This window comes from Podarcis tiliguerta (assembly GCF_965153285.1).
Source record: "Podarcis tiliguerta genome assembly, chromosome: 5".
NCBI lineage: Eukaryota > Metazoa > Chordata > Lepidosauria > Squamata > Lacertidae > Podarcis > Podarcis tiliguerta.
The window spans coordinates 62005625-62282592 of record NC_139538.1 but is presented as its reverse complement, the minus strand read 5'-3'; the positions used below and the strand labels follow the sequence as shown (position 1 = coordinate 62282592).

The 276968-nt window shown below is 41.9% G+C and overlaps 5 protein-coding genes and 3 long non-coding RNA genes across 20 annotated transcripts; 4 read left to right on the top strand and 4 right to left on the bottom strand.

Moving 5' to 3' along the window:
- Nucleotides 1-6218: 6218 nt before the first annotated feature.
- On the bottom strand, nucleotides 6219-8538 carry LOC310677820. Its single transcript, XR_014511479.1, has 2 exons — nucleotides 7096-8538; nucleotides 6219-6838 (listed from the first exon to the last, which is right to left on the bottom strand). It is a non-coding gene; the product is annotated as an uncharacterized lncRNA (long non-coding RNA).
- A 1417-nt stretch (nucleotides 8539-9955) lies between these two features.
- On the bottom strand, nucleotides 9956-12626 carry LOC310679009 (D(1)-like dopamine receptor). Its single transcript, XM_083443690.1, has one exon. It carries the CDS (start codon nucleotides 11505-11507, stop codon nucleotides 10146-10148), a length of 1362 nt encoding a protein of 453 aa, XP_083299816.1. The 5' UTR covers nucleotides 11508-12626; the 3' UTR covers nucleotides 9956-10145.
- Nucleotides 12627-25364: 12738 nt separating this feature from the next.
- TBC1D12 (TBC1 domain family member 12) lies at nucleotides 25365-70468 on the top strand. Of its 4 annotated transcripts, none has more exons than XR_014512080.1 (14): nucleotides 25365-26629; nucleotides 39622-39745; nucleotides 48910-48966; nucleotides 55011-55126; nucleotides 55634-55716; nucleotides 57693-57810; nucleotides 58349-58455; nucleotides 59441-59521; nucleotides 61483-61577; nucleotides 64169-64240; nucleotides 65959-66087; nucleotides 66702-66811; nucleotides 67427-67616; nucleotides 68791-70468. XR_014512080.1 is itself a non-coding variant. In XM_083443675.1 (14 exons), exons 1-14 carry the CDS (start codon nucleotides 25857-25859, stop codon nucleotides 68857-68859), a joined length of 2193 nt encoding a protein of 730 aa, XP_083299801.1. In that variant the 5' UTR covers nucleotides 25377-25856; the 3' UTR covers nucleotides 68860-70468. The 4 variants fall into 4 exon arrangements, 2 of the variants coding, with proteins under 2 accessions (XP_083299802.1, XP_083299801.1); XR_014512081.1 differs by having other exon boundaries at nucleotides 67214-67616; XM_083443675.1 differs by having other exon boundaries at nucleotides 25377-26629; nucleotides 67358-67616.
- A 2636-nt stretch (nucleotides 70469-73104) lies between these two features.
- NOC3L (NOC3 like DNA replication regulator) lies at nucleotides 73105-90667 on the top strand. Of its 2 annotated transcripts, none has more exons than XM_083443669.1 (21): nucleotides 73105-73218; nucleotides 73937-74144; nucleotides 76414-76531; nucleotides 77318-77475; nucleotides 77581-77634; nucleotides 78297-78424; nucleotides 79833-79994; nucleotides 80352-80445; nucleotides 80818-80993; nucleotides 81184-81312; nucleotides 81592-81723; nucleotides 82759-82839; nucleotides 83388-83488; nucleotides 84104-84176; nucleotides 84252-84315; nucleotides 84873-84944; nucleotides 85233-85414; nucleotides 87034-87162; nucleotides 87732-87829; nucleotides 89400-89484; nucleotides 89584-90667. In XM_083443669.1, the coding sequence occupies exons 1-21, from the start codon at nucleotides 73210-73212 to the stop codon at nucleotides 89713-89715; spliced, it is 2385 nt and encodes a 794-aa protein (XP_083299795.1). In that variant the 5' UTR covers nucleotides 73105-73209; the 3' UTR covers nucleotides 89716-90667. The 2 variants fall into 2 exon arrangements, with proteins under 2 accessions (XP_083299795.1, XP_083299796.1); XM_083443670.1 differs by having other exon boundaries at nucleotides 73109-73218; nucleotides 77575-77634.
- A 3549-nt stretch (nucleotides 90668-94216) lies between these two features.
- PLCE1 (phospholipase C epsilon 1) lies at nucleotides 94217-221889 on the bottom strand. 8 transcript variants are annotated; one of them, XM_083443655.1, is made up of 34 exons: nucleotides 221817-221889; nucleotides 192399-193898; nucleotides 164322-164604; nucleotides 153095-153411; nucleotides 140056-140201; nucleotides 138410-138668; nucleotides 136314-136528; nucleotides 130378-131053; nucleotides 129937-130119; nucleotides 127621-127738; nucleotides 125143-125305; nucleotides 124741-124863; nucleotides 124511-124647; nucleotides 123536-123774; nucleotides 122244-122305; nucleotides 121995-122160; nucleotides 120659-120766; nucleotides 119323-119439; nucleotides 119044-119202; nucleotides 117739-117868; nucleotides 116691-116732; nucleotides 115870-115994; nucleotides 113701-113818; nucleotides 111771-111902; nucleotides 109411-109704; nucleotides 107933-108096; nucleotides 107164-107425; nucleotides 105199-105317; nucleotides 102698-102826; nucleotides 101625-101834; nucleotides 99160-99321; nucleotides 98129-98347; nucleotides 97464-97664; nucleotides 94217-95394 (listed from the first exon to the last, which is right to left on the bottom strand). In XM_083443655.1, the coding sequence occupies exons 2-33, from the start codon at nucleotides 193350-193352 to the stop codon at nucleotides 97485-97487; spliced, it is 6711 nt and encodes a 2236-aa protein (XP_083299781.1). In that variant the 5' UTR covers nucleotides 193353-193898; nucleotides 221817-221889; the 3' UTR covers nucleotides 94217-95394; nucleotides 97464-97484. The 8 variants fall into 8 exon arrangements, with proteins under 8 accessions (XP_083299781.1, XP_083299780.1, XP_083299777.1 ...); XM_083443654.1 differs by lacking the exon at nucleotides 221817-221889 and adding an exon at nucleotides 216688-216736; XM_083443651.1 differs by lacking the exon at nucleotides 221817-221889 and adding an exon at nucleotides 210509-211086.
- Nucleotides 221890-236921: 15032 nt separating this feature from the next.
- SLC35G1 (solute carrier family 35 member G1) lies at nucleotides 236922-250826 on the bottom strand. 2 transcript variants are annotated; one of them, XM_083443639.1, is made up of 4 exons: nucleotides 250485-250826; nucleotides 249397-249454; nucleotides 243152-243332; nucleotides 236922-241153 (listed from the first exon to the last, which is right to left on the bottom strand). In XM_083443639.1, exons 1-4 carry the CDS (start codon nucleotides 250794-250796, stop codon nucleotides 240394-240396), a joined length of 1311 nt encoding a protein of 436 aa, XP_083299765.1. In that variant the 5' UTR covers nucleotides 250797-250826; the 3' UTR covers nucleotides 236922-240393. The 2 variants fall into 2 exon arrangements, with proteins under 2 accessions (XP_083299765.1, XP_083299766.1); XM_083443640.1 differs by lacking the exon at nucleotides 249397-249454.
- On the top strand, nucleotides 244240-247499 carry LOC310678988. Its single transcript, XR_014512071.1, has 2 exons — nucleotides 244240-244549; nucleotides 247062-247499. It is a non-coding gene; the product is annotated as an uncharacterized lncRNA (long non-coding RNA).
- A 309-nt stretch (nucleotides 250827-251135) lies between the features above and the next one.
- LOC310678993 lies at nucleotides 251136-256638 on the top strand. Its single transcript, XR_014512078.1, has 3 exons — nucleotides 251136-251231; nucleotides 254490-254606; nucleotides 255888-256638. It is a non-coding gene; the product is annotated as an uncharacterized lncRNA (long non-coding RNA).
- Nucleotides 256639-276968: the final 20330 nt, after the last annotated feature.

The window sequence follows — 276968 nt, the reverse complement described above, 5'->3', positions numbered from 1 at the left end:
TCACAGTGCCCATTCAAATAGTTCTTACTATTAAGATGGCCATGGCAGGTTCTGCTCCTTGTAGGCGAAAGCGTTTCATTTGCTTAGACTACTGCCATTTGTTTTGTAATGTTGCCTAACACCTCAAAAATGAATTTAACTGTCAAGGAGCCAAAGCTACACAACTTTAATGACAACTGTCTGCCGAAAGTTTGGAGCAATGAAATCAACTCTCCCTTTAAGTTTGTACCACTTTTAGAGAGAGACAGTACATAAGATGTTGTTTTGCTGGTACATGACTGCAACCAAATTGAATAAAATAGTACAGAACACAGTCACACAAAATGTAAGATCAATCCTTTTCAGTTAATCTTTTATGTTGCAAAGCTAATTTGTTGGAAGCCTACAGAGCTTGAAGCTCAGTGACTGCTAAAGTTTTTTTTTAAAAAATAATCTCTACTGCAGTTGATATTATTATTATTATTATTATTATTATTATTATTATTTTACAATGCAGCCTTGTAAATAAGCATGCTGAAGTTGCTAGCCGATTAAACATTGTGCTAGTCTGCCCGTACATAGCCAGGTTGCTCATTTGTAGCATGTCAGTGACCTTGAAAGGGGGGGGGGGGACAGCTTGAGAGAGATGGAGAGTTCTTCTTTAATTTTAAAAGTTTCATACTTGGTAGAAGTGACTGAACTGGTGGTTTACTTATAAGTCAGTCATAATGGAATTTTATGGTGTTTTAGGTTAGTTGCAGATTTTCTTTCGAATGTGTATGGAAAAGAGAGGTATACATATTTTAAATAAATATTGTTAAATAATTACATTCCCCCCCCCCTTTTGCAACACAGTAGATTTAATACAACGGCTGCAAGAGCTATTTTCATAGTCTCATCAGCTATTCGAAAGAGCAAATTAGAGACAATAATCCATTTTTCAGCATAAAGGAGACACCTAGTGGCCATTTTTTTAAAAAGCAGGGATGCCTTCTCTTCTAATACTGTAGTGCAGGGGCTACTGAAAGTGGACCCTGAGAGGTTTCTTACACCTTTTTCTTTGAAGAGTCTTTTTTTTTTTTTTTAGAACATCTGAAAAGGGCATGAGATGTGAAATACTGAGTATTCTGATTACTTGAAATTAATTGTTGTGAGAAGTTGTTCGCTGCTCTAAGTGTTCAGGCTCTGATCAGTTAAAAATGTAAACCAACATAAATAAATGAGATTAATGTGCAAAGGTAATCTCAGAATTCACTCTCTGTGTAGGATTTCTCCATGCAATCTGACTGAATAGTACCAGACGACACGTAGATTGTTCATACACAGAGCCTTTCCACAAATAGCTTATACATGTATAAGCTTTATGTTTGGAGGGCAAGAAGAGGTTTTCTGTCATGATCCTGATTCCCTTCCATTTACTGAGTCTATATAATTAATATACAGTGTCTGTGGGAGAAGCTTCAGAATTGCTCATAGCTTCCCTTTAAGGCAGGGGTCACTCATGCTGCAGTTACAGTGCTGTGGCAGGAAAAATGTGGCTCACATCTCTAATGGGTCTGCAACAGACATGAGTTTTGGAGCAGGAACTTTCTATTTCAGATCCTTACAGTGAAACCCTAAGGATAATTACTCAGAAGGACAATGTTCTGTGGAGCTTACTTACTTCCAGGAGTGTGTGCATTGGATTGAACCACTTACCTGGGAGAAAATCCCATTGAAACCTACTTCTGAGTAAACATACTGTTAGGAAGGTTGCACACCACCCTTAATCTCTGCCAAGGGGGTAGCCAATTTCCTGGGGGTTCCAGGAGATCACCCACTGTTGTGTTTCTGTTGGAAAAATCAAGACACAGTGGAGGCTAGTGTCTTTTACGAAATATGGTTCATTTTGTACCTTCAATGGATGGGGTGCAGAACATTATATCCCAAGAGTGTCTCTCCTTGCCCCTCTTATAGCTTCAGCAAGGCTGGGTCCAAAGAAGTGGTCAGTCATGCCTCCCAATTTCTCAGTGCAACCTCCTCCAGCCAGTACCAAGATGGTTTTGCGTATTTCCTCCTTCTTTCCGGAATACCTTTAGATTTCAAAAAGGACAAATTTTCCTGTGACATCACACACCACCTCCTGGTTGGGGAGGGGGACAGTTATTTTCCATTGCCAATGACCCTTAATGGCTAAGTACTGGTTCCCCATTGTTCCTTAATAGCTCACTTGCTAATTGTCTGGCACAGTTCTGCAGCTTCTATTTTCGCCTCATATCACAAATATTATGTAAATACTAGTGTTTATTAATTTCTACTATTCACTAACTGACTCTGGTACTCTAGATCTATGACACTATCAAACCAGCTCTCAAGCCTCTGCCAACTTCCCTGATGCAGCTTACTGGCAATCGTAATAGCCAGAAGGTAGGCAACCCCAGCCTTCATTTGGATGCAAAATTGCACTTTCTTATATCACTTGCATACCAAAAATGATTTAAAACATGAGCGGCTTCTGCCTCACATTGTGGAAATAGGACTTGGATAGAATGAAAATGCATTGATCTAGGGAAGAAAGAGGTCGTTTTCAGCCTGAAATACACTGCACAGTTATCATCCTGCGTGTTACTGAAATCTCTGAGACAATTACCTTAAGCTTCTGAACCAAAGGATTTATGAGCACACCCCACTGGCTTGAACATGAAGCAGCTCATAATGACAGGGGCGATAACTATGGTTAGCTTTCAAAGCAGGACTGCACTGTTTTGAGAACCTCTGCTACACTCTCAGGAGCTCAGCCACTGGGAACAGATAGATTTCTCTGAGAATGAAAGCAAAGCTTTCCAAAGAAGTAATGCCGTTCACTGAAATCTGTCCTTGTAAGTCTAATTTTCATATGGCTTTAATGCTAACCTTGATTGTGTTGCTTTTTACACTCATTTCTACTTAGAATCCACTACCGTGGCTGGCTTTGCCCCAAAGGCCAAGTTCAGTATGGAGGCTGCTCAGCTCTTAATCATCTGACATCACCTAACAATGTTAGGTGACCAGCTTTTTTTTACTGCAAACCCACCTAGTGTGGCACTTTGAAGTCCAGACAATCAGCTGGTTGTCATGGCTTCAATGTGCCTCACACAATCTGTACAAGAACCAATGATCAACTGATCTTGCAGAAAGCAGTGAGCATCATTTTGAAGTCCTAACTACCAACTGATTGTCAGTGCTTGCAGACAGCCTTGTGCAGTGCTTTAAAGCCTCACTGATGACCAGCTGATTAACAGGGTTTCAGAGTGCTGTGCATAGCATGGGGATTTGCAGATGCCACCAATCAGATTACCAACTTTCCAATAGACAAATAGTTGCTATTGCACTCAGGTCTTGTGAGCTTCCTAAAGGCCCCTGGTTGGGTCCTATGACAGGATGCTGAACTAGATGGTACTTCAGCCTAATCCAGTAGGACTCTTCTTACGTTTTTAAAAGCCATATGTTGCCCCCCAAAAGCAGCCAACAATATGAGGAGGCTATTTTGAAGAGGGTATGGACTGAGGATGGGATAGTGACCAAGAACCCACAGTTCCTTAGTGTAAACATAACAAAAATGGGAGGCTAATGAGGTTCTCCAAAAACGAGCTATGACTAACAAACAATTTCATTTTTCACTTCCTGCTAGTATGACTGCTCCAAAATGAACTAAGATTGTCAGCTGAGAACACTGTCCTTCAAGTCTCACTTCAACCAGAAAAGTCACCAAGGTCACATCCACAGCATACATTTAATGCACATTTAAAGGACATAGCTTCCCTCAGATAATCCTGGGAATTGTAGCTTGTGTGTTAAATCATGTGCTTGGAATCTAGTGCTCTCCAGATTTTCTGATGTGAACTCTCAGCATCCCTGACTGTGGCTGATGGGAGTTGGCTCCAACAACAGCTGGCCACAGGTTCTCCATCCCAACATGAGGTGATATCATCATCATCATCTAGACAGCTGAGACACATTCTTCCTTCTACCAAAATAGATGCTCAGGACAGCTGATGGAGTGATGCACAGGTGTCAGAATGCATGGGAACACTGTGTTGGTAGAGAAACTAGGAAGTTTATTTGCATGACCAGGATGAACATATGTGGAGGTGAATCAGGAGACAGGAACAGGGAGAATGACAGGGATGAATGTGGAGGTGGAGGTATATTCACAGCCTGTTCTTTTCTTCCCACAGACCTTGCAAGCTGTGAAGATATCGAACAAAATGTAAACACGCTCGCTGTGGTGTGGGGATTCAAATGACGGCCAAAATTAATGGAGTAAAAATGTTCTAGCAAAAAACAAATAGAACTGCCAGCAAACTCTTTCAGTGCTCACTACAAAGTCTGCTCTGAAAAAATGTGTGCCTTGCGATGGAAGGTGTGGCAGTTCTACACGGTTGCAGGAGAATCCCACTGAGGGTGTGCAACGTGGCACAGTTGAGAAAATGTGTCAAAATATCTGTTGTACTGTTTGCACATAATCAGACCCCAATCAAGGTGATGAGGGAGAAGCTACACTTGACTTCTGTTCTTCTTCAAATTGCCAGCATGGGGGCCTGATCCAGATCCTGCATAGGGAGCATTTTAATGTTCATTGGACTTTCTTTTCTTTTCTGGTAATCACCACCATCATTTTTTTTTGTATGCCGCCTTTCCACAGTTAAAACAATCTTCAAGAAGACTTCCAATATGAAACGATTTGCATAATTACAAACATAGCAAAGTGGTCATAAAAATAAATAAAACACATTAAAAACTACATAACCAAACTGAACAATTTCCACATAAAAATGATACAAAAAGTTAATATCAGTTAATATTAATAACAACAGCAAAATCTCCCAATGAAACTTTCCCCCCAATATCCCAGTCCATGCTGGGCAGCAGCCTCAGCAGTAGTCCTTATGAGGCCAGTCAGGCCCCGCCCTAGGCCAGGTGGAGAGAAGCAGGAGAGATGCAAACTGCAAATGTGGGTCTCCCCCTTCCTCCACAAAAATATCTATTATCTTACTCTCCCCCCTCCCAAAAAGAGGTTGGGGTAGTATTCTCCTCACCCGTTATCTTCACAACAACCCTGTGGACACTGGAGGAGGAAGGGGGTGTGGTGGGTGCGGTCCGTCCCAGGTGTCACCCCTGAGGGGGTGTGATATCGCCGCCCCAACCCCCAGGACGCTCACCACGGTTGGCTAGCCCCGACCTCTGCCTGTGGGGTAAAATGGACTAAGAGATAATGACTGACCTAAAGTTACCCAACAGATTTGCTAGCTGTGAGGATGTGTTGTCACATAATCCAGCCAATGAGTTCATTTTACTAAAACTCAGATAGGAGGAACCGTTTAATACTTTTATTTTTACTCCCAGTTGTTGTCGTCTTTGTGCCCGGTTTAGTAATTAATATCACGTATCTACTTTATGTTCAAATGCACATTGGGGGCCAAAAGAGGGAATACTGGGAAATGATGGCATAACTGTTGATAGGTTTCTTGACAAGAGGTTCATTTGGAGCTCAAGTGAAACAGATGGATGCATCACAGTTTCTTCTTAAGGATCGCTGCTATTTTGGAACTGTATAATGAGCCATACTGCTACGTAACCTAGGGGCCCATATTGAAACTCTGTCTAGATAATTATTCCTAGAGTTCTGTTTCTGTAATAATAATAGTAAGTTCAGTTCTGCTCAAAGTAGAGCTCACTTTCAAAATCGCAGTGCTACTAATTTGGAAGAAATATACGTAAAAGGTAAAGGACCCCTGGACAGTTAAGTCCAGTCGAATTTGATTATGGGGTGCATCACTCATCTCCGCTTTCGGGCCGAGAGAGCATATAAAATGCTTGGCAGTTGTATCTAAAGCTAGCAAAGTTCATGGCACTTTCATTCATCCAGGAAGAACTGTAATTTTCCCCCAGCTCCGTAGTGATTAATATTCTGTATTCCCATGCTAGCTTTCACCTTGTTATATTTCAGCCATTTTGTGTCAAACCAATGTACTGTATACCTATCAAATTCTGCTTTAATTGTAATGGCTTTCCCCCAAGAGTAATGGGAAATGTAGTGTTTGTTTGTGTGTGTGTGTGACCTCATTGTGTTTAAGCCGCTAACGCATACATACCCTCAGTTAAGTGTTTTGCAAGAAAATGGATATTGGTGATCTGACTGCTACTTGCATTTCTGAGAAAGCAATCATACATTCAGACTGCAGTCAACTGTATAGAATTATACTCAACAGATATAAAACTTTGTTGCTAAGTCAGCATTCATGACTTTATTTTATGGGGAAATTGGCAATATGCATAAAGCAATCTTTTCCACTTTTGTAGAGGTAAGCAATAATTTTGCAAAGTACTTTTAATCCTTTATAATTTATATAAAACATTTAGTGAAATATATCCAACTGACTACTTACATAATGACTTGACTGGGTTTCATCTGAATACAACCTCCTCAGGAAAAAGTGTTAAGATTTTGCTGGCCTAATATTACATTCCTTGGTGCAAATGTAAATCAAGTCTATTCAACAGACAATGGGTGACATCCAATGATGTCTGCTCGCTTGTTCAACAGAAATCCATGTGTGCAGGAGACTTCCAGCTTGTCTTCTCCTCCATCCAGCCACTTGTATGTCCTCAGAACAGATTTGGGGGGCACACAGGGGTTCCCATAGGGGTTCCCATATACCAGCAACCCATCATATTAACTAGGGGTTAGCTCATCTTTGGTCCTCCAGATGTTGTTTGACTCCAGCTGCCATCAGACTCAGCCACCATAGCAAACAGCCAGGGATGAGACAGCCATTGACAACATCTGGAGGGCCAAAGTCTTCCCACCTCTGCTTTAGTTGGTCTTGTGCATTACTGACTTACAGTATTTTTTGCTCTATAAGACTCACTTTTTCCCTCCTAAAAAGTAAGGGGAAATGTGTGTGCGTCCTATGGAGCGAATGCAGGCTGCGCAGCTATCCCAGAAGCCAGAACAGCAAGAGGGATTGCTGCTTTCGCTGCACAGCGATCCCTCTTGCTGTTCTGGCTTCTGAGATTCAGAATTATTATTTTTTCCCCTCCTCCAAAAACTAGGTGCATCTTGTGGTCTGGTGCATCTTATAGAGCAGAAAATACAGTGATTCAAAAAGTGCTAGGTCAGTTTGGGCGATCTCCTACTCACTTTCCTGAGTGGGACCTTGGACTTCTGCCTCCAAGCTTTGATAGCCACGGTGCCTGAAATCCATCTAGGAAAACTATATACATGCATTTCCCAATTCAAAAATAGATCTGTAGCAGCTCCCTTGCTAGATAGGAGTGTTTTTTAAAAACTCAATATACCAGTGTGAGAGCTTGGACTATGTAATGAGTCTTGATCCGGTGACCTGGCACAAATGCTACAAAATCTAGAGGTAATACAGATTATGGCTGTTGTTGTGAACATGATTTTTGTCACTGAGACAAAAGGATAGGAAAGCAATACGCCTGCTTGATGTAGCTGTATTATTACGCTGGATTCAAATGAAAGAAGTGTTCATTTTGGCAAAATTGTACCAAGCTTTTAAAGAGCCTTTCTTTAATAGCCAAGTTGGATTTTTCCCCCCTTATGGAAATGCTTTTCTGCTAGAAGATTTCATTTTCCAGAGAGCCAAACAGTACCATAAAAAAAGAGAGAAACAAATAATTACATTTCCCATATAATCATATCTTCATTAGAACTTGTGCAACCCCACTGGCTTCACATTTCTTTTGAACAGCATAATCCCAATATAGAGCAGCAGCCTATACAAGCTTAAATACCAATGCAATAAATGATATTTTAAGCCCAGAGCAAGCCCTGTTAAATACAAGCACAGGGGCTAGGTAACTGTGCCCCACATGATGTATTTTACATAACTTGTAGAGTATTGTTCTAATAGTGATGTCGGGGGGCTTTAAACATACATACAAGAGGAAGGCAAAAATAAACTTCCATTGATTTATACATTCAGTTACCATCAAAGAAGATTTAACATTATAAATTGTACAGCTCTGTTAAAAGTTGTGGGCAGCACAGTAAGATGTGAAATAATTACTGCACTGCGCCTGGGCATAATTTACACAGCTCATTACCATAATGTCAAAGCACATATTTATATATGTACAGAAACATGCAATTAACCATCTGTCTTCACATCCCTGGTAATGAAGCAGATGATAATACTTTTCTCAGTCCAGTCCACCCTTCTACAGCTGCTCTGCAACAACAGGAACTCACAGTGCCATCAAAGCCTTAGGCTCTTGTACACATTTACTGTAGCTCCAGCACACTCCCACTGCTGGTGCTTGAAGCCGTGTACACATGGCATTGGCCAAAATCCATACCTATCTTGCTCCCATCCCATTTGCAAATGTGAGCCACATTCACTTTGCAGTGAAACTGAGGTGTGTACACTTGAGACAGCTGTTGCACATGCACAGATGACGGTTGCTTTGGGGTGGAAATTGCAGTCCAACAATATTGAAAGCAACATCTGTAGAGCCACACGTTCCCCACCTCGTGCTTAGGGCAATCAGGATCAGGGGTGTACAAAGGGGGGGCGGAGGGTGCCCGGGGCGGTGACAATATGGCCCGCTGCCTCCCCCAGCTGTAGAGTGATGGAGGGTGCGCAGTGTGGGCGCCGCTCACGCCGCATTCGCATGGTGTCCATACAGGCTGCCACGCCTGCATAGTCCGCACGGACTGCCGCTTGTGCACAGTGTCCGTACGGGCGTCCGTATGGGCTGCCGTGCATGCGCAGTCCCTACAGACGTCGCACATGCGTCACCAGGTGATTTGCCCCGCCCCTCGGCGTCCTGCCCCAAGTGACAGAGAGGGTTCCTCCGCCACTGATCAGGATGATGTCAGCACCAATATCTTGGCAGAGTGAAAGAGGGTGGGGGCAGATAAGTGTTGCACATGGGAGCTTCGTGTTCCAAAGACTGGTGAATGCATTAAGATACAGTGGTACCTTGGGTTACATACGCTTCAGGTTACAGACTCCGCTAACGCAGAAATATTACCTCGGGTTAAGAACTTTGCTTTAGGATGAGAACAGCGGAGGCACAGCGGCAGCAGGAGGCCCCATTAGTGAAAGTGGTGCTTCAGGTTAAGAACAGTTTCAGGTTAAGAATAGACCTCCAGAACGAATTAAGTTCTTAACCCGAGGTACCACTGTACTTCAGTTTCTTAAATATCTGTTTCAGCTCCTCTCACATCACAGAGTTGGGAATCATGGCTCTTGTGTTAGACCATGCTTGCTCAAACTCGGCCCTCCAGATGTTTTTGGACTACAACTCCCATGATCCCTAGCCAGCAGGACCAGTGGTCAGGGATGATAGGAACTGTAGTCTCAAAACATCTGGAAGGACGAGTTTGAGGAAGCCTGTGTTAGACAGTCAACCTTCAGTCTTACCATTGCCTCTGGATACACTCTAAGAGAAAGACTAGTAGATCGCTACTCAGTTATGAAGCAAAGAACTTTTGTGCAGATTGTTGCAGACTCAGGAGTAATGTCTAAGGCTCCAAACCAATCCAAACCTAGGCATAAGACCCACTGCACATGCTAGGACTTCTGTTCTGATCAAACATGCAAAACCTCATTGGACCCAACCATATGAGCTGGGTGCCAATGGATGGGTCTCTGTGGAGCACAGAGAGGAGAAACACTAAGGTTCACCTGTAGAAGCAAAACTGGACACCTTCATCTGTCCCAGCTGCAATCAAACATGTCTCTCCTGTATCAATGTCTACAGCCACAGCAGGCGCTGTAACTCTGTTTGACTAAAGCTGTTTGACTTTACCCTGAAGGCGCACTCTCCTAAGAGACGGATGCCAACAACAAGTGAACCATCCTCACAGTTGATTGGACAGCATAGATATCCCTAAATAAATAAGTAGTTCTGACAGCCATGTGATACCTCCAGAATCAGAGCCAGTGCACCTCTGAATACCAGTCACTGGGGAACAACAGTAGGAGACCGTGAAAGGCCGCGTGTCTTGTTTGTGAGCTTCCTATTCACATCTAGTCGGCCATTGTGGGGAAAGAAAATGCTGGACTAGATAAGCCTTCAGTCTGAACCAGCAGGACTCTTCTTATGTGATTGTGTTCCTTTGTGGCCACTACATGGTCCCATCCACATACCGCTGGGATGTGGCAGTAAAGATTCTAGTGCCCAGTAATCTCTGCAAAGGGATCAAGAGTCTCCAAAGATACCACAGCCTCACATTCAGAGGGGAGCAAAGCTGGCAGGTGAAGGTTTTTGCTGTTGCTCCTCTGAGCGGCCTGACGTGAGGACAACATCTCCTTCTCTGGCAGGGTTCCTCCATTGCTCTCGCCTTCTCCTTGGGAGCTGACTGTGTGGGGCAGGGATCGATGCCAGGCAGCAATGGTGGGGAGAGGTGACGGAACTGGCTCTCCTCCGCTCTTGTGGGAGGAGGAGTCGTGGTGATAGGAGACCAGCTCGTGGCTCAGGTTGACTCTCTCCACGGAGGACCTGCCTGGAGCCCAACAAGGGCGGCGGTGGCAGCCCAACAGGCTGCTGAAAGCCTTCCGAAAGTCCACATTGAAAGCGTAGATCACTGGGTTGACTGAGGAGTTGGCCCAGCCAAGCCACATGAAAATGCGGAAAGTCGTCTGGCTGACGCAGGGAGCTTGCCCAGAAACCCCGCTGCCTGGCCTCGGTTCGCAAAAGGGTAGCAGGCAGTTAAGGACAAAAAAGGGCAGCCAGCAGCAGACAAATACCCCCACGATGATGGACAACGTCTGGAGGACCTTGGTTTCCTTGCAGAGCGAGCTGCGCAGCGAAGAGGCGGGCTCTTTCCCCTGCGCAAAGCCCAGCCCTCCGGCCTTTTCCAGAGATGAGATGCGGCGGATCTGAGCCTGGGCGATGCGGTAGATCCTTGCGTAAGTGCCAATCATGATGGACACAGGGATGTAGAAGCTGACCAGGGAGGAGGTGATGGCGTACGTGGGGTTGAGCCTGGCATCACAACGTGGCAACTGTGGGTCAGTCCCCCCCTGCTCCTCGACTCTGTGCCAATGGAGCTGGACAGGGATGAAGGAGATGAGGACAGAGAGGGTCCAGGCCAGGGCGATCATGGCGGAGGCCAGGCCCCGGGTCATCCGCCGCTCGTAGCGGAAGGGGCTGGCGATGGCCCAGTAGCGGTCGAGGCTTATGATGCAGAGATGGAGGATGGAGGCCGTGGAGCACATGATGTCGGCGGCCACCCACGTGTCGCAGAAACGGGTGCCAAAGAGCCACACCCCGCCCACCGCCTCCGTGACTGCCTGCCAGGGCATGACCAGCAGCGCCACACACAGGTCAGACGAGGCCAGTGACAGCACAAACCAGTTGGTGACTTTGGCGCGCAGGTGGCGAAACCGGACGATGGCCAGGCAGACCAGGGCGTTGCCCAGCAAGGTGCTCAAAACCAGCAGCCAGAGCAAGCAGACGCCTAGCACCACCCCATTCCCGCCAGGGGCCCGGGGCTCCAGGGGCCCCTGGCTGCCGTTGGAGGCGTTCTCCATCAGAGGGCGCCCACGGGCTCCCGGAGCCGACCGCCGCCCAGGAGGGTCTCCTATGGCCGCCACCCGTGCGCCCCAGCGAACAGGGTCCCCGCCGCCCCTTCGCCTGCATCAAAGACGTGGCTGCGGCTCCCGCAGGCATCGTGGGGACGCACTGGATCCTGAGCCTGGACGGGGCGCATCAAGAGCTTCGCGCGGCGCCGCCGGGACAGAGAGATCTGGGTTAGCGGCAGGCTGGCTGGTTGGAATGAACGCGGATCCGAGGGCGAAAGTTCCCCGACGCCGCTCGCTCGCTGCCTTCCTCTCGCAGCCAGATCCAAGCGTCGTCTGTGCTTCCCGGGCGTCTGGGCACCCTCTGGTGCTGGAGGAGAAGGTGGGGCAGAGAAAGCCGCGGCAGTTTCTGTCCGTTTGGGTTTGGCAGTCGGGGCGGCACTGGGACGCCTTTTTCCCTACGTCTCGTGCGCGGCGGCAGCGACAGGAGGCGAGAAGAAAGCACGTGGGGAGGGATCCGTGCGCGCGATCCTGTGAATTGATCGGCGGTCGCCTTGCGGGGACCCCTTGCGCTGCTCGCTCGGGATCGCTTCACTCAGCCAAGGTTTACGAATGGATAAAATGTCAGAGATGGCAGGGCTCAGCTGTAGCTGCTCAGCAGAACTGATGGCACACAGTTCAGTCCTTCGTCGGACCCCTCCCCGCGCCCCATAGCTTCTTCTCTTGTCCTGCCAGTCGCGCCCTCTAATCTGCCTCCATTCCTGCCTCCCCCGCGCGCCCCACTGCGCGCTGCTGAGCTTCTAGCAGGCACAAATTCTGTAGGTGCGATTTTCACTGACACGAAAAAACTGCGAGCAAGGAAGCTTCACCTGTTGAAATTTTGCCTGCTATACAGAATACCGTCGTTAAAATCACAGGTGTAGTCAAAGCACATAGAAATAAAATATGTATTATTATTTTTTAAACACCAATGGCAATTGTGGCCACATTTGAGGAATCTTAAGAGGATGATTATCAGACTTATTTTCTAAATAAGAGAATGCTGCATCATAGACGGTGGTCCTTTGCATCATTGATCATGTAGCTTAAGATGCAAAAACAGGAAAGTGGAGATAGGTAAAAACAAGTACAAAAAGCCATCCTGGGTTCCTTTACCTTTTATAATAAATACTGCATGACACACTGTCTGAGTTATCATCTTCCAGCACACCCCTTTTGGTGATTAAAGCAGACACAGCCACAACTTTAAAAAAATGTTAGAGCTGTGAAACTGATATGACATCTTGCGAAAAACTGTTGGCTTTAAAATAAGAAGCCAGCTGGATTTAATTTGAGTGTGGGAACTGCTAACAACACGATTAAAAAACAACTTTTTTTGTGCTGCAATGGTTGCAAATTGTGGAGGGCAATCCTAACCCCTGGTTTGTGCTGCCGGAGGGAGTTAGGATGAGGCAGAGGTGTCATGGCTTCATGGCTACATAACCCCCCCCCTCCAAAGTCTGCTGAAAGTGCCACTGCCAACCAAAATGGGGTGACCCCAAATGGGGCATTGGGGGGGGGGAGAGACTAGGAGATGGATGGACTAGGAGATGGAGAGGCCATTTTCTGGAGAGGGGACTGATCCCAGAACCTCTGCTGCAGCAGCCTGGAGCTGGCACAACAAAGGGAAGTAGGAAATATTTGCTCTGCTCTTTTATCCTGGCTGGTTGTGAGTGGCAGTTTTTTATTATTTTATTTTATTTGTACCCCGCCCATCTGACTGGGTTTCCCCAGCCACTCTGGGCGGCTTCCATAGAAACCAAAAAATACTAAAATATCATACATTAAAAACTTCCCTGAACAGGGCTGCCTTAAGATGTTTTCTGAATGTCAGGTAGTTGTTTATTGTTTTGACATCTGATGGGAGGGCGTTCCACAGGGCGGGCGCCACTACCGAGAAGGCCCTCTTCCTGGTTCCCTGTAGCTTGCTTCTCGCAATGAGGGAACCGCCAGAAGGCCCTCGGCACTGGACCTCAGTGTCCGGGCAGAACGATGGGAGTGGAGACACTCCTTCAGGTATACTGGGCCGAGGCCGTTTAGGGCTTTAAAGGTCAACACGTTTAAAGCAGTTTCAGTCCCATGATGAGGCCTGAACCCCGATTGGAAGGGATCCAAATGGTTCGCATCCTCCAGGCGTGCCTGGAGTTGTTCAGCAACCACGCGCTCAATCACCTTGCCCAAGAATGGAAGATTTGAGACTGGGCGATAGTTGGCCATACTGGCCGGGTCTAAAGATGGTTTTTTAAGAAGCGGTTTAATGACTGCCTCTTTCAGCGGATCTGGAAATGTTCCCTCACAGAGGGAAGTATTCACCACCCTGCAGAGCCCATCGCCCAGCCCTTCCCGGCTTGCTTTTATTAGCCAGGATGGGCAAGGATCAAGGAGACAGGTGGTTGGTTTCACGCATCCAAGCAGCCTGTCCACATCCTCGGGGGTAACGGATTGAAATTGATTCCATGCAACTTGACCAGACAGGGCTCTAGCACTCTCCCACCCCAGCCCTGCTCCCACAGTAGTGTCTAGCTCCTTCCGAGTATGAGTGATTTTATCTGCAAAAAACTTTGCAAAATCGTTGCAGGAGATCTTGGGGTCTTTACAAGGCCCCGGTGGTAAAGGTGGTTCCGTTAAATTGCAGACCACCTGAAAGAGTCTCCTGCTCTATTTTCTGCAATAGAGGCGGTGAAGAAAGTCTTCTTCGCCGTCGCTATCGCTACTTGGTAGGCTCGACGTTGAGCTCTAACCTGTGTCCGGTCAGATTCGGAGTGAGTTTTCTGCCACCGACGCTCTAGCCGTCTCAGCGATTGTTTCATCACCCTCAGCTCCGAAGAAAACCACGGGGCTGTCCAGGCTCCATGCAATCGGAGAGGGCGCTTCGGAGCCAGACAGTCGATAGCTCTGGTTAACTCCGCAGTCCAGCGGGCCACCAGGGAATCAGCTGAAAGCCCATCAACATGGGATAAAGCATCCCCTACCACTCTCTGGAAACCATTTGGATCCATTAAGTGGCGGGGGCGGACCATCCGAATTGGTCCCACCTCCCTGCAGAGGGGAAGGGTCGCGGAGAAATCCAGTTGCACCAGGAAGTGATCTGACCATGGCACTTCTTTCGTTTCACTTTTACTTAGTGTCAGATCACCCACGTCACTAGAGGTGAATACCAGGTCTAAGGCATGTCCATGACTATGAGTTGGGCCCAACTTATTCAGGGACAGCCCCATGGAGGCCATGCTTTCCACGAAGTCCTGAGTGGCCCCTTGTAAGGTCGTGTCGGCGTGGATGTTAAAATCCCCTAGGACAACCAAACTAGGTGTCTCCAGGAGAACATCCGCCACGACCTGAAGCAGCTCGAACAGGGAATCCTTTGTGCAGCGGGGAGGTCGGTACACCAAAAGGAATCCTGTACTGCCCCTATTGCCAACTTCCAGAACATGCACTCAGAAAACTGGGTCTTCCCAGTAGGATGCCTGATGCAAGCTAATGACTTCCTAAAAATCACTGCAACCCCCCCTCCCCGCCCACATGACCTGGGTTGCTGTGCGTAATAGAAACCTGGTGGGCAAGCAGCGGCAAGGACAGGCCCATCTGCTTCCTCCAACCAGGTCTCTGTCACACATGCCAGGTCAAATCCTCCATCCACAATCAAGTCGTGGATGGCAGTGGTTTTATTCATAATTGGCCTGGCATTACACAGCAACACCTTCAGGTCATGTGGGTTTCCCCTGTTGATTCCAGTATCCATCCGGTCAAGACCAGACCCGGAGGCAGGGATAGTCCTCAAACAATGACTAAACCTGCCTCCTCGGTAATGACATGGTCTGGTCTTAGCGTAACTCCTCCTCCTGCCCATGATCACCGAGATCGGATGTCCCAGTGCTCCCCCCCCCCCCGTGGAACTTGTCCCAGCCACCATTTTGGCAGGCGGCCCTGGCAGGCAGCCCTGATCCCGCCCCTTAAAAACAAAACACAAACTATACAGAACCAATAAAACAACAAAAAACAAAAACAGAACAATTATACTAAAATTAATCCCCAACCAAATAGTGCCTGGTCCCAGTCAAACCTCATGCTGCCATTTTTTAACCTAGCTAAGCTTTCCAGACAATCTGCAAAGACAGCCCCAAGGACAATGCATTGCAATCATCTAGGTAAAGGTAAAGGTACCCCTGCCCGTACGGGCCAGTCTTGACAGACTCTAGGGTTGTGCGCTCATCTCACTCTATAGGCCGGGAACCAGCGCTGTCCGAAGACACTTCCAGGTCACGTGGCCAGTGTGACAAGCTGAATCTGGCAAGCCAGCGCAGCACACAGAATGCCGTTTACCTTCCCACTGGTAAGCGGTCCCTATTTATCTACTTGCACCCAAAGGTGCTTTCGAACTGCTAGGTTGGCAGGCACTGGGACCGAACGACGGGAGCGCACCCCACCGCGGGGATTCGAACCACCGACCTTTCGATCGGCAAGTCCTAGGTGCTGAGGCTTTAACCCACAGCGCCACCCGCGTCTTTGCAATCATCTAACCAGGAGGTTTATCTAATGTGCATTCCAAATCTAAGGCCTAATTTCTTTTAATCTTAAATTTGCAATCCTAATCTAAGGTCTATAACCCCTTTACTTTTTATTTCGTAAGAGACGTTATTGAAATCTAATCAGAAGCTTAAAAAAAATAATAACAGTGATAAAATATTTTTATAACATCACAGCAAACAAATTTAGAAGAATAAACTGTTTCTTAAAATAGTGTTTTTTGTTTTCTGTTAGGCTAGATATATTGTGTACTGTCAGAAACACAAATGTAATCTATTAAATATGCAGGAAATGAGGCTTTGCTGATAACACTAATAAGTATTGTAATGCGGACTGCAGCAGTGTTCTGGGAAATTTAATCACAAAGAATTTACTTTGCAAAGCAATGGGTTTGTTATGGCCCAGTTAATCTTTCTTCTAATTTTAGATTTAAGTGCTGCTGTTTTAGGACTGGGAGATGCAAGGAAAGTGTACTGGGATAGTTCTGAGCATTGTTCTTCTGTGCAAAAAGGTCATTTCCACAGAGCAAAGTGAGTGCCTGATTATAACTGATCAGAGACCATGTCCAGATGACCTGAGGATATATTCTGATTTGTTTGCTGGGAAGTTATATGATATTGTGCCAAGCAGTTGCTAATCCACACTTTCCAATGCATTTTCTCATCACTTTACTTACTGCAAAGTGACCTATATTTGGGGAGAGGAGTGGTTTTGTTGTGCAAGAGTGCCAAATTGATTTTTTTATTGCACAACCTAAACATGTTTGTATGTGATTGAATCCCAGCCAAATATAGTGACAATCTAGAAGTGCCCAGAATCTGCAGAACAGGGTTAGCTCAAACATTCTAGGGCATGTTGCCTTTGACCATGCCCTAAGCCTGTGCCTCAGAAACAATTCAGATTAGACACGACATCTCATTGAATGATCCCCCATGAGAAACAGTTCCCTTCAAATAGAAAACGAGCATGTCAAGGAGAGAGCTAGGCCTGAACCCTTTCTGTGGGATTTAGAATTCAGTATGCAGGAAACATCATTTGACGGAAGAGCATTCCATCATATAAGGCACCATCTGCAGTCTGATGTGGTACATCCTAGAGAGGACCAGCTCCGGGGTTATGGGGCCCCTTGGCAAAGTGTGGGGGTGCCCACTTAGGTGGACTACCTAGCGCTGACTGTGGGCCCCTGAGAAACTACTATTTTAAATGTCCCACCATGCTCCCTAGTGATGCAACGTTGGGCATCCCAGAGCATTGTGGGAAATTTAAAATGGCCTCCCGACACCTAGTGCCAGGGACCCTAGCTGGCATCAGCTCAGGTGCATAGCTGTCAACTTTTTCCTTTTTTAAAGGGAAATTCCCTTATTCTGAATAGGATTCCTCTCAAGAAAAGGGAAAAGTTGACAGCTATGCTCAGGTGGGTCCTGTCAGGTGCTGGGCCCTGGAGGTACCCAAGGCCGTTCATAGTGAACCTGACTACAGAAACAGGTTTATTACCTCAGCGAGAATTAGGTTACTGTTTCCACCCTTTCTAGTAACTACTTTCACCATTCATCATTACTTATAGGTCTCCTGTAGTGCCTTTTCCACTCCCATCAAGAACGTGGGAGGGAGAAAACTAAGGGTTGTGTCTAAGCTCTATTCCCAGAAGACACATTTAAATTAATGGGCACAAGCTACTCATGACCGCCCATTGCAATGGGTCTACTCTGAGTGGATCTCATGGAGAAGTCAACCCACTATTACATGACTACTGCCTGGATCAGGAGAAGCCACAGGTGACAGGATTAACCATTTAACGGCCTGATCCTGATCCACAAGCCTTTGCCAACATGGTTCGTTCCAGATGTTTTTGATTGCAATTCACCGCCAGACAGCATGTGCTCATCCCTGCCTCAAAACACAGAACAGCTGTAAATGGAGGTATATGCATGCATGCAGGTGAACATTTTGTTCAACCAAACGATGCCAGGGGAAACGGATAAAGCACAAATTCTCGAATTTTGATTTTTATTCTGTTTACTGTTTGATACCTTCTGCACCCTTGACAGCGTTGAAAACGTGGAAATGCAAACAAAATGAAAAGTGCAAATCTCAAAAGCTACCACTAGATGGTGTGCTCAGCTTTATGAAAAACTCTCGATTCTGGCTGCAGGGTTGTCCCTCGAAAACCACTCCCCCTTTTGTTAAATTAATATTCTAGTCTAAGCAAAAATAATTCTTTCTTTCTTTTTAATGCTCGCTTCCTCTTCGTCTTCTTAGAAGACAAACTGAAGCTGCAAATAATTTTGGACAAATACAAGAGTCAAGGAGAAAAAGTATATCCGGAATGAGTAATCTCTTAAAAAAAAAGTTATAAAATTGATTTTAGGCATTAACATAGAATGTTGCAAAACAGCCTTGCAATTATATGATATTGGGTGCAGTTTCCAGCTTGAGCATGGAGGAATAGTAAAAAATAATGGCAGCCTAATGAATATTTTTTTTAGATAAATAAATACTTGCTCATATTTAGGAAACATTTAAATTCTTTTCTTTCTTTCTTTTTTAACAATCCAGGATTTGGCCCACCATTTACATGAAGTTTCTAAACTGCTTTTTCAAAACGGTTGTCTGAAATATGTTGAAGTGCTGCTTTAATATGCTCTTGCTGATTTTTTTAAAGTTGCGAGTTACTCTGTGGTCTTGTTAGGGAGGAAGGGCAGATAATAAATGGAAATAATAAGTAAAGACAAGTTTATGCAGAAGTGAATGTCTGTGCTGTAGGATTTCACCCTAGAAAATAATAAAAAAATTATTCTCAAGTAACTAGGTCTCTCCCATACACCCCTCAGTTCCACGATTTAGAAAAATGGAATTTTTTGTTCCATGCATGTTTATTGAAATTAAAGTGCATAGTTTTAGCAGACATACATTTACCTATCTGGTAAATAGTCCAATGTTTACGGCATTGGTGGTGGAAGAACATGAGAGTGTCATGGGTGTAGCCAGGGTTTATGTTGGGGGGGGGGCAGGGGACAGAACTGAGTTATTTGTGACACAGATGGTCAGTTAACTATTTTTATTGATTTACTTTATTTAGGGGAGGCAACTGCCCCCCATGCTATGCCCATGGAGACAGTTAAACCACATGACAAGCATATTATCGAATTTCATATTCAAGGCTAGTATATCTGCAGTATGTTTTGCTTTTACATTGTTTAAAAGCTTTATGTCGCTTTTTCTCTCTCTTTTCACTTAGTTACTGTAAACAGGCTGTTCCTCTGGGGGAGTCACCAAAGAGCTATAGAAGGACACAAAATATTCTGCAGTGACAAAGCTATAGTAAGTGTCCCTTGAAACTGCCACACACCCACACCCATTTCTAGGGCCTGAGATTCCCCCTCATTTTGAGTCGTCTCAGCTTATTATATTTCACAACTGAGAACAATGGAGAGGTTCACGTGACACCCTGTCACATGATACTGCTGCTGTAGACAATATTGAGCAAGATGGACCAATGGTTTGACTTGCTATAAGGCAGCATCCTATATGACTCCGTGCTGGGAAGTGGTACCCATGCTTTGGAAAGCAACATTGCAATATTGTCATATGCACCCTGTTCATCCTTTACTTGCGTGTGGTTCCTCTGCTGATGTAGGAATGGGCCATATTTCTGTCTCTTCCCATCTCACATGTGCCACATTGCTTGGGCTGTCTCCGTCCTCTAACTCAGTGGTTCCCAACCTTTTTTTGGCCATGCCCCACCTAAGCATCACCAAAATCCTGATTCCCCCCCCCCCCGGTGACATATAATTCTTATTATTCAAAAGTGAACTCCTATTCATGTGGAGGAAGTCTAAAAGGCCATTAACTTGGTCTAAGCAAGCTTCCAAATTGCCCCCCTTAAAAATCAAATTGCCCACCTGTGGGGCGTGTGCCCCACATTGGGAACCATGGCTCTAATTATTAATCTGGGGGGGGGGGGATCTTAAGTGTTTCTTTGCTGATGACAGCACTTAGCACACAGACATTGGCTAGTCCAGGAGGCAGGACATTGGGGACCCAGCCCATTCCTGTTTCATCACAGGAGTGTCCCACAGGTGAGAAAGGTGTGAATAAGCCTGTACAGATTTCTTGAAAGTGCCTTTCCATGGTAGCTGTGGGATGCCTGTGTGCATGTGCAGCCTCACTGCATGGCTCAGCTAAGCTCCCCTTAGGTGGTTGGATGCCACGCTTTGCCCAGGAACATTTGGCTGTGATGTAGACACCAAGCATGAGGCCGTATAAGTAGCAGGCCCAAATTGCTTCCTGCACACAGCAGCTGCCTTGTCGAAATAGTTCAAAGAAGCCTTCGTGAGCTACTCATCTTGCAAGAAGGCGTCCTTTTGCCTCTTGCAACAAGGAAGCACTTCCTATTGCCCAACACAAACAGAGCGATCGTTCCTCATGTGCCAGAACCACTCCTCAGCTGAAGGCAATAAAAGAGAAGGCAAAGGATTGCCTGTGAATTGGTGGGACTAAAACGAAATCAAACCTCACAGTGCATCAAATGGATGAAGAAAGGGCAAAACATTTTGCTAAGGTTTCTGTGCCTTTAGTAGCTGGTACCAAGTTATCTGAAGGAAAGATGGGGTAAAAGTGTAATGAAACAGTGCTTTAAAAAAAAAAGTGTTGAAATCAAATAAAAATATATTCGAAAATTGTACTACCAAAATGACAATCCCAGGATCACTGGTAGGGATTGGAAGCAGCTGTGACGGCTTGCTTCAGGGCACTCACGTGAATTAAGGGGCTGAGCAAGCTTTGAAGTGGGAACTTCTGATTCACAGGTCATGTGCTGCTCAGCCACTGTGCTGCACCAGAGCCATCCACGTGTTCAGAGCTTTGCAGGGCTGCTGTCGAGCTGAGCAATCCAATCCAGCTGTTTATGCAGAATAGTGAAAGAGGCCTGGGAATCGAGCCCGGCTCACAGCCAGGCAGTTCTCCAGGGTGCTTTGAGGCACGGAATTGAACATTATTGAGAGCAGTCATTTTATCTGAACAAAGGAACTCTTTGATCCCCACCCCCCACCGCAGTCTGCAAACAATTTTATTTCCTTTTATTACTTGGCATGGAGCATGCGATTAGTATAGGAGATCTGGCAAAGTTTAAAGACTTGCCTATACTTTAATACAATTTTGCTCTGAATAAATAGATGAAATGAAATGAAACCTCTGAGACTTATTCATCTGTCTCTGTATGTTAAGGAGGGGCTTTTTATTTGTACTGGAAAAGTCCTGCAAAGACTAGGATTGAAGGAAACTGACAATAACAAATAGCCTTTACAGATAATACATTATTTGAGAAATGACGGTATTCCTGTAACTCTTTGGCATCTGGAGATATTGAAGTCTGTCTTCCCTTTCAAGGCTGTGCTCAAATAGACATTTTATGTGGCTGTTGTGAGGCAATTCTCCTTCTAGCTGGGGCAGCCGTTGACATTGATGTATGCAAAGTGGATGAATGGCCATCCCAACTGGCAGACCAGGCTCTTTCAGTGGTTGCTGCTCTGAATGAGGTGTACCCCATGGAGGAGGTTTTTCAGCGGTGTCTCCATGGCTGTGGAATGATCTCACAGAGATACAATTACCAGAAGGATTGGTTGTTAAACCACTCTGAGAATTACAGCTGTGTCAGGGGATTGGGAGACTTCTGACAGTTCTCAGCAAACTACAGTTCCCGTCTTTGGCAGAAGCCACAACTGTTTAAAGTGTTATGCTGCTGCTTTAAATGTATACTGCAGATGGGGGGTCTCTGCTGGTTTTGCAGCAGCAGACTAACACGTGGATACCCCTCTGGAAACTATATATGCAGGGCTCCCCCCCAGCTGGAACTCATGAGAACTCAATTCTGGCACCTCTCAGGTGGTCACCATTGCAATTATAAGAGAGCAAGGGAGGGGTTCATGGTGAGTTCTAGCACCTCTTTTTTTTAAAATCATTTTTATTGGTTTTACAAATATAAAGTTATAAACAAAGAATCAAAAAGTATATCCGTATAAAGAGATTCCTCTGAATCTCAGGACTTTCTCCCCATCCCCTCCATGGGGTCCCATTATGAACATTTAATACTGCATATTTTTCTCTATACTCCAACTTTTATATCAGACCATATTATCCATGGTAATTTTTAAACTACAAATGAAATCAAAATCCTGCTAACGTTTCCATCTGCTTACAGTGGTCTCCTAAATAGCTTCTAAATTTTTCCCACTCTTTTATAAAGTTTTTATCCTCTTGGTTTCTGAGTTTACCAGTCAGTTTTGCCATCCCGGCATAGCCCATCAGCTTGATTTGCCACTCCTCTCTGGTAGGGACTTGGTCTTCTTTATATGTATGGAACAACAGTCACCCGGATGTTACTAGCCTCGAGATGGAAAGAAGACCAGAACCTCTTTTTCTAGAAAAATAGCATTGCATATATGTAAGTTCCTGCTGCTGCTACTGCCGCCAGTAAAACAGTGAGGTTTCCTTTTCTGCAGGGCAGCTTCTATTTTAGGACATGGTGGAAACAGCTTTGATAGAAATGGTTCCAGCAGCTATCTAGACAACACCAGCTTCCTTTGGGGTCATTGCCATTTTAAAGAATGGGCAAAGAAGAGTAGGGAAGCCACATAGGGGAGCAGCGTGAAGGGAATTAAAATTCATGTGAGAACTTAATACTGTTGACTTTACCAGCCTTGAAATAAGAACTGTGTGTGTGGTGGTATCATTGTACAACGCAGATTGGATCCTGCTTACAGACACTATTGTAATTAAAACAATCAATAATAAATGAGCTCAATAGGTTTTGGTAATTCAAGGTGGGCATCTAGCAATATCTCTGCTAGCTTTGCTGAAATACTGTTTTTGGAAAGGTTTGTGAAAGACAAAGGGTATCCTTTTAAATATAAGCTGCTCTGAGTGAGAAAGAAGTAGCAGCTTGATGGAGGAGCTCTTATTTGAGTGTGTGATGGGACACCAGGGTTCCTGGGTTGTCACCTGGCCATCTAAGTAGGACCTGGTAGGCACCAACCAGGCAGTGGCTCCTAAGGAGAACACATTTGGACGTTGCCTGGAGACTTCACCTATGGGAGAAGAAGCGTGGGAGCCCAACTGCTGTACCTTAGGCAGAATGAAGGGTGGAGAGACAGGGAGGCTATAAAATGCCTCAGAGGGAAGAAGGGGCAGAAGTTCAGTGGAGATCCAGGGATGAGTGTGGGTAAAGGAGGTGATCAAATAAGGCTCTTCCACATAGGCTGTATATAGTCTTTGCTCTGCTGCTGGATATGGCATACCCATAGCCTATGATTACCTAGCATCTACCCACCCTACTCCCTGGGTATAGGAGCCCTGGATTTAAGCCTGCCAAGGGCATTGAGGTAGACTACACCTGTCTTCTTTGGTGGGGTGGGGGAGAGAATTTTCCCTGGAACCTTGAGGCAGTTTTGTGAGGATCTTGACTGTCCAGGGGGTTTGGGGACCTACTTCTGAGGAGACTTGACTGTAAAAAAAAAGAGGGGGGAGACTTGGGACACTCCATTGTAAGAACAGCACTGAAGTAGCCACCTTGGAAGAAGAGGTCAGCTAAAGGGTTTATTGCTGAGAGCATACTGGGCCCTGGGGGAAAGCAGATAATGTGAAGCAACATTTCTGAACTGAAGTCAGACATACAACTGAACAAATGTAAGTTGGTACCTTCTTTGATTCCCTTTGCTAGTTGTGGCCCATGGAAAGCATGGAAGGCAATACAAAGACTGAAACATGACAATTTTTCAAAAAGTTGCACTTATCTGAATTTTGCAACACAGTTCTCCATCCATACTAAAGTGTGCATATAAATACATACATTAGTGAAAATAACTTACCAAAACACATATTAGGGGAAATGCTTTGTAAAAGTGTGGCTGTTAGTGTCATTGGCACTAAAATGCGAACTGATGTGGAAATGTGGAGAACTGGGGAAAAGCGAAACTGCAGGAAACTGAAATTAACGTATTTCGCCTTCCACACTCCTAGCTAAGTGTTTGCAAAGGACTGCAGCTTAATAGAATTAGCCCTTTGGAAGTTTTATCTGAATGTTTCCAAATTACCTGTGAACTATTTAACTTCCAGATGGGGATATACTATGACAAGTTTGACTCCGGAATGCACTTTCATGGCTGAGTTATAAACCTGTGGAAACAGTGCGCTGTAACATTAAAGCCAAACGGTTCCTGAATGACAATGTAAGAGATGCAACACAGGGTAAGAAAAGTTCTTAGATGAAGTGTAAACAAAATAATAAGGGTGACATTGAGTTTGTCACACAAGATTGGCTGTAGACAGGATAAACTTGTTTTGGCCTCTCTGCAACAGGATACTCCCTGCAGTGTAAAGTTATATGGGGAATACTGTATGTTGGCCTGTTATCTTGAGTAGAATGCCCCTTTCTCCAAAGTATTTGCTTTTATGCTACAAATGCCATATTCCTCTAGAAAAAAATATATCAAAGAGGACTGAATTGCAAAAGTTTAAAATTCCCATTGGGTCAGATGGGCTCAGTTCACTGTCCCAATGTGACAGAATGGATGAAGTAATTCAGAATGAAGGTAAGAGGGATCATGTTTTGATTCCTTCCAGTGTAAAACAAAACATTCCCTGAAAGCAGAAAACCAGACAGACAGGGAGAGGGTTATGCTAGAACCTTTATTTATCCTTACGATAAGAGTTTTGGTTTCTAACTGCAGGGGATTTCATTACACAGGGTGGCTGGGGGCATCCAGAAATTGTAACCCCCAACTTGAGTTCTGGTACAGTGCATTTTACCACCTCACTGCCTACATAGAAAAAGTTATTTTGATGTTAGCAGGAGACGCTTGAACGTGTGCCTTCGGCTGGATGCAGACGAAGCCTGCAATCATTTACAGGCATGCCTGTGTTCTACGAACACGCAGTACTTCCAGGCACTGGTTTGCACTTTTAGTTGAGGTGAGGCTACACGGGAAATTAGTGGAGCAAGTCAGTAATTTCTTAAACTCCACGGGTGGGAACTACCCGTGCTTGTACTCAGAAGCAAGTCCTCTTGAGTTAAGCAGGGTTTCGAGGGCAGCTGAAGCTCAGCCAACCTGGGTCTGGATCCAGCCCCATACCGTAGCACGTGATACCTGACGCCGTAATCAATGGGCTCCGGTGGCTGGATAATGAACTCTGCAGAGGGAGACTAAGAAGCAGCTGACACCTTGCCTGTCACCCGGAATACTGGGGGGAAAATGACACGTGTGTGTGTGTGTGTCCCTTCCCGGCTACACACGCGCACTGCGAGTGGAATACGGGAAACTGCGCAAGGCTGGCTGAGCTGCCCCAACGGGCTGGTTACCAAGAGGGATATGTAACAATACCGTACCGCCCTTTGTTATAGGCGGGAGCCTTAGATGATATACGGTAAACCTGCGAGCCTTCCATCGGCCCGCCATGGGCGTCAGAGGGCCGGATGTTTACAAGGCGCCACTTCCGCGCCAGCAACGTCGTCTCTATGGTCGGCGGCGATGACCGCCGAGAGGCCCCCGTGCGCCTGCGCGAGCCGGGCCCCCTTAGGCCGCTCCTGCCGCCACCCTCACCGTAGTCGGCTGCGTTGAGCGGGACCGGCTGGTGGAGCCGAGGAGCGCAGCAGCAGCAGCAGCCGCCGGCGCCCCGCCCCGTCGGTCCCTGTGCGCCACCGTGAGGGGCCGGGCCGCCTCCTCCTCCTCCCCCTGCCCTTCCCCGCTCCCCTTCCCCGCTCCCAGCCGCGCCGCTGGCTCCCCGGGGGTTCTGCGTCGGCAAATGGTTGGGCCGGAGGATGCCGGAGCTCAGGGCGGCGCATCCTTGCTTCCCTCGGGCCGGGAGAAGGAGGAGGCGGCGTCGCCGGAGGAGGAGGCGAAGGGCGGCAGCGGCGACGACGACGACGCGGAAGCGGACGGCAGCCGAGAGGGCCCCGGGGCCCGGCTGCGCTGCTACCTGGCCGGCAAGAGGCCGCCCAACGGGGACGCCTGCGGCGCAGGGAGGATGACCAACGGGGACGCCGGCTTCCTCCTGTCGCCGCCGCCGCCTCCTCAGGGGGGCACGTCGAGCCCCTCGGAGCCGCCGGCTTCGCAAAGCACGACGCTCCACAACGGCGGCTGCACCTTTTTCCTGCCGGTGGCCCAGAGCGCGGTTGCTCTCGAGGAGGAGCCGCCGCCGCCTCTGTCGCTGAAGAGCTGCGGCCTCGCCGCCGCCCCGGCCATGTCTCCCTCGCCCTCTTCGTCGTCGTCGTCCGCTTCAGGGAGCCCTTCTCCGGCTTCCGAGGAGGCGGAGAGCCTGGCCTCCCCGTCGGCGAGGGCTCTCCCGTGCCTGCCCTCGCTGGCTTTCATGGACATCAACCTCAACTCCCGCAACACCTTCGAGGTGAGCCGCCGACGCAGCGCCCCCGAGCATTTGCAGCCGCAGCAGCCGCCTCCGCCCGCCCTCGCCTCCGGCGCCAATGCAGCTGCCGCCGCCGCCGCCGGCTCCGAGCAAGGGGACCGGGCGAAGCGGCTGGGAGGCCTCGCCAGCTCCAGCTTCGCCGAATTCTTCACGAGGTGAGTGACTCACGCGGCCGCTCCCCGGGACTCCTGCGGGGAAAAGGGGCTGCCGCATGCGGGAGGAGAGCGTAACCTTGTAACTTAATAGGAGAGAAAACCAGCCGGAATCCCCCTCCCCACCCGCTCTGGAAGCGTGCTTTGAAACGGTGCCGGAGCTGTCATTTTAAACCTTAAACCTCTTGCTTGAGAGTTGTGGCCATTACGGTCAAGGTGTCTTGACTCTGTATCCCTTCAGATCAATTTCCTGCAGTGTACTCTCCCAGGTGTGCTTTTTTGCCCATCCCTTTCCCCTGGTTAGTATAATTGTAGCTTGGTATATCGTTAAGTCTTATGAAGCTGATCTGCAACAAGAACTCCTTTTTAAAAGTTAAAACGGTTGTGATAACACTTTTGGAAGAGGAAAGTAGCAGTGGCCAAGGTATGCTTAAGCACCCTTTGTGATGGACCTGTTTTTGATGAGAAGATTTTAAAGACGAGGGCTGTGTGTGTGTGTAAAGAACCTTAAGAGAGAATTTGCCCTTGTCTTACTGAGCTCATGGGTAGCCTAAATCCAAAGTGTGGTCAGTCTGGCATAGTGGTTAGAGTGTTAGACGAGGAAGGGGGAGACCCTGGTTCAAATCCCTGTTCACCTAGTGACCTCTGCTCACTGGGTGACCTTGGGCCAGTCACCACATCTCAGCCTAACCTACCCTGCATGCTTGTTGAGGATAAAATGGAGAAATGGGAGAGCTGTTTATGCCACCTTGAACTCTTTGGTGAGGTATGAATGTAATGATGCAGTAATAAAAAACTTTTTTGGGGTATCTTATTTAATGCTTATACATGAAGGATGACATTTTCTATGATGCTTTTGTCTCTACTCAATTGAATCTATTTGACTAAGCATGCAGAAGCATTTTATGCTTTTCAGCTTCACTAATCTATTTTCTGAACTGAAGACTACCATGTCAACAAGAAATTGTGATAGCGTTCTGTGCAAGGTAGTTGAGTCTCAAGTTGTTTGCTTTACTACGCATATCATATTGAATACTAAAGCTGCCTCTTGTTGCATCTTTTCTCCTGTGTTTGATTAAATAGTTGTCTAGTTAGAAAAGAAAGGGAAACAATTCAGCATAGTGATACTGTACAAACATTTATATATTGCTCTTTAGTAAAATATTGTTCTCAGGTGTCACAAAAGAGGAATGTATCATGTACTTGTCCAAGTGTACACTGCTCTTTGTGAAATCTTTAAAGGACATACCTTGATAAACAGACTCATAGAATCACAAAAGCTGGGAGGGATCACAAGGGTCATCTATTCCAGCCCCCTGCAATGCAGAAATCTTTTCCCCAAATAACTAGCACATATTTGATTGGGCTTGTCTAGTGCCTTTGCATTTTTCTGCTGTGACTATCCAAGAACAGTTGAGTAGCCACTGGGAGCAATGCTTATTTTGTCTAGTTAAAATGCTAATGGCATTCTAATAACTTCCTGCCTTGTGCATATTTCGTTGTATAGCAATTGATTATTTCCCCTTAATAATCTTTGCTGCATGTGAATTTCAAAACTTAACTTTATTATTTTTATAATAATGGAGAAGATAATGTTTCCTTCGTAAGCCAGCTTTCTTTTTTCCCCTTTCCTTTTCTGCAAGCAGAAATGAGATGTTCCAAGTTGAACAACTGTTAGCCAAGAATGAAGTAAGGTTTTGTGGCTATGTTGTAGCCTGGACTTGAAGAATCAACAGATTTTTATACATAGCTGGTTTCTCTGGTCACAATGATGGAAGACTTGATTGGTATTGGGATTGTTACAGTGGAATGCAAGTAATATACCATTTTAAATTATTCATTTCTCCGAAGGGGTTTTAGTTCTCTCATCTGCCAGTTTTCAAAAAACATCATTTGCTTCCTGGATATTGAAACTATGTCTTAGTACTGATTGTTTATGGCAGATACTCGATGCTGATTTTAGCATTTTGGTGTTATGTGAAATAATGTTAGGGATACCTTATTCTTTTCCACATACTGTGGACTCTGTGTTACACTTGTAAGGCATCTGACGGGGTGCAAATTAGTTCCCTCAAACTTAGCATGACTGAAAGGGCTGGGAGGTGCTAGAATGGACAAGCCCAACTGAATAGCCCACAGATTACAAACTGTTATGTCATTGCCCTGATAGGATTGGTGAAAGTGTTGCACACTGACGCTGCATCATAGTGTTGGGTAACCATTAATATCATTCTGTTATTTACTGGTAAGTTTTTCTAGTTTCTCTCTGGCTTGGCTCTCACCACACCTCAAATGTGTTTGAACAGCTACTCTAGTATTAATTACTGGTTTGACTTTTCCTCTCTGCCTGAACTGAACTGCTCACCGTTTCATAATACAGCTTTGTGTGGTAGAAGAAGGTGCTAGTGCACATTTCCCTAGATGCCATTATCTCTTAACAGGCAGTTGTAGGATTGTACTGTTGCTATCCCTAAACTCTATTCTGATCTACTTTTTAGTACTTCCTTCAGTATCCTTCATTGATGTTTTCTGATTGCATTTCCTGAGTATAAGTAAAGTTATGATGATAATTTATTGGGGAATTTACTCAGATACCAAAAGTCTGTGTAAATATTGGGTCTTTAAGATTCTAAAGCCATCACAAAAGTTGGTTGTTCTCATTCCTCATTTTGTATTCAACAATTTTTTCATGCTTTTTATAAATAGAGGTGATGTCAAGCAGTTTTAAGCTTTGTTCATAGAACAGGAAGAGATGCTATCTTCTATTGAATCTCTGGGAATAACTTGGAACGCTCTTTGCATTTTCTTATGGCTATCTTTTTATGGTTGTGACATGCTGACTTGGTTCAGATGACACAGTAAACTATGGCTTACTGAGATCGCCCAGACACCCAGCGAGGGGTGTATACTCACTGCTTTTCCCCAGTTTTGCACTACACCAAGTTAAGTAAAAGTTTGGCTTAACGTGTCACCTGAACCAAGACTTGCACTCCATGTCTAACCTTGAACTGTAGCCGGGGTTTGTAGAAAATGATTGCTGTGGGTTGGTTTTTTTAAAGTCCATAAAAATGGAGCAAATTTATGATCTGATGCTTGTGAAACTGACAGAATGAAACTGACGTAGCTACAGATAAATATTAGGCAAGCTTGGCAGCTAGGGTAATTCTCTGATGCAAATTACTGTATCCAAATTACCCCAATTTGTATAGGAAGCATCTTTCAATTCAAAATATTCAGGGAAAACTCGCATCACTGTTCTACCTACAACCAACCACATTCCTTTTGGAGTTTTTTGGTCAACTCTGAGGAGACATGGTAGTTCAGAAGCTTACAACTAACATGATGTAGAATAGGAATACATTTGCTTGAGTTACAGCTTGTTAAGTGATTCACTGATAGTGCTTCTGTGTAAGCGAGACATGCAACAACATAATTGTAGTGTGGAATACTCCTTTTCATTATTCTAGCCACTCTATTCTGTCTTGTCTTCTGTTTTCTATCCTCTCAATAGTCAAGGCAGCATTTTGTGGCCATTGAGTGTGCTTAGTCCTTATTGAGCCGTTTGTGAGGTTCCCTCCTCATGTTTTTTCTTTTAAGTTTTTGTACTTCTGCAAACCATGTGGTTTTTCTGAGTCCCTTGATACCTCCCTCTTGTGCATGGGTGGAGCTATGTTGATACTTGCTGAATTTTGTAAATGTAAGTGGTGGTCTGACTTATAAAGAAGATACAATATATCTAGGTTAATTCATTTGGTTAGGTCAGTTTTACAGCTGAAAATAGAGGAACAAACCTACCAAATACTGTATCTGCTGAGTCCGAATTCTGGAATCTGTATTGGAAGCTGGTTATCTCTGACCCATGCATTGTATTAGTGGTGGATAATAATTCTCTGTCCCTGGAGATTGACTGGTGAGTGTCTCTCAAGCATTCTTCCTAGCAATTGCATTACAGCAACTTTAGGGGTCTCAGGTTCCGAGGACACGAGCTTTGTGCCACAACCCTATTACTAATTAAGCACTGGGATTCCTGGTACAGAGACTCATAACAATTAGGATGTTAAAATTAGGACTCAGTGAAATAAGTTATATTTCAGTATTTGACATTTTAAAAAGCCATTGAATCTTGCTCAGAAGCTTGGGGCATCTGTGTCTCAGTAATGACATTGTATTTTGATTTCCAGAGGGTTAAGTATTGTATTTTGAATATCTAAAAATCTGAAAATCATTGTTGGGGCACTTAAAGTATCCTGCCATGTGAGCACTGATTGGGGCAAGTGTTTTTACTTTTTAAATTGGCTTACACTTTTCTGATTTGACATCAAGCTTCTTCTTTTCAATACTTTTATTGAACATTCAGTATTAATCACACAGGGCTGCACATTGACATTTTGAGCTTATGAACAAAAAAGACCAGTGAGTAAAGAAAAGCAGAAATGGCTAAATATAAGCGTTAAAAGCTACAGTATGCTTTCTTGGACATCTTATGAAGACTGTTTCAAACAAAGATATCATAATATATAAAATATATGTTTTTTTTTTATACTAGCTTATACCTTTCCTGTATTACTGTGAAATCTGTAACTATGATTTCAATCCTAAACACAACCTGCTAGGGAACAAACCCTGTCGAACATGGTAGAACTTCTGAGTACAACATGCAAAATATTTAATTTCCCATTGTTCACTTTTTAAAAACATATCTATTAGTTTTTAAATCTATAAGACAACAGAGAAATACACAGAAATGTGTTCTAAATAGGCTTACCTGCTTTAAATGGAATGGGTGAGAAATTGTTTTCCACATTCAATTACAGGCTTGTATGAGGATAGGACTCCACATAACCTACTTGAGAAGTTGTTAAACTTGAATGTTAAAGTAGTATAATGTGCAGTGGCATGTTTCACTGTGCTCTAGCTTGTAGTTGTGGTTCTTTGGGAATCTAATTCTGTTCCAATTAAAACAAATTAGAATGACACAAATAGAGGCAAAAAGCCACAATTTATTTTCTTGGTGGTCCCCTGCGATTGTACACTAACATTGCCATTGTTAGTGTAGTTCTGGTAGCAAAGACGGAATGAAATGTTTTGAAATTTAAATTCGTATTGCTCATAGATGAAACTTTCTCCTGGTATAAATGTTTCTCTTTCCTATATGTGCAGGCAGTACTTACCTGTGTGCTGAATTACTGTCACAGTATTCTTTTCACCTTTGTTTCAACTGGACAATGCCCTGGCCTGCCAGAAATTCAGTGTACGTGTAGGGGGTGAATAATAGGAGCTATGAATGTTTTCCCCACCCTGGGTCGTCCCCCCCCCCCAACTCTGCAAACTTTAGTTAGTTTAAAACTAACTTTGATTTTCTGTGTAACTTTTAAAGGATGTGTGGGGAACCTGTGGCCCCCAGATGTTGCTTAACCACAACTCCCTTTATCCTGGCCATTGGCCATGCTGACTGAGGTTGATGGGAATTAGGGGACAGGTATCTGTTGGATCTAAGTTCCCCACACCTCTGTTACATGTTGGTGAGAGTTGTTTCTCTAGATCTGCAAGTTACTTGTGTCTTTAGTTCTGTGCACAATTAAGTAGAAGCAATGCATAGGACTGTAGCTGATGACTGTAGTACAACAATGGGAGTGTCTGAAGATGTCATATACTATTTATTGTCCCTGTGATGCTCACCTCTCATTTACTCTTCTTCCACAATTTGTCCATCTCTCCCTCTCCCCCCCCATGCCCCCTGCTGCAGCAGATACAGTGGTACCTTGGGTTAAGAACTTAATTCGTTCTGGAGGTCCGTTCTTAACTTGAAATTGTTCTTAACCTGAGGTACCGCTTTAGCTAATGGGGCCTCCTGCTGCCGCTGCACAATTTCTTTTCTCATCCTGAAGCAAAGTTCTTAACCCGAGGTAATATTTCTGGGTTAGCGGAGTCCGTAACCTGAAGCGTATGTAACCTGAAGCATATGTAACCCGAGGTACCACTGTATAGGGGATGAAGTGGCAGCCTTGAGTGTGGGGAGAATAAACTGATAAAAATTGCTTAACACTATTGGATACCATGCTTACAATTGCAGATATCTAAGGACACAAATCCACTTTCTTTTTCAGGGTAGCATGGAAAATTTAGCAAAATGGGTTCATTATGTATGAAAATTTTGTTTTGTGATGCAGTGATGGCCTATTAACGTGATATAAAGCTTAACTGCATCTGAAGAACCAGCTATGCCTCCTTATGATGTGCATTGGTGAAGGCAGGACTTCTACCTTAACTACTTTAGAGGTGCATTAGGGGCATACTTAAGAGCTCTTCGTCACTTTCTACTTTGACGGAATGTCTCTGCAAGTAATTCTTGGTGATAGTGTTTGAATGCAGGGACAGAATTCTCTGCTGTGTTTCTACTTTTTAGGCTTCTTCCTGTGTTTCCCTTTTATCTCTGATGTTCTAAAGAAGTAATGTAACAAGCACCAGTGTAAGTTTCCCTTTAGAGTTAGACAACAGAAAGTAAAATACCAGTGATGGTAAAATACTCTATGGTTTTATGCAGTGCTTTTTTCTGGGGGACACACAGGGGTACGCATACCCCTAAACATTTTGTGAATCTTTGTACTTTTGTCCATTTACTCTGTTTATTTTTCCTGATTTGAACTATAAAATGGTGATTTTCTTGAGTCAAAATGAGAATACCCCTAAACATTTTTTTTAAAGAAAAAAGCACTGGCTTGGTTTTATGTATTTTTTTTTATTGTAAACCGCTTTGCTGTTTCTTCGTGTGAAATAGCAGTTCATACATCTTTTTAAAAATAAAGAAATAAAATAATTTGTTACCAGTTGGATACTTGTAATGCGGAATGGTACCGTATTTTTCGCCCTATAGGACGCACTTTTTCCCCTCCAAAAATGAAGGGGAAATGTGTGTGCGTCCTATGGGGCGAATGCAGGCTTTCGCTGAAGCCTGGAGAGCAAGAGGGGTCGGTGCGCACCGACCCCTCTCGCTCTCCAGGCTTCAGGAGAGCCCCACCCCCAGCCCCACAAGCTCGGGGGAGAGCAGGGAGGCGGAACGCCGCCATCCCATTGTCCCCAGACCTGGTTTGGGGGCTGGCGGCGGGGAGAAGCCTGCTCCTCCCCATCGCCAGCCCCGCAAACTCGGGGGATAGCGGGAGAGGCGCGGCGCACCTTTCCTGCTGTCCCCCGACTTGGTTAGAAGGCTGGCGGGGGGAGAAGCCTGCTCCTCCCCGTCGCCAGCCCCGCAAACTCGGGGGAGAGTGGGAGAGACGCAGCGCGCCTTTCCCACTGTTCCCCGACTTGGTTAGAAGGCTGGCGGGGGGAGAAGCCTGCTCCTCCCCGTCGCCAGCCCCGCAAACTCGGGGGAGAGTGGGAGAGACGCAGCGCGCCTTTCCCACTGTCCCCCGACTTGGTTAGAAGGCTGGCGGGGGGAGAAGCCTGCTCCTCCCCGTCGCCAGCCCCGCAAACTCGGGGGAGAGTGGGAGAGACGCAGCGCGCCTTTCCCACTGTCCCCCGACTTGGTTAGAAGGCTGGCGGGGGGAGAAGCCTGCTCCTCCCCGTCGCCAGCCCCGCAAACTCGGGGGAGAGTGGGAGAGGCGCGGCGCGCCTTTCCTGCTGTCCCCCGACTTGGTTAGAAGGCTGGCGGGGGGAGAAGCCTGCTCCTCCCCATCGCCAGCCCCGCAAACTCGGGGGACAGCAGGAGGTGCAGCGCGCCTTTCCCATTGTCCCCCGACTTGGTTAAAATGCTGGCGGGGGGGGGGGGAGAAGCATCCTTCTCCCCGCCTCCAGCCCCACAAGCTTGGGGGACAGCTTCCCGCCCCAGCCCCGCACCTGGGGGGGGAAATAAATTTTTTTTCTTTATTTCCCCCCCAAAAAACTAGGTGCGTCCTATGGGCCGGTGCGCCTTATGGGGCGAAAAATACGGTAGCTTAAGTTGGACAGACTCCATGTGTCTCTTTCAGTGAACAGATAAACTGGGAGTAAGAGCCACTATTCTGACAATGACAGCCGTCTAGTTCCAAGGTAGTGATGAGGCTGAAACTAACCACAGGATAGCATACCCACATTGCCTAAATGCATCTGTTAAGCAGGTGGCCCTTTTTTGTCAATTGCATTTTATTATGTTTTGAGAAGGCTGTGCTGACAATTCTCTTTTGGGGCAAACTTGAAAATGAGAAAACTCAGTGAGATGAGAAGCAGGACTCATTCCATCAGCTCTTTTGAAAGGCCCCTGAACTGTTTCCATCTGGTTATAAGAACTATTAAATTTTAAGAATTGGCAGCTGAGTTTGCTTTTTTCCTCTTTCCCTTGTATGTTGTCAGCCTGCAGTGCAGGCAGGGTCTGTCTTATTTAAACAGACTGTATATGCAAGCCACTCTAGGAGTCTTCCTGACTGAAGAGCGTGGTACAAATGCCCTTAGTAAGTAAGAGAGGAAGAAATAACCTCATCAATAAGAAATAGCACACCATTTAAGAGGGTACAAATGGACCTGCAACATTCCTATTGTAAGGCTGTTAAGTGAAATTAGGATTGCCAACCCTTGCTGGCAGCTGCTTTTTCTTTTCTACATCTAACAACCCGCTCATTGGGTGACATAGGGCACGGGAATCAACATGACCCCCTATTAATGTTACCCCTGCTCCCCCCCCCAAATAATTTATGGTTGTTAAAGGTGCAGGAGCAGAGAGACCGGGGCTTTTCAAGTTAACTGGCAAGCCTAAAGAGTATCAGTGCCAGAGGGAGAAGGAAATTCAGCAGATAAAGCAGACTCAACTCCCTACATCTTCTTCCTTTTTTTCCTGAAGGTTATCCTTCAGCTTCAATAGCTGCCCGGAAGATACCCAACTGCTGTGGTCTTTGGAGATTTTCTCCTCTTGCCCCACATGCCACAACTGTATGATGTTGTTCTCTCTACATAGAAAGTCAGCATGTTGAAGAGGGCTAGGCTACAGTCTCTCCCCCACCCCCATACTTGATTTCTTTGTGGGACAAACTTATTACATGGAAAAGCATACTGCCATGTCTCTCTCTCTCTTTCTCTCTCTCACTCACACTCAAACTGTTCATTCAGACATAGCCTTACCACTTTCCTGAGAACTAGGCCAGGGAACTAGGAAAAAATAACATTTAAACTGCACATTCAGGCAGTTTAGTGCTGTGTTTTGTTAAATATAACATTGCTTATTCCTCTTCTTGACTTTGATCCATTACAGGTGTGGGGCATCTGTGGCCCTCCAGATGTTGCTCAACTATGGTCCCCATCAGCCCTAGCAACCATGGCCAATAGTCAGGGATGATAGGATTTGCAGTTCTGCAACCTCTGGAGGGCCAAAGGTTCTGCACACCTGGTCCTGCTAGTTAATGTTATAACAGAGAACCACAACCACGGCTGCAGATTCAGCTTCACTCATCTATTCTAACCTAGGTTAATGCACATTTTAAGTGCCCGCTTTTTACGGTTCCTTTGCAGGTGCTTGCCAGGGCAAGTGAGTGGGAGGTTAATTCTGGACCATAACCTTGGATTAGATGGAGCAGAAGCAATGTTAACAGCAAGAATAAAACACTCTGAACTACTTCAGCTTTGTGAAACAAAGTTCAAATAGCTTCATTATGTGTAAAAGGTGACTTTGTTCTGTGTGTGTGTGTGTGTGACATAATACTTGTACCTTTGGAACCAAAACTCAGGTTAGATTTAGATGTGACTTGCTCTACTGATTTCTTAACGACAAACATGTAAGCAGTTCCATGGTGCTGGGGACTAACACCTAAATGTGGCAGAAATTGTCAACCTGTACATTTTGATTGTTCATTTATAAAATAGTGGGTTGGGTTTTTTTTAACATAGTCCCCTCAAGATGGCTTACACGGTACAAAAACAGAATGCAAGAAGTTTACAATAGGAGCAGCATTAAATATTTCATACGTTGGTCACTTAAAACAGAATACAATTCATTCACCCCTCCATGACATGTCATTCTTTCCCACCAAACCATAGCTTTTCTCCCTGCAGAGTGTTCTCTAGGGTTTAACATGTTGCCTCACCTGCATAGTGGCAAAGTAATATGTGTTGTGGGGCTTAGAAGCTTTGGGGCAGGGCAGATAGTGACGACTGAGCTGGAAAAATAAGCCTCATGTTGCCATTGTGCTATCAAGATTTATGTCCATTTACCAGTGCCTGGATTGGCAGCTTAGATACGGCTGGGAGTACTGGTCTGCATAGAAAGAGCAATATAGCACCATAATGGCTGCTTATGCATACTTTCTTCACCTTTCCACTTTCCTCCCCCTCCTCCCATGTTCATGCGCCTTCCCTGGCTTCGTATCTGCTGCCAGTGACAAGAGAAATAAAGGGAGGGGCCTGTTGACACCCAAGGCTGTGCAGAGATGCCACAATGGTTGCTGTTTATGTGGCCAGGTTGACTTTGATAGGTGACGATACCCTGTTACAGGTGCTACAAAATGCATTATTTGGACCTGAAATATTGGGGGGGGGGGGCGGGTTTGCTTGCTTAGTTGGGTGACTAACATGCCAATGCAGTGGCAATTCTTTTTATAAAATTTAAAAATGTTATACTCTGCGTCTGCTAGAGCAGGATACCTTTAGTTGAAAGTTTCTTAAACGCCATGACGGTATTTTGATGTTACAGAAATGGCAAAGGTGTGCCTACATTTTCATAGATGGTGAAAAAAACCCATGCTTTCTTGGTTCACCTCTTTCTACCTAGTATAAATGCCAGTTAAATTACTATTAGACGCTAAAATAGCTAAATCAAAACTACTTAATCACTGGAGCCCATTCAAATATAAAATGTTCATGAGAGCAGAACAGCATTTGTTGCATCAACTTTAGCTCTTCCAGCCCTGAACAAAATATATGGACTGTATAGCTAGGGTGAGATTGGATGGATTCACCAAGGTTTATCGTTTGTATTCTGTGTAGGTGACAGATTTCCCATCACTGTCTAGGGGTTTTTGCAGTGAGGGATATTCCTCTCATGGACTTGCTTGGCAGGCTTCTCTGCTGTGGTTGCTTCTTTGCGTTACAACATTTGTCCTCCTCCCACAGAACTGGAATGTGTATTTTCACTTTCCAATAGAAAATTATGGAAGGAAGGCTTATGCTACTATTGTGTACGTGTTACCTATTTTTTGCCAACAAAAAGGAAGCAAGAAGAACAGCCCTGTGTTCTCAGTTGGAAAGGAAATATAGTTCATAAAATTAGTACTTGTACATCAGCCTTGTGAATAACTAGCAAGCAGTGTTTGAAACTCCCATTGTTCTTGGCGCATTTTGCAACTGGCAATTTCATTAGCATGATCAGTTTCTGAGCTCTGGGCGCAATACTGTGCCTAAGATTTCAGATTAAAACTGCAGTGGAAGGAAAGGAGGACCCTTTCCTGCCTCCCCAATTCTAGCTCCTCTCAGAAGACTGGAGAAGAGACCCTCTTAAGAATATTAGGGGGGTGGGCAGGGGAAGGACTAGACCATGTGAAAAATGAACATAATATTTTAGCTGCAGTTCATTCATTTTCAGCTTTGTATTCTTGCTATAAAAAAGCACTCCTAGATATTCTGGGGGAAGGCTGTTGCTGCTCACACAGAATGGGAAATTGCTCATCAGGCATAAATGCTTCCTTGCAGAACCAGGTAGCCAACTAAAGATACATAACCATATAACATTGATTACACAAGCTCAATTTCATGTCGATACAAGTGCTAAATACTTGCCAAACATTAGATTACTGTTTCTCCCTGGAACCTGTCCACCCCCCAGACTGTGCATGGATTATTTTTGCTGCCATGCCCACACATTTAAATCTTACAGAAACCACAATCAAATTTCAGAATCTAGTCCCAAAAATATGGTATTTATTATTTAAAGATGGTTAGGCAAACTGGTACTTGTTTTTTTACTTGTGCATGTCTTCCTAGCCCTTTCTCTGCTAGAATGTATACCTTGAAGCAGAAAAATACACTGAAATATCACTATTTATGTTTAATGATAATAGGCTTCACTCTAATGATAAAGGGCCTCCCTTCAGCAAGATGCTATAAATCAGAAATCTTTAACAGGGAGGCCATTCTTTCTTTTATTTTGCAAACGTGGACCAAAAAGTAAGAGTAACTGCTTACTTCAATATTACTTGGCTAGGAGATGGGACTTAGGTCAGTTTTCTTGCCAACTCCTTTTCCTTACAGCACTCCATACTCTTCTCCCCTTAGACTTGTTCTTCCATGGCTTGCCTGGGCCACCCACCCACCTCTCTCCTCTGACCAGGTAGCATTGGTGTGACGTGGGCTGCAGCTGCAGAGCAGGATAGTTGATGTGATGCTCTCTTGTCGTGTCCTGACTCCTTCTCCACAGCTTACCTGGAGCCCCCAGTCACCTACCTCCTCCTAAATGTTGTGCTGTTAACCAGGCCTGACCAAGGGAAAGTTTAAAAAATATTAATTTCATAAGTTTTGACATAGCAGTCTCTTTCCCTCTCCTTACCCCCCCACCCCAAAAAACAATCTGTAGAAAGTAAAAGGTAAAGGGACCCCTGACCATTAGGTCCAGTCGTGGCCGACTCTGGGGTTGCGGCGCTCATCTCGCTTTATTGGCCGAGGGAGCCAGTGTACAGCTTCCAGGTCATGTGGCCAGCATGACTAAGCCGCTTCTGGTGAACCAGAGCAGCGCACGTATACTTCGTTTACCTTCCCGCCGGAGCGGTACCTATTTATCTACTTGCACTTTGACATGCTTTTGCTAGGTTGGCAGGAGCAGGGACCAAACAACGGGAGCTCACCCCGACGCGGGGATTCGAACTGCCGACCTTCTGATTAGCAAGTCCTAGGCTCTGTGGTTTAACCCACAGCGCCACCCGTGTCCCACTCTGTAGAAAGTAGCTGTGATTAATTGTTAATCTTGATATTTAGGTTTAAGAAATTGACATCAACTCCAGCAAACACACCTTCAGTTTTAAACTTCTTTGTGCGTTTTTTAACAGGAACTTCTTTGCTAAAAGGACAAAGGAACTCAAACCTGCTGTCCACAGTGCTCCTGGCTGGAAGTTGTTTGGAAAAGTCCCACCGAAAGAAAACGTACAGAAAGACTCCAAGATAATTCAGCAGGTGAGCATCTGTAAAATGATATGCAAATCTTTTCCCATTTTGTCCTTGGAATTTCATAGAGCAGACTTCTGTAAGGTAGTCCTGCTTAATGTTAATTTATTTACTAGGGACTTCCACTCCTGCTAGTGTTGCTTGCCTACCCTGCCAACCCCCCTGTCCCTCACAGGTCCTTCAGCCCTCCCAGACCCCTCACAGCTACTTCAGCTCCCCACCTGCCACCCCATTCCCCAATCTTCCTCTCCCATGGTTTGCCCCAAACTCTCCTCTCCCCCACAGTCTGCTGGAAACTCTCTCCTCCCCACCCTTTCACAGATCACCCCAATCTCAAGATCCTGCTGCTCTGCCCCTTGCAGAGGAGAGGGGAATGAAGAGGAGAAAGTCTTTCTCCCCATGCTCTGTGACACCGGCAGAATGAAGTGTGCGGTTGCCCGGGGTGAAGAGGAGAGTTCTCTTCTTCTCTCCCCTATTCTCTGCAGGTAGCAGTGGGATCTTGAGATTGGAGCAAGTTATCTGGGGATGTGGAGTGGGGAGGTTTCAGCGAATTGTGGGTGGTGGTGGCAGCAGCAGCAAGGGTGGGGAGCATGGAAAGACCTGCCTGCTTGCTCAGCTGGGCTGCTTGCACATTCAGACCCCTGTTGTGGGTGCAAAGAAAAGGTTGGGTGCCGGGTAGTGACACAAGGAGCATGGAAAGGTCTTCCTGGGCTACCTGCCTGCTCGCTGTGCTGGTCAGCCCACTCACACCCTCAGCCTGCCTGCTTTGCTGGCTGAATCTGCCTGCTGTTGCCGTGTGACTTGCAGCATGGCCCCTTTTTTCCTTACAAAAACAGTATATAGTAAGATAATCATTTTTACCCTGCTCTGAAGAGTTCCCACAGTACCTAAAACCTGTGCTTTTTTTCTAAAAGAAAATGTTTAGGGGTACTCTCATTTTCCTACTCATCATGTTGAAATACTGTCCCTGAATAAGGCCAAACTTAGGTTCACAAAATGTTTAGGGGTTTGTGTACCTCCAGAAAAAAGCACTGCCTAAAACAATTAAAAGAAACTGCAGCTAAAACTTTTCAAGAATAGTTTTGAGTATATGTTTGCCTTAACAAATGGATGGAAATGTAAACAGAAGTTGCTAGTGCTTTGTGGCGGTCACTTGCAGTTGAATAGTTTACTCAGAACCCAAAAAATATTTAGTCTGCATGCATAAGAATAATAAACTTTCTGTATCTGTGGAGGTGGGGAATAACTAATTTGGATTAGATGAGTCATAAAATGATGTGGCAGGGGTTCAAATTATGGCTTCAATTTAAGTTTAAATAGGGTAGTTCTTGCATAAATGTACAAATAATTGCACAGTTGTTGCTTGGTAGTTGCTTGTGTGAATGTAGTCCGTTGAAGAGATCTATTGGTAGAATATATTAAATCAAAGTAATTTAAATCTGCAAGAAAAGAATGGCTTTAAATTAGTTTTCCTATTCTGAAATAAATATATTTCCTGAAACAACATGCATCTTAGCTTGTTGCTAGAACAGAGGATGCTATTCAACATTAGTTATACTTGGACCCATTGTAATCAAATATGTTGCCCCTTCTGAGTGTGACACTCATAGTCTTTATGCAACCTAGAAACATAATCCAAAATCTATACTTTTTGCGCTGCAGAACAGTATTGGTTTAGAGACTAGGTACATTTATAGTCATCTTGAATCAAAGCCTATTGAACAAAGAGGGTTTTTGGATGGGACTGGACTGTTAAGAACTTTGTCTGGAATTTTGTAGATGTGTACGCTGGTTGTTATTAGGCAGAAGTAAATATCTGTGGTGTGTGTTTGGTAGTCCTAAATATTCATAATTTGCAGCTGAACAAGTTGCAGAACTCAAGTAGTCTGCTTGTTTATGAAACTTGTAACTCACACTTCACTGGCTGGCTGGTATTGCTACAAATATTACAAAACTACCAAAACAATAAAACAGCAGTGCAGTGCAAGATAAAATGGTTAACCAGTAAATTTAACTGCAGTTTAATTGTGAGCTTAACCTTGCAGCAGCAGTTAGAGGACACACAAGAAATGCAAGATTTCTCATATGGGTTTGGTGGATGATACTGATGAGCTATGAGTTGGCTCTCATGAAACCTAGAGCCCTTGACAACTTCCTGATCCCAGTCGGGAAGGAAGCCAAAAATATGACTTTGTTATTTACAGTATTTCATCTTAGACATTTTGCATTATGGTTCATTCTTACAAAGAAAAGCAACTATTAACTCCCTCACTCTCTCTCTGTGCTAAATGGGGGCAAGTTTTTTGCACGTAGGCTTTAAACTACATGCCCTTTCAGATTTCACTGGACTCCCAACTCCCATGGTCTCTTACTTTTGGCCGTGCTGGCTGGGGTTGATGGGAATTGGTGTCCAGCACCCCTTGCTCTATGGGTTTTATTCGCTTTTGCCTGTGATATCCCATTCACATATGCAAGCTCTTGGCACAAATACCCATGTTCATTCAATGCTTCATGACTTAGTGGCTGCAGCGTTGACTAAAATTGTTCCTCTGTCCTGGTGTAGTGAGTATCTGCTTGTGGGACTGATTTGGCCCACCAGGGCTTCCCTTTTGGCTCACAAGGCTGTTTTGACCAACCGATGCCCAGCTGCCCTGGTAAGGCGGATCATTGCTGTGTAAGACTCTGCAGCCCAAATGGGAAGATATGGTGGAGCAAATCTGGCCTGTGGACCAGAGGTTCTAAAGCCCTCAACAACTAGTTGATTGTCAGGTGCTTCAGCACTGCACTTGGCGATGTGTCCATCACCTGATGTCATTGTGACATCAGAGTGACTGGTAGCTAATTTTGGGGGTAAGCATGGGATTGTAGGGGGAGGAGAGGAAAGTGAAGTTCTGTTGTGGAAGTGGATGTCCCACTTGTGTTCTGACAGTGTTGGATACAATCCTTTGTCTGTAATTCCTGAAAGGAAGATAATCCATTATTGTGTTCAAGCAAGGTGTCTCTTACCTTTGCATAGAACTTCAGGAATGGAGAGAATGAAATTCATGTTTTAATCTCTACTGCCAGTCAGTGTTTCAACTTTTGACCCAGTGTTGCTGTGTTACTTTCCATACAGCACTAAGGCAAATTTGACTGTTAAACAACTGTGTATTGGATGCATACCATTGAGACGTGCAACTTGCTTTCAGCTGCTAGGTTCTTAAAAGCAATGGTTATGCTGTTGTAAATGTTCATTTTGTTCTTAAAAAAAATAAATTGAATAAAAGCAATTGGTAAAGTGCATCTTCACTTGTGAAAAAGCCAGAAGATTTTACTTGAATCTTACTCTGAACCATTTCCCCATCATCCATTTTTAATAGCTTCGTTTGAAGTTTTAACCTCAATACGTTATTCATACTATGGTCTCATTTCTCTGTGAATAAGCAAGCCATTTACTGTTACCTTGCACTTGAACCCTAAATCTAGTAAATCTATATATAGTAAGATATTCTAAAATTAAAAGCTGAAGCTGAATACAGACACTATGAAATTAACTTACATGCAGAAGTGCTTTAGTCGTAGAAGTTAATATTTCAGATATTGAAGTTGGATGTATTTATCATTGTGATGGATTTTGTTAATTGGATTTTTAAATCTCTGGCACAACACATGTGGCTATATACTGTCATTGGTAAAAAAAATAAAAGCAGTAGTAACATTTTTTTCTGCACCATAAATGTGAAATGCATTTTTTGTACTTAAAAACAGCAAATAATACATAAGTTTTATGTTTTAACTTGCATATTGTTCCTTTTGTTCTAATATTTTCTTTAAACAGGAGTATTACATTTTCTGAATGCATGGCTTAAAAGAGTTATGCATGTGTCTTATGCTTTGTGTAGTTAGAAAGCGGTTTATCACAATGACAATGAACTCAAAAGTCGTTGCTTTTGGAGGCAGAGAAATTGCTCTTATGTAACTTATTCTCTTTCAATCCAGACTCATTGAGACTTCCAGGGTTTCTGGGAAAGCATTCAGCTGACTTCTAGAAATAGTTTCGTGTTTAGAAAATAGTGAATCAAAATGCAGAACACTTCTGTGGAATGTGAATGATTTCCTGTAGAGTAGCTGTCAGTGAGGGTAAAAAGCATATTACCATTGACTAAGGCTGCATTCCTAGGTACACTTACTTGGTAGTAATCCCCAGTGAAGTCAACAGAACTTACTTCCAAAAAGGCATCCTTAGGGTTACACTGTTTATGATTTGGACTCTTGTAAGTTTACAAGCAAAGCTACAGAAAAATCAGTTATATCAGAGGTCTGGTCATGTTTCAGTTGCTTTGCTTCAGGATAATGGTCAGGGTCCAGGGTGCTATGAAATTAGTTTTGATCACTTCTCCATTCCCACTTCCTCCTTTTATTTCGTCTGTTCTCCTTTCCTCATCTGTGCTGCATGACAATTTTTAAAACAAAGAACAGTTTGCAATAATGTCAGAAAGGTTGTTCAAAGAAAATAATAATACAATCCCAGTGGAACATCTGTATCACTCACTATTTGCATGAGACTAAGCAGCTATTTTGATCTCCACTGAAGAATCAGGCAGAGCAATCCTACGGTTAGGTAGGGAGGAGCAAAGGTGGAGGAACTGCCAAGCCTGTGCCAGCGGAGCAAAATAAGTGTGTGTGTGTGTGTGTGTGTGTGTGTGTGTGTGTAATCTGCAATCTGCATTTTCCTTCCCCCTGTATCTTTCATCTTTTAAAACTTTGCTTCCCATTGGTTTTCCCTCACTCCAGCAACATGTCAAGCAGGGCCGTCTTAACCATTGGCGCTAGGGGTGCATGGCACCCGGGCGCTGAGTTCTCAGGGGCACCAGGCCGAGAGTCCGGGGCCAAGCGTTGGAGTCCGGGGAAGAGCTGCTGACAGCCGAGCAGAGCAGAGCCTGTCGGAGCACCACGGGGTCTTCTGCTGCGGGCGGCTCTTTCCCGGACTCCAACGCTCGGCCCCAAACTCTCACCAAGCCGCTTGCGGCGCTCCAGCGGACTCTGCTCTGCTTGGCTGTCGGCTCTTGCTCCAGCTACATGGCGGCTAACTGTTTCGGCACCGTGCCCAGAACACCGCATGGAACCCGCACCCACCTTCATATGCCCCACAACCGTTCTAAAGGTAAACAACTATTTCTTTAAAAAAAGGTCAACAACTTTGGACAAGCAAAGGTGCCGGGCGGATCTTTGCACTCCGGTGCCGCATATGCTTAAGATGGCCGTGATGACAAATGGCAGGTCTGGAAGTGGTTGCTCACGAGTAACCAGGCAGGACTCCGACCTGTCTTTTACGGGTTTTATTGGTGCAAACTATTTACAGTGCAGAACCCCAAAGTTCATGTCCGTCTCAGTCACTTGCAGATTCCGGGAGTGGCCCCTTCTGGTTTCTCCCCCACCATAAGAACTTAGACACCCCAAATCTCCACCTTCCCTCCTTACGTTTCACCCCTCTGCGCAAGCTGGGCAACGCAGTTGCATCTTCGAGCCCTCCCCTCACCTGGCTACCCCCTTCCCGCTCTGCTCCACTGGAGGTGTGGCTTCCCTCGCTGCTGGACAAGGAGCTGCTCCTCAGCAGCGTTGGAGGCTCTCTGTATTCTCCTGCCCCCCTCCCCTGTTGTGATGGCAGTCCCCTGACATCAAGTATAGCACACTTTGCTTCCCCGACACTCCCTTGAAATACATACTCCTGCTGCCAGAGAACCGAAGGCAGAAGAGTAACAGCATCAGTGATTTCATTGATTGTAACAAGGTAGTCTCTCTTTGCCTGCAGAGAGGAAGATCTGGAAATTTTTATGGGCTCAGATCCCTCCCAGTGTCCATAGGATTGTGCCCTTTAAAAAAACAATCAGTATATTATCTGGCAGGAAAAAAGAATACATTTTTCTTCTTCTGCATAAAACCACTTACTTCTAAATACTTGTCATGGTATCAGCATGGATTGAAATATGTGATGAATAGCAACATTTCATGTTTTTTTCTCTATCTGAAAAACTTATGTGATAGGCTGCATTCTTTAAAGTGCCTCATTAGCAGTTTTTGTTTGGGATAGGAATAATTGCAGCTCCTAAAATCAGCAATGTTACTTCCTTTTTTTTAAAAAAAAAAGCTTGTCTTTTCTCTCCTTTTTGCTCACCACTTCCTTTTATTTCTCTCACTGTCCTAGTAATCTCTCACTATACATGTGTATGAAATTTTAAAGTTCTTTAGCAATCTCTAGAGTGTCAGGCTTCCTTAGAAATTGGTTTAAAAGCAGCTGAAAGGTAATAGTCATAGGAAATTGGACAGGGTGTCTGTCAGTGTTCGAAACTTCCATTGTTCTCAGTGCATTTTGCGACAGGTAATTTCATTAGCAAAAGCAGTTTTTGAGCTCTGGACACAATACTGCACCCTGAGATTTCAGATTAAAACCGCAGAGTGGAAGGAAAGGAGGACCCTTTTCTCCCTCCCCAATTCTAGCTCCTCTCTGAAGACTGGAGAAGAGACCCTCTTAAGAATATAAGGGGGGTGGGCAGAGGAAGGACTAGACCATGTGAAAAATGAACATAGTATTTTAGCTGTAGTTCATTTTCAGCTTTGTATTCTTGTTATAAAAAAGCGCACCTGGACACTCCATTGTTGCGCCCATAACCTAAATTTAAGGTGCTATTTGGCTCCTAGCTTTCATATCTCAGTTTCTAACACTGCAGGGTGTCCAAGGGTGGTTTGAGCTTTAGTTTATTGAATAGTGGTATTTCTAAAAAGCAATATGATAAGGACACATTGGCTTGCTATTTAAAGAAAAACTCGGTCTTTCTGTCCAAGCTCCATGGAGTGTCTAAAATAGCTCAGCAAAGGTGATGTTAATTGACACTTTCCAATTAAATTGTTTGGAACATTCATATTGATCCTATGACCTACGGTATTCTGTAACATCTGTTACCCATAAATGAGTATGGTTTATTGCCTGCAAACAATGAAGATCAGCGAAAGTATGTTAAACCAGCAACTAAGTATGTTAAACCAGTTAACGAAGTTCCTTGCTTGCTAATACAACCTACTACGACACTGACACAATGTGGGGAAATGTTTATCCCATCAGAGAGGTGCTTCCAAGGTTATGGGAAAAGATTCCTAGATAACATGGTGCGCTTGGCGCGTGAGCTTTTGCTATCAAGATTCCTGGTATCTTAGTTAAACTACCTATCCTATGTTCATAGACTTTTTGGAATAATGTTGCCATAGTGGGTGGCCGATCTGTCACTAGATCTCCCAAGGACAAATGGAACTGGAGAGAAATTTGCTGGGCCCTGGAACGCTGCTAGTTGATTTGCCAACCAGTGTTCATACTGAGGTCATTCGCTTTTTCTGGAATGGCGAACCTCTCTAGGTTTGAAGTATACGTTTGGTCACCTTGCTATTAGTTTGGCAGGGTTTACATCTTATTCTCAGTAGTCCCTGTTTCTGCCCCTCCTGATACGTGAAGACATAATATTAGTCAATTTGTACAGCCTTTTCAGTACTGCTTCAGGTGTTACGCAGTCTGTTTTTGTGTTAGTTACCGTATTTTTTGCTCTATAAGATGCACCAGACCACAAGACGCACCTAGTTTTTGGAGGAGGAAAACAAGAAAAAAAAATATTCTGAATCTCAGAAGCCAGAACAGCAAGAGGGATTGCTACATAGTGAAAGCAGCAATCTCTTTTGCTGTTCTGGCTTCTGGGATAGCTGCGCAGCCTGCATTCGCTCCATAAGGCGCACACATATTTCCCCTTACTTTTTAGGAGGGAAAAAGTGAGTCTTATAGAGCAAAAAATACGGTATGTAGGGAGCAATCTAAACTCCTCCCTGGCACGAAAGGGGTTTTATGGAGTGGCAAGACCACCACTGCATCTGCAGCTGTGCTGCGCATGGGGGCGAGCAAGCAGATTGCTGTGCCAGTCTGGAGCTGGAGCAGTGACCAGGCCCACATGGGGCCCAAGTCCACTATGTGGCATCAGCAGGGATGGCTTGGGATATACCGTATTTTTCTGTGTATTACACGACCCCTATTTTTGGGGACTCTAAATTGAGGAAATGGGGGGGTGATTGCCCAGAGTTGTTGAGCTTCTATGGGGGGGGTGCCAACGATCGTTCACCCGCCTGACCGTCGCTGCCAAACAAACGCCTCTACGAAGCCACCGATCGCCTGCTCGCTCGCTGCCAGCAGGCCTTGCTGCACCATCCAATCACCCACCGAATCACTGATTGTAATCTACTGCTTGCAGCCACTAATCACATGTCCCCCTCTGCACTATACGTGTATAAGATGACTCCCAATTTTTAAGAATTAATTTTAATATGAAAACCTTGTCTTATACACGGGAAAATACGGTAATTTATCCTGGACAGCTCAGCTCGACTGCTTTCACTCCAGAGGCCGTGGCCAGTGGAAGGCTGGTAAGAGACCAGCAGCCCTGTTGGGAGGGGTTTGATTTGGGTGGAGGTGCATTTGCCCAATCCAGCCCCTGCCAGCCTGGCCCAAAGGAGGTTTGAATTGCTCTGCTAGTTTAGGACATTGGTCCCTTGATGCATCTTTACTGCTGTGCCAAATGCTTCATAAACAGAAATGAATGCTAAGATAGATCTGAATTTAAACATCCAAATCATTTCCTGTCGACTTTCTTCCATGCTTAGTCCTCGTGGAACCATTCATTTTAGCTATCTAAAACATATGCACCTCACTAGTAGAATTAAAACTAGTAGAATTTACATATAAGCTTATCAAAAATACCAGAGAGAAGCCAAATGTATGTTTCCACAGATGTTACCTTTTAGAGTGGGCCTTTCTAATTGAGAAGATCTGAAGACTGCTGGCTAGGGCATGACTTGGCTATGAAGGCCGTAACAGATTATTATTTTTGTCCTCTTTACGTATTATACAATCTGTGCCTTAAACACTCGGTGGTTTTTTGATAGAAGCTTTGAATTTTAGCTTTTAATGTAGAGTATGGGTATATGCCCAATGCCTCAATCTCAATCTGCATTGGAATTGAACACGAGCATGCTTGAAAAAGCAGTACGCACTGGTGGTCCATATAAACTGTAAAGAAGAACATAAAGTTTGCATGCATGTTGCTGTATATTAATGACTGTCAATTGTTTCTCTAAGGATTTACTTCTGTTTTTCTCATTAGGATGAAAGTTCTGGCAGTGTTGCATCAGTATCTACACTCAATCTATTAAACACAGGGGTATGAAATTTAATATTTTTCTATCACCTTATATGCCATGCATGGGATCTTTTTAGCAATCATTGAATTAGATGGCATATCACATAATTGTAGCATGAGTTAACAGTACTAACTCATCAAGTCACTGAATACCATTATTGAAAAGCAAGTTTTACTCATTTCCCTTGTTCACAGTTTGCAAATTTGATATGATTTTCTTTGTTGTGTTTCTTTCATTTGAAAATGTATCCAGATTAATTGTTGCAGTTGAATGAAATATTCATTCTTGTTCACTTAGCGTGTGGCTTTCAGCAATTTTTAAGCAATAGTCTACAAATGTTTTCAGCAACTTCACTGACGTCTGGCTGTATAGTGAAATTAAATCATAGAATCATAGAGTTGGAAGAGACCACAAGGGCCATCGAGTCCAACCCCCTGCCAAGCAATGTTAAAGGTCAATGTTAAAGGTCGCCATTCCAAGTGGACTGGTGAAGGAAAAATATGCCAGAGTTGAGCTTGGCAAAGGCTGAAGCTATATTATAGTGCAAGGAGAACTTCCTTAAAAGCAAAGGACTCTGTTTTTTTTTCTTGACTAGCTTACTCATAGGAAGCTCTTATCCATGGAGCAATACCATTGTATTAAGACCAACTATTGCTCTCTGTTCTGCCACTATTATCTATGAGCAACAAGCCTTGGTGCTTTTCTAGATAACTGATTAAATAATGAATACGCCATCTAAATTGGGGGTGCGATCAACTTAAAAAATGTGTACCCCTCCGTTCTCTTGTTCACTCAAAACTCAGGGTGGCTGTAGATCACTGCTTATTAACATGTTAAACTAAATTCTCTTAGTATCTTGAACCTTAATCCCAGCCCAGTCTAAAGTAGTATGTATTTGAAAAGCCGATTTTCAGGCCATCTTGACTAATGAGTCATTTAGATGTTATTTCCTCTTTCAACCATTTAATCCCCTAGTTTCTAACTATTCATTTGTTTAGTAGCTTTGAATAGGGAACAGCCTGCAGCCTGCAGTAAGAATATTGGCATTTGAATGGGGTCATGTCGGATAGGAGTCCTATTTTCTCCTCTTCGTCAAATACACTACTAGATCAAAGTGTCAGGATCCCCATCTGTTAGTAACCTAATTGGACACATGCTGAGAGAATAAAAGAATATTTTGGCAGATGTAAGAGAGCTCAGATTGTTGGAGCTGGTCCCTTTTCCCCCTTTTCTTCCTGTTTATCTTGGTTATGTTAAGCATGTTTTTCTGCCTTTAAAATATTTGAGTGCCTTTCTTTGAATTATTATTATTATTATTTGCTTGTTAAGGCCTTAAGGGTTAAAAAAGCGCAAATGTTAACCCTAAAAAAATGGAACACCCTTTCCCCCTCCTCTGTGTGTTTTGTTGCTGTGGGGATGGGGGTGGAGTGGGAGGAAGGATGGCATTGAGTTGCAGTGCCTTGTGAATCCTGACACTTGAATCTATTGGAACTTGATCATCAGTAGCACTGAAATGATATTGTTTTCTTTAGAGAGAGTGGAAATGCTGATAGGCTGACTCTGCTTCCTCATCTTTCATTCTCTCCAATTTCCCTTTCTTGGGGTGCTTGTATGTCTGTTGCCATATCTACTGCCATTCACACTCTGCTTTTTCAAATTCCTTTAAACCTCTTTATAAGGCTTGCTTTTTAATATCTTCTGAGTTGCCTTTGCTACAATGTATCAGCAACTCCTCTCTCTGATGGAAATTCCTGAACTTAAAAAGGTGCACCTCTATACACTGGCTTTTGACACTTGATGTATTTTTAGGACCCAGGTTATTCTGTAATTTTAAGTTGTTTTAAACTATTTTTAAACATTGTGCTTTTATTATTGTAACCCACCTTGGAACAACAACAACAAGCTAACCCTTAGGTTTGGAGTTCTTATTTGTTAGTGGCAAGGTAGACTTGTCAAGAACAATGAAGCACTTGGGTTTCAGTTTGATGAATATAACATGTAGTGGATTCTGCACTTCATTTGAACACAGTCTTTGTTTCGTATCCCAGAGAATGATGCTACTTACAGCAAGGGGGGGAAGTGAGTGACATGGTGCCCCTACCAGAGATTGTCTAAAATACACTTTCATAACACTATGACAAAGGGTTTTCTTCTTTGCTTCCCACAGTTATCTTGGGATCTCCATTTATAGATTATCCTGGTTCAATTTATTGGGTGGATGGTCGGAATTATCAAGAGACTAGACAGAGTTGGAGAACTCTGTTCAGTTGGCTGGGTATCTGCAATCTGATGCTAGGAATCTATTTTCTTCTTCAGTGCAAGGACCAGGAATAGTATTTTATCAGGCATCTGAATCTTACAAAGCACACACATTTTTTAAAGAGTGTTGCTGCCTGAAAGCTTATGATTTAATAGACATACCACCAGAGGAAAAAGCGATGGAGCAGGGAATATGTATAGAACTATCAGATGTTTAAAGTTTTAATGAAGAAAAATTCCCAACCCAGTTGGGGCGCTTTAAGATCAGCCTTCCCCAACCGGGTGCCCACCAGTGGTTATGCAAGCTGGGACTGATGGGAGCTTTAAATATATGGAGGGCACCAGGTTCGGAAACACTGCTTAGGATGCTGTTACATGCTTCTCAACTGAACATTTGGGGCAGCATCACACATTATGCCGTGATTACCCTGTTACACTAGTGTTTCTCCCTGGAAACATATAACGTGTGAATGATATGCTTTAAGCCGATGCATTACATATTTTTTGGAGCTGTCATAATAGTCTGATATGGTTAATAACTGGTGCACTCCAGATATGTCGGGCCACAACTCCCATCAGTTCCCACCAGCATGACCCAAGTCAGAAATTATGGAACTATTATAGTCCAAGTATCTAGAGGCCACCAGGTTGGGAAAAGCTCCCCTAAGGGAGGCATAAGGTAGGAATAGTCAGTTTCTTGCCGTGCATGGTTATCTTCATAAGAAACACTGAATTTCATCTCTCTGGTATTCCTTCCATACCTCACATTATGTCAAATAAGGTTTGTCAATTGGCAATCCAGAAACTCAATGTTAGGAACATACAGTAGTTATTTTATTTTTACTTTTAGTCCATGTACATAAAGTAGCCTCTTGAAATGATTGCTACGCAGGCAGTTGAGGTTCATGAACATATTTGATATCTCCTTGGCTGGTGTTTATAGCCAAGAACAAGTCACAAGGCAACAGTGTTAACTTTAATTTTACACAGTCAGAAATACACACAATTACTCAAATGGCAAAGCATTCAAACAAGCTTGCTTTCAGTTTGTCACATCACAAAATAAACAAGGATTTAAGTGTTCAGAGTCTTGCATCCCTTCCTTGTCCTTTATGCATTCAGTACTGGCACAAGGAAACTCTTGTCCAAAATGGCATTCTTAATTGATTTTCTATCTTACAGACAGTAGCAATTGTCAAGAAATTGCTGTGTGCAGGAGGTACCTGTCTCAGCTAGCCTATCTAAAAGTGCTTTAGCAAAGGTTGAGTGTAGCTGGTGTTTGCACTGTGCAGGCACAGAAACTGGTATTGGGTCCAGAATTCAGTAGCCTGATAATTTCTACTCTTTGTGGCTGGGAAGATAAACTTGGAAATATTGTGGGTAGTGCCTGGTAATAATTAAAACAACAACAAACAAAACAGATGAGGCAGGGTAGGGTTTCTAGGGCAGGGCTTCTAATGGTCACATGGTGAAGCTTTATTGTACTGAAGAGTTTCCTGCTACTATCTATGATTAGCAGACATTTAAGCAGAGTGAGCAAACAGAATTTATGCAGGGTGCAGATCTTGCATTATCTTGGCACAAACCTTTTACCAGCATAAAGTATACACAGCCCTAACTGTGACTAATCAGCCTGGCAAGCATCTATACTTTTATGTGTTCACTGGCACAACATTTATCTTTTTTTGCACTCCATTGCATAACTTATAAAAATGTATTTATTGCTTCTAACATTCTCTGAATAGATGCTTTCCCCAGCCTCTTAATTTGACCTTCTGAAAATGTCCAAAGGTCAGTTACCTTTCCCATGTCTGGAGGACAGTAGGTCCCATTAATGGGTCTGTTGAAGTCTTCTAGCCATTGTAGTTGTGAAGACAAGCTTGGAAATATTATGGGTAGTGGCTGGTAAGGCCAGCCATGTTTGGCAGAATTGAATCTTGCTGATTCTAGTGAGTCATTTCATCCCCAATAATTGAGATTAGGATATCTGCTACATCTGAAATATGTAAATTATATTTCTGAATATTTATGTTAGGCTGAAAAATAATCTGTGCAGTTGCCATAAATGTATTTAACGTAGTGCCAAAAACATGGTAATGTAAATGGTGTGGCCTTTTCATTTATGTTGTAGCTGTCCCAGCAGCATTCTCTAAAGCAATAATAATGCTGTGGGTTGATGCCAAATAAGTGCTGCAATCTATACAACCCTGTCGCTGCATCAGGCAGGGAACCCCTCTTTTAGCTGTCTGACCAAACCATAACTGATAAATTTGATGCCACAGTAACTTGCCATGGTTGGATACTTTAAATGAAGTGGTATTCTTGTTCTCCAGCCAACATGCTTGCAAAAGCGAAGCCGCAAGCCTCCTGTGCCTTGCTCCGATTCTGAATGCTAGCAAACGGTGTCCAAAATAGCCAAACTCCTTTTAAAAGGTGGCAACAAACTTTTATTATGTTATGAAAACTCATCCTCTGTTAGGCCCTCATATAGTATTGATATTTTGGCAGAAGGGATTTCTGAATAGTTGAGGGGTTTGGGGGGTTGGTTGGTTTTTTGTGGGGTTTTTTTACATTTTAGGTGTACCAAATTAATTAAGGAGCTTTATCTGGTTGGCCACAGTCAGAACAGGATGCTGGACTTAATGACCTTTGGTCTGATCCAGGAGGGCTCTTAGGTTCTAGCCATGCATTTTAAAGGCGAAGATAAAGTTTTCATGAGAAAATTAGTGTGCTTGCTTTGTACTTCTTGGTGCATATAATTTTTACCTCTGTAGCTGCTGCAAATCCAGTTATTTAGAACAGCATATTTTTTCAGTTCAACTGATTTGTTGCTTTTTATGTTTTGAAATGGGCTAGGTCTGTGGAATTTAGCAGTGTATTTGAGATATTTTTAATTGGGGGGGGGGGGGGTTATTCAGTATGTAGCAGTATTTTGCCCTGATCTCCTTTATACTAAAGAGTGTCCAAACCTCTAGTGTACTCGTTACTGCAAAACCACTGTGGGTACAGTTCTTTGATACAAACCTTTTAGATTGTGTTTGGCCACAATTAATGTTTCACCTGACTTTTTAATACAATCAGCAAGAATGTGTGTTGGTGAGGAAGAAACATATGCTTTATAATTATTTTCTGTATAATTATTTTCTGTATAATCAACCTAAGTTGATCAACATTTTTATCTGATACCAGGGTGGTGGTATAACATACTACTGACAACTGAGATAGTAAAGACAGTGGCTTCGTCAGACATGGTTTATCATTACAGGAATGAGCACATCGTAAGCCTTGTGCTTGTAGACTTCCCCGTCCCCCTTCTGTCCTTCCTGTGTGATTGGGAAGAGCAGTTCAAATGCGCTTACTTCTGTTTTACACTAATCACAGTTAAGTGTTATGTCTAAACCAGGACAACTTAACTATGGTTAGTTGAAACTTGTGAACTTCAAACCATAACGATAAACTGTAGTTTAGCACTAGGTTACATCAGAATGGGACCAGAAACTTTCAATAAGTAGCAGATTATTTTTCTTGTCTTGCTTCCTCCTTTTATATGGATTTTCCACACGCTGTAATTTGCAGAACATTTACTCTTTCAGCTTGTGTTGGTTACAACACGATTACTAGATGCAGCGCCTTTCGCTCTGTCCTGAGTCTCAAGCTGATACTGTGCATGGCTGCTAGCAATATTCATCTGACTCTGAAGTTGTCGTTACCTAGGCGACTCATAGCTTCATTGATGGAAGCTTAAACTGTTGTCATTTATCCCATCTGTGGATCAACTAAAATTATATCATTCAATCTTGTTTAGGAGTATGAAGCACGAACAGGAAAAACATGTAAACCTGTACCCCAAGCGACAAGACGTAGACACTTTGAATTTGAGCCACTTTCAACTACTGCTCTTATTTTGGAGGATCGACCATCGTAAGTCGCTATGAGTTCTTTTGAAAGCAGAGTATCAGTTTCATGTCAAAGCAGGTTGTTATGACCAAAGTTATGCCTGGAAGGATTTGCCTACCTCCTCCAGAAGATCATATCAAAATTTAATGTTGGTTTTTGTGGTGCACAGAAATGTTCATTCAGGTAGCCCTTCAGATACCCTTGCCCTAAGTTGTAAATGACTTCCTAGATCCATCCCAGCAACTTGAATTATGTCCGGAAACAAATGATGAAGGTTTGTACTATAAATATTGTATAATGTGGGTCAGTCTTACCTTTTCCCTTATTTATAGTCTGCCTGCCTGCTGAGATATTGGGCATAAATCTTTGCTTCAGTAAGGTAATTATGGTATCTTGCACGGCTCAGACGGGAAGGTCCTATTGGGAGTGAGCAGAGTGGAATAATTTATTCCCTTGTATAGGAAATGAAACAAAACAGAACTTTTTAATTTGATTCATTTAGCCTTACCTTTGCTTATGTTTTCCCCCCAGGAACCTTCCTGCAAAATCTGTAGAAGAGGCTTTACGTCACAGACAAGAATATGATGAAATGGTGGCAGAAGCAAAAAAGAGAGGTATGGCTAGTCTTACTGTTCATAATGCTATTTTCTAAAAAGGAAAATGTGGGAATATAAAAAATAGAATGCAAATTATCCTGGACTAAAAGAAAACTCTTCTCTCTTTCTTTTAACACAGAGGTACAGTCTTAAAATGAAGTTAATTTGTCCTTCAAAGTATGGCTGCAATTTTAACACTTTAGCACACTCTGTGTGGAACTGAAACTTTCACATTTGTTTCATTCATTGCTTTGTACTTGGGATTCTGAAGACAGATATTCATTAATGCTTTTTGAGTGTACACACACAGCACACACAGCTAGATATTTCTCTCTAACACACACAACACATTTCACTGTTACACTCACCTCTGCAGCTTAACATGGCAGAAAAAGCCAAAGCAGTAGCCTGGTAGCTTGTGTTCCGCTGGAGAGAGTCACAGTTTAGATATGTGCCATTTGTGTATGTTACGCTGTTGAACTGGTATACAGTGCAGTTAGTGTATATGGAAATGCAGGTGATCACTGCCTTTTCAACTTCAGCAGCCTTCAGCAGATGGCGTTTAGTGGATTCTATCCTCAGCCTAAAACCTGTTGTCATCCTGCACCAAGACCGTGTGCAAGTTAAAAGACTTTAGGCCTTGACCTTACAAAGGATACATTTGCTTATCTACCCCTCGGAGCTCGTGCCAGTGTTGAAACCATAACGCTGTGCGTGTTTATTAATGTTTGTGCATAACTTTCTTACACCCTTGCAAGTGCTTACCCATGATAGCAATAGATTAGCACTCCAGCGTCAATTAAAATATTTTCTCAAAGGCAACTTGCTTCTTATGTTGGCTGGTCAGTGCAGTCAGCAATTTGTTTTAACAGCCTGTCAAATAGAATTGCCTTTTTTCTTACATGAATTGGACCCTTTACGTAAGGGAAAGTACGCAGGTGACATGTAGGTTGTACAGTGTGGTATACACACACTTTTTACATAAAACCTGCAGAACTCATGACCTACCTTGCCAAATACAACCCACCAGCCTTGTATTGTGGTGGGTACTTGGAAGACCTACCCCTCCTATTCTCCCTCCTATTCTCCCTGTCCCAAGCAGGCAGTAGCACCACAAGGGTTTCAGTGAACCCCTCTGGCTTAATTGGGTTTGGGGTGAGAAATTATAGAGGTCACTCATGTCTGTGTACAAAAACCAGTAATATTTGAAACAGTCCTGAAAGCAAGGCAGATTTCCATGAGCTTCCTGCATTGCACAGGGTTGAACTAGATGACCCTTGGGATCTCTTCCAACTCTACAATTCACTAAATAACACAAATTTTAACGTGATAAAGGAAAATACAGGATTGGAGACTGAAACAACTGACTTGCTGTTGTGTTTCATCTTTGCCTCTATATACTGATGGTATCTGAGAAGGTGGATTTTTTTTTGGGGGGGGGGTAAATGTTGGAGTTGGAAATGTAATCTCCTACTTAAAAAATGATAATCTTTGTTACTCCAGTCATTCTGCTTGGAATCAGTAATATTGCTTCTGCTCCAAACTGCTGGCTCTCTCTAATTTCCCTTAGAATTCACTATTACATTACTCTCCCAGCTTTCTGAGATTTAATTAGTCATCCAATAACATCTGTCCTAACTTGACTTGTCATGGTTCATGCAACAAGTGGTGTCTTACAAAGTTCCTCTAGAACAGTTTATTCAAACATTATTTGAGATGTTGGTTAATCAGTGTGCAGCCCTACTTCTTCTTACTAGATATACACAATTGCAGACATCCACTGTGTCTTGCAAACTTGGAAGAGGAAATGGGGAAATAGACAGTATTGGGAGATTCATATTTCTGTCGAGAGCTAATCTCAACAGCGCCGATATGCAAGAAATTTGGCAGTTGACTTAATCTGGAGAATGTAACCCCCAGAACATTTTCTATCTTGATACATTTTTGAAATGTTGATTTTAAAATTAAAATTAAAAATATTCTGGATTTAATAGAAATTAAGGATGCACATAGAAGGAAGAAAATAATGAAAGAACGCTTCAAGCAAGAGGAGAACATCGCTAGTGCTATGGTGATTTGGGTCAATGAAATACTGCCTAATTGGGAGACTATGTAAGTATAGATGACTTTGTAACATTAGGAGCCTTTTTACTGATGCTTGTTAGCTGCTATGGAAGCCCTTTTGACTGAAGAGCAGGATGAAAAAGCATTAAATATAAGCTTCACAGGCTTTTATATCCCTCAAAAGCCTTGAATGTTTTTCTTTCTGTTCTCAAACATGTATTTGGGCTCATGATAGTCTAGAATTACTTTTTCTATTCAGTAATCTCTTTAATAAATTGTTGTCATTAGCAGTTTGTCTAAATGCTCACCCTGTGCGAAGTTGCAGTCTTCCAGGGCCAGGGGGTTTCCCTGGGTGTGGCATCTAGGAGAAACCATAAGGCACTGTTGGCTTAAATGGGATAAAGCTGTGTCAATAGCCCTCTCAGGTGACCTGGCTTCCATAAGGGAAAACACTTGACTTTCCACTATATGGAGCCAAAGCTTGCTGATGTTCTTTGCTTCTGGGGCAACCTGGAAATGCCAGGAATGGCAGCTAAATTACCTGTACTTACCAAAACAAAACAAAACCCATCTTCTCTTTTTTTAGGCGTTCTACAAGGAGAGTTCGAGAATTGTGGTGGCAAGGGTTACCTCCAAGTGTTCGTGGGAAAGTGTGGAGTCTTGCTGTAGGAAATGAACTGAATATTACTCCTGGTATGTGTTCTAAACATGCAAACTCTTATCTCAGTAGGATGGTGGTCTCAAGAAATAACCCAACATTTCTTCCACTGAGTTTGTAATAGCTTTTATTGATGCATAAAGAAGTTGCTTTTAGAAGAGATTAATTTATGCCACAGAAGTTCAAAAATGTATCTATTTTGCTTCACCCAGGAGAGGTAAACTGGCACAATCTCCCAATACCAGTTTTAAATTGAAGCCATTTAAAGATGATAATGAAAGGGACAACTTTTTCTAGCTGTCAAATACTTTTCAAAAAGCTAGAGCTTGTTAATGGTTTTGTTGGGTGGGGGAGGAGACAGCCTTTAAATAATGGGACTTGACTAAATATTTTAGTTCAAGAGACTGTTTTTAATATGCAAGAAGACTCACTCTTTTTAGGAAGACATCACTTGGTTAGTAGATTTTAGCATGTTTCAGTTTCATCTCTTTCAAGAAAGATCAGTATAGCTGGTTTAAGAACTGGAACAACGTAAAGATTCTAACAGTTCACAAATCTTTGTATGGAGCATGCCTAGATCTCTATGTTCTTGTTTGGACAACCACATCTTGGATTAATACCCAGACACACAAAGGAGCATTTTAGCTGCGCATGAAGCCCTTTTACATGAGTTTCCATTAACAATTGTTTCCTGGTTAATCTTAACTAGGAATATATGTTCAACAGTTCTGGAATATGAAGCCATGGTTTGAAGTTGGTTAAATTTTGTTAATGGAGTACCTAGCGGTTTGTGTGTGCAACAGGGGATATACAGGCAGCCAAAAGGCTTGTTCATGTCTCAAGCTAAAGCTAAATTCAGGGAAGCTGTCCCAAGTCAGTGGCTGGATATTACACAGTATGATTTCCCTTCCTGGTCTTTATAACTAAAATGCATATAATAAAAACAGGATTACTGTGAAAATTGTATAGTTCTTATCTGTAAATTTGCCCTTTGGCTCCATTTTGCTGTCTGTTTTGCAGAACTCTATGAAATCTTCTTATCTAGAGCCAAGGAACGATGGAAGAGTTTTGGGGAGATGGGTGCTGAGAATGATGCAGAAGGTAGGTTACAACGATACCCGTTACTGCTTTTACATTCTTCTAAGTAGAATGCACATGATTAGCCAAATGACACATTCAGAAATATAGCACAGCCTTTTTGGGACTAGATCATTCATTGTAGGATCAAACGTTTGATACTTGCACATAGAAAGCTAACGTTATCATCAGCTAACATCTACAGTTTGATGTGGTATAGTTCTGAGCAAGTTGAATCCCAAACAGATTTCTGAATTTGTTCATCTCTTTGTTTGGAGATTCAAACACAGTAGCAGATACCTTAAAATTGTCTGCTTGTTGAAATGAGGGTTTCCTTCAGAGAATATTATACTGTTATGATCCAGTGGATTTGCCATAAATACTGAAGCTGGAAGAGCTTAATAAAAGTAGGTTTTATAGGGAGGATACCAATTTATCAAACAGAACTGGCAATATCAGTTCAGAGTAAGTCTGGTCATTTGTGGTCCAACCTTATGATCAGTACAAAATTAGAGGGGTGAGGGAGAAGCCCTTTTCCAATATAAACTTATGACGTGATGATATCTTAGCACGCTTGCTTGGGAAGTACAGTATGTCTCTAAGAGGTCTGAAACCTTATTTCATGTTTGGGGAATAAGCCCTTCAGGAACAATAGATGGATGAGGGAATATATTGTTGTGCTGAAGAGTCTGTTTGCTCTATGGGTCCCAGCTCTTTGTGCTGGAGAGCAGGCTGCTGTCAGCCCGGAAGAGCTGGCCTAGAAACTATCATGCTTGCAGAATAAACAGGAGCACAAACTGGGTAACCTAGGTCTTTGGCTTGAATAGTGGAACACTCCATAAGGAGTGGAAAACAACTGAGACTTCAAGATGTAACCCTGAAAAGGGGAGTTTTAAAATAAATGATGATAATACCCAAATCACAAGTCAGGTGCTGAAGGCTACTGAGAAAGGATGGAGAAAGAATAGGACAAGCGGCCACAAGCCCAAATTGCACAACTGTGTTCTAGTTGAGGTAGAGGCAGAGCAAGGATTTAGAGAGAGAGGAAGAAGAAGCAAGGGGGGGGGGGGAAACAGGCAGAAAGGGAGGAAGAGAATTAATGAAAGTGAGGGTTTTTTCCCTATCACAGAAGAAGGACTGGTGAGAAGGATCCTTGGTGGAGTAAAGTAAAAATACAGGACACAGTAGAGCTTTTACTGCGCAGTAAAGCTTTTACCAACCCAGAATGAGTTGGGCACTGTGTCTGCTTGCAGGGCTGCTCTCAGGAGATATCCTTTCCCCAGAATTCTAAAAACAATTAGTTTTGTAAAATTGAAACAGGAAGCCTGCTGAAAAGTGTTTTCCAGAGGAACAAAAAGGGTGGATATGCTTTGGCTGTTTTCTGAAACGGGGAATGAATGGTGTGGTTCCATTGTGTCAAAAGGGCATGGGGATCTTCGTATTGCCAGTTTAATGAATAGCAGGGTATTGTCCAAATTAAAATTAGGATGCAGTTGCTTTTGACTCAGCAAGTCCAAGAAATCTGTAGCTCCTGGACATTTAGGGTTAGGAACTCTCTTTCCCAGGTCCATAGAGAGTAGTGCACAGTTCAGATAGTCTGACATCCTTGTCCTGGGTTGCCGAGCCCTTGCCAACTATAGGATGGAAATTCTGAGACAAAATGGAGGTGAGGGGACAAAATGGGAGGACTGTGGCAACACATCTGTGCCTGCTTGAGTTAAGCCATTTTTTAAATCACCTCTTAAAACCTTTTTTTATTTTTGCAGTGGTATACCAAACACGACTCATAGGTTAAAATGATAGTTGAATGAAATAGCTGTTCTCTACACCTTTTCCTGCTTTCTGTAAATTGTTACTATTTTCTTAATTTCTGATTGGAAGTAATAGTCAGACTATGTAGAAGATGGCCTTAGTCTTACGTTACTGTATAAATAACTCTACAGACATATACATATATAAAAATCTGCATGCTTTAATCTCTGTAGATGCTGGAGTATCAGTTGCTGATCGGGAGGCTAGTTTGGAGCTAATAAAATTGGATATATCCCGCACATTTCCATCCCTCTATATTTTTCAGAAGGTAAAATGTTTTTGACTTTGTTCAGATACAAACATGTTAAACATGAGGTCATTTCCCCCGCTGTGGCTGATTTTCTTTTAAAAAAAATAAACATCTGTCAATGAAAGGTTGTTTTTTAAACAAATGGAATTTTCTGCCATGGATTCATGCAGCTGAAGAATTCCATGCTACATTAATAGTAGTGTGACTCAAAAATAATTTGAAAAGGCACTTGTGTATCAGGTATAAACTCTATAACTTCATCTTTTTGGCATGGTACTTAGAGGAAGTGTTTTATCTGACCAGGTTAGCAAATGTTCTGTCTATGCATCTGTTTCCCTGCAGTCAAATAGTTAGATCTTTGACTTGCTTTACGTGCTTGCAAGGGTGGAGTGTGGGAGGGAGCAAAGCAGCTATAGCAAGCAAGCTAAAATTCATTTTCCAGGCCGGCAAGTGCTGGGGTTTGGGGAGAGATTGATTGATGTGTCCAACTAAAGCAATAGAATGTAAAAGCAGCTTGCAAACCTTGTTGCCTTCATTCGCTGAGCAAACATAGCAGGTCTTACGGGACTTAAGCCATTGTTTCTGGGGGGTGGGGCATAACTGCAAACAAAAGATCACCTGGTCAGCTAGACTTTATGCTTGCTCACCACTGCCAACTGGGAAGGTAAGCCAGTTCCACGGCTGTTCAAATAACAACATTCTGGCAAAGTACAAGCGTACAAATCTGCAAGTGTTAAGTGTTTGGCTTTTTAAAAACATGAAAAAATGGCATCTTACTATACTTACAAAACAGATTTCAGAGAACTGTTTGATAGTATATCAAATAACTAAAAGAATGGTGTAGTATAAGGGAAAAAATACTCACCCGCCTCCCTTTTCAAATATATGTCAGACCTCTGCATATGTGTTACTAGAAAAATGATGCTGCCTGCCCCTCTTAACATTCGAGGACTTGGAATTTTGGTATTGGCATTCCAGTCTATAATGCCACGTAAGAAGAAGCCCCTATACAAAGCTGTTTATATAGTTCCATCTCTGTGTATGCTGTTACAGTGTAACAAGCAAAATAGCAGGTCCCTTGACCCAAAGAAGCTTTTAATCCCCAGAGTTAAAATAGGATCTGTTTACTCAAGAGACTTGAGTGGTCTTCCTCTTTTGTTCCTGGTGAAACCGAAAGTGCATTCCAACTAGACAGAATAAAAAAACCCCAGAGAGCTGTCTATTGCAGAGTTAGTTTGCCTTGCTCAAGCCTCACCTGAAACTTTGTGTCTAGATAGTTTCCCTTCTTTGTTTGCTTAGTCAATTTGCATTCCTAAATGAACAGCCTGCAAACCCGAAAGTTAATTTTCAGCTCCAATATGAGTTACTAAAGGATGAAATAACAAATGTTCAGGTGTGAGGCTTTCTGTTTTGTTTAGTTAACCTCACCCCTGCTGCTACTAAATTGCAAAAAGAGTTTCTGTAATTTTCATTTATATGATAACCTAATGCAGCGTCGCCAACCTTTCTGAGCTGCAGTGGCTGCTGTCAGGGGTTTGGCATAAGGGCTGCCACATTTAAAAGCGCAGAAGAAAGGACAGGCCCTCAATGTGGTGCTGTCATGCCCCCCCCATCAGCCACCTCATTGGGGGGGCGGGATGCAAATATCAACCACTGCTGCAGTTACTTACAACGAGAAGCTGTTTGTATCTCTATTCAGAACGGATGAGAGGGTATGTGTCAAATCCTGGCATCCAGGGAAATGTAGACATGCTTAAGGGAGTGTGTTCAGTTTAGGGGAAGCTGAGTCAGTGCAAGCAGGAGCTGAGCAGGAAGAGCAAACAGTGTCTCATGGATATTTGAGTGGATAGTTACTGAGACATGTTGTGGGTACTGTAGGAGGTACAGGTGGGCACACTGTATCAGTGGGCAACATGTTGGTGACCTCTGACCTAATGTCTCCCCTAAAAAAGGAGGAGGAGGAGGAGAACTATTAACAACCAAGAATCTGTCTGAAATTACTTTTTCACAATCTGGGACAGGGTGATAGTGGTGGAAGAAAATACACAATTTGTTGTGTGCAAGGCTTTCTCCGCATCTAAAAACGCTTGCTGGATCACAAGTGTTGTGAATTCAGAGTTACGTTTTGTCAGCACTGAAACAGCTCTTGGCAGTACGTATAGTCCAGAGAACATTAGGAGAAACAATGCACTTTGTCTGTAAAGTTTGCAACTGGGATACTAATAACCAAGTTCACACTCTGGGGTGACTGCCAGCGTTCCTCAGTGTTGACATTCTTTAGCTCACTGTCCCTTGTTTGCTTGGAGGTAGTACAATAGAATGGAGAAAGTGTGCGCTCGCTCGCACATGTGTTCATAGGTAATGGGTGGAGGGTTTTTTTTTAGTCTTTTGGAGCTGTTACAGTTCCATGCAGTCAGGAACAAATGGACTTGTAGGAATTTCAGTGCTGCTGTCACACATATATAGCCAAGCTTCTGGGCATGCCTAACTTTGTATAGATTGAATATATTGTGACCCAGTGGAAATAGTCTTCTGAATTCAAAATAAAGCTAGAAAAACAAAATAAATGTTAACATATACGTTTCTTTTTCCTGTTGCTTTAACTTCAGGGTGGCCCTTATCATGATCTTTTGCACAGTGTCCTGGGAGCATATACATGTTACAGACCAGATGTAGGATATGTAAGTATTCTTACAACATTGCCGTTCTTCACATTATAATGACGTTTCATATAAATATTAGCTTGACGTTTAAAGGAATAGTTTTTGCTGAGTAAACTATCTCAATATAGCTTGCCTGTGTAGCACCAGTAGAAGAGGTTTGTCTGTCTCTCATATTTGCGCGTGCGCGTGCACACGCACACACACACACACACACACACGTCTCCATAGATACTTCAAAACACTTACGATAGTTTTTTCCATACATACATATCTTCTTTTTGACTCCCTACCCCTCCTTTCCTGATGTTTATTTTATTACTCCTTTTTATTAGCTGTTTTAAAACACATGTTTTTATTATCTAAACCCAATACCATTAATTCTTTCAATAATTCATTGCTTATATTTCAAATCCTGCCTGCAACTTCATGTATGGGTGATAGTTTTATAGATAATCCAGTTGCTCTGTTGCATTTAGAGGAGTGGTGGGATACCACCAGCCAATGAGCCTAATTGGATCTGGCAGGGGTCCTACTCTGGCTCACAGGATCATGTTCCTCATTACACGCCCGCCTGCCCCACACCTGACATCAGCAAAGGAACAACTGGGAGCTTGAAGTACACTTCCAGTATCTCTTTGACAAGGAGGTATTGTTGATAACATCGCTCAGCTGAATGACGCTTTGAAGTTGTATGTTTAAATTCAAACTGCATCAGCAAAGGGATGTTTTCCCTCTAGTCTCGTAATCTGGGGAACCGGGTTCGATTCCCCGCTCCTCCACATGCAGCTGCTGGGTGGCCTTGGGCCAGTCACACTTCTTTGAAGTCTCTCAGCCCCACTCACCTCACAGAGTGTTTGTTGTGGGGGAGGAAGGGAAAGGAGAATGTTAGCCGCTTTGAGACTCCTTAAAGGGAGTGAAAGGCGGGATATCAAATCCAAACTCTTCTCCTCTTCTTCTGTGTGGACAGCTTTGCTGGTACACAGAGAATGAATGTCTGTTTGCAGATGTGGTTTGGATTCAAACTGCACCAGCAAATGGACAAAGCAGAGCTCTCTGCCGGTACCGGTTAGCTGCTTGGTGCTGATGACAAGCCCCTTTGATGTTACCTGACATAGTGATGTAGCCTGTTGTGGATGGGGAAGCTACGAATCTGTCCTGAAAATGTTTCCCAGCCCTGGTCTAGAGGTAATGGCTCAACTGTAGCCTGCAGAGATGAGTCTGTAAATCCTGTTGACATGTGATTGGGATAAGCTTCCTGATTTAAGTGGGACTTCCCAGTAATTGTGCACCAGATTCTACTATAGATGTTCCTTCCCTATGGCATTAGCCCCTAGCAAGGGGAGAAAATCCCAGAATGTAGATTATTCACGTGTTGGCTTTACCACCTTATATTTGTCTGGTAACCACCTGCCAATTCTTCCTACTGAAGCTTTAAAAAATATATTAGCTACCTTACCCCAGGATGCTGTAGTCTCCACCCATACATCCATGAGTGGAAACTTCAGTGATTGAAGCAGGTCTAAGTTGCCCTAATCACTTTACTGCCTTGAGCATTTGAATGATAACTCATTAAGTACTGAATTTCTGTGACAAGTTAGCCTGTTTTTTTTGTCAAAACTGTAAATAAATTTGGTTGTGTTCTAGCCTTTACTAATACTGTAGCTTACAGATCACTACCGTAATATAAAAATGAGACTGTTTACTTAATGCACTTTCACTGCTTTTGTTTTTTGAAGGTCCAGGGAATGTCCTTCATTGCTGCAGTCCTTATTCTCAATCTGGAAGAGGCAGATGCATTCATTGCCTTTGCAAACCTCCTGAACAAGCCATGCCAATTGGCCTTTTTCCGTGTGGATCACAGCATGGTATATACAATTTCCAGTGTCTCGTAACTTACTATTTCACTTAAACCATTTTGTGACAACTAGAATCTTTTTAACAGGCAGGAAATGGGTGTCAGTCTACACCCAGTAGAATTTCTGCTTTCCTAAAGAACAGTGCTTTGCATTCATACTTGCCACTAGCAGGGGTACTTGTGTCTCTGGAATTAAATTGGCAACTATTTCTTTTGTTAAAATTTACCACCCCTTTTCAGAATTCTGTTCTTGTAACTTCCTCTCCTATAATTCATTTTCTGGAAACAATGGGCTAATGACTACCCTCAGCCAATCTCTTGCTTTTGCCAGGATGGAAAGATAGCAATGAAAAAGTGACTAACTCATTTTCCTGTTGTCTACACTGTAAGTGTAGTTGGCTAAATTTGTTGCTGGAGAAGTACAGATACTACAGTTGTCATAGCAACTGCACTGGAAGTTTTACTATTTAAATGATGTACGCTGCACTTTCTTCACTAAAACCAGCAGAATATGTCCTGTAGACAGGGGTATAGCTTCCTTGAAGGCTTCATTAGTTATGGCACCCCATGCGTCGTCGTCCCCAACCAGACTTTCGTTAGCTTTTTTCTCTTTTTTCTTTACAGATGCTGAAGTACTTTGCAGCATTTGAAGTATTTTTTGAGGAAAACCTCCCCAAATTGTTTCACCATTTTAAATCCTACAAACTTACCCCTGACATATACTTGATAGACTGGTAAGTTGGAAGATTGGTTGAATAGCTTCTGTTTTGCGTTCTGTGTTAAATGGATAAACTTGCAGCTGAAGTTTGATAATACAGATAATGGGCGCTCTGTAGAAATTTCTCCATTCTGTGTGGTTGAGGGGGGTGGGGTGAGCAGTTGTTGGGGCAAGTTGGGGACGTAATTCCCATCTAGCTGTGATTGTCGGTGTCGAAACAAACTTACACGAGTGAATGTCTGCTCACGCAGTATAGCTTTCCCACCCCTCCTTCTCTCTTGCAGCTTCTTGTACCATGCTTCCTCAGCCAGGAAAAGCCTGGTACGGGAGACTGCAGTGGATTGGGAGGGGAAAGATCAGGGAAGATTTGCAGAGTCAGCTTGCGTGAGTGGGATACCTATTGGTGTGTCTTTCCCAGATCCAAAGTATTAATGGACTTCTAAATAAAATACCACTGACAGTGGAGGAGCTCAAAGTTCACAGCACAAAATTGATGGCATGTAGTTTGTCCTCATGTTCCTGATACTTCTGATTTCCCAAAAAAATAAACCCCACCCCCCAGGATCTTCACCCTGTACAGCAAGTCACTACCCCTTGATCTGGCCTGTCGCGTCTGGGATGTCTTTTGTAGAGACGGAGAAGAATTTTTGTTCCGAACTGGATTAGGAATTCTTCGGCTATATGAAGATATCCTCCTGCAGATGGACTTCATTCATATAGCACAGTTTCTAACAAAGCTACCTGAAGACATCACGTCGGAGAAGCTCTTTACTTGTATTACATCTATTCAGATGCAGAATAGTAACAAAAAATGGGCTCAGGTAAGTGTTCATTTTTATTATAAATAAATTGGGTCACGTTAACTGTTGATTTTCTGCACTCAAAAAGATGTTGCCTAGGACAGCTTAGCGAGAATAAACACAGTAAACAATTAAAATATATGAACATACTTTCTCTCTCTCTCTCTCTGTTTATATATATACATACACACATAAAACAATATTAAACCATCAGCAGAAATACAGTAAGCACACAGCTTACATGGGAGATAGGCTCTGGGGATTTGTGTGCAAAGGCAAAATCACATAAAATCAGGAATGCCCCTGGAACAGGACCCCCCCCCCAAAAAAAAACCCCTCTATCTTGCCCCCCCCCCATGCATCATCTCGGGATCCTTGCGGGGTCTTACCAGAGGCTGGTAAGTAAGGTAGAGGGCTTAAAAATCTCCCACCTTGCTTAGCAGGTTCTGGGAAGGTCTCATGAGGGCCCTGGTGTGTTCCTGCAAGATGTGCTGTGTCTGCATGGGGAGGCAGTACAACTTGCCTACCTGTCATTTTCAGGAGGGGGTGGGGCACGCTGTCATGATGAGAGAAACCATTCAAGGCCCCTGCAGTGTTGTGCTACTTCATGGTTGGAGTACTGAACTCCTATTAAATGGGAAATACCTTTAGCTACACTTCCTTAAACTCAAAGCATTTGTATTTTAACCCCATGGCGAACTACTACACAGCTACAGTGTGCAGCAATATTTCTGTTGCAAATTCTTGACCCCGCAATCGTCATCTAAGGCCCTTCTTTGTATGCCTCCTGCTCTACAAGAGTCCCAAAAGAGCAGGTGGTTTAAAATGAACAGTTTATCTTTCCATATTAAACCCTTCTGTAGGCTAAACTGGAAGATTAGCTGTGTTGTTTTAAATTGTGGATAACCCTTGTTGACTGGAGAGCAGAAAGAAGGGCTTCATGTGATTCTACGGCAGACCATTTTCAAGAGTCATGGTGCTTTTTCGTTCCCTATTTTCTATTAATTACTTGGCGATTGATACTTTGTATATTGGGTTACTCGGGGGCGGGGGAGAGATGGAGTGGGAATGAAATAATCTTCCGTGATTATGATGGATGCAAAGAACCTGTAATGAGGAATCAGTATTGATAACAGTTAATGAGAGATTGAATAGTGTCTGATTTTTAACACTTACCTTAAAAATCAATTTGCAGGTGTTTGCATCATTAATGAAGGATAGCAAAGAAGGAGACAAGAACCATAGTCCAGCACTAAAAAGTTAATTTCAAGTTTATTGGAAATAATAAAGAAACCACTTGCTTGTTAAAGGATTCTAAACATCTTATCAATGAAAACCACTAAGAAGAAACAGCTTGGGAAGACCTAAGGAAGAGACAGTATTTGACTGAGTACAGTGGTGGAATTTGATGAAATGTTCACCCCTGTTGCCAGTATTAAAGAGCTTTTTGTGGGAGGAGCCCTTTTCACAGGAAGCAAAACAATAAAAACTTATGAAACTGAGAAAGTGGCTAATGCATATTTAATATTTAAAGTTGAATGCAATAAAAATTTGTAATAACTTTTGTTGGTACTTTAAATTTTTAGGGATACCTTTTTTATGATGATCACAAAGGCACTTTTGGGAGGAAAGCAGGCGTTTAAAAAGTAAGGCCCAAAAACTGCTACCTGAACCAAACATTTTGGTACAAATACCTCCAAAATTAACCAGTGAAATTCTTAGGACCAAATAAGTTTTTTTGCTTTGGTATACATGCCAGATAATAGGAGGCTTTATATATGTCTTGCTAAACTCCTTTTAAACTGCAGCTTCACTCTTCGGTTAAATGAATGTACGTAAGGTGGAACAGAGTATGCTGCGTCAAGTCTTGCCGCAAAGTCATTGGCAAAAAGTCTTTTGGCCTAAAGATGGCAGTGGTTAAGAGAAATATTTTAACTGTGTGCTTGTATAAGCAACTGATGGGTTTCTGGAATTTTGCTTCCTGAAGTACTTGGTAGGTAGCTTGCTTACATTACAGAAAAATTGGATTCCTATTCCACGAAAATCAGATCAGTTCTTGATTTATTTTTTAAATCAAAGTGACTTATACTTGATGATAAACACTAGTATAATTAATAAGCTAGTGACAAATGCTTTTGCACATTTTAAGCAATGTTAATGTGAAAGTTTGAGTCCCTGTATATTAAAACCTTTCTCACTTAAATGCAAAATGGAATAGTTTTGAATTGCAGTGTGTACAATAATTAATACCCTAAATCCATACTGTCAGTCACATCTAACATCAGCACTGTACTGTAAATGTGATCTATGGAAGCTCTTAAACTTCCTTCACACTCCAAAACATTTTAAAAATGACATTTGAACTGGAGGGAGATGGAAAGGATACCTCTTAAACTCTGAGCAGCTAATGCTTGTTTCTTTCTAAATCCATTTTGATAGTATTAATGTAAATAAAAATGCATTATGATTTTTTTTTGTACCTGGTCCCTGTACGTGGAAATGAAGTGGAAATTTATCATTGCATTAAAAAATTGAAAGAAAAGAGAGACTACTTCAGCTGTCAAGTGTTAAAAGAAGTTGCAGAACCGGTTTTAAAGATTTGGGTTACAGTATGTTGGAATATTTATGTATCGTTATCAGATTTAAAACTACACTTTATATTACTTACAACATACAATTTGAAGTTAAAATGTCTTTCTTTTCTTATGTATTTACTTACTTGGTTCCCGTGTATGTCCTCTGTTTGGGTTCTCTTGTACAGTTTTCTTACTTTTCAAGTATACACATGTATATAAATTGTAAATAGAAGGTATTTTGCCTTCATTCAAGACCACTAGTAACTATTCCTATGTAAATAAAACTTGTAAGCAGAATGAGTGATGTCTCTTCATTTAATTCTTCCGCTCAGATGCAAAGCTATATTGAAAACTTCTGACTCTTCAGTAGCTTCCACAGATTTATATTTCAGACACCATGACCCCATCTGGGATTCTAAGGGGTGGCATTTTAAAGTCTACAAATACAGTTCTCGGTAAAAGGTTGTGATTGGTTGAAACTTCACAGGGAATTACAATCCTTCTCACAAACATTAACTCAGTTTGGAACAAGTCTGTGCAAAACTATTTTTTCTTAAACAGAGTGGCTAAACAGCTGGCCCTGTGCCAGGGAATGTCTTGGCAAAGAAGCAGAACCCAGAGAAGCAGAGCTCAGACATAAACCGTAGGGTTTTTTTTACCCATCCCTGTTTCATATGCAAATACCTGTCCCATTTAGTTCCTAAATATGGTAGTTTGGTACAAACCTAAGGCAGCTGCCTACAGCACCAAATGTAAAGTGTAATTTTTACAAATCAGGATAGATGTATAGCATCATTACAAATGAACAGATTTTTCAAGATTCCTCACACAGACTAGGAAAGAATACTGATTTCTGCATTTTTTAATCCCGTGGTTATCAGAGTCTGGACGCCTTGACAAGGCATACATCGAGAATGCCGGCAACCATGATTTGGGGTTCTTGAATAAGGCAAGCCTCAGTGTGGAAGACATGGGGTATGCAATAAAAGCATTTTTTCTTAGTTTTTCTATGATGTTTTACGTAAATGGAGTGGTTCTGTTGAAAGGCCCTTTTGCTGCTGTGGGGGCTACAGCAAATGCCTTTGGAGCCGGAACTGAGGTCAGGAGCCGGAACTGAGAGATAAGTTCTTTGCTAAGTATACCCACTGCATGAGTGAGTTGCATGAGATGAGCCAGGTCTGATAGGTGTAAGACCTGTGAATTAATTCCAAAGCAGTGTTCTTGTGAAAACTTAGGCCACAGACTCCCCTGAAGCAGGCTGAGGCTTAAAACAGTGATAGGTACCTGAGCAGAACAATTTAAAGAATTTTTTTCCCATTTGTTGCCATCTGCATTTAGAAACCACCTTTCTGCTATATGATGCTGGGTTGAAGTAATACATAATTGCATTCTGAAGAATACTCTTGACATGTCCCTTTCCAGCTAAACCACCCTTAAATGTTTGTTGTTGTTGTTTAGTCGTGTCCGACTCTTTGTGACCCCATGGACCAGAGCATGCCAGGCACTCCTGTCTTCCACTGTCTCCCGCAGTTTGGTCAGACTCATGTTTGTAAATGTTTAGCATGTACTTTTTCAGGATATTGGCACGGGGAGCTGAGCTGCATCAAACCCATGTACTTGCTTATAGCAGTTTTTGCTAGTCTTAGAAAATGCCAGGCAAGTAATTTGCTATAATTGTTTTAAAGCTTAAAACTGTCGCTATACAATTTATTCATGACTCTGCATAGGATCCATGCGAGCTCCTCACCCTCTGCTATTTTGTACCCCCTTCCTTCTATGGGGAAAAAGGAAGCACTCAAGACCTTTGGTTAAATGAAATCCGTGTTTTAAAACCCCATGTGCAAATCTTTGAGTTTCTAATGCTGCGTGTGAAATGTACCTGGGCCAATCAGGCTATTGTAGGCAGGCTACAGGTCTGGATAGATGCAGGTGAGCACTAGATTGGACAGCACTGCTCTCTCCTAAAATAAACTTTGCTTTGTTCCTTGGTAATGTGCACCTCCACAATCGCAACTGTTTTCTGTCCCCTTCAGATGCAGCCCCCCCCCCTTTTTTTGGCTGAAAGTATTGGCGCTAGTCTCCTCGTCCCATTTCTTGGCAGGTGGGGGAAGCTTTTTCTGTTTAAGAGGCACAAAAATAAAGCCCACCACGATTTGAGAATGCTTGATAGTGGACAATCTCTGATGGGGTAGGAGGCATTAAACCTCATCTCTTCCTAACTTTTTTTTTGTTTAGGCATCCTAAAGCCTGTCCCCACAAAACCAAAGCCTTTGCGGGGGGGGGGGGGAGGCAGGTACATCTCGATTCTGCCGACCTTTCCTCAGTCATGTTGCCGTTTTGATTAAGTGGGGGAACCAGTCATGGAAGTAGCCAGGATTTATGTTTGGGGCGGGGGGGGGGGCAGGGCACCCCACCTGTCATCACCCGCAGTCTGGCTCTTGTCTAGCAGATTCAGAATGAAATGTCTTGACAACAGTTGTTCTAAATTTCTTTTGGCCCCAGGAAACAGATCTGTCCAAATCTTTCTACAAATTCTACTTAAGTATTTTTTATTTATTTACTTGATGCTGTGTGTGTGTGTGTGTGTGTGTGTGTGAAGCTGCCCCCCCCGGCCCCCCGCTACACCCAGGGAACCAGCGATGGTCCATACATGGGAATTGAGCAAAAAAACCAGAAAGCTCCTCCTGGTCTCATTTTGTGTCTCTTCTCCCCTCTGCGACTATATATTCTGGGACCAAGCCCCATTTCAGCCTAGCCCACCCCTTTGTGCGCCCACCAAAGCGCTCCTGTGGGCTCATAAAAAACCCTGAGAAAGCAAGAGTCGTCGCTGCCCGGCGCTGGGCTTGCAGGGAGAGATGCCTTTTGCCTTCCTCCTCCTCGCCGAGAGAGGTCGCTGTGGGGAAGCAGGAGCCGCCTGACCACCTGATGGCTTTTCCGGCCTCTCCTTTCCCGCAGAGAGCCACTTCCGGCGCCTCGCGTGGCTGAGGCGTGTTGGTTTGTTCCGAGCCGCGTGTTCGCCTTCCTTGCTTTCCGCTGCAATGAAGCCGGTGAGAGAGAGAGAGAGAGAACTGGGGTGGGGGTTGAGATTTGGGGGGCAGGCGGCTGCTTTGGCTGTGGGGGAAGGAAGCCTCGGGATACCCTGAGGGGGTTTCTGGTCGGCGCTTGGGCAGCTGTAGGTGAAGCGGAGGGATAAATGGCGAGGCGCCGCGGGAGCGGTTCGTTCAGGTGGGCTTGGCGGAGGGAGCGCGGCCGGGAACAGCCTCGTCGTTAACAGCGAGGTTAACACCCCCCCTCCACCTCACATGTTGTTGGACTACAACTCCCGTCGTCCCTCCTTGCTGGCTAACGCTGGCAGGGAATGATGGGAGTTGTAGTCCAACACCGTATCGGTGTGCAGAGTGGCTCCTCTGGAGTGCGCGTGTGATTTGGAAACGGGAATTTTCAGCGATAGCATTTATCCCCCCCCCCATTTACAAGTTATCTTGCATAATTGCCTTTATTTCTCTTAATCCAAATCAATTGATTGCGTTCTTAAAAGTAGATATTGCGCCTTAATCAAACTCATTCCTAGTAGCGTGTCTTCCATCTATCCCACTTCTTCTTTCCCGTGTGATGTTAGCTTAATATTTCCATCTCGAGCATTTCGAAAACCTTCGCCGTTATTTATGCTGCTGCTTAAATGTTATAAGGCTTAAGTTAAAAAGGTCTTAGGAATATTACGGATAGATGTGTAAGGTCAACTAACTCAGCCCTTATCGCCTCCAGAGAAAAAGCAAAAAACGGGTTCCAAGCTTCCGCAAGCTGTTGAAAACAAGTAAAATAAAACTTGACAACAAGTTAAAAAACAAACAGTTCAAGCAGCAGAGTACTGCCAAGAAATACCGAAAAGAACAAAGGAAGCTCAGACAAGCTGTTAAAGATGCTGTATCCAAGAAGCCCATGCCTTTGGAGGATAACAAGAAAAAACATCCAGGTGAGACTGGGGTGTGTGTGTGTGTGTGTGTGGTGTGGTGTGGACATAATAGTAACAGGCTTCCATGGTATTTGGAGGTTTTCACTACGGCACAGAATATGAGGTCCCCTTTTAGATTGTGACCCTTCATGTGATTGAAGTGCTTTTCCTATTGTAAAATGTTATACATATCTCAAATCAGGCAGTTCGCATGTGAGCGATACAGGTTATTGAAGTAAACCTTGGCAGTTAATAGGCTGGATGCAGCCTACAGCAGCTGCACCATTTTTCGGTGTTCCCCACGCCACTAGAGCATTTTCTCATAATGTTTTGATTTTGATAACTAATTCTAGGGACTGAATATATTTTTGAGCAGTAATTCTCAAAATGAAGCTGCCTTACCCATAGAATGTAAGTAACAGGGATTCTGATAGAACAGGTAATCCATTGCATCTGAAAAAAATGGGCTTGAGTCCATGGAAGCTTGGGCCATAAGAAGGCTGGAATTCTATACTAACTTACATTGGGAGTCAGTCCAATGGGACTTAATTTTAATACACATGTATAGGATTGTGTTTTAATGTATAGATGTTTATTTAGTGCATAATTCTGTTTCCACCTGGACAGCTGGGTACCTCTGGGTAACCTACAAATAGAGCATGATGGGAACCAGCTCTTCTCCGGGTTGTTGTTTTTTGCCTCCAGTATTTGGCATTTCAAGGTATTATGACTAGTAGTCGTTTAATTATACCTAAATTTCTAGCCCATCCAGTTCAGAAGGCCTGTGGTAGGTAACAGCACTTATGAGCATAGCTGTCAACTTTTCCCTTATTCCCTTATTCCGAATATTCTTGCAAGGGCAAAAAAAGGGAAAAGTTTACAGCTATGCTTATGAGTAATGTTTTGAATTATTCATTTAAAAGTTGGGGTCATCACATTAGTGTTTAAAGGTAAGTAAAGATAGTCTTCATATAGTTTTTTTCAAGGCAATCCATTTTTAGTGCAACAAAATTTAGTGAGGAGAGAGACTCCCATCAGGCAAGGCCTCTTTCCACCTGCCTTGCCCCACCCCCTGGCCCTGGGATTCTTCATAAGGAAGCTGTGCTTGGAGGAAGAACAGTGGGGGGGAGAGACTTCATCAGGCAAGGCCTCCTTCCACCTGCCTTGCCCCACCCTCTAGTCTCCTGCTTCTCAATTTGTATTGTATTTATGTACTGTGGCTTGCCATTGTTTTATTGATTATAGTTTAGAAATTATTTATTGTAACTGTTGAGTGGATTTCTGTTTAACTTTTATATGTTCATATTATTATTTTGTATACTTCTAATAATTTTTGAATTTTACTTTTTGATGTAGGTTGCTTATTTTAAAGTTTTGTTTTATTATCACGTTTTTGTATTGCATTAGATTGTTGTAAGTTGTACATTTTTTTGTTTCTTCAGTTTGTAAACCACCTTGAGTATTGTAAGATAGAAAGATGGTATACAAATAAAAAATGATGATGATGATAATTGAGAGTTGCTCAGTTAATTGTATGAAATCCAGATGTCTTTACTCAAGGAGTACTTCTGTTTCAGCGACTGAATACTTTTCCAGTATTCACACTGCAAAATATTGTTGCTTTGGGAATGTGGAAATGCTATGTGGAGTGAAGTAGCATTGCAGTGGATAGTGTCCTTGATGATACAGAACTGAAATGGCTAAGCCCACATTGTCTTTGGATTAAGTGATCACTCAGGAGCTAAGCAATGATGTAATGCCAAATCTCAAAGCAAAGATTAATGGCAAATCAATCTTTGGCATTCTGTGAGTGAACATTGAGATCATGCTCCCTCTTGAACATGGCCATTCCCTCCCAGGCTCTGGTCCAGGTTTGAGGCAAACAATAGCTTGCAGGTTGTCTGAACAGCTGAAGTATAGTTTACCTGGAAGCCATGATTAGAAACCAACATTTTGCCAGGCACACATGAGCTCTACAGAGGGCAATATAGAGGTAGAAAAATATAGTTGGATTCTACATACAGGGCGAGTCCTTTAAAAGAGGCCCCGTGGATACAGAGTACAGTACACATGTTCCACAGGGCCTCTTTGAAAAGACTCGCCCTGTACATACAAGGTAATTGTTTACTCACAAGTGTTCTTTTATATTCTCATCCCTCGTTGAACTAATGTGCCACAGTTGTGCCCCTCATTCAAGAAAATCAAAGAAAAAGGTATTTCCATCTGCCTTTTGTAGTGTGTATCTCTCTTAGTGCCTCTGAAGTTATTCTGATTTTATTTGCCTTGGCAGAAAGAGAAGAAGAAGAGGAGGAAGCTCTTCCTCTTGATATGATGGATGAAGATGATATGAAATTAATGGAGGAACTTGCTCAAAGGGCATCTTTTATCACACGAGATCTTTCTTCCAAGTAGGTGTTTGCAAAGTAGGGAATAGCGGACGTTGCAGCACTTCTGTTGTCTTATTTGTTCGTTGAGAGTTTATTCAGCGTATGTTGAATCTACGTTTGCCCCTCAATGTCAGACCTTTAATACAAAAGGCCTTAACAGAATAGGCCTTTTTCCTGCATGACTAAGTCTTCTCTGCTTGAGTGTTTTACTATTCACGTAATATCCCCTTCTCTGTGTAATAAGAGTAAGGTTTTTTTAAAAAAGAAGTCAGAAGTATGTGCTCAAGTGTTGCAGAGAATGAGTTCACAGATTCCATATGGGAGGGAGGGAGGGACAAAGGCAGAAGTTTGATGGTACATTCACAATAGCATGGGTAGTTTGCAGAAGAATTCCACTGCTCTTTAAAGTTCAGGGCACCTGTGACATTAATGGAATCACAAAACCCACACTTAAGCACCTGCTGTAGTTATACTTGCTGTGAAAAGAATCTCTGCTTAGCATTAGCTTGGGCTAGCTGTTTGTAGAAAATGTAATGTAATGGAAGCACTTAATAAGGCAGAAGGGTCTGGATAGTGACAAATTCATTTGTCCCAATTGGTAAACCGCATTTGGAAAAGCCTTCAGTGGCAGATAGTTGGACCAGTTTAATCTTTTTTTAAAGTCTAATTAAGTGGCATTATAGAGAAAATTGTAAGTTTTCAAAATTGTAAGTTTGTTTTGTTTGTAGTTCTGTTTGTGAAAATATTTTTATATGTAAGAGTTATAAATTATCCATATGAGAGTCTGACAAGTCTTTCACTTTATAGTGAACCTGTTCATGCCAAGAAACGTAAGAATGAGAGTGTGATTGAGAAATATGAGAAGAAGCCAAGGCGCATGCAGACTGAGCCTGAAAAAGAACTTATTCATCTGCTTCCCATCAAAGACAAACGTGGAATTATTCCACAGACCATGGAAAAGCCAGGTGAGGTACAATCAAGATTGCCAGGCAAGCTGTCAGTTTGATTTAAGAACTGGATCATTCGCAATGCTGAATTTTTAAAGAGCTTGCTCTTTCTTGTAGTTAAAGAGGAAGAGGAAGAGGAGGAGAAGGATGAAATAGAAGAAATGGAAGAGGCACAAGGTATTTAAGACTTTTTTTAAAAAAAGATTTTGTACAGATTAAATATTAATGGACATTCAAATGGGGTTACTGTTCTTGAAGCATATTAGTGTAAATTACTTCATTGGTTCAGAGAACATTTTGTGGTTTGTCCTCATTGTTGAGTTACTGGATAGAGCAAGTAAAATAAGTATAATACTGCCAAAGAAATGAATTGCTCTTAAAGTGTTTCCAGATGTTGCGTTTACGGAGTCAACCTAAATTGAATAGAAACCTGACTAGGGTAGCTCACAAAGGAGAATGGAAACCTAAACTATTATTTCAAAGTCTTGGCTGAATACAACTGAATGCCACCCCCTGAAAAACCCAGCCAACTGCTAAAAGGTCCGTTTACCTGAATAAAGGTTTGACCAGCGGCTGATGAGAATGCCAACAGGTTTCTAGTCTCCATTTCAAATGTCCTTTCCAGCTCTGGTGTGGAGGCACACGTGTGCACACATACGCTCTAAGACAGGCTTCCTCAACCTCGGCCCTCCAGATGTTTTTGGCCTACAACTCCCATGATCCCTAGCTAGCAGGACCACTGGTCAGGGATGATGGGAATTGTAGTCTCAAAACATCTGGAGGGCCAAGGTTAGGGAAGCCTGCTCTAAGACATGAACAGCGTTTTTCTTTATCACCAGCTCTTGAAGAACCATTACCTGTTCTCACTGCTGAAGAACTGCTAGTTCATAGGAAAAAGAAGCTACAAGAGAAAAAGATGCACATAGCTGCCTTAGCATCTGCCATCTTGTCTGACCCAGAAAATAATGTAAGTAACATTTCAGTTGAGTTGAAACCGGCCATGCCATAAAAAAAGTAAGAGAATGATTTTTACATGCCAAAGATTCAGATGCATCATATTTAGTGTGGAAACAAATGTTGGCTTTTAATGGCTTGGCACAGTGAGGTCTCACGGGTTATGTGCTGTTGTTCATGCTCTCATCTCACAGATTTTGTGTGATTGCCTTCTGGATTGGAAGGGATAGTTTCCTTTCCCTTAGGCTCCTTTTACAGTATTTCTCTTGGATGCTGTTGAAACAGTTTTATGCATGGAATTAAATGAATACCATTAACCTTGCTTTTATTTTTTCCTCTCAACGTTTTTGCCATCCTTTTGAGAAGTTGTTCCCTAAAAGCAATGTTCTGTAACTGCTTCACAGGCAGTGCTTCAATTTAAGAATTTGACTTGTCACAAAAAAAAAAATATCTCTGGGGGGAAATTAAAACTGCTTTTATACCCTGAAGTGAAACAGTTGGCAGTGTGAAACTGCAAACTGAAAGGCTTAGAGAGACAGGAAGAGCCCGTGGGTTCCAGGTATTTTCCATTTGAAATGTAGCCGCTGTGATTACTGCTTTTGTGATTGCTGATGAAAACAAACTGGTCCTTGCCAATTGTGAGACTGTGTCTTTTATTCTTTCCAGGGTACATTGGGAAGTAGACTTGATGTGATCTGTCAGTTTTCATATTGTCTCAGAAGGTGTAGTTGTTTGGTTAAACTAAAACCCCACCACACAAGCTAAAACAAAAATCAGTGGGGGCATGACCTCAGTTTTTGGAAAACCTAGCACCTCCCTGATACAAATCCATTAAAGCTTCATTTGAAAAATGGGTGATACCACAGAAATCGATGGTATAAAGATAGAGTGTTACTGAAATATTTTGCACCATATGAATATCTAGAATACAGTGGTGCCTCGCAAGACGAAAAGAATCCGTTCCGCGAGTCTCTTCGTCTAGCGGTTTTTTCGTCTTGCGAAGCAACCCTATTAGCGGATTAGCGCTATTAGCGGATTAGCGGCTATTAAAGGCTTAAGGGATTAGCGGATTAGCTGCTAAAAGGCTATTAGCAGCTTAGTGCCTTAGAGAAAGGGGGTGGGGAGCAGAAAAGAATCGCAAGACATTTTTGTCTTGCGAAGCAAGCCCATAGAGAAATTCGTCCTGTGAAGCGCATTGATAAACAGAAAACCCTTTCATCTAGCGGGTTTTCCGTCTTGCGAGGCATTCGTCTTGCGGGGCACCACTGTATGTTGCAATCTTGAATTCTGTGTGTATGTTCTCTGAAGATGGCAGTAGTTGTTGCTCCTCACATTACAATGACAATGTATGCATAAATTTTGTCTGGTTTACTTGTACTTGCCAATTATATTTCATGGTTATGCCATCCTTGCCTGAACAGATAAAGAAGCTGAAAGAGTTGCGTGCGATGTTAATGGAACAGGATCCCAACGTGGCCGTGATTGTGCGAAAGCTGGTGATGATTTCTCTGATGGAGCTTTTCAAAGACATTACTCCATCTTACAAAATCAGACCTTTAACTGAGAAAGAGAAAAACACAAAGGTGAGGTTGTAGTATGTTTCAGAGTAGCTTAATGTCAAGTTGGGAGGGTAATACAAGTTGTTATATTTATGGAGGAAGAAATTAAGAGTTTTTATCTATGAAATTATTTCTTTCCTTAAAAATAGTCCACAGTTTTTAAGCTTAGTTGTTGAAATGTTGGCATTTGGGGTACAAAAAATGAAGAGTGCACCTTTCTCGCAAAACTGTTGGGTAACAAACTTTCCCAAATACTTCTTGAAAAGACTTCAAAATAGATACTGCAGAGGGTGACATATTCTGAAACTTAAAATGTGTTGCAGTTGTCACACAGTAGATTTATGGCAAGATGTTTTACATTGTTTCTTTGTTTATCCACAGGTTAGAAAAGAAACTCAGAAATTAAGAGAATTTGAAGAAGGCATTGTCAGCCAGTACAAGTTTTATTTAGAAAATCTGGAGCAATCTGTGAAAGGTACGGCAGGCAGGGTGTATGGCTGAGGATGGGGATAGGCTCTTAAATGTTGAGCGCTAAAATTATTTTGTTGTTGGAAATAAGCAGCTATTGGTAGTATCCCTAACACAAAGCATGGAGAAGATCCCTGGTTTAAACCTTAGAATCTCAACTCCTGATCCTGAGTTGCAGGGCTAGGAAAGTATTTTTCCTAGTATTTTTTTTTTTTAAAGCGATGTGGCATTGTGTGTGTGTTTTCATTCTAAGCCCTATGTGTCTGTGACAGGAAATATGCAAGTACTATATTCCCCCCCCCCAACTTGGAAATAATAGTAGTAATTTCAGAAGCTGGGATGGCAAAATACTCAGGCTTTTATGCGATATTTCACTTAGATTGGAAGCAACGGAAGCTGAAGAAAAGCAATGTGATTTCACTGAAAGCATACAAAGGCCTTGCAGAGATTGCTGTGAAGTGCTTGTGTGAGCTGTTGGTGGCCCTGCCTCACTTCAACTTCCACAATAATATTATTGTGCTCATCGTGCCACTCATGAACGATGCTTCAAAACAGGTAGGCATACCCCCATAGTCATGACAGCAGCCGTTACAGGTATATTGAAATATTGCATGTCATTTCAAAGTAAATATGAATCACTTTCTGGAAGGGTAAAAATCTTTGTTCATAGCATTTTACATTTTTTTCATCCAGAAAGCAGTGCTGGTTGAATAAACACTGATAATCGAAACTTCCAACTTTCCAGATTTCTGAAATGTGCTGTGGTGCAGTAAAGACCCTCTTCAAGCAGGATAAACTTGGCTATGCCTCACTTGGTGTGGTGAAGGTGATTTCTGGCCTTGTGAAAAGCAGGAATTACGATGTTAGACCTGAGGTAAGTTCCTACCTTCCTCTCCAGTGTGGAGCAATAGTTAAAAATGGACTTTAAATATTTACTATCCTTATTGAAGTACTATGGCATATTATCGCAAACAAAAACCACACCAATTGTCTCCCAAACGTTACTCTTTCCATTCTTCATGAGTTGTTGGCAAGGATGGCATCTATCCACATGTATATAAAAGAGAAAGAAATGGTCTCAGGCAGTTTTATGTTTTGTAAGATCTGTGCTTTTAATGAATTTGAGAAATAAAAGTTACTGGATTGTCTTTAGGTGCTAATGACACTAATTCACCTAAGAATTAAGGAAGTAGAAGTGAAAAAAGATGCAGAAGACATCACGCCAAAGAAGAGGTTCATGTCTTATCAAGAGAAACGGAAAAATCTTTCAAGGATGCAAAGAAAGGTACTTCTTACGCTGTAGTGTACACATATATTTTGAATTTCATTAGAAAATGGAACGGTTTCTGGCTTGTATCCAAATAACTAACCAGTGAGTTCCATTGTCCAAGGAGATTTTGAAACAACACTTCCTTCATGCCATCCTCCTTTTGAAACTATATTATGATTTGGCGAGGAAGCGACTGCTGTTTGAGAGAAAGTGTAAAACAATAAATCTCAGCTGAGCTTGCTGAAATTCTTGGGTGCCCCTAAATTAGCTCTTGGGTTCATGTCTCAGGACTTTCGTTTTGTGGCCATATGAGCACTGCAAAACACAGTTCTGCAGATTGTTTCTTACTGGTTATGTATGGGAAGATTTTTTGTTAAAGTGATCCCATCATGCTTTTGCTGCTGAGAGGCTTTTAGTACAGCTGAAAATAGTCCCACCCCTGTTTCTCATGTTGCTTTAAACATCATGGTCAGTTCACATATAATCAAAATCATGGTTTAGGGCTACATGGGCAAACCTCCATGAGACAGAGCAAAGCATTGGGCTCGTGCACACACCTCACTTCTTCCCACATATCTGGGATAATGTTTTCGGTTGTGTTTTCCTCAGTCTCTACTTAGCATTGTGTATAAGTCAGAAGTTAGGCCGTAGCTGTCAACATTTTCCTTTTTTAAAGGGAAATTCCCTTATTCTGAATAGGATTCCTCGCAAGAAAAGGGAAAAGTTGACAGCTATGGGTTAGGTTCTAAACAAGCCAGCTTCTTTAGGAACTAACAATGGTTTAGAAGTTTTTCAAACATGGCCTGCGTTTCCAATCCAAATTTGCAATTCTGGTTTGGAGAGCAAGCATTTGATGAAATGCCAATTATGTGGCCTGTACTAGGAAGACGTAACTATCTGACCACGTATAATCCATAAGAGGAGGAAGGAGCATGTGGCATGTTCCTGATCAGAGACATTACATCTGAACTGACCCAACGACTGCAAAGTAATTACCTTAATACTGCCAGAAACTTGTGTTTTCTTATAAAAACCATTGTACATTTTCAGTGGAAGAAAGCAGAAGAGAAACTAGAAAGAGAACTCTTAGAAGCAGAAGCCTCAGAGAGCACAGAGAAAAAACTGAAACTGGTAAGTATATTTTCATGAGTGTGGTGTACTGCTGAGTTTTGTATTATGCACAAGTAAAATAAGACCAGATATTGCCAATTGTAATATTTGTTTCAAATTCTTGCTTTGGTTCTGTGGTTGCTTAGAAATGAGTTTCTAGTCATAAAATGTGTGTGGGCTGTATGCACATTAAACACAAAGACTGATACTGTAAGCACGGATTTATCCCTCATTGTGGTTAATCTTTATTATTAGTAGTTGTTTTTACTCAGCACAATAGTTGAGGGAGTATAAATAGTGCAATAACAGACTAGTGGTCTGTTTTTTCCTTGCAATTCAATAATTACTGGTTTAGGGCATTATGTATTACAATAGTGGTGTCTATCCATAGCTATCCCTGCTATGATTCATAATGATGTAAACCAGTAATTAGGAACTGATCTTGCTAGGAAATTTAAAGTGGTTTTTGATTAATGGCTTTCAAATCCAGGCAAGTGTGAACAGAACTTAAATACGGTGAACTCAGAATGTTCCATATGTGTTCATTTGTGAGTGTCTTTTCTCTACAGCACACAGAAACCTTGAATATTGTATTTTTAACTTACTTCCGAATACTGAAAAAAGCACAGAAGTCTCCCCTTTTGCCTGCTGTGTTGGAAGGCCTTGCAAAGTAAGAATTTCAAAGCATTTTTTGAGTGACCATTCTTTATAAAAGTTCCTAAGAAGGCACATTATATCAACATAAAAACTTTCATTGAAAAGTATGAAAATAATGGCTTGTATTTTAGTAGGTTTTACTGGAGTAGGCTCATTGCAATTAATGGAGCTAAATTGATCATGTCCACTAATTTCAGTGGGCCTGGGTAGAACTTAGTTAAATGCAACCCAGTGCTTAAATTTGTTTAAACACTTCACTTAAAATTACTCAGAAAAATTAAATAAAAATCAGGGTAGAAGAAAGTAGGAAGAATAAAAGCAATTGAAATTCAATGCAGTTCTAAAATAACATTGCTAAAAAGTTTGGTATATATTTCATCTGTTTCATGCGTTGCTTGTATAGCATCCTGTTTTGTTTTCAAAATGATAGCTGGCAGATGGAGGAATGCTGTTCTTTTTTTGGATTACATGTAGTGTGTGATTAATGATCATACTGCAAAAGAGAAGACTACTTAAGAATGTTGTTTGAGATAGTTGCACTGTAAAACAAACTATAATTGCAATGGCATGCTTTGAGTTTGACAAATAAATCTTATGTAAATTCACAAATCTAACTCCTTGATTTTAGGTTCGCCCACCTCATAAATTTGGAATTTTTTGATGACCTTTTGGTTGTTCTACATTCTCTTATGGTCTCAGGGGTAAGTTTCTCCTTTGTCTAAAGATATATAAGACTTTTGGTCTATATCTTTCTGATGCATTTCCTTTATTTTTAGGTGTTAAGCCACAGAGAGAGTCTGCACTGTATTCTTTCTGCTTTCCACATTTTGTCTGGTCAAGGTACAGTTTAATTTTCATATTGCATTTCTTTTGTGATTAGCGTGAACGGGACCATTGCTAGTTTTGTCTGATGGGCTCGAGTGGTCAAAAATTTCACAAAAAGTTCCATCCAAGGAAATGTGATAGACTTTGAGGAAGGACTAGAGAGACAGTGAGAAGACACTTTTTGTTTTGGCACTGAACCAGGACCAATGTTGCCTGTTTGTTTTAAGGAATCTGAATTCTTCCAATTGACTCTGTATATTTGTAATTAAAGCAATATATTGCACAGGTTCAACCAGTCTCCAGCATGCACTTAGCTCCAGAGGAAACTGAATCCCAGAGCAGTGTTTTTCAAACTTGGGTCTCCAGCTGTTGTTGGACTACAACTCCCATCATCCCTAGCTAGCAGGACCAGTGATCAGGGATGATGGGAATTATAGTCCAACAACAGCTGGGGACCTAAGATTGGAAAACACTTCTCTGAAGTATTCCCTTTGAATGTCTCTCCATTTGAGGAAGTAAGTTGTTTTACAGTTACAGCAGCAAACCTACTTAACTGGAATTATTTTGGATAGGTGATGTCCTTAACATTGACCCTTTGAAGTTCTACACACATCTTTACAAGATACTACTTAAACTACATGCAGGTAACTCCTTATTTCAATGGTTTCGTGATAACAAAGCTCAAGTACTGTCTTTTATGTACTTCTATGGTAGATGGAGTGAAATTGTATGTCTTGGTATTTCTCTACAGAAATAACCCATCAGTGGGTTTCAGCAGTGTTTCTTTCTTTGCTAAATAGCTGGTGTGATTCTTAATTGATGAATCTTTTTAAAATAAATAAAAAATAGAATCGGGAAATAGCGGGTGCCTTCAATCTTTCTGGCGTTCTTTTGGATATATGTTGCTGCATTCAAATGGGTTTTGTTTTAAGGTGCTACAAATGAAGATGTGGCGATAGTGCTGCAGTGCCTGGATGCGATGCTCACCAAGCGTAGGAAGCAGGTGTCCCAGCAAAGAGCTCTTGCTTTCATAAAGCGCCTCTCCACAGTAGCCCTCCATCTCCTTCCAGACTCCTGCATTGGTATCTTGGCAACCAACAGAACATTAATGCATGTAAGTTCTTAAAAACATAGCTAATGAGACCCTTCAGCTATAGTCCTATTGGGCTCTAAAACTGTTGGATGTTTCAAACTCATTCTGTTGAAACTCCTACATTGTATTTAGAACATGTCATGCCTTCACAAATCTACACACACATTTGTGCAGACACACACCAGCATAGAGCGTTCCATTTAACTTTTAGCTGTGCCAAGTTTTCATTCTTGTCAGAAGAGATGGAGTCATTCCAGCATTCTCCTAGGGCTGACATGTCTGGATTTTCCTGGACATCACTGGAATTTCAAAGGCGGAATTAGGATCGGGGGGGGGGGGGGCGGTTCTGAAAGGCAGTGTTTTTGAAAACAAAAACAAAAACCCAACAACTTTTGGGTTTTCCAAAAAACAAAACAAAACACCAATCTCCACAATTTCAGTGGTTTCCTTAAAAAAACCTCAACAATGTTGGGGTCTTCCTGGTTTTTACTTTTTGAATTATGGCAACCCTACTTCTCCAGCTTTCCTTTCTTGTTGTTTCTTCAGTTATTCTTTCTGCTATGGGCATCAACATCTTAGCTCTTTCATTGCATTGGATTTAGATTTTAGAGGAGAAATGCCCACTGGCCCGCGCTGTCACTCAGAGAATTAGGGTCACCTTTTCACTGGAGTTGGCCTATAACAGTCTGAGGGGTGTCTGTTATAGTTACTTTGTATAAAGGATAGCTCCAGGGGCTGTAAGCTTGATGACTGGCAGGTTCAGTATGCTGATGGCAGTATTTCAAGAACTTGGGTGGTGAGGCTGATTATTGCTTTTCCACTAAGATGCAGGTATTTTAATTGCTGCAGTTTGAAAATGGTGTTTGGATTCTGATCTTAAAATGACATAGTTTGGTTGTTAAATGGAATTTCTTACATATTAGCTGGTTTGCACTAAATCATGATTTACCCCCATGTGGCTGAGCAAGAATGGAGCATTGGGCTTGTGCCCCTTCCCTAGCTCTCAGAGAATCTTGACTTTGCATTTCATACAACCTCAGTTTAAAACAAACAGTGGCTAGCTTTCTTAAGAAGCCAAATTCAAACAACCATTAAACTAACCATTGCTTAAACCAGGGTCTCTAGCACATATGTAATACTTGTTTAAAACTGATACTCAGTTTGGCAGAAGTCCTGCTTCCAGTTGCATTTGCTTCGACTTGTGGAGGCTCGTCCATTTAATGCTAAACTGAGGTTTTAGCATTAGGTGAGAAGGTGGCAATTATATTTGACTTTTGTAGGTTTTTCTTCTTCTTGTGGCCTACCCTGAGGTAGGCTACAAATCAAATGCCCCTTCCAACACAATGGAAAAAATGGTCCACATGTGAAATATTCTTAACATGGTTTGAAAATTATTACAGCAGACGTGAGTTTTCCAGCGTTGGTTTCTTTTGTTTTACATGAAAGCAGATACTTTTAACATGATCCATCAGGCCATACACATATTCAGAGATCTTAAGTTTCTTACATCAGTAGTTATCTTTTTGGGGAGATGCAGTTTTGTTTTCTGAGGCAAACATGGTAACAACTTTGTAATTATTATTCCATTTCACGTGGGACTCTTTTCCTTTTTCCTTTTCTTTTCTTGGATGGCATTGAAGACTTTCCCAAAGACAGACCTTCTCCTAGACAATGAATCTCAAGGGAGTGGACTTTACCTTCCTGAGCTGGATGAACCAGAGTACTGTAATGCTCAGAACACAGCACTGTGGGAACTGCATACTCTGCGGGTGAGTGTCACGGAAGCTAATGTCTTGTTGCCTTATTCTACACTAGTAACCTAGGAAGCTCTTTCTCTGTTCAGAAGACATTTTTTTAAAGTCAGAATTTGCAGGAATGAATGTTCTTGAGTATTCTAATTCTATTTACAACATTTTTATATTGCAATTAATCAGTTTTCTTCAGTGGCGAATATGATTTTGAACTTCAGTAAGCCTTTTCACTCTTTTAATTAGGCTATTTAGCTCCATCATTCTGCTTTGCACTTTCCTTCTTCCTACCTCATCTTATTTACTGAGAAAGCAATGAGCAGTGGTGCATGCGAACCACCCAGCATCTTCCCATCTTTTCCACTTAATTGATCCCCACTGCTAGGTGCTTTAACTCTCTTCTTGGAAAAGGCTTAAGATTACCCCGTCATAATTGTCTTGCATCTCATGGGATGTTTAACCAATCGAGCTTTTGTTCCTAGAATATACGTTTGATGATAACCTTTTGTTCAAATAGTCAAATGCATTACATTAATATAGAAAAAATTACATTCCCAATTTTTCATCAATGCTTTCTCCCTAACCCCTAGAGACATTATCACCCAGTCGTTCAGAAATTTGCAGCTCACCTTGTGGCTGGTGCCCCAGCAGAAGGATCAGAATCTCTTGGACATGAATTTAGTCGGAGGTGAGAGAAATGTCTTTGCTTTGGAAAAAATTGTGCATAGATTCAAAAGAACAATTTAGGAGCCAGGCTTTCAGTGTGCTGGTACCTCCTCCTTACAGCTCCCTCCTGTAATGTTATCACACAGGCACTGTCTATTATCTTTTCGATGCCTGCAGAAGACCTTCCTTTTCCCACACACCTTCTGAGTGAAGAATTTTGTATTGCTCTGTATCTGCATAGAACTTGAAATTGTTTTTATCGTTATATTGCTTTGGAATGCTTCACAGGAAGCAATTCATAACTTATATGAATGAAGTTTAGTGAAGAAAACCCTGCAGTCTTTTCTGGTATAGAACCAGAGACTCAGCAGCTTCCGTATGTATACAGGGGTGGGGGAAGTTTTTGACCTGGTGGGCCAGATCTTTATCTCCACCTCACACCCTGCGGGCCAACTTTGACGGGGAAGCGCCAGCTACTCATCAGTTGACTGAGGTCATGATGATGAGGTCATGGCTGATAGGTCTTGCCAGAATTGAGCCGTGGGGTGAGCATGCAGCAGGATTGAAATCTTCGCTCCTCAGCTGAAGAGTGGAAGCTGTAGTCCTTCTCCTTGGAGGGATTTGCCTTTCCCCCTGACAAGGATGGGACAAGATCTATTACCTTTTTCTCTCTGTTCCCAGTCAGATATTCATGGGGTGTGCACAGTAGCTCTTACCCCAGCAACTGGTATTCAGTGGCTAGTTGCCACTGAACCTGGAAGCAGTACGTAGCTAGGTAAAGGTAAAGGGAACCCTGACCATTAGGTCCAGTCATGGCCGACTCTGCGGTTGCGGCACTCATCTCGCTTTATTGGCCGAGGGAGCTGGAGTACAGCTTCCGGGTCATGTGGCCAGCATGACTAAGCCACTTCTGGCAAACCAGAGCAGCGCATGGAAACACCGTTTACCTTCCTGCCGGAGTGGTTCCTATTTATCTACTTGCACTTTGACGTGCTTTTGAACTGCTAGGTTGGCAGGAGCAGGGACCGAGCAACGGGAGCTCACCCCGTCACGGGGATTCGAACCACGACCTTCTGATCGGCAAGTCCTAGGCTCTGTGGTTTAACCCACAGCGCCACCCGTGTCCCTATTACTTAGCTACCATGGCTAATTGTCATGGAAGATGGGTCCAGTTACTGAGCTCTTTCTCTGAGTGGAAAGTACATTACTACTGTTTAATATTAGCTTGAATGTGAAATAAAGGAGCAGATTTTTTTTAAAAATGTAGCTGTGTAATGTTCATTGTCAAGCGTTTTATACAATAATCCTGGATTCCAGTATCAGTGATAGGAAAGGAGGGAAATGTCTGCATGCAGTAGAAGACTTCAGTCTTGCTCCATTATTCTGTTCAGTGTTTTTTTGTGTGTGTGTGTGTGTTCATTTCTTTGTTTGCCTCAATTTTTGACATATTTTAAAGGTGCTTTGCAGGGCTGTTCAACTCTCCAATACAAATACTAAAATTTAGGGTCTTTGGTTTTTCCCCAGTCTTGCTTTAAGACACAATATATTTTTTTGAAAATAGTATATTAAAATGAAACCTGTATCCCTCATAGGTTGCCTACAGAACTTTTTGAGGCCTACAGTATGAAAGGAATGACTTTTAATCCTCGTGTTGCGTCAGTGGCACCCAGGAAAAAGGTACCGCTTTGCACCATTCTCTTCTTAAATCACACACGATGACTGATAATGCAACATTTTGATTTTACTTCATAAAACTGTAACACTTGTTCATTTCAGGGTAAATTTTCACAGGAGGCATCATTTCTGAATGAAGACTTGAATGAATTGTTTAAGGTTTATTTTGGAAGGCCAGTTCCACAAGGAGCCCTCGATTTCACGAAACACTTAAAGGGATTGCCAGTTTCCTAAGTGTATCACAAACCATTGTGATCTATTTAAAGGAACTAAATACATGAAAGAAATACTCACCTGGTCTACAAATAATTTAAATAAAGTGGGCCTTTTTATTATGGATGCTGGATTTCCAGGAATGAAGAAGCAATTAATGAACAGCCTGTACTTTGGAATTCTAGGACCCCTGATTCCATATTTATTGCTGTAGTTATTATGGTTTGTAAGCTTTGAGTTTATGTATAATATTGTACAATATTTTCATTGGAAATGGATGATTTTTCTAAAATGACATGAATTTGAATTGATTCTAGAAAACTATTTTAATTGTATCAATATATAAACCTTTTTTTAAAAGAAAAAAAGACTTCAGGCCAATCGTTGTGTTGTTATCTCACCTACCTATGATATAAACTGTAAGCAGGTGTTGAAAAACAGTGGTGTGTGGATATCCACTCCCACAGAGCACAATCCCACCGTTTTATGTATATTTTTTTAATTTAATGTCTCTCTTAAATGGGCTATGAGAAAGTGACTGCAATTAACATTTAGCCCCTCTCCCCCTACATTGAGATTCCCCACCCCACAATAGTTTGTACAGTTATAAGGTTACTCTTCCTGTATTGGGCCTAGTATCACAAAAGCAAATGGGGATTCATCATAGCATCTACCAAAAATTTCTGTGCATGGCCTTAGTGCCCAACCAGACATTATAAACAACTGCCCTGATGCTCTTTTTCTTTTTAAATGACATGTGGGCTAAATGTTAAGTGGGGAAGTCGTGGGACAAGGAAGGCTGCTTAACTCTTTTCCGTCAGCTATTTTCCTGCTTCAGATTTCCCTCCCTACTCCTGCTGATGGAAAAAACCCAACTTTTTAGCAGGGAAACATTTTCTGTAATATTGCCATTTCTTCCTTTAAATTTTGTGTCCCGAGGCTGCTTCCCACTGAAAAATAAAAATTGCACCCAGCTAGGTGTAATGTGTAGTTTTGCCCTAAATTGTAGACCAAGTTAGTATTTTCCTGCTGCAGTGTGAACACAGTGCATCTATTTCAAGCATCAAAAGGAGTAGTGAGAGATGGATAAAGGTATGTAAGCATTTTGTTCTGCACATCCTCTTTCTCTTCCTACTAATGGGTTGGTATTGCTTTATGAACTAATCTTCATTTTCTTTCTAGTTGTTGACCTGCATAAGAGCAATGAGCAAGTAAGCATTCTGCCCTCCTTATTTGCTAGTGGTGAAATGTGCAGATAACTGGAAGTATTTTGCTATTCAGCACAAATGTTTTATGGTTGCACTGTATTGTAGCTGAAAGAAGTTTGACAACTTTTGGCTCTTCATTTGTTATATTGGTGATCTAGGTCTCAATTTGAGCGTCAGCCTGCAATCCTAGACTACACACTTACCTGAGAGCAAGCTCTATTGAACTTTCTGGGGCTTACATCCAAGTAGACATAGTGCAGTCTCATCATTTGGGAAATGCAGGTAGGTCACCTCTGTTTCATCCACACTCCCTTCAGTACAGCAGATCAGGGGTTTAGATTGCTCTGCTTGAATGTAACTATTGAAGTCCATGTTTACTAATTTATTGAGACACCCTGTTTAGATGGCAGTACTCTTGTGATAGTAATTCACTGTTGCTGGAGGTAGGAATACTGACAACAACTGCTCCGTATTGGTCACACCCCAAAAAATTGCCACTGTACCACAGACAAGTGGAAGGTGATGGTGGGGAACAAAAATATGATGTACATATAATTCTTGGTTTTTTTTCTAAACACCTGGGAGCAGATTTTTACATTGGTGGCTGTACTGCTATCCAAGCATTTCTAGATGGGATTTTTGGCTCTAGTTTCCATCATGTTCCTAATAGAAGCACAATGTGTGCAAAAGTAAATAAAAAGTAAAAGCAACACCTTTTGGAATTCTATAGGTAGCCAGAGACCCTTCTTAGTCATCCATAAGGAGTTCTATGATTAAATTTGATTTATTCCACCACCTCCTCTCTAAAGGACCTTATATAACATGTAGCTTCAGATTTAAATGTATGGTACTTACTGCTAAACATCTCACATTGACTGTTTAGGTCTGTCTGCTGTTTTCAGAGGCATAGTTTTTCTGGCAAGCCGTGGCTTTAGAGCTTGTCTAAATGCTATGAACTCAAGTTGGTGTGTAGAAGTCATATGATAGCACTGCGTTCCATTTACTGAGGCTTTTTTAAAAAAATGTCTTTATTGAAGGATTTTCATAGACAACAAGGGTACATACGGTTCTGTTCTCAGTTCCTAAGAGTCCTTTATATAGGTCAGTTACATTCAGTGTAAGACACTATTGTAATACATATTGTGAGGTTGCAGGGCGGGGGGGGGGGGGATGAATTGGAGGGAGGGAGACAAGAGGGGAGAATGATCTCGTTCTTTTGCTTAGTGTGTTTTGGCAGTGTGAGAGGTTGCAGAGCCCAGAGCATGGTTGGTTGCATTCAGTTGATTACAGTGAGTTTTGCTTGTGTGTGTGAGGTTGTAAGGGGTTGTTCAGTGAAGTTAGCCATATTGATTTGTATGCTATTGGGGGGTTTATGTTGTCTTGCTGGGCTGTATATGTAATAAAAGGGAGCCATACCGAGGTGAAAGCATCTTCTTTTGTTTGTCCCCGTGTTAGTGTCAGTTTGTTGATTGGGAAACTGCCCTACTAGAAAAGCTAAACAGTTTGGTTCCAGTGGTCCATGTTCACTCCTGACAGATCCCACCAGTGTCTAGTTATGACACTCCTAGCTGCTGAGAGTAAGTGGCTTATGAGTTCTTCGTAATGTGAGTGTGCATTGTTGCCTTGGAAGAAGTTTAATAGGGCCAGTTCTAGAGTTGCTTCTAGTACCGGTTTTGTTATTTTCCAGGTTTCTTGTGGGACTTGATGTCCAAAAGGTTTGGATTTGGGGGCATTCCCATCACACGTGGAGGTATTTGCCTGTAGTGATACAATCTCTCCAGCATTTATTTGAGGTTCCTTGGCGTATCAGCACCAGCTTCCGAGGTGTTAGGTACCATTTATAAAGAGTGGTTTAGACCATTGGGTAGGATTTTGCAACCTATACCATGTTCCCATTAGTCTTTGATTTTGGTGAGGGATTTTGTCGGGTCTTGGAATAGTATTTTGTATATTGTGTATACCATCACCTTGCTGTGTTCCTCTCTTGTCAACAGAAGTTTCTCAAAGGTGGTCAGAGGCCTAGTGGCTGCTGCTTTGATTACTGGGTTATTTAAGACGATGTGTTGTTGGTGATGAGTCAGCCAGAGTATTTGGGTGTCCCCTAGTTTTATCTTATACTTCTTGTGTTGGTATGGGTTTGCCATTGTTGTGGCAGTATAAGCCTTTGGCTTGCCAAGTTTCTGTTCGGGAGCTTCGGAGCTGCGTGGTGGGTCAGGAGAATTAGTGGGGATGGGGTTTGGACTGTTCACCTGCTTTTTCCTTCTGTGCTTCAAGTGTAAACCTGCTTAGCATTGTGGGAATTTTCTTTAGTTTTTTTCGACGGAATGGGCACACTGTGGCGGGGGTGTTTCTGATTATGTCTGTTGCCATGTGCAGCCATTGTTTCGTTTTGTCCTCTAGGATGTAGGGGGTTATGTGGTGCACTTGGTTGGTGATGTAGTAGAGTTCTATATTAGGAATTTCCCAGCCTCCTGGGGGTGTAGGAACTTGGAGCTTACTCCTGGCTTTTTCTGTGAGAAGGTTAATGAGTGTTACTGTGGCATTTTTAAAGTGTGGTAATCAAAACATCATCATTTTCTTGGCCAAGAGATGGATGACCTGCTCACAGCAGGGATGGGAGACAAATGTTACCTGTCCAGGCCTCTTTGCCTGCCTGGAGGGAGGATAGAGATGGCTGGGTTAAGAAACTTGCTCACTGTAGAAACACAGAAGTCACATTAGTTGTTCTGCCCACCCCTGGCATGTGGGGACCGATCAACACAATTGCAATCTAGAGTCCTGCCTCTGGAGGGCACTATGTACATTCAGCTGTGGTGTTGTTTTTTGCTGTGCCAGTAAGGCATTTATTTTCTGTTTGTAACAAATGATTCCTCTACCAAGCCCTATGACTAAACATAAACAAACAATAGTCTTTTCTGGATTTAAGTCCTGACCTTCCTTCCCCCTTAGCTAATTTTTTAAAACTTTTGGAGTTAAATTGGCTTTCCTTAATGTTAGCTTCCTACTGGCTGCTTCTTTGAGGTGAAGGGGCCTTGTGGGGATTAGAGGTGAATGGCTACATTTTGCAAGCCATGAGTATTAAGCTTTGTAGAACATCCAATCTGATTATGACTCTGCATTCCATTCAGGTTCAAATTGTTTTTCAGCATTTTGCTTTGAACTTTAGTTAACTGAACAGGCTCTTTTCTTGATTTACTCTCACAATATGATCCTGGTGAACAGCAGGTGTGTTGATGTAGGTTCCACAAAGCCTGTTTCTGAACAGTTTAAAATTTGTACTATCATTATCAAAAGACAGTCAAAACCAGTTACTATTTCAGTTCTTGCATGCTTTATATGGGTAGTATTAAATTGCTTTAATTGTGTTATTAACAAAAGGAAGGGAAGTTACAGCCGGTGCTAACGGCCTTATAAAAACAACAAAAGCCCATGGTTTTGCAAACATATACAGATCTTTACAAATACTGTTATGTAAACAGAGATTGCAAGGTTTATACAGAAAATGAACACACTAGTATGCTTTAGGTTTCAATTTCTTAAATAAGGCTGCCAGCTATGGTAAGAGTGAATATATATTTGACGTTAACAATTCAGATAGAAAAAACTTCAAGCTGTTAATTTCTCTCAAAACACCTTTATAATAGTGAATTGATAGTGAACATACAGATTATGTTTCCTGAATGTACTTCTCATTATAATGCTTATCTTCTCTAAACAGAGATACATATAATTTTCTGTAAAGCAAGGCATGATAAATACATTATACAGTGGCACATACCTTAGAATATTAAAATAAATAATCATTTTTTTAAAAAAAACAAAAACTAGAATAAATTGCATGAAGAAATGTTGCTCCTAATCAGTATCGCTATTAAAATAGGTATACTTACAGCTGTACACTGACAAATCATAACTTTTATATTCACCATACTGAAATCTATGAATTACAATGTACTTTTTATCTGTCTACAGCCACCTAAAAGTGTGTTTAGAAGCTGCTTTTTAAAAGTGCATTATTGTTATGTAACACACTACAACTTTCATTTTCCCTTAAGATGCCTAATTAAATTATTTTTTCTAAAAAGGCAGATTTCTGCTTGCAATGGACAATATAAGGTGCTTACTTTCCCTCTTGTCCAAAGGTAGTGAATATGAAGACAAAAGGAGGAACAGTCTCCAATGCTTCCAGGGTATTCTTCCAAAGCCTCAAAAACAACTTCTTCCACTGTTCAGACTTGGCTCTTGCCAGCAGAAGCAGCAACTAGATTGCACCTGCACTGGTAGCAGAGATTCAGCTGGGCCAGCCAGTTCCTTAGCAGTGACTTGCTCCACTGTACGAAGGTTTGTCTCTTATTTAGACACATTCCAGTTACACCCCCTATCTCCTCCCAAAGCAAGACTGCGCAAAGAAGCTGAGGGAGTGAATCCATCGTCCTTTTCTATCAACTTCACTGCAGCTTTTGTCTCTTGTATTTAAGGCCTTTGTAATTTCCTAGAATCAGGAGGAAATGCAGAGAGGTTTAAATACATTTTTAAAAAAGATTTTGAGCAATTAATCACTTAAATACTGCTGCCATAAGTTGAATGAACAAAATCTAGCAAAAGGCAAGTACTGAGGTTCTATTGCTTAAATTTCTCCCCTTAAATGGGAAGCTCTTATGCTGTTGTCATTAAATTACCGTATTTTTCGCTCCATAGGGCGCACCTAGTTTTTAGGGGGGGAAAGAAAGAGAAAAATATTTTTCCCCCCAGCCCCAAAGAGCAAAGAAGCCAAGACAGCGAGCGGGATCCATCCCGCTGGCTGTCTTGGCTTCTTCTTTAGCCGCGGGGCTGGGGCGGGGGAAGCCCGAGCTTCCTCCAACCCCAGCCCCCAGAATGGGTCCGGGAGCGGCGGCGAGGTTGTGTGCAACCTCGCCTTTGGTCCCGGAGCTTGCTGCTATCAGCAAGCCTTCTGAGCCCGGCAGGAACTCCCGCCACACTCCGAAGGCTTGCGGATAGCTGCCTGAAGCCTAGAGAGTGAGGGGGGGTCGGTGAGCACTGACCCCTCTCGCTCTCCAGGCTTCAGCGAAAGCCTGCATTCGCCCCATAGGACGCACACACATTTCCCCTTCATTTTTGGAGGGGAAAAAGTGCGTCCTACAGAGCGAAAAATACTGTAGTTCAGAAAATAGCATTTCCTTGGAATTACTGATTAACAGGAAAGAGAACCTCTCATAGATTTCATATCTGGTTGCCCCATTTTAATGTCACATTAAAGATAGCCTAACATGATGATGGTTTAGTGTGAATAATTCACACTGCTCAAAAGTTCCCAACTCTGCATCTTCCAAACCTAGGTTCATTGTTTGCTTTTCCCTTATTGCTCATGGAAGAAACAAACCAAGGTTAACAATTGTTGCTTGCTTGGAGGAAATAAACCACAAGCCTGTGTTTGAAGAAGGCAGCCTGGCTTGCTTTATTCACCAAGCACCAGAAAGGGGGGGGGGGGGGGAGTGCCATGGGAACTTTGAAGTACAGCTTGTTCACAATAAACCATCTTTCAGCTCCTCTACAAGTAAACCTAGTAAACTGCATTGGTGGTACAAGATGCTACTGTTACAGGTGTAGGAAACTCACCAACCATGGTGACCTGCACAGTAAAGTTCCTGTGACAATCACAACTACACTGTACACAGGCAGATCTGTCCTTGAACCAGAAGCACTTGCTCAACGGAAAGTATCTTGATCCCATGAAACAAATTAGAAGCAAGCACACGTAGACTGCTCTATATTCTGATTGTCTGGAAAAGCCGTTTTTGGGGATTATGCTCAGCTGGGAGCGTGAGAAGTTGCCATCTGGATGCATCCTAAATTTAACTTGATGGCAATAAAAGTCTACCAGTTTTTTCCCTTCTCTCTTACAGGGCATCTAGCTGGAACAGCAAAAATGAAAGGGAAATCTGTGTTATCACTTAATTTGTTAACTAAACCATTCCCCTACTTCATCACTGATTATAAAAGACAAGGCTATTTTAAGGAAGGCTTCTCAGCATTTTAAAAAAATTATCAGGAGTTTATTACTTGGGTTATTGCAGGCTTAGCAATGCTTATGTACCGTATTTTTCGCACCATTGGGCGCACCGGACCATAGGGCGCACCCAGTTTTGAGGGGGGGGGGGGAATCAAGGAAAAAATATTCCCCCCCCAGCCCCAAAGAGCAGCGTACAGGCTGCACACAACCTCTCCCTGCCAGAAGGGTTGCGCGCAGCTATGGAACAAGCCAAAGCAACGAGCGGGATGGATCCTGCTCGCTGTTTTGCCTTCCCCTTCAGCCCCGTGCAGCCTCTCCTTGCCGGGAGACGCTGCGCAGGGCTAAAGAAGCCCTAGCCCCGTGCAGCCTTTCCCTGCCGGAGGGGTTGCGCGTGGCTATGGCACAAGCCTGCATTCGCTCCATAGGACGCACACACATTTCCCCTCAATTTTTGGAGGGGAAAAACTGCGTCCAATAGAGCGAAAAATACGGTAGTTTAAATTGGTATATAAGTACACTATGTTATTTAGATCACTGCCAACAGGTCCTACCTGAATACAAATCTCTGGAGGTTATTCCATCGTGTCGCTGTAAGTCAAACTGCATGCAGTCTTGTCATCTTTACTTTGCAGACCCTCTGAAGACGTTTGTAGAGATGTGGTTATAAAGCCCCTGTACTGCTTACTTGATTTAGTTAATTTCTTAAACTCATTAGCAAATGAAATACCTTTTCTTTTATCATCTCGGCCTGCCTATGAAAAGAAAAAGCCAGGGAACCAAAATAACCAAGTTGCAAAAACATTGTCAGTGTTAGCTTGGCTTGTGGGGTGAACAGTTCTGCACAAAAGAACAGTTCCGTGTCAATCCTCTGTTATATCATTTATGGCAGGAAAATGTCATCACATGGTGACTTTGCCCTACCTCCCCCCCCTTCCTTCCATAGTGAAACTTTCTCAAGGGTAAACTTCCACAGAATGAGATGAATATTCAACTACATCCTGAAGAATTGAATTGCCTTCAGTTCTAACAAATATCTTGATAATCCAAAGCTATTAAATGCCAATTTAAAGGATTTGTTATGAATCTTCTGCCCAAAGAATGAATATAAAACTCCTTTTGCCATTTTTGCTAGAGATGATAGTATGTTCATTTTCTAATTTGCAGAGCTTTATAGAACATCAAAGTTTATACAAATTTAGTAGAACAATTTACTTACTTGGACTTGTTCTTTAAGCTTAAGGATAAATTTCCCAGCTCCCTTCCACCTGTTTTGAGCTTGAAACACACACTCTTGGTCGGCAAGGATCCTCCGAGACATTTTGGGTGTAGAAGACTTCTTGTTTGCTGCCTCCTTTGTCACTTCCTCCAAGAGAACATAATCACTTGGGTTGGGGTGGTTCAGAATACTATAGGAATACTTAGCCTTGCTTAAAGTCTGTTAAAAGAAAATTAAAATGCAAAACCAAATGCTATTTAGTTACCATTCACTTCTAAGGCAGATCTCACCTTGCACAAACAGAAGGGATAAATCATTCATTTGCTGGATGTACATTTCGTCTAACCCATGGATAGGCAAACTAAGGCCCAGAGGCCAGACTGAGAAGGAGATTGAGCCACATCCGGCTCCTGGGCCTTAGTTTGCCTACTAAGGATGCGGCCCAATCGCCTTCTCAGTCTGGCTCGTGGATGATCCGGGAATCAGCGTGTTTTTGTTTTTACATGAGTAGAATGTGTGCTTTTATTTAAAACGCAGCAGTTCAAAAGCATGTCAAAGTGCGAGTAGATAAATAGGTACCGCTCTGGCGGGAAGGTAAACGGCGTTTCCGTGCGCTCCTCTGGTTCGCCAGAAGCGGCTTAGTCATGCTGGCCACATGACCCGGAAACTGTACGCCACAACCCTAGAGTCGGTCACAACTGGACTGGTCAGGGCTCCCTTTACCTTTTACTGGGTTATTTGTGGGGCATAGGAATTCTTTCACCCCCCCAAAAAAAACAGTCCGGCCCCCCACAAGGTCTGAGGGACAGTGGACTGGCCCCCCGCTGAAAAGGTTTGCTGACCCCTGGTCTAACCTAAATCATTTACAGGCCAAAACACATTTAAAACCTAGTCTTGTGGGCAGAAGTGTGTTAGCAGTGACAGCCAGTAGGGACAATCCATCTTTTTGACATGATATTCTGCTGTTCTTTCTGCAAGAGACAGGTGTAACTCTCAGCAAGTGAGGAGAAAATGAACTAGGACAATCCTACCTGTTGGATGACATCCTGGGCTGTACTAAAGCGAGATGCTTTGATGACTGTGCGAGGTTGCTCTGGGGAAACGTCATGAACTTGAACAAAAAAGCTGTCATCCTCAGAGCTAGCAGTTGCATCATCTTTCTCCTCCAGAAAAAGATTTCTGTTGTTTAAGTTCTATAGAAAAACATCAAAAACATGCAAAAATATAGGTTTCCCTGGCTCTGAAAAGGAGACCTGTTGCTTAAGGAAATGTGGAGGTAGCTTCTTTGAAAACTAAAATTGTGGTATTCGTTCCTTGTTTTCAGACTTAACGTGTTGTGAAAAAGCAAGAAGAATCAAGCTTTGAGGGCAAGGGAATGGCAGTTGTGCACCTAGTTGCATGAGTGCTAAAATAACTGGAGGGACTTTTCTCTTTCTTCCCAATTGTGTCACTGAAAAGCATAGTCTTCTTCCCTGTGCTGTCCAAATGAGAAAATTCAGAAGGCCCGTTGTTGTTTAAACACACCTGCACAGAGGGAGTGGTTTATGTGGGGTGGCCTGATCCTCACTGTAGTCTGCCTATGTTGCAATGGATCTTACTACACAACCAGTATGCCACCAGAAAGCATACCGTACTTTTCGCCCTATAGGACGCAATTTTCCCCCTCCAAAAATGAAGGGGAAATGTGTGTGCGTCCTATGGGGCAAATGCAGGCTTCAGGAAGCTCTGCGCAACCCTAGGGAGCCCGGCGGGAAGTCGCGCCGGGCTCCCAAGGGCTGCGCAGAGCTGCCTGCATTTCGAAGCCTGGGGCTCGCTGAAGAGCTCGCCCGGGCTTCGCGCAGCTCTCCGCAAGCCTGGGGAGACCAGCCGACTTCCCGCCGGTCTCCCTAGGCTTGCGGATAGCAGGCTGTTCTGGGGGCTGGGGTCGGGGGAAGCTCGGGCTTCCCCCGCGCCAGCCCCGCACCTGGGGGGGGGGGGAAATAATTCTTTTTCCTTTATTTCCCCCCAAAAAAACCTAAGTGCGTCCTACGGTGTGGGGCGAAAAATACGGTAATCAGCTGGGCAGTGGCATGTTGCACTTGGGCTTCGGAGTGAAACCATCACAGGAATCTTTCATCACAAGCCAGAGTTTAATCCAGGTCAGTTCAACTCCTATTGTCAACAGGCAAAAAACCCACTTTCTATCCATCAGTGTGCGAGCAAATCTTTAGTATTGTCTAGGCCAGCAGAATACTCTACATCCTTACTAGTACTGTATCTAAATTTAGTAACATACACCTGCAGTAAGCCTTATTTCAGGGATGGAGAGCCTGTGGTTCCCCAGATATTGTCAGAATCCAGCTCTCAGCATCACTGGCCGTGCTGGGTGGGGCTACTGGGAGTTGGAGTCCAACATCATCTGGTGGGGGCCGCACAGGTTCCCCTTAGCTGAACCGATACATCTAGGATTCAGTATTGGTTAGTTCAGCAGGTTCATTGGTTCACAATGCTATTAAAATGTGTTTGGACGGCCAAACTGCATGACTTGTGGCTGATGTTTCACACCCTTGCCCTCTGCCTACACTCTCCAGTTCCTTATCCATCTCTCCTCATTATAGCACCTTAAAGGGTAAACAATTTCATTAAGGCACATGGACTAGAATGCGCTTCACCAGAGCCATTGTTAAAAAGGCACACAATATTTTCTCGAGCCCTCCACTAAACCAAGGTTAACAAAAGTCTGTGAGTTGCACTCATCCTGCCAAAGCTTCCAAGTCTACACAGATTGACATTGAAATTTGAGGATCTCTTCTTTTCACATTCCTTTTATAATTTGGATAAATCTCAGTTGTTTAATAAAGCTTTGATGGCACTTTGGGCACAATCCAGTCAAAATTCATCATGCCTAAGCACCAATGCTAGCACAAATACAGTGGTACCTCGGGTTAAGTACTTAATTCGTTCCGGAGGTCCATTCTTAACCTGAAGCACCACTTTAGGTAATGGGAACTCCTGCTGTGCCACCGGAGCACGATTTCTGTTCTCATCTTGAAGCAAAGTTCTTAACCCAAGTTACTATTTATGGGTTAGCGGAGTCTGTAACCTGAAGCGTATGTAACCTGAAGCGTATGTGACGCGAGGTACCACTTTATGTGCAACTATTCACAGGGCTTTTTCCCCCTCTGCTGCTGCTGATCCCTTTCTATACATTGTCTTTCCTAATTAAGCATACGTAAAGTTTACTGTATAGATCTACCGATAAATAAATAATGTAAAATAATTGCCCCTAGGATGGGTTCATGAATTTAAGTGTTTCAACAAGCCATCTTTTCAGTGGTGCGTTGTAAAAAAATAATAATACACCATTAAACACTGCTGGGCTTTTCTGTATTACTTCCTTTCCTAATGCTCTATGTCAACAAGATCAAGTTCCAGGAAGCCAAGCAATGAATATGTTCTTTTTGTCACCCTCTTGATACTATCAGCAAGCAATATATGTCAAGGCAAAGAGACTCACTTCCTCGCGGGTTTTAAAGATAATTCTTCCGACGTAGCCTTCTTCTGGGAACCAGCTGTTCAAAAGCTGGACAATCTCTTCCTCAGGACTGAGCACTCTTTGGAATGGTGGCTTCCTGTACTCATTTCTTTCTTTAGATATAAAGCATTTCTCCTCCATCAAAAAATAGTCTGTGGGATACTGTCCAATACCTTTTGTAGTCGCCAAAATCTAAGCAAAAACATGTTAATAATTAGAATGGCAGAAGTTACATGTTCAGTAAGCTGATTGTGTTGACAACAAAAACCCCTTTATGATCAATTTATCTTGTGTACAAAATATGCTTTTGCTGTATTGCTAGCCATTGAAAATGTCTTTCCTGGGGCAATGTACTATCTGGGTAGCTGACTATTTCAGCAGAGGCAACTGCTGTTTAATCTTATTTCTGTCCAGCTTGGCTTGCCAGACAGTTTATTCAAATTCCCAAGACAGTAGAGCATTTTCCCACTGCTGGAAAACAGCCTCCGCTGAGATAATCAGCTGGAGGTTTTTCCACTCATGAACTTAGCCCTTTTAACTTTCCTTCTGCATTTCAATGATGTTTGAGAAAAAGACATTATGCAGAAAAGCCTGGCCCCTATGACAAGGGCAACCAGCTTGGCCCATCGTTCAGAAAGCAGCCCCCTTCCTCCTTAATAGACAGATTTCTAATACAGAACATGCTGTCCAAGCAAAACCTCATAATAATAACAGCAAAAGCTTTTTGACTGTCAGTGCAATTCACTTTCAGCCTGTGCTTGTGGGATCTGGATCATTCTGTACCTGAAATGCTTTAGCTCCACTGTTTCAGCATTACAAATGTTTTTGGCAACCAACAAGCCTCTTTGCCTGCAAAGCTCCAGTAACTAAGGAAGTTAGGATAGGATCTGTCTTTGTCAGTAAGCTTTTGCATGTCTCCATATCAGTAAATTGGGCTTAGTTATTTTGGGGCTTAGGCTGCCCAAATCCAACAGAAATCTTAGGGAGCGAGTTACACAGCACATGGTTGGTTACTAAGGATTTGAGTCCTGAACATCTCAAAAGTGCAGGCTTACTTGATGCAGAAGCTGAGCTGCTGTGGTTCCTTGCCTGATCGTAAAAAGCGTGAAAGGTTCTGGTCCTGGAACTCCGTGTATAGTGACTCTGTACACTGCAGCCTCTCTCCTCTCTGCAGTACTGAACCGCTGTTTAAAATAAACATGCATCTTTAACACTTATTTACTATTTCATGAGTTAACCAATGCAATAAGTAACAAGTTCATCCACCACAAACATGGCCACAGGATATCTGAAACATTAGGAAGAATAAGAAAGATAGCAAATGGATGCAGAAAACTTTGAACTGAAATAAGTTATGAAAAATGATCACAGATGGCCATTAGCTAGCTTCCTTGTGGTCTAATAGCCTGTCTTCGAATAATATCAATTTAAAGACACAGCCAGGAAAAGCTTGAGGGTAAGCCTCTGCGCCAAGCTTCTGAAACAATGTGCTGGACACAATGTACTACTGAATGGAGAAAGAGTGGGCAAAAGGAAGACCGAGATACACAACAGCTACTTTGATTTTGTCTGTATAAATAAAACAAGCGATGACTCAGTAGCAGTAATAAAAATAAATGAGGATGAACAAAGGACAGAACAGCTAAATAATTAATTCAAATTAGTAGAGCTGAATAAATTTCTCATATCGATAACTCATGGAGAACAGGCAAGGTTCCAGGAAACGGGAGATAAACAAATAGAATTGTCTGCTTAACAGTAAGGGCTAGAGGAAAACAGACAGACCACAGTCATTGGAGTTTCTGTAAGAACTTGTGTCATGATCCAGACAAAGCTATGCTTAACTAAAGCTCATTGATTTCACCATTAGAATAAAAGAATATGCTGAACTCTTCAACTGAACTGAACTTATAAATGCTTTCCTTTGCTAGACTGCATTTCTCACTTCTTTGGCTGAAGAGGAAACATTGGGATTAAACAACACACCTGCTATAGCTAGATTTCAGCCAGGGGTGTTGCAAAGAACATCCTTTTAAGAAAGCGCAGGATATGTGTGTGAACAAGAATATGGTCTTGTAGGCTGGACTAAACCCCATTCAGAAGACGGCTCACCATCATTCTGCCAGTTCAGAGGTACCTTGTAGTGTTCCACAGGTCACAATGTCTGGTCCAGCTCTTTCATGTTTTCATTAACTTACTTGAATTAAAGTGGAGAATGAAGGCGTGTTCCAATCTTGCAGATGTGCAAGTAAGGAAAACCAAAAGAGGATTCAGTGGCATAACAGCTGCAAGGAGTCAAGTAACTTTGGAGCTGTAGCTCCATAAAGGATAGCAACAGTGGTCCAACTGTAGGGGAGGCACTTACAGACCTGGCAGTCTAGGCAACAATTAGTGCAATGCAGTGTGCAGATGGTGGGTCAGTTCACAGAGGGAAGAGATGTCCATTGGGCTCGTGCCATTGCAAAGCTGCATGTGTGTCTTTGCCCATAACTGAGCCCTTAACTATCAAGCAGACATCACAGTGAGTACAACTGTCCAACCTGACAACAGTGGAATCCACTGTTCTTTAAACATAAATTTCAAGTTAAGCTTACAAAGGTTTATTACACTCAACAGAATAAATAAATATGAAGCCTAAAGCTGAATATAAATACAGTGGTACCTCGGGTTAAGTACTTAATTAGTTCCGGAGGTCCGTTCTTAACCTGAAACTGTTCTTAACCTGAAGCACCACTTTAGCTAATGGGGCCTCCTGCTGCCGCCGCGCCGCCGGAGCACGATTTCTGTTCTCATCCTAAAGCAAAGTTCTTAACCTGAAGCACTATTTCTGGGTTAGTGGAGTGTGTAACCTGAAGCGTATGTAACCTGAAGCGTATGTAACTCGAGGTACCACTGTATAACTGAAAAAAGGGGTGGCTGTACAGCTCTGGTTCCCCCACCATTGTTCCTGAACTGATCATTGCATCACAGAATTGTAGAGCTAGAGGGTATTCCCAGGAGGAGGAGTTTCCTCTGTGACTGACATTGAACCAGGCCCTCTCGAAAACAAGGAGGGGCTTCCTGACTGACGTAAAGACTGGCCAGGCAGACCACTGTAAATCCAGCTTCTGCTCCAAGCCATAAGAACAGAAGGGAGCATGGGGGTGAGAAATGCAGCAAGTTCATTTCCATATCTTGTGGGTTTTGGACTTGCTTATCTGAATGATATCCTGCATTAAGATCTATTCCTATGCTTATACTATAGCTGTACAATTATATTCAGCTCCTATGCTGCTGTCATCCTTCTGAAGAAGCACAGTACAGGTAGCATGTTGATTTATTCTGATAGCTTTTGCTCAAATCGCTGCAACATTATTGACCATTCAAAGACGCATGGAAATTCAGCACTGTAGTCTGATTTACATGGATGCTGTCCCTCAGGAGATACTGCCCCCCCCCCCACCAGAGCATTCTCATTTCTCACAATGCAGGAACCAAAGGCATCCTTTCTCTTCCTGGAAGAATCTTGTACATTGACCAGGAGAGCATGCTGACAAATCTATTAGAAATAAATTACCAAAGAAGCAGGCACCATGTTTCCAGAAGGATTCTCTTCCATTCTTCGGCTGTTAATAAACAAACTCGAGATTTCTAGTGCTTCATTGTGCAGGCTTCGTAGCTGCAGATGCCTGTATCCTTAAACAAGATAGTAACACAAAATTGGGAGGTGGGAGAATAAGCCAGTCAAATAGACTACATGTTCATAGGTTACGTACGTTGCAGAGACAAATGTAACAGTAGCCACTTAACTGTCCCTGAAGTGCAAGGATGCTTGTCATTTCCTCTTTCATAAAATATCTATTGGCTAAACTCCAGAGAAGCTCTGCGAGTAGACAAGGGCTTGTGAGTGCATCCCAGGTCATTGCGCTATTTTGTTTTGAAACACAGCTCCCCAAGCCACATGGAGGGCTACTGTAGCAGTTCCTGTGAGAACTCAAGTAGCATATAGGAGCCTGCTTGCTGGAATGTACTATCAACCTGCTCAAAACATGCTGTATTAGGTGGGCGAAAAACTGAAATATATTAACACAGGTCTTCTGGTCTAATAAAAATTCTTTTGAGTGATTTACCTTCAAAAGACATTTGCCCCCTTACGTTACAGAAGCACCAAGGTATTTCAAATGGCCATTGCAATCGACGCTGCTTCACTGAAAGTTTTGAGATGGATACCAGCTTATATACATATTTATTTGGACATGCTAAAACTTGCCTAAAGATGGCACAAATATTGTAGACACCTGCCTGTGCTGTAGAGGGTCCACTTGCACAAAGGTCTGGTGAAAGATGACAAGCGGCAGCTGTTAGGATATTTTGGAACTAATTGCCTGTTAGCTAAGATTTCAACATACACTTCCTGAGGTTCAGCATGTTCTGTCTATACACATACACCAACAGGTGTAATACCAGAAAAGACTGGAGTTTGAGAAGTCCATTCACAAACACACCGTGTCCCTCCTAAAACACTAGTGCTGAAGGTCTCTTTTTTAAACAATACATTTCTGCTGAAGCAGGGGTGTGGGGGTGGGTTCATTTCCTTAACCACCTGTTCCATCTGTTAGAACCTCAGGGCAGCGCACACAAATAATAGTTAAAACAGTACATTTAATAAAAGTAATTTACAACCTCAATCAGTGCTTTCTCATCTTAGAGCAGTAAAACATAGCGCTAGTGTATCTGACCTAGAAACAATTAGGCTCTCCTGAAGGTCTGAGTTAAGGTATGTGTCTTGAGACTTACAGAAACACATTGGAAAACCATAATATATCCTGGCACCTCTTTCTGAGGTGTAGGCAATTATTAAGAAAACAAAACCCAACATAATTTTTTAAACATCATACATTAAGATGCTTAGAAAGTTGAGTTAATTTTTAATCTGTTTTAGTATTTTTACTTTTGTATGTTTTAAAGTACTGGCTATGATTCCCCCCCCCCCTCATTTTCTTGTTTTGTCCTTTTGTAAACTGCTTTGAAGGTTGTTTTTTTTACAATCAACCCATATATAAATTTTATGAAATAAATGATTTAAATAAGAGTCAGTTTTAGCAAGTTGTGCATGCATGCAGCCAAAGCAGCCCCTGCTTCACCCCTCCCTCCCTAAAGCGAGGAAACAAAACACGAGAGCAGCAGGGTAAGCATTATATATGATCCAGCACTTGTTGGGTTGCTTCTATCAAACAACTATGAACTATGAGCAGGATACCAAGAAGAAACCTGGGCTTCTGACTGTGGTTTGCTTGCAGAAAAAACAAACCACACACATTGGTTTGCACATAAGCAAGTCACTCAGTGGTTTGTTTCCCTGCTGCAGGAAGGGAGGAGCAAAGGAGGGAGTGCTGCAGTTAACAGTTACTCAGATGGTGCACACACTAATTTTCCTAACCACAATGTGTGGTCAGCCCTACATGCAAAAACGTTTGTTGTGTATCACAGCCCTAAGTACTCAGCAGCTCCGTCTGGGCCCTGCATACAAACTTCAATTTACCTCTTTTTAAAGCCTTCAGCGGAATGATTCTTTGAGCCATCACAGCTGAAGAATTGTTTTCAACAACTGCAAAACGAAGGAAGACTAGGTCTTCAAAGTGAATCCGGAAAAGGAACTGTTCATTCCACATGGGGTTGAGAGTATTGCGATGAATGGGCTTAGTGCGGAAATGGCAGCTATCCAGCGGAATCCCAAGCACATCCACTTCAATGCAGGGGCTTCCTGTGCTGTTGCTAGGACAAACATTCTGTCCAGACACAATCTGAAAAACAAAGGCCCAGAATGAAAACAGGGTGGTTGTTGTTTTAATCAACTCTTTCAGACTGAAGAGTGCTTCTGCTTTAAAGAACAAATTAAAAACTGGTTTCAGAAGTAACAATAAGTAGTAATATACATAACTAAAACTGAAATGGCAGTCTTGTAATTGCTACTTGCTTATTCTTATGCAGAACAGCAGCTGCTTCTGGGCAAGGACCCAAGTGGAAAACTGCCACACTCTTTGAGGCCAGATGTCCCCCACCCAGCATCAAATCCAAAAATATGCGTCTAAAAACTGACATGCACTTTCTGTGCTGCATCAAGTTGATAGTTTTGTAATAACTGATGATTGTCTCCTTCCCTCTCCTTGGTCCCACATTTAATTGTAGCTATCTTACTAGCAATACCAGTAATAAAAATGAGAAGGCACATATTAAACAAAATTATGTCATGTATAGAGTTAACTGGTTGTGTTAGGCTTATTAAAAGATTAATATGAGTTTTCACTTACTGTCAGTGAATAAATAGCTGGCTCCATATTGTCCAAATCCCGTTCTAAAGGGCAAAAGTGTTGATACATTGGACAGTTCTTATCCCACAAAACAGGTGGCTTCATAACATACCCACAGCCACCATTTGCTTCAAACATTGCTGCATTTAGGTGAAGAGGGAGATCTATAGGTAAAGCATTCAAAGTGTTAACATTGCTAAGACTTGAATGTAAGATAATTTTTAAAAGAACATGGTGATTTCAAAGCATGCCGTTTCATTCTGGGCATGTACAGTTGGCTTCGATTAATTGCCAAAAGGCAATGGTAAAACTGAAAAACTAACTAATCAAACTATAAGAGCTTTGAAGAAATAGAAATAGTTCACAAAAACAGATTACTATGCAGTTAAGGGCTCTTTCACACAATTAGGTTTTTCACAATAACATCAAGCAAAACCATGGCTTAGTGAAAGCATGCAAGCATTCCCAAAAAGGAGATTGCTGCTGCTGCATTCCTCCACCAGTCCTGCTGCTGCTGTGAGCTAAGCAGAGGTTTGGCTTAACATGTCATCTGAATTTGGGCTCCTGGTTTGTCTCCTTCAGGCAAACCACAAGCTGCAAACCCATTGGTAGCAGCACATGGTTTGTCCGAGGCAAGACAAAATACAAGTCCAGTTTTGGATAACACACGAAGCCAAACCATGGCTTAGCTCACAGCAGCAAGAGGACTGAGGAAGGAATGCAGTAGGCACATTCTGTTCTCTGGGCACTCACAAACAAAGGTGTTTGCACTAAGCCACATTTGGCCTAGTGTTATGGGTGAACCAGCTTATTATCACTCACATGGCTGGCCAAGAAGCTGCAGTGATACACAGTATAGATATGACAGTATCTAAAACCAGCAATGGCCGCTCCAAAATCTAGAAACATCAGTCCTGTATACCTGAAGGGAGCATCTCCACCCCCATCATTTAGCCTGGACACTGAGGTCCAGCTCCAAGGGCCTTCTGGCGGTTCCCTCATTGCGAGAAGTGAGGTTACAGGGAACCAGACAGAGGGCCTTCTCGGTAGTGGCGCCTGCCCTGTGGAACGCCCTCCTATCAGATGTCAAGGAAATAAGCAGCTATCTTATCTTTAAAAGACATCTGAAGGCAGCCCTGTTTAGGGAAGTTTTTAATATTTAATGCTGCATTGTTTTTAACACTCTATTGGGAGCCGCCCAAAGTGGCTGGGGAAACTCAGCCAGATGGGCGGGGTATAAATAATAAATTATTATTATTTGTTTGGGGTTACAGAATGACGTGTGCATTTGTGTGGATGCATGTGGCATTGTTTGAAGCCACCATTATTTCTGCGAAACTTGAGTACCTCCAATGTATATTCATTTTACATCTATAAAAACGCCAAGCAAGGAAATGCAAGATACAACCAAAAAGGGAATGGTTTTCTTGTAATGTTTCAAGCGCACATATGTTTTTAAGGAATGAGTGTGCCCCTACCATCCGTTTGGTAGTTGAGTGCCACCAGCTGTACCCCATGTAACCAGAACAGAAGGGGATGAGGATTGGATGAGTCAATGCGAGTAGCGGCCGGGTATGTCCTCAGCAGCTGGCAGGTGGTATGTTGTATCAGCTTCTGAGAATATCGCCTGCACAAGCGCTTGGCAGCATTTTCATTCAAAGAGGAGATATGGTAACACCTAGGTGTCCTTATTATAGAACTGAGAGAAGTTGTTGGGCTAAGAGCAGGTGAAAAGGGCTCTTCCCAGATCTGCCTTGCGCTATCAAAGGCACCTAAAAAAACAAATACAAATACAAGTTACAGGTGCACATTCTGGTAACACCACCTAGTCTTCCCCTCATCCCCAAGAAGAATATACTAATAGGAAACAAATGCATGCATGGCCACAATAGTAAGGAAATCTTATGCATCACCAGAACTCTAAAGACTTCTCTGCAGGGAATTCTGTTCCTCAGAGGAAAACCCAGTTTAAAAACAAGAGCTATGGCTTCATAATTTGGAAATACTGCAGATGAATCTTCAAATAAACTACAACAGGAGGTCTAGTTTTCTTCTCTGTGACTTAACTTAGGGGGGGAGGAAATTTCTTCCATTCCTATATATTGGTAACAGTAATGAGGTAAGCAGTAGTAGAAGATAACTACCATGCTCCTAACAACATGATCTGAAGGAATAGTGCAGCAACCTTGTGGAAGCTAAGCAGGTCTGGAGGCAAGATTTTCTGAAAACCCTATATAAGCTGCCCAGAGTTCAATGATGGAAGGAAGGTGTAATATAAACCTAATAATTTAAAATAAACTTGCACAGGCATGCTCAAAAAATTAAAGCAGTGCAATAATGAACGAATCTCAGTGCAGGCACAGAATTCAGACAGATGTGAAGTTGCAAATTTCTGAACCGTGGATTAGAAATTTGGAGTGGGCTGCGGGATTGTGTACTTCCTATTCCACTCTTACCTCCTACCTAGAGCAAATATACCACTCTGTTTGCCTTAAACAAGGTCAATGTTAACAAGGTCCTCCCACTTAATTTGTAATGGATTTGAAAAATGTGGTAGGTGTTAGTGTAGACATGATGACTCCATTGTCTGGAGTGAGAGAAACTACAAGCCTGGATTTTAACAGCATGCAAAGCCAAACCATGGCTTCACTAGCAGCAGCAGCAGCAACTGGACTATAGGAGGAGCATTTCTCGGGGAGTCTGCATGCTTGTGTGTTCATGCTAGGCCATGGTTTGGCTTAGCATTATATGCAAATGGAGACAATGTAAAAGAGGAATTCAGACTAGAAGAAATGGAGGAGAGAATGCAGGAGTCCAGAGTTCACAGCACACTACCAGTTTTTTCATCTTGGATAGGGGATTGGTAGAGTTATGACTGCACCACGCTTTTCATATAAAACATTAGCTTCTTTCTTTGGCAATTGAAATCTTTTCATTTTACCATTCCCTTTCTGAAAAGTTGAGGGGGGGGGGAAACACCTTAAAGGTGAAGAAGGGCAACATCTATCTTGCTTTTCTATTGACATCTCAGAACTAAATGGAGAATATCACTCCCCTTTTCTCAGAAATCACAACTGAAATGGCTAAATTCACAGAAAAGCTCGGAGACAATGATAATGAGAAATTTAAAAAAGAATGGGAAACATTTATTGTATATGTACAAAAATACTGTAAACAAGTAGAAACATTGGCAGGCTTTTATTAAACATTTGCAAGCAGTTAAAAATGAGATAAAGAAAGGAAATTTGAATTGAGATATTAAGGTTTGGTGGTAATCAGTTAAATATTGATAAAATAATGAGAATAAGAGGTTTAATTATAATTATGCAGAAAATGTATACATTCAATGAACCAGAAAAGGAAATGGAGGGAAGTCAGGAGAAGCTCCAAAAAGAAAGAGATGATGTTTATATATTGAAAAAAGTGTCTTATGTTTATGTTTATATTTATATTTTTGTGTGTGTGCGTTTGTTTCTGTTATCTTTTTCAAGAAGAATAATTGTTGAAGTTAAAACTGTAAAATCAATAAAAAATTACTTACAAAAAGAAAAAAAAAAGAAAAATGGTTTGCCAATTAGTTAAATGTAAATTACATTTAAATGATTACATTTATATTTCTTGCAATTCAACCCTGTCCCAACAGTTTATTACTTTACAGTCGGTCTTTTATTTACAATGAGGTCATTGTAACTAGTTGCACTGCTAATGGAAAATCATTTCAAACCCTGAGTGCTGCATGTGCAGAGCAATGCGTTTGATCTTTAACTAGTAGGTCTGCTATATGTGTTGGATTACACAGTCAGTCCCTGTGATTGGTAAAGGAAGATGCTGACTTTACCTTTTCCAGATGCTTTGGCAAGCATCGCTGGCTCCCCTGGGCTCAGCCTTCCAGGATTGTTGCCAAAAATGGACTTCCTGCTCTTTCTTTCCTTTCCTCTGCTAGAGCCAGATGGATTTAGAGTTGACAGACCTAATTCCATACAAAATCAAATAAATGGACTGAAAAACACAAGCGAGTGGGCATGATCCCCCCCCTTTAAAAAACCCAGTTTATTATGAAAGCTTTATAATCTAATGCTAATGTCTTACGCAGGAAAACGCTAGTTTGTACTGCACATGTAGACAAGACAACATATAAAATCGTACACCAATGTTCCAGTATGGATGTCTCTCAAAGGCATGTGAGCTTCAATGCACATACTTTGAAGAGCGTTCTCATTCCCTTCTGTTTGCAAGCTGAAAAATTATGTTTGTGTATGAACCGCCTTGCTTGTTTCTTGGAGCAACACAGGAATCTTGATTAGGGCAAGAGAACACTGGGGCTTGGATCCTAACTTCCAAGAGTTTGACTTGTGGAAATGGACTTTCTCATTCCCCTCCTCCCTTGCGGACCTTCTACAATAGAACTGCATACAGCAAGGGGAGGCAGCAGGAGGAAGGGCGAATTGCTGAAAACTTTGCATGATGGGAAAAGCCTTCCCACTCACAGGGGTATCTTTGGACCCAAGTGTATATGAACAGCAATTGTGTCAGATTGATTTCTGAAACAAGACGACAGGTGACCTTGGGCTTTCATCCCCACCACGCCGTATGCAAGTAACCCTGCCCATGGAACTGCAACTGTGAAACAGGCTGTACACAAATACAGTCAGCAGCAATACCAATTTATCAATATACTTCTGTTGGGATCAACTTCTCCAATGAAAAGAAAATGGACAAAAACGCATTACAGTAGGGAAAAAATTGCTGCTTATAAGCCTTATGCAGCATTTCACTGTAACACAGCAGCTAAATAATGGAGTATTTCATTCCTCCACAATGGCGAAGCTGCATGCTCCAGCACCGGGGGCAGAGAGCAGGCGGGGGCGTGGCATGCCACCCGAGGGGGCATGGCATGCTGCCTATCCTGGGGTGTGGCTGGCATCCTGGGGGCGTGGCATGCGTCCTGGGGGCGTGGCATGCGTCCTGGGGGCGTGGTACCCAGCGCAGTTGGGGTGTGCGCAGCGCATATCTGGGGGCAGCAGCCATGATGGTACCCTCCTCCCTGATGGTGCCAGGGGCGGTGTGCTCCCCCCCACCAGTGTTCCTCCATACAACAAAATCAAGACATGTCTGTTCTACCTATAGTGGTACCTCTAGTTACGAACTTAATTCATTCCAGAGGTCCGTTCTTAACCTGAAACTGTTCTTAACTAGAGGTGTTCTTTCGTTAATGGGGGCCTCTTGCTGCTGCTACGCCAATTTCCGTTCTCTTCCTGGGGCAAAGTTCTCAACTCGAGGTAACTCTTCCAGGTTAGCAGAGTTTGTAACCTGAAACGTTTGTAATCTGAGACATTTGTAACTCGAGGTACTACTGTATTTCTCTAGTACTAGTGCAAATCAATCCTTCCTTCTTGCCTTGGATTTTTCCTATAACCAGTCAACTGTAGTTTGGTTGGTTCTCTACACATTGTCTATACTTGCTCCATTCCAATTTACTGTTTGTGCTCCTGTCCCAATGTAACTCACTCTTTCGGTTCCCTAATTAGACTGTAGCCCGACCTGCACAGATATGATTAGGGGGGGGTGTAAGAGATAAATGGAGATAAATGGAGTTTGATTTCCCACAGGCCATTCCTTATTCCTATCAAGACACCTCTTTTGGGAGAAAACACTCAGAATCAAAGCTAGTTCTCAGCTGCCATAAAATGGGAAGCTAGAACCCAGGTTTTTTTCCTTTGTCATAGCTTGTTTCGGAACAGGTAATAATTAAGGCCAATGTAACTTACCAGGAAATTTCACAGCTTGGCAATAGATGACAAGATCTGACAATTCTGGTGCTATTTGTCTGCTTTCTTTTTTATTTTGAGAAAGATAAAATTCTTCCCCTAATTCCATGTCATAAACCTATATATCGTCAAGTGAAAAAAGAAAGGATTTCATCATATTTAATATTGCAGTCTAATCATGAGCAATGTCACTTATATGGTAGAACACTGTTAATTTACATTTATCGATGTCCCCAATCTTTTAACATTTCTTCTTCCCCACATTCAGCCACCACCCCTTCCTCTAAATCTACTTTCCACAGGCCAGCAGAGAAAGATTAGGAACACTACTGCCTCTAACCTCTTAGCAGCCGGAGACAGGATGAAATTACCTTAGTGGAACAGGACAATCTGCCTGATCCTACAGTTCCCTTCTCACATGCTATACCTCCCTTTCCACCAGCCTCGTGAATTACATGTACTTTCCCCATTGCAGCAACTAAATATTGCTACACAAACATATACCCTAAATCTAAAAACAAAACAGAAACGACTAAGCTCACTTGACTGAAATAAATTCAAAAATATTTAACAGCAGTATTCCCATCTTGCCTAAATATATATATACAACAGGGCAGTGTTGTGCAGTGCAGCACGCTCACAGAAAACAGGACATCTCAGCGTGAAGTCAAACCATCTGGCTTAAATGGTGAGTTTATTCTGGCAGACAAACCACAGTACTATTCTAATTCTCCCCTGGAAAAAGGTTCTGCTAGTTCCAACATTCTCTCTCTCTCTCTCTCTCTCTCTCTCTCTGTGTGTGTGTGTGTGTGTATATATATATATATATATATATATATATATATATGGTCTCTATGGTAGAATTCATAGACTTCAACAACATCCACTAAACTGTATTCTAAATACTATTGTACAGGAAAATGCAGCTAATTTTGTGGGTTTTATGAAAGACATGCATGCAGTGGAGAAGCCTTGCAGCCTGAAAATGCACAGTATTTAAAAAATACATGGCATTATAAATAGCCTTGCAATCACCCACATTACTTTTAAAAATTAAACAAAGGTCCAAAGTGAAGACACGGAAGAAGGCAAGGTAGCTTTAGCCCATTTATCAACACAGCTCTTTCCAGGAGAATGAAGGCACTCTCGCTCTTTGTTCCCCCCTCCTCTTAGTGCATTCTGTAGCTGTTCTTTGCAGAAGATCTGGTTTGCAGCTGCAGGTCCATCTAAATCACATGACTTCTCCCAAAGAATCCTGGGAATTGTAGTCTTCTCCTTACAGAGCTACAGTTCCTAGCACACTTAACAAACTATGCTTCCCAGGATTCGGGGTGGGGGAGAACCATATGCTTTAAATTCAGCTCAGCCTAGTGTTCTATACACATTATGATCAAAATATCACATGTTATCATGCCAGTGGAAAACAGCTGACTTGTAAGGAGAGGGGTTTCACAGGCTGAGATCATAGAAATGTTGTAAAACACGGCAACGGTGCCTCAATGGATAAAACACTAAACAGACTGGGGGAAACAGCAGCTTAAGATGCAAGCAAAGCCAGTCCCGCTATGAGCTTTCCTAGGCAAGAATCTACTTCGTCATACATATGAAGTAAATTGGGAAGGTAATAAATACGCTGAGCAAAGTGAAGGCCAAGTGGTATTTGACAAAGTGAGACTGAAAAACTTTTGTTAGGAAGGCAAAGGAACTCTTGAAAACCAGGGAAAGTGTCCAATACTCAACCTAAAGAAAATCTACATCTGTTGAGCCATCAAAACACTATTAAAAGAACAGCTGGACATCAAATGAGGTACACTTTATTTCTGAGGTGAGATAACCACCCTTATTTAAACTATGAGGTATCTTTTATGAAGCAAGAGAGGGAAAACTTCAGAGGTGCACAAGAAACACTCAATGGTGCAAACTTGTCTCCTCAGAAGTATGTTCCATGGGGCTTAGCAGGTACAGCTTTGCAGTCTGAAACATTCTTTTTTCCTCAGGGGCAATAGAAGGCACACTAGACATGAAGGAAGTAGATCACGGCATTTAAACGTGGCTCTTAGATGCTGCAAGAGGCCGGTGTGTTTTTTAATTTCTTTGTAAGTTTCAGTTCTAGACTACAAGCCACTCCCCATATGGAAGCTTGAGAAAACAGATATGAACAAATACTACCTTTCCTTTGTTGTTGTATATAGCGCTTTCTGTTTTCTTTATTCTCTTTGCAGTTTCTTCGCTATATTCAAATTGAAGCTTATCTATGGTTAACTTATTCTCAGGTCGGTCCTCCAAAATGTTATCTGGAAAGTAAGCATTATCTGACTGAAGAGTTGAAAAGGCAAATTTTACTTCAACTTAATGCTTTGAGTAAAAGCAGCCAATATTATTCTGAATAATCAAAATATTAAACAGGCAAATAATTTCTCCTTCAATGCAATGCTCTTCTAAGTGCGAGTCAGTTTTTATCCTACCTTTTTGAGCTCAGCCAGTATTCTCTCAAGATGCAAAGCAGAAGCTGGTTTTCCACTTTAAACCATTTGTGGAATGGTATAATAAATTAAGCTGCAACATTATTATTATTTAATTGCAAATGTTTTTAAAGTTTTCTGCCTCAAATTTTGTACTCAGCCCTGTGCATGAGACATTACTTTGCAGATAAGGGAGTGGGGGGTGACAGGGGATTGAAGTGCTTACTAAAAGGTTATTCTCATTTTTCTACCCAAAATTATAACCAAATAGAAAACTATATTTGTGTATTTTAAGTCAACGTACATAAACGTGATTCACTAATCTATATAGCTATAACCAAAGTGTATAAATAAGAAACTAGTGTGGAACATGCAAATATTGCGATCCTCAAAAGTAAGTAATGGAAAATTATAGAAATGCAAAAAATGTGTTTTTACTAAAATGTGAAATTCAAAGAATGCTTCTAAGTTGGGAAATGCAGTGCTGAAATTCATGCAGTTATTATGCTTGACCAAGTGGCCTTTTACCTTCCTGGCTGTTAGGAGCAGGAGAAGCATTAAGGACATCAGCTACAGGAAAACAGAGTCAGAAAGGGAATAAGAGTAAAGGAAATTAAGAAATAAAGCCAGAGAAATGAAAATTACATTCAAACTGTGTAGAGCTATCATCTTCGACACAAAAACTTGAAGAATTGCTGCAGGGATATAAAACTGAAAATGCTAACTATTAGAACACAGAGTGTAAAGATGAGGTCAGACTTTATATAAACACATCTGAATCTAGGTTAACCCAGAATGGAGGTGATTTCATAGCGTGAGAATTTAGAAAACTCATGGAAACAGGCAAGATACTAAGTATGCTCGAGGTCTGGCAGAGAATTTCATAATATTATAGATATATACTCAATGTACATATCATGAAACTAGCTGAAAAAGGCCCCAACTTGGATGAGACAATGGGCACATACTATCATTCAAGGTGGCAGGAATCCAATAATACAACAAAATGTGCCTTCTGTTACTCTGTTTTGTGCTGTGTGTCTACCTATTAATATAGATTATCAAGTATAAGACAGGCACTATTTTCCTGGACTATATAAAACATGCTTCCTAGCCATGGTGTTTTAATTTATGGTACTGAGTAGACTTTCTGAAAAGCTAAGTCCTTAGAACAAAAGCTGCTTTGTGTTGCTGGAATACAGTTTAGAGCAGACATAGTACATACAGAAACCCAACTTTAAAATATCCTTATTTCAGTACACATATCAAAACAACCACCTTATGCAATAACAGAAATGATTGCTATGTTTCCTAATAATATTCTCACAGCTACATCACTATGAAGATAAAACATAATTCCTTTCCCATCGCTTCCCATAAATCATAACCTTTTATTACTATTTAGAATGGATATGAAAGACAAAAAAAGAGAGTTGTGTAGTGACAAATGCTTAAAAGTTGTAACTGAATATGTTTTTGGGGGGAGGGGAGGCAACTTTAAGTGTAGTTATGGTTGAAACTGTGCCCATGCCATAAATCCAAAAAATGTAACCCTGTAATAAGTATGTTTGTTTACCATCAGACAGAGACTCATAGTCGTAGTCATATTCATCTTCTTCATCTTCTTCTTCTTCGTTAGCAGTGGAGGGGTTCCCCACATTACCCCCGTTGCTCGCCTGAGCTTGCATGTATGCCAACTGATGAGCCTATTATATTAAAATAACATTGGAAAATTCATTTGGAAAATACAATGAGACTATATGTTCCAGACTTATATCTAATTTTATGTGCAGGGTCCTTGCCTAACTCCACCACTGAATATGGTCCTTCACAAGAAGTAATAGGGGTTTCCTCCCCTGTAGAAATTACATGACCTGACAAAACACCATCTCTTATTTTCCAACACATTGCTCTTTCCCACTGAGCTACCAGCTACCTCACAATATGGATCCAGAGTTCTCCCCACAGAATGACTTTCCTATTTGTTTTTCATTGAGTGAGCTGAGATGCTTCCTCCCCTACCCGCCCAGAACCTGGCTGTCTCTAATAAAATTAATGGGACCAATTAAGATAAGGCCAAATGGGACAGTGCATCTGGCTGTCAACCAGAAGGTTGGTGGTTTGAACCCACCCTGGGATGGTTGTGGGCAGGATTCCTGCATTGCAGGGGGTTGGACTAGATGACCTTCAGGGTCTCTTCCAACACTACAATTCTATGGTAACTGTGGCCCCTTTCACCAAAAATGTAACAGGACACAGTATTTCTCTATGCAGAGGCCCAATATGTATAGTTCTCTCACACAAAGCAAAATAAAGATAGAAAAAGATTGCACAAATTGGGCCTCCCCACATACATCCACATGTGGTGGGGAGGACAAGGAGATTATCAAACCAGGTAAGTAGTGTGCCAGTCCCAAACTCTGGATTAGGGTTAAAATATATTGCTTAATAATAATGAACTTCTTAGTATACCATGTCACCTCCTCCTGATATATAACTAATCCCCGCACACTATATACAGTGGTACCTCGCAAGACGAATGCCTCGGAAGACGAAAAACTCGCAAGACGAAAGAGTTTTTTGTTTTCTGAGTTGCTTCGCAAGACGGATTTCCCTATGGGCTTGCTTCGCAAGACGAAACGTCTTGCGCCTTCTTTAAAAAACCGCCAATGCATTCCTATGGGAAACTGTCAATACACAGTGGTGCTTCGCAAGATGAAAAAATTCACAAGACGAAAAAACTCGCAGAACGAATTAATTTCGTCTTGTGAGGCACCACTGTATAACATTCAGGGAGTTGGGTAGCCAAGGGTGCAATTGACAATCCAAAAAAGGACTGGGTGTGGCAACTCTCAAATATTTTTTCAAAGAAAATTCACACCTTCTGTTTTAATATATCCACTGGAGTCTGGTGAGCTTTGAGCTTTTTGTTTTTAAGCAGGATCTTTCTTCGCAGTTGGTGGGGAGAAGGTAACATTGGGTCGTCGGAAAAATCGCTTTCAAACAAAAATTTAGTCACCAGCTTTTCTTCAAACGTATTCTGAAACATCAGTTAAGATATAAAGTTAAGATATAAAATCATACAAACATGAGTTTAGTTATAAATTGGATCAAAATTCCTATGCCACGCTGAATGGCATTATTCTCTCTCCTAATCTACCTTGAAAATGTCGGCCATCTTTCGCTGCTGTGGCAAGGAACAGTGGTTCTCAATCGATATGATGACGGGCATGTCTGAGGTGGTGAAAGCATTGCGATCAATAGCTTCGACAACTTCCTGTAAGAATGAAAACCAAAACAGGGCTACCTAATTATTCTATGGCATCCAGGGCACATACCATTCTGCCCCACAAATTATTGAAGGAAATCTAGCATAAAACATGCTGTCCCCAGACAGAAGGAAAAGCGATGTGCGAGTGAGTGACAATGCCCACTTGGAAGCTGGGGGGAGGAAACTTGTTCTCCACCCCTGTTCCAGACAGAGATAGCCTGACCATGTCTAAGCACATATTGGCAACCTCTGATTTAGGTCACTTTAGTGCACTGTATAGGATGCGGGTGGCACTGTGGGTAAAACCTCAGTGCCTAGGACTTGCCGATCGTATGGTCGGCGGTTCGAATCCCTGCAGCGGGGTGAGCTCCCGTCTTTCGGTCCCAGCTCCTGCCCACCTAGCAGTTCGAAAGCACTCTAAGTGCAAATAGATAAATAGGGACCGCTTTATAGCGGGAAGGTAAACGGCGTTTCCGTGTGCTGTGCTGGTGCTGGCTCGCCAGAGCAGCTTCGTCACGCTGGCCACGTGACCCGGAAGTGTCTCCAGACAGCGCTGGCCCCCGGCCTCTTAAGTGAGATGGGCGCACAACCCTAGAGTCGGACACAACTGGCCCGTACGGGCAGGGGTACCTTTACCTTTACCTTAGTGCACTGTATATGTTGGGTCATTTCTGAAGTTATTCAGAAACTTCAATAGACATAAAATATCGCTGATAGATTGGGAGTAGGCTATACACCTCACCAGTCTTGAAACAACTGCACTGGCTCTGGATCCATTTCCTAGCTTAATTCACAGTATTATTCTAACCATAAACAGTTGGATATTTAAGAGACCATGCATTCTTGGATGAACTTGTCCCCAGTATGAACATTCTCCTCAGAGGAAATTCTGTCCCCACCACAACAGAAGTGAGGGGAGAAGGGACTGAGGACTGGGCCTCTTCAGCTCCGGCATTCCGATTGTGGAATGCTTTCCCAATGGTGACTCTTCCTGACATCATGTCATACATTTTTGGTGCTGCCAAATGGAGAGAGGAGAGAAAGAGGGCGGACAAATCTCACATTAGAAATATTTCCATAGGAAATAATGGAAATTGTGTACTTGTTATGTGAACGCTTGCCTAAGGAACATTTCCCAGGGAACGAACAGTAAGCAGGACCTGAGTGTCTTTTTCCACAAGAATAATTTCTACTACAATAGACATTACTAAGAATATACATCTACCTTAAAAGGAATCTTCGTAGTTAGTGTGTGGCCATGATAAATTACAGGCATTCCATCATCACCATCCCAGCAGTCTAATTCCACACTCCGACAGCCTTGCAACAGAACCTGAAACAAAAAAACAACAATAACATGGTGTTGCATTGCTTCTACAGAACCATACCTTACTTTAAAGGGCTGAAGTTTCAAACTTTTCAGTGAGCATACTATAAATGACATACAAAGGATAGGGAGACGGAATAGAGTGAAGTGCTGTAAAAACACTTGATCAAATTCCTGCACCACTGACAAGTGTTGTTTGAACAGTCTTCTCACAAAATAGGCTTCCAGTAAAACTACTGTATACATAATTCAGCCTTCCTACATGTTTAACTGTTGAGCCCTATATTGATCCCTCTGCACCTGTGTTTAGTTAAGAAAGACCAATGTTACATAAACACACACACACTTAGTTGTGCATCTGCAGCATCTTTCCAAGGCAGCCATTCTGTGCAGGCTACCAGCAAAGTTTTCTTGTCCTCCAAAATATGCACATCTATTTGTACATAAAAGAAAAGGCTTAAAACAATATTTTTAATGCTGCTAGATGATAAGAAATATATCCAAGTGGTTTACAACATTAAAAAGATTTTTAAAAACCGTACAACGAAAGTGCAAAAAGGTAAAAACAATTTAAAAGCAAAAAAAAAAAAAAAAGTTAAAAACAAAAATGTTGGGCTCTGGAAGGCGGCTCTGTGGCCCCGTGCTAAATGCTCCTGTCTGTTGATGAGGTATGGAAGTGTGGTGCTTCTGTAAACTCTTTTAAACATGATGCAACTCCATCATACACAAGATATAACTCAACCCATGGAAAGGAGCACTTATTTTCATGTGGGTTACTGCCCAGAAACAATGTCTAAAATATTATGTAATATTCCTAGAAGCAACAAACACTTTTCTGAGTAATGGTGCTGCTTCAAAGTCATACTTTCAGCAGAACTTGCATTATTCTGAATGGTGCTTTGACATTTAAATGAACCAACGTATTAGCTCAAGTCTTTCCTGTGGGAAAGTCTAATTTTAGCAGGTTAGATCAGACTGGCTAGTGTCTAAATGCTGTGACTCTCAAACCAACCCACCCTTTTTTGTGCCTTAAGAACAAAGCTTAAATATATTATTTTAAAAAGCATCTGAGCACAACTGTGCACACAAGCAGTTTTTCCCACAGATCTTGTTTTTCCTATGCTTTACAAGCAAGTATTCAGGACATTTAGGTTTAGAAAGCAGGGGAAAGGTCATGCTTTTTTTGACATTCCAAACAAACAAACAAATTCTTGCAAAAAACTGAAAAAGGCACCTGGCTGTAAAGTTCTACTGAGGATTCTCCTTTAAGCTGGTGTCCCGTGAGATACGTATTGTGTGAAGACTCAATGTAGTAATATGACAGAGGGAATAGCAAATCTTCAACATTCTCTTGAGACTCGTTGTTCACGGATGCAAAATTATCTTTGTCCATCAAAAACCTAGAGATACAGAAGGCTAAAATTCATAAAAAGAAATGCAAGGCAGGTTAAGAAAATATCAAGGCGATCTTACAGGAGATTACCGTGCAAATCCTTCAAAAGACATCAGTCCCTGCTGGCACATGTTGATGCTGGGTTCAAACTTCTGTAAGAGGCAGAACAGAAATGTCAATAAATGGACTAAAATAAATGGGCATTAAAGAAATGAAATGCGTTTAGATGTTATACACAGTTTTGGCCACATAATTTATTTGTATCCAGCTAATGCATTACTGGGGGCAGAATTAAGCATGGCGGTGTCAAATTCAGGTCTTCAAATGCAGGTCATGCCCAACACCTGTAAAGCAAGGCATGGACCAGGGGGAAATGACAAATGGTAGACAGGACAGAATACTGAAACTGTCTTCCATTTGCCCAGACAAAAGTGACTGTCAGAGAGGCAACCAGCACACAACACGGTCACTAATTATTCATGCCACATGCCCCTTACCTGGCCTGCCCCACTTCTCACACCATAACTCCCAGAACTATGGCAATGCCTCCGCCCTGCTCTCTCCTGGCTGCCAGTTTATAACTAGGCAAAGACCACTCTCACATGAGAAAGGAAGATACAGCAAGCACAGCTAATATTGGTGGGGGAGACGCACATCGGTCCAGGAACAACACCCCCAGAAGTCAAGCCCAGGAGGTTTATCGGCCAATCTGCCAGCAGGGGTGAGCTAGCTTCTCTCTGCTAGCCAGTGGTGGGGAAAGGTCAGCTTCTGAAGGAAGCTTGCAAACATTGACTTGTGCAGAAACACTTCACAAATTTATCGCATGTCTCCCATCAATGCTTATAGGGATCCCTTAGTAAAAACTCCAAATTCAGCTTAGATGTCTTTAAGACCAACATCTGTGTGATGTCTGCATCCTCCTGGAGCTAGCTGACTGAAGAGGTTATGTTAAATTGGTACACTGGTGAGATGTCCACCAGTTCTTCCCTTCCTAACAGGCTCGCTTGCAGCTGTTTATTTCTGTGCCCAGTATGAGTTTTGGCCATGATTCAGCTACGTGCCCAACTTTTTATTGCTGAAAACAATGGGATTTAAAAACACTGAACTTTAATTGGACTGGGGAAGGGCCATAGTTCACTCTCCGTATCTCAGGGTACAGCTGGGAATGTCCCATTCTGAAACCCTGGAATGTCACTGCCAGCCAGAGTCAACAATACTGATGGGCCAATAAATCTTCCCCAGTACAAGGCAGCTGCATGTGTTCCATCTTCTCTATGTTACTGATGCTGCCACACCAATTTAAATATGGTGGTTGCTCCTGGTTCTAAGAGAGGAATTGAGAAGCCCTGTGATTAGAATTCCAATAGCTTAGCATTACACACCTGAATAATACTGAGGATTTCATCATATGTGTAGTGTTCTCCTTGGCAATTTACTAAGAAGTCATTGAGTTGCTGGATGCCCACTCCAAATATTCCCAGAGATGTGCTCTCCACTCCAGTGCCATTAGTAACAATGCTTGCGGCAGCAATAGCGTCAGAAATTTGTCTCTGGTTGTCTGATAGCTGCTGTCTGCTCTTAATGAACAAGCCCAAATCAGATATGTTCCTAGTCAGTAAATCTGAAAGATAAAAATATGAACATAAATACTTTATACGATGGTCAAACTACTAGTTTTAACTTTTAAGTCCTAAATGGTCAAGGAACTTTGAAGGAACACAAATGCAGATTTATTCTCTCTCTCTCTCTCTCTCTCTCTCTCTCTCTGGAGATGTCTGTGGCGCTGTGGTCCAAACCACTGAGCCTCTTGGGCTTGTCAGTTGTAAGGTTGGCAGTTGGAATCCATGCGATGGGGTGAGCTCCTGTTGCTCTGTCCCAGCTCCTGCCAACCTAGCAGTTCAAAAGCATACCAGCGCAAGTTGATAAATAGGTACTGCTGCGGTGGGAAGGTAAACTGTTTCTGTGCACTCTGACACTAATCACGGTGTTCTGTTGTGCCAGAAGCGGTTTAGTCATGCTGGCCACATGACCCAGAAAGCTGTCTGTGGTCAATCGGTGGCTCTCTCAGCCTGAAAGTGAAATGAGTGCCGCATCCCACAGTCAAATTTGACTGGACTTGACCATCCAGGGGGTCCTTCACCTTTTTATTTATTCATTATTTGTAGAACATTTTTACATCTCTGAAGCGCTTTATAAAACTTACAAATATTTTTCTTTCAACAACTGTTCAGTGAGGCATGCCACTGTCCATATCTTACAGAAATGGAATTGAGAGAGAAGGTGACGTGACCAGCACCAAACACTTAGCTCCCAGGCTCAACTCCAACAAACGACCAAGTCAAATTAATTTATCTTACCTAAATCTGGCTGAAGTCCATTTGTGTTCTCATCAATCTTCAGAGAGGTATACAGTGGAACGGAATCAGAACCCAGTCGATTGCAGGGCACAGCGTATATGTCGAAAAGATCCTTCAGATCCTTGCGGCTTCGAACGCTGTTCATATATGATGCATTTTATTATCAATTCTTGTTAAAACATTGGTTTTTTAAAAAACTTTCAGGTAAGAATCAATAAAAGAGATTTTACCTGAAAGACTTGAAGAGCTCTACAAACTCAACAAAGCTCATGTTGCTATCGGAAACCATACAGGTTTGGAAGCCCTTCAGTCCCCCTTTTCCTCTTCCATGCCAGCTGCTGCTGCTCCACGTGCTAAAGAAATAAAGGTATGTAATGGAAACTATCACTGTGTCTGCACACACACACATATACACACACACACACCTAAAAAAGTAGTCCATTAGTTTGCCAGCTAAAAGTAAGCACTTATCGACTGCTAATGGGAAAAACTATAAAGGAATTCTAGATGTATCTGTAGATTTCAGACACCTCAATCCCAACACTCAACATGGACTAAGGAGTGATCTCAGTATAGGTTTTAGAATTTCAGCACGCACAAAAACACACATGTTCAGTGATGCTTTCTCTTACCTGGATTGACCTTTTATTGATGATGACATCACAGGAGAAGACGCCGGCCTGACAGGTGACGAGACCCCAGGTGTTACATTAGGTGGCACTGAGGTAATCAGGGATTGTGTTCTTCTGGAAGGCAGAGTGTTGGTAGCAGGAAAAGTAACCAGAAGAGTTGGTTCTAAGAAGGAAAGCAAATTTGTATCACAGCATTTATAATACCCCCAATACCGTAGTCTCCTACATTGCCCCCGAAGCTGCTCCTAAACATTGGAAGCAGCTCGAGAAGCCACAATCAAACAACAAATAAGGGATAACTCACTGCTTGGAGATCCCCAAAGGATTATTTGAGGTCCTTTGCAAACACACACACACACACACACACACACACACACACACACTGTTGTTGTTGTTGTTGTTGTTTAGTCGTTTAGTCGTGTCCGACTCTTCGTGACCCCATGGACCAGTGCATGCCAGTCACTCCTGTCTTCCACTGCCTCCCGCAGTTTGGTCAGCCTCATGTTTGTAGCTTCGAGAACACTGTCCAACCATCTCGTCCTCTGTCGTCCCCTTCTCCTTGTGCCCTCCATCTTTCCCAACATCAGGGTCTTTTCCAGTGAGTCTTCTCTTCTCATGAGGTGGCCAAAGTATTGGAGCCTCAGCTTCACGATCTGTCCTTCCAGTGAACACTCAGGGCTAATTTCCTTAAGAATGGATGCGTTTGATCTTCTTGCAGTCCATGGGACTCTCAAGAGTCTCCTCCAGCACCATAATTCAAAAGCATCAATTCTTCGGCGATCAGCCTTCTTTATGGTCCAGCTCTCACATCCATACATCACTACTGGGAAAACCATGGCTTTCACTATACAGACCTTTGTTGGCAAGGTGATGTCTCTGCTTTTTAAGATGCTGTCTAGGTTTGCCATCACCTTTCTCCCAAGGAGCAGGCGTCTTTTAATTTTGTGACTGCTGTCACCATCTGCAGTGATCATGGAGCCCAAGAAAGTAAAATCTCTCACTGCCTCCATTTCTTCCCCTTCTATTTGCCAGGAGGTGATGGGCCCAGTGGCCATGATCTTCGTTTTTTTGATGTTGAGCTTCAGACCATATTTTGTGCTCTCCTCTTTCACCCTCATTAAAAGGTTCTTTAATTCCTCCTCACTTTCTGCCATCAAGGTTGTGTCATCTGCATATCTGAGGTTGTTGATATTTCTTCCAGCAATCTTAATTCCGGCTAGGGATTCATCCAGCCCAGCCTTTTGCATGATGAATTCCGCATATAAGTTAAATAAGCAGGGAGACAATATACAGCCTTGTCGTACTCCTTTCCCAATTTTGAACCAATCAGTTGTTCCATATCCAGTTCTAACTGTAGCTTCTTGTCCCACATAGAGATTTCTCAGGAGACAGATGAGGTGATCAGGCACTCCCCATTTCTTTAAGAACTTGCCATAGTTTGCTGTGGTAGACACAGTCAAAGGCTTTTGCATAATCAATGAAGCAGAAGTAGATGTTTTTCTGGAACTCTCTAGCTTTCTCCATAATCCAGCACATGTTTGCAGTTTGGTCTCTGGTTCCTCTGCCCCTTCGAAATCCAGCTTGCACTTCTGGGAGTTCTCGGTCCACATACTGCTTGAGCCTGCCTTGTAGAATTTTAAGCATAACCTTGCTAGCGTGTGAAATGAGTGCAATTGTGTGGTAGTTGGAGCATTCTTTGGCACTGCCCTTCTTTGGGATTGGGATGTAGACTGACCTTCTCCAATCCTCTGGCCACTGCCGAGTTTTCCAAACCTGCTGGAATATGAGGGGAACACCTTAACAGCATCATCTTTTAAAATTTTAAATAGTTCAGCTGGGATACCATCACTTCCACTGGCCTTGTTATTAGCAGTGCTTTCTAAGGCCCATTTGACTTCACTCTCCAGGATGTCTGGCTCAAGGTCAGCAACCACATTACCTGGGGTGTATGAGACATCCATTTCTTTCTGATATAACTCCTCTGTGTATTCTTGCCACCTCTTCTTGATGTCTTCTGCTTCTGTTAGGTCCTTTCCACTTTTGCCTTTTATTATGGTGATCTTTGTATCAAATGTTCCTTTCATATCTCCAATTTTCTTGAACAGATCTCTGGTTTTTCCCATTCTATTGTTTTCTTCTATTTCTTTGCATTGCTCGTTTAAGAAGGCCTTCTTGTCTCTCCTTGCTATTCTTTGGAAATCTGCATTCAATTTCCTGTATCTTTCACTATCTCCCTCGCATTTTGCTTGCCTTCTCTCCCCCGCTATTTGTAAGGCCTCGTTGGACAGCCCCTTTGCTTTCTTGCATTTCCTTTTCATTGGGATGGTTTTCGTTGCTGCCTCCTGTATAATGTTTCGAGCCTCCATCCATAGTTCTTCAGGCACTCTGTCCACCAAATCTAAATCCTTAAACCTGTTCCTCACTTCCACTGTGTACACACACACACACACACACACACACACACACAAAAGCACATACCTGCTTCTTCCTGCTCATCAATATCCTGAGGGTCTGAACCACTTCTACTTCGATTTTCCTTAAAAGGTCTTGCTTTCCGGGTTGCCATTTCATCATCAGTGCCATCTCCACTTTCACCCTTAAAACAGTGACCTTCATAATGAACATCTTTAGAAGCACTGCATATTAAAACCAACATCCATTTTGTAAGTTACAAAGCTGCATGTGGAACATTTATTCAAGCAAGCTATTATCGCTTTGCTGAGACAAAAGGGATGCAGGTAGCACGTCAAAGAAAATGATCATTAGGTATTCATTTGAGGTCTAAACAAGGCGTTTCATCCATGGATGAAACCATCCAGAGATCCACGGTTGAGAGCCCATGGGGTTTAAAAATGTAACCCTAAGGAGGGAAGGGCAATGATCCAAACTGGAGATGCGATACTTGTGGGATGGGGAGATTAAGCCTTTCCTCTGTGCACTTTGCCAGGGAAATTGGTCCTTCCCAAAGCTGCTGTTTGCCTCTCGGAGCAAAACAGACAGGTACCAATTTGATACCTGTACATTCTTCCTCAGCCTTACAGGGCAAAGTGTAGTTTGGGAGGGCTTCTCCCTAAGGAAGGGGGGGAATGGGGAAAGTTGTTTTTTAAAAGCCTCCCCTCCCTGCAAAAATGCCACAGTCCGGATCCAAAATGAAGGGCTCTATGTTTGCTAATGACGGCTTTAAAACACAAACAAGCAAACCCACAGGCAATGCCCCTGAAGGAGCATCTCCACCTCCATCATTCTACCCGGACACTGAGGTCCAGTGCCGAGGGCCTTCTGGCGGTTCCCTCACTGTGAGAAGCCAAGTTACAGGGAACCAAGCAGAGTGCATTATCAGTGGTGGCACCCACCCTGCAGAATGCCCTCCCACCAGATGTCAAAGAGAACAACTACCAAGACTTTTAGAAGACATCTGAAGGCAGCCCTGTTTCGGGAAGCTTTTAATGTTTGATGGATTACTGTATTTTAGTATTTTGTTGGAAGCCGCCCAGAGTGGCTGGGGAGGCCTGACCAGATGGACGGGATATAAATAATAAATTATTATTATACAGAAATGGACCATTTTATGAAGCCTTTCAGCTGTCTGGCTTGCCCTATCCCATTGTCATAAACCAGCTGAATATGATATCAATTTGATAAGGGTACATTTGACTAAATCCTACTCTTTGCCCACAGGTTCAAGCCTTGATTAAGAGTCTTGCAAAAACTTAAGAAACCAAATTTTCTACATATTAGCCATGTTCGGATGTACAGTAATGCTAAATAAACTATGGCTTAGTTCTATATGAATGAACCAAGCCTTCTCCTGGGCTTGTATGTTCCTCTGTCCTCCACTGGAGGCATTCAAGGGTGAGAAACCTCTGGCCAGGGAGCCATTTGGGATAAGCCACACTCACCCGCCCTACACGTAACAGCATACAGGTGAGGATGGAGTCTGGCCCTATGGTTAACCAGCTGGTTGTTGGAAGTCTTGGAAGCCCTGTGCAAAGCAGGAAGCCAGCACTAAGCATGATCGCTCTCTCTTCACCAACAACCAATGTAAAGGGATAACAATCCTACTTAGTGCTGAGTTCGGATGCAGAAGAGCGCTCCAGCCCCCTGAGTCCAACACTAAGTGGGACCCAGCTGCCCATTGGCTGATGCAAAGGGAGAGCAATCCTGTGCCAAAGAGCTCCTTGCTGAGGGGCTGATCCTGCTTAGCATGGGGTTTGGGTGCACCAGGGCTCCCCGAAGGAACTTCCTGTGATTGTCCTCCAAGTCTTACAATCTATTAAGAAGACGCTTTTGAACTTAAGATTCTTCCACTGCCTCCTGTTTCAACCTTCCTTTTTGCAACTCCAGTACAGAATGTTCATTGGCAGGTCCAGAAGCTTGACTTGATTTTGCCTTTCCTGCAAGTGCCTTTCTCATTGAGTTATACTTTCTGGATAGGCAAAAATACTACGTATGCTTCAGATGTATGATACTTCCCTTCTCTTTGCTTTCCATAATAAAAAGTCTCTACTCAGAAGTAAAAAAGATACCACCCAGAATATTCTATTTCAGTTTAAACATAGGCAAACCTCTGTATTATTATGCAACAAACCCCCCCACTGTTCTGAAGTAAATGATATGCAAACAAGTTGAAACAGAGGGGCGGTCCCCTACCCCACTTTCTGTTCTGGAGGTTCTCCTGACTCCCCACCCTCTGCAAGCCAATTTGGGGGCCATGTGGGGGGAAGGAAGGGAGAAAGTCCTGGACAATGAAGCTTCAATCATGCCTCCAACAATATTAAATAACAAGCGTCCTACCCTCATGAGTACTTTCTTCTTTTTCTTGGCTGTGCTGATTCCTAGTGTGTTGTTTCTCTGCACGCTTGGCTTCTCTACATTTTTTGTCAGGCTTCCTGGGCTTGTATTTCTTGTACTCCAGCGCCTCCCTCCAAACAATTCAACGGCTTGAGCCAACGTTGGGCCTTCATATCGACCGTCCTCCTAATAAAAGTCCTCAGCTTTATTAAAATGCACAAGATATGGAATTTATAAAGAAATATAATGGTGTGGTGGGTTTTTTTAACTGCACAGGAGCAGAAGAACATTGAGTAGGCTGGATTAGTGCCCCGAGGAACTAACATGAGCAGCTAATAGAATTATGGAGTGAGGAGAATGGAAAAGAGATTTCTCTAGGGGTTCAGTGGGCGAATTATGGCATGTGTTCTGCCTGCTAGGGAACAAGGAAAATCAACCGTTTACCTGGTAGAGGCTGACATATTGTTTCCGCAGCCACTGCAATCTCTGATCAGGAAATCTCTTCATCTTTCTGATAGCATTCATTAATTCCATCAATCCATCAAAGAGCATTTTAGCAGTGTATTTTGGAGCAACGAAGTGCAACAACTTATTTTCAGTAGTTTGAAGACCGTATAATAGTGTCACACCGTTTTCTTTAAGGGACATGTTGCAAAGTTTGTTCTGAACACACACAGCATGCATATCAATGCCAGAATGCCCCATATACACAGCCTTTGCGGAGAACAAGTCTAAGCAACCCTCCACAAGTCCATTTAATCCAGTATTGCCAAGAAACTGAAACTTCCCAAGGTCAGCTGTGCTACCCAGCATGCTCAGTTTCACTTTAGAATTTGCAGTACAAGCAGTGGTGGGTTTCACCCACGTCAACGTACTACTGTCAGGCTGAAGCTGAAGAAAGCACCGTGCTGAAATGTGTGTCTCTTGGTCATAATGTATGACTGTTGCGCCTTGCAGCATGAACTGGTGGATGTCAGCTCTGATTGACAGCACATACCAGGGAATAAGTTCTATCCCATGACTAAAAGCTTGCTGCTGCTCTTCAGCTGCCTGGGTAGTCCATTCTTTGAATTGCTCAAATATGTCGCTTTCAGAATCTGACAGATCTCCTGTTAGAAACCTGCATAGAAGCAAAGATACAACAAGTCTTTCTTTAGCATATGTGATCATAGAGCAAGCTATTTCATCATGAAATTTCTGTGAGCATACAACTGCATTCTTTCATATTTGTGAATAAAAGTAAACTATTCCTAACCTGAATCTCAAGAATGACTTTGTTCTGTCAGAAGGAGGAAGGACAGGAGCAAACATGCCACACAGGTGGACAGTATTGGCGTAAATGGCATAAGTTACCCTTATTTCAGGCAAGTGAATATTATATCCATGGAGGCAAAGCAGCTCCAATAACACATTCATGCCCAAGACCATGGAGGTCTCGCTTCCTCTTGCCTGCTTATGCTCTACTAGTCTCCCTCTCAGTTTCCAAAATAGGGCTGGCAAAATCCCAGCCTGGTGGCCGAATTAGACACAGCAGGGATCCTAATTTGGCCCCTGAGGCTATTTCCGTCCAACTACACCCTCTTTCCCCACACCTGATGTCCTAGGTTATTTTGTTCCTTACATTGTTCCTTCCAAGTAGGGCCTCCTCTATCAGTATATCCTCAAACTTCGATCTCCAGCTGTTGTTGGACTACAACTCCCATCGTCCCTAGCCAGCAGGACCACTGGTCAGGGATGATGGGAATGGTAGTCCAACAGCAGCTGGAGACCTAAGTTTGAGAAATGGTGCCTAAGTCTTAATGGGGAGCTCCACTGGGATAAGCTGCATTAGGGAGTTCCTGGTGGGACTGTTTGTAAATGGTCACGGGCAAGCAGACTTTAAAGGGCCAGCTCTCTGCACCCATCAACTGATCAGCACGGAAAGCCAGCTCTTTAAACTCTGCTGGCATTTACAAACACGCTCCAGTGAGGATGGCTCTTCCTGCTGATTAATGCAGGAAACCAGCCCTGTGCCTCATGCAGCCTCCTGGGGAAAAGCCTGCAAGAGTGCACGGAGCTTGTGTGCGGCTCTTGGGGGCTTTTCCCACCTGCCTCCCCCCTGCATTCGCTCCATAGGATGCACACACATTTTCCCTTGCTTTTTAGGAGGGAAAAAGTGCGTCCTATGGTGCGAAAAATATGGTATATTTTTCTGGGTGGTTTGTATTCAAATTGCTTGCAAAGTGATCTCAGAGGAGAGGGCTCTCTACACCAATCAGCTGACTGGTGCAGAAAGCAATCCCCTCGAAAGTGAGCTCTCGGAGCCAGACTCTTTGAAGTTATCACCTGATGTCATGATGGTGGTCTTCCCCTCCCGTCAAAGTTGGCCCATGAAGGGTGGGGAAAGGATCAAAAATGAAAGCACAAAAGGTGGGTATGCAAAAGCAAGAGGAGAGGGGTAGCCCCTGCGACAGCTTCCAGAATGGGCAGACTGAAAAGGTTTGACAACGATCTGTTCCCAACTGCTAAACTAGACAATAACAGCATGCAAATTACAAATTGTTCAGTGCACTCCTAAACCAAAATTACAGTGTAGCAATATGCCAATCTGTAATACGGTTTTTCAACAATCAAATAAGAACAAAGAATGTAGTCCTATTCTTCGGCTAATATCACTCCTGTGTACATCCACACACACAATAATTATCAGCACACTCTCTCTATATGTCTGGATGCAAGTCTGTCAAGGAAAAAGAGTGGCTTCATAGAGGTCTAGTCCCTTATCAACTGCAAGTACAAAAAATACTGCAAGCTTCTTTGGAATGAAACAGCATAAATTCTTCCAAGTGTTAAAGCTACCCCTCCCCCAATGCTATCTTATAAATCAAGTTGCTTGATGAAAAGCTCTGATCAAAAGTGAAAGAATGTGAAATTTAGCTTGAGGGGAAAAAAACATGACATGGAAAACATTATGTCACTGAAACTCCCCACTGTCATATTAGAGAAGTTTCATTTACCATAAAAGGGTATTACTATCACTAAAGAATGAACTATAGGCAGTTTATAGATAATAGTTCCCTGGCACAATCAATTGTCAGTATATTCCTCAGGAACTTATTACAAAGGCCAAGATATATGAGTGGTGTCTCTTCCCAGCCCCACCCCCCCGGCCCCCACTGTTCACAATGCAGAAGGCAGCTGTCACTGAATGCTCCTTTCAGATCAGTTCTCACAACCCCATAGCTAAACAAACTCTTCAGTTACTTGTGTTAACTACCGTATTTACTCGAATCTAATGCTCATCTTTTTTGGCCAAATTACTTTGTGAAAATTAAGGTGCACATTAGATTCGATGGCACATTTACATTCGCCAGCAAATACTTCTTTTGGTTTCAAGGTTCTGAAAATTGAGGTGTTCATTAGATTCAATGGTGCATTAGACTCGAGTAAATACGTGTGAGATTATCCATTTAAAAAGTACCCCTGTGTTTCATTTGGGCCCTAACGGGTATAGTATAATCATTAAATATGAATCACATTACTTGAGATAAATAAAAGCTTAAGTTTACTTGAAAACAGCAATATTTACGTAACAGCAAGCTATAGTACAGGCACCGACCGATTTAGGCACATCTAAATGATGTGCGATTGCACACATACACACATGACGCCAAACCTCAAAGTAGCCCCAAAACGTCATAACGACGTCACAAAAAGAGTTGCAATGGGCTAGAATGGGCAGGGTAGAAGAGGAGTGTGGGAGGAGCGCAGTGGAATGGGGCAGAGCAGGCTTACACATGCTCCATTCGGTTGCATATTAGCCCTGCTTTTCTGTTCTACTAACAAATGGAAGATTTATACTCCTTCACATATTATATTATAGAGGAAATGTTTAAAGTTTAGGATCTGAATTTTAAAAAAGAAGTTAAACATTGAAGAAAAGAAATGAAAAGTTATGAACTATTAAAATAACGGTATAATGAGGCTTTCTAAATACTTTTAAGATGTCAAAAGGTGAATTGAAAGGCTCGCTGAGCGTCAGATGTTGCTCAACTGCCCAGAAAGAAATATTGCCAGATGATAATAATTCTATTAGAAACTATTTTGTCAGGAAGCGAAGATGACTTCATGCACATATTAAGGAAATAAGGACATTTAGAACATGTTGCTGGTGCTACGTGCAGAAAAAGGCATTTACTGGACGTGTGGTCTTAGTGGTTCAGTAAGTCTTAGGATCAGACTGTTAAGAAAAGTCATGATACATAATTGAACAACTGTGATTCTTTCTCCTCCGACCAGCATTGTGAAGTCTAAGGGCCAAAGTACTCATTACATTGCAGCTCCTACCTCCTTGGGATGGTGTTTTGCAATGATTTAGGACAGGCATAGGCAAACTCGGCCCTCCAGATGTTTTGAGACTACAATTCCCATCATCCCTGACCACTGGTCCTGTTAGCTAGGGATGATGGGCGTTGTAGTCCAAAAACATCTGGAGGGCCGAGTTTGCCTATGCCTGATTTAGGAGCAAGTTGATGAGTATACTTAATCCTTCTCCTGTCAGCTGCTCCTGTCCCTAACAATTTTTATTCTCTCCAGTGTGGCAGAACCAAGTTTACCCTGCAAACATGGATCCATATGCCGGGAAGAGATGAATTATCCAGGGGAAAGTATCTGGCATGGAAAGCACTCCCTACTCTTTCAACTTTCTGCTCCAAGTGGGCTTTACAACAGAGAAGGAGCTATGCTACATATAGCTGCAGTATAATGTATAATTTAGACCCAATAGCCTCTATTAAGATAATTAATTGCTATGCTCCATGTAACCAGAACAGATTTACTACTTGAATTTAATGTATACTGGGCAAGAAAGCAAAATTAATTTAATATTTCTTTCTTTCTTAGGGAAGATGGCAATATATCCAAACCAAATTATAACACCTTCTCAAAAAGCCGAGACTGAGAAACAGTGACCTTCCCCAGGACCACCCACTGAACTTTACAGATGAGCAAGATTTTGGACCTGGGACGACTTGTGTGGCCAACTGCAAAATGCTATTCATTATACATCACAGCTGCCGACCTTTAAGAAGTACCCTTCATGAAGAACCACAAACAGATATTATAATTCTTCTTGCGAGTACAGATCTAATAAATTCTTTCAAGCATTGTCCAATAAAGTCTCCACTGCTCTTATATAATTTGCATTTAAGTGCACCGTGTTCTGGACTTTTAAGTGGTTTTCTCACAACCCAGAGAGAAATTGGGGATCCGAGGTCAGAGAACATGAGCTTTCATAATTAAAACAACACCTGTGCTGAATGGCTGCACTCTATTGTGAATATTCAAAGAGTTTATTAGTCTGATAAGCTTTCCCCAAGATAATTTATGAGCCTCAGATAACTTGCCCTTAAAAGTAGTGGGAGTAGGAACAATAATAAATAACCTTTATTTTGACTGGGTCAGAATGCTGTTCCAACAGGATATAATGTTCTGAGCTAAGATCAACAGAGATGCCATAGTGCTATTCCTGGCATCACTGAACAAGCCCCAGTTGCATCTGTAGCTTTCTAAAAGCTGCATGCACAAGATGAAACAGCTTTGCCTAGAAGTAATTACATCATGAGGGAACATAAAATTTAATGAGAAGGATTCTAAACGTCTGAGTGACATGATTCCATGCATAACTCTGAGAAATATCTGGAACTGGAAGCAGTCCAATATAGCAGATATGTGCTTTAAAGCAGCCTCCCCCAACCTGGTGCCCATTGGATGGTTTGGACCTCAGCTTCCATGGCTGCCAGCGAGTGTGGTCAATGACCAGGAATTAAGAGCCCGAAACATCTAGGGAACACCAGGTTGGGAAGGCTGCATTAAAAGGACTTATTTCCAAAATTAATTATTTTTATATAGCAAGCACATTAAAATAGGAAAGCACATATAAAACTGACACATTGGGGTGGTTTACACATAGTCTTGGGATTACACGCCACACTTGTCCTCCTCTGGCCTGGTTGTGAGGAGGAGTTCAGAAGCTTCTGCTTTCATTTAAGATCAACCCCAGTTTACAGTTTACAATGTCATCTCACCTCCAACAAACTGCAGTCACTTTTAACTATGAGATTAGTGGGGAGAAAGTCAACTTCAGATCATAGTTTATGAAGCAAATTTTGCAAACACAGTAACATTTAAGAAGTACAGAAAATGCATGGTCAGATGCAAAAAGCCTTTTAATTTATTGCAATAGGCAATTTGACTAGACTGTTCCCTTCTAAATATTGTTATTTGAATTTTTAGTGGATGTGTTATACACAGAACACTGTAAATGGTTTTTTGTTTTGTTTAGCAAAACAATTTTTTTTAAAAAAAAATTAAAACAACAAACCCAAACCATAAAGCCTTACTGATAGCGGTTTCTGTCCTTCAAAGAATTTTTTCTGGAATTTCCATTTTCATAGTCGATGAAATTATCTTCTCCATCTTCAGATTCCAAGCTACGATTACAACTCCGAATGGTTTGAAAGATGTAGTTAGCTGTTGATTCTTTTTCTGTATTATGTAAGCCGTCTGGACCTATCCGTTGTAAATAGTTGTCTTGCCCATTGTATTCTGCAACAAACTAAAAGAAAATCCATGGAAATCAACAACGTTTCGGTAAGCATAATTACTTCAGATGGGCATTTCAATACAAAAGATAACAGCAACAGCATCTTGTATGTGGGAGGTGATTCTGTAGTGCCCTGCCAGCTGGAATCCTGTTAGATCTACTTACATACAATAGAAGTCTACACATGCCTGCTGACCAGCAAGTCTCATTGAGTTGCATAGGGTTTGCTCTCAGGAAAACGGATATAGGATTGCAACCTTAATTACTACCACGTTTTAAGACACATGCTGGCTCTATGTGACCAAAGCGCTGTTTGCATAGCACACATAGTAGGAACTCTGAATTCCTCAGTCTCTGTCTCTCTCTCAACAATTTTGCCCTGGAATGACTGAATTTATTGCCTCCAATTGTATGCACATATTTGCTGGCACAATACACAACAGATTGTTTTACAAGACAGTGACACTGAATATCTCACACCATAATCTTATATATATTTTAGGCAGTAATTATGAACAGACAAGTAAGTTTAATTTACCAGAACAAGGGCCCATTCCAATTACATGCCCAAGGCCCACATCGTTTTCAAATTAACGTTACGATAACAAGGGTCTACCTTGATATTTAAGATAAAAGCTGAGGCTTTTAGAGTATTCCATTTAAACCACAAGCTGCACATTATTTCATAGGTACATATTGCATGCCAGTTATGACCAAAATCAGCCTGCATGCTTACGGTGTCAAACATTAATTTTGCTTTATGTTAACAATGAAATCACTGTGTAATATGTGAATCTGAAGATGTAAAACCCGAATATTTAACAGAGGCAATATTGGAAATTAATTTACAACATTCTTATTGATTCAAAATCCACAGACAAGAGCCAAAGAATGATAGACTCAGTTCCATGAGCCTTAGGGAGCTTTGTCCTTTGTCTCTCCCCACTCCCATCCCAGCTGGGTGCCAGCTTTTCAAATAATAAGAGTAAAACAACAACAACAACAACAACAACAACAACAACAGATCACAAGCCTCTTGAAGACCTTCTGGATCGTAGTCTAGATTTCCAACACTGAACACATACAGTACATACTACTGTCAGATAACAAGATTATGATTAACAGTAGTAATCTTATTAATTGTAATTTGGCATTGGGAATTTACAGACTTTGCGGAGGAAAAAGGCAGCAAGCTGCACTATAAAGTGGGGATCTATAATTCTCTCATCACCTAATCCAAAATAGTCCGATTCACCTGCTAGACAAGAGAAAGCTATTGGAAGACTTTTCTATACTCAGATGATGATTTGTGTTGTGCTTTTACATTACACATCTATTTGCTTTAGAAAAGGAACAGAAGGCTCTGTCACAGAACCATAGAACTGTAGAGCTGGAAGGTCCACTTTCACTTTCTCATTTTTCCAGTCATAAATTCTCCATATTTCTGCATCAGTTTGCATTTTTTTAAAAAGGTTGTCATGAAAAATCACCAGAATTTTAATGTTCATTTCTCCTAATGCATGCAGTTTTGCCTAATACACAAATTTTGAAAGACTTTTTTTCTATACATTTCTGTGAATTATTTTCACCAGTATAAGCATTTTTATGCACTTTCCCCTAATATATAAATTTCTCCATACTTCCTTTGGTTGGAGAACTGCATTGCAAAATTAAGAGGAGTGCAAATTTTGAAAAAATAGCTATGTTTCCCCCCCAGTCTGCATATAGTTTCAGGACGTTAGACAAGGCGCTAAAATAAAAACAATCCAAAATCCACCCCTATCATTTATGTAGGATTGAATGCATGTACATTTTCATATGTGGACAATTATTAATAAAAGCAGGAATTATTACTGGTCTTTTAGCAATTAATGCTCTCTTTCATTACTTTACCTCCAGCGTTTCATCCTGAGAGTTATACTGAGGACAAAGTCTGATGAGGCTTGCAGTCCCATCCAAAACTTCACAGAGTTCTTTTAAAAATACACCACAGAAAGGAACGACTTTACAGCCTGGGATATTCAGAGCTCTGTTGACAACTTTTCTATATTCGGATGATGATTCGTGTTGTGCCATTGCATCTTTCAAACTTCTCATTGTTTCAATATCAGACTGGTCCATGAATTGCCACATTTTTAAAACTTTTCTTGACCTATTTGAGAAAAAAGCAAGCAAATCATATTCTGAAGTTTATTAATTCAAATCAGACTGCTGCATGCTAAAAAGCTTTCGTTCACAGTTCATTTACACTGTTGCTCCTCTTTGAAAAATGAAACTAACATCTACTTATGTTACTTATGTATGCAAAAAGGGATAAAAAAACAGGGTTTCTTTAAAATTCCTAACTGGGACAATTTGTATAAAAGAGCTACACACCTCTTGTAACCACAGGATTTGAGATTATCAAATGCTATGCAATGTAGTTAATAATAAAATGTATCACTGATTTTGCATGATGGGTCTTTAAAATTGTCAGTGAGACAAGCTGCTTTGAAAACAGAGGGGTGGCTTGCCCTTATGGCTGTACTGAAAAATCCAAAAAAAGCCTTGGTTACTTGCGCAGTTTCTACACACACACACACACACACACACACACACACAGAGGCTTTTTTTGCTATAGCTTAACAATTTATTCATAACAACATAGTAAGAGCTTGTTTGATCAGGCCAAAGGTTAATCCATGGGTAGGCAAACTAAGGTACGGGGGCCTGATCCAGCCCAATCGCCTTCTAAATCCGGCCAGCGGACGGTCCGGGAATCAGTGTATTTTTACATGAGTAGAATGTACCCTTTTATTTAAAATGCATCTTTGGGTTATTTGTGGGGCATAGGAATTCATTCATTCCCCCCCCCCCAAAAAAAAGTAGTCCGGCCCCCCACAAGGTCTGAGGGACAGTGGACCGGCCCCCTGCTGAAAAAGTTTGCTGACCCCTGGGCTAATCTAACCCAGCACCCTGTTCTCACAGTGGCCACAGTGCAGTAAGCAGTTGGCATTTCCAGGACGCTAGGGAAGAGACTTATCATTACCTTTAATTCTTGCTCTGTATTTATGTACTTTCGATTTTCAGTAACATCAATAAAATGTTAATGAAAAATGGAGTAAGAAGGGTTTTTAACATTTTTGAGTTGGGTAAGAAACAATTTCTATCAAAAGTTTTGTGGTCTTCCTTTTAATCTCTAGAATGCCTTTTTCTGTTATCTATGCTCTTAGAAAGCTGGTGTTTCATTTTATTTTTAAGTTTCCATGTTTATTGTTTAGAAAGATAAATGATGTGGTCTCTGGAGAATTGTGAGAAAAGACCTGTCTTTCACCAATTTTAACCTCCGTCATCCATCTTAGTGAATTTTCCCAAAACAGCCTGTCATAAACTCCCTGGACAAGATAAACGAAGCAACTTAGCAACAGAACACTATTTAGCAGTGTGACTGATGGCGTGTAGTCCACTGTTTATTTTTTTAAAAGGACAGCTGCAAGTAACAGAAGCTGTAGTTTAATCTATGATGAGTCTCCATCATTTGAAGAATGAGCTGCAAGTACCTCAGGCCCGCCAAGAACTCCATGACAGCGTTGTAGTTGCCCATGTTCCAGCAGCATTTTGCCACGTGTACCACATAGGAGAAGACTTCTCGCTTTTCCTCCATAGACCCAGCAGTCAGAATCAGCCATGTCACCCAAGAGCTCACCTTTAAATAATAAAAATAATACAATACAAAAACCAAACCATTCATATTTGTATCATATTCTTTATACTCACATAACCTATTTAATTCCCCCCTCCCCCAATTCAATAAGTTACCTCAGTTTTCAAGCAACTGACTTGAAAGGACTGCATGACGAAGCAAACTTACTTGGAAGTACCACTCAAATCAATAGGACTTTCTTTAGAGTAAACATGGGCAGGATGAAACTGAACTCCTGCAGAAGTAAGTCCACATCAGGCAGAGCCAACATGGTATCCTCCAGATATTGCACATGATTTGGTGCTTCTAAATTGTGAAGAGAAGGGCAGGTCTTCCCTGAGATCTCGCAGGGCCTCGCAATCTCACATGGCCCTGTGGCATCTTTGAGAAGGGAGTATGGAATAGACGCCTTAAAATGCCAGGTCACCTGCCATTACAATGGCCAGATTTTCCACCCCTCCCTCCTTTTATACTAGAAGTGGTACCTCAGAAGTTGAATGGAATCTGTTCCGGAAGTCCATTCGACTTCCAAAACGTTCGGAAACCAAAGCGCAGATTCCGATTGGCTGCAGGAAGCCAATCGGAAGCCAAGGAAGCCACATTGGATGTTCAGGTTCCAAAGAACGTTCACAAAACAGAACACTCACTTCCGGGTTTGCGGCATTCAGGAGGCAAAATGTTTGAGTCGCAAGGTGTTCGGGGTCCAAGGTACAACTGTAGAGTCAGGAAGAAATTTTAATTTCCATCACAGTTGGCCCTGGGTTTAAGAGGCTTTTGCCGTTTTCTCAGTCGGTAGCATTTATTTAAACTATTTACCTGTAACAAATTAGGCAGGTATGGCACTGGGGTTTTGAGAGGATCCACCGGCTCCTGGCCTGAGCTCAGGTGGCCAGGCATGGTGCCACTCACCTCTGGTTGACAGTGTGGTTCCACTTGCATTGACCTCTGCTGCGCTGGGTCCTTTATGCTCATTAACTCCCACAGAAATCCCCAGCAGGTGAGCTAGGATGGTGTACTGAACTTCATATCCGAAGTCTTATTAGGCAAACAGATCCTGGCTCCAATGCCATACCAAGCTCACTTACTGCACTACAGTCAATAAATCTGTGGTCTGTTCCACACTCATGTCCAATCCATTGTGCACCCTCATTTTGGCCCGGGCGAGGAGTGTGTAATATGCCTACCACACAAACAAGCTCTAGCTCCCATTAACCTTGATGACTGGCCATACTGGCTGGGGCTGATGAGAAGTGGAAGCCAAGAGCATCTAGAAGGCACATTGACTAACCCTCGTCTACATAGTTCTGGGGTTGTAAAACCTCAGTAGCACAGCTCAGCATTAATCAAAAATTACTTTATAATGGGATCTTCTCCATAACACTGTCCTGAGGATGCAATAACTGCAAAGAAAAATTAACAAACCCTCTTGTTTTTGAGGAATGAAGAGCAACATTCTATCCAAAAGGAAATTTAAAATCATGTCACTTGTAAAAATGTATAATGATGCTCCTCCATCTATAGCTTTTTGATATACATAGTACTTCACTAAAAAAAGTAAAAATTATTCAATATTGGAAATAATTTAGAATAAATAGATTTTGACTACAGGTTGAGTTCTCAGAGCTATACTAATATTAACATACAAAAAGCCCCAGCTTCAGTTTGATCTAAAATCCCATTTTCCCACTGTGACTGTACTTGCAATTCTCATATTTCATTGGGCTCAGTGAGAACAATCATCTTCATATAATTGATTTTTGTGTGTTCAAACCCTGATCACATATAGATGGCTACTATTTATCACTCAGAAAATGTTCCATTTACTTTCCCACAACTTTTATTAAAGAAAAAAAAAGTAAGTAAGTAAAAGCTATATTTCACATGGAAATCTAATTCAAACCAACTGGACTATTTTACAACGAAATTCCCTAGGGTTTGTTTTCCCCCCATTGTGTAAACACTTATCAACATGAGATAAAAATGTGATTCCTCCCCCCCTACATTTAGTTTCCTTCTTGAGTCCTGAAGGATTTGTAATTTATGTTTGCAGGGATATCTTCAGTGATGAGAGCTTCACATAACAGATAAAAACGCATTTCCCTTCAAAGACAGAAAACTATTTCATCTTCTACTGATAGCTAAATTTAAAGACACAAACCTTGTAAAGTCAACCACAAGAATGTGTTGAACAAATTTAAAATTATCTACAAAAAACAGATGGATTATACAGTATATAATTTTACTGTAATTTAGATAACATCTCCTGAACATCTGATTGTTGACTGATAGAACAGCAAATCAAATACTGTACAGCAAAGTCCGAGAGAGAGGCAATTTTATCTGCTTTTACTCAGAGCTTCAATTTAATCCAGCATAGGAAACCCCACAACTTTAATTATTTCTTTAAAATAATATAATTTTTCCGGGGGGGGGGGGATGCAAAGAGGCCAACAATAAAAGCAATCCACAGTTCAATCAAACCCTAATTCAAAATATCACCGTAAAAATCAATGGCCACAGTGACAATTACAAAGCAGCTATCAGAATTCTTAAAAGGGTTCACATTTTCCAATAGCAATGAGTTACAAGGATAACTGCATAAAAATGGCAGTACAATGGCGATGGAACTCACTGAATAATAAAATGATAAATGAGAGGGGATGCAATAAATGTTGGATATGCCATGATGCGGATAATTGTTTTTCCACATGTGGCGGAGGTACAGGAAGTCGAAAGCCCCCCAGATCCCTATTCCTCGAGTCCCTGAGTTGTACCAGTCTTTGCATCAAGAAATAAACTTCCTCACTTCCTATCCTGGCTGATGCGAGCCAGCTAGGGTTTGGATGCTGTGACTGTCCTACTGCTCCACCTTTCTGCTCCCTAGGTAGAGATTGCTCTGCCCAGCACTATGGCCATCTTATCAATGCCAGTGCTGAACTATACTTTAAGCACTGATAAAATACTATTGCATCATTATATTTTATAATATATTTATGTAAATGAGCCAGCACTTCCTTGGTTTTTAAATCGGTGGAAGTCGAGAACAAAATGAGCGCAACATATACACAGCAGAGCCTTGAGTAGAGCATAATGAGACAGTTCACATGTAGCACAAAGTCAAGCAGTGGGTGAGAAAGGAGGAGAAAATGTGCAAGTTTCCAGAACAAAGATCATGTTGCAGTGCCTCTCCTCTGCTCCTGCTGCTGTCATGCTAGCCAGGGGAAAGCCAAGGTTAGGCTTAGCATTATGTATGCACTCAAACTTGTGGTTGTGTCCTTCTGGCAAATGGTTTGGAGGTGAAGGTTAGGCAATAATATTTAAGTATAGGGGTGTTGCTAGCATGCCCTTATTTTTATTTTTGAGAATATGTATCTGGCCCTTAATTTTAACATACAAAGGAAGATGCTAATGGCTAAAAAATAATTTCCCTTATGCTGGTCCATTAAATACTTTGGGAAAATCCAAAAACACGTGTATCTTATTCACAGTTTCAACAACACTGCTGAGGATGTAAGCTGCAAAGTTCTCTTTGTCTCAAACTGATAAACATTTCAGAACAAAAAAAGGGACATCTGCAAGGCTAGCGAATCACCCAATTAACTACTATGCTTTCAGAATCTCAAGTAAATAAATCACACATAGGCTGCTATCCTATGCTCATTTTCAGAGGAGCAAGCTCCATGGACACAATAAGATTTACTACTGTGCAGACTAGCATAGGACTGTGTTGTTATGCATATGCCCTATGAATAACGCACAAAGGAAAAACAAGACAAGCAAACTGGTTGATAAGTGAATCAGGAAATTAATAGACCTTTCAGACTGTTTACTTATTATATTACACTTGTTGTAAGTGAACAAAGTAAGATGGATAATTGCATAACCTAGAACTAGATCACATTTACCCATAGCAGAAAGAATACATAGCTCCAGTTGGAATTATTCATAGAGCCTCCTTTAAACTCTACACTAAGCACAGCATAGCTTTGGCCAGTTGTCCTGGTAATGTAAACAGAAGCTTGGAAAGCCTCAAGCACAAAAGAGAATATGGAACTATAAAAAGGGTTTCAGATTTCTTTAGAAGTGCTACTGCTTAACTATTTAACCTGTAAACAGCTTGGCAATACAAATGTTTCATACTTTCACATCTAAAGCAGTAGGCAATATTCAGATGTGCAATTTGAGGAGCATCCCCATTAGACAAAAATAAAATAAAAAGAATGAATTGTAAGACTACAGAATCTCCCCCTCAAAACATTTTAAATACTTGTGATTATTATAAAAGAGCTTGGGTTGTAGCCAACAGTGTCCCTCAGGTGACAGAAAGACTTATTTCAGTGGAACAAAGAGAAAAAACATTTCAGCTCTCCCCTCTAATCCAGAACTAACATGCTCATGAGAGAAGCACTGTCACATTTTTCCTCATATGAGGAAAAAATGCACAACCCTAACTGGAACTACAGTGTACCCTCGAGTTACGTACCACTCTGAATACGTAACTTTTGGGTTGTGAACACGGCAAACCCGGAAGTGTATACTTCCAGGTTTCGCCACGCGCACATGCGCAGAAGCGCTCTATCGCACCGCGCACATGCGCAGAAGTGGCACCTCCAGTTACGGACTTTGCAGGTTAAGTACGGAGCCCCGGAACGAATTTAATTCATATCTGGAGGATCCACTGTATTCACAGAGCCCCCTTTAAACTTTTCACTAAGCACAACACAGCTTTCCCCCATGGTTCTAAGTTACTATGCCTTTCCACTAAATGTGCTCTACAAGGTGGGGGGCACCAGAGCCATTGCCATGCCTGCCTGCCTGCCTCTGTGGCTGCCTCCATGCCCGTCTGTGCAGCAGAGCTGGGGCAGGCAGCATTCTCTGTTTTGCTTGAAGCTGCAAAATGTCCTGGGCTGGCCCTGATGGGCACGTTAGATTTTGTCACCCTATGAAGGCGCTGTGAGGCAAGTAAGGCCAAGACAGAGTTATCTGCCCTTGACCACTTTGCTCTGGAGAAGTTTGACCATTGCTCTGTATATCACCTTGTTCAAATACACTTAATAATTTACAAAGACTCAACAAAAGAATATAGTTGTAACCAGTGCTGAGGACACCGAGTGACAAGCCAACAACAGCAGGCCATACAGTGTCTGTAGAACAGCTGCTGAGACCAGTTCCCTCCTTAAATCTTTGGTCAATAACATGCTACAACATGGGGGGTGAAAATAATAAGCTGGACAGACTTGAACAAGCATAACAACAACTGCATGCACATTAGTAAAGCCAAGCTTTTACGGAGCAATGGCAAACGTGCAGTCAAACCCCAAGCTTAAGCTGTAACAGCTTTTATAAAGTCACATTAAGCCCAATGATGTTATCTAGCGGATCAAAGTGTTACATCTTTTAATTTATATCTTAGGCAGGAAACTTGCTTTGAAGGATTACAGTGAAATAACTTGAGTGCTCTAAAATTATGCATTTGTTTCTAATTAATTATGAATATAATTATGAGCATATTGGAACAAGTAATTGTTTTTTCAATTACTAGGCAGAATTTTAAAGCTGCTGTTTGTGAACTGAGTAGACACATCAGTAAAAGAAAACTTTTTTTAAATCTGAGAAAAGATCTGGCACAAGCCGGAGGAAAAATTCTTTACGGAGCCATGAAGACAGAGAAATATAGCTGTAAACTGTGGATGAGATTAGGGACCCGCAGAGACTAGTTCAGCAAAAAGTACATATATTTCTAAACCTTACAGTGTAAACAGATAAATATAAAACTGGACTGGAATGCAAACAAAGCCTTTGAAAAGTGAAGCAACATGTCCTAGACAAAAAAAACAAACCTATTACAAGTAGAAATAAATGTGGTTCAAGAGATAAAACCTGAGGATCCCTTATGCTAATCTTTTGGGCTAGGGCAATAATTATTAGTAGTACAGATTTCCCCCTCTTCTCCCTCTGCGTTGTCCCCAAATCTGCTCTGGAGGACTGGGAGAAACTGCAGACCAAATCTAGGAGACACACAGGAGAAATCTTTGCACTGATGGAACATTTACCTCAGTGCTACAATGAATACAAACCATGGTATTTTGTCAACTGATTCACTTACTTGTACAGTATACACCTTTTCTACCTATAATGAACCACATTCCAGGGGAGTGGCGGGGCAGGGCGAGGAGAGACTTGCACCTATTCCAAACCCCATTCAGCTCAGTCATGGGACCTAGGTCTTAATCTTCAAAACTCAGGCCCAAACATAAATATTTTATAAACAATATATAAATAAAGTCATTGTATCTCTGGTTCAAATATATTATTCTATATCAGCTGGGTAGGGAATAATATGCTCTGACCTATTTGAATGTGAACAAGACGTCAATAGGACATAGCCTGTTCCTCTTCTGAGATAATCACATAAAAATATCTCTACTTAAGCAAAAATTAGCACATAAGGTACGTAGCTTAGCTAAAGGCTGCTATATGAGCTGTACCTTGGTTCCTAGTAAACATTTTCATCAGCTGTTTCTTTAACATTCCTGACTAAGATCAGATCACATATTCATGCTTTTATTGTCACTCAGTCTACAGAGATGAACAGTGGATATGATTCTGTAAGTAAAACACATCTGGTTGAATGCAGTGGAGCCAGGAAAGAAAAACCATTTCAAAGAAAGAACTAAAAACACTAGAAGGACGGTTTGATACTTAAAACCAAAAACCTAGATTTGCTCTTGTAATCCCAAAGGTTAAATCCCAGTTGTATACACTAGGGGTAGACAATATGGTGCCCTACAGGTGTTCCTGGACTACAACTCCCATGCTGGCTGGAGATCTGATGAGAGTTGGAGTCCAACAGCTTCTGGTTCAATCATTTACACCAGGGGTAGTTAGACTGTTGCTGAAGACATTGCCCCCCTTCCAAAGCCTAAGTAGGTCAGTTCCCAGGTACACCTGTGCATTTGTAAAGCTGGTCCCCTGCTCTCTGCATGATTTTGGCCATAGGTCAGAGATGGGACCTCAAGCCTAGGGGCCAAACACAGCTTGCCAGCCTTCCCCATCTAGCCCTCTGAAGTCTCCCCAGGCCACCCCCCTCACTAGTCCTGCTTTGCTCCTGCACTACTCCCCCCACCCCCAAGCTGGAAAATGTGATTGAGAGGGGTTAGTACAACCAGAATCTAGCCTTCGGGCCAAAAAAAGGTTACCCAATTCAGCCCTAATGACACATCTCATGCTCAAACAGAGGTCATGCTTCTACATATAAAATTATATAGGACATTCCTGGGTATATGAACACTATAAAAGCTATGGGCGGCAGGGGGGGGGGGATAGTGAAAGGCAACACAGCATTCGGGTGTAAAAAGATTCTCCGCTCCTGTCATTGGTGAACCATGAACACAGCCATCTATTGCTTGGGAATATCCTGCACCATTGCTTTTAGTCCTAGCATGAATATTCCTTAATGGATTTGACTATTCCTTCTTACGGCTCTCATGCAGTTTCCTCATACAACCCTAGGTAATGCTTTCATGCTGTTGCTACATATTATGAGTTTCATACAATGCTGTAGTCAATGAAGATTATTTTGCCAAGATTATCTAGGACACGTATCCAGTACAAACACTAACTAGGAATATTACAACATTTTGATACATGGATTTTTGTAAGAGCTGTAATTGTCCCTGTACTAGAATAAGATTGACTGGCTAATTTGCTCGGGAGGAAAGGAATATCCTAACAAAGAACCTTGGCCGTTTTAATATGATTATACACCACTTTAAATGTACTGTTCCAAAGAAGGACTGGAAACAGTTTGATACTTGTACAAACATAATCTTTTCAAAAGGTTTCTGCAAAGCCAGCTAGGCATTCTAAAAATCCTGAACTAGCAGAGAGAAATATTTATTTACATTCCACCCACTGCTGAAGCACAATGATAGTTTTAAGACATCTCTATTTTCTGTTAAAAGGCTAAAGAGGCAATGCTACACCAGTCTACTCAGAAGTAAGTCCCATTGAGCTGACTGGGTCTAATTCCCAGTTAAGGGGGTGCAGGACTGCAACCTATGGAACATACCCAGATGGACAGCAACAAAGATTGGGGGGTGGGAGGGGGTGGAGGCCAAGCACCATGAGAAATGGTTGAAGGAGTTGTGTGTGCTTAGCCTGGAGAAGAGATGATTAAGAGGTGATATGATTGCCACCTTCAAATATTTGTAAATAAATTACCCTATTTTTCGCTCTATGGCACACTTTTCCCCTCCTAAAAAGTAAGGGGAAATGTGTGTGCATCTTATGGAGTGAATCCAGGCCGGAGGCGCTGCTCAAAGGGAGCGCTCTTTAAAGGGAGCACGGCTCTTGGGGGAGCCTTCCTCCCCCTGCCCAGGAGAGGCTGCGTGCAACTATCCCATAAGCCAGGACAGCAAGTGTTCTCCTACTCTCTCTGTGCGAAAGCCTTATGCGCAAGGAGGGCGTAGGCAGCGGAGGACCTCTACTCTCCCCGCTGGTCCCCGGCAAGGAGTCATGGGACCGCCTCGCCGCTTCCCCCATCTGCCCCCCTTCTCCACTGGTGCTACGCTGATTCTCTTCCCCAGAAGATGGGCTGCCTCTCCCAATCCCGGGACGCTCTCCAGAATCCCTCTGGATTTTGCTCTCTCCCTCCAGCACTGATGGCAGTTCCCTGACACATTATAAACCAATTCTGAGCTGAGGACAACATGGAATAATGGAAGGCCAACACAAAAAGTATAATTTTTACAGTGCTGCTGGACAGCATTGAACCTTATCTGTCAGCTGAGAGCTAAAATGTATTTAAACTAGTCTAAAATTGGTAACATGTACTGACTGAATGGTTAGCCTTCAGGTTTCTAGTAGTTAAATATATGAAGCTATCAGTAAAAACTGGAAAGAAATGTATCCCATTTGCTCCTGGAGATAACCAGTTATCCTTTTTTTCTGTACAAAAGCATACAATTTGTAAGACAGCTGCACAGGATATAAAAAAATACCATGCAGTATTTTCTTTCTGAATTTCTTGGTCAGCCATAATTGATGTTTAGAGCATTATACTGACTAATTTGGTTAAAAATTCTACCCCAAGGGACAGCCCTCTGAAATGAATGGGTAACTACATTAAACATGAAATGCCTTTGTCAGGAAGCAAAAACTATTAAGTAATATCAATTAACACTAGCATTTATCAAAAATTTACGAAAAAGCAGTGTTACATGATATGCCATTTGCATGCAATAATTGCGCAGTGGAAAAAAAGGACAATGGTATGAAATAGTTGTCTCCCATTAAGTATCAAGAGTCTGTCATCTAAAAATTCATTCTGGCTCCCACAATATAAATATAGTGAATTATTTTTGCAGGCAATGCCAGAAGTCAGCAAGCAGTTACTGGTTTTCGCCAACCAAAGCATGACTCTTTCTGTAGGAATTTTCTTTCAAATAGATAAACAGCGATGGACAGAAAATCCCTGTTGCTAATGGAGTATGTATGACAAACATATTGAACATGCAGCTAATATTGTAAATAATGTAAAGAATTGATATATCAAATTTCCCCCAAAATTGTAAATTACATTTAGCAAAAGCACATTTCACTATCTAGTATATAAATAGAAATAAAAAGTTTCCAATTTCTACTGCATTAACTGAAGTCTCAATGCAATAAGCTTAGAATCTCAGCTAAAGCATCCATGACAGACGGCCATCTAAACACTGCTTAAAAACCTCAAAGGAAGGAGAGAACACAAATTCCTGAAGGAGACCGTTCCATTGTCAAACAGCTCTTACTGTCAGATTTCCCCCCCATGTGTTTAGTTAGAATGCCCTTTCTTGTAACTTGAAGCCATTGGTTCGAGTCCTACCCTTACCTTAGGTAAGTATTGTGTGAAGCAACAAATGAGTAGCATTTCCAGGGTTCTTAGAGTTGAATCCAACTAAGTCATTGCGTGAGCGGAATAACTTCTGTCAGAGCAACAGAACTTTGCCTCCTCTCCCCCTCAGCATGTCTCTCCCAGCACCCCCAAATCTGACCCAGAGGATCCAAATACATGAGGAGAGAAGACAGAGGGGAAGTTTCACTGTATGAATGGACAACCCTTAGATATTGCAAACCATATAGGGGAGGGCCGCACCTCAGTAAGAAAGGACCATAGCTCAGTGACAGATCACCTGCTTTTCTTGCGGAAGGTTGATGGTTCAATTGCTGGCCTCTCCAAGTAAGACCAACAATTTTCCCAGTCTGAAACTCTTTGAGAGGAGCTGCTGTTCAGTACACAGTCTAAATAATACTGAGATAAATGGTCTGACTTTGTATAAGGCACCTTCCTTTTTTTTCCTATGAAAATTATCTTATCTTAAAAGTAATATGTGAAAACAAAGGCCTTAATATAGCAGAACCTTTGAAATCAAATTTTTACGCCCCTATGAACTGTTAAAAGCGGTGGAGTTTTCAAGTCAACATTTGCCAATATATATACAGTGGTACCTCGGGTTACATACGCTTCAGGTTACAGACTCCGCTGACCCAGAAATATTACCTCAGGTTGAGAACTTTGCTTCAGGATGAGAACAGAAATTGTGCAGCAGCAGCAGCGCAGCAGGCCCCATTAGCTAAAGTGGTGCTTCAGGTTAAGAACAGTTTCAGGTTAAGAACAGACCTCCAGAACAAATTAAGTACTTAACCCGAGGTACCACTGTACAGCATTGCTGCTGCTGCTGCTGCTACTATTTAATATATTTATATCCCACCTTTCTTCCAAGTTGGCAAGTGTCCCATATTTTAAAAGAATCAGAGGTTGTTAAGAAGAAAAGGAATGCCTTATTTCAGAATAGGACCCAAAGTTCTACTGAACTCTGAACACATTAGCACATATCTTTCACTTCAGAGTACAGGGCTACCAAAGCAAAAATAAAAATAAAATAAAAAATAAATACAAAGACTTCAAAGAAAAGATCTATAGTGTTTCTGATTTTATGGTTTTAGCATGTTCCCATCGTATAATTGACTGAGTGGCTTTTGTGATGAATGGATCATCTCCAAACTGATATTTAGAGCAACGGGAATGTTGTCCTCCTTTGAACAAACCGGAGACAGTGGTTTGAGATTGCTTTTGATTGTGGAAACAACGCAAGAGAAAAATGGGGGAGATCACAAAACAGAAGGAACAAGCAGGGGGTGGAGGGGGAGAGGAAGAAAAAAGAGGCAAAGCCTCAAAAATATACAGAAAAAATATGAAATTGAATCAAATAGTAAGATGCCAAATGCATTTCAATAAAGACTTTCTTCAGGATTTCCCAGTAAAGCAACATCTCTCCCACATGTTGCCTTATAAGGAAAAATGTTGCCTTGCTAGGAAAGGTGTATTTTTGTGCCCTCAAAAGTCTTTAAAGAACTACTTTGGGCATTTTACTACAGTGTTGCTATTGCTACAGTATTAAATTTCATTTCCCTCCCAATGTCGTTTTGATGCTTTGCCCCTTCTTATTTTGCTTTGCTTAATCTTCTCATGGAAAGTTACAGTAGCTGCTGTGGCTGATGAGAGGTAACATAAATGTCTCAGCAAAAAAAGGTCATGCATACAAAAGGACACTGAACATGTCTCCCATGGCAAGTATCACTATTCAAAAGAATATTGCCAGCTGGAAATGCAGATGACTCACACATACAAATGATAGAAACTCCTGCAGTATCTGAAGGTGAGTTATCATCCTTCAAGGGCTTTGTGTTCTCCCCTCATCTCTTACTCTCCTTCACTCTCACTCTAAGCTTTTCTCATTAAAACTGGGGAAGGTAAAAGGTAAAGGTACCCCTGCCCGTATGGGCCAGTCTTGACAGACTCTAGGGTTGCGCGCTCATCTCACTCTAGAGGCCAGGAGCCAGCCCTGTCCGCAGACACTTCCAGGTCACGTGGCCAGCGTGATGACGCTGCTCCGGCGAACCGGCACCAGAGCAGCACACGGAAACGCCGTTTACCTTCCCACTATAAAGCAGTACCTATTTATCTACTTGCACTTAAGGGTGCTTTCGAACTGCTAGGTGGGCAGGAGCTGGGACCGAAAGAAGGGAGCTCACCCCGCCATGGGGATTTGAACGCCGACCATGCGATCGGCAAGTCCTAGGCGCTGAGGTTTTACCCACAGCGCCACCCGCGTCCCCAAAAAACTGGGGAAAGTGGCTACCAAATAACAAATCAATGATTAAGATATCTGTTATTCACAAAAGTTTAGTACAGCGGCTCTCGCTACTGTTGACTTAGCAAAGCAAAGAGTCTCTGTCGCAACAGAATGCCATCCTGAGTCAGTTCAGGACACCTGCTCAACACAGTTAAGTTATACCACTGCAGTGGTACAGGAGGCCCTCTGTCACACTCAAAGCAATTAAGCATCTCCTTGAAAAATAATTGAGAAAAAGAAACTGGGCTAAGGTTTGCTGCACCAGAAAACTACTTAGAAAAACAGCGCAGCTTCTTGAAGAACAATCACAGCATATGAAAGTGCTTAATTAGTTTTCTGTGGATTATGGATAAATACATGTGAGCTGCTAATGTAATCTAGATACCCCCGTTTCATAATGCTGCATGCAGACCACTAAGAAGATCATGTTTAGCCTGCAACAAAACAGTTCAGAGAATTAAGCAACATGGCTGCTTTCCACAAGAGCATGAGTTTATAAGAAAACAAATAAACTAATTTATTAAAACCACCCAGCCACTGCTGCCATCTGCTACCACCAGCTAGTAAACCTGCCAGTTCTTGTCAAAGGTTAAGGGCCCCATCAGTAAGCCCTATGCCCAGGTTCCTCTCAAATACTGAACAAACCCTTTACCCACTCCACAAACAAGATAAAAGAAAACCAACCATGTGCGTATGTAATCAAAATCCTCACCCTACCTCGTTGAATCTTGTCACCAAATCTTCAACAGCATTGTGTTCCTCATTTGGGGCAGAAAGAAGAGTTGCGGAAATAGAAGCCTTAAGAGTTGATAGTTTGCTCTGGCATTCAGCATTCCCCAAATCTCTGGTTAAGAAGCAGAGGTAGTCGATTGGCAGTACTTTTCTGTAGAGATCCTGCTCCTGCTCAGTCAGAATACTAGCAACCTCCTCTGGAAACTGAATGAGGTGCTGAAGTTCTACCAGTTCTTTGCTGACACCAGCTACAGTGGAAGCAAGGGCATTTGATCCAGCCATAGATGAACTCAATTGTCGTTCTAAAAATAAACAAAATGCAAAATTTTAAAAGAGGTAAATTTCCCCCTTCCACCTATTAACCAGAATTTCACAATAAATGCATGACATATTATGTGGGGTTTTTAAAAACCCAACTTAAATATTCCATTATTACAAGTGGATAGCACCTGAAGTTCCGTTTTCAATATCTATAAATCATTGTCCTCCAACACAGCTGCATAAAATTTCCTGTAACACAGGCAAATTACACTTTTGAGTAGACAGCATCAGTCTATGGATGATGAACCACTTTATCACCTGCTAATGCAGCAATCATGGCAGCTCACCAATTGATGGCTGTTGCCAGCTATTTCATATATCAGGCATAGGCAAACTCCGCCCCTCCAGATGTTTTGGGACTACAGCTCCCATCATCCCTAGCTAACAGGACAGTGGTCAGGGATAATGGGAATTGTAGTCCCAAAACATCTGGAGAGCCGGAGTTTGCCTATGCCTGCCATATATGAAGGCTGTCAAACAGTAAATTCAACTATAATGTCTGCAACAGCAATATGAACTTACTTTCAGATGGGCAGTAAAATAATTGTATCTGCTTCAGAAATGGAAGGGGTTTTTTTGTATTTGTTTTGCTCTAGGATAACTCCCAAGTGGCAAAAATAATTGATATTTACTCAGTCACTCTGCAGCACCAAGTGAAGATTCCCCCACTTCTTTGTCAAGGAAGCACACAAACACACCACAATATGACATCATCACAATAATAGGGGAATGTGAGTAAAGTTATTCCAAAGTGAACAGGAAACTATAGTGAAGAACACAAAGTAAATAGCTAGGGTTCTGTGTGCCCAACCAAAAAAATAGGCTTGGTGAACTGAGCTGGCTGAAATTTTCCTTAGTAAATCTGCATAGTGAAACTAACAGAAATTTTGTACAGCAGTGTATGAGACTGTGGCTCTGAGAAGCTAAGTCAACCATTCTTCCTTTTACAATTTATTTGCTTGTGTACTTATAAAGTTACTACCATGAAACATACTACAATAAGACATACCCCCACTCCCAGAGGCACAGAATCATGCAATGGAAAGCAATATAGGTAGGGAAACAGAATAAGAAACATAACAATGAATTTTAATGGCTACCATCATCACACAGAGTTCAATGGAATGCACAACTCAGAACATCTGATCTAATGGGAACTCCAAATAGGAAATCACTGTCAAATAAGTATTGTGTTCAAAAAGAGTACTACCGTTTATGTTGCCAGTACTTAAAAAAAATATCTGTGTTGATCAAGGTCACTAGCACAGGTATGCTAACTGGCTTGCCTGGTAAACAAGCAATCAAGCTGCAACACAGCTCACTCACATTTATGTTTGATTATTGCAAGAATCTCTACCTTCTCAACCCAAAGGAGGGCCTCTGAAAATGATCTCTTGCAGGCTAGTGTGGATTTAACACTCCTAACTTTCCCTTTTCTGCTTGCTTTCAACTAATTCCATTCAATTCAAGTGCAGCCTATTCCTTTCGCACAGGTTTAGCTCGTTCCAAAGTCTTCCTCAGTAACAAACCTATTGAAATCCTTCCTCCTGAGCAAATCACTCTCTCTCTGCCTCTCTTACCTCACACGTTGTGAGGACAAAATCAAAACTCTACAGTTTGAGAACAAACAGGCCAAAGAATTCTGAAGATCTTTGAAAACAAAGCTTTTATCTTGGTCTCCACATGGTACTCTTTGTCCTCACACGACTGCACCTTCAATTCATTCCTGTGATGAAAATCATAACATTGGAAGTGGTTATATGCCTGTCTCGTTGCAAGTTTAGACAAGAGATTGCACAGCAGCTCACAGAAGCAAGCTAAAGGGCTCTACAGTATTGGTGTCAGGCCACATCTGAACTTGACTAGAATCCTCTGCCCTCATCTAGACCACTAGACAGACCTAGAACTCCAGTTTGTTTCCCTTTTATTTTATAATAGGCCTTTTAATCTGTATTATGGCTGCTTCCATTTAAAGGATTAGTGTTTGCTTTTACAATAGGAACATTTCTGGTTGAAAAACGAAATTGGAGGCAACGGATGTCCTTCACCAAAGTGGTACCCATACAACTAACGGGCACCACTTGTGCCACGGGTTGAAGGTAAACTCTCACAGTCACTTAGAACCATTATCATGCTTAAATGATACCCCCCCCAAAAAAACCCGTATTTAGAGTATCTAGAGGGGCTAATCTAATGACATTTCCATAACTACCGTATTTTTTGCACCATAACACTCACTTTTTTCCTCCTAGAAAGTAAGGGGAAATGTCTGTGCGTGTTATGGAGGGAATGCCTACGGGTGGCATGCCTATGGATTTTCCTCCTCTAAAAACTACGTGCGTGTTATGGTCGGGTGCGTGTTATAGAGCGAAAAATACGGTAATCAATTCTGCACTCCATTTTGGCAACCACATCATCCATAGCTTTTTCTACATTGTTGCTCAACATCTTGCTCCAAACTTTGTGAAATCTTGGTTGGTCTTGATAAAGGCTAGCTACAATTTCTGTGCTCTTTAGCTGCTATGACCTTTTCTGCCTCTCTTATTTTTCAAATCTCACTTGCCTCTTGACACTGCTCATAATTTTTGCATTACATACTTTCATATTTGCATGTCAAGCTGCAAAGCCCTTCATTTTTCTTTTAAGCTAATTTTATAAATAAGCATTCAACTTATACAAACTGTGTGACTTTTGTTAATTCTCCAAACCAAGCACTCATATTGACCTTTCTGGGTCATTGCTGAATTCCGCAACACCAATAAGGTAATTTGGTTCACTGCAATATAATCTACTTTACAAAACTATCCAGTAAAGATCCTAATACTAGTGATATGCCTGTAAGATATGGGTTCATGGCCTTGTAACACTATTCTTCCCTGAAATGTTCTATGCTACATCTGATTTGTCTGCCTAAATCTTCCAGTAAGATATTTCTTTATACTTCTCACAATCTGCAATGTTTATCATTAACAAGACACTGTATTAATCTGTTGAAAATATGAGAAAAGCATAGTTTGTTGCTGGAACTCAGCACTACAGCTCTGCTGCTACAATGGCCTTCTGTGCATGTTATAGACTCTCATCTCCTCCAACCCACAACATGCCCTCCAAATCAGTTCCACAGTTGCCGGAGGAGAGGACATGGAAGTCCTGGCATGCCAGCAGAACTGAGGGTACACCACCTTTCGTTTTCATGCTTTAAAGTTATGTTTCTTCAAGATGCTACTGCAATTTTTTTTTTTTTAAATTACTTATGCTTTGCAGGCTGTGCAAAGATTAAAAAAGACTAATTCTGAATGAAATGCATAAGAAAGTAATCTCTCCAAGAACAGCCTGATGTTTTGTATTAAGAAAGCCAGGATTTTGCTTTTTTAATGTTAGTCAAGTCTGCATAGACATACTGGGGACAAACAAGTTGTTTCAGTCTGATACACTATAAAATAACTTCTCTCAAGTGAGGACTGTAGGGAGGGAGGGATATTTGCTCTCATAACTAACTCTTAGGTCTAATCATGCCATCTAAAAACAAAGAAAATTTACCTCAGATAAGTTGTCGCTTGGACTGTTCTGAATCAGTCGGCCAGCAAGTTGCAATTAGTCCATGCTTGCCTAACCCTCAGTCAGAAAGCAATGGCTTAATGTCCTTGCCTTTTTAAAGTATCTACATAACTTACACATTATCATGTTATCTGAGAAATCCCATAGGATGAATGTGTCTCAGGCTTATAATTGCTAGTTACCCCCCCCCAAAAAAAAGGCACAATGGAGGATTAAAAAAAACCCTTTTTTGGCTGGCCTCATTCTTTAGTTCAGCTCTCTTGTCATTTTTGTGGCTGGAGAATTTGTATGTAATTTATATAAGTTTCCCTCTGTATGAAAGCCTGGGAATTTTTTAAAAACACACAAGGGAGTGTGAGCCAAGATTTTTTTTTCATTTTTCTTGTCTTTTTTATTGTAAGCTTGGTTCTCAATACTGCATCTCTGTTCTGTCATTTCCCCTCCTACCTCATGTCTGTGTTCGCTAATAATGACTGCATATCAGGGTTTTACTTATTCCTATACATTAGCCTTCATAAACTTGGCTGGTGGCCTCCAGTTGCTGGCTGGCGTTGATGGAGTTTTGTAGTTCAAAACATCTGGTGAACACCAGCCAGATTGGCAAAGGCTGCTCTATATATCAACAGAGGAATTCGCTATTTCTTACAATCTTTGCATTAAAAAATCTAGTTCATCAATGGTTGTTTTTTTCTTTTCTTTTTACCCTGAACACATCACCATGTGTTACCGTTGTATTTAGTGAAGTACATTGGTCACACGTTTCAGATCATGAGAGTTGGACATTTCAAGAAATTGTAATAGCATTTTCAGAAAGCTAGTATATTTAACCGGAACTTTGGTTTCAGCATTGTTTCCTGCTATAATAACTCTAACCTAGATGTTCTCGACATAATTGCTTCTAATTTTAAACCAAAGCAGTGCAGATGAAGCTTGTAGAATTGTGACCCAGATTTAACATTTTTCAATTATTTAAAAATTGCTCAATACAACAGTCAGAGATAATGAGGCACAGCAGTGTGGTAATAGCAATCACACTCTAAAAAAACAAGTAATGGTAAAAGTCAGGCTCTTCCTGCAGAGTTGAAAATTGCCTTGCTAAATTGTTTTGTGACCCCATTTTATAAATGATGTGATATAGTGCCTATTATATGAACAAAACATCTTGGGAAAACTCAGTGATATAATACAAAGCTGGAAAGGCAATCCTGCACTTTCTTTGAAGGTCACTTGGCATTGGCTTACGGTTATGGCCCCTAAACTGGAGATTAGTCAACTCTGATTTATAGGGTGTTTCTGAAAGGTGCTGCAACAACTTACCTCACCAAAAATTAATGTTAATAATAATCAAGAGTGTATCTGTTTCAACAGTGTCTCTGTTTCTATGGGGCTCTAGGATGCAGAGAGCTGAACACCCCACCCTCCAGCAACTTCATCCTTATGTCCTGAATTTTTGTTCATCTCCTAACAGGATTCGGAGAGTACATCAGTCCAGGGGCTCACCAAGGCTAGAATTCAAGATCTGGTCCCACAGCCAGTCAATATACGTCACTCAAAAAGAACTAACTAGACGAAGGTGTGTTCTACCTGCTTCAAGTCTTTGAATATACTCACAAAACAAATTTAGGAATTGAAGTCTCCCTTCCCAAAAAAGCTATATCCACTAGCTTCTTCTACTGACCCCTGCTGTCTCTTCTCCACCACCTATTTCCTTTGTCATGGCACCAATTTGGAACAACCACAAGCGTGTGCCTGCTCTGCATGTGCATGGTGTATTTTAAGAGGCTGTTGTACAGAAACCAAACAGCGTAGCTTCCTTTTGTTAATTTTACTGACTTACTGATCAGTGCCAAAACAAAGATAATTTTCAATAGTTGGTGATTTTCTGTCGTTTGCAAGGTGTTCCACAAAATAGAATGGGTGGGAAGGGAGAGTTACTGCTTCCTTATTAATTCAGCAGTGCTTCTGTTTACAGAGCCTCTCCTCTTCCCAGAGGGGAGGGATTGTGAGCGGGAATCACTTCCCGTGCTCGGGGGGGGGGGCTTGGCCAGGCCAGGCCCCCTGCGTCACTGGAGTCCTGGGACCCCGTCATGCCCTCCAGACAGGCAATCCAGCTGGGTGAGGGGCATGGTTCAGTCGCATTTAAATGGCCGCGGGCCCACAAGCTCTTCCTTGTTTTGTCCCTGCTTCCTCGGATCTGTTCACTGCTGATTTAGGTCTATTCCTTGAATGGAATCAAAACTTTTATACTGAAGAAGTTTGACTACTACTCATTCTGAATCCTGCAAGGGTAAATAAATGCTTGTTGCATGCGGCACTCGAAGCAGAGAAACAGTGGGTTTGGACAGACTCCTCTACCACATTTCTCCTGTAAATCCTCTTCTCATAATGTTATTTTACTTTAACAAAAATGTCGGGGCACCATTACAAGCAGCGTAATGCGCAATGTGAGCTTGCCCCCACTGAGTAAAGTGGAATATTATATTGGCATTTCAAATGATGTGGGGACTATTTTACAGGAAAACAAAATGCTTTAGTTTTGTTTTATTTACCAGATTTTTATACTGCCTTCCAATATAAAATTATCAGGGCAATTCACAAAGTTTAAATAGAGTAAACATACAATAAAATGTTTTCAAATGTTTCTAATGGAAGTAGGTTACTACTAAGGTTATTATTGCACTAGTGAAAAGAAAATAATAAATAGCATTTAGCTTTCCCATTTAAGATGACGTTTCCCGTGCACACAAATGTGAAAAACTATCACAAACCATAGGGCAATTAAAATTATCCTAACTTTTATGATCTCCTACCACAATGACATCTGTTTGTGATATTATATAAGTATTATATCATGCCATTCAAGTATTAAAACCGGACAGCTATTATTAGCCATCTTTCTGGAATCCCAAAGACAGTGCCAGTAATTCTGTAATACAACAGCTATGTAATTGAGCTTAGTGACTCAATACAGTCTTCTTGATCCTGATCCTCCAGGGCATGGTTTGGATGTTCAAGAACATGCTGCAGGATCAGATATTCCCCCATTCACTCCTGCTTCCCTTCCCTTCCCCCTTCCACAGCTTATATAACCAATGATGTCCAAATGGAGCAAATTATGGTTAGAGCCAAACAGAAATTATCCGGCATGTGGGAGAATTCGTGGCTCCATGAGACTACCTTGAAACATGACTTGAAGGACTGGAAACATCTAAACTGGGCAGTGATTGTAGCAGAAGGAATGCTTCAAGTGATATCTAAACCCATTATTCTTAAGGCTTGCATTACTCACAAATGTTAACATTTGCGCCCACACCGCAACAAACAAGATATTAAGGGAGTGGAAATGTGTCACTAAGAATTGGAGCAGTGTGAAATAGAGAGAAATTTGATTCAGTTCATACTTAAGGCAAATATATCCAATTCTCACTTCCTGAAACAATATGTGGACTGAAACTGAAGCTTTCAAATTTGCAGCTCTCTGAATATTGCAGTGTTGTTCTCCAACCAAGTAATATGTACCAAAATGCATATACAAAGTAAAGTGTGCATAAAATGCATTGTATTAGAGAAAATTGCTCACAAATGCATATGCTGGGCAAAACTGCACAGGAAAAAAATGTGCATATTAGGAGAAATTCATGCTAAAATGGTGAAGGATTTATATGAGAACTTCTTAGAAAAAGAAATTGAAAATTGATATGGAAACATGGAGAACTGAACTTAAGATCAGAAAAACGAGAAACTGAAATTGACAAAATCACCCTTCCCTAGTTTTGAAGTCAACTGCAACTGTACAAGTCAGCCCCTAGGATTAAATAGTTGCAAATTATTCCAAATAACAATTGTTCGTTAGCAGAGAGAACATGTTTTATCTGTTAACTCAATTTTCTGAACGAAACATCCAATGAGAGTTAGTGATACCCGTAGAAAATGGCTAAACAACATTACACTTACAGTAGAGGAGTGTTTAGGCTCATGCATTTCAATGTTTACCTATATTAGGTGCAAGTGTCACAGGTTTGCTTGTTGTTTAAGCATAAAGGCTGTGATCAGAAAACCATGAATTCACTAATAGACAACTAAGAAAAAGCAAATACTGTATCTATATGTCAGGTGTTCCTTTCCACGGTTAGTAAAGGAAACCTGTACACAGGTCACAGTACATGATAGTAAAAAAAAACCCCTCTTCTTATCTCCATCTCAGAAACATTATTATTTTTTCCATTTTAAATTTAAAGGTCAGTGGCATATAGGCCATAGGAATATTAAGCTTACCAGTAAACAGAGTTGCTCTTTTGATTTCCTTCTAAAATTCCAAAAGGGCCGATACTTTCAAAAGCAGAAGAATATCACACAGTGCACTTGTTTGTCCTAGCTGTCAGGAGCAGCTGCTCAGTCTGAAACTACGAACTGTCAAAATGCACAACTAGCATGCTTTGTGTAAGCCACAAAGAAGACATGCGGAAAGGTCAGGTTACCCACTTCCCAGATAAAAACTGAAACGCTAAGAATCCAACGGGAGGTATTTTACATTTAAGGAAAGGTAGAAATTCCTACTAAGAGGAGCAATCCAATCTACAAGAAATCCAAGTCAAAGTATTTGTAAACCTGTTTGACAGCACAAGTGTATATACATGCCCAATCAGAAGCATGCTCCAGTGACTACAATGAGACTACTCCCAAGTAAGTGTGTGTCAGATTAGAGTCTTAGTCACACACAAAAAATAAGAACACTGACATCTCATGGAAATCAATGGGACTTAGGCTGCAGTCTTATACAGTATCCACTTACCTGGGAGTAAGTCACTGAATTGAATGGGACATACTTCTGAGTAAACATGTATAGGATTGTGCTCCAGAGCATGACTTGGAAGTGCACACCTTGTAATCAAGAATACTAAATTGATCTTAACATACAGGTAATATAATTTTTTTAAGCTGGGGGTATCCTAACCTGTAGACCTCAATATGTTGCTTAATTACAGCTTCCACCATCTCTGGCTGTTCACCACTGGACACAGCTTATCTAACCCTCAGTCAAAATGCATTATAATTATTTCACATCTAATACATACTGGTAAATTGGTTTAAATGAGTATTCATAATGTTATTTCTGTGTTTGAAAAAAGGCAACTAGTTTCCATGAGTACAGAGTTGTTTTATCAAGTATTCCATTATTGGTTTATGAAAAAAAGCTTTAAAAACATATGAATATGAACGTATAGTCTCACATAAAGGAGAGTTGCAGAGGTTCACACAATACATCATTAATTTTAGGGCTTGTCCACATAGGATATTATTTAACTGTTAATGCATTCCCACCCACCCTTTTGGAATTAGACCAGAGGAGTGCACATCTGCACATATTTGAATCTGTATATAAGAAGCAATTTCAGTCTTTTCCATTCATACTAGTAGGTATTCCCTTTCTAATTTGTTGATTCTATTACACCAATTAAGTACTGACAGAGCATTTATGCAAATAGTTGTGTGCGTATATCTGTTCCTCCATTCAGGAGCACACCAGAAATAGTTATGAGCATGGCTGGAAAACAAATGAGAACACTGAGGAATTAGTAGCCATTAAAATGGAAGTAACAGAAAGTGATGATTGAAGCCAGCCACCCCAAAATACTGAAATAAATGATATGCAGCCCTGAGTGCAGCAGTTTGGAGCCTGATTTCCCTCCTTATCAGATTATCCTGATATCTAGAAAGAGATAATCACCTCCTTTGATCATGGGGTTAGGAAACAGCAAACAAGCATATCGCTACATAAGAGATATTTATTAAGTTATATCTTCCATTTTTAATATGCTTAACAAGTGCATGATAGATGTTTGAGGTCGTAGAATCATAGATTTGTAGAGCCAATATTACGAAGGAGATTTGAGTATGGAAAGTGGAAGGGAAGGGCAGATAGAAGCTCAGAAACAGATGACAGTCATGTTGCCAGAGCCCAGATCCTGCTTATCTGCCGCAAAAATGCTGTCAGAAGGGGGCCAATTTGTGTGCAGGAAAGGATGGCTTAACAATTCCCCCGCCTCTCTTGCACTTCCAGGGTTCTAGACCTGCAAAATCATGGCAGGAGGGTGGGGAAGAGAAGCTGCAGTTTTCTCCACAGATTGCCTCCTTTGCAGTGCAAAAGTTGCAGTCAAGGTATGGAAACATAGCTTAGCCATGTAATATGTAGTTCAAGCCTTAGTAAGCTACATATTCTTCCCCAAAACAAAGAGTGAAGAGCAAAGTATATCTAGGTCATTTTGCACATCAATGCATTCAGCCATCTACAACAGAGGTACTTAAATATAACAATATTTATCCATCACAGCTTCCTGTTAACAATCTATGCACTAAAAATGGAAAATGTATTTATTTGATCCCTGTTTTTATAAATCTTTTGACAAAAGACCCGTTAACATTCAGGAACATAAACAATCTTGGCTATTTGATACAGAGACAGAAATATATTTTGAGTGTATCCAAAACAGTTATGACCTGCTCTGTTCTTTAACTCCAAACTCATTAAGGCCTTCTCTAACCCCACTACTTCACCTAATGTAAGCATATTTGAAACACAGTATCTTTATATAGTGGTGTGTTGACATTATAATCTAAAGTGTTTTACAATCCTTTAAAAGCAAGAAATTCTAGATGTACACCTACACACTTCTAACCTACTCAACAATGCAATGGCATGACTTGCCCTATATAGAAACCAGGATAGTTCACCCATGGACTTTTAGCTTTAATGCATGTGCAATACATTTGGGGTCGTTAAGGAACTGACTGGAGAGCATAAAAGCAAAAAACCAAAATCAAGCTGCCTGCTGAACTGTAATCGATGGACATTATCTGAATATGTCAACTCAGCCTTTGCATGCAATGCTTATGCTAGTGTTCTGAGCATTTCTTGTCCCCCCCCCCAAAAAAAACCCCACTTCAAGTGTCCAATTAAAATAAAATAAAACTACAAAAAAAAAAACAACCAGTAGAATCTTTGTAAGCAGAGAATTATACAATCTTAATTCTGGAATGTGAAAGCCTTTGGCTCCCATGTAAGCGAAATAAAAACTTTGGATCTACTGCTTAAGAGTAGGCTTATTGAAATCAATGGGATTACTCTAAGCATGACTAAGTCTGGATCTGACCCACTGATTTAACACACATGGAATTATTTAAATATATACAGTGTTGTTTTGAATTCTTAGAACTTGGGGATAGCATACAATCAGTCCAATAAGTTTATCATCTCCAATGTGGAGAAGAACTTGAGGCCATAGGAAGCCCCCATTGCCACACTGTCAAAGATGATTAAACTTCCCTTAATTACCTTTTAGCATGGTCTTTCCAGTTGATCCTCCTAAAATATTTAGAGTACCACTTCTAGCTCCCAGTGACGTGGTTGCTTCTAGTAGAGCTCCAGTGATAAAATTGGAAAGGGAAGTCCTGCGTAAAGTAGCACGGTATTCAGGATCTCTTTGAAAACATGGTGTCACGCAAGGGCCGTTGCCTCTGCAGCACCAATCTGCATGGTGTTGAGGTGTTACTGGTTCCCTCAAAGGGCAGCCCAAATATTCTGAAGTGTCTTCTGTTCCTTTTACTGACCTGAAGATCTGTGAAACACAAAAAGAGAGAAAGAAATTAATTTAACACTTGGTAGAAAAACAAATAATCTATCAAAATGCTGATCTTATGTATTGCACTAAAAAGTTATTTGAATCAAAGGTTATCTGATCACGGCTGTAAATGAAAAGAAGTGTTGCAGAAACAATAGACTGAAGTGGTCTCTCTGTAGCAAATGGTGGGTTTTAAAGGAGGATTTGAAGAAAGGGAGAGGCGGCGGAAGGAAAAAATCCCAGCATAAACAAACATCAGGAGAGAACAAATACGAGTTGTTTGAGGAAGTACCGTAGTCTCTCTGAGCATACCTGTGAGATGCTGAGAGGAGTCGAGTAGGAGGAGTAGAGGTTACAAGAGGTAAGAACAGAAAAACAGGATGTGACAGACCTGGGGAGACTTCTGAAAGTAGCGACAAGGAGTTTGGAAGAGTGCAGGGGGGAACAGGAAACCTGCGCAGGGATCTGAGGAAGGGCTTCACATTGACCAAGTAACAAGCCAGGTAAATGATTTTAGCGACAGGATTCTGGGGACTTGAATGAATGGCCACTTGTTTTGTCCTTTTTAACACAGCTAGCTGTCATGGGACTTAATGGCACTGGGTGTTTTTATGGGTGTAGTCTCTAAAATGACACATCATGCTCTTGTTGAATCTAGAGGCCTGAACTCCTCCTAGTGTCTCAAAAACCCTAGGCTTAAAAAACAAAACCTAAAATCCTAAATTGCTTCCGATAGAAGGGTTTCACAACAGAGGAGTGCTATTCCTTCAACTTGTGCATTTCAACATACTAGTTTATATAAAATATCATTTATGGTATATTTCAAGAACTGATAATTAGTGCATTTGTTAATGTATAAAGTCAACAATTTCTGTAAGTCCTGCTTCCTTCCATTGTCTGACGGACAGAATTGATCTGCCAACTAAGGATAGCATTTTGTGTATTTTGTTTAAATGGGCTGTGGCCCACTAAAGCCCACAGTATACCATATATATTTTTAGTCTTCAAGGAGGCTCAAGACCCTTCATTCTTTATAAAATAAATAATTCAGAATGTATTTGCAAAGTCACCCCTAGATACTGTTATTTAGTAAGCCGGAAGACAGCATTTGTGACACATAAGGTTGAGACAACCTGACCTTTAAAGATTATCTTTTTTTCTGCAGAGCAGAAAGGAAGGTCTCTGGTCAACCAGAAGAATTAATCATATTCTTAATTATTGCAAGATAATATATAGGGGTGAACTAGTGACATGGATTTGTAAACCTTTTAATAACAGAATGCTGAAAAGCCACATCAGAACTCATCTACTTTCTAAAATTTACACCACTGTATTTTCATATTATTTAATTTTGTTTCATAAGTCAATTGTAGAGCAACAACATTTTCCCATGGTGGCTTCCAACATTTTAAATAATTTAGAACTACATACAAAGTAATCACAATACTAAGAAATGTAGTTCTAAACACTTCTATTTCACTTACTTATTTTCAATATAGCACAGCCATACAGGTATAAGAAAAAGAATTAAGAGAACAAGCTGAAGGCTTCAAGCAGCTTGTCCACATTGTAAGTCTGCACAAACTACACCCATGTCCTGGCTACATCCATCTCTGACTCTGCCAAAACTGTGGCATCCAAGTTGGAGCCAATATGAGTGATTTATCTGCAAAATGCAATGAAAACTGGTCGCAGTGATCCTCTGAGGACTCTAAACATTTGGTTATCTCTAGACCTTTATACAAAAAGTTCTTCATTGCTCAAAAGTGTTCTGCTGGCAGGGAAGTAAGTTTCTTTTTCATTGCCATGATCACCACGGAATCCCTACAATTGTTTTTTATTTGTCTCTGGTAGCACTCATTACAAGTTTTCCCTATTGCCTTTCCACTCCCTGCACTGTAGCCCAGTTGTCATCAGCTTTCCAGAATATCAGGCAGCTGACTTTACAATTGAGTCCAAGATGTTTCAGGAGGATTGCACCAACAGACTAAGCCCATCCCTGACTGTGACTAGAGCTTCCACAAAATGGCCAGCTAAACCTGTAGGAAAAGCCCCCAGAGACCTCAGGGAACCTTCTGGATTCATCAGCCTTTAAGGGCAGACCATAGCAATTGGTCCTCCATCCCTGCAAGCATTGTGACATCAGGTGTGATGCAGCTCCTACAGTGTTTGCAGGGCCTGCCAATCAGCTGATAGGTGGCTCTTGCAAAGCTCTGTGACTTGCAACAAGGCCCAAAGTGCTGTGACTGTTGGTGCTTCCAAACCCATGCTTTTGCAAGCATCGATGACCACAGCAGCACTTGCAAAGGGTCTTGGCTTTGCAAGTATGACATTCTTGTTGGTGGTGCCTGAAAAATGCTGAGCCTTTCCCACTATAGTTTGAAACCATGCGGGCAAAAGAAAACAGGGTCACATGACAACATAGTGACCCCCACAATGACCTGCGGAGAGAGGTAAAAATCCAGTCCATGGACTGTATTCAATTCCTCCCCTCTGATCTAGCTCTTGCTCTTGTCCCAGCCCCATTCAAATGAGGAGGAATGACTGCTGGGAGGAGCACAGAGAGAAGAAACGCCACGGTGTATCTGCAACAGCATGACTGGATGCCTTCATCAGCCCCAGCTGCAACAAAAGATGTCTCTCCCTTATCGGTCTCTACAGCCACAGCTGGCACTGTAAGCTTCCAACAGTTTGACTTCACCCTCAAAGGTGCACTCCATTGTCTTCCAAGACAGACAGATGCCAACCAATCTGAATGCTCGGTGTGGCATATGGTTTTTTAAAAAATAGAACAAATCATAAAAGTCATCATTTTAAATGATAAAACCGAAGACATAAAATCAGAACCAAACTACACACCTCAATAAAACAAAAGACCCAGAGAAATAAAAGTGTGTAGTTCAGCTGGGGTTGAAAAGAAAACAGATTCAGGACCAGGAAAACCATCCTGGGAAGGGCATTCAAAGCTGGTGTGCCACTGCCCCCCCCCCCAAAAAAGAGAGAGCACTAAATCCAGTCACATTCCACCTCACTTTCAGGGGTATAGAAGGCAGAGAAAGATCTTAATACGTGCCAGGAAAAGGAACCAAGGTTCCTAAGAGCAAAAAACAAACAAAAACACCAGCACTCCAGATTATGCTCAGAAAGAAGCAGCAGTGCAGCTGTTTTAAAATGGACAAGTTTGTTTCTAAAAATCTGAAATACATGGGGGCATGGTATCTTTCCTGTTATTAGTAACTAAGCTGCACAATGGCAAACAGTGGTGAAAGTATGCAAAATGCCCCAGCATTTAACTATGCAGCAGTCTTCATCTCACCATCCTTTTTGCTGTACAGTGGTACCTCGGGTTACATACGCTTCAGGTTACAGACTCCGCTAACCCAGAAATAGTGCTTCAGGTCAAGAACTTTGCTTCAGGATAAGAACAGAAATCTTGCTCCAGTGGCGTGACAGCAGCAGGAGGCCCCATTAGCTAAAGTGGTGCTTTAGGTTAAGAACAGTTTCAGGTTAAGTACAGACCTCCAAAACGAATTAAGTACTTAACCCAAGGCACCACTGTATTTACATTCAATCAATCATCCCTAGTACACTTCTGTTACTTGCATAAGAAGTCTTCTTTTCTCTGAAAGTATTTGGCTAGCAAAAATAATTTCTAACGGCGGTAGTTGCTTTCCAAAACCTTTTAATGAAGTTGATATCTGTTGCTTACGCTGCATTCAAGTTTTTCTTAACTGCTAAAACAAAGAAACCTTTTGTTTGTAGAGAGAGGTGACAGTGGCTTGCTGCAAAGATGATATAAAGAATAATAATGTTAATCTCTAGTGGATGGAAGGAGACATTGGAGCACTTAACTGTCTCCAGAAAATGCACATTTCACCAAATGTTTTCAAAATAGTGTCTGGTTTTCTGCAGTGTACAAGAACTCCGCTCAATTATATGCAGAGATGTAGAAACAGGTAAATAAAACACATGCTCTTCTGGAACCTGATGTCCAAAGAAAATGGCAAGTGTAAGTAAAGAAAGAAAAGTATATTTTACTTGACAGTGTTTAACCATATAGCCCTGTGAATTTCAGAGAAGAGATTATATATATTTTCAATAAACTGTTGCCTGGCATGTTTCCAGTCCAACTTCAGCACACATTCAGTCATCACTCTCCGTTACTGTAAGAAAAACTATAAGAAACTGGGACAGAATAGTAGTTGACAGTGTCAGCTATGAGCCAAGAATCTAAAGTGCTACATAAATGCCAAGAATAAAGATAAGAGTCACCAGATGAGAGTCAATGCTAGAATTCTGGAAGGAATTGCAAACGATGGGCAAGGGGGCTAATTTCATTAGAGAGAAAAATACAAATTATTTCCATATAGTATCTGGCTAGGGAGCAAAAGATATAGAACAAGGATATAGGGTTCTCCAAAGATCTAGCTGCACATTTCATGCAGACATGTTTAAACAAAATGAAACCCACCTTCACCACATACACAAAAAAACCACACTTTCAAATGGGATTATCCAACAAAACAACAGCAAAAAATAATAATCATTCTCTCCTTGCTTCAAGACATTTCCTCAAATTCCTTCCTCTCCCAAACATATGTTTTGAACCCCATGCAGGATGAAAGTAGGTTGAAGTGGATTTGGAAAAGGAATAGCATCAAGTCCCCACTATCACTATTGCTGCTTATCTTCAAATTGCTCGGCCCCATGAAAGGTTTTCCTGGGATAAAAAAGGGACAATGGTTTTAACTACATGCATTCACATGCAACATGTAGTTTGTTAGGCTCCATTTTAGTCAACCTGAATGTCATTATTCTTAAGGAATTTTATTTCACCTTTAAACAAAATAAAAAAACCTTTCTTATAAGGTATTGCAAATGAAAATATTATTATAAGTTTGTGGGTGCCAGATTCCCCTAAATTCCTGGGTCCAGTAAGTGTTAGAATTTAATTAAGGTTTGGAGTATTAAGCAGGGTGCCAGACACTGAACCTATGGATTTAGCAAGTGTTAGAATATAAGCCAGGCTGGCTCCAGTAAGTGTTGGAAGTGTAAAGAAAAAGAAGGCACATTTTTTCATTTGTGGTGGAATTGTAAAATAATTAAAAATCATTGGGAAATGATTTATAATGAAATGAAATGAATGTTTAAGACAACCTTTGCTAAAAGACCAGAAGCCTTTTTGCTAGGCATTACAGGTCAAGATCTGCCAAATGAAGAGAGGAAACTTTTTATGTATGCTACAACAGCAGCTAGGATATTGGTAGCCCAAAAATGGAAAGACGACGAGATACCAACTAAAGAAGAATGGCAATAAAAACTAATGGAATATGCCGAAATGGTGAAGTTAACTGAAAGACTTAGAGACAAGGTCAATAGAGACTTTTAAAAAGACTGGGAACCATTTATGTTGTACCTAAGAAACATTGTAAAGAAGTGGACTCACTAGCAGGGTTTGAGTAAACACTTACAATTAACAAAATAAACATAGAGATAGTAATTGGAAAATAACAGAGTATAAGAGGTAATTTGAAAACAAATATGGCGTTTAAACGATAAGAACATAACAATATTCAATTTAAAGAATGCAATGTTAAGGTATAATAAAATATGCAGGAGAAGTTAATATGTAAAAAACCAGAAGAGAAAGTTGAGGGGAAATGGGGGGGGGGGGGCGGGAGCTGGCGAATTGTATTTTTATTTTTATTTGAGATGATGTTACTGTGATGAATATAAAATTGTAAAACTCAATAAAAACTATTTAAAAAAAAAAAGCCAGGCTACTTTCCTGATGAGATAATCGCCGAGATGATGAGCCATTAAGAAAACAAAGGAAATGTGCTGGCCTATTAAGAAAGCTAAGGAAAAGGGGTTCTGTGCAAGGCAGCAAATGGATGGGGCTCCTCTTTCAGCTCTTAGAGGACAAAGCCAGAGTTTAGTGTTTAGAGTTGGTTGTGATGTGACCTAGACTGGAAAAAGGTTGCCGGCTGGTAAAGACAGCAAACTGGATGGTTGATTTCTGGTTGAATCTAAGGCTGCGGTGATGGGAGAAACTAGACCCTCTTGGGATGTTAATGCTATGAACTCCTCCATCATAGGATCGGGTTGTATATAGGTGTAAAGAAACCATACATCATAAAGAAACCACAGTCTCCGCTGTGCCTCATTCCCAAAACACAGACCCTGGATGAGCGTCTGGAACCCCTGGAACCTCACACAGTTCAGAAATTGGGGCGGTTTGAAACAAATTTTTATCCATACAATTATTTACTGTCAAATGTTCTGCAGTGATAGGTTTCAAAGATGACACACTCAAGACGATGGACAAGCCATTCTTGGATCTGTAAACTATCTCAGTTGTAAAAGGTAAACAATCATAAATAACTTTTGGAAGAACAAGACTGGAGATATAGCTGGCCTGTAACTCTATATAAACAGGCCATAACTCAGGAAGGTGTTGCTAATCTCTCTCTCTCTCTCTCTCACACACACACACACAACTCAGAACAAAACCTTTATGTAACAATTATACAATGGAGGTTTCAGTGTTCTGACTGAACTATGGTAGTTGGAAACAGAATGGTCCTGAAAATTTAATTACTGTACTGAAACAGTTTTTCAGGTGTAAAGATTAAAACTCTTCCTGAGTTGTCAAAAGTAGTTTGGCATTATAATACCTTAAAAACTATCAGCATAAACACTGCAATGGAAAGCAGATTTTTTCTCATACTGTGCCAATACACAGATAGGAGCCATAATATAATATATAATATAATATAATATAATATAATATAATATAATATAATATAATATAATATAATTAATATAATATAAAGCAATAATATGAAACCTGCCTGGTTTCTTTTTATTACTGTTTTCCTCCTATGAAGGAACCTGTATGTTTCACCTGAAGACAGAGACAGACTGAATAACAACTGTTTTCTTTTGTTCTCAGAGAATCATGTCATGTTCCTTCTTCCCAGCAGCCAGTTTGATGGAACCCAAAACCTACATAGCACTTAACACAGCCTATTTAAATGCCTGCTACATCACCTCACTTTACATCTTGAGACTGTGTGTGATCAGAGGTAGTCTCACAGGCAATTTCCCCCTCCCCAACCTTCGCTTACCATCTAGCCTGACAAAGAGTTCTGCAGAACCCAAAAGCATGCACACTATTGCCCAAAAATGGATTTTGGAATAATCTTTATGGAGCAGAAGTTGAGTTTCTACATGTGTAATAAGCAAAAACGTGAGATAATAAAATCCATTGTCCTGGGAAAATCCTGTATTCTTCATAACACTTTAAAACAGCAAGTCTTGTTTCTGAATGACACACAGGTATGTTCTGGAAACTCTCTTCTCACACAAACAAGAATATTCTCTGCCTATGAAGTGTGTCAGAACTTCAAGACATACTTTTTGTCCAATGAGCAGTAAATCCAAGCAAAGCTGTCCTTTCTCCTCAAAGTGTTCTATGGCTCACATGCAGACTTTGAAAATGTACAAATATGACTGGAAAAAAGAAGTCATTGTCTTACCCCGAGAGCTGTGAAAAGAATTCTAGCACAAATATATATTGCAGTATGTTTTCCTTATATGCTAGATAGCTTCCATAATCTTTTAGTTTTACAACACTGGGAGGTGGTAAAAAGGATTTGTGAAACAGTTGCATGTACCTTTAAAGTACTAGATAGGAAAGCTACATATGGGCACAATCCTATTTACATCTACTCAGGAGGAAATTCCATTGAGCTCAATGGTACTTACTCCCAGTAAGTAGATCTAAGATTGCAGCCTTAAAATGTGAAGTTTAATCAGCCCTGATTGAATTTATTTTGCATGGGGGAGAGGAAGAATGGGAAGAAGAAGCCAACTAATCTTGCCCATCTAGTGGATAAATCTATAACTCAAACCAGGCCAAGTAAGAGTCAGTAAAGGAAGATCATTTTCACAAGTAACAGTAAACTATAGTTCAGTACTACATGGGCACGTCTGGATTAGCCCGAGCAAAGTATTGGGTTCACACATTCCCCACTCCTCTTCCAGTGCAACTGGGAGATTTTAGTTTCACTTTTTAAAGAGTCCCGCTGAACCAGGGATATTGGTTTAAGTAGCCAGGTGCATAACCCACCATTTTAAATTGGCTTGTTATGAAATCTATTGATGGAAAACAAGGTTTCTTTAAAAGCCAAACAAAACTCAGTCAAAGTCCTGCTCCTGGCTTGTTCAGCTCATCCATGTAGCACCAAACCATAGTTTAGGATGATGTGAGAACATGGTCACTGTGTAAAAGTCTACTTAAGCCAGTAATATATTAAAGGTCTAGGATAAAGCTTTTCTGTCTTTTCCTGCTGGAGTTCAATGTCATATGAGACATCTGAATTGAAAACATTTGGCTTAGGACCAGAAAAACAAAAATACTTTATATTAACTTCTCTTATCCTCTGGAGGCTAACACAGAGACAGGAATTGCAGTTCAGGCATCCATTAGATTTATTTTGTTATATATGTGTTAGTTTCAACTGAAATTCTTTGTATATTACAACTTGCTTGCAAAAATTGATGGGCAGTTGTGCTCCTTTAATTTGTAATGTTATGGTCAGTGGTAAATGTCACTACTATGATAACTCCTCAAAAATATGAAGTGATTGAGTTGAACTGCCATGAGATACAAGAGAAGGGTTTAAGCTTTCTTTAGAATTAATTGCGTGATAAAAACTGGTTGACTGCCTTATATTATACATCTGAATGAGCAAATGAAGTCTGGTGGCTTGCACAGACCCACAACTACAGCTCACCGCAATCTACCACTACACCCCCATAAATTGTCCCTAAAACATTTGCAGGACTATAAAGCCAACATATTTAGTAGGGAAAAGGAGATGATCTATCAAGGATGGCAACTGAATGCCTTAGCATCAGCTTCTTCTATTTAAATTAGCAGGATGGGAAATGCCAGTTGCTTTATTGCCATGTTAGCTAAGGTGGTGTCTTCTGCTTGTTGTGGACTACAAGGCCCATCCATCCCGATCACAGGCCATACTGGCTGGGGCTGATGAGAGCTGTGGCTGATAACCATGTTAGTGACCTCTGCTTTAACATGTGAGTAGATTTTTAAGGACAAGGCAAAGAATGTCTTAGATGGTGGGCAGAAGGAGGGAGCAGGAAAGTGGGATAGCGCTGCTGCTAAAACAGTGACAGGAATCCAGTAGCACTCCGTATGTTGTTGAACATACATCTGGCCCCAGCCAGCATGGCTAACAGTCAAGGATGGTGGGAATCATAGTCCAGCAACCTCTGGAAGGGGCCACCAGTGTCCCCCCACCCGCATGCTAAAAGAATGTTGGCAAGCAAGATGCAGACAGGTTGCAAACTGAATTCGAATGATGTAGGGAATCAAAACTGGTGATTCAGTTAGAGATTCTGGGTGTTGCCCCTTGTGCCTGCCTCCACTAGGCACACAATTCAGTCCTCCAGCACATTTGAGTTTGGCACCCTGCTTTATATATTACTGCCAAATATTTATATAGTGCTGCCAAATATTATCTGCGCAACCCAAGTAGTCAAGGCAAATTGTTTTTCTGAGTGCTGGAGCCTGAGGAGCACAATGAACCACAAAATAAACCCCAAATTGCTGCTGAGTTCTTTAACTGTTCCCCTAATGTTGGCACTTCTTACTATTTCCCATCACATAGGACACCACAGGGACACCACCTCCTATAGTCCCCAGAGAGACAACTCCCAGTGTTTAAGCCGACAGATCACCAATATTTGCTAAGCTTGGACTTCCAATAAGAGGCAATTTTTTTTTTTTTACTTTCCTCATTTCAAATGGACAAAAGCACAAAAGAAAACTAAGCATTTCAAGCATGTTTTGTTATTTGTACGGAGGTGGTAAATCTGCGTCTCAGCTGTACAATTTCACACTGGGAGCTCACATGACTGGATCTTTTACAAAGAGACAATTGCATACAGAAAACGAGCATGTCAGAGAGAAGCTTTTCTCCTGACATGCTAGTTCTCCATGTGCAGATGTGTTTGCATGAAAGAGTATTTAATCAATCAGTCAATCAATCAATCAATCAATCAATCACTTGAAGCTGTACATATTAATCAACAATATATCAGATTTGATAGCTGAAGAGGACTGTTATGGTGAGTGTATGAAATCAACATTTACAGAGAAGGAGGAGAAATTCAGTATTAGTGCTGGGTGCTGACATTAATCCTGTGTCTCTGCCTTTTCTTCTCTTACTAGAGCAACAGCTTATGCCCGATACTAAAACAGTACAGTTCATCTCTGATCCTCCTTCTTAACATATAAAGATTCATACAGTCTCAAGTACTGGGGAGTGAGGAAAACTGACAGGATCCCACCAGTCAGGGGCCCTCAAGCCTCTGTGTGAAGAATGGGTCTCATTCAGTCTAGTGCTGTAACAGCCAAATAGTTTACAGAACACAAAAACACACAATAAAGGCAGATGTTTAGAAACTCCCATACTATGTATTAGCTCTGTATCACCATCTTTAAGATTCCCACCCCCGCCTCTTTTCGAGACAACATAAAATAGTCACCGATGAAAAAGTACAGAAATATTATATTACTACCAGTATATTTACTACCAGTTTAGGGTGATATTTTTCAATAAGCTTACCCATCCTTAATTCATATCATAAATATCAGTCTGTGAAACTATAGCAACATAAATAGTCTCTTCCATGTATATCTTCAACAATATATGTTAAGTTACAGACTCTGGCAATCCTTTGCAATGTAATAGTAAAAATAAATTTTTTTAATTGTATAAAGTGATAAAAATAAATGTAGAAATATAGCAAAATGCTGCTTTAGGGATACACTTGCCTTCATGCTTGTATGGTAGACAACAGGGATAGAGAGAGAGTATATTATCAAACCCTCCAATTAAGTCATTAATGCATTGAGGCTTAGTTTTCTAACAATTCTGAAGTGAGCAGATTCAGTAAAGCTGTCATTCAAGTTTGAGTCACAGTGTAAGAACTTTGCTTTCGCTACTTAGAATAGGACAACTTGTCACAGTTACTGTAATTTTTCAGAACTGCCATAATGTTTAAGATAGTAAACAGTTCAATTTATCAGAATGGGTAAGTTACTATGTTAGTCATGTAGTCTTGATTGCTTAAATTCCTAAAATACAGTACATATTGTAAGTTCCAGTAAAGTACACTGACATAACCATTAAAAAAAATCAAACTGAGCTATTTTAACTACAACAGTATGCAACATAAAGTAAGCAAATAACTTTATTAGGATTTCTTTCATATATATAACAGAAATTACCTAGACATTTTATATGGAATACACAATTTTTTTGATGAGGCAAACATGAACAAAATCTTTCAGAAGTAATCTAAATCTGATTCTGTAACAATGTTTCAATACAACTGCAGTATGAAACCTCAAAATCATACACAGATTTTCAGCTATCATGTTAGACTCACAGCAGAAATCCATTTCATCCTCCAAGTAAACACAAGTCTATTATTACATGCAGCTTACTTAATATTAAATTTTAATGAATAGATTGGTTGTTCGAATTGCTAGCATTTTAAAACCATGCCTCATTAAAAAGGTTTCTAATGCAAGAAGTTTAATTCTGCAATTGTACTATGATTATACAGCCAGATTGAGAACCAGTAACCAGATACTTGCAGCAAACATATTTAAAATTGGCAATAAACGACATAAAGATAATATAAACTCAAACACAAACTGGCTTTAAGGCCAGCAATGAACTAGGAAACAATAAAAGCATTTCTGTGTACAGAGTTTAGCAATTAGTTAGAAAGGAAGAACCTTGTTTAAGAAAGACCCGTTTATTACTTTTGAACACATTAATAAATCTTGATATAAACACAAAGCATGTTTCAATGAAAACAGCATCCTGCTTATTACTGCAAAAGGTCTTAGAAAAACATACTCTTCTGCTGTTTAAAGGCAGTTATGTAATTTGTACTATGAAACAAAACCTTCAGTTACAATGAATGAACCATACCTTCTGCAGTCTAAGTATCCACAGCCTGCTGAACCAAATCACATCCACTTGAAGCAAAAGCTACATCGGATATGGAATGCAAGAGCAAACACACACACCAAGAAGCCCAAACAAGCCAACTGTATTCAGCTATACAGGATGACAGTCTGCTCTCGTCTCAAGAGGCTATGTCTAAGAGCCTGTACAGAAAGTAATGTGTAGTGCCAAATCTAATCCTTTTGCTGAATTTCACATGCTGCTGCTTCACCTCTTCAGTTCCTAGTTTCTCAACAGTCCCATTTTTTAAAAAACACACCCACAAACAAACCTGTAAAAGCCACACAGAGAAAGAAAATCTGGATCATATCACTTGCTGAGACATTTCTGGACCTGGCATATCTGGTGCTATTTTAATTTCTGCAAATTGAATATTTTTTTAAAATAAAACTGAAAATGCCAGTTCAGATATAATTATAGTATAGCATGAATTCCTGCAAAGCACAATCTTCTCAAGAGGCTTAATACTTGATCTCACTGGGTTATTTTAATTAGTAATTGTTCACAAGACCTATACCTGATATGTTTTTAGGTGTCCTCAAGGGAAGTAATGGTTTAAAACAAAACAGCGGAGGCTATCTCCAATGCCCAAGTTCCCCAAATCCTAAAAATATAGTGACACTTCTGCCAACTTCTGAGGACAAACTTCCTCAGCACAAGCAATGTGAAGAATCGTGGCAATAGGCAGTGACCCTCCAAGGCCCATGACAGCCTAGAATCATAGAATTATAAGAAGGAAGGGACCCAGGGGGTCATCTAGTCTAACCCCCTGCAATGCAAGAATCCTGCCCACCGCCACCCCTGGGTGGTCTTGAACCACCAACCTTCTGGTTTAACAGCCAGATGGACATGAATTTAGGCATGTCAGAAAGGGAGGTGGGACTCTGCTTAACACACAACACTGCAAGTTCAGGGTTTCTGTTTAGGCAGAGAGATACGAACAACCTCACTCACCAGTCCATAATTCAGAGGACACAAGAATTGCACAAGTTCACCTTTATGATGTTATCTTCCTTTGCTTCTTCAACCAACGTCACTTTTTTTTACCCCATGAGAGAAATCTAGGCTGCAGCCCTGTTCCAAAATATTTAGCAATATGAAGCTACTTCATTAAAACTGACCTTGCAGTTACAGTGGAATGACTAAGAGAGAGACTGATATGCATGAGTAATAACTGCTGCTTGTAACAAAAGAAACCAAGTAGAGTTACAGAGAAAAGCAGCACAGATAAGCCTTTTGAATGGTATCCAATAAATGTCAGGCATTGTTTGGGGGTGAGGATGGGGGTAGACCAGGGGACGATGACGACTAAGCTCTGGCTCTTTTGTGGTGGGTCCTGGGCCTCCTGCCCCCTTCTCCCCTTTTAAAAGTTAAATAAACCTTTGTTTATTCTAGGGCAGCTGGGAGCACTGCAAAGCACCATGCTATTGAGATCCCACCCAGCCGCCACCTTAATTTGCCAGAAGCATCTATACGTATACATTAGTAGAGGCAAATCTTATATAAATTTGTGACATGGTAGTATGCTCCCAGTCTTTTAATTACTTAGCAATGACCCTATTCATCATATGTAAGCTTAGAGTTAATACAGCAACCCTATACATGTTTACTCAGAAGTAAGTCCATTGAGCTTAATGGGTCTAAATCTCAGGGAAATGTGCAAAGGACTGCAGCCAAAGGAAAAAATGTGGTCTGCAGTGCTCCATTAGCTGCAATAAATAAAGGATAAAAAATTTGGGAACATGCAATCAAACACTTCTTAAATGGCTAGTCTGTAAAGATACAGGATATCTTTTGTAAACCACTTAGAGGTTTTCCTACAATCAAACAGTATATAAATTTTGCTACATAAATAAATAAATCTGCACTTGAAGGGATACAGTGTCAGGAGGCGCAACATACAAAGGCATACCTTCTAGTTGAGACTAAGGTTTCTTTAAAACAAAAACTTTGAGGAATTATACTGAAGCACTGTTGAAGCTAAGTGAGTGTGGATCTGAGTACATGACTGGTAGCCCCAAGATTTTACAAATATCTTCTTTCATTTTTTTTAAAAGGTGGGATATAATAAGCACTTCAAAACCTATTATGTGTTAGTAAAATTAGAACTGTCCATAAGAACAATCCATTATCATAGAATTGTAGAGTTGGAAGGGATTCCAAGAGTCATCTAGTCTAAGTAACTTCTTGCAATGCAAGAATCTCAACTAGATCATACATGACAGACAACCTCTGCTTTAAAACCTCCAAGGAAGGCGAGTCCACCACCTCTCGTGAGAGTCTGTTTCACTCTGAAACAGCTCTTACTGTCAGAAAATTCTTCTTGATGTCTAGTTGGAATCTCCTTTTCTTGTAACTTGAAGCCATTGGTTCCAGTCCTAGCCTCTAGAGCCGGAGAAAACAAGCTTCCTCCAACCTTCATGTGACGGCCCTTGAGATATTTAGAGACGGCTATCATACCTCCCCTCAGTCATTTCTTTACGAAGCTAAGCATGCTCAGTTCCCTCAGCTGTTCCTCATGAGGCTTGGTTTCAATACCTTTTTATCATCTTGGTTGCCCTCTTCTACACATATTCCAGCTTGTCAGTATGTGGTGCCCAGAACTGGACATGGTACTCCAGGTTTTAAGGCTCTGTACAAACTAACAAGAAACTGAGAAGAGAATTTCATGGTATTAGTCACTTTTTGACCATTAGTACTTCCCAGACTGCTTGTATGCAACCATGTGCCCGATGAAAAGATGGGAATGACGTCCAGGCAAATTTGCAGTGGTATTGTATCCAAACCTAGAGAAGTCTTTTTTGGTGTCAAGGGGAGGAATAATCTATGGCTGTGTACACATTACCATTTACTCTGGCTCCAATGCACTCCCCAACCCTGGTGTTTGAAGCACATGGCATTAACTACTATCAGAAATACTGCCGATAGATGCATTTTCCCTCAAAAGAACTTCCACCTGGTTTGAAAAACAAGCCACCACATTTTGCAGTTATCTGAGGTGTGCACACTTGAGGCAGCTGTGGCACATGCGCAGACAGCTTCATTATTACGAGTTGGAGAGGCTACAGGCACAGGGAAACTACACAGGTGAAGACATCCTGTTTTCTTCTCTGGTGTGCACAGAAGCATGCAAATACAAGAAATGCAGCACTGTGTTTTAAGCCACTAATGTTGATAGCCTATGTTAGTGGGGAAATGTGCTAGTGATTTCTATTGACTTATGTATACTGTCTATAGCACCTGCCCTGTGCTGCAAGCTGAACAAGGTTTGGTGTGAAGTTTTCCAGGGGCAAGCAAATATGGTTTTAGATAGCTAACATGCATACTAAGCTATTTTCGCTATGCCCCAAATATACAGTGGTACCTTGGTTCTCAAACTTAATCAGTTCCGGAAGCCTGTTCCAAAACCAAAGCATTCCAAAACCAAGGCGCACTTTCCCATAGAAAGTACTGTAATGCAAAATGGATCAATCTGTTCCAGACTTTTTAAAAACAACTCCTAAAACAGCAATTTAACATGAATTTTACTATCTAACGAGACCATGGATCCATAAATGAAAGCAATAAACAATGTACTGCACCCACACAATTAATCAGTAGCTGAACTGGGTTCCACACAGTCACACAGAAAAAAGAGCCACAAAAGCAAAAACACAAAATAAATAGCAAAAACAGACAGACCTCAGCGTAACACTCAAAACAGAGCATGTTCAGCTTCCAAAAAAAGTTCGCAGACCAGAAAACTTACCTCCGGGTATTGCAGTGTTTGGGTTTCAAGTTGTTTGAGAACCAAGGTACCACAGTATGAGGGAGGAATTATTCATCATGCAACTAGCATGAGGATACCCTTTGCTGCCCACTTTTTATGTTCTCTCTTCTCTCAGCAACAATATGAAGCAGAGGAGACACGATCGGCAACACACCAGCCCTAGAGCAACAAAATTACGGCAGCTGTGGGAGAGCCAATCAGGGTGCAGGTGGCTTAGTAGCAGGGCCTAGATGGCCCCATTAAGTCTGATAGCTTTCACATGAAGGGGCGGGGAAGCAAGGAAAGTATCTCTCAGGATTCTTGCCCTATTCCTGTGGTCCTGAAAAGCCTTCAGCTTGTTACATTAATACTTTAAAAGGCAACTGGGCAGAGTTGTTTGCTTGTTTGGGGTGAGTGGGGGGTTAAGGCAAATACCACTGACAGGGAGTTACATTAAGAAAATGAAGTGGGGAACTCTTGAACCATAATTCCAGCAACTAAGAGGTTTTACTCCATTCCCATCTCCAGCACCAAAGACACTAATTATAAGAAAGGATGGAAGCAATATTTTTGTTATTGCAACTCCCTGCCACTTTCCAAAAACCATTTTAATCCTAAAATATTCAAGGAATTCATGAATACATAGTATTCTGAGATAAGGACATGGTGAAAAAAAAGTTGAAGTAAGGGTATGAAGATTTTCGCTGGCATTCCTAACTTAAAAGTTTTACTACACCACTTATATTTTCCATCTAACCAGCTGGACACTTCCTTCTGGATGTAGGTTATTTCGGCCTTGGCAGATGAATAAAAAGAGTTCATTTTATGAGCAGTCAGAAGAATGACTCAGGCTGAAAAACAATGACGGTCTTGGAAAGGCTCTTTTTTTGCCTCAGTTTTGTAAGCAGCTCATAGATTCTCATTATTTTGATTAAGCAGTGTATAAATCTTGCTAAATAAATAAGCATTCTGGAGATGTAAGGCACAAGAGGTCTCATTTTAGGACTCCCAATGGTGGTACCCAATTAACCTTTGTTTCTGTGGCATGAATCAGTGTTGATGTTGGCACAGTGCTGGATTGGCTCTGCCAGTGCATTTGTACCATGCTGAGCTTGCTACCACCTTTCCCCTCAGTGGTGAAGCGTGGGTTGCCAGCACCCGGGGCAAGGCAAGTAATTTGCGCCCCCTACCTGTGGATTTGCACCCCCTAACCCGTGGATTTGCGCCCCCTAACACTAACCCCCAGATGTTGCGCCCGGTGAGGCCGGCCCCCCTGCACCCCCCACGCTACACCACTGTTTCCCCTCTGCTCCCCAGTAAGCAGCAGTGATGTGCCTGACTGAAGGACTGTCAGGTGAGAGGTGGTGATGCGCCATACTCTTCTGCTACTGCTGGTAGCTTTCCAGCATGGGTGTAGCGGGGGGGGGGGGGAGAAGCTGCCCCCCCCCCAATAAAGTAAATGAATAAAAATATTTAACTGACCAACTGCATCACAAATAACTCGGTTCTGCCCCCCCCCCAATACAATGCCTGCCCGCCTTAAAACAAATCCTGGCTACACCCATGCTTTCCAGAGAGTGGAACTGCTAGCTTGCTTCATTCTGTGCAACAGTTATAGATTTGAGGCAATCAGGTGACACCAAGAATTCTGCATAGTCCAATAAAGACTTCTTGTCAGTCTGGCACAGACCAAATTCTCACCCCACCTATCTGCTTTCTGGTTCACTTGCATACTGCCACATCTAAAAGTAAAGGAACTGGAAGTTTAAGAAGTTTAATTTTCTTTGCTTTACTAGATTTCCAGTCCCTATCCATAATTCTTCAGCTCACATAAGCACTAGAGCAAGTCTGGGAAATGTCAGCCCTCCAGGCCTCTCTATCTGACTCTAAGGCCTCTCCCAAGCCACACACAAACCTCAACCACAACCTTAATCAGACCAGCATACATACTATGCTTGAGTGTTTTTATCAGGCTAGCTGAAGGATAAAGACGGGTGTGTGAGTGTATGCTGAAAGAAGACAACTTGCACAAAGGTAAAATTTATATTTGCCACTTTGGTTACTTTGCCTCTGGCTTGTGAGCTCTGGAATGTTGCCCAGAAAGGGGGGGGGGGAGTTCCCCATCTCTGCATTAAAGGCAGAAGGAGACCCAACTGTCAGTGACAATGGCCAGGATTTAATGCTGGTGCACAAACAAGCTTAACAAGGTGGACACAAACAATAGTTTCTGGTTCTGGTGTAACAACAAACTATGGTTTGCCAAAAAAAACCTAGGAAGTAACTACTTTGAGCACACAGGAAGGACAGTGTGCAAGCCCAAGGCTGTTTCCAAGGTCATTTCTGTCATGTGAACTGAGTTGGTGCATTAAGGTTTAAAATGTTTACCTTCAAAATCTAACAGAGTATGGTTTAAATGCTTCACATATGGGCCAACTACCATAACTGCAGCCTTTAAAGACTGGTAATAAGGAAACTGGCCTATGCTACCACAGTTTTTCCCTGGTGGAAGTAACCCTGATACCATCTAGCACGAGGACTGCTTTAGTCTCTTAAGCTCCTTTAATATGCTATGATCCACCTTACAATACAGCCAATCTGTTCTTGGCAGCCCTAGTGAAACCAAAAGTATATCAGGTTTGTTCAAACACAGTTTAAGTGCTTTCCTGGCATATAAACAATGACATTCCCTTTCTTCTTTGCAAACTTGCAGCTTGGGCAGGAGGATAGTAACAGGCTATTTAGACATTATGAAATTTGATGTTTGCTGTGGGAGTGACCTCGTGACTTGTACTCAATATCATCTAGTCCCTAAAGATACGGCTCTGAACATGCTATTCTTTCAATGAACCTGCCTATCATCCTAATTAAATACAGGAGCCAGAATCCAAAGAGCTGTGGACCTATTTCTGTGTGTCCAAGGGGGATCCAGGGTTGTGTTTCTCCCAATGGCATATTCATACACAATTTGTGATATGGTGTTGTTTGTGGTGAGGTATGCTGGACAGAATGAACAAAATTCAATGACTCTGATCTTCAGCCCCATGTCCTCCTTGAGGACGTTTGCCCTGCTGTATATGACACTGTGGTGTAATAATGCCTAATTTTTGGGATTTAAGATGGAGAGATATGGGTGGGTATAGCAACCTTTGACTTAATTGGAATATAGCCTACTGAACCATATCTATATTGCGACCCACTTGCTCCTCTAGCCCAGTCCATGCAGCCCCCCTGAAGACTGCCCACCAGAGAATGTGGCCCTCAACCCCAGTGCTTTAGGTTCCTACCTTCTCCCATCCCCTACATGCACTCCAGTTCCATCCTTTATTTAATGTGGCAACCAAAGGGTTAATCTTGAACTCTGCAGGATATGTAGCAGGCTGTTACAGGTGCAATTCATTGGTAAAAGTGAATTCCCAGCGTAAGGCTGTCCTTGGTTTGTGCTATGTATCTTCTCTGCAAACTAAGCCCATATATCCCAGCTTGATCACTGAGATCCTCTGCAGGAAACATCATTTGTTGCTGCTCAGGTTGGTGAGGCTCATTTGACAACAACAAGAAACCAAGCCTTTAGTGTCATCAGCTTGGTCCTGTAGAATACTCTGCCAACAGAGATTCAACAGGCACCTTCTGTGCCAACTTTTTTGTGCTTGCTGAAAACTTTTCTATTCCACCCGGCCTATGCAAAAAATTAACCAATAAACAATGGTTAACCAGTGTGTAGTTTTGATTTTTTAAAAACGATTTTATTGCCGTAAACCACTTTGATTCTAACTGGTGTACCTTCAAGGGTATTTCTATTTCAACTGCAAAGCAAAGGTCATGAACCCTCTCTCATGGGAAAATACTGGCTTAGATCAGACAGTCCTCCAAACCATGCTTCTCTTGGTTTCTACTCTCCTAATTGATTATTTTATCTCCTGAAGCCACTGTAGCCAATTACTCTGTGTCTTTCCCATCAACACTGGATACAAATGAAATCTTGCCACCAGAGTGAAAGAAACATATGGATAGAATATTATTATTATTATTATTTGCAAAATGTAACACATTTAGCAAGCAAGCAAGCAAGCAAGCAAGCAAGCAAGCAAGCAAACAAACATCTTATAAAGTCTGATGCCCAATCACTATCTGGGAAATATCAAATGTTTATCAAATTAAGATCCCCATTCAACAAGATGCAGGCAAGACAAACGTGAAAGGTTTTCATTCAAAAGACAAAAAGTTACCCAAATAATTTTCATTATGAGATTGACTGCTGAAAGCTAGAGCAACGAAGAACAGAAGCAGCAGAGACAGCAAGGCTGCTGTTGTTTCATCTGCTGTTGTGTTTTACAGTCTAGTTTTAGTATTGCTGCTACTATTGTTGAGATTTTTAAAACTGTGTTTTGGCTGTATTGTGCCATTTTATCATTTATTATTCAGACTGCCTTGAGCAGGCTTTGGCATTAAAAAATATGAGGCTAATATTGCATCAAATAAATAAAATATTGACGGTTTAGAAACACTTGTAAAACTACACTGTGTGCTTTCCCTCTCTCCAGCCTCGGAAAGATTTAAAGTGATTTAAAGAAACTTGCAGATGCATAGAAAGCTGGAGCCATATCTTAGGGTTGGTGGAACCTGGATTCTCAAACAGCTTAATTTACGAACAAATCGACTTCTGAACTCCACAAACCCGGAAGTAAGTGTTCTGGTTTGCGAACATTTTTCGGAAGCCAAACATCCGACGTAGCTTGAGTACAGGAGGCTTCTGCAGCCAATCGGAAGCCGTACCTTGGTTTTCGAATGGTTTCAGGACTTGAACAGACTTCCAGAATGGATTAAGTTCATGAACCAAGGTACCACTGTATTTCAAAAAGTAAAAACTAGTTGTTGTTGTTTTTACAAAAACTCCCACAGTTTTTCAATTTTAAGATCCAGGACAAAGTGTCACATTTTGGAAACACCCCCCCCCCCCGGCCGGATGTCAATTCTGCCTTTGAAATCCCTGTAATGTCTGGGAAATGGCAGCCCTACCATGCTTTGAATACAGAACTTTCAACGCTTAGCTTCTCCACTTTTAAAAGGATCTAAGCCAAGGCCAACGAAAGACCTCGGTCTGAAATCATTAATTAACTGCTGCCAGTGAGGGTAGACTGGGAAGCTGGGTGAGTGAGTAAGGGAGTGATGACGGTGTTGGCATTGCCAGAAACCTGGGCAAAAGTGCATTTCTGGCAGTGGGATTAAGCAAGACTGTTTTATTTTCATTATCATATCTTTGAAAACGCTTGGGTTGTTTGAGGTTTGCTTCCCTTGCTCAGAATAAAGCCAGCTACAAAAGAAATGCTGAAAGTTTTATTCAGTCTCCACCTGCTGGCCAGAAATTGAAATTTCAACAACCCAAGACCGAGAACAAAAACCATAAGAAGTGTATATTGCTAAAGAGTATTGCTAAAAGAAAGCAAAAAAAAGTGTAACTGAGGATTCCAATACTGCAGCCACAACTGCAGTCAGCTATTTTCAAAATACTAATAAAAATCCCCTAAACTGAAGAGGTATTTGAATATTGGTTCATAACCTTTAAGGAGAATATTCAGGTATCCACACAGAGAGAAGGAAATACCTGTGTAACATACATACTGTGTATATGGCGTTCATTGTTTGTTAAGTATTTTTATATTATCTCAAACTTAGTTTTATAATTTAAGCCACTTTTGTTAAATCTGGACAAGGGTTTGTGTCACTATGGGATCCTAAGAAAATGTCACTATTCTCTTTTGGCTCGCTAGTTACATTCTAGTAGAAGTTGTTTCCTCAAATAACCAGGCAAAGAGCATAGAAACAGAAATGTAATTCAGTGTAGAGAACTGGAGGATTAGGCAACAGCCTAACTCTAGCTTCTTTTCGGAAGCTACAAGTAATAATAATAATAATAATAATAATAATAATAATAATAATAATAAAGCGAGCTCTTATTATGCCCACTGTGCTTTTTTTTTGTTACAGTACTCACCAGCAAAGAGTATTGTCACCTATTGATTGATTGATTGCTGCCTATGACAACCAGTTTGAGCTGATATGGCACCCATATCATTTTTATCAAGATATGAGTACTAGCACCTAATTTTTTTTAGCCAAAAAGATTACTGATTATATCTTTAATAACAGAATATTGTGGGTCACAACTGTTCAGCCATTAAGAGAAAAGGCATTTAGTAGTATGCTTACTTACTGCAACTTTTGAGTTTTACAGCTTCCACTTCTTCAAAAAATATGAAACATTTCATGTGGTTATAATTTTTAGTTTTTAGAAGCAGGTATCAAAGGCAAGATTTTGCCTCATACGTTTGTATCCTTTTATTAACCTTTGTCTTGTGATTAGCTGATGCTGCATTTGTTTTGAGAATAGGACAAAGTTCAGAAGTAGTCCATACCATATTTATTTGACCAAAATTCAGAAAATAGTTATTGTACAAGGTCCATACGTGTAAATTTTTGTTGTTGTTAAATTCAAGTGTACTTGTCTCACATATTTTGTGCTGTGTTAAGTCACTTGCAGCAAACATCAACACAGCTATCTCTCAGGAATATTTTTAATATAACTCACCATTTTTAATATGCAAAAGATTAGGAAAATCTTAGGATAAATGAGGCTGCAATCTGAAGTCCTCAGCCATCAAATACCAAATTAAACAAAAGTCTAATACCCGGTGTTTGTAAAAAACATAAAATGTTATGCAGAACAATTAGTCACATGCTGCACTTACAAACACAATGACTTTGTTTTACAATCTCTTTTCACAATCCACATACTTCTGAAAATAAAATCTCTCTCTAAATCTACCAAGACCACAGCATATCAGAAAATGTCAATGCTATGAAAACAAGATGTTTATTATCCCAGTATAGCAAGGGATCTGTAGTAATATTTTTCTCCACCAGAGGGTACATCCATCTCACTTTCAAATGAAAAGATTTAATAGGAGTCATACAACATACAGCTTTTAGGTTTTACCCATTAGACAATTTTACCTCATTGGCTAGACAGTAGGGCTGGGCTATCACCAGTTAAACATCACAGTATTTTGATATATCACAATATCTGAAATAAGGCTGGAGCTATGTAGAGGTGAACATGCTAATGTCCTGGCAACTGCTACTACTTATGGGTCAATCTCTAAAGCTGATAAATGTTTACTTACCTTTAACATATTGTTACAACTGTTATGTTATAGTACTACTGTACCAATAATAGCACATTTTCTCTAAAATTAAATCCACATAAGTAATTAGTAGCATAGATATCAAAAGTTCCCTAAAAATAGAAATAGATCAGGTATTCTCCCCCCACCTTAAAAAATTCCATATGATCTGCTCTGATGGGGAAGTGACAGTAGTTACCTGAGTCATGGAAAGCAAGGCAAATCAGGACCCTGGGCAGCTCCTAGACAACCATCCTTAAATGGTCCATAGCAGATTTGGTAGTCACCATGCTGCTGCATGGCTGTGGGACAGGAGAAGCTATAGGGGAGTCATCCTCAGAATCAGAGGATGATGGGAGAGGCTTACCTCCAGACAGACTGGAGGGATGTGTGTCAAGGGCTCCCTTTCCCCTACGTGTGGTGACTTACAAATCATATGAATCAGAGTCCTTGGCGCAACAACTGAGCACATCCCCTCCCAAGCTGCACTTTGAGATGATGGAGGTCTCTGCTACCTGATGCTGTTTGACACTTTCTGGGCCTGCAAATAACCTGTAAAAAAGCACTTAATTAGGCCCCAGTAAGGTTGTAGGGAGGGACGCGGGTAGTGCCGTGGGTTAAACCACAGAGCCTAGGACTTGCCAATCAGAAGGCCGCGGTTCGAATCCCTGTGATGGGGTGAGCCCCCGTTGCTCGGTTCCTGCTCCTGCCAACCTAGCAGTTTGAAAGCACGTCAGAGTGCAAGTAGATAAATAGGTACCACTCCGGCGGGAAGGTAAACGGTGTTTCCGTGTGCTGCTCTGGTTTCACCAGAAGTGGCTTAGTCATGCTGGCCACATGACCCGTAAGCTATACGCCGGCTCCCTCGGCCAATAAAGCAAGATGAGTGCCGCAACCCCAGAGTCGGTCACGACTGGAGCTAATTGTCAGGGGTCCCTTTACCTTTACCTTACATCCTGATTCTGAAGATCATCTAAATCATCAAATGCGAAGAAACCATGCAGCTACAGTGAAATGGATTGAGGTAATGAAGTTATCAACACCTATTGGTGAGAAAACTGAATGCATTTGAAGATGTTTTGGGTGGGAAGAAAGGAACTCTGAAGGTCTTTGAAGAAATTCATATGGGGAAATAGTTAAAAATACTATAGGGCTTAATGAAGGGAGGGATTCATTTGTGGATTGATTGAATGAAATGAATTGGGGGAGTTAACTGAGCACAATGATTTGGGATAAAGAAGTGAAATCAATATAAAGAAGGAGGAAGAAGTAAACTTATTATTATTATTATTATTATTTATACCCCACCCATCTGGTATAAATATACTTTGTGGCAGTTGCAGGAAAGGTATTAAATTTCCCGCTTTGGCCATGCCCACTACCCCAACTTGGCCACACCCACTTTATCACATGGCCCTTGGAGAGTTGAAGCAAGACAGCACTCAGCTCAAAAATGATTAGCCACTCCTGCTTAAGGAAGCTCTATGTTCCACTGAGTGTACACACAGCTAACTGAAATACTATAAGAAAGAACGATGAATTAGCTGGTTAAACTTAAGAGATAGCCATGCTACAACCCTGTTCTATGTTTTAGTTTATTACAGACCAATTGTATCACTGCAATAGCAGAGCATGACCCGCTTAGAGGTTTTACTACAATCAAGTGGCATATAAATTTGGATAAAAAAATAAAAAATAAATGCGACAGGCATCGCTGAGCAGCAAGCTGAAAAAGAAACCAAACTGTGATGGCCTTCAAAGTTTGGTCACTGATTAAGGCATTTGGATGATTCCCACATCTGCAACTCCCTTTGCAACCTGTGACTGGAATAAATTGTTTCTAACCCCTGTGTTTTATTCCATTATTCTCTCTTTTAAATAACAGTAATGAAAAGGAAGGTTTCTGCCACCCTGCCACTTTGCATACTTTAAAGAAGACTGCCCTCTTTTATCGGGTGTTTCAATGGCTACCTTGTTTTATTTATTTATTTATAACTTGCTCATTTAATAGTTTTTGAAAGCAGCTGGCAAAATCAATTCCATGCTGCTGAATTAAACTGATGGGGTTTGGACATTGATGAGGGCGTTCCACCGACCCACCCACCCACCATACTTCCCTGCCTTGGATTCACTGAGTCACAATCATGTGGAATTTCCTTTAAATCTCTGCTAAGTCTGGCACTCTTCTAACACTGCTTTTGGCAACTTGATGGAGCTTAGAACAAGTCAGAGGAGTATGGCCTTTAACTCCTAATATGGATGTTAAACTCATTACGGCAGAGCTTCAGAGCAACAAAATCTCACCATCAAAAAACACTTAATTTTTTAAAAGAGATTTTATATTATAGATAGACAGACAGACAGACAAGCTAGATAGATAGGACACATGATATATTAATGCTAGCATATGGATATTTTATATATACACAGGAATCATTTGACTACATATTATGACAATTAAGATTTTATTCATATAGCACTTGAAACTATATCAGTGTATGTAGTCATACCCAGTGCTTTTTTCCATGGGGTACTCAAGAGTATGCAGTACCAGCACCTCTTTTTGTTGCTGATAAAGAGTGTGGCACTTACTGTAACAATTACATGGTGAGTACTGGCATCTATTTTTCTAGAAAAAAAGCACTGGTCATACCACATACAAGAAGGTGGAAAAGGGGAGGGGATGGAAAGGTCAACTTTTAATATTGCCCTTTAAAATGTGGGGTGGTTTCGGGGGTGGTTATTGGGTTGTTGTTATTTTGACTATGCATTTTGTGGTTTTATATTTTTTATTTTATTCTGTGAACCACCCTGAGACCTCTGGGTACAGGGCAGTATATAAATTTAATAAATAATTATAATTACAATTTTAACTCTGGTTAAGCTCTTTTCCCACTAACCGCAAGCTGTAGCTGAGTAGTGTACAGTATTGTGCAAGTCAATTCAGCATACCATATGGGAAGTTCTTAAATAGTTACCATACCATAAATAATTATTTCTGCCAAAGAAACATCCCCAGAGTGCCCAGTGTTGGTGTCAGGGGTCTGTGCTTGAAGGAAAGGCGTTTTGAGTGAAAAGGAGTTGAAAGCACAACTACAAGCCAAGCCAGTTTTTAAAATATACCACATATACAACCTGAAATACTAAGCAAGTGAGGCTTGTAAGACAGGCTAAGTAGGAGAGCAGAAAAAGATTGTTTAAGAGTTGATTAGTCAGTCAGGCAGTCTGTGGTCTTTCTTCACACCAAGGTAATAGCTTGAATATTTTCATCTTTTAACCTTTGGGTTAACTCTCTCAGAAGCTTTATTCTTTTTCTGTCTTTCAATGATAATAACCTACCTTTCTAATTAAAATGCAAGCTGTCTTAATGAGAAAAAACATAAACCACAACTAAAATTAACCAAACCGAAATAGCATCATAAAAACCATATCAGCAATAGCAGAATATCAGACTAGCCTTTTGACTGCCATCATCTCAATAGAGGAAAAACCATGTGTACACAAATAGGGCAGCTGCCATGTGTGTTAACTAACATTTGCATTTGTGGCAAAATAAGCTTGCTCTGCATTTTACAACTATTAGAATGCACTTCCCCTGCCCATGTAGAAAGATTATATCAATGCTACTGCATATGACATTGCCTCCAAGTACTGAATTACTAAAGCTAAATTTTGATGTCAATGTGTTGAGCCGCTAAGAAATAAAGATTTTTTTAAAGCATGCATTTTTTAATCATTTTTTAAAGGCATAAAAGTAATCTGTTTGAATCTGGTCACAAACATGGTTTATAACAAGATTTGAAAATGAAGTATTTTCCTATAATGAAAATGTGCCGGAACCAGAATTAACATACAGATAAATGTACTTTCACAGAACTACGTAACTGGAAGAGCTAATGCCCATAAAATCTCTCATTTGTCTCAAGGCAAGTTCTCACCAAATCAGTCCCTCATATATTAATGCACATAAAGTAAGACAATAATAATTTAGTCTTCTTCTCGGTCTCAAGAAGACAGAAGAAGCAAATAAGAGCCCAGGAAGAGCCTAGATGAATCTGACCAAAGTCCTGTTTAGTCCAGCATTCTGTTCTCATAGCCTGGTTCACACACAATTCTAAACAATGGTTTATTAAGCTATGGTTTATTAAACCATGGCTTAGCATTGTATGTAAAGGCTGCCTTCAGCTTAACTATGGCATGTTTACTGCCAACAAACCATAATGTGAAGTTGTGGTTTGTTGCTGAGAATAGTAGAGATAGTTAAAAACCAACAACATGCACCACACACTTAAGCGCCGTCAACTCTTTGATAGCAATATATACTTTATCCACACATACAAAAAAGAAAATCAATTTTTAAATATTAAAGCTCTTGCCACATTTATTTTAAAAGAACGGATAGAGATGGATTGTAATTTCTTGTTTTAATTTAGAGGCAAACTAGATCATTAAACTTAATGTAATTTTTCAGCCTTGAATATCTCAAGCACAGGTGTGACAGGCTGCTGCAAAGCTCCCCTCCTAACACCTGTCAGGAGGAGGAAGCCTGGATAGTGGTGGGGAGGGGGAGGGCTGCATGGGTACCCTGGCAGAAGTGCCACATTGGTTCCACTGGTGCCCCCTTCCAACTCCAGTCTCACCAGAACTCTGACCCACTCCTGGCACTGTCCAGGTACACAGAAGCAACAGCATCATCATGAAGATGGCTCTACAGAAGCACCCAACCAGCTGCTCTCGCTCAAGCACTAAGTTTAGAAAGGCATCTGAAAGTTATAAAAAGACACTTACCCCATGCCATATGGACTGCAGAAGGCAAGAACTTAATGCTTGGCTCACTGAAATCTGAAAGGCAATTAATTCTTCTGATATAATCCTAGAGTGCCTTAATTCATCGTGGCTTCTCTTCCGGTCAAGACAACTCCAAGCGACAGCTCCTATGTGCCCCGACGGTAAAGTTTTAACAATAGCTCTTGTTCCAGTATAGACCGATTTCTTAACCTCCTTATCATTTTTGCAAAATCTTCTGACTAATAAAGTGGAGCGCTCTTTCTTAGTACGAGAAGAATCTTCATCCATTTCTTCTCCGTGGCCTTCGTTGCAGTTTTGATAATGGCTCAAACTGGGCTTTGAAGGCAGTCTTCCAGTACTATTACCGCTAGAAAAATTGTGACCTGAGCATGCCATGTTGAGTCTTGGGGTTGTTCTTTCCAAATATAAATAGTTATCCACTGTAGTGCCATAGGAATCACACAACTGTTGTCCAGTTCTACTCCCACAGGTAGCTGGTAGTTCCACTGTTTTACAAGTGCAAGCTGCAGAATTATTGGTGCAATCATTATAAGCCTGTACTGGCTGTAAGCATTCGTTCCAAATGAAGCTGTTGTGCAAGGTACACAAACCTTTTGAGATGTTCTTTCTCTCTTTGACATACTTGAAATCAGCACTCTCAGTTTCATTTTCATTTTTATTTACTGAGGGCTGGCTTCTTAGTGGCTTCAACTCAACTTGAGATCCATCCATTTGTAACTGAATTTCAGCATACACAGTTCTTTCCAGTGAAGAAGGAATTCCAGTTTCTAAACATTTGTCTTTATTTGCAAAAGAGTCACATGCTTTATATAAGTGGTTATGTATAGTGTTGTTTTTGTAGCTTTTCTGTATAATGTCATAATTAATGTTAAGAAACTCCACAGAAGCAGGGATACATATGCCTCTCTCCCAGGGTTTTCTGCTATCAGTCATTTCTTTCTCATGTGGTAAATAAAAACACTGAACAGCTTTTCTTCACGTTTTTGGAAGAGAGAGTTGTGCGCATCCAATTTCTTTGTACTTTCATATCTGGTATCTAGGGTGCTTTATCTTTATCGCCATTTCCTTTCCGGTGGACTGAAAACTCTGCCAAAGACCAAATGCAGACACTGCTGTCTCTCTTCAGAGAGCATCTTGAAACACAGGCCTCAGACACTACCCTGCTTTCCCTCAAATACCATTAATTACATCATAGCACTGGGAAAAAAAGCAAAACACTGCTCTATCTTCACAGCAGACTTACAGCATACAACACAGCTGTATTATTAATGGCCTTCAGAATGCTGTTTATGGTGGATTGCCACATAAAGCTTGAGTATTTGTTTGTAATAGCACAGTTTTCTTCTCTCACAGCAAACACTTCCATCATAGGATATACCTATACCCCACCTTGTTTCTTGCTATATGCCTTGGAAGAGTAAGTTGGGGAGATGTAATTAATTGTTCCTTAGGCCATGGAACTTCCAGTTAATCAGTAGCCTGCAAAACAAAAAACAAAACCATATTTAATACACAGTGCCAGGTGTAACCTGCATATCCATAACGAAAGAGTATGAAGTGTATTAACAGATGCTTAATGGAACTGCAGAGCATCCTTAAGAATACCTTCCATTGTGCTTTTGTTTATAGCTGAAGTTTTCCCTCCAAGCTCCCTTTGAGAGATTCAGAATATGTGGGATAAACAGACATGCAATCTACCACCCCAACCTTACCTCTTCAGACAGAATCTGATCAGGCACCATCCCATCCATTTATTTGCAGCTAAATTTGCAGGGAGGGACGCGGGTGGCGCTGTGGTCTAAACCACTGAGCCTCTTGGGCTTGCTGATCAGAAGGTCGGCGGTTCGAATCCCCATGACGGAGTGAGCTCCCATTGCTCGGCCCCAGCTTCTGCCAACCTAGCACACTGAAAAGTGCAAGTAGATAAATAGGTACCGCTCCGGCGGGAAGGTAAACAGTGTTTCTGTGCACTGCTCTGGTGTTGGTGTTCCATTGAGCCAGAAGCGGCTTAGTCATGCTGGCCACATGACCCAGAAAAACTGTCTGCAGACAAACGCCGGCTCCCTCAGCCTGAAAGTGAGATGAGTGCCGCAACCCCAGAGTCGTCTGCGACTGGACTTAACTGTCAGGGGTCCTTTACCTTTTTTTAAATTTGCAGTCCCACAAGGTAGCCAAGACCTTCAACTTTCCACCAATTGTATCTCCCTCCCCTCAAAGGTTTCCATTTTAGGAAACCCCTCTCTACAATATATTTCTGAGACAAGTGTGGAGCAAACAAAATGGGAATTAAAACAGCATTATCCAAAACTCTGCCAGCAGATGGGACATTTGGATTAAAAAGCAACATCTTTCACCATCTAAACCAGAAGTGGTTAGCCTTTGTACCTTCAAGTGTTGTTCATATCAGGTCCAGACAGCATGGCCAACACTTAGGCATGGTGGGAGTTGCAGTCCAGCAACATCCTTCCCAATGGCTCTCCACTCCACAGGAAAGCTGCGAGGGCAGACCCAGAATCCCTGCTGCCCCTTCGAAAGTGGCTGAACTTGGGTTGAACAGATGAGATTATCCCCTCCTCCAACTCAAGTTTCCACCATTCAGGGTCCTGCTCTGTTTCATCCTTTTCCTTTTGCATCAAAGCCTGCCAGTCCAATCCCAATCCTGACAGCACTGCAGGACTCATGGCAGATTAAACTTTGTCATTACTTCTATCAAACAATTCACAGAAGCCTACGACTACAAAATAAGGTGAGAGTCCTTTAGCCATCCAGCCAGCTCCTCCAAGGCCTTCAGACACATTTATTGTAGCTGCCCCAGGAAGAGAATGCTTCGGCCGGCACTGTCCTCTCATGGAGCTATCAAAGATCCTTTTCTTACTTGCTGTCTGCTTGGATTTAACTCAGACCAGACCCTGGCCACTTCTCAGCTGCCTCAAGCTCTCATACTTGGACAGAGGTTGTTATTTTAAGGGCTGGAATGCAAAGCAGAGAGCAAACACTACCAGGTATGGACAGAAGACTGGATCAAATTGATCACTTGCCTAAAGATCAATATAAAACCAGGGTGGGGCATGAATGTTTGCTTTGTAAACAGCAACCATAGAAGCTAAATCTAGTTTTGTCAACAGACTAGAAGAGTTTGTGTCAGATTGTAATGAGAAACAAGAGGAAAACCAGATGCTCTCTGACTCTATTACTTTGTTTATTTACGGTAATCAAGCCAGCTTTTTATGTGCAAAGCAACAATGATATTCTACCAAATTAATGCATTGGTTTGATTCCCCCCCACCCCCCGGATCATGGTAATCACTAGAGAGGTGAAACCATGAACCAAATCAAATAAGTATTATATTGAACAGACATAGAGGTTAGGAGAATCTGGTCTGCATTTAGTACACATACAGAGCTCTACCAACATAAATGGAATGTTTTGCTACACATATATCATAAAAGGTAAAAGGACCTGTGACAGTTAAGTCCAGTTGCGAATGACTCTGGGGTTGCGGCGCTCATCTCACTTTACTGGCCAAGGGAGCCGGTGTTTGTCCGCAGACAGTTTTTCCGGGTCATGTAGCCAGCATGACAAAGCCGCTTCTGGCAAAACCAGAGCAGCACACGGAAAAGCCGTTTACCTTCCCGTCGGAGCGGTACCTATTTATCTACTTGTACTTTGACATGCTTTCAAACTGCTAGGTTGGCAGGTTTGCTAGCTGGGACCGAGCAATGGGAGCTCACCCCGTTGTAGGGATTTGAACCACCGACCTTCCGATCGGCAAGCCCTAGGCTTAGTGGTTTAGACCACAGCACCACCCGCGTCCCTCACATATATCATAGCTTGTGTTAATTAATCTCAATTAAATACCGTACTCTGCCTCTGCAGTCCTAATCACTATCAGTTAGAATCCTGATTTTATGTTAGAATCATGATTTTCTTTTTTTAAAACATTATTAACATTTTAAACTATTTATATTATAACTGTCAAAAGCACAAAAAGGAGGTTTACACTAATGGAACTTGGAGCTACATAACAACCCTTTTGATATAGACATGGACATGCCTCTGTCTGTCTCTTTCACATGGATATCAACATCTATTTTACTGCTACTAACATTCCCAAGGACTCAGTCCAGTCCACTACAGTAACTACATGCAGAGGGATCAGTCCAGGGTATGTATAACAAAGCTCCCTTTCTTCCCCTACAATGTGGACACCAAGCCACTGTGAGGAATCAGCCACCTCTGCTCATGCAACAAATACAAAGCGTGGAGACTTGCCATCACACCTAAACGTCAGGTGCACTGAATATCTGCTCACAAAGGATGTAAGGGAGAACTGGCTCTGTTATGCCTTATGCAAGTACTGCACCCACCATGGCCTGAATCAAGCCCCATGATTTCACAATGAAAGATTCTGAAAATATAATCTGGATTTGTTTAGAGCTGAAAGCACAATATCCAGTTAGTACATGGGAGATGAATGTGAGGCAATGTGCAGGCAAAGGTTACTTTCATTAATACCATCACTAATCCAGTAAATTTTGATACATCAGAGAAATGTAACGTGTTCCATGCCATCAGCAAAGCAAAATAAGACTGAGAGGAAACAGATTCAGCACGGATAAATCACATTAGATCAGAGGTCAAACAGCAGAAACAATATAAAATGAAACATCATGGCAAATTGTCAGTATTCATGGTCACAAAATGTTACTCTTTACCATGCAAATTTTATTTGTTGAAGCATTGTTGTTGAATTTTAAATAACATACAGCCATAAGGTGAATTTAAAATATCTAGAGTAATATTCAGTATGGCATTTCTAAAATTGAATTGGATTAAGGGTGCAAATAAATCAACATAAATCAAGCAAAGTGCTTTTGGGGTGGCATGTGCTGCAAGTGCTGTTTGAAAGAAGGGGAAAACAGGAAACTTATTGGAGTAAGATTACGCCAGTGCTGGGGTGTAGCAGCTGTGAATATGATGACACTTTTCTCAGGATGGGGGAAGTGGGGATAGCTACAGCTTGGAAAGCTTGTTGCCCAACTTACTGTACTTTAAAAGAAGCTCTCCATGCATCAATGTGTGAAACAACCAGGTCACATAACCTGACCAGCACGTTTACTGGGCAGAACTAGACTACGGTTGTCAACACAATTGACACAAACATCCCATCAATGATGGAGTGGTGGCGAGTTGTTTTGTTTTGCTTACTTAGAGGTTTAGATTTCAAGTTTAGATTGTGAGTCCCATTTACTACATTGGAGCTTACTTGTATGTAAACATACATACGATTGCCATGTATAAACTAACTCGCTGGCCTTAGGCGAGCCATTCTCTGTCAACCCAAAAAAGAAAACAACTTCCTTTCCATTGCCCAGTAATGGCATTAAGAACTACAAATGAAACCTATGCAGTTTTGCCATGGCTGAATGCTTATTGGTTTGTGGCTTTTGCGCTGGTGACATCAATGTTGCAGAACGCTCTCCCAGCTGAAATAAGAGGGGGGCCATCTACACTGGCATTCTGCTGGCCCTTGAACACATACCTGTTTATAGACAAGCATTCACCTGATCTCCTGACCTGAACTTTGGGTCTTATTATACCTAAGCACTACATTCTAGGTGTCTTTGCTGAAGGATGTTAATATCCTCAACGTCTTCCATTGATTTCAAAGTGTGTAGATAATATAATAGAGAGCAACAGCAGGGAAACTCTGACCCCCAAAATAGAACTGGAGCTGGAGGGTGGGGGGCTATCAGCTGGCTCGTGTTAAGGAATGATAGGCTATAAAGTCCAGAGACTAGCATCTTGGTAGAGAGACTCTAAGTATTAAATGTCAGGGGTCTATTGATAGAGTTGAAGAGTTATTTGCATGGCTGCATATTGAACAGTGAAGCACTCGGACTTAAGCAGAGCACTGAATAAGTACCCAAACTCACTGGGTTCAGTCCAGATGATGTTAAATAATAATAATAATAATAATAATAATAATAATAATAATAATAATAATAATAATTTATTATTTATACCCCACCCATGTGGCTGAGTTTCCCCAGCCACTCTGAGCAGCTTCCAATCAAGTGTTAAAAACAATACAGCATTAAATATTTAAAACTTCCCTAAACAGGGAATATATCCATTAAAGATCAGTGGGAGTTAATGTCAACTAACTTTAGTCAGGATCCAACCCATAAAGTGTAAAGAATCTGAATAATGTTTTGGATTGTGCCTGTCCTTGCTCAGGAAAAAACATCACTTTGGTTTTTCCACAGCTTGGTCATAATAATGAATGCTGATTAATGAGCAGTTCGGGCAGCAGATCACCTCCATCACCTTTTAAAATAGTCAGCTTGCAGTCACCTGCAGAACAGGAGAAAGATGTGAAACTGGCTTCCCCGGTTTCTTGGGCTGAAGGGTCATGAAATCCCCAATGGAGGTAATTCAAACTAAACAGGAGGGGGGGGTTAGCTCTCAAAGTCCACCTTTGTGTCTAGCCTGCAAAAAACTCTTATTATTTGGGGTCTGCTATTGCTGTCTATCTATTACAGTCTACTTGTTCTTGTTTCCCTATCCCAGCTGCACCTGGTCTATTGAAGGTAAAATAGAAATAATATTACAAGGATGATTCCAGTCTCTGTTTCTCTGTTACAAATTAAATTGACCCTATTGTAGAGCGCTGAAGTACTCCATCTCAAGCAAGTAGGGAGTATTATTCCCACCAGAAAAGAGCAAATGGATAGCCAGTTACCGACTAAGAGATCTTCTTATTTTTTTATTCTCTATTTTCATATTCCCACAAAGCATCTACATGCAGAGCTCATCCTACTGCATATTCAAAACTGATTAAATATCTGTTACGGAATATTTATTCAACAGCATTCTTCTTCATTTATAAAGTAAGTACAGCTGAATTTCTGAGTCACACACATAAATGACAACTTCATTCCTTTTAATATGGTCAAAATCTGCTGTTTTTTTCATATATTTTAGTATTAATGGGAACCCTATTTAGAATGCCACAAATAATATTTGGTCAGCAAACATGAACTGTGCTTACTTTAGCTTTGCCAATTACATCAGTCTCTGGGAAGAAGCCCACCTCAATAACTGACTCGTTCAGAGTGTGAAATCATTTGAAAGCTCTGTTACATTAAAGCAGGAAAACAGTCAAAATGGATTTTTTTTTTAAATCATTCTTACTGCCTGATATTTTCTGGTTACTCATCAATATGGGTAATTAGACAGTTTTCTTTAAACATTCTTTAAAAAAAATGTCCTTGTTTTCAAGTGTATTATTTTATACTTGTCCCTAAATATCAGCTAATAACAGAGTTTAAAAGTTAGTGACCTACATTTTAATCCAATATAATGAATTCAGAGGAATAATTTGTAACTTCCAGTTCAAAAGTGAAACATACCTAGTCAATGAAACAAAACCAGCTGAAAGTCTGTAAAATTTGATTTAAAGACCCGATTTGCAATGGGGGTTGAATAATTTCGATTGCAACTGTAGGAACAAGCTATGAATAAACAATACATGTTATTTAGTTTCTTCACTGACATTTCATAGTGGTTCATGTTTGTTTTAATACTGTGTTACTATGTCAGGAGTTTTGCGGACAATGCACGAAAATGTCACCAATTTTTCTTCACCCAAGATTCTTGCTAAAGCCCCCCTTTGGAATTCTGTCCTCAGAATTCTGTTCTTCCACTAAGCAATTCTCATAGGAATTCTGCTTCACAACCACTTGACTACCTGGTAGGTTGAGTACCTTGAGAGGGAAAAAGTAGCTGGTAAACAACCAACCATTCAGCGGTTCCTAGACTGCAGCTAGCAAGACAAAGAAGCCCACAGTCTGGTGACATTTTTGGACTATGCCCCATCTACATGATTACAAAACACCATGTTTAGAACAGTTTTGTAACTGTACTTTTCACAAAGAAAAGACCACTCACTGTGAGCTGCGCTCTGGACATTTTGGATTTTTCCAGCCTTCAAGTTGCCATAGAACTCTTGTTTTTGTTCTAAACAAATTAACACAGCTATCCCCTCCCATATTTTCCAGAATGCATACTAGAAGGGACTGGGGAAATTAATCAAAGGGAAAAGAGTGCTAGAGAGAGTTGAAGTGCAGAGGGAAGGTGTCTAGGCAACTGGGGATGAGAATTGGTTTCTCTCTATAAATCTTGTAGGGAGGGGACAGGGGGTTAATAATACAAGCCAGATGCAAAGGAGGAGTCGGCGCTACAGTGAAAATATTTCTTCAGAAAAAAACATGTCACAGCTTTCTAATTAGGACTGTAATTTGGCACTGATGTTAATCACTATTGATCAGTAGACATCACTACAGATTTTTTAGAATAATTCACACAGCAAAATTTAGTCGGCCTCTCAAGTGGCAGTCAAACAGAATCTTCATGGCAATTAGTCAGTGCCAATGTCTACTTTATCTGAGAAACAATTGTAACACAATTCCTTGCAAGTAAAGAACTAAGAATTCTGTCTGCTTTTGAAGTGGCAGTCTCAGTAATATATTGATTAGCTGCTGAGAGTGGACAATAAAGTGACCAGCTGAACAAATCAATAACAAAATTAGCTAATACTGTAAAAATAATATTGGCTGAGAGGCAATGACATAAAAGTTGAAACTTGGCTTAAAGAGAGGATGAAGAAGAAAATGGAAACAGTTTTATTATTTAAGAAATAGCAAGGTCTCAACCATATCCAAAATTAATTAATATACAATATGGGCAGAGTCCTATTTCTAACTAGTTGAGAATTACAGTGGTACCTCAGGTTACATACGCTTCAGGTTACACACTCTGCTAACCCAGAAATAGTGCTTCAGGTTAAGAACTTTGCTTCAGGATAAGAACAGAAATCGTGCTCCAGCGGCGCGGCAGCAGCAGGAGGCCCCATTAGCTAAAGTGGTGCTTCAGGTTAAGAACAGTTTCAGGTTAAGAACAGACCTCCGGAACAAATTAAGTACTTAACCCGAGGGAAGTAATGCTAGACTCCACCCAAAGTAGTTGTTAAACAAACAAACTTAGATGTGGTGCAAATAGGACTTGCAATGCAATCCTCTAGATGTCTACTTTAAAGTAAGTACCACTGAGTTCAAAAGTACTTACTCCTTGCTAGGTGTTTATAATATTGCAGCCTAACTGGCTCAATTTCATTTTAGACAAAAGAAAAGCTATGCTTTATATCACTGAATTGTAAATGAAGCACCATGTAAAAAAAATGAGTCCATACTATGCGTGTCTACATTTCAGTCCATCAGTCAAGTGTGTTATCTCATGTACATTAGATGTTTTTGTTATAAGATATATACGCAAACCTAAATTTGGCAGAGCTATATATTTGCAGCCTAGTATGTCAGTTCTTATGTTATCTGTCTCTTCTAAATATTTATGTTCACATTATTTCCATTTTTCTTTTAGATAAAAACTTTTGATAGAAAAATGCATCAATACAGAAACAATTACTGTTGTGAATGAAAGTTTCCCCTGACCTACTGAATTTCAAGTCCAAGTCCATGTATTTTATGAAATGTCGGCATTCCATAAGGATGACAACCCACTTGCCAAGAGAAGAACAATAAGTGATTACTCAAATTTCTCAAATTTCCTCTTCTGCAGCTAATAGGGAATCATCTGGGTAGAAGTATACATGGGAAACATGAGGACTAGTAATAAAACAACCACTACCAAGATAAGGGCATACAAATGGTTGTTATAACAAGCATTCATTATCTGAATTTACAGTGCTCTTTTGAAGGACTTTGGCTTTCCAAACAAGAGAACAGATTTTACTCTCCTGAAAGTGCATTTCTACATCTATTGTCAAGGCTAAGCTCTCACGCCATAAAGGCTCAGTTTTACTGTTTCTTCATTTAACTACTACAATGAAAACATTAGAGTAATCAGGGGATGGGACATAGCTCATGTTGCAGACTGAGTTGCTGGCATCTCCAAATATAACTTCTCATCAGGAGATGGGGGGGGGGCTGTGGCTCTTGAGCTGTTGTTTGACAACACCAGCTGATGACTGGCGATTAAATCCTGATACCTAAACTGTGGAATCCTGTTCCCAGTTCTCCAAGAATTCTCCAGGATTATAGATAAGAGGCTCTGAGAATACATCTGCAAGTTCCTTAGTGACCTTGTAGTTCCTCAGACCTTGGCGATCTCATTTAAAGGTGCTAGGTGTTCCCTTGCCACCTCTTTTTCTAGCTTGGGCTGTAGCTCCCTCTCGACATCATTTATTCTATTATCACCAGTTTGGGCACTGTATTCCTTTTGAGTGAAGACAGAAGCAAAACAGGTGTTGAGCTATTCTTCCTTCTCTCTGTCACCAATGCCATTACAGTGGTACCTCTGGATGCGAATGGGATCCGTTCCGGAGCCCTGTTCGCATCCTGAAGTGAACGTAAGATGCGACTGCGCATCTGCGTGTGCGCAGGTTGCGTTTCTCTGCTTCCGCGCATGCGTGTGACATCATTTTGAGCGTCTGCACATGCATGAGTGGTGAAAACCGGAAGTAACACGCTCCGTTACTTCCGGGTTGCTGCGGAGCGCAAACCGAAAATATTCAAGCTGAAGCATATTCATCCCAAGGTATGACTGCATTCTGTCTTCTACACACAGAGGTCTGGCTACTTTCTTGTTCTTCCTCTTTCTTCAAACATAGTAAAACACCACCACCACCCATTTTATTATTTTTAACATCTCTAGCCCACCTGTCTTCTCTGCAAATATTGGATGATCGTTTATATTCTTCCTTCATGATTTGCCCCTTTTTCATTTTTTATATCTGCCTCTTTTAAATCTCAGCTCAAGGCACAAAAACTTTTCTCCCACTTTTCTTTCTTACTGGAATTGTTTGCGCATTTCTGTTGTGCCTTCTCGCCTTTAAGAAACTTCCATCTATCGTGGACTCCCTTCTCTGAGTATTTCTGACCATGGGATCTCACCCAGAAGTTCCTTAAGCTTTTTGAAAACAGCTTTTTGAAAGTCCAGAGTACACATCCGACTCATACAATCAGCTTTTTTACATTCAGCCTTTTGCTCTACCGAACAAGATTCTCTACACCGTAAAATGATATTCAAGCAGAAAATAATTTAAATGCCGTCTGTTGATGCCCTGTCCTGGTATGAAGGGGAAGTTAGCCAACTAAGTCACTGAAGTGCTGTTCTGTAGCAGAACTCTGAAGATTACTATACATAATTCACTTCAACAGCATTTTTGCTGTCCACAGTAGCACAGATGAAGACAAACATCGTGGGAGGAAACATCACACACCAGAGCACTGCTCCTGTCTGAAACAAACAGCAAAGTCCTCCAGCATTAAGCAAGGTCACAGGCAACTGGAGAATCATCTGTTAAAAAACGATGCTATTATTAGATGCAAGTTATGCAGCAGTTGTGCACAGGAGTAGAATTAAAACATTCTTCCAAGATAAATGCTTGAAATACTATTCAGAGATATACCTCTATGTCACCACAGGAACTATTCATGTTTTACTGTCAAAATAAATAAATGAACAAGAACTTAGTCCATTAACTACATAATGATTGGCAACTCTGTTAAGGTAAAGTGCACACCTTTGGATCCTAAGAAAAGTCAGCTTAAAGCATGGCAGAGGGGAGGGGAGGGGAGGACTTCCTTCTGCAAACCTCCTTAAATTAATTTATCTTGGAATCCAAGTCATTACATGTAAACTACTTCAATTCTGTGGAAGTCAGTTAGATGCATAATCCAACGCACATGAGTTACATCTGGGAATATATCTCCCCAGCGCAGACACCGCAACGTGGACCTGCTTGGCTCCAGTGATGAGGACTGGGCTGGCACGGTGGGCTTCAGTCACCCTCTGAGCTCCACCCCTACCCATGCACACACGTGCCCACGTGGTGATGGCAATATCCCCTGAGAGGGGTGACAAAATATTGGGTGCCACTCACCGCAGGGCCTGCAGCGAGCCCAAGCCACACATCTCTCCTGCGTGGCTCTGTGGTGCCCAAATGGTCCGCTGCCTCCCCGCCCAGCTGTAGGGCGGCTGAGTGGGAGGAGGCAGGCAGTCTCCAGAGACCCCGCAGTGCGCCTCGCCCCTATGGCAGCTCACTCCTCCCTCGCCCCACCCCTATGGGTGCGCCGCCCCAAGCATCCAAGCAGCTTCCTCCGCCGCTGAATACAGTCTATGCAGGGCAGAAGTAGTATTGCGAATTCCCAACCTAGGAAATATTTGCACAAGCTTTTTGCAGCAAACACCACATGACACCGACTCTTGCGCTTGTATACCGAGTACTCAGTCAGTCACACCCTTAACATACATAAGTACAAGTACAGAACAGAACTAAACTTGAACTGAAAGTAGAATTTCTCTCTGTGACGATAAAAAGTGTTCTAGCCCCAACACTTTTAATACACCAATGTGAAAACCATTGACACCATTGCAGATTTTTTAAAATGTGAAAAAACATACACATTACTGCCTATTTTGTGCCTAGAAAAGCTTTCATGCTAGCTGTTTATTTAAAACATTAGGCTCATTAGTGAAACAAAGGGCACAATCCAGATAAAGTTATTAAAGGGATTTAAATAAGCTCACATTTCTCTGAATTGCAGCCCAGTATAGTAAGTAAACAACCATACTACTACAGTATAGAGTTAGAAGGGACCACGAGGGACATCCAGTCCAACTGCCAGCAATGCAGAAATCTTTTCCCCAATGTGGGGTTCGTATTTATGATGGACCATCACCTGGGGGGGGGGGGAGATTATGTTAGCTTTTGAGACGTATGTCCAGTGGAACAGGAATGCTACAGATGAGTATATGGTGTTTTTGTTGTTGTTTTAATAGCATATCTTTACTGAATGTGTGAAGTACTCATTCCTCCTTGTGTATCGTAATGTGGAAAGGCAGTATACAAACTGAAAGTGAAATGAAATTATGTTCCACCAGAATCTTGTCTGGTTAAATTAAATAGCAGTTTTTCTGAAGCATTATTACATAGCAGTTTACCAACAAGGAAGGGAAGGGGGGGGATCTGTCCAGAAAACCACAGGACAAAGTGGTCCCATAAAATAGCCCCTTATGTTGTGGCAGCCACAAGTTTGAGAAAATACCCAAACTATAGCCACTATTTTTCCATACTTTAGATTTTTTTAAAAAAGCAGATTAGCTACATTTTTAATACACTCCAACTATCCTTTCAGATTTAAGTGTGTAGTTTTCCACCCTTGCAACATACGGGTGAAGTGAGGTTACTAATCTACTTTAATTACTGTGAACGTGGAACAGATTTACCATCACAATATTCATGGGTATATGACCTTGTGATGGGGTTCAACAACCTCCTATGATGAAGAGCAATGGCACTGGGATTCTCCAGCAGATCTTCAAAACTCCTAATGGCCTCAGTGAGCCATCAAAACTGAATATCCCTTTCCCAGTACCAAAGGCCCCCACAGCAGCTACCTAGGTTCCTAGCCAATTCTCCCCCAGGGCCACAAAAGCAGAGGTGATGGCAAGTCAGGAACTTCAGAGATACCAGTGTGAGGTTACTCACAAGGAGCACATAGAAACCCCTGATCAGATCAGGGCCTGACTGAGAGCCAGGAAGCATGGAGTCTTCAGCTCCTATAGCCTTTACAGTCTATGCTGCTTCATTGCTGAAGCAAAAGTTGCATCGCCGTCCCCCGACCCCCCCCCCCACATAAATCCCAGTTCCAATGTGAAAACTGACACTTTATTTGTAATGTCAATTCACTTTCACCTTGTTTATTTTGTTTTTGTTCTTGAGTTTATCTTGTATTTCTGTGCTGTAAACCACCCTGAGATCGACGAATGAAGGGTGGAATACAGATAAATACTACTAATAAAAAACAATTAACTACCATCATACCATATTCTCCACAAGGCATTTAAGGTGGCATGTTCATGAGATAGACTAAAATGAAATATAGTCTCAATGCCTATACTGTGAGGAGAGAAGGAGGGTTGTGGGACCGTAGGTGGTTGTGTGTTTCATTTTTAGCTTTGAGTGAATAGGTGCAAGTATTGTAAAACTGAAAACTGTCTTGGGTACCTTGGCAAAAAGGCTGTACTGTATGATGATGATGATGATGATGATGCATTTCACATCCAAGTGGAGATCTGAACCCAAGGTCTCTCCAGACCGAATCCAATAGAGAGAAGTTCCTTCCTTTCCCTGAAAACCCTGAAGGAAAGCTTTTTTGAAACTTTTGACTCATTCTTTGTGATCAGTAGGACAAAAAAAGCATCATGCACCCATACAGAAACGAAGAAAAAACTTAGTCAGGCCACAAATTTAGAGGCGGTGTGAGGAAGAGTTGGTGGCCAACCCCGCAATAACTAGCTCTCAAAAAGGCTAGGCCTGGGAACTTCGTAGAGCTGAGGGTGGTTTTCAGCATGGGAAGAAAAGGAACATTTTTCAGGAAACTAGAAGCAAGCAACGGCCTAGTTAAAAAACAGTTTAAAACTACTTTGTGTGTGTGTGTGTGTGTGTGTGTGTGCATATGTGGTGACAAATTCAAGTGGAGGTCTTAGCTTCGCAGCAAAAACAAACAAATGCTGATTATTGGGAACCTTAAAGACCAGAAGGGAAGGTCACAACAAAGCTGTTAGTGCTCCAAATCCTATTCTAAAGTGAAGGCTATTCAGGGTCACAATGGATTTTACTTCTCGTTTTCTCACGTGTATGTGGGTGCAGAATATGACATTTTGACACAACTGCTTGCTACTTGAGGCCCTAGGGCATTCATTTGTGCAGGATCATAGAATCATAAGAGTTGGAAGGGACCCTGAGGAGCATCTAGTCCAACCCCCTGCAATGCAGGAATCTCAACTAGATCATATATCACAAACAGCCATCCAACCTCTGCTTAGATTAATTCTACAACCTTGATGTTATCAGCACCATGCTGAGTCTAACCAAGTGAGCTATTCAGACTGACAGTGTAAAGAGGCACCAAGCATGCTTAGTTGTATACCTGGGGGGTGGGGGTGGCCATTTTGTGTGCACTTTTTGCCTTGTTAGTACCAAAACCATCTCAAACACCACACTAGTTTGGGTAACTTAGACATAAGTCTGGAGGGAAATCTGGAGTGTATTCACATCAGTGTATTCAAGTAGATTTATGCAAGAGATGCTCCTTCAGGAATCCCAGGCCATCTAGGACCTCAAAGCAGCGTTTCCACTTAACAAGTCCCATGAGCAGAGCACTAATATATTTACATACCCAATATAGAATTGATGTTTCTAGGGCAGATGTTCTGATTTCTAGGACGTGTGGAACCAATACACTTTTCATTATAAAAGCTAAACACCAGTAAGGGCATTACTGCACAAAAGGTGTCCCAAGCTTGTATTGGTTGCACACTAAAGACACCAGAAAGAGCAGCATTTATTTTATTTTATTTTTAGTTATTTAGCAATTTTATTTCCAAGGGAGCATTTGGATCTTCAATCTTAGTGTCTAATCAAGAACATAAAGTTAACATTAAAAGGTAAATAACTTTCACAGTTTTATTTTTCTTGTACATCCATTCGCAGGAAGGGTTTTGTGCAACTCACAAACCAGTAAGGCTTTAGCTGAGGGAAGGGAAATCTGTGGCCCTCTTGGCAGAGGTATACCCTAGGGTCCCTTGCACCCTCAGAAGGGAGATATATCAACATGCGCCCCCCCCCCATCACTTTACTGCAATAGCCACATTAGAAATTACTACATTTTACGAGGTCCAAGTACTCAAAGCAACAGGTGTCAAGGCAAGGTGAGGAGGATGAAGGGCAAAAAAATCCCACACACCTTTATGCCGCAGTGCAAGGATGGAAAGATTCTCCCATGTTTGATCTCACAATAATAGTGGCATGTCACCTTACACATATACATAATATGCTCCAGTAGTTTGCCTTCATAGTGTTTTGCCTTTTCTCCTATCGCTCAGCTCCCAGCTCTTGTCTAAATTCAGGACCTTACACAGATAACTGGAGACATTTTGGGGGTGATTTTTGCACCCCTTCTGGGCCTGCACTCCCAGCAAGGGCCAATTTTGCCAACCTCTAGATAAGCACTGGGTGGCAGGGCTTACCGATCCAATTATGGACCATCACCTTTCATGAGCACTGAACACCTACATAAGGCTATCAAAGTGCAAGCCAGACATTTGCTTTTTAATAATTACAAAGTGCTTCAGTATTGGAGTTCTAACAGTGGGAAAGATCCGTAGAGTTCTCAAATAATTTTCAAGACTCACACTTTCCATTTTCAAGGCTGAAACAATATGCAACTAAAATGACTTAATACCATGACCTCACTCGGAGCTATCCAATTTTTAAAAAATAAATTTATTTCTTGTGTTTAAAATCCTCTCTTTTTTTTAACATCTAGCCACAGGAAAAGTCCTGTGCAATTCAAAACAGAAATCAATACTCCATTGTGAACATTGGCTTTAATGACTGAGCTTGTTAATTTTGTTATGGCAGACCACAGGAGTTTGGACCCCCTGGTCCAAAATTAGCGGAACCCCCTGGTCCTGAAAATTAGCGGAAAATAAGTGAGCAAGATGGGAAGACCTGAGCATCTTTCATAGCCAAAGACATCACTCACATTTTAAAATACTGCACATCCTACCCTAGTACAAACCCCAACAGTATCAAGTAATGTAGAAGGAGAGTATCACTTCTTCCAATGAGCAAAATATTGCCCATTGGAACGTCCCTGAAAGACAACTTTGAGGGAAGAGATAGGGGCTGTATGCAACACATGGGATTCACGAATGTATGATGCAAGAAACTGATGCTGAGAAATCATACCAGCAGCCAAACGTCTTCATCTTTTCGTCATCCATTCATCATTTCCCCCTCTTTTCCTACACAGTCGCTCAGCGCAGGAAGAGGTGGGTGTAATTTTAGAGGAAGAAGAAGAAGGAGAAGAAGAAGGAGAAGAAGAAGAAAGCAGTGATGCCAAAGGAACCCTTTTCTCCTCCCCTTAGGAAATCTTCAAAGACTATCACACCACGTGGGGAAAGATTAGCATCCTTACCCTGAGACAGCCAGTCCTCCTCCCTCTCCCCCTTTTTGCAGGCGACGATTCCACATCTATTGAAAGATGACAAAACCTTTCAAACAGACAAACAGAGCTGCCTTTAAAGCGACCCTGCATGCCGAGGGATGAAAAGGAGTCGGCTTCCTTCCTCTTGTTCTCGACTTTGGTCACTGAATAATCGGGGGTGCGGGAAGCCCTTTCTAAAGGGAGTTCGTTCGTTCGTTCGTTCATTCATTCATTCTTTCCTCCCACCTCCGCCTCCCTAGCAGGGACCGCCTGGGAGCGAGCCGTTTTCATTGTGAGATCAAGTGCCTTCCCACGGGACGGAAGGGATTTCCCTTCTCCGCCCAACCGCACACCTGCCAGGTGGTGGAGGAGATTAGTATCTGCCACGGCAGGCAGAGCCAGGCCAGGCAGCTAAGCACCTGCGCAAAGCTTTCCTTCGTTGGGAACTTTTACACGTGCGCACGCACATACACGTGTACTCCCCTCGTTGGACTGCAGAGACAGAAGCTCCGCCGCTGCCTCTGTTGCCGTTTCTTCCGACGCATCAGCCTCCAGCAGCCAGTCTGCACTGTGCAGACTTGTCTCGTATTTCCCTCGGTCCATCCAGGTCTATTACAATGTGCCCCTCTAAGGTTTCAGTTCCGGGAGGCAACTCTCCCCCGCCCCCTCCGGCTCGAAAAGAGTGGCAGGGATATCTTTGGAGAAGGGCTCCACAGCTCAGCACTTCGATGCACTCATCGGATTTTGCCCGGGATCTTGCAAACTGGGTCTCGTGTGTGCGCTTGCACGCGCGCGGGGAGTCCCGAGTTATTTAATGCCCTGGATCTGTAATGAGCAGAGTGGTCGAGATAACTCACAAAAGATCTGGTGTCTTTTGTGTGTTAAATCAATCCAATAATCAACACTTGCAGAACAGGGGACAGATTTTTTGTTTTGGAGCGGGGCGCTAAAAAAACTAAGCAGAAAAGAAACAGCTGATTCCCCTCCAAGTTTCCAAGTCATCCTCTTACCTTCGAGGCGCGCGAGGCTTGCCTTTCGGAGTCCCGATCCGTCGTTCTCAGTGAACGGCGAGCAGATCCCCACATCTTTGCAGGCAAGGACCTGGTCCCGAGCCATCGCGTCTACCTTTCATCTCCTCCCTCCCACCCCCAACCCACCTCGTCCCCCGATAGTGTATGCGGACTCAGGAGAGGAGAGGAGGAGATCGGCTGATCTGCCGCTTCTGGACGCGGAGTTGGCTGCCTGGCTCTCTCGTGTGTGTGTCGAGTGAGTCCCCGCTGCTGCCTCACTGCATTGGAATGTCTGAGCTGACTGGGCTTCCAGGGCTCAATGAGCGAGCCGAGCTGCCGCGCTCAGACCTTGTGGAGCTCTTAATTCACTTCCAAGCCCTGCCAACAGTTTTACACAAGGTGCCTTTTTTACACCCTGCTTTCTCTGTCCAGTGAAAAAATGCAGGCTATCGCAGTGGAAACAATGGCTCGATTCAGGACTTTGTTCAGAAGTGGAGCGCGCAGCCTCAGCACTGAACCCCGCTGCCAGCTATTATCTACGGGAAGAAAGGCAGTAAACTAAAAGGGCTCTTTGGGGAGGGGGGCAGTGTGTGTGTTTGCGGGGGGAGATATTGTGAAGTTTCCATCTGTTTCATGAGAAACTACCATTTGACTGGACTGGACATCTTTGCATGCAAAAGATCACACACGCACCCCAAGCCAAACAAGGAAATTTTTTGGAACATTAATTTCTCAAGTTGAGAAGCAAAAGTTGGCCGAAGGCAGTGGACCATTTTATTCTGGACTTTTATATACGAAGAGCATGGCAATTTTCATAATTATGGTATGTGGAGACCATATCCCAGAATTGGGCTGTAAAACTTGCAGTTAATTTACTACATTCTCTTCCAGTATCAGGAACACATCATCTTAAAAAAAGTTTAAAAAGTGGGGTGGGCCTCAACTTTTACAATTCACTTTTACTGCTATGCATCAGCCATATACTAAAACATATTCTGAATACACTAGGCATGGTTACTTTATTCAGAAACCATATTGCACCTCTCTACACTGCAGTTTGAGCAAAACTATTTTCTGTCTTATTAAGCCATTTAGTCTGAGATGGGTTTGGAATAGTTCTTAAATGTTGTACAGATGGGATACCAATCAAAGGTTAGTAGCGTTTTATTAGTGCTGTGGCAATAACATTTACAAGTTAATATAATATTTAAGTGGAGGAAAATAAAGGGCAGTGCCCAGCTTTTAACAGTTAAAGCACTTTTAAAGTTGTGTTGACTTTAACAGGATAAATTTAAGCACATGCTTAACTCCCACTGAAACCAAAGGAAATGATAATTTCCATGTGGACTACTAACTACCAGGGGACTTAAGTGTGTCCAGACCATCACAAAGAGCTGCTCATACGTAATACCAGAAGAGCATTGCTGTGCTCCTTTCTTGATATTTTTATTAAAGGGTTACCGTTTTTGTATTAACACTGCTGTTGATTTGGTGTTTTGCATGCTTCCAGAAGCCCAGCAGGGCTTACTCCCAGTTGTGCATAGGATTGCAGCCTTAATTTTTTAAATTTATGCTTTGACTGGTCCATGCTTCTAGAATCATAGAATCATAGAGTTGGAAGAGACCACAAGGGCCATCGAGTCCAACCCCCTGCCAAGCAGGAAGCACCATCAGAGCACTCCTGACATATGGTTGTCAAGCCTCTGCTTCAGGACCTCCAAAGAAGGAGACTCCACCACACTCCTTGGCAGCAAATTCCACTGTCGAACAGCTCTTACTGTCAGGAAGTTCTTCCTAATGTTTAGGTGGAATCTTCTTTCTTGTAGTTTGGATCCATTGCTCTGTGTCCGCTTCTCTGGAGCAGCAGAAAACAACCTTTCTCCCTCCTCTATGCGACATCCTTTTATATATTTGAACATGGCTATCATATCACCCCTTAACCTCCTCTTCTCCAGGCTAAATATGCCCAGCTCCCTTAGCCGTTCCTCATAAGGCTGACTTAGGAAATTTCCATGTGCCTCAGTTTTATTTCCTACTTTCCATGACCATGCAATGGTCAGTTGGGCAGCTGTCAGCTGGCATACTTAAGGCAGCACGCTTGCTGTCTCCCTCCAAGGACTTTGGCAGCATCAGTTCTGGATCTTAGACTCCCAAGCAACCTGTGACTTACCTTTTTCAGATATGAGAGCTTGATTTGTATACGTGTTAGTTGGGTCCAGATATCAGTGGCCAATGCAATTCCCTTCATAACGGTCCATCAATAAATAGCTGTGTCACTAGATAAACCTTTAACACAAGTTCATCCTGAAAGTAAACATAATGACAACAAGATCCAGTTTCATGCTTCAGTTAAAAAAACTGAAGCAACTATATCCACATGCTCTTGAGGCGTCATTTTCAGAATGGCAAATCCTGTTTCAAGTTCCGTCTAGCAAAGTTTGATCGATACTCAGAGAGTCCAAACAGACGCCATACTTCTGTGGCAACTGCAGATGTGTTCCTTGCTCCAGGCACAAATGCCCCTTTTGTCCAATAGATGAGCTGGCCCTACTCCAACTTCCACCGTCAATTTTAAAAGCAGACCTGTGGAGCTTGCAATTTTTCTAGCAGATTGAAATCCTATAAAGGCATTTTATGTCCATTTTCTCTGGGACTATTTAAAATAAGCTGAGCTAGTTCAGATAGTGTGCCTATATGAATAAGCCCATTTGTATAATTCCATTAGTCTCTTTACTAATCTTGTTAGGCAGTATTCTTATGTTATTTTTAGGTCCCGTTTTTCATGACGGACATTTCTAAAGAGCACTTATTGATCAATATGCTGCTCCAAAGTTGTAAGTCCTCCTTGTCCATGTTATTTATCAGATAGCTGTTCATCTGACCACTTGAGACTTGCTACACAGGCATCTAGAACAAGGCTCACTTCAACTATATTATAACACAGCAGGATCTCCTCCGGCTGGTGTGAGGCAGGCCAGCTGATTCTATGCATCTTTACAATGAAGTCACCCTCAAGTAAAGGTGCTAAAAGGCTGATTTGGTCTTTGAAGCTGATCACCTGACATGTAGTCCCAAAGCCTTACTTTATATAGAGATTATGATTACATGCATGTTAAGTTGTGTGTGAGAGTGTGTGTTTAATGTTAAAAAGACACTGCCAATACATTGTGGAGGTGAGGCCAACATGAATGAATGTCTTGTATACAAAGCAATTCCTTTGTGTGGCTAGGGACAGAGCAGGAGGCAGGAATACACAGTAATATGGAAAGGTGGAACGACTGTCCTGTTCCCAACTTACAGGTTGCAACTTGCAGCCAAGGAGCTGAAACCTTAAGGCCAAGTAAGGAACTACGTCAGAAAGATGTTGTACCGGCACCGTGTAACTAGAGACTGTTGGATCTTTGAGGGCCTGGAACTACTCAGGGCCAGGATCCAGAACATGTGTGGGAATTGCTGCCTCTCACTCCTGAGTAGACTACATAGTTCAGAGACTGGATAGATGAATTTCAGCGGAGGCCCTTTTGGAGATCTTCATGGGAGATGTGCTTCAGCCTGGGTCCTTCAGAGCCGCTGCGCCTGGAATCCTGATGGAGGGGGAGGGGGTTCCCGAGCTGAAGTGGGGGTCCTGATAAGGGGAAGTAGAGCTCCTGCTATTGGAGATCCATCATGTAGGGTATCATCTGTGGATGCAGCCTCTGGCTGTTGCTCAAGAGGTAAAGAGTATCCTGGGTCCTTTGTGCTAGGGGGCACTGTACCATCTCTTAAGAGGAGGCTCTGCTAAATGTTCTGCCAACCTCAGACATATAGTTGGAAGAGACATAGAAGAGGGCATCATCCCCCATTGTGGAGTCCAGGCTGACTGTGGAATTTCTTGCACTAGGAGATTAGATTAGTCCCTTGGCTCATGACCTTTAAGCATGAGACCAAATACCTTTCCAAGCACTTTCATTCCAGCAGACTTATGGTTTGGCTCCTGAACCCTGCTGCTGTATATTAAGCTGCTGACTGCCTGCTGCAAGATTTGCTATACCTTGTTATTAGCTTCTCCTCATGTGCGTGGTTTTCAGTTGTTGAAAACCAACTTGGATGCCTCCTTCTATGAAATGCAGAATAAAAATATTGAAATGGATAAATCAAGCAAGCATATAAGTCCAACCGCAGAACACTATGAACCAACACCCAGGGAAGGTAAAGTACATACATTGGGGGGTGGGTCCTTCCAAAATACGTTTGGAGGTGTGCAGTGATATTTAAATTGGGAACAGCATAACTTGTGAAAAGTGATATTATGCAATAACTGGGTCATTCCCAAATGACAATAAAAACACTTTGAAATGCCCCTGCACCAGTGAGGCACCAACTGCAGCACAGTAGAAAACACAGAATTCAAACCATTAGTCCAACTCTGAGGTCTGGAAAGTTTGTGTAAAACTGCAAAACAGTTTCTCTAGAACCTATTAAACTGCTCGCTCACACAAGAGTATTTGTGCAAGTGTTAAAAAAACACTGTAGTTTTGAGATATGAATGTAAATGAACAGGTTTTTGGAGTTCCCACTCCCATTACACAATTTAGAACTGAAAAAAACACAGGGCCACTTTAGCTATGTCGTCTGATGGATGAACAAGAACTCAGTACTGTGCTTTTCTAATTAAAAGTGCTGAACTGATGTGGTTTTCCAAGATTTATTATAATTGAAGGGGTTATTACAACTTAATAATAATAAAAATCCAGGCAGACTTTATTAAGGAAGCATAAAAATTGCTGGTGCCATATTCCAGATAAAACTGAAAGAGCTGTAGCTTGCTCTCATTAATACAAGCTAAACCCTCTGCAGGGTTAACTAGATGGTTTGCACAAACGTGTTGGAATGAAAAAGAGCAGATGTGGGAATATGGATTTTGAGCAGAGGTGTAGCGTGGATCAAGGTGGGTTGGGGAAAGCAACTAGTAGAGAGCATCCTCAGATTCTGACCAGCTCTTCACTCCTGGTCCGCAACAAGGCCAAATCCTTGAAGCTTTACCCTTGCAAAGTTTTAGAGGGCAACATCTACCTGGCATGATTGTCAGAGCAATCCTCTCACCCAATTACTTAGAACATGGGGTGAGAGAGATGCCGCCTCTGCATTTGTGCAATGGCCAACATGTCCAATACATGATCAGTTGGAAATCACAATCAAAACTCGTCAATCAGAGGCTATACCAGCAAAAGCACCCACCAAGTCTTGTCCCCACACAGAGGGAGCCAATGTACTCGCAATGATGGGAATATCCCTGCAGAAGGTCACCTTCTTGCGTTCACAACACACACAATGGCCCCATAGCATCTCCCACTCTTGTGGTGCAGATGGCAATGAGTCCATTGACCCCCATTGCTGCAAGTCCTCTGCAGGCAGAGGTTCAAATCTCCTAATGTTGTAAATAGGTCACATGCATCATTTTTCAACACAACATTCAGGAAGGAGAGATCACATGGCAGCACACAGTTTCACTCAAATAAAACTGGGAACTGTCATTTACCCTTCAAAGAGCTACGATCCCCTGTACCCTGAACAAATGACAGCTCCTGGGATTTGGGGGTGAAAGCTATCGGCTTTAAACGTATGATCTTCCTCGGGCCCCTGCCCCCAATTGTCTTGAAGGGGATCACCCTTCAAAAGGAAGCCTCGTTTTAAAACTCTGCACCGACCCAATAAATCCCCATGTTATTCCTATTCACACATTAGTTGTTTAATTTAGGCCAACTCATAATCTAGACATAGGTATGGGAAACGACTGTTTGTCTACCTATACAAAGTCTTTTTGTTCAGCCTAATGCTCTTCCCTCTGGAATAAAAGTTTTCCAGTTTTCTCTGCCAACTCCAAATGCTTTCCTTACCTTGTTGAACAGGCAAAGTTTCAAAGCCCAACAATACTTTGAGCAGAATCACCATTTTAAAACATCCCCAATAATGACAAGCTTCAACTGTTCCCACCTTGTAAACTAATTTTTTGCCTGCTTTATTTGTGGACCAAAATTCCTCCTTCTAAGCCGTCTCACATCTTTAGCCTATATAATGCCTAAATATTTATATACTTTCGTGCCCAATCTTTATCTTCATTTTTATCTTGGATTAAATAAACATTGCTCCTGAATGGGGCTATTTGAACACATAAGCTCCTACTTTGCAAACGGTCAAACCTGCCATTTCCTGGAACTCATTTGTTCTGTGCATCAGTAAATCCATCATGCAGTGCATCCAACAGTTTTCTCAGTGCTCGTGATATGTCATCAGCAGTAAGCTGATAGCATGAGTCTCTTAGTTTCAGTTTTAAATAAATAATAAAGCAAAGAGCATTCCAACCCTTTGCAGAGAGAGCATGTCTGTCACAGGAAGCAACAGGAGCAACCACAGCTGGCCTCCAGACTGCCACAGAGGAGAGGCTAGAGATTCCATTACACGGGGAGAGTTTTCCAAACACAGGAATTAAGCAGTGACAACTATTTATTACACACACACACACCAACATATATAGTATGCTGCATACGTAGTAGTGAGTTAGTAATAAATCAAATATTATTTATAGAATAGCACATGCTGGCATGCAGATTTCAAAGGTCAGCAGCCCATTCCGGAACCTGTTTTACTCAGAAGTAAACGCCACCATGTTCAATGAGCAAGTTCCACTGGGCTCAATGGAGCTTACTTCCAAGAAAGTGTGCGCAGAACTGCAGCCCAAGTTACATGTAGAATGAAAGTCAAACATCCCACATGATAAGCTATAAAATATTGTTGGATATCAGTTGTAAAATGTGAAACTTCAAAAGCTGACAGCAATCAGATGTTGCCTGAGGGGTTTTCTTCAATTATTTATTGAGGAGAAATGGTCATTCATCCTATCCTCCAGCAATGGGCTGTATCTGATGCTGCAACTCTGCTAGTGCAAGAGACTTCTGTGCATGCAAGGGAGCTTCCTCTCCTTCTACTGTCTTCCCCAGCCCCATTCAGATCTGGATGGTTGGGGCTGTGCAAAGGGCGGAGAGAAAATAGAAGTCAGTGGAATTACATGCACACAGCACTAGATACGATTTAACAGCCTTATAAACCTAAAAATTCAATAGTCACGCCCACCGGTTCCTAGTCATCAAAAGCCAACTGAAAACTGACTTAGAGTCAAAGCCCATTTCTCTAAGATTTGAGCCTGTTGTGTCTCCAGAGGAAAGGTGGTGCTCAGTTTTGGAGCAGCCACTGTGAATACCCTCTGACAGGCCCAGCCCAAGACATTTGCTGCCTGAAGTGGAAAACCTCCATTTAGCTTAGAAGCAAATCTCCCATGTATGTCAAAACCCAGTACATTTAGAGCTTTATAGGTAAGACTCAGTCCTGAAGTGGATCCACGAGACAATAAAAGAAACTCAGGCAAATGCTGCAGATCCCAAGGTCCTGAATTCATCAGGAAGAGGGCTGCAACAGTTGATAATAGCTTAGGTTTGTGAAGAAAGATTCAAAAAGAAAGATCCAATGAAAGCTGTCAGCCATACAAAAGTCTATGACAGTATGATTATATTATATCATTATAGCGGAAAACCTTGAAATCAAGTATTGAAGGCAAATATATGTTAGGACATATATGTTAAGGGACGCGGGTGGCGCTGTGGGTAAAAGCCTCAGCGCCTAGGGCTTGCCGATCGAAAGGTCGGCGGTTCGAATCCCCGCGGCGGGGTGCGCTCCCGTTGTTCGGTCTCAGCGCCTGCCAACCTAGCAGTTCGAAAGCACCTCCGGGTGCAAGTAGATAAATAGGGACCGCTTACCAGCGGGAAGGTAAATGGCGTTCCGTGTGCTGCGCTGGCTCGCCAGAGCAGCGATGTCACACTGGCCATGTGACCCGGAAGTGTCTTCGGACAGCGCTGGCCCCCGGCCTCTTGAGTGAGATGGGCGCACAACCCTAGAGTCTGTCAAGACTGGCCCGTACGGGCAGGGGTACCTTTACCTTTACCTATATGTCAAAGGAACCTATTGAATATTGTCCAGGTTCAAATTAGCTTTTCAGAACAAGACGTTAAGGCATAATCATAAATCTATTTTTAAGTGGATCATTACACTTTACATTTGAACCGGGTATATCACCAAAGGCAGTGTTACTAAGAATTTGGAGGCTGTCCATGTGGTGTTGATAATTTGCATTGCCATCACTTCAAAAAATTACAGCCATGATGCAGATAAGCCAATACAGCAGAGGTGGCTAACCTGCGGCCCAAGTTGAGATTGCATTGCAGCAGATTGGACTAGATGACCCTCAACGTCCCTTCCATCTCTACAGTTCTATGATTCCATGAACGCCCATCAGCTCCAAACATCAGCCATGCTAAGGCTAGTAGGAGTTGGAGTCCAAAAACACCTAGAGCTGGGGTAGGCAAACTAAGGCCTAGGAGCCGGATCTGGCCCAGTCGCCTTCTCAATCCAGCTCATGGATGGTCCGGGAATCAGCATGTTTTTACATGAGTAGAATGTGTCCTTTTATTTAAAATGCATCTCTGGGTTATTTGTGGGGCATAGGAATTCGTTCATTTTTTTCTTCTTCAAAATATAGTCCAGCCCCCCACAAGGTTTAAGGGACAGTGGACCGGCCCTCTGCTGAAAAAGTTTGCTGATCTAGAGGACCCTTTCTTGGTTAACCCTTGCTCTCCAGGGAAGCTGTTTAGTGCAGCATCTATACTCAAAGTGTGACATTATATGATGCGAGCTCTCAAACTCATATGTCAACAGCGACGGTCAGTTTGATAAGAGAATTTCATCCTGATATGCAGTTAACTCCATTTTCTATGTTTAAAACTCCTGTACAAAAAGTAAGTGAAGCATCCTACTGAACACAATAACTGCAGAGTTTTTATTTTCCAGGAGGCAGTGACACATTTAATTCAGATTCCAATACATTATTGCTTTTCTCAGATTCAGGCAGTCTGATTAGGTGTTTTGAATGTAAGAGCACTTACACAGCTTTCCATGAAGCTTGCCAACCAATCACTGTGCAAGGAAAGAAAAATGAAATTGGCTGTACTGTATTGGGCTAGTACAATAAAAAAGAGAAGGAATGTTTAAACACCACATGTGTTATTTAATTATTGGGGATTATTAAGCATTACTATTTTTTTAAAAAAGTTTCAACACAGTGGGCCTGCATAGGTATCTTTTGCTCCAGGCAGCCTACTAAATTTAAAGTTTTGAGCAATCCTGTATTCTATTATTAGTTTCTGGATACTATTGAATTGTTGTCTTCTTTCTTTGTCTTTTAGAATAGCACCACTTAGAGATTTTGTTTTGATAAAGTGGTTTATAACATTTCATAAATATAAATAAAATATTTATTAAAAGCAGCAGATATCAGCGAAAGTCACAACTGTTTTTTTTTTTTTAGTATTTCTGTGTACTAGTTATTGTTTAAAACAATACAACTAAATGTGAACATCCAGTAAAAATGTAATAAGAAGTAACAGAGCAATGTATAGGGCATTAAGCAGAAAGAGGCTTTAATATAAAATCATGGAGATACAGGCCACTTTATTTTCCAACCCTGCATGGAATTAGAAATCCAGCCAGATGGGCAGGGTATTATTATTATTATTATTATTATTATTATTATTATTATTATTATTATTGCTGCACTCTAGAGTCGATTGAGTTAGTCACCATGACTTCAAGATCTTTTTCCTGGTTAATTCCAAGCAGTTCAGATCCCATAAGAATGGATGTTAAATTAATCTAAACCATTATAGCATGGGGTCCAGATGAATGTTAAGGGCTCTCCTAAGCCTAGGTGCTGCCATGGCAAGAGATCAGCTCCTAAGAGATGCAGAAAACATACTTTACGCGAGTTCTGCAGATCAAAGTGGTTGAGCAGGCTCCTAGAGGAGAGTTAATCCTTCAAATAAACTGGCTCCAATGTGCCAAGATCTTTATATACCAGTAAAATCTTGAACTTGGCCCAATAACAAGCCAGCAGCCAGCACAGATCGTTAAGCAGAGGTGTAATATGTTGACAGAACCTCGCTGCAGTCAGTAATCATGCTGCAGCATTCGACACCAATTGCCATTTCCAAACCAACTGCAAGGGGTGCTCCAGGTAGAGTCCACTGCAGTAGTCTAGCCTTAAAGTGACCAATGCCTTGACTACTGTGGTCATGCAGGTACCCAATGCTCAGGTCAATATGAATACACAAGCGCCTCTTCCCAGGAGTGAAAATACAACGATAATACAATTTGCTGCCCTTTCATGACATCCTAAAAAACCTGTCTGGTGAAGCAGCCTCATTCTACCTAATGGGGGGCGTGCCTTGGTTTAAACACAGCCCTAGAAGTGCTTTTAGTTGAACTGGCTAGTGAATATTCAGAAGAGGATTTGATAGTTGTTGTACAAAATGGTTATGCATGTGGAGAGAGTTACACTTTTTCCACCAGTGGTTAAGAAAGTATCTTCATCAAGAAGTTCATACCACAGACAACATTGTGATTTAAGACAAATCTCCTGGAGTTAGAATATTTCTAGTAAAACCCTACTGCTGTCTCTTGGGAAATTATCAGTATTTTCCAGCAGTTTATAGCAGCAAAATTAGGAGAGACTCAGAATTGTGAATGATTCATAGGAAGCTAGGGTGTGCAGACAACTTGTGCTTTACCAGGAAAGCTTGTAGTGTGCCAATATGGATGGAGGAGTCAGGTTGAGATTGCAGAATATGTTTTGCTTCAGAAGTTCAGGGAATTCACGAAGACAACTCTTGTGGCATCAGAGGTGGGGCTAATGTTTGATGTTTTAATTTTCTGGAAGCCACTCAGGGTGACTGGGGCAACCCAGCCAGATGGGAGGCACATACTATTTATTTTATTTTATTTTATTTTATTTTATTTTATTTTATTATTTTATTACTACTACTACTACTACTACTACTACTACAGAAATAAGCTGAGAGCAGGAATGGGCAGGCAAAGATTCCTGTTCTAAGGGATCTTTTAACCATGTTGAATTATAATATAAACCAGAAATTCAAAAACAGCAGGAGGAATTCTCAGGGCACAATTCAGGGAGGCAGAATACTTATGAAGCACTATCTTTTTGAGATAATGGCAAAATATGTTGCAGTCTCAAAAACATATGGATTGTGGACAATAAATGCAAAACTTGCAGTGCTCTGGGGAGTTTGATCACATTTACCAACAAATTAATAACCCTACCGCAGTCCGCTTTTATGACTATAAAAGTCCAGTGCTAGTAATTCAAGAGGGCCCTCACAAGAGTTATGAAAAGCAGCCTGATCTTTTAAAGGAGGAAACTCACAGTTGGAGAAAGTTTTGAAACTCTGCTTGTCACCAGAATGTGCGTCGCCCACAGGTCATGACTCAGCAATCCCTTCCCCTCTGCCCACACTGATTCGCTTGCTACTTTTACATCTGAAGAACAGCTGAAAGTGGGGCGAGATGGTCAGGAAATGTGATCTTGCGCAACATTTCGAGCTGGCAACCAATCTGGGTCTCCCTACTGCTAAAGCCATGCATACTGAATAGACCAAAACACCATCCGAGGGAGGCGAATCAGCAGTTTAAGATGTTGGGTGCTGGCGTAGTGAAGGAGGCATATCCACCTTGCTTTAGAATTGGCTCTGCAACAGTGGGAGGGGAGCCCTAACCACCCTAATTCTGACTAACAAATTGACTCACCATGTGGCTAGCAGACGGCCTTATTAAATGTGCACCACTCTCTTCTAGTATGTCTGCCTTAGCCTAGCAAAGCCAGCCAGCTCTCAAGTCCCATGGGTAGCCGTTTCAGAGCAAAGGTAAAGAGAGATGGAGATGAATGGAGTGTGGAGTGTGAGAGAAAAGCTAAACAAAAGCAAGCTGCCATACTGGAGTAGTAGAATCTATAAACTGAGCACAAACGAGTCAGGAACTATGATCAACGGAACCTGGATGTTGTGGATATATGGGGTTGTGTGAGCCGCTGAGTTAGGATGAAGTGGGCAGTGGAAAACACTATTGCCAGACTCAGGAATATTTTTGGCAATGGCAGTAGGATATCATTTACATCAGGGGTAGGGCACCACCGGCCTGCAGGCCAATCCTGTCCCACAAAGCCATTTTTAAAATAACATGTCCACCTGCCAATCAGCTGACATCACTCTGATGACATCCTGTGATGGGCAGTGGAGGGGTTACATTCTGCATTGGCTGCGCATGCCAGTTCCCATTGGTTACATGTGCCAGTCACATATGACGACGCAGTATTGCTGCAGAGCTGCCAATAAAATTTATGGCTTCTGCTAAAGGGGCTTGCATAGTCTCCCCCACTCCTAGATCTAACACATCCCTGGGCTCTGTACTCATTGGGTCATCTCTGGACCAGGAATAAACTTTCCTGTTTAAACTAATTTTGAATATATAATTTTAGTATTTTATATTGTATTATCCTTTTACATTTATTGCTGTTTTATATTGCAAGCTGCTTTGGGTGTTATTTTAACAGAAGAGTGGGGTATAAATATTAAGTCTAAATCAAAACAATTTTGATTCGATTTTATACCTTGTGATACTTGGCCACATCATGAGAAGAGAAGACTCCCTGGGAAAGACCCTGATGTTGGGAAAGATTGAGGGCACAAGGAGAAGGGGATGACAGAGGATGAAACTACCAACATGAATTTGATGAAACTGCGGGAGGCAGTGGAAAACAGGAGTGCCTGTGTGCTCTGGTTCATGGGGTCATGAAGAGTCGGACATGACTAAATGACTAAACAACAACAAATACCTTGTGAATCAATTGATAGAGAATGTTATTTCAACATAAGTCCATGCCAATAGGCTGGCTGAAGTCATGTACATATTCATTGTTTAGGATCAATAAACTTTGCATTCAACATCCAGTCTCCTATTTCCTTTCAGTTAAAAAAAGATTAGATTCTCAGAGATTGAAAGCATTGTTTTGGCAAACCTATTATGGAGAGAGCCAATCCACAGGCAAAATATTTTAGTCAGAAATGAAAAGAACACACTTAATATAGATCAAATTCATGTGTAGTGAAGTTGACTTTCATTGATGGAGGAATTGACAAGGATAAGTGAGATACTGTATACCATATTGGGAAAGAACAAATAAGGTGCATTGTGGTGGTAAGAGTTTTGGATTTGGACCAGGAAGACCTGATTCAAATCCCTGCTTAGCCAAGAAGCTCATTGTGTGTGTGGCTTTAGACAAACTAGTAAGATTCATGCTGCCCAAAACTCTGTCTCCACAATTTTGTAGTGGCAAATAGCAAGTGCAGAGGGTATGATCATGGTTGGTGGGCAACCTGAAGAGGGAATTGTAATTTTCCCTCTCCCCTTGTTGTCCTAATAGAAATTGTTTTCCATTCGAAGTTGCTGTTAGCCCTAGAAAGGAAGCTCTTTTTGGTACCAACTAGTCTCTCCCTCCTAGAGCTAGCAATAGCTTGGAGAAGGGGGATTTTCACAGAAACTGTTGCAGAGGGAAAGGGGTGAAACTCCCCTTCCATCATGTCCTATTTCATGTCATATGTAATTTGGCCCTATCTCACAGTGGTCATGGGAATCAAGTTGGGGAAGTGCACGAATGCTGCCTTGATGGCCTTGGAATACCATAACCAGTACATAATTTATCTATCCAATATGCTGCAAACTTCTTAGAGCTGCCTACTTTGATTTCCCTTTGCTTATCAGAGACTCGGTTTGAACAAGGCATTTACTCATTTGCAAGACTGGTCTTTTTGCTCCACATTTCTGATATTTGCAGAAACAAGAACGATGCAAAGAAAGACCTGGAAATAAGGAAGCATTTCTTTAAATTAAGAGAGTCCTTCCTACCATTCATTAGTATTTTAATCCCGTCATTGCTCTGTCTCACGGTTTTCTGACAAAAACAAACACACCCAATGAGCCAATAAGCATGGTCAAAGTCTAGTTAAACAAAACCAAGCACTACATTTCAAAGGTAAAAGAAAACAGAGGGAAACATTACTTTTCTCTAGGAGCACATGTACATGTGCACTCTCAGTCTAAAAGCAACAAATTTCATTCCGCATTAACACCATTGTCCTTTTTAGCAAGTATTTTCACCATTTCACCATATATCCAGATGAGATAGAAAGATAGACCGATCTTCTTCAAGGGTAAGGTATAGGGAGCACAGTGTGCTGCTGGCCTGGTGCCAACATCAATCTGCTGCTCCTTCCACTGCGCATTGCTGCTCTCCCTTTCAGTAACCAGCAGAAACAAATAGGCATTGGGAAGCCAGGTGAGCAGTGCTGCGCTGTCTGTGCCGCCCTGTTACCTGATGCTGCATCAAGGAGCTCAAGGTGCATGTGGTTCTCCCCCCTCTTCACTTTATCCTTGCAACCCTGTGAGGTATGTTGGGTTGAGAGCTGGTGACTGGCCAAAGGTCACCCAGTGAACGTCATGACTGAGTGGGGATTTGAACCCCAGTCTCCCAGGTTCTAGTCTGGAACTCTATAACCACTATACCACACTGGCTTTCTTCACTGCTCTGCTGTGAAGTTGCTCTGCTGTGAAGTTACTCTGCTCTAGTTACTCTGCTCTAGGTAACTAGTTAGATAAGTAGATAGAATGTCTATGCATTCTGAGATAATTAAACAAAAAACAACCAGACTTGTTTCAACTGCTGCTGTGAAGCTTGATTTTCATAGCTTCAACCAAGGCCAAAATATTGTCTAATCCAGGGGTCACAAACTTTTTCAGCAGGGGGCCAGTCCACTGTCCCTCAGACCTTGGGAGACGACGACTGTATTTTGAAAAAAAAAATGTGAACCAATTCCTATGCCCCACAAATAACCCAGAGATGCATTTTAAATAAAAGGGCACATTCTACTCACGTAAAAACACGCTGATTCCTGGAACATCCCTGGGTCGGATTTAGAAGGCAATTGGGCCGGATCAGGCCCCCAGGCCTTAGGTTGCCTACCCATGGTCTAATCCAGGGGTGGCCAACTCCCAAGAGACTGCAATCTACTCACAGAGTTAAAAAGTGGCAGTGATAGTGATCTACCCCCTTTTTGAGGGTTCAGGACAAAGTTGTTGAGATTTTTTGAGGGAGGAGGAGAGCCCCGTTTTAGGGGGGTGCAGGGCAAAAATGTTGAGCTTTTTTTAGGGAAGCCAGTGATCTACCAGTGATCTACCACAGACGATCTACCTGCTAGACGTGCCTGGAATCCAACGGGAGTGAGTTAGTTCTGCCCCATATGTATGAAACGGTTTCCTAATTTGTGCTCATTGTGGGATGAGTGATCCACTGTGTCCAGTGCCTCCACAAGGGGAAAGGGGCACATTGAGGCAGCAGGAAGTGGGTACTTGAGATCCTGTCACTGCAGCTCATGTTCCTTTGCAAAGCACCTTTATGCTACAAAGCAGGTGTGAAAAATCACTGTCACGAGTTCCCGAATGTCAGGTGGTGGGCAAGCAGGTCATGGTTCCTTTTTTGCCTTTGCCAGTACAAAGCTGAGTGTCAAGGTCCTTGCTCCATATCATGGAATTGCTGTGTGTCTCCTGACCAATCCTATTTTGGCCTCTTTATTTAAAATATTTGTAGGCTATCACTGGAAAAGCTCTCCCAAGGCAATGTACAATAAAAATACAGTACAGAACAACAGCAATAAATTAAGTAAAAGTCAGTAAAAGTAAGTCGAGCCATTTCAAAGAAGTTCCAAAAAGGCATCACATAACTACCACAAAAAACATCAACAGGACACAACTCAAGATAAAACAGATTAAAAACAAAGGAGGAAGTCGTTGCTCTTCCAGAAACCTGGACGTGGTTTAGATTGAAACACTCTGAAATGACTTCAGTATATGGCTTGAAGAAAAGAGCCTTTCCCTCCCTACAAATCTAAAAAAAGCCAAAGCCTATTATGCTGCATTAAATGCAACTGGGCTGGAAATTGTATAATAATATCAGAACAGTGCAGGCTTAGCCTACAGGCAAGTTAATAGAGATTAAGGAATAACTTTTACAACTGTCCCATATAGCTGGGTTACATCTGATAGGAAGAGGAGAAGTGAAAAGGAACAAGCACATAAAATATACTGCAGAACAAACAGCCTGGAGTCACACTGGCCCTCCGGGAAAGGATCACTTCCTCCTCTCGGAAAGATAGAATCGTCACATATTGAAATGACCACATGCATGTGTCTTGGGAACATTTCTCTCTCAGGAACTTTTCTTTTAACAGCTTCTTGTACAGCTATGGCAACTGAAACAGGAGAGCCAAAACAATTTAGATGGTCTCTGCAGTTGCCATTTTCCACAGCCTTGACTAAAGCCTTTCAAAGTTGGATGAAATTTGATAGATGCTGCTCTCTCATCACTGCATATCTATCACTGGACGAATGTTTACCTGCCTTGCTACTGTTAGAAAGATACAAGCAATTGTGGGATGTGGGTGGCACTGTGGGTAAAACCTCAGCGCCTAGGACTTGCCGATCGCATGGTCGGCGGTTCAAATCCCCGCGGCAGGGTGCGCTCCCGTCGTTCGGTCCCAGCGCCTGCCAACCTAGCAGTTCGAAAGCACCCCCAGGTGCAAGTAGATAAATAGGGACCGCTTACCAGCGGGAAGGTAAACGGCGTTCCGTGTGCTGCGCTGGCTCACCAGATGCAGCTTGTCACGCTGGCCACGTGACCCGGAAGTGTCTGGCTCCCGGCCTCTAGACAGCGCTGGCTCCCGGCCTCTAGAGTGAGATGAGCGCACAACCCTAGAGTCTGGCAAGACTGGCCCGTACGGGCAGGGGTACCTTTACCTTTTTAATGTATAATCATTCCATAGACAGAAAGTGTAAAGAATCTCATCTATGAGGAAATGGAAGTACAGTATGGGTTTAACCAAGACAAGCTTATCTCTCTGTGAAGAAAGACCAGTCTGTGAAGAAAACACACTCATAAAAACATCTCTGTATAAAGGTGTTGTCACACTCTTCCTCTCTTTCATAACTAAACAAGGACATATGTAGCAAGCAAAAATACCATTATTTCCACTGAAATATCAAGGAATGGGTGAGTCTCACCTTTCACACACAGACACTCAAATCTGACTATTTGACAGGTCTCGGAATTCTTCAGAAAGGAATTTCCCTCTTTTGATTGCATTTAGAGAAACAAAACAACATTGTAAATGTATCATCCAATCATCCTGAAAGAAAATATCCAAAGACTATATGTAATGTCAATCATCATGAAGCAGGACTTTGATATTGAGCAAGATAATAGCAGTGAATAGTGGGTGGGCCAATTCTGAACAATAGTTTCGTGTGAGTGTCTTTCTCTCTGTGTTTATCTTCTTAATTCCTTATAAAATTTGACATCCCACCCTCCAGTCCAAGTAGCACTTACAATTTCAATAGAAAAGTAAACAAACTAAAGAGCCAAACCAAACTTAACATTAAATGCATCGCTTCAAGTGCTGTAGTTATTCTTTTATTGTTAAAAGCTGCCTGCAGGGCTCTCTAAGGTTTATCTTCTCTCAGACTAATTGTGCCTTGATGGGGGAAGAGAAATGGGATGAGAGAGTATGGGACCCGTTCCTGGAAAGGAGCCCAATGGCCTGGGAGCTGCTGATCTGGATTCTGGAGAGTTGAGCTGATTGTCAAGAGATAGGCCCAACTCAGTGACAGCAGTCATCCCAAGCATGGTAAAAAAGAGAGGTGTCTGATTCTGTCTTGGTTCCACCTCCTGTTAGTGAGGCCCCTCCCAACTCTGGAAAGGCTTATGTTGGGACAGTGAATTGGCTGTGTTCACTCATCTCAAATCACATGGCATCAGCATGAGCAGACCCAGCCCACAGAAGTTTCCCCTAGTATGGCCAGTCGTTTGGCTCAGAACATGACCTACACGATGGACTCTGTCCACCCTGCTTTTCAAAAGGGGAGCCTGGGATGGTGTCAAGTGTTGAGACAACATCTTAGCTCACAGCTAGCCATAAACCTTGGAACTCTGTTATCAGTGCTTATTTGCACACCGATCTATGTTTGGGCTTTGGAATAAGGCCTTTTGAAAATAATCATGCCAAGAGTCCAAGTACTGTGTCTACAAGTGGGACCCAGGACATGAATGAGGTCCCACAAGGTGCCACAATTTGACAGAATCTGGTGGCTGTCAAATGCCTTTGGGGAGAGGGCTTTCTTCTGGAGTTAGAATTCCTCCCCGGTTCTCCTAGGACTCCCAAAGAGCAGATGGCTCTTTCTGGGAACAAAAAAGTGTCCCTAAACCCTTTTTAAAGTAGTAGAATGAATGAATGAATGAATGAGCGAACAAACAAACAAACACCCAGCACCTGTAGAAGGAATTTGTTCGGAGAGCAGAATGTGACAACCAACTTTTCTTGAGTTTCAAGCTGGACCTGATCCCATAAGAGTAGCTACATTTCATAGAAGAGAATGTGAGCCAACCCAAAAAACTTCACTCTTGCAAACAAAGAAGAATGTGACCTTGAATGCTAACAAGGCAACAAGGACTTGTGAAACCTCAACCTCATTCTCCCAGTTATAAAAATGATTTTATTTAATTACTAGCCGAAGGAGTTTCCTGCTGAGCAGCAATATTGTGAGTTGTTGCCTAACTGTGGTTTGATATTATTGTGCAAGAGAATTACTGATTAACTGTAAGGGAAGAAAACATTCTTATCTTCCATAGGTATGCTATGCAATTCTGATACAATGCAGATGCAATCTTCATTTATGGGCTTTCTCTTTTAAGCAAACATCATGAGCGAGCCCATGGTTTTAATTCCACCAAATACTCTGAATACAGAGGAAACAGCAGCTTCTACTATTCCCCCACCCTGAAATGATCCAGTACAGTAATAAAAATTTAGCAGTTTTTTTAAACACACACACACACAATTAATAAAGCTGCCAGTATGTTTAGAAAATGTAAGAGCTATTATCTTGCCTGCAGATCAAAATGTGGTTGTGGCTGGAGAAGTATAGTACAGTGGTACCTTGGGTTAAGTACTTCATTCATTCCAGAGGTCCGTTCTTAACCTGAAACTGTTCTTAACCTGAAGCATCACTTTAGCTAATGGGGCCTCCTGCTGCTGCCACGCCGCCGGAGCACGATTTCTGTTCTCATCCTGAAGCAAAGTTCTTAACCCGAGGTAATGTTTCTGGGTTAGCGGAGTCTGTAACCTGAAGCGTCTGTAACCTGAAGCGTATGTAACCCAAGGTACCACTGTAGTATCCTAATTGGAAGATTTAGTTCTCCCTGCCATCTTTCTTGGAAAATACAACATAAAACTAGTTAGACATTATGTGTCCATATCAAAACAGGAATGACAGGAAAACACCTATTTTAGTACTAAATAATGCAAAACTACTCTCTGCCCCTTTTTAGGGTGGTGGGAGAATTACTGAAACTTAATTATAAACTCTAAGAACTGAGCATAATTTGTATCACCCACCACTAATAAAGTTTCAAAACCCTGGGACATAGAAACAATATTAGGGGAGTGCCTCAAAACACACAGAGTGTATTTGTCTAGCCATCAAGAAAATACACCCATCACCACGCAAGATTATTTCTCAAGAGTATGTGGTTTCTTAGTACAGTACTGTACCTCCCTGCATAGAACTGAAGGACTGGCACTGTGCTATTGAACAATAGTGACATCTGCTGGATGAAATAAGCTATCTTTCCTTTCACATTAATTTTCAGGTTAATAGCTCTGTTTCTCACTTCACATCACAGAATGCTGACAATGAGCCCATAAGTTATTCTGTCCATTTTCTTTCCTCTTAAACTGAAAATATGAGATTTTCTCCAAAGCTCATAAACATTGTTGGAAATCTCTGGCAGATTTCCCAAGTGGCTTTGGAGTTTTAAAGCACATAAACATTGGTGGAAATCTTTGGCAGATTCCTCAAGTGGTTTGAGAGTTTTAATGCCCTAGTGCTGTGCCAAAAGCTCAATAACTCCTTGTGAGACATGAAAAAGTGATGGTTATACTAGAAAGAAACAGATACGCAGGAGGAAGATTGTGTTTTTGTTGTTGTCTTCAGCAGTTCTTCAAAAATAAAGTTCTTTTGGGCTTTCTTTTTAGGGAAGAGATGGTGGGAGTTATAGTCAAAGGAATTCCAAAGAAGAGAGATTTCCGAAATAAATCCCTGGTTCTGTTCTTACCACAGACCACTGAAGAATAAATCTGCATGTCATTCATGTTATGAATTTTTCAGACAAGCACTTGCCAGTGTCATGGACTGGCCAGATGCAGAGGAATGGTGTGGGTGGGGGTGTGGGGGTGTTTTAACAGCACATCTTAAAACATGAAACATAACATTTCAAAATATCAGAGTAGAACATTATAGATGACAAAGACTGCAATGTTTATTTTTTTAAAAAAACCATTATAATCATCATCATTTATCACAACAAAAGATCATGATAAAGTAATATACGAATATTAGAACACTGAAATTCAAGTAAGAGAAAATAGGGTACTCAATAAAACTCTGTACATGTGTTGTACGTGAGGTATCTTTACAAACAATAATATTGGGGGTGGGGGTTAAGTATTTGGGAACTATCTCCACAGCAACAGATTTTATCCCTTTGGCAAAAATGCCATACTTTTTTGGAAGCAATGGCAGGAGATGAGGTAATTTTACCCGTTCAAGGAAATTCATCACATCATTGCTTTTCAGGAGAAAATTGATTTGATCATTTCTGTAACGATTCGAAACTATTTAAAAGTGAAGCAAGTGGGGATTTTGTATTGCCAACACCAACAAAAGCTGCTTCCTGGAGGAATCTTATGTAATGCTATGCCACTCCTGTTTCACAGTCTTAATGCACACAAAAACCCCTAAAGGCCCCAGTGAGTGGATCTATGGCTCAGTCACGTTCCCTTTTCCCAATTGCATTTAATTAGAAGCCTGCAGCTCAAGATGTGGCTGGTTGGTCCAAAATTGGTGTGTGAAATTCAGCCCACACCCATATTGTTTCTTGTTCCTCGATGCCCACCCAAAAAACAGCGACTTCAAAGTGTCTCTGGGAAAGTCAGCAGGAAACTATTTCCCCCCTCAGGGCAGGCTTTGAGAAGCCAGCTGTAGAGTGTGTTTTTGTGTGTGTGCTGGGTCCCTTCAAGAGCCAGAAGAGGCCTGTTTGGGCTGAAACATGACATATATTTACAGAATAAGTTAAATTAAACTGAGGAACTCCTTGCCAATAGAAGTTTGATAAGCCTTTAGAACAGGTGTGGGGAAATTTGGTCCTCAAGATGTGCTGAACCACGACTCCCATCATCCCTGGCCATTGATCATGCTTGCTGGGGCTGATGGGAATTGTAGTTCAGCAACACTGGGCGAACCAGCTTGATTTAGAGCATGGCATTTTGTACCAACCAGCTTTCATTGATACATTGTTAATGTTTGTACTGTTGCTGTAGTATTGTTCTTATGTTGTACACCGCCTTATTATATAATTTATGAAAGTGCAGTTTATAAATATTGCAACAAACAAGGTAAATTCATATAAAATCCCCCATAACTAAAAAAAACAAACCCGTTTAATTTAAAAACAAGAGACTTACAGTGAATTCCATGGTGCTTGCTCTGCTCACTCAAAAAGGCTGCTCAGGAAAGGGAAAGCGAATAGCAAGGCTATTCAGGATGCAAATGCACTCCTGAGGCCTGGCTGTGTTGGTATGGCTTTCAAGGAAACAACTGTGCAGACGCTCAGAACTATTGCCAGTGATTCTGATAGGCTAATAGGTGTACCACAGCTGCAGCCTTAAGGGATGTGGTAATGAGGCAGTATGTTAATTCCTGTATCCTGATTGGCTGGATTGCCATAATGACAAGAACGGGAGGGGAATTTGCAAAACAGGTCAAGTTAAGGAGACAATAGTAAAATAGTTTTTCACATGGTTTTTCTGTCTGGAGATGGATGGATCTCCCGGCCACAGCAATATAGTTTTGGGATGGGATTTGCTGAGTGCTGCAGCAGATTGGCCAGAGACTGGAAGATACACTGAAATATCTCCAGGAATCTCTCTAAATTTATATACAGAGTAATATTAATAATAATTTTATTATTTATACCCTGCCCATCTGGCTGGGTTTGATATCCCACCCCCAGAAAGAATAATGGGAACTGCAGTTTAAAGATGCTAGGAATTGTAGCTTTGTGAATGATAAACTGCAGTTTCCAGAGTACATTGGGGAAAGCCATATACTTCAAATGTATGGTGTGGATGTTATCATAGTATCTGTTTAAGCCTCTGAACAGCCTTGTGTGGGTTCCAGTCCTTGTTGGAGGGTAGGTTTAAGGTATTTGTTGTTTTCTGTTGTTATATATGATCTTAATATATGACCTATGATTTTTGGGTAATGGTGGATAAAAAGGTAAAGGGACCCCTGACCATTAGGTCCAGACGTGACCGACTCTGGGGTTGCGGCGCTCATCTCCCTTTATTGGCCAAGAGAGCTGGCGTACAGCTTCCAGGTCATGTGGCCAGCATGACTAAGCCGCTTCTGGCATACCAGAGCAGCGCACGGAAACGCCGTTTACCTTCCCGCCAGAGCGGTACCTATTTATCTACTTGCACTTTGATGTGCTTTCGAACTGTGAGGTTGGCAGGAGCAGGGACCGAGCAACGGGAGCTCACCCCGTCGCAGGGATTCGAACCGCCAACCTTCTGATCAGCAAGTCCTAGGCTCTGTGGTTTAACCCACAGCGCCACCCGTGTCCCATAGCTCAGTGAAAATGTCAGGCCAGTGTGTGGCAGCCATTTAAAAAAAGCAAATTCCATGTTAGGAAAAAAGATTAAACATGAAGCTGCTAATATCATAATGCTGTCATGCAGCCCTATGATGGGGCTGTATTCACAGCGCATAGTTCTGGTTGCCACATCTAAAAAATAATATTGAAAAGGTTCCAAAAGGGGGGGGGGGGCTAAATTGATAACAGGGCTGGACCAACTCCCCCATGAGGGAAAGTTACAAAATGTAGGGCTATTAGTTGGGGGAAAGCTGTGGGGGGGACATGGTATACAAATTTAATTAATTAATTATTACTATTAATAGAGATGTATAGCATTTTGCATGGTGTGGGGGATGTAGATAGGGAGATGTTGTTCTCTCAGAAGAACAGAACCCAGGAATATTCAATGAAGCTGCATGTTGGAAGATTCAGGGCAGACAAAAAGAAGTGCTTCACAAGATGTGGTAATGGCCCCCAACTTGAATGACTTTAAAGAGGTTTAGAAAAATTATTGGAGGATAAGCATCTAGTTGTAAAATGTGAGAACTGGATGCTGGATTTAGATACATCTTTGGATAGATTCAGGAAGGGCCTTCTCATGAAATCACAGCTTATTGTTTATTCCTTCATGTCAGCTTGAATAGCTACAAGACTCTTCTGATATCAATGAAACCAAGCGTGTATTTTTCATTGTATTTATTAGAATTTATGAAATCATATAAATTTATTAAAATATACTTTACATTTCAAAATCCAGGAAATTAAAAAGTTGCCTATAAAAAAATAAGCATCTACTACAAAACAGCAGCAGCTACAAAAACAGCTTAACAAGGTGCAATAAAGTCAATGAAAGTAGTGCAAGGGCCATCCAGCTTAGCTCCCTGATATTTTGCAAAAATAGAGATCACATATACGGTATTCAAAAGCATTTTTACACTGGTGGTTCCTTAACGTCAGAGACACTTTTTAAAGAACCGGATTCAAGAGTTGCTGCTTTATCATGACGACTGTCTACTGGCAATATAAGCAACATATTGGTATTAGGTACATCAAGCAGAACCTCCAAAAGACAAAAAAGATACACCATCTTTTCTGTGTATATTTGTATTATTAGGTCTATCTTATGTTGAACAGACCATAAACAATCTACTGTGCTGCTCATTCTGATATGTTCTCTTTGGACAAGCCACCACAGGTCACTATACTGTGACTAACTCATAACACCTTGGTAATTGCTGAGGAAAACTGGAAGGAGACACAGGAATAGTACAATTCAAATCTACTTCCCCCTTTGCAAAGTATCATAGGTTAAAGATAATCCATTGGCATTTGTATGCATTAATGAAAGCTACATAGGATTAAAAATTATCATCACTAAACAAGGCTGGAGAGACTTCTACAAGACTAGCACAGTGCTACATATGGAGTGTGCATATCAGGCAGTTGAAAGCTACCCTGAACTATTTTTTATTTGAAGTATTTTAATGCAGCCCCTCAATTAATCCCAGGGTGGTTTGAAAAAAGAAAGAAAAATAAAACATAATTTAAAAACTAATTTCTCAGGAGCTTAGCACCATCCTAAATAGATCTTTTCTAAGTAATGCCAGTTTTGAATTAGGTCAGACATAGGCAACCCCTGGCCCTCCAGATGTTTTAGACTACAATTCCCATCATCCCTGACCACTGGTCCTGTTAGCTAGGGATCATGGGAGTTGTAGGCCAAAATATCTGGAGGGCCAAAGGTTGCCTATGCCTGGATTAGGTAATTTAGGATTAGCTAGATTTAATTTCCCACAGCAACACTGGGGAACTTGTCCCCACTCCCCCCCCAGATGTTACTGGACTTCACCTCCCATTAGACCCAACGAGCACAACCAATGGCCAGGAATGATGGGAGTTGCAGTCCACCAACATCTAGAGAGTCACAGGTTCCCCACTCACCCTAGAGAAATATTGGAAATATGTTTGCAATGGAATAATAACCATATGCCTTTTAACCAATGGGAAGGGAGCTTTACAGAGGAATCCTATTCATTACTCCCTGGCAAGTGTGTACAATACTGCAGCCTCAACAGACCAGTTCACTAAAGAAATGCACACCTCCGTGGGACAAACGCATTCTGACAATTTAACTGAGAACTGGTATCCATTCATAGCTTTGTGCAAGGGGGTCACCAACCTTTGGGGGCCAGTGGACACCTTTGGAATTTAGAGCAAGTACTAATGGGGGCACCAGCCACAAAATGGCTGCCATGGGGATGTGACATAACACAAAATGCCTTCCACATCAAAAAGGGCAGGGAATGAGACAAGACCACAGAATGGTGTGGTCATGCTCATCAATGGAAAGGAAGCACCTAGGTCAGCCACTGTGGTGTTCACTCAGAGAGCTCTTTGCACCTCTCCTCTGTTCAGAACAGAAAGGAATGTGAATGCCCAGAGATGGCATCCAGTGAATATGGACCTGTTTGTAAGAGGACATGTTCAATGTAGGAGAGGCCAAAGCAGTGCCATTGAACCCAGTGTGTTTTGACTATACACTATTTTGGCTTTGGGCGCAATTGTGAAACGTAATCCCTGCATATGTTGAAGTCTCACTGTACTATTCTTCCTGTGGGTTATTTGGTTCCCTTTTATGACTTACTTTTATGAGAATCATGAAAATACAATTAAAAGCCAAAGGGTATCTAATAATGCAGTGCCACAGATAAATCTGCATTACAGTAGCACCCTGATTCTAAATAAATCAGCTAAATACAGTCAAACCTCGGTTGTTGAACGTAATCTGTTCCAGAAGCCCGTTCGGCTTCCAAAACTTTCGACAACCGAATCGCGGCTTCCAATTGGTCGCAAGAGCTTCCTGCACTCAGCGGAAGCTGCATCAGACGTTCGGCTTCCAAAAAATGTTCGAAAACTGGAACATTTTGGTGTTCGGGAGCCGAATCGTTCAAAAACGGAGCCGTTTGGGAACTGAGGTTTGACTGTACATAATACTTATTTTCAAGTAAAAGTGCCTATGTGCACTTACTTGGCAATTAAGTCCCACCAAATATAGTGGGTCTTGCTTCTAAATAAGCATGCATATAATTGGGTTATTCAGTTAGCAAGGACACTTTCAAATCACATAAATAGGATGAAATGCTGGGTTCATGAAATCAAAACAAATATGAACCAAAAACCAGACCAACCCTTTGAAACAGAACAGAACAGAACAGAACCCAAACCTTACCTGAAGGGATCTGTTAAACCTGAACAGGTTTCTAAATTAAGCATAGAGGTTCGAGATAAGGGATCCATCCATTCATTTTTAGTGTGCTAACACTCACAGGTCAACACTTTCAGGCCAAAAGGAATCATGAGCATGTGAAATCTGTATTGGGAAGATTTTTACACATCTTGGGCTTGTCCTGAGATTTGTCCTCTTAAAAGATTAGGATGTTCAATAGTATAAAAGTCTAGTACTCTAAGCGTGCAAATTAAACATTACACTCTTGTATCACGTGTTCTATTTCTACTGTAGGCATACTTTAGGGAAGTGCCACTTCATAATACTTACAGATAATGGCTGATACTTAAGGTACAATAAACAAATTTTCTGTATATCCCATGAACTGAAACAATTCCAGAGGTGTGCTGAACTGGTTTACAGAACCTTTTTGTTTGTTTTTTTGGGGGGGTGGGGTGGGGGCTTAAACTGAATCAATTTCAGCCATAACTGGGATTAAACAAAAACAGTTGAGATGGATTCAAGTTACCCGTATTGCTTAAAGAGGACAACGTGGACATTATCTTTTCTTTTTTACATGAAAATAAATCATGTCTATCCTGTCCAATGGATTTGCTGATCACCTGGAACAGGAATAGCATATTCATGCTATGAGGAATATGAGGCTGCCATGTGCCCGTGTCTCTTCCCTCCATCTCCAGGTAATATTAAGGCTGCAATCCTATGCACACTTACTTGGAAGTAAATCCAGTAAGGCTTGTTTCCATGTGGATATGTATAAGCACACACAGTTAACCAAGACAGAAAACAGCATTGGTAACTAGATGGATAACATGTCTGAACTGATGTCAAGGCAGTATGCCTCAAGGACCCCAATCCTCAAGAAGAACAGCTGCAGCAAAAAAATAAAAATGAAAAAATGGGGTGGTTGAGTTGGTGGGTAAAATACCCTTGACCTTCTGCCCTGGCTGGATTGAGAAGCAGGTATTCAGATATGGCAGTGAACTTGCTCCTTCCTGGTCCCACTTTGGCTTGCTCTGATAGATGTAGCACTTTGCTTACCAGAGTAAGCCTCCTTGAACTGTGTGGGACTTCCATCTGCAATGCTAGCCCTACACTTCTTCCTGGGAAACTGGGAAGCATTTAACACTACTTAGGAGGTCATGGCTCAAAAAGGCAGTTGGGATGGGTGGAAAGGGATTTTGAGAACTTGCTTACATTCATGTGAGTATTTTTCTAAGCACATGCCTTTTCCATGCTCCGAGCACAGCCCACCACGCTGCATCAAAGGAGACACCTGAGTTTTTGGAGCAAAACTTGTTTTAGAAGTCTGGCTACATAGGACAGCTGCTCATGGGAGAAGCTGAGTATTTATTTAGCATTCCAAAGTATCCTCCACCCACAACAGGCAATGAAGGCTGGAGAGACCTTTCACTTCTCTTTTTCTACCGCCTCAAGAAGGAGAAAGAGGAAAGAAGTCATATCATTTTAAAACCTAGCTAGGCTCACAGTGACTGTCTCTTTGGAAAGAAGCGGTTTCTCGTATTGGAAATATTTCCAGGCTCGTTGGTCAGACTTCCCCACAGTTGCAAGTGAGGAAGTTGTGCAGTGCAAGTGACTAAGCTGTTTTTTTAATAGACTAACAACAACTTTGTGCAATATTCTTACTATACAGTCGTACCTTGGAAGTCGAACAGAATCCATTTCGGAAGTCTGTTCAACTATCAAACGTTCGGAAACCAAAGCACGGCTTCTGATTGGCTGCAGGAAACTCCAGCAGCCAATCGGAAGCCCCGTCGGATGTTTGACTTCCAAAAATAGTTCGCAAACCAGAACAGTCACTGCTGGGTTTGCAGTGTTTGGGAGCCAAAACGTTCGGGAACTAAGCTGTTCCAAAACCAAGGTACAACTGTATATTCAGAGAGTACTGACATGTATAACATGTTTTTATTCTGGATACTGAATATGCATTAGGAATTTTATTTATCACAATTATGTGCGCAATCAAAGTGACATCTGGTGCTCTTACTAAAATACATTCCACTTACTAAAGTACATTGAACCAGGAAGTTCTGGGGTGACTGGATTTATGTTTCAATGAATGCTTCATGATATGCTTTTCACATTAGCTAGCTGAAAATAAGGTGCATACAGAGAAATGCTAGCCTAATCTGTTGCATATTGTACTTGGTTTTACTGATGTTTCCACCTTGACTTTTCTATAACAGAATTCTAAATGAAAATAGAAATGGGGTAGCATCCAGGTTTAGGGGTAAACTACATGAAAACAATGCCATTTGTGTTTTAAAGAAAAACCAGCTCTAAGGGATGAGATTTGGAATCTCCTGAACATTGTTCTATTTTTATACCTGGTGATGAAGACACCAATGTAACTATGCATGGGAACTTGGCTTGGGTTACACCAAACAGGAAATGTTAGCAATGAACAAGAAGTGAGGAGAAAGAAAGATGCAAAACTCTGATCACACTGATACCATCTCTGTGGTTTAGCTGACCATATTACACACAGACATGCTGCTCTCGAAAATGCAACTCTAACACAGTCAAATGTGAGTGTGGGCAACACCTGCAGAACAAGTCTTGTTGGTTGTAAAACCCTGATTCATCCAGATTCTAGTTCATGTGAACATTTTATGAATATATATACATTTCAGACATTTTCATGTTATGTTGTACATGTCCATCGCAACAACTACAATACAATGTCATTTCATGTCTGAGCAAGACTTGGCTTTCTGTTTTTGCACCAATACAGTGTTACCTCGGAAGTCAAACGGAATCCGTTCTGGAAGTCCATTCGACTTCCCAAATGTTCAGAAACCAAGGCGTGGCTTCCAATTGGCTGCAGAAACTTCCTGCAGCCAATTGGAAGCGGCGGAAGCCACATCGGACATTTGGGTTCCAAAAGACGTTCACAAACCAGAACACTCACTTCTGGGTTTGTGGCGTTTGGGAGCCAAAAAGTTCGAGTTGCAAGACGTTCGTCCACCAAGGTATGACTGTACCAAGAAAGATCTCTATGCAAAGACCTGCTGCCCCTGACTTCTCCACTATAGTGAATGGGATGTCTATGACAGCCCATAAATCCAGGAGATAGATCAAGCCGCTTGTTGTTTTGTGTTGCTACAGTATGTGGACAAAGGCAAACACTGTTCCAGAATTATTATGTTAGGCAAAAACCACTTATGCCAAAATGCTTGGATTTAAGTTGATAGACACATCAATCCTGAGAATGTATACTAGCATAATTTGCAATGGCACGGGGCAGTGTTGATGCATCATCAGCGTACCAGCTTATTGTGGGTCTCTGGAATGCAGTAGCTTCTGGTGCATCCCACTCTTAGTACATAGGGGCTTAAAATGTCCACGATCCTTAAATCCAAAATTCTGGCAAAACTGACAAGTAGGTGCTACTTTAATTGCATAGTTAAACAGACAGACATTCAAAACATTTTGCATAGTACTGAGCATGGGTGCCATTGTCTTGCCCATTGTCTTTTCTTTTCCTTGAATCGTAGCAGCTGAATAGTAGCAGCCAATATGGCCTTTGCTCCGTCTACTCAGGCACAATGTAATAATATAAAAGATATATATTGCTATAAATACATTTTTAAGATCTGCTTCACCAAAATATAGAAAAATAACTATGCCAAAGCAACAACTAGTAGAAATAACATAACAAAACGAGAACATTACCAGATTGAAACATGAAGTGGGCACACAGTTCAGCCCTACCTGTGTAGGCGGAAGTCTCGCTCTTTGCCAGAGAGAAGGGGGCTGGTGCCAGAGTTGGCACATGGGAGCACCATCTCCACGAAAAGGAAAGGTGATGGGGAATTATTTAAAATAAATACTCAAGTGCTTTGCTCTCTTTCAGCAGTGAAATAACACCCCCACCTGTCAAATTTCATTTCCTGTACTTTTTTTCGAGTTTTGATGCCACTTCCGAATGACAGTTCCGGAACTGCTAGCTACTACGCAAAGGGCGCCTCCGACTGTCCACCACGTAGGCAAATGATTGAGGAAAAGAATTTGGAAGATAAAAGCAAACACCACGTCCATTGTTTTCATTATAGCAACAGGACCAGCTTTCTCTATCTGTAGTGCTTTTGTAAGGAATATCTGGCCACCTAGACCCAACACTCCAATTAATACCAAGAGAAATCTATCTATGCCACAGTTGGGTAAACTCCACTCACCCATTACAAAAAGTGCTATTAGGCAAACTATTAACCCAATTACTGCATAATACCAAATGGACAAAAAATAATGCACCGATTTCCCCACCTTCCTTAGTATAACAAAAGTTGACGCGGCAGCTACGGCACTTGAAACAGCTGCTATTGTTCCTTTCAGGCGATCTCTGTACTCTTCTTCTATTCCAGCAACTCTGGATCCAAATAAAAAAGGTGGTCTTGCAATAAGCACCACTCCGGTGATTGTAAACAGAGTGAAAAGAATATCCCAAGGACTATACTTCTCCTTGAGAAATATCCAGGCCAATAGTGATGTAAAAACTGGGCTGCTGAAAGTAATGACTGTAGCGTCAGCAAGAGGCATCACTTGGAAAGCGTAATAGAGAAGAATCATTGCACCAGAGCCAAGCAATCCTCGAAAGAAAAGAACGAGTCGTTTGCCTTCTGGTCCCAGAAATCCTGTTCTAAAATGAAAGAAAGAGAGGTGTGTATAATTTAACTCATGGCTTAAGGTTTCCATGTTCATGCATCAACAGGACTTTGCAGTGAATTTCAGATCACAGAAACTTAAATAACACTGTGATTTTTCCAACACTGACATTACTAGGATACTTTCACGTTCCAATAGTGTCCCCAACTTTGATGCATTTTGATCAAACAGTTATAAAAACTCTTTGGAATTCTGCTCTTAGTTCGTAGCTTGAAGCCTGAGATGCAGCAGCTGGGTGACTTGAGGAACAACTTGTTATTTCCAGGACACATGGAGACCAGCCAGCCAGCATGTGAAAGGGCACCAGCAGACATCAGGAAAGGTTGTTATCAAAGGCTCCTTTGGGTCATTTTATTGGGTGGCAGGAAGACTATGAATTTTAAGCTTGTAGTTGCATGGGGCAGCGTGTTGGGCTTTTCATTTTTGGAGCAACTATCAGTATTCTAAGTATTCCTGTTTTTATTATCCTTTTTAGAATGTTTTTGGCAGTTTCCATGGTCTTCAACTAGTCCAGACACAAGACTCACCTCTGACTTCTATCCTGTACCATGGGACCAACTTTCACATACAGTATTCACTTTTGACATACTAATAGTGCTAAAAAGGTACATTATTAATCCTAAAAATGGCAATTCATAGAGCAATATACATAGTGCTACCTTAGTATTAGAACTATATGAAAACCAGAGATTTTTACACTTGTTCTGAGCCAAAAGGTTGATAAGCTTTTGAAAACCAGTGGGTTGTTTTTTTTAAAGACTCACAATTTCAGTGAAGCACCTGGGCATGTTTGTTTTTCCAGATATCATGATAATAGATATTCCAGTGACTCTACAGTGGATGACGACTGTATTCACTGTACACCCTCACGCCCTTAAAATCTGCTTATTAGCTTGTTTTCCGGTGAACTATAAAAGCGAAGACTGCTGTGCTGAGCTCTACGTTTGTGTGTCATAGGCTAGATTTTAGGGTATTTGAGGGAATCACTGCGGCTTCTGTTCTGGAGAACTGAAGATACTTCTGCATTCTAATCACTGCAACAGACACTTCTGCATTCTGGTCCCCAGTAAACATCGATTGTGCAAGAAGTCTAGAAAGCCACAGGAATAGATCGGAACGTGGATGGAGCCCCCATTCCAGAGAGTTCCCTTACTATGGGCATAGCTACAGGAAGGCGGGGCATACATTTGGCTAGAAATATCTTCCTCTTGCTTTTCTCCTGCCACTTTGCAGCACTCATTGAAATTGATAAAATGAGTGTCCCATCATTATGATGTGTTCTAGCCCAAACACTGCAGGCAGTGCTCTTTTGGTTTGGTCAGCCATAGCTGGAGTCCAAAATGGCAGAAGCAGCATTGCGACCCACAGATTGAAGACCTACCTGCTTGCCTTGAATCCCTGAATAATTAGAATGGGGGGTGGGTGAGAGCAGCCTTAATTGTTTTTGTTGGCATAAGCATTTCTCATAATCTCTTCAGGCCTCTAGCCTCACAGAGTGTGGAAGGCAAGGTTGGTGAGCTCATTAGTCTTCCGCCCAGGGAAGGCTTTTCTCTGCCCCTCCTTATTTTGTTTCCCTTGCTGATTTATGGCATTTTGTTGAATTCTTACTGTACACTTGGTCCAAAAAGCGGTATACAGTTGTACCTCAGCTCCCGAACACCTTGGAAGTCAAATGTTCCGGCTCCTGAACAAACTGAAAACCGGGAGTGTTCCAGTTTTCGAACGTTCTTTTGGAAGCCGAACGGCGGAAGGGGCTTTTGTGGTTTCTGATTGGCTGCAGGAACCAATCAGAAGCTGCACTTTGGTTTCTGAACGTTTCGGAAGTCAAACAGACTTCCAGAACAGATTACGTTCGACTTCCGTGGTTTGACTGTATAAATAAATGGCAATAATAATAATAATAATAATAATAAATAATCCAAAGTGCATTTTTTCTTAGCCTTGCCTCATACAAAGGAGGCATAATACTCACCTGTAGTATATTAAACCAGGAAGGACAAATGTCATTTGGAAAACACATCTAATGGCACTGACTTCCACTGAATGCACACCTTCAATTTTCTTGAGGAATAAAGATGCCACAGAGAAGAGAAAGGCAGACAGCAGCGTATAGAACAAGCCAAGCCCTGGACAGGTCCTTTTCCCCTTTATTCCTGGAACAAAACAGTTTCCAGTTAGCAATTAACAATTTAGCTGTAATTTCTTCAACTGAATTTGAAACGGTTCTTTAAAAAAAATATGTCTACTTTGAGGAGGGAAAGAAACAAAAGAAATACATTTAGTGCAATTGAAGGTATACGGTTGGTTTTTTTAAAAAAAGATAACAGGAATTTTTGACATGATGGTATGGACTGTAATTTTACTCTTTCAAAAAGTTCTATGTTTATCTGCATGTTGCATTTTTTCAACTTTTTTTTTATAAGTAGTCTCAGAGTGGGGTGTATAAATCCATGCACCATGTTTGCAAAATAGGTCCATTTGCCACATTCATTACATAGCCCAACCAACCATTCTGATAAATTTTGGCATCAAGAAATATTAACCTGCGTTCCCGAGGCTATATGAATGAAAATTACTGCAGGCTCAAGCATCTATCCCAGTGTTTTCCCAAGCATTGTTGGGTAATACTTAAGAAATCAACCTTACATCTTATTTGTATTAGGAAAAATCTTGAGTTTTTAAAGCAAATGTAAAATATTAGTTTTCTTATCTAACTGTAAGGAATAACAATATAACTTACACCCACTAAATATGGTTATTTCTACTTGTTTCATTATATATAGTGTGATACCCTATTATTTTACAATGAGCTGGCTACTTAGAGGAAGTTATCCCGTTGTGCAAATATCTTAACTTTACTACCCCAATAATATGAACATAATTCTGGGTAGAGGTGGTAGAATGCCATCGGAGTTTCTTTCCCACAACTTATTTACACCCAAAACAAATATAATGATGTTTTGTTAAAAAAAATAATATAAAAAAGAACCTTGAATCCTGGAACTGTTAGCTGTGTAGGGATACCATCTAAGAAGATTAGAGAGGCAACAGAGTTATCTTCAGAAGAAAGCAGTGGTTTGGCAGGGCATTTCTGTCGGTTGCTAAGCAACTTGGAATCACAACCTGGAAGCTGATAAGCAACCTGGAAGCTGAGAATCAATGTTTTCTAACATTCAGCTGCTGTGAATCCAAGGTGACAGAATATACAGAGACATGCTTTGGCTGCCTTGGTCCCATGATTTCAACTGCTAAAGTCAACTTTTGAGCAGCAGCTGTCTCTCTGTTTTGAAAGGGCTGAAATCTCCAAGCGCTGGACACACTGAGATTAGGCTTAATGTGAGAGTGTACTTGGTATGAGGAGTAGTTACAGGCAGGTAGCTGTGTTGGTCTGCCAGTCGAAACAAAATAAAAAAATTCTTTGCAGTAGCACCTTAGAGACCATCTAAAAGCTCATACCCAGGCTTCCTCAAACTTGGCCCTCCAGATGTTTTGAGACAACAATTCCCATCGTCCCTGACCACTGGTCCTGCTAGCTAGGGATCATGGGAATTGTAGGCCAAAAACATCTGGAAGGCCGAGTTTGAGGAAGCCTGCTCATACCAATAACAAACTTAGTTGGTCTCTAAGGTGCTACTGGAAAGTATTTTTTTATTTGGTATGAGGAGTTAGACATGGATTTTACCATGGTTAAGTTGACAGGGTCCTTTTACCAGCCTGCCTGCATGAAGGTGCAAACAACTCTCTTCTCGATAAAATCAATTCCTGGAAATAAAATCTGAGCACTTCTACTGTTAGCCGATCCAAATCTAAAAGTCAGCTGGTTAAGTTTCCCACTTAACACAACACTTTCCTTGTTTTGCTCTAAAATAGAAATCTACTTATGGAATTATCTGGAGGCATTCTGTGGGGCAAAAGGGGAGAAATTTGGTTCAATTTGCATCTAAAGGCAAATTGTATCAAATTCGCACTTCCTAAAACAATGAAAGAATCAAAACATTGGCATCCTCCAAAATTCACGCTCATCCAGAATTTGCTGTGTAGTTCTCCAACCAAAGAATGCTTATGCATATATTAGGGGGGAAATGTGCATACAAATGAATATATTAGTGAAAATATCATGCAAAAATTCATTACATTAGGAGAAATTGATTGCAAAAATGTGCTTACTAGTCAAAACTGCACATAAAAATGTGTCAGGAAAAATTCACACTAAAATGCTGAAGAATTTTCAAGAGGATTTTTAAAAAGAATTTTCACAAATAGAAATGTAGAGAACTGAGAGAACTGAAACCAACAATCCTTCCATCCTTATGCACAATGGGTCTGTTGTGGCCAAGTCTCCAGAAAGCTTTAGCATCACTTCTGAGTAAACTGGAATTTTAAATATGCTTTAGTACAGCCTTCACCAACCTAGAGTCCTCCAGATGTTTTGGACTACAACTCCCATCAACACAACTGACTGGGGCTGATGGGAGTTGTAGTCCAAAGCATCTCAAGGGCACCAGGTAGGTGAAGACTGCTTTAGTATGTAAGAATATAGGAAGAGTTATGCCATAACAGACCCATTGCACATAAGGATGGAAGGATAAGCGCATAAGGATGGAAGATTACAACAATGGATCATGTAGCAACAGGATGTAAAAAGGATCCAACCAAGCTATTTTCAAAAATCAACTGAACTCAATACAGATAGCTTGGGGTTCATCCTATGACATTGCATATTCTCATCTTGCGAAATCCACCATCTCCTCTCGCAATCTCCCTATCTCAGATTCTCTTCCTATTTTCCTAATCTATCTCGAAAACCACTTTCATTTTCTAGCCCTTTTTCTTCCTGTTTATCTGTGGAGATGTCCTCCTTCACCTCCATATATTCCTAAACGCCAGTTCTAGCTCATGTTCAGAACTTTCCCTTTGTTTTCAGTCTACTCCAAAATACCAGACTGCCACAGGCAAACTTGGCACAACGTATAGGTTCTTCACAACACATTTGTCTTCAAAATCCCCAGAAGTTCTTAATATGGCGATTTAATGTGACCACATACTGTTGTGGTGGAAAGGCAACCAATAAATGAAATGAAATGAAAGTTACATCTACATGGGTTTAACTTTCACTGCATTTCACTGGCTTTCTATCAGACCAGTACTTGAATCACCTGGGCAGTAGTGAGGAAGAAAGAACACCTGGGCCTCTAATTTGTGCATAATCTTATGCATGTCTATTCAGATTTAAATCCCACTGAGCTGAATGGAACTTACTCCCATATAAGTGTGTAATAGGACTGCAGCCATAATACAGGAGAATCCCCAGTTATGTGAAGGTTCTGTTCCTGGCCGCCGCATGGATCACTGGGATATGTGTAAGAGAGGATTCCCCCATTCTGCCCCTACCCAACCCTCGTTCCGCACTGCAAATGGTGCGCGTGTCAGTGGGAGTGCATGTGCTGATTGTGCACAAGTGGGGAGACACCTGTACAGGAAGAGGCAAAATCTGAAGAACACATTTAGGGAGGGGGGTTGGTTTCAAAATATCATCTATGGCAGGTATATAAGCAAACAATGAACTAAACAGGGCTGCCCACTCTCTTTCAGAAAAGCTCCAGAGCAGGGGCCTCTGTGACATATTGGAACAGAAAAGAATAGATTTCAAAGGATGCTAAATCTCAAGGCATATTACTGCTTGAGGTAAAGCACACACATCTCTGTTTAATCATAATGGGTTTTAATCTAAAGTGTTATTAGAAGAACAAACGTGCCATTCTCTCTCTGAACCTACAGTGTAGCTGTTGGCAGAGGTTCACAACATTAGCCAATACAGACCCATATAGATTTGATCCCTTAATTACATTATTGCCGCAATTTGCTCTTCTTGTCCAATACAGACCCACATTAATGGAAATTTTTCTCTGAAATATTGGATTAAAATAAGGAGACTCAGAATGGACTGAAGCTGAAGAAGGAAAAAAAGCCATGCTGATCTACAGAATGAAGAATAAGAACAAAATATCAAGTTTCGGTGTAGCAATCTACTTTGATTACCTAAAATATAAAAGTGCCAGACTTCTGCACAGACTTCGTATATGACACTAATTCTCTGAAGTTGTTGCTGTATAAAAGGATGTTTAGGGATGCTGGAAAAGCGAACCTCTGCATTATTAACAAAACACCAAACTTTCATATTATAAAGGGAAGGTATCATAGTCAAATGTACTTTCTTTCTCTTTAAAAAAAAAAAAAAAGCTGGGCTGGTATTCCAGACTAGCAAAGCAAACACGGTAGAAACGAATGACCTTCTTACTGCAATTAAAAAGAAAGAAAAACATTATAGGTTTTAGAAGCATCTGTCCTTTCAATGTAAACTTTAAGAACGGAATAAGATAACATTCCTCTCTTCTTCAAGCACTATCCTTCGTCACACAATGGCTCTCTTGGGGAATGGCCCCAACTCAATGGCAGAGCACATATCTTGCATGCAAAGGCGCCTCTAGGTAGATCTGGGAAATATGCCTGCTGAAACCCTGGGGAAATGCTGCCAGTCAGTGCCAACAATACTGAGCTAGATGACTTTGTATAAAGCAGCTTCCCATGTCCCTATGTTCTCAAAGCACAGTAGGTTTCCATTCAGCACTGACAAACAGCGACAAAAAGGTGTTCAGTGCCAAAGCACAGCAAACAGTGGTACCCACAATTTCTCTGCTGAGTATATAAAGTTTTAAGAAACAGTGTTATTCTTTCAGTATTCCATTTGCCTAATGCTGTTTTATGGCTAGCTCCGCTCTCAAGAGAAGGATTAAAATGGATAACTGAAATTACAATAAATAGGTATTCTATATAGAGGAGCATTCAGCCACACGAATCCTCATCCACCTGCAGTTTGAAGTGGCACAATCCAGACAAAGGTTTACAACATCCAAAATAAGTAGGTCCCCAAAATGGAATTATCCTACAACCTACTCAACAGCTTCCAGAATGTAGCAAAGCCCATACTGGACCAGGCCAGTGGCCCATTTAGTCCAGCATCCTGTTGTCACAGTGGCCAACCTGATGCCTATGGGAAACCTGTAAGTGGGACCTAAACACAACAACACTCTCCTCTCCTGCAGTTTCCAGCAACTGGTATTCAAAAATATTGCCTCCAACTATGGAAAAAGAGTACTGTATAGCCATCCTGACTTATAGCCACTGATAGCCTTTACCTCCCTGAATTTGTCTAATCCTTTACATTATCGACAGACGCTTCAATGCACTGTGTGCAAGACCAGTGTCTCTGACTGTCACAGGAACTTACCACTAGAAATGCAAAATAATATTAAAGACTCTCTTGATTTGGAAAAGTGGTTGTGGCGGCAGCAGGGGGAAAACAAAATAGTTCATGTGTTATCTAGGTCTCTGGACAATCCTTTGCTTTGTAACGTCTCGCCAACTCATATAAACTTGGAATAAAACTTCTACATAGCAGATTTCTCCGCAAGCTTAATCCTACACACTATGACTGCTCTTGCTGAAAGCACTGTTACTAGCAGCTCACAAAATGCTAGGTTGACAAATCACCACTCTTTAAAACAAAAATGGTTATGTTCTGAGTGCCTCCCTTACGGCTCCAAGGGGTAGATGATTAGATAATTAAATATTAACATAGCTTTTCAATGTATGATTAAAATAAACAATATTAGATGGCTTTTCCATTGCCAGCCTGATTAAACATGATAGTTACATATGTTGATGTAATTATTGTGTACGTTAGCAAGAGAGTGTGCAAGTACAAATTATGCTGTAGAACAAAATGTCGTTTGTTGCAGAATATATTTCATACTACAGTACTTCAGGTCAAGAGAGAAAGACGCATAGTATAGGACCACCAACAGTTTAGTTACCCCTTTACAAAATACAACCACCCTTATGTTTTCATACACAAGCTACACACCTTCCTATATACATAAAAACGCCAGGCTATCTACACATGCACCCTACTTTGGTGGATTTGTTGTACCCCATCACAAGCAACCCTGGATTTACATGAAGTAAGGATGCAGTAGGGGAGCTAAAAACAAGGCAGGTTGCACAACAGCAGTGGTCATGGCATGAGAGAGAGAAGAGAGGGATACTGAGAGGGGGGAATTGGTGATTTCAAATCGTGGCTGAAGTCAGAGTAAAGCAGGGATGGAAGGAAGAGCGAAATTGTGGTTTTAAACAACAGCAGAGGTTTGAATGAAGTACCTTCATACAATGGAATATGTGAGGGTTCCGCATCCTTTATCTCTCTCACATGAGGCAGCTGAGGAATGGAAGAAGGAGAAGTCTAAGTACAGCGAGAAGGGAGAAATGGGGTTGGGAAGGTGAAAAGCAAGTTTGTCCTTGCACGGGGAAGGGGAAGTTCTCTCTTAAAGTGTGGGGGAATAATAATAATAATAATAATAATAATAATAATAGTATTTATACCCCTCCCTCCCTGGCCAGAACTGGGCTCAGGGCAGCTAACACCAAATATATAATACATTAAAACACAAAATAAAATGAGTTGCCACCAGAGAAAGCAGAGACACAGCCCCTAGTACTCTATAATAATCAAAATGCAATTCCCCAATTCCTTACTCGATATCATACACATCGATTTTTACACATAAGCACAGGATTTTAAAAATTGGAAGAAAAGTAAAGCTTAATAAGGAATAGATAACCTGTGCTAAGTGATCTTAGGAGGGCAAAGGTGTTAGAGACCAGCGATGGGAAAGGTTTCTCTTTACCTTTTCAACTTGCCACCATGATGTGTTCGGTAAAGGCACCAAGCTGCCTTGACAGGGCGCTGGGACATGCACCTTAACTCTTAAAAGTTCCGTTTCACAAAGGTGAAGCGGAATCCCTAAAAATGCACTTTCTTTCCCCCCCCCTTTTTTAAAGAGAGCCGCACGTGCATGGCACTTTATATAAACAGAACCACAAATCAAAGAACCGAGGAGGGCCCAGAGAGAACAAGAATTGTTGCTGTTGCTGTTGTGACTACCTTAAGCGGATGTATTCAGGGTTGGCAAGGATTCGGGCAGAGCCTAAAAGGCGCAGCTCGCGGGCACCTCGCGTGGAGAGAGGCAAGATGCAGCCGGCCTTGCCACGAGGCCAAGCGGCGAGGGAGCGCCGGCTCACCCTAGGGCGCACCAGGGCACTGAGACGCCCGCCGGTCTGAGCCTCCGCCCGAGGCCGAGAAGAGGCGCGCAAGGCGCGCGGCGTTGCGCCTCCTCGCCCTGCCTGCTGCCGGCTCGCCACCCTCCTCTCTCCCCGCCCCGCGTGCCCTCCCGCCTGCCCTCACCCACCGGGCGTCCCGCGTCTCCAAGGGAAACTTCCTCGGAAGCAGCCGCCGTCGCCGAGGCTGGCAGCAGCGCCCGCTGCCGCTTCCAGGTCGTGCACCTGGCAGAGCCCGCCATCCTCGCCGTTCCTGTCGTGGCCCCCGGGAGGAGGGGGATCTTCTGCCTCCCACCGCCCTCCTCCTCCGGCGGCAGCGGCATCCTCCTCGCCGCCCTGGCGCTGCACCATGAGGACCGCTCCTCCGGCTTCGGCTTAGCCACAAACTGCTCGCCGGCTCTGTCCGGCGAGGAGCCGGCAACTTCGGTGCGCGTGCGCGGCATGCCGGCCGTGACACTGCCCCCCGCCTGCCTGCCTGCCTGCCTGCTTTGCGCCGGCCGGGCGGCCTGCTTCCCCGCCGAGGGGGATGTTTACATGTCCCGGCGTGAACTGCTGCGACCTCCGCGGGGAAGGTGGCAGCCGCGAAGGCTCCGTCAGGCCGCGGCGCGAAGCCCCCTCTGCCCCATTCCCCCCGCTCTACCGAGAGCCGCGCGATAAATACAGCTCTTCCCAAGCTTCCCCTCAAATAATATTTTGGTGGAGGGAGAAACTCATGCCAGAAATCATGTGTTGAGGTTGTTCCTGGATTACCGAAATACTGTATGCCTTCGTGTGGTTAGCCAAGAGAAGCTAGGCTTCCTGCGGTTTAAGTCTCGCTTCTGCCCTTATCTCAGTAGGTGACCTTAGGCAAGCCACCTCAGTCCTCTTAAGACCTCCAGGTATAGGGTGGAATATAAATTCAATAAATAAATAAAATAAAATAAGTAATGAGATACATACTAATAGCCAACTTGCTTTAAAAAGAATTGTACAGAAGTATGAAATAACGTGCAAAGCGCTTTGAACACCATGTGTGGTGTGCATGTATATGTTGTTGTTATTTATTATTATTTAAAGTATTTGTTCCCGGGAAGCAATGGGTGGGTTATTTGCATTTGCTACAGCTCCAGCTGAAAATAGTACTTTTAGGCATGTGCCTGAAGGGAAGGGCTTGAGCACTGCCAGATTTACGTATAAGCTAAACAAGCTATAGTTTAGGGCCCCACTCTCTTGGGGGGCCCAAAAAAAATTTAAAGGAAAAAACCCCTGGATGCACATTTCCAAAATATAAGATTAAAGTAAAATAAAATAAAACCTACATACAGCAACAGTGGCAAATGGCTTTAGATACCTATTAGGTCCATAAATTACCATATAACATATATTCAACACAAAAAACAGTGACAATTTGTTGTTGACAAAGGGCGGGTGGACATATAAAGGGCCCCATTACCTTCAGGAGTTTAGGGACTCATCTGGCCCTGGGCTTGAGCATGCTCAGTGATGCATTTTGAAAAGCAGACCACCACCTCCCTCCAAGTATAAGCCATTTTTCAAACTCTTCAAACTGCCGGTTCTCACAATACAGTGGTACCTCTGGATACGAACGGGATGCTTTCCGGAGCCCCGTTCGCATCTAGAAGCAAACGTAACTAGCGACGGCACACCTGCGCACGCACATGTCGCTTTTGGCTGCTTCTGTACATGCGCGTGACGTCATTTTGAGCGTCTGTGCATGCGCAAGCGGCGAAACCCGGAAGTAACGCACTCCGTTACTTCCGGGTTGCCGTGGAGCTCAACTCAAACGCACTCAACCCGAAGCGCATTCAACCCGAGGTATGACTGTACGGGCTTTGGAACTGTTTCTGGCCAGCCTTGGTTTTATGCAGCAGCTCTATCAGGAAAGCTGCTCAGTCAAGCCTGGCTGTCATCAGAAATATGCAGTAATAGTAACGGGGGGATCCATAGGAAGCGACCACCTCTTAGGAGTGCTTGTATTCTTGTCCAGTCCCTGCGTTTTGGCACATTTTAAAGATTTGTTGTGGAACAGCCAAGTATGTAGCTGATCTTTGGGAAGTTAGCTCTTGAGCATGGGTAGGCAAATCTGGCCCAATCACCTTCTCAATCCGGCCCACGAACGGTCTGGGAATCAGCGTGTTTTTACATGAATTGAATGTGTCCTTTTATTTAAAATGCATCTCTGTGTTATTTGTGGGGCATAGGAATTAGTTCATTATTATTATTTTCTGTTATGTATTGAAGTTCTCACCCTGGGCCAGCGGGGGGATACTGTAGATAGTTATGCAAATGAAGGATCGAAAGTGACGTTTAGTGATTGGATAGTTTTGTATGCAAATGAAGGATCGAAAAGTGACGTTCAGTGATTGGATAGTTTTAGAACGTTGCAACAGTTACCATTGTTCTGTAGCTCTATATAAGCAGGCTGGCTGAGCTCCTCAGTTCAGTTCTGTCTGACATCTGAATAAAGAAGAGCTGTTTGAAGAATTGCTGTGTTGTCTGCTATGTTTGCCCACAACGTAACATTTTCAATATATAGTCTGCCCCCCTGCAAGTTCTGAGGGACAGTGGACCGGCCCCCTGCTGAAAAAGTTTGCTGACCCCTGCTCTTGAGGTTTGCAACTCAGGGACAGGGGCGTACCTAGGGGTTAGCTAGGCTGGCCGCTGCCAAGGACAGAGGTCCTGGGGAGCACAGAAGTCACACTCCTCCACTCTGGTTTTGAGTGGCTAGGATCCCACCTGCCCATTTGCAAGCTCCCCAAGCCACTCCTCTACTGCACTGGGCAGCCAGGCTCCTCTATGCACCTCAACAGAGGAATCCAGTCATGTAAGGGACGGTGTGTGTGTGTGTGTGTGTGTGTGCTGATATAGCTCCCTGCACAGGGATGGAAACCCAAATGGGAAATTATAAAATGTTAGGTGCACTAATCCAATTACTGGGGAAACAAAAGTTCCTGTGGGAGGCAATCAGCTATTTCCCAGTACTTTCTTGTGCTGTTTGCTAAACAGCAGGTCTGATTGCTCAGTATTATGGGTATACATAAAAACTAGTTGTATTATTTATACAGTTTAAGCAGGGCCAGTTTTAGATGAAGAGAGGCCCTAGGCTACTCCACTGGTGAGGCCCCTCACATCCCTCACCCTCACAACTAGAAGAAAATGGAAAAGTATTATAAACAAAATTGAGTGAAGCCAAGGATGATAATGGGTATTTAAAATTCTACAATTCACAATTTCTCCTTTAAAGGACATAAGATATTATTGTTAAATACCATGGTGATTTTAAGAATCGAATAAAATTAACACTGAAAATCTTTTGCCTATGGCCTGGACAGGCCGGGTTGTCCTCTTATATACCTGCAATCTCATAGCTCTCCTGTAGCTGCCTCCGATTGGTTATCATTTAACTCTCACGGGAAATAATTAGCATCACATGTCATGTGCGTGGAAGTGGCCAAACCAATTAACCAACTAGAAGGATTACTGTTAATAGCACCAGTTTTCCTATACTGTAACTTGATATTGCTGAATTGCCTGCCCAGGCCATTGTGTGTATATTTCAGCGGTTGAACGTACAAGTTTATGGCCATGCTGTAGTGTAGTGCTTATGCGACTGTGAATAAAAGCTGGCTGGGTTCATTGTCTCGGGGTTTGGCGGGCAAGAGGTGACAAAACTGATTTCCAATAAGTGCCCCCCTTTATTTCCATAACAAGTCTGTACTTGTACAGAGTCTGTACTCTGAATAGTGACACCAGGGACCTAGAAGATGCAGGGCTCGTCAGTCCAACCCCTGCACAGTCTCAGTTTAATTGTTTATATGTCAGCGGCTCCGGGAGCCTTTTTGGCTGGGAAAGTGGGAAACGAATGCTCTACTAAATAAGCCATAGATTGCCCCCTCATTTTAAAAACAAAGCAACAGTACAATTTCAACTAGCTGAATAGTGTTACCTACACCCCTCAGTGGTGAGAGGTTTCAGGGGTCCCCACACATACCTTAGGTTTGGGTTTCTTGGAAGAATGGTTATTGGAAACTTCTGTCATTTGTGTGATTTAAGACTTATTTACACATGCATACATTGAGCATAATACAAAAGGCTTGCAGCATTAACACTTCAACATATCATGTTCTCTTATTTAGCTTTGCAGGTGGGCCCAGGTTCAAGAAAGACCCAAAAAGGTTAGCTTTCCTTCTCCCCCTGCCCAGGCAGAGAACAAAAAGATGGGCAATCCTCCACCTTCTTGCTCATTCAGGAAGGTGAGCTGATTACAAAAGAGCATGCACAAGTAAAGAACTTGCCAGGCCAGTTCCTATACCTTTGCTAATCCTCTAATCTGTTTTTTATAGTCCATGGAGGGTGTCCTTGAGAATTTTTTCAAACTACCCCCACAAACACATTACAATAGTCTTCCACTTCCTAGGGAAGTCGGAGATGATAACTATGAGGGGGGACTAGGGATCATTAACAGAGTATTCTCAACACTCTCATCAAATTACAGGATTCTTTGGGGCAGGAGGAGTGCCATGAGAGGAAAACTGGTTTAAAACTGATGGAAATTTGTATTTTTGGTAGATGTTACTCCCATCTACATGTTTGTTGACAAACTCAGGGGAATTGAAATGTTTAATGAAGCAGGACACCCCTCAGGAGAAATTGTGCTGATTTTTGGGGCAGCAAGGCATATTTGTTTAATAATTCTCTTTTAATAATGTTGCCTCAAAACTATCCAAGGACTTACATTAGGTATTTATAATTTCATGCACTGCCCTCTAGATCACTTTTAAAGAAAGTGTATTACATTAGTAGGGTTGCTATATTCCAGTTCCCCAAACCCAGGCAGCCTAAAGTTGCTTATTCATTGTACACTTTCAACACAAAATAAGACATGAATTAGAAAGCACATGTATTCCTATCTTTGATGCTATGGGGTTTTTTGTTTTTGTTCTTGAAAAGGGGGCATATTGCTGCCTAATCACACTCTAAAATACTAGATTTTTCATTTTTAAGGGTAGGTCTCCCTTTTGCTCTGACACACAGAGGGAAATAGTTTCAAAAGAAACCAGAAAGTTCTACCACACAATCGATTTGTGGCTCATATATTTCCTAATGATATCTCTGCTTCCTTTTTATTTTATCTCTGTTTCCGTATTTATTTTATTTACATATCACCCAACTGTGAGGGTAGTGGGGAGGGGGCTATTCCCCCCCCCCCAATTTTTATTACGTATTTTGTGTTTTTATCTTGCATTTTTATGCTGTGAACTGTCCTGAGATCTTCAGATAAAGGGTGGTATACAATTTTTGCTCAAAGAATACCAAGCACAGTAGTTTGTTAAGGGTTGCTGGAAATTGTAACTCTGTGAGGTGTAAACTACAGTGCCCAGAGTTCTTTGAGGAAACTCATCTGTTCTGAATGTGTTTTGTGTACACACGAAGACTCTCAGAAGCATGCTAGCCAGACTCAGTAACTTTTTCATGTGCATTTTGTTGACAAGTCCTAGAACATCTCATCGTCTCTGCTTGACGTGTCTCATCAGATATTCTCCCCAAAAAGTGGTTCAGGTGTGAACATATCTCAAACATCTTCCACACTGAAGAGCAAAGCAAAGAATTATTGTTTCTTCTCTATGGCCTCCCTGTCTTCCTTCAACAATCGTCCTACACATTGACTAACATTGACTAACGATTCAGCAGCCTTCCTGGATTTTCTGCTTGTGATGTAAAGGAATCTATATTGTTTTGTTTGTTTTAAACTTTTAACAGTCTTGTTAGGAATGCAGGAAGCTGCCTTAGGCTGAATTAGACCATAGGTCCATATTCCTCAGTATTGTCTATGCCGAACCACAATCCTTCTCCCATTTATTGACAACATAAACTTCCATTTTCTAGACATCATAATTTTAATTATGCACACCTATAAAAAGACAATAACATATTTACTTTATAATCTTGCTATTACTTAGGAGGTAATATCCAGCACATCTACTCAGAAGTAAGCCCCAATGGAGCTTACTCCCAGGTAAGTGTCTATCGATCTGCAGTCTTCTAAAAACTTCTGCTGACACCAGGTACTGTGCTCTTGAGGAATAGGATCTGTTTCATAAGCCTAGGCTAATGTGAAAAGGGCTGAGCCATTTCAGGGCTGTGCTTGTTTTTGCCAAGATATACAAAGCATCCAATTTCATACTGGCCAAGCAGCCAATAAAACTGCCAAAGATGTGTCATGTCACAAGGTTCAGAAACACTTGTCCGCTTTGATCCTATTTTTTGGACAATATGGTTAGACCTTCAGAAAATGTAGATGTGCTTTTTACAAACAAATATTTACTCTAATGAGAAATTAACATAAAATATATTTTATAATAAAAAGGTGGGGTGGGGAAGTGCTGCCCCCAACCAATTTTACAAGCTGGACCTGTAACAAAACGTTGCCATGTGGAATTCAACCACTCCATTCCCCCTCCCTCTGGTTTTCTGGTCCCCCCTCCAACAATCAGCAATACATGCCCACTGAGTATACCCCTAAGTCTGCTGATAACTCACGTTTTGTCATATTGGTTCTAAAAAGACTGGCACTCAGAAAAATTGAGGTCACTATTAGTATATACCTGTAGAGCTGGATCTGCAACAAACTCTGGTGTTCTGGTTTCATTCCATTCACCCTCCACGTACAGCAATAGCGTTCTATTACCACTGAGCATACTCAGTTCTCATTGGGCTGTTTAGTGCAGAGGTTGGCAAAGTTTTTGTGGCTTGGGCCGGTTCACGGTACCGCAGATGCCACAGTGGGCCAGAATGCATGCACGCACGCATGTGCAAACACTATTTCCAGCGCTCCTTCTGGCATGGAGGAGGCACGCGCAGCTTACTATTGGTTGCAGGAGCTTCCTGCAGCCAATGCGAAGCCGGCCAGTGTCGCGGAAGGCGGTTCCTGCTCTGCTCTGTGCTGGTTTAGCACGGCGCACGGGAGCCGACTGAGCGAGCGGCAGGGTTCCCCGAGCGGGCGGCGGGGTCCATGGGCCAGCTAAATGACCCCCATGGGCTGCTTGTGGTCCATGGGCCTTAGGTTGCTGACCTCTGGTTTAGTGTATGGTCTGAAAGCACAAGTCTACCATTATGTCGAAGCTCGGTAGGTCTGGGGCTCATCAGAGCCTGGATGGATGACTGCCTGGTAATCAGATGTACACCGTCCTGGCTTCCATGATGAAAGAAAGGTGGGATTTATTTAAAGAAAATAAATGTGTATTTGTAGTTCTGAAAAGCTTGCACCCCTCATTTGTGTGGGGAAGTGGCATTTTGGCTACGTAAGCACTGGCACAGCCTGAGCATCAAAAACAGAGCAAATAATGAGGAAATGCCGTGGCTTGGTGGTAGAGAATCTGCTTTGCATGCAGGGGGTCCCAGGTTCAAACCTGGCTTCTCCAGATAGGGAAAGGCTGCTACTTGTAATGCTGCCAATCTGTGTAGAGTAGACAATACTAAGCTTGATAGACCAAGGCTCTGACTCAGTGTAAGGCAGCTTCCTATGTTCTTCATGTCTTCCTGCCATGGCTTTCCACAAAAGATCCTGGTAATTTATAGACACTGCAAATTCACTGTTAGCCACCCCTAATTCCCCTTACATAAATACAACTCACAGGATCCCTTGAACAAGTTTATGGCAGTAAGGTACCAATGTTTCTGAGTTTCTTCACAGAAATACATATATTTGCATTTGCCTACACCTGAATATTTTTTCTGTGGCAATAGGCATTTGACAGTGAAAGTGAAGGTAGGTTTTTGTGAGGAGGTGATACACTCTCTTTTTTCTCCCCCCCCCCCCCTTTGCTCTATACCCTGGAATAAAGGATCGAATCTGAGTCAATATTTTCAGGGTGCCTGCCGCTCGGAATGTGGCAAGGCAACAGTTCAGGATTTGGACTTTGGATTGGAGATGCAAACCTCTGAGTCACATTTAATATCTGAGTGCATCAGCAGCTTTAATAAATTGTGAAAAGGTGCCCATCACATTAACATGTGAAAAACAAATGCAAGCATTGTCCATTTCCACTTATTTACAAGGTGAGTTATCCTGGGATACCAGCCCCTGAACTGCTTTATTCCAGGAATGAATCAAAGTTTAAAATGAGTTTTAAAAGAATCAACACATCCTGGCTAGAAAAGAGGCTTTAGAGCTGCTTCTATTTTACCCTGGATTACATGAACATATAAACAATAGTACTGAGAAGTTAGTTGTACAACTAAGTAGTTAGCTGGGAAGTCAGTTGTACAGCTAGTTATAAGTACATTGCGGCAAATCTAGTTTTTATGGCATAATGTGTAGTTCCAATATTTATTGAAGCAAACACACACACACACTCATATATGTACATATGCCACATAGAATGCAACTCCTGATACCTCCATTTGAAATGAAAGCTCAACATGAGACTGGAGGAGCTTTTTTGAGCTCTCTTTCCACTAAAAACACCTCAGCCATCCCGTGCACAGTAACATTAATGGTTTTGAAAAAGTAAATGGTACTTCTGAACTGGGGAAATCACACCTGCGAGTGCCCCCCCCCCCACGTGGACTCAGACGCAACTGAGGGTTTACACTTGCTGTTTGCATTGGAAGAGAACTTTTCTTCCAATGCAAACAGCAGGCACGAGAGCCGGATAGTATCAGGAGCAGGAGGGCAAATGGTTAAACCCCACTGCCTCCCCTGAGTCTCAATCTCGATTGGTTTGGGGCCCCCACAACTCCTATGTACTATTTAAAAGCCATTCATGCACACGCTAACCTCATCTAGTCTGGCCATGGCTGATTGCCATGTTTGATGTGGGCAGGAGATTTCCCCATCTGACCTATCGGGTCAGATTCACAATGACTCAGCCGCCCCCCCCCCTTGGCCCACTTTGTGAGTCATCTTCAGCTGCCTTGCATTCTCTTTATCCGTAGCACAGTATCAACCAGAGGTTAGATGCTGCCTTGATATTTCCAGCTCTGGAAGTATGATTCTATCCTCTCCCATCCCTCTTTCCTTTTGTAATAGAAACTCTTCTGTGGGCAGCGGGGGTGGGCAGCAACGCATCTCAAGCACTAAGTCCCCCCCCCTCTAGGTTTGAGATGCTGTTCCTTTGCCTACATGCCCACTTTTCTGTTCTTCCTGGGCTGCCTCTTTCCCCCTAGCCCCCCCCCAACTCCCCTCTGTGGCTCAGCGGCCTTGAACCTTGACCCTGCATTTCTTGAAGTGGAAATGAAAATGGATTACCTCGGTCTTCGCTCTGTACATCACTGTCTTCTCCACCCCAACCACCCACCACTTCCCTGCCTTGAGGGCCGCCCTCCCTGAACCCTTAAGCTGGTCTTAGCTATGAGGAAAGGCTACAACATTTGGGATTTCTTAGTTTAGGACACACGGGTGAGTAGGAGAGGCATAACAGGTGTGTGCGAAGTTGTACATGGTGTGGCTGGGGAGAAATTTTCTCCCTTTCTCATTATTCTAGGACCTCACACCATCCAATGGAGCTGAATGTTGGAAGGAGAGGAAACAGAAGTCTTGTTGTACCAGCAGATCTCCTATATACGTAACAGTGAACTATCACGTTACCAGGGGATGGTAAAGTGCTCCTTGTACCTACTTCTGCCAGCCAGTTTCCTGTTTACAGCAGTTTCAAACATATTTCCTGCTGTGACTTGGCAATATCCCAGTCAGGTGGATGGGCACGCCTGAGCTTGAAGCGTAGCTGTTCTCACACATAACTGTTCTTATCACTTTGTCGTGTAATGCCCTCAATGACCTTTAACTATTGAAATTACAATTCTGTTCTATTGAAAAGACATTAAAAGAAACTGGTGCAATCTTGGAACCGTTTATGACCTGAACAAATGTACATTATTGAACTTGGAGCATGTTAATGGCCCTACCATTGCATACTTTGTTTACATGTATAGATAGATGAAATATTCAATTGACTGAGCATAAACCGGGGAAGAAATCTGATTAGAACTAGACACAGATCGGATGGGCACATGGATTTTCGCATTCCACTATCCTTTGCCCTTACAGTAGCAATTTAGTGAATGCTGCTTCGACAATTTGCACACATGCACGAACGACTTATTTATAGAACCAATATATAACAGAGTATGAAAGGAGATGTATGTTGTTTATTTATCTCACACTTCCTCTCACAACAACCACACAATAAACCCTGTGAGGTTGGATAGACTGAGAGAGTGTCCAGACCAGCCTTTTTCAACCTTGGGTCCCCAGATGCTGTTGGACTACAACTCCTATCATCCCTGACCACAAGTCCTAATAGCTGGGGATGATGGAAGTTGTAGTCCAACAGCAACTGACGTGTAACTTTTGAATAAATGTATTAATTTTTTTGTTTAAAAAAACATCCACACAAAAATGAACATTAGCATATGTAATTACAAATCTGAACATGTAAGTGCCGTGCTCATATTCATAGTACATGTTCACATGGATGAGAACATAGAAATGTGGATATTCTCTGCTGAAATGCCAACTCTACTAAATATGTGACTCAGCCCTCAAGATGTCAAGATCATATGACTGAGATTTTGGGTGTAGGAGTCACAAGAGCAATGAGATAATCCAGTTTGTTATAGTTGAAAGCTCCATACAAAAAAAGTTAAAGCGCTTATGACTAAATGAGTGCAAGCCAATTTAAGCAAAAGAAATTCTAGAGCCCTGGAAAGGTTGGCACATGATATGTCCTGATAGTATCGGACAGACATTGAGGTACAAAGCCTACTTTCCAGCAAAGACTGCCACATTCTTTTATTTGATTTTTGATGACATATGTGGTATAAATCTCCCAGGGCCATTGTTCAGGCAATTGCTTTGCTTATTTATTTCACTATTAACCTTGACCTGGTGTACAATTACATAAGGAGAGTAATTATATTTTCTGGCACAAGAAATATGGGAGGTGTTTTATGGAGAGACTTTGCTCACTCTGGTTGGCTGTGGATATCTTAAACCTTCATAAGGGGTTTTATGAAATCAGTTTGTAATGATTAGGGTCCCCTGCCTTCTGCTGTAACAACTGTCTCCCAGAAACTATTTCCCTATCTTTGTTTATAGGGGTTAATTAAATGGATAGCCACGCACAGTGCTGTTCCTCTTCTACTATACATGTGGATACAATTTCTCTTTATTATTGATTGGGTCACTATGACACTGTGAGGTTTGTTACATGCTTATTGAACAGCGTAGTTGCAATATTCTGGATCCTCATATAAGTTAAGGAAGCCCATGGGAAGTTTCTCATCTCGTCCCTGTTCCCTCCAGTCACAAGCACCTTCAGCAAAGCTTTTTTGGAGTTTGGGAGATGGTTCCTTAACCATGTGTGATGAGGCATGGGCAAAGGAGGGCTTCTGGGGAAGGGGGATATCACTCCAAATCAGACTTAGATCCTAAGATATGCATATGTTTTGAATAAGGGACTCCCAACCCTCCATAGGGACTTTGGGATGTGTGTGCAGATGGCCATAAGGATGGGAGAAAGGGGATGGGGAAGTTCTGTGAACTGCCTGGAGTCAACTATCTTAGGTTCTAATCCAGTACATCAAGTAGGGTTGAGAACCTTTGGCCCTCCAGAGATTATTGGACTCCAGCACCTATTGGCTTCAACCACCATGCCCAATGACCAGGGATGGCATAGTCCAACAACATCTGGAGGGCAACAGGTTCCCCACCATTGATCTGCAGCATATCATCACATACAAATAGGCAAAACAAAGGTATTTGTCAAACATAAACATTTAGGAAGATTCCTGTTGGACTGGCCAAGGTCCATCTAATCCAGAATTTGGTTTCCTTTGGTAGTACCCAGATAGCTGCTTCAAAGGGGGCTTACAAGTATGTCACAAAGGCCCTACATTGCCCCATCACCTGATATTGAGAGTAAGAACATTACAAGAGCCCTGTTGGATCAGACCAAAGGCTCATCCAGTGCAGTATTCTGTTCTCACAGTGGTCAACCAGAGGTTGAGCGCCTTCATTTGCTGAAGTGGGTTAAACTTGCACAAAGGAGAGGGCATTTTTCTGTAGTGAGGCCTTAACTTTGGAACACTCTCCCTACTGAAGTGGAACAGGATGTCAGTGTTACATCTTTTCAGTGCCAGGTTAAAACTCGTTTGCTCAGGCATTTAAAATATTTGATTTTGGTCTGATTATGCTTTGTTCTTCCACCCCACCCTATTATTTGGGTTTCGAAAGAGGAAAAAAAAATAAACTGATTGCCTAATAATGCATATAATTTCATCTAGACTGCATCAGATTTTGTGCTCAGAGGCTGCAGTGGGCTATGCCACACATACAGATTATGGCTAGAAAGGGCCGTAGCTTAGTGGTATCAGAGTATGTGGTTTTTTGTGTGCAGAAATTCAATCCCAACATCTCCAGATTGGGCTGGGGAAGGCTCCCATTTGAAACCCTGGAAAGCCTCAAGCAACAGCCAGGGTTTATGTTGTGTGGATGCATACCCACCCCAGCTGCATCTGAGAGCCACTTTTTCAATTTGCCACAATGACTTTACAGCATCACTCTCACATAGTGTTGATCAAAACGCTTCTATTGTCACCAATAGGGAAGCCCTGAGGAGAACTCACCAACTGTCACTGTAGACAATACCGAGATGGGTGGACCATTAGAGCAACGTTCTTACGGAGTATAAAATAGCTTCCTATATTCATGTGCTGCCAATGTGAACTAGCAGCAATCAGCTTAGGAACCAGCATTGCTCTGGTGTGGGTTGTGAGTTTCAGATGTGCTCATTCAGTGTGCTTGATACTTGACAAATGTTCTGGGTATTCAATGCTACTCAGAATAGGCTCATTGGGTGGTATTAAACTAAATAAATGCATGAGTGGAAAAACTTCTGTTTGTGCAACAGGACTTTCCCTCCCCCTCTTCTTTGTCCATGCACATCCCACCACCCCCAGATTTGCTCCAAAGGGTAGCAAGAACTCCCAGAAGAGATTTAAGGTGGGGTGGGGAAGTCATACAAAGTGCTACTTAGGACAGCATTGAAGACAGCCCATTTAAATTAATAAACATGACTAACTTAGGTTCATTCATTTGAATGGATCTACTCTGAGTAGATGACTACAGACCTTTATCTGGAAACACCGGTAGTCTAGAGCAGATCTCCATGGGAACATACCAAACTCATGGGTTGGTGCTTTGCCACACCAGAACTGTGGGGAAAGGCCTCCGGAAAAGATGGTACAACCAACACAGGGCTATTGTACATCGGCAACACACTTTGGAAAGTTCCAGTTCAGTGACTGGTAGGTCTTAGGCATTGCCCTCACTCTAGGGTTGGGGTCATGGTGAGTCTTGATAGGAAAGAAGAATGTCTTTCTTTAAATCCTTGATGAGGTCTATAGTACTAGACAGCCTTCAGTTGTAGAGAGGGCTTTCTAGAAGATAGATTGATTTGAATACTACAGTGCAGAGCAAAAACAAGGCCTGGAAGGCATTGGTTATATAAAAAGTATACTTAAAGGGAGTTTAAACAGCTGCCTGGCTCTGTCCTTTTACCAGAAATCAAATGTTTTGACTACGAATGAATACCTAATGAAACAACTGAAGTAAACCCCACAGGCTATGTCTACAAAAAGGCTATTATATCTGATGCAATATAATATATGATATATATGATGTCATCTAACGTTCCAAAGTGTGGTGTACCACAGAATTTTAATTGTGCTTTGAGGATGACCATATGTACGAGATAAACCGCCATGCTAGGTAACTGTGATGCTACAAACCTTTAATATGTAACTGGAGATGGATGGGATATAAATTTAGTTGGCATTCTTAACCTGCAGTCTTTTGCACAGAACAATCATGTGGAAAAACAGAGAACAGCCAGTGCCATCTGCTGTTTACAAGAAGGAGCTACAAACTAATAATGGAATTAAGAACAGGCCATTAAAGAGAGCTTCTGCCTCCTTCCTCACTGTTGCATTTTTTGTGTTACAAAGATCTGTGTGACAAACGTGCACTTTCCAGAAAAGCAACAAATCTACACTATTTGTCAACTAATACATAGCAACTGGGGGATATGGTATTACATGTGTGTGCAAACACAGCTAACTGATTCTATGTGAACATGGCATAAGTCACGGTAACTTATACAGTCATACCTCGGGTTGAAGTTGCTTCAGGTTAAGCGTTTTTGGGTTGCGCTCCACAGCAACCCAGAAGTAACGCATGCACATGTGCAGAAGTGGCGAATCGCAACCCACGCACACGCAGACGCGCAGACACAGGTTGCGTTCGCTTCAGGATGTGAACAGGGCTATGGAACGGATCCCTTTCATATCCAGAGGTACCACTGTATATGAAAAGATATGGCCATCCTTCATAAAATCCTGAAAACCACCAAGACAACCTTGAACAATTATACAGTTGTAATTTCGAAGGACTGCATCTGTACCAGGAAACTGACAGGACTTGCCTCATGTAGATGGTAACACATGAGAGTTATCCATCTTTCTCTAAAAGGCACTTATCTAGTCATTTAATGAGGCAAATAAGAAACTTGTCACAGAAGAGAAGCAGGTACTTAGTGCAACACCACAATGGGAATTTCCTTGACTTTGCTCACAGCCCACAAAGAGCTAGGCAGCTGCACATTACTGATGTAAAACAAGCAAGGAAAACATGATAGTCACAAGATACTCACATGCACTGTTGACACTGGTGTGATGTTGCTATCTGTTAGGGTGGCACAGATACTTCCAGCTGGTGACGAATTATAGTTGGTTTTTGGATCAAGGAATTATTCCCACTAAATGTTTACTGCTTACTCATGAAATATCTGAGAAAATGAACATTCTTCCAATGTTCTGTGTACTTAGAAGATGTGACACGGTGTTATTGCGAGTTTGCAGGTTTCCTACAGGCAACTGGTTGGCCACTGTGAGAACAGGAGGCTGTGTTAGATGTGCCATTGGCCTGACTGCGCCTGCAGGGCTCTTCTTATGCTTTTATCATTTGGAAAGATAACAGCCTGGGTAAGTTATTATAGCAACGTCGCATTAACATACAATTGACTGATATTTAAAGTTGTATCCCTTTCTCTCCAGCAGAGATCCAAATGCAAAGAGCCCCCTCTGAGCTGCATTTAGCAAAATGGAAACTTGTCATTGCATACTGTTCAACTGTCCCGATTCTACCGGGGCAGCCATGGAATTAGAAAAGCCACCACGGTTTCTGAGCTAATCCTGGGGTGCTCAGATTTCTCCCTGCCGGCGGACAAGGGCCACAGAAGCAGCTCCTGAGGCGGCAGTGGTGTTGGGAAGGCGGCAAGCTGTTTCTTTTCATCCACTCAGGCCAAGCGTGTCAAGCTGACTTTGCATCTGTGGTGGCACTTTCCACAGAGATGAGGAATTGCCTCCCACGCTGCCAGTTTCCAGCTATCCCAGCCCTAGTGGACTAGGCCACAATGGCTATTAGTATTGGCAGGAAGCGCTACTGAGGGCATTCCTACCTCAGGGGCTTAAAGTACGGGTGCGGACCAATATCGTGAATCTGCACTTGGGAATGGACAGCCTGGGTGTCGCAAGTGGGACTTAGAGATATACCTCCTTATCTGGGTGCTGGGAAGGGACTTTGGGAGAGGCTTCACTTGTGCTGCCAGGGTAAATCAAGGGTCCTGAGAGGAAGGTGTGGACATGCAGCCAAGCCGCGAAATGTTTATTCCCCTCTCTCTTTCCGCCATCTTTCTCCAACCCTGGTAAGCAGTGGCAGTTTGGTGCACATTTCTGCACAAGCCACCTGACCCATGCAGCAACGCGGCACCAAAAGACAGTGTCCCAGTTTACTTCTCAAAAGTGTTGGAGGGTATGCCATTGCCGCCAATTGACCAGTCAATTGACTGGTCCCTCCAGCCTAATTTGTAGTAAGTAGCTTAATCTATTGGACAGTGGATGCTGGTCCATATTGGCAAATGGATTCCTGCCCCACCAGCCTCAGTCTGCCCTCAGCTGGCCCCCAGCTGCCTGCCTTCTTGCTTACTACAAGTCTAATGCCTATCAGCTTCCTCCTCCTTAGTCTCCATGTTGTCCCTTGTAGAATTCAGCAGGGAGGAGGATGGAGACAAACTAGAATTAGCTGGCCTTGCCCGTCATTGTCTCTGCCTCTACTTACTGTTGGTCTCCCTGCCTTTTGCCCTGCAAGTCCATCAGTGGGCACCATTCCATGAAGATTATTAATTAGATTTTTTTCAGGCCCTGCCAACCTTCCAGCAGCATGAAAGTAACTCATTGTACAGAAGCTAGCTTTGTACTGGACATAGCAAGAGATGTTTAAGGTATCCTGCTGCTGCTGTCTTATGTCTTTGGGATTTTTACTGGACTGGTAGCCTGCATTTCAACCTTTGCTACTGACTTTCCCTCTCCCTTGTTAATGCCACCCTAACTTTTATTCCCATGACTCTTTTGCCTGCTTGCTTCTGCCAGTTCCATTCTGCATCTGGCATGTTCTGGGTGCATGTCCCACGGCACCTTGAAATGAGTTGCACGCTGGTTGCTGTTGTTGTCAAAGATGCCTTGTACACAGTGGACATTGTGTGCGATTGCATCAAGAACAGGGCGATCTAAAATGTTCTTGGCGACTTCACTGGCCTGCTCCCCGAATGTCTTGTTGCCACTTCCCATAGTTCAATTAGTCACTTTGTCCCTTGTAATTCTATCCGTCAGTATAGTAGGCAAGGGGGAAACTGCAGGGGGTCGGGAGTTTCTAGATTAAATCAAGCTCCTTTCCCTGGTCTGTTTCCCCTCCCTGTGCTGCTGTTGGTCTGATTTCAAAAGAAAACTTTCAATGAGTTTCAGATTTCACAAGAGGCAACTGGAAGAGAAAAGCCTTCCCTTTCCCAGGCATCTATAGGTATGCAAAAGTGTTCCTTGACAATACGCATCTAATTCTAATATCTTTGTTAGCGCTGGGACATGACATCTTGGTCTTCTCAGTGCACAAGAAATAACGGTCAGGTTTTCATTTCCATTTATTTATTTGTAGCAAGCAGAAATGGAGTAGATTATTCATTCATTGATTTAAAATAATAATAAACTGCTGAATGCAAAAACTCTCTAAGTGGTATACAAGTAAACTGATAGATTATTTAGATTAAACCATGCATATATCTGCTATGTCATTATGAAAAAGATTCTTTAAAAAGAATTAAAAGCTTGTAACTCTATTTGGTGTTCCATTGGATTTTCACCATTTGTTTTCATCTTGATCAGCCCATTAACTTTGCTGCTGCTGCTTGTTGAGATGAAATGGTGTTTTTTGACAACCTGGCCCTTCTAAGTTACTAAGCCATGGCAGTGATGAGAGAGGATTCCTCTCAGGTTGCAAATGTTCTCCCCTCTGATTTACTTGGTTGACCAGGGGAAAACCTGTGCAAAACCTTTAAGGGCAGGGGTAGGGTTCTCAATCCTCTGCAGCAATGTTGATGTTTCTGCCCGTAGAGAGGGGTTTAAAAATGATCTTACTCAAAAATCTCTTTGCCAATGTAAAAATGACATTGGCTGCGATTCTCACTCATCTTATAAATGTCAGCCACCCTCATTTTATTTCCTGTAATATGATGGATGACTTAAATAGCATGAAACTGGCTCCAAGGTAATTTAAGCCTCATGTATTGGCCAAGATCAGAAGCAGAAGAAGAGGCTGAGTAAAGCTTGCTTTGAATCAGGTTACTCTAAGGAGTTTATACAAGGGAGAGACAGAGAGGGACTTATTATGGTTTCCTAATTCCTGGTGCAAGGCTGGCACAAGTAGATGTTTGCCAAACAGCCTACAATATTGTGCTTTCCCTGTGTGTTTGGGAATGGGTTTGGGTTTAGGGTTATGCATTCCATGCTCCTCAAATGAGTTCACCAGTATGATGATGTCAACTTTCCTTTTAATGACTTCCTCCAGAGACAAGATCTTGGTGTCTTCTGAGCAGCTGAGAATAATTATCCATAGCTAACAGCACCAGAAAAGAAGCCTTATTCATCTGTTCCAGTGGGGTTACTTGTCTGTCAAAACTTCTGTAGCTGAATTCAGCTGAAGTTCTTGTTTAACTTGGTTTGCAGGATGTTTGAACGCATTAGCCAAAACGTTAAAATCATTGGCATCTCTAAAACCATTTCCTAGCACCTCCCAGACTCCTCTGGGTGTTTTCTTTCAAAACTTGAACCTGCCTCTGGATTTGACAAATAACAGGCATCAGTAGAGCAGACATGTCCTCTTTATTCAGAACATCACAACATCAATTAGGGGCTAGTTTAAAACTCTGTTGTTCCTGCAACCTGGATTGGAGCAGTGGCAGATCTTTGAAGCTTGTTCTTTACCAGATCTGTTTTAGTAACTTTTAGGGACATTATCATTGTTTATTGATGATATTTTATGTCCTTGATATCGAAGATCAGTATGAAGAAGAACCTGGAGAAACCCAATAGATTGTTAACAGAAGGCAGTCAGATAAGAGAAGCGTTTTGAAAAGCCAACTGGTGTCATGTAGCCAGTAGAGTATTGAACTTGGCAGAGGCTATGTGAGTTCAGATCCCTCTCCAGCCACTAAGCTCACTGTGTATCCCTCGCCAAGTCGCTGCTTATTTCCATGCTATATCCATATCACAGATTCTTTTTGGAACACCTACTGGGTCTCCATGTCTTAAGTTTTAACTTAGAAGGAGTTCAGTCCTGTTTTCTTAGATTTATATTTGGCTCATCTAGATGTGTTGCTGATGCTGCTTTTGGAAACTGAACTAAATTCTTTGACCTTAGCTTGGATGTATTCCATTCACTTTTGGCTCCACTGCTCTTTTGCTTCCTCCCAGTTCCTTTGTTTTCTAGGTGATGAGAGACTCTCATAAGGTTGCCTAGATGAAGGAATTACTGCAAAATGTTACAGTGGTACCTTGGTTCTCAAACTTAATCCATTCCGGAAGTCCGTTCCAAAACCAAAGCATTCCAAAACCAAGGCACGCTTTCCCATATAAAGTAATGCAAAATGGATTAATCTGTTCCAGGGTTTTAAAAAGCAATTTAACATGAATTTTACTATCTAACGAGACCATTGATCGACAAAATGAAAGCAATAAATAATGTACTGCAGTCACATCAATCTGTAGCTGAACTGGGCTCCATACAGTCACAAAAACAAAAACAAAGGAGCCGCACAAATGCAAAGTAAGTAGCAAAAGCAGACAGATCTCAGCATAACACTCAAAACAGAAATGTGGCACTCAAATCGGAAGCGTAACACTCAAAACAGAGGATGCTTGGCTTCCGAAAAAGTTAACAAACTGGAACACTTACTTCTGGGTTTGCAGTGTTTGGGTTCCAATTTGTTTGAGTACCAAGGCATTTGAGAACGAAGGTACCACTGTACTTGAGTTTTCACCTTCTTATTGTCTATAGCCTATAAGCAAGTCAAATGTGGCTTTAATGTTTCCATCCATCCCAAATAAAGTGGTATATCAAACTATCTGTAGTTCCCTGGTTTTTGTTTAAAAAGGCATATATAAACATCATTTGGCACCAACTCTACCTTCTTGTGATGACAAGGGCAGTATTTGTTATTTATAGGAACTTGGATATATGTTCCCCATAAAAGCTTTTGAGGGTTAGGCATTTAAGGGTGCCAGATAAAAGGCTTTCCTGTATTTAGTAACAGATAACCATTTCAGATAAGGCATCCCATTCTTAGAAGTGGAATTTGGCAAACCCAGCAACTGAGAGGAACAAGGCTCCTTGGCGCCACGCCATACACTCTTGTAGGTCAATTGCCATTAGTCTCTGTTTGACAATACATTTGGCTTGCTTCTAGGCTATAGATAAGTGCAAATTTTTGAAGAATGGCTGTGATTTGGTTCAATTCACTTTGCATTTAAAGGTAAATCCACATTTAAAAGCAGACTGAATCAAATTGCTTTCCCATCCCTAGGGAGGGGTGGTGATGGCATTGGAATTGCACTACCTCTGTTCCAAAACTTCAAAAAATACCTGGAGGCACCAGTTGCCCTTCTGCACTCTCTCATCCTTAGGTAATGGTATAAAGACTGTGAGTACGTGATGAGTTATAGTAACCTTTGGTGTAGCTTCAGGTAAATTAACAGTATCTCACCAGGGATGAATTTGTCCTGTGTTACTTAATTTGTGTTTCAGATTAAAAGAGCATCATAAATTACCATAGCACAATGGAGCAAATCTCAATTAACACAATTAATTTAGGGAAGGCTCTCTTTTATGGCGGTAGCATACTTAAGTTGATTGGATTCACAGACTGTAGGAAAGGACAACTCAGATGATGAAAAGACTGGACCATCTTCCCCGTCAGGAAAAGCAAAAAATTGTATTTTTATAGCTTAGATAAAAAAAAGAGGACATAGGGAAAGGAATAGAAGCAGATGGAAGTTATGTGAGATTTGGAGAAAGTGGACAGAAAGATACAACATTCTCCGTCCCTCATAACACCAGCAGAACTGATCAACAGGAGAGACAAAATAAAATACTTCTTCAGACACATAATTAATGCATGAAATTTACAACCCCAAGATGTGTTGTTTTTAACTTCCTTTTGCTTTTAACTTTTTACGATTTAATTGTTTGGTTTTATGTTTTCATATTGCTGCAAAACACTGTAATACAGCAGCATATAAATATTTTTATAAATAAAATAATTATGCACTGGCTCACATTGTTTGAAAAGGTGATTAGACAAATTCAGAGAGCATAGGTCAACCAATGGCTATTGGACACAACAAAATGTCGCCCTGTGAAGTCAGGGTTGAAGTTTCTAGATATTCTACCCATCCTCCCCATAAAAAATGGCTTGCAGAGTAATCTGACACTGGGAATTGTATGTAAGACTAGATGGACCATTCGTTGGGAGACTGATATGGAGAGAGGAGACCTTGCTTAACATCATCTATTTGAGCTTAGGAACTTTCTGACTCATCATAGCTCATGGCTGGGAAGCCACTATCCACTGGCGGAGGAAGAGGAGTGCGGGGGGAGTGCATCGCCCCTGGCAGCGCGATCCTGGTAGGGTGCCATTGTGGCTGTCCCCCTGCCCATGCTGCACACCATGCCCCTGCAGGCGGCGCACCCCACCCCTGGGACACGCGCCAGCCCTGCCCCCACCTACTCTCCGCCCCCCCGGTGCCGGAGCATGAAGCTCCACCACTGTCACTATCCCTTAACTACAAATTGATGCAAATGTATTGAATATCTCCAGAAAAAGTTGAATGGAGTTCTGTGTTTAATCTCTCCTATCCTGTGAAAAATTCATTTCTTAAATACACTGATATCAAATTATTTGGAACAGATGGGTAAAATCTTAGCTCCTTCATGGGAGTAAACAAAGGCATGTAGAATTCACTAACCTTATGCACACATATCATTTAAAAATTAATACAGCAATAGATAAGAGAGCTATGGGTATATGATAAAATTCCATCAATAGGACTATTATGGCTAAGACATTAAAGTGAGGCATATCAAAGTGAAGTTGCTACATTAAAAAAAATTGATCTGTAGTTTGCATCCATTAATAACTTTCTGCATTGCTTATCATTTCAGGAACATTTGGTCCTAGCATGTGATCTGTCAATCAAAAGCAAAACCACCAGGGAGCACCAAAAAGCCATTACAGCTTCAAACATCAGTGTGGAAGCAAAAAAATAACATATACTGCACTAGCAGAAAAATCTGTTGTTGCTTCTCTTAAGTATTACTTTGGAGGAAATTATTAACATAATAATGATTAACCATGTTATATTTAACCACGATCCAGTCCATAAAAATAAGTGATGAATCTCCAGAGGCCTATGAAAGAATGTGGTTCAGTATCCATAATGAACAGTGAAATTATTATCTTTCTCAAAGTCAATGTAGAAAGCTGCCTATTCAACCTTTACTCTCCTGCACTTTAAAGATAGCTCACCTATCATGAATCCTGTGCTAAAAATATCCCATTCCTTGTGTTGCTCACTGAAAAGCTATCTCTATGTGGTACTTTCTGAACTGGGAATATCCGTAGAGATCTTTTAATGCTGAAAATTTCAGTTTGAATTTTGCACTATATCTGGAGATCACTGGAAATTCTCAGTGATAACACAATATCCCAATCTTTAGCTTCTGATTAAAACTCTTTGAGGCTGAGAAACCCCTTTGAAGATACAATTTGATGTCCAATTTATGTATGCATTCAAAACTGATCCCAAGAATCCCAGGAGCATGTTGAATCAGTAACCACAGTGGAACCCAGGAAATAGCAAGTGTGCAGAGAAAATTCTGGCCACAGCTGTGTCATTCCATTGCCCCTAAAATCCCTGTATATTTACTTCAGTGTTCAAAGGTAAAGGTAAAGGTAAAGGGACCCCTGACCATTAGGTCCAGTTGTGGCCGACTCTGGGGTTGCGGCGCTCATCTCGCTTTATTGGCCGAGGGAGCCGGCGTACAGCTTCTGGGTCATGTGGCCAGCATGACTAAGCCGCTTCTGGCGAACCAGAGCAGCGCATGGAAACACCGTTTACCTTCCCGCCGGAGTGGTACCTATTTATCAACTTGCAATTTGTCATGCTTTCGAACTGCTAGGTTGGCAGAAGCTGGGACAGAGCAACGGGAGCTCACCCCATCGCGGGGATTCGAACCGCTGACCTTCTGATCGGCAAGTCCTAGGCTCTGTGGTTTAACCCACAGTGCCACCGTAGCATCCAACTAAATAGTGCAAGGACTTTTGGCATTTCCCCTCCCTCTCCTCTCACTGCAGCCCTCCCGTGTCCCCCTACATATGTTCTGGGATTTCCAACCCTCACAAGGTCCCATTAAACCCTTCAGCCTTGTGCAAGATCTCACAAGGGGCTACTATAAGTAGGGAAGCAGAAGCTCCACCCCCACTTAACCATTCTGGAACCCCTGTGTTGCCAAAGGGACCCGATTTACAGAACACGTGGAGCGGCAGCTACTGGAGGGAAAGTCAGCCAGAAATCAGTCATCTAGAGGAAATGCTGTCTATCATGGCTATGATCCAGCTGTAAGGATAGGGACGCTGATTTTTGGCCTCATGGTTTTCTAAAAAACCACAGGGAAGGCTCCACAACCAATCAAGGGTCAGAACAGAAAAGTTAGAATGATATTCTTCTTTTGTTTCCTAAATTTCCTGCATTTATCTCTGCATCTTCATTTGTGTGCTCTAACAATAAACATTTCTGGGAGCGGGGTGAGTTAAAGACTCATATGACTATAAGCTCAAATATAACTGCACGTCTAGGTGCTTGTATGATGTTACTCTTAATGGTGCTGAGATGACAACATCCAAAGAAACTGGTGGTAACTGGCCATTTGTAGCAACTAGTTATTTCAGACTTTTTTAGTCTAGAAGACCCTTCAAGAATCTGCCCCAAAAGGAGGTGCTGAATTCTTTTTTAGGTGATGGGATTAATGACATTGCTGCCTGTTGAAAAACAAAGCACAGTCTTGAGGTGGCAAAATCATTCTGTTGCATTGTATTTCCCCCAACAGATACACTTAAACAGTGAGCAAGGGTGTGATTCTGTACCCACTTACCAAGGAGTAAGCCCCACTGAACTTAGTGGGAGTGACTTCCTAATAGATGTGCATAGTATTATACTGAATCCATCTGTGGCTGTGTGCAAAGCAATACCCTTGCTGGTTCTTAATTCTTTTTTTTTGAAACTGCAGCCATTAAGCAAGTGTATACTTGTAAATTGACATCCAAGAGTCTCCATTTTAAAACCAGGATTTGGTGTTGTGTGTCCTGTGTCTGCTTTCTGATTTTCTCATGACTTAAACACAGCAGGGAGAGGGGGGAGGGAGGGAGGGGAAAGAGCTCTAGGAGACCCTGTAATGTCTGCCATGTTATTCCAGGAACTATTCGCCTGAGAATATGTTTGCATCTATACCGTGCCAGGAATTTGGAGGGCTGTCTTTGAAGCACAGTTCTGTGAAAAGAACTGTCGCAGTGACAGCACTGTGGGACAAAACATCTGATAACTGTTTAGCGAGTGGCTCATGCTGCATTCCTGCTAATTAGCAAGGTGACAGGTTTTCTTCTCCAGAACTGTCGCTCTGCTTTAATTCAGGGTGCATCAGACACTCCCAACTGTAGCTGGCATATTGTCAAGTTCAGTCCTTCTCGGTACATGACCGGGGACATTTCATTTCATGTTAGATTTATGATTTCTCTTTCTCTCTGTTGAAAGAAGAGTTGCATCCTCAGCATCTTGATTAAAGACTGTGCTAACTAGCCACGTAAACTGGGCAAATAGGAACGGCATCTCAGGATATCCCAAAATAGCATCCCAGTATATTCTGAAATAGTATCACTGAGTGCTGCTGTTGGAAGGAAGGGCAGTTTATATTGGGTTGCCAGACCTTAGGCAGTGGCGTAGCGTGGGGGGTGCAGGGGGGGCCAGCCGCACCGGGCGCAACATCTGGGGGCGCGCGCTCACACTCACAGCTCTCTGCCCCTACCTGGCTCACTCACTCTCTCTCACTGCAGTGCTGGCTGTGCGAGTCTGATCCGAGCCGCCGGGTCGCCACCCACTGTGGAGGGGAGGGTGCCAGGCGTGCGGTGCGGTGCGGAGAGAGAGGGAGGGACTATCTGGGGGAGGGACAGTGCAGCGGGGGGGGGGCGCAAATTACTTGCCTTGCCCCGGGTGCTGACAACCCACGCTACGCCACTGACCTTAGGGGCTGACCCAAAGTCTCCAGGGTTGCCTGGCTCCCTCCAGGTAGCAAAGGGAAGTCTTGAATCTCCAGGTGTGTGAGAATGCCTTTATTTATTTATTTTTTTAATTTAAGACATTTCTGCATGCAGCTTGCACATTTCAGCCTGGCAGGAGCTGGCTGCAAATTATTGCATATACTTTTTTTTGCTGGTGGTGGGAACTGCCCTTCTCTGCTGTCCCAGTTAACCTCCATCTCCAGGGTTCAATAGAGGGAGAGAGCACAGAGGAAGAAAGATCAGGGCCCACTCCTATGACATCACCAGGGGCTGTCCCTAAGTCTCAGGTTTAGGCCGAGAAATTTCAGGGTCTGCAATGCCCCTGACCTGGCAATCCTATGATTATGACAGCGGGACTTGCCTCTGTATAAACACTGCATATTTTTCATTAAAATGAAAAACCTTAGAAATACGGATTAATGATAAATATTTAACTAGTAATTTACCAAGAAGTTCTGTGCAAAAGTAATATTTGCTTGAGCTCCACCCACAGTAACTCGAGCTCCACCCATAGTATGGATATGTAAGGAATTATTGGAAGCAAAAAGAGCACAATTCAACAGGATTTTTTTCCCTATGTAAGTCATGGAAAGTGGGGTGCCACACACTCATTTCCTCCATTTTTATGGAGCTGTGTTGTACCCAAAGATATCCAAATTTAGAGTTTGGGAGCTATGCACTTCAAGTGGCTAGAAAAGTCCAACAGTGTCATAACATAGGTCCAGGTTCATTTCCAGCTACTTCACAAGTCAATGGCAGTTGTTCTTTGCAGCCCTCCACAAGTTGCAAGGAAGTTCAGGCAGGGGAAAGCGAGGACTTGTGAAGCATAAATCCTTGCAATGCTCCACACTAGGGTCTGGGGAGTTCACTGCATCCACAGTACCATGAAATCCTGTGTCTGCCAACTTGAAAGGCAGATTGGGAACAACCTGGAAGTGTGTCCCTGCCTTGGACGAGCCTCTGTTACCAGCGTGATTTGTGGTTGGCTCCTCCTTAATCTGGACAATTGGCTTTAATCAAGAAGCGCTCCTGGACTGACATCTACTAATGGGCTGCAATCAATCAGCTGCCAAAAGGACTGGGCTTGGCTCTCTGAATGTATTTGAATGTTTTTCTGAAGCTTGAGAACCCCTACAACAGCCGGGAAAGGAAGGGGGAGGACAAGGTGCTTTGTGCTTTCTTACGGTTTTCAAAAGGTCTTTCCTTTTCTTGACCTCCCCTGCATAATGAAAGAGACGTGTGTAGCCACTGCTTTGTTATTCTGTCTGATACTTGGAAAAAGAGGGGGGGAGTTGATTTATGCTAAGGAATTTAATAAGGTTTTGGTATGCCCTCCTCCCTCAGTTGAGGCTGAATGGACTTTATCTGCAACTATTTCTGGACTGGAGTGTTGTCAGAGGAATGTGTGTGTGGGGGGGGAATGAACTGCAGCCGAACAGATGTGGTAAAGAGACTGAATTTGAGGAAAGATCTTGCTCTTAACTGTGTGCCGAGAAAGAACTCCAGAGCGGAATTTAATGGCAGAGCCTGGATGTACACCCTGTGAGTTAGTAATGGCTGTGGCCCATACGCTAGTCTATAAACTGCGGAAGGAATGGGATGTGACTTTGTACCATCCAGATAAACACTGCAAAGAACTGAACAATGGAAGATAGTAATGAACTCTCCCAGCACACCAGGTCTGGAACGAAAATGTATATGAAGGACTACACAAGTGAGCTGGATTTTATATTTGTAAGATGTAGCAGAGATGCTGTTTGTAAGGGGGGAAAGCAGTCAGCTGGAAGAATGGTTTAATGGCAAGCGAAGGATGACAACTGGACACTAAATAAGAAATGA

Excerpts from the sequence above, each read along its gene's own strand:
- TBC1D12 (XM_083443675.1), top strand. The coding sequence starts at position 25,857 with ATGGTTGGGCCGGAGGATGCCGGAGCTCAGGGCGGCGCATCCTTGCTT. Across the intron at positions 48,967-55,010 it reads TCAATCTATTAAACACAGGG|GAGTATGAAGCACGAACAGG; the intron begins GTATGAAATTTA and ends AATCTTGTTTAG. Across the intron at positions 59,522-61,482 it reads TGCTGAGAATGATGCAGAAG|ATGCTGGAGTATCAGTTGCT; the intron begins GTAGGTTACAAC and ends TAATCTCTGTAG.
- PLCE1 (XM_083443655.1), bottom strand. The coding sequence starts at position 193,352 with ATGACTGATAGCAGAAAACCCTGGGAGAGAGGCATATGTATCCCTGCT. Across the intron at positions 140,202-153,094 it reads TGGTGACAAGATTCAACGAG|GTGAGCTCTTGGGTGACATG; the intron begins GTAGGGTGAGGA and ends TATTATTTAAAG. Across the intron at positions 122,161-122,243 it reads TCTTTTGAAGGATTTGCACG|GTTTTTGATGGACAAAGATA; the intron begins GTAATCTCCTGT and ends CTGTATCTCTAG.
- SLC35G1 (XM_083443639.1), bottom strand. The coding sequence starts at position 250,796 with ATGCCGCGCACGCGCACCGAAGTTGCCGGCTCCTCGCCGGACAGAGCC. Across the intron at positions 249,455-250,484 it reads TTGGAGACGCGGGACGCCCG|CTGCCTCATGTGAGAGAGAT; the intron begins GTGGGTGAGGGC and ends TCCATTCCTCAG. Across the intron at positions 243,333-249,396 it reads ACATATTCCATTGTATGAAG|GAATAAAGGGGAAAAGGACC; the intron begins GTACTTCATTCA and ends GTTTTGTTCCAG.
- LOC310679009 (XM_083443690.1), bottom strand. The coding sequence starts at position 11,507 with ATGGAGAACGCCTCCAACGGCAGCCAGGGGCCCCTGGAGCCCCGGGCC.
- NOC3L (XM_083443670.1), top strand. Across the intron at positions 78,425-79,832 it reads TGTCTGACCCAGAAAATAAT|ATAAAGAAGCTGAAAGAGTT; the intron begins GTAAGTAACATT and ends TTGCCTGAACAG. Across the intron at positions 81,313-81,591 it reads ATTACGATGTTAGACCTGAG|GTGCTAATGACACTAATTCA; the intron begins GTAAGTTCCTAC and ends GATTGTCTTTAG.